General features: G+C 34.4%; 13 protein-coding genes and 5 long non-coding RNA genes across 23 annotated transcripts; 8 read left to right on the forward strand and 10 right to left on the reverse strand.

Annotated features, from left to right (window-relative positions):
* Positions 1-14,476: 14,476 nt before the first annotated feature.
* LOC111417278 (I-kappaB kinase beta) lies at positions 14,477-23,451 on the reverse strand. The gene is made up of 8 exons (XM_023049505.2): positions 23,257-23,451; positions 22,970-23,147; positions 19,614-20,208; positions 19,133-19,553; positions 15,298-15,830; positions 15,066-15,242; positions 14,771-15,007; positions 14,477-14,715 (listed from the first exon to the last, which is right to left on the reverse strand). The coding sequence occupies exons 2-8, from the start codon at positions 23,076-23,078 to the stop codon at positions 14,613-14,615; spliced, it is 2,175 nt and encodes a 724-aa protein (XP_022905273.2). The 5' UTR covers positions 23,079-23,147; positions 23,257-23,451; the 3' UTR covers positions 14,477-14,612.
* Positions 23,452-23,671: 220 nt separating this feature from the next.
* On the forward strand, positions 23,672-33,026 carry LOC111417279 (serine/threonine-protein kinase grp-like). The gene is made up of 7 exons (XM_023049506.2): positions 23,672-23,884; positions 23,991-24,422; positions 24,478-24,587; positions 24,647-24,850; positions 32,279-32,475; positions 32,533-32,664; positions 32,719-33,026. Exons 1-7 carry the CDS (start codon positions 23,811-23,813, stop codon positions 32,896-32,898), a joined length of 1,329 nt encoding a protein of 442 aa, XP_022905274.1. The 5' UTR covers positions 23,672-23,810; the 3' UTR covers positions 32,899-33,026.
* Positions 33,027-33,838: 812 nt separating this feature from the next.
* Positions 33,839-41,623, reverse strand: LOC111417281 (phospholipase A1 1). Of its 2 annotated transcripts, none has more exons than XM_071201593.1 (6): positions 41,528-41,623; positions 34,924-35,032; positions 34,703-34,863; positions 34,215-34,652; positions 33,992-34,160; positions 33,839-33,936 (listed from the first exon to the last, which is right to left on the reverse strand). In XM_071201593.1, exons 1-6 carry the CDS (start codon positions 41,544-41,546, stop codon positions 33,879-33,881), a joined length of 954 nt encoding a protein of 317 aa, XP_071057694.1. In that variant the 5' UTR covers positions 41,547-41,623; the 3' UTR covers positions 33,839-33,878. The 2 variants fall into 2 exon arrangements, with proteins under 2 accessions (XP_071057694.1, XP_022905276.1); XM_023049508.2 differs by lacking the exon at positions 41,528-41,623 and adding an exon at positions 35,090-35,160.
* Positions 35,577-37,957, reverse strand: LOC111417280 (polycystin-2-like protein 1). The gene is made up of 2 exons (XM_023049507.2): positions 36,525-37,957; positions 35,577-36,472 (listed from the first exon to the last, which is right to left on the reverse strand). The coding sequence occupies exons 1-2, from the start codon at positions 37,405-37,407 to the stop codon at positions 35,577-35,579; spliced, it is 1,779 nt and encodes a 592-aa protein (XP_022905275.2). The 5' UTR covers positions 37,408-37,957.
* A 6,150-nt stretch (positions 41,624-47,773) lies between the features above and the next one.
* LOC139432783 (uncharacterized) lies at positions 47,774-54,388 on the reverse strand. 2 transcript variants are annotated; one of them, XM_071201591.1, is made up of 10 exons: positions 54,236-54,388; positions 54,050-54,180; positions 53,856-53,998; positions 53,448-53,803; positions 52,978-53,399; positions 52,682-52,812; positions 52,392-52,634; positions 52,144-52,337; positions 47,876-48,251; positions 47,774-47,830 (listed from the first exon to the last, which is right to left on the reverse strand). In XM_071201591.1, the coding sequence occupies exons 1-10, from the start codon at positions 54,373-54,375 to the stop codon at positions 47,828-47,830; spliced, it is 2,139 nt and encodes a 712-aa protein (XP_071057692.1). In that variant the 5' UTR covers positions 54,376-54,388; the 3' UTR covers positions 47,774-47,827. The 2 variants fall into 2 exon arrangements, with proteins under 2 accessions (XP_071057692.1, XP_071057693.1); XM_071201592.1 differs by lacking the exon at positions 47,774-47,830 and having other exon boundaries at positions 48,075-48,162.
* A 4,233-nt stretch (positions 54,389-58,621) lies between these two features.
* LOC111417936 (transmembrane protein 132C dtn) lies at positions 58,622-122,813 on the forward strand. The gene is made up of 13 exons (XM_071201595.1): positions 58,622-58,710; positions 58,863-58,978; positions 75,295-75,336; positions 93,087-93,948; positions 97,099-97,278; positions 104,464-104,668; positions 111,461-111,604; positions 112,649-112,851; positions 117,746-118,061; positions 118,121-118,312; positions 118,367-119,786; positions 119,846-120,009; positions 122,709-122,813. Exons 2-13 carry the CDS (start codon positions 58,930-58,932, stop codon positions 122,721-122,723), a joined length of 3,792 nt encoding a protein of 1,263 aa, XP_071057696.1. The 5' UTR covers positions 58,622-58,710; positions 58,863-58,929; the 3' UTR covers positions 122,724-122,813.
* LOC139432784 (uncharacterized) lies at positions 77,248-79,349 on the reverse strand. Its single transcript, XM_071201594.1, has 2 exons — positions 78,850-79,349; positions 77,248-78,650 (listed from the first exon to the last, which is right to left on the reverse strand). The coding sequence occupies exons 1-2, from the start codon at positions 78,946-78,948 to the stop codon at positions 77,277-77,279; spliced, it is 1,473 nt and encodes a 490-aa protein (XP_071057695.1). The 5' UTR covers positions 78,949-79,349; the 3' UTR covers positions 77,248-77,276.
* LOC111417910 (uncharacterized) lies at positions 80,189-81,807 on the reverse strand. The gene is made up of 2 exons (XR_011642455.1): positions 81,368-81,807; positions 80,189-81,308 (listed from the first exon to the last, which is right to left on the reverse strand). It is a non-coding gene; the product is annotated as an uncharacterized lncRNA (long non-coding RNA).
* A 2,510-nt stretch (positions 122,814-125,323) lies between the features above and the next one.
* LOC139432785 (uncharacterized) lies at positions 125,324-127,482 on the forward strand. Its single transcript, XR_011642456.1, has 2 exons — positions 125,324-126,687; positions 127,290-127,482. It is a non-coding gene; the product is annotated as an uncharacterized lncRNA (long non-coding RNA).
* A 3,944-nt stretch (positions 127,483-131,426) lies between these two features.
* LOC139429195 (uncharacterized) lies at positions 131,427-131,801 on the reverse strand. Its single transcript, XR_011639864.1, has 3 exons — positions 131,724-131,801; positions 131,540-131,632; positions 131,427-131,486 (listed from the first exon to the last, which is right to left on the reverse strand). It is a non-coding gene; the product is annotated as an uncharacterized lncRNA (long non-coding RNA).
* A 39,767-nt stretch (positions 131,802-171,568) lies between these two features.
* Positions 171,569-182,880, forward strand: LOC111417934 (G-protein coupled receptor dmsr-1-like). The gene is made up of 2 exons (XM_071201597.1): positions 171,569-172,572; positions 181,700-182,880. The coding sequence occupies exons 1-2, from the start codon at positions 171,624-171,626 to the stop codon at positions 181,882-181,884; spliced, it is 1,134 nt and encodes a 377-aa protein (XP_071057698.1). The 5' UTR covers positions 171,569-171,623; the 3' UTR covers positions 181,885-182,880.
* A 14,020-nt stretch (positions 182,881-196,900) lies between these two features.
* LOC111417927 (G-protein coupled receptor dmsr-1-like) lies at positions 196,901-224,554 on the forward strand. The gene is made up of 3 exons (XM_023050343.2): positions 196,901-197,124; positions 215,087-216,152; positions 224,291-224,554. Exons 2-3 carry the CDS (start codon positions 215,144-215,146, stop codon positions 224,461-224,463), a joined length of 1,182 nt encoding a protein of 393 aa, XP_022906111.2. The 5' UTR covers positions 196,901-197,124; positions 215,087-215,143; the 3' UTR covers positions 224,464-224,554.
* Positions 224,555-230,023: 5,469 nt separating this feature from the next.
* LOC111417906 (VPS54 subunit of GARP complex scat) lies at positions 230,024-237,330 on the forward strand. Its single transcript, XM_023050316.2, has 3 exons — positions 230,024-231,363; positions 235,822-236,897; positions 236,947-237,330. The coding sequence occupies exons 1-3, from the start codon at positions 230,139-230,141 to the stop codon at positions 237,154-237,156; spliced, it is 2,511 nt and encodes an 836-aa protein (XP_022906084.2). The 5' UTR covers positions 230,024-230,138; the 3' UTR covers positions 237,157-237,330.
* A 3,038-nt stretch (positions 237,331-240,368) lies between these two features.
* On the reverse strand, positions 240,369-241,628 carry LOC111417938 (cilia- and flagella-associated protein 161-like). Its single transcript, XM_023050369.2, has 2 exons — positions 241,437-241,628; positions 240,369-241,374 (listed from the first exon to the last, which is right to left on the reverse strand). The coding sequence occupies exons 1-2, from the start codon at positions 241,496-241,498 to the stop codon at positions 240,429-240,431; spliced, it is 1,008 nt and encodes a 335-aa protein (XP_022906137.1). The 5' UTR covers positions 241,499-241,628; the 3' UTR covers positions 240,369-240,428.
* Positions 241,629-241,886: 258 nt separating this feature from the next.
* LOC139432787 (uncharacterized) lies at positions 241,887-242,830 on the forward strand. Its single transcript, XR_011642459.1, has 2 exons — positions 241,887-242,083; positions 242,146-242,830. It is a non-coding gene; the product is annotated as an uncharacterized lncRNA (long non-coding RNA).
* A 1,582-nt stretch (positions 242,831-244,412) lies between these two features.
* LOC111417902 (NUMB endocytic adaptor protein) lies at positions 244,413-261,390 on the forward strand. 3 transcript variants are annotated; one of them, XM_023050308.2, is made up of 3 exons: positions 244,413-244,585; positions 252,015-252,248; positions 258,808-261,390. In XM_023050308.2, exons 2-3 carry the CDS (start codon positions 252,042-252,044, stop codon positions 259,978-259,980), a joined length of 1,380 nt encoding a protein of 459 aa, XP_022906076.1. In that variant the 5' UTR covers positions 244,413-244,585; positions 252,015-252,041; the 3' UTR covers positions 259,981-261,390. The 3 variants fall into 3 exon arrangements, with proteins under 3 accessions (XP_022906076.1, XP_022906077.1, XP_022906075.1); XM_023050309.2 differs by lacking the exon at positions 244,413-244,585 and adding an exon at positions 244,795-244,886; XM_023050307.2 differs by lacking the exon at positions 244,413-244,585 and adding an exon at positions 251,175-251,261.
* LOC139432786 (uncharacterized) lies at positions 246,194-250,604 on the reverse strand. 2 transcript variants are annotated; one of them, XR_011642458.1, is made up of 3 exons: positions 247,121-250,604; positions 246,566-247,042; positions 246,194-246,485 (listed from the first exon to the last, which is right to left on the reverse strand). It is a non-coding gene; the product is annotated as an uncharacterized lncRNA (long non-coding RNA). The 2 variants fall into 2 exon arrangements; XR_011642457.1 differs by having other exon boundaries at positions 246,566-250,604.
* A 14,521-nt stretch (positions 261,391-275,911) lies between the features above and the next one.
* On the reverse strand, positions 275,912-285,020 carry LOC139429150 (uncharacterized). The gene is made up of 2 exons (XM_071194640.1): positions 284,074-285,020; positions 275,912-276,074 (listed from the first exon to the last, which is right to left on the reverse strand). The coding sequence occupies exons 1-2, from the start codon at positions 285,018-285,020 to the stop codon at positions 275,912-275,914; spliced, it is 1,110 nt and encodes a 369-aa protein (XP_071050741.1).
* Positions 285,021-288,358: the final 3,338 nt, after the last annotated feature.

Below are 288,358 nucleotides of genomic sequence, written 5' to 3' on the forward strand. Positions count from 1 at the left end.
ATTCCTCTGCAAGAATAACCGTACTCAAAAAACTTAATGTAATACACAATCTTGCAATACGGTACATACTTGGGGCTTTTCCCACTAGTTTGTATTGTGAGTCTGGTATTGCTCCTCTTCACCATCGGCGTAATTGGCAAATTCTTAATTATTTTGTAAAAAAACGCATACAACCTGAGCACCCAATCTCTATATTGTTTTCCCAACAGCCACCTGTCTACAGATTAACAGCCACAAGACCGGCAATAGTAAGAGCCAAAGAACTGCTGGGAACTTTAGATTTTACGATGCCCCCCTTACTTTCTTTATGCAGTATCGAATTTACTCCTTGGCAGTTAAATAAACCCGTTTTCAATTTAAATCTTACATGTTATGCTAAAGAGAGTACACCACGGGAATTACTTAGAGCTGAATTTAGAAATATAATCAATGCCTATGATGATGCTGTTTTTATTTATACTGATGGTTCCAAAAAAGGAGAGTGGGGTTGGTTGCGCGTTTGTGGTTGGGGATAGTGATTATTCATGGAGCTTACAGAGCTCTGTCCTGCTGTTCTGTCCAACAACAGCACTGCTACGAGAAAGAATCCACAAGACTTTCAATGATCTACAAAAAATAAGTGAGAAGTTACTACGACTCCACCTCTCACTTTCCAATTGTATATCCGGAGAAGACTGGGACAAAGTGGACAGACTAACAATGGAGAAGGCTAATCGCGAATTTCAGAAGACCCGTGACACACACATCAAGAAGTTTGAATCTCTTGAACGCCGGTCGCAAAAGAAGAAAAAGTAATAGTTTACCAGTAGAAACAATCGTCATTAACAGATCGAATGTCCCACTAACGAAAGACGAAACCTGTGTGCTCGCCAAAGGATTGAACTACGCAATCGCCCCGAAGAAGGTCCCAAAGGAGGAAATCATGTGCGAAGTGGAGGCAGCTGTTCGAGGGATGCCTGCACTGAAAGCCGAAGAGATCCGACAAGAAGTTGCGAGAGTATTGAAGTCAGCAAAACCACCAAAATCCAACTTGACGGTTGGTGAAAAGAAGGCACTCCGATCTATAAAAGAAAAATCAGAAATCGTCGTGTTACCAGCAGACAAGGGGAATGCCACCGTTGTTATGGACAGGAAAGAATACGACGACAAAATGATGAACCTACTGGACCCAGCCACCTACAGGAAGATCAAGAAGGACCCCACAGACAAAATCGTAAGAAAAATGAAGGAACTGATAAAAACCACAGGAATTCCAGCAGAACAGCAGAAAGGTTTGTTTGTGCAGGCGCCGGTACCACCAAGAATCTACGGACTACCGAAGATTCACAAACCAGACGTCCCCCTCCGCCCTATCGTCAGCGCCATCAACTCCCCAACATACCAGCTGGCCAAACATCTTGCAAAGATTCTGTCTCCCTTTACAGGTAACACGGAATCGTATGTCAGGGATTCTACACATTTTGTGGAATCGGTAAAAGCTGTAAAGCTGGAGGCTGGGGATATGTCGGTAAGTTTCGATGTGGAATCCCTTTTTACTAGGGTACCAGTTAAGCATGCTGTAGAGGGTCTTCGCCGAAAACGCATTCCGGAGGGTTTACCAGAATACGTGCCAGATCTGGTGGAGTATTGCTTATCGTCAACGTATTTCAGCTGGAAAGGAGAATTTTACGAGCAGTTCGAAGGGGCAGCCATGGGATCTCCACTATCGCCAGTTATAGCTAATTTCTACATGGAATTATTCGAAGAGGACGCTTTGAAGAAAAACCAGTGGAAACCAAAACTATGGCTACGATATGGCAACATGGTCAAAAACGGCTCCAAGTGTTCTTGGATCACTTGAACTCTCAACATCCTATGATTAAGTTCACCATGGAAACAGAAACTGCCAAAAAACTACCTTTCCTAGATGTATTGGTCACCAGGACGACAAATGGAGATATAGAACTTGGTGTATACCGAAAGAAGACCCATACCAACAGGTATTTACAGGCATGTTCACATCATCATCCCCAACAGAAGAGGTCCGTAATCCGTACATTATTTCAGCGAGCAGCGAGACTATGTGAAGGAGAGAACTTGAAGAAGGAGCAACACATTCTACGAGGCGTGCTGCAGAAGAATGGATACACTTCGAGGGACATCAAGCAGTGAAAGCAGAAAGAGGACACGGTAAGTACAAAACCACTTGGATTTATCTGTCTTCCCTATGTTTCAGGTGTAACGGAACGAATTGCTAGGCACCTCAAGAAGAACGACATCGTAGTGCGGTACGGCACGGTCAGCAAAATTCAGAACACACTCCCGATAGCCAAGGACAAACTAACTCCATTAAAAGGAGCGGGAGTCTATCCACTATCGTGTAGTTGTGGGAAGGTTTATGTTGGCCAAACTGGACGCAACGTCGAGTGCCGCATCAAGGAGCATGAGAGGGATGTAAGGCTGAAGAAGATCCAGCAGTCGGCGGTTGCGGAACATTGCCATGCAGAGGGGCACCGAATAGACTTCGAAGAAACAAAGGTGCTGGCTAGGGACAACAGATACTACCAAAGACTGACAAGAGAAGCCATAGAGATCCACCGACATAAAAATAACGTTAACAGAGAGGATGGTTGGGAGCTTAGCAGAACATGGAAGATGGTGGTGAACACGAAGACCTCTTCCCGCCTCACACCGGACGCGACGCAATTAGTTATTAATTACCTTGTAATTAGCGTTAACTGATTATTAATTAGTTTTTCCGACTTATATATAGTTCCCGATTTTTGATCTCGTCACTTCGAACCAGTTTCTGAAGAAGGTTGCAACATGGCATCCGAAACGTCAAACCTTTTATTAAAAGACGCACGGCAAAACCCGAAAGTTTCTAGTGTTAGTTCTAATTTTGCGTCTATCTTCTTTGCGGAGTTGTATGCCATCTTCCAGGCTCTGTTATTCATCCGTATGAGTCATAATGGAAATAACTTTGTCATAGTTACAGATTCGTTGAGTGCTCTTAAATCATTACAAGCAATGTGTCCAAATGAACCGATGGTACGGATGGTTGGAGAATTGTTACATGTTATCTTGCTTTCTGGAAAACAGATCGTATTTATATGGGTGCCCGGTCATATCGGCATTGAGGGTAATGAAAGGGCAGATAAAGCAGCAGGATACGGGGTTGACGGTAACAGTGTTAACGTCAGTGTATGTCGTCATAAGGATGTCATAAGGCATCTTAAATCGCTGGTATATAACAAGTGGCAGAATGACTGGCAACACAATGAAAGTTTTCTACGCCGTATCAAACCCTTAATAAAACCTTGGAATCAGCCCATTATCTTCAATAGATTAGAACAGGTGAAACTAGCGAGATTACATATAGGACATACACAACTAACTTCCGGTTATTTGTTAAAACGAGAACCAAGACCTGTATGTTTGGGCTGCGAAGTTCATATCCTGCTAGACTGTGAATTATATGCCAACGAGAGACAATTACATAATATCTCATGTCTGGATGATGCATACGCGAATCCTATTAATTTGATTGAATTTTTTAAGTGCATTGATTTGTTCCATCAATTATAAATACGGTGAGCGCTAAAGATCTTCGCTATCGAAGCGCTTCTAATATCAATAATAATAATAATAATAATATAGCATCTATCGAAGATTCCTCTGTTTTCAATTTGGTGATTTTCTTCCAGGTAAGTTGTAGGATTTCTTGCTGCTGGTTTGTAAGCTGTGTCCTTGAACAAGTACGTAATTTATGATGTCCCGGTAGTATGATGATGTCCTGGTTATTTTTAAGACGTTTTAGGCCCTGAAGTTCACTTGGAACCAAGTTGGGCTTGGGTGGTTTGGCTAAACTTAGAATCCTGAAGATGTCCATTCTCAGAATTTCGACTTTTTGCTTGTCCATTGTGTTTAAGCTGGATTCGACGTTGGCAATGATTTCTTCGACCAGAATAGTCCTGGGGGTTAGGGCGTAGTTGAAACTTTTGCTTAAGACGGCTTTTTCGGCATAGGAAAGATTATTTACGATTTTCTGGATGTGAAGAGGTGGGTGCTTCGACTGTTCGGTGGATTCCGTTTGCAAACCCTCGAATTTCATTTGGAGAGTCCCTCCATCCGTGAAGAACGTATATATATATGTGATCCGAGATTTCATCCGTTCTTCCTGTTTGTCGTAGTCTCTCAGTCTGTTTGTCTTAATCTGTAAGGACGAAACTGGTTGAATTAAAAAAAAATCATAAATTGGATCATACACTCATGACGTACCATTTATGTGATTATTTACCTCTCAGATTATATCTTTTGATTAATTATTATATAAAAATAGTACGTAGAACTCGAGTTAAGTAAAAAAAATTTTTAGCCCCCATTTTTTAACCCTATATACTAACATGTAATTTAGAACATTAAGCCAAAGCGGAAATTTCATCCATCCTGCAGTAGCCAGCTTTGAATGTTATAATTGTCGTCCGCATGCTTTAATTCGCGAAATGCGAATGTACGCACTCGTATTCGCGCGCAATATTAACGCGGACGAGTAAAATAATTGCGTTATAATGTTATGCAGTACGCGCTTAGTTGTTATTTTACTACTTCAAAAACGTTCCTGCCGGACTATAAGTCATTTCGGGTTTCGAGCTGTTGAGGATTAAACCGGAGGAATTTCACGAAATAATTCGCATCCTACTGGTTTTTGCCACCATCTGCTTTGTAAGGGGTGGATAACTCAATGTGAAGTTTCGGCATTATTCAGGGCTAGTCGCGCGCTTTTTGCCCTTTGACCACTTTACGAACGACTGGAAAAGTTGTATACTCGAAAAGTTGTTGAGGTTATACGCAAAACTTTATTTAATCTTATTATTACTTACTTATTCAACAAAAAAAACAAATTTACCTTTTTAAAACTAAATTGCAACATTTTAAAATTATGTAGGACCCTTTAGCAACAAATAAAATGCAAACAAAACCATGCAGAACGCATTAATTGAAACTAGGAACGACATGAAACATATGCTAACTCACAAATTTATTGTTATCCGCGTATACTACCGGATCCGTTAATTGTGCCCGGATGTAATAAAATTAATTAATGCCGGATTAAAATTATTAATGCGTTGATATCGCGTGTTTTGATAAATCGCCGCCGTCGCATTATTGAATTGGTTCGACAATTTCCGAAAAGCAGACGGGAACGGCTATCGCGAACAATATTAATCGTTCATGAAAAAGGTCCTGATCGGATAATGTTCTCGAATTTTCCATAGTTTATTACTTCAGTTTGATTTCACATCGTAATGCATATTGTATTCCGCTTTAATTAGCTGGCGTGAATTGTATATTTGAATTTGTTTGATCATAACAATCCCAAAATGTACTCCAACATATCGAAATCAATTCACTTGCATTATACTAGGAAGAAAACATTCGGGTTTAGCCAAACGTCTCTCAAGACAGCTATACCCGAATGATTCTACGTCTAGATTTTGTGTTAGTTCTAGTAATAGTTCTAGTGATAGTGTAAAACTGGAACTAACACTAGACCTAGAACTAGAATCATTCGGGTTTAGCCGCACGTCTCTCAAGACGGCTAAACTCGAATGATTCTAGTTCTAGGTCTTGTTTTAGTTCTAGTGATAGTGTAAAACTGGAACTAACACTAGACCTAGAACTAAAATCAGTCGGGTTTAGCCACACGTCTCTCAAGACGGCTTAATCCAAATGATTCTAGTTCTAGGTCTTGTCTAAGTTCTAGTGGTAGTGTAAAAGTAGAACTAACACTAGACCTAGAACTAAAATCATTCGGGGTTAGCCGCACGTCTCTCAAGACGGCTAAACCCAAATGATTCTAGTTCTAGGTCTTGTTTTAGTTTTAGTGATAGTGTAAAACTGGAACTAACACTAGACCTAGAACTAGAATTAGTCGGGTTTAGCCACACGTCTCTCAAGACGGCTAAACAAGAATGATTCTAGTTCTAAGTCTTGTTTTAGTTCTAGTGATAGTGTAAAACTGGAACTAACACTAGACCTAGAACTACGATCATTCGGGTTTAGCCGCACGTCTCTCAAGACGGCTAAACCCGAATGATTCTAGTTCTAGGTCTTGTTTTAGTTCTAGTGATAGTGTAAAACTGGAACTAACACCAGACCTAGAATCATTCGGGTTTAGCCGCACGTCTCTTAAGACAGCTAAACCCGAATGATTCTAGTTCTAGATCTTGTTTTAGTTCTAGTGATAGTGTAAAACTGGAACTAACACTAGACCTAGGACTAGAATCATTCGGGATTAGCCACACGTCTCTCAAGACGGCTAAACCCAAATGATTCTAGTTCTAGGTCTTGTCTTTGTTTTAGTGATAGTGTAAAACTAGAACTAACACTAGACCTAGAACTAGAATCATTCTGGTTTAGCCACACGTCTCTCAAGACGGCTAAACCCAAATGATTCTAGTTCTAGGTCTTGTCGAAGTTCTAGTGGTAGTGTAAAAGTAGAACTAACACTAGACCTAGAACTACGATCATTCGGGTTTAGCCGCACGTCTCTCAAGACGGCTAAACCCGAATGATTCTAGTTCTAGGTCTTGTCTTTGTTCTAGTGATAGTGTAAAACTAGAACTAATACTTGACCTAGAACTAGAATCATTCCGGCTTAGCCGCATGTCTCTGAAGACGGCTAAGCCCGAATGATTCTAGTTCTAGGTCTTGTCTAAGTTCTAGTGGTAGTGTAAAAGTAGAACTAACACTAGACCTAGAACTAGAATCATTCGGGTTTAGCCGCACGTCTCTCAAGACGGCTAAACCCGAATGATTCTAGTTCTAGGTCTTGTTTTAGTTCTAGTGATAGTGTAAAACTGGAACTAACACTAGACCTAGAACTAGAATCATTCGGGTTTAGCCACAAGTTTCTCAAAACAGCTAAACCCGAATGATTCTACTTCTAGATCTTGTGTTAGTTCTAGTGATAGTTCTTAGTTCTAGTATAAAACTAGAACTACCACTAGACCGAGAACTAGAATCATTCGGGTTTAGCCGCACGTCTCTCAAGACGGCTAAACCCGAATGATTCTAGTTCTAGGTCTTGTCTAAGTTCTAGTGGTAGTGTAAAACTAGAACTAACACTAGACTTAGAACTAGAATCATTCAGGTTTAGCCGCACGTCTCTTAAGACGGCTAAATCCGAATGATTCTAGTTCTAGGTCTTGTTTTAGTTCTAGTGATAGTGTAAAACTGGAACTAACACTAAACCTAGAACTAGAATCATTCGGGTTTAGCCGCACGTTTCTCAAAACAGCTAAACTCGAATGATTCTACTTCTAGATCTTGTGTTAGTTCTAGTGATAGTTCTTAGTTCTAGTATAAAACTAGAACTACCACTAGACCAAGAACTAGAATCATTCGGGTTTAGCCGCACGTCTCTCAAGACGGCTAAACCCGAATGATTCTAGTTCTAGGTCTTGTCTAAGTTCTAGTGGTAGTGTAAAAGTAGAACTAACACTAGACCTAGAACTAGAATCATTCGGGTTTAGCCGCACGTCTCTCAAGACGGCTAAACCCGAATGATTCTAGTTCTAGGTCTTGTCTAACTTCTAGTGGTAGTGTAAACGTAGAACTAACAAGAGACCTAGAACTAGAAACATTCGGATTTAGCCGCACGTCTCTCAAGACGGCTAAACCCGAATGATTCTAGTTCTAGGTCTTGTCTTAGTTCTAGTGATAGTGTACAACTAGAACTAACACTAGACCGAAAACTAGAATCATTCGGGTTTAGCCGCACGTCTCTCAAGACGGCTAAATCCAAATGATTCTAGTTCTAGGTCTTGTCTAAGTTCTAGTGGTAGTGTAAAACTGGAACTAACACTAGACTTAGAACTAGAATCATTCGGGTTTAGCCGCACGTCTCTTAAGACGGCTAAATCCGAATGATTCTAGTTCTAGGTCTTGTTTTAGTTCTAGTGATAGTGTAAAACTGGAACTAACACTAGACCTAGAACTAGAATCATTCGGGTTTAGCCGCACGTCTCTCAAGACGGCTAAACCCGAATGATTCTAGTTCTAGGTCTTGTCTTAGTTCTAGTGATAGTGTAAAACTAGAACTAACACTAGACCTAGAACTAGAATCATTCGGGTTTAACCACACGTCTCTCAAGACGGCTAAACCCAAATGATTTTAGCTCTAGGTCTTGTCTTAGTTCTAGTGATAGTGCTAGTGTAAATCTAGAACTAACACTAGACCTAGAAAATATCGAAACTAACGCTAATAAACCTAGAACGTTCGAGGTTAGCCGTCTTGAGAGACGCACTGTAATGTTAAGCTAATTTTAATTTTAGTTATAACTAGCGTGAACTTATGATGTAAAGCTGATCAATAAAAGCACAGACAACTCGTTATTTTACTAGAATAAACATACTGACGTGTAAAATACCGATGATATATTGAACTAAATGGATGCTTTCTGCAGCTGCGATCTTCAGATAACCGACGGCAACAGTACAAAAGTGGGGTACGTGGCGTCGATAAAATTTGGACACTTCGTTCTGATGGATAGTTCTTTTGAATCGGGTCAGATACGATACGTGGTATGATTTTTAAAATTTACATCTCAATGGACGGTCATAAGCGTCATCTTGGTTAATACATAAATTTTATAAAATTTATATAGCTTTTGTGTACGGAATAGATATTATTTTAACTTTACCGTTCTTAAACCGATTTAAATGCAACATCTTTGGTTTAATAAGTTTCATTGGTTTGATAAATTGAAACTTGGGAGAATAAATTTATTTTTGGACGTGAAAGTTTGGAAAAATCGGGAAACGAAATACATCATTTTGGGTAATTAGGTTTCGAATTTATGGTCCAAAATTCAACGCACAAATCACTCCGCACGCTGGCCGCGTCTATACCATGATGCACAGCTCAATTTCTACCGCTTCGTTTGGATAGAACCCCCCAAAAATCAGTCAACAACCACTCAAAAAAAAAAAATGAAACCGATCATAAGCACTTTCATATTTGCTGTTTTTTCACTTCATTTACGAATTACATTTACCATTAAAGTCCTTGATTGTGCTCGAAAATAATTATAGACACTCGAATAATTCATTATCGAATACCGCCGATTAGAACCCTCCCCATTCGACTCAAACGCCAGTTTAGCGTTTCTTTAAACGTCGTTTCGAGATAATAGATTGTTAATTAATCATTCCTAGCGAGAGATGTTCCAGTTCGTAGAAACCCCGGGCCAATGTCCCTTTACGAAGTTCAGAATCGTTGCTGCACTTTGAGGGGTGTAATCGGAATAGAGGGAGGAGATGCGCCCATTTGGGAATTCGTAATGACCCCCCGACTCAACAAGATCGTCCGGCCCCCACGGTTTTATCGAAATTACGTTTACCGATTGTTACCGGCGATCACTAATGCGTTCGATGTGCAATCTAATCATCAAGAGGTGGAATTTCGTTACCAATGTTAAAGTCAGTCGAAACGATTGTTTGCCCACGTTTTTATAGCGTGGAGCGCCGTTATCGAGCGACAATGGCCTTTTATACAGATAGAGGTCGATCTTTACAAATAATCGGCCCATTTACAGGTATATTCGAAGGAGAAAAAGACTCCTTTCTTTTCGTTACAAACGTACTTCAAATAACAAAAACATTTTTCACGAAAGCAATTTATTTTTATTGTATTTAAATATATTTTAGTTAAACGAAAAGTAAATATAAGGCTTGTTAAGGTAACGAGACTCATTTAGAACCGTTAATAAACTTTAATAAACCAGTTTAATTAAACGACAACTCAAAACAACTAGGGAACTTGTATATTAAACAGTTTCCGACGCAGGTTCTAATTAAAACCTAAACCAAAAAGAAAGTTCGGGTATCCCATCCCATTGAAAAGATGAGCTCCTCCATCTCGACAGAGTGTCGAGATGCAGATTTAATAGGAAGTTTCTCGTCGTAAGATAATGAGGTCGCGCAACAAAACTAAGAAAACGTACGTAGGTAGATAAACTTAACCCTGTATAACAGATTTTAATTACTCTGCGTATCCACACTGCTGGATTATAAGTGTCAAATAGAACGATTTAAGTTTTGGATTAAATTGACGCGCGGGGATTTATTCGATTCGTATCTCGTTTTGTAACAATCCCGGCGTGTGTTTATATTATTTAACGGCCCCAATCGTGTGATTTAAACCTTCACAAATACGGTTGAACGGGAAATAAACCGTATTTTTAACGAATTAAACTGTGCGAAAGCTATAACTTACTCCTACAATTTATTGGAACGACCTAAAATCGTTATCTCAGAGATTTTATTTGAAACTATTTCAGGTTATGTCCAAAACCTTGATGCATTCTTGTTGTTTATAATGTATCTGAAGAACGAATAGAGATACCATTCCTGAAATAAAGAACATTTTAAAGCAAATTTACTTAGTATTTAATATTTTGAAAATGATTAAAAAGTTAATTAATGTAAATATCCAAGTTTCATTGAACAGAAATTACAAAATCGTAGTTGAGGGGTTTATTCCAAATTAATTACAGAACTTAATACCGTCTATTATTTGTTAATTTGTCGAGAGGAAGAGACGGTTTGATGATGGTAAATAGATGTTAGAATGGCCAAAGGGCAGATTGCGATCGAGTAAATTTTGGGATTCGGTTCGGTTGTTCCATTATTTAGTTAGAAATTCAACTCTGTCTTGATGGCTTCCGGGATTTCCGGGCGCAAACCGCCGCGTTCCTTAACATGTCTGCACACAGGATTTCCACATCTAATGCATTGTGCGATGTGCGCGGAGCCTGCGTTACCAACGAATTATCCAACTCGAATTTCATTCAAATCTGTACTCTCTCCTTCTCATTTTGTCGACGTTAAGATACTTCAAGATACTCAATACCTAAAACAACCCTAAATAAAAAAAATTTGGAAAAATTCAATAATCATTATGTAGCTTAAAAATTGACGATTATTTTTTAATCAATGTGAAATGACCCAAAAACACGTTATAAATAAAAAGAAAGAGCGGAAAAGTGTAGAACAAAGAAAATCACACTAAAGCAATGTTAACCGTGCATTCTCTTATTAAACCGATAAACATGTAACATACAAATTGTTGATTTTATAACCACGCACAGAATCAATCTGATAAACTGAAAAGTAAAGATATTTTCACTAAATTAGGTGAGATTACAACGTATATTTTTTTTGGGATAAAACACCCTTGTTTTTCTTAGGTTTTCGATGCATAACGACTGACTACCTGTCCTTAGATAGACTGTGTGTCAACAGACTCTGGGTTAATACTAACTAACACTAGACCGAGAACTAGAAACATTCGGGTTTAGCCTCACGTCTCTCAAGACGGCTAAACCCGAATGATTCTAGTTCTAGGTCTTGTGTTAGTTCTAGTGATAGTGTAAAACTAGAACTAACACTAGACCGAGAACTAGAAACATTCGGGTTTAGCCGCACGTCTCTTAAGACGGCTAAACCCGAATGATTCTAGTTCTATGTCTTCTCTTAGTTCTAATGATAGTGTAAAATTAGAACTAGCACTAGACCGAGAACTAGAAACATTCGGGTTTAGCCGCACGTTGCTCAAGACGGCTAAACCCGAATGATTCTAGTTATAGGTCTTGTCTTAGTTCTAATGATAGTATAAAACTAGAACTAGCACTAGACCGAGAACTAGAAACATTCGGGTTTAGCCGCACGTCTCTTAAGACGGCTAAACCCGAATGATTCTAGTTCTAGGTCTTCTCTTAGTTCTAATGATAGTGTAAAACTAGAACTAGCACTAGACCGAGAACTAGAAACATTCGGGTTTAGCCGCACGTCTCTTAAGACGGCTAAACCCGAATGATTCTAGTTCTAGGTCTTCTCTTAGTTCTAATGATAGTGTAAAACTAGAACTAGCACTAGACCGAGAACTAGAAACATTCGGGTTTAGCCGCACGTTGCTCAAGACGGCTAAACCCGAATGATTCTAGTTATAGGTCTTGCCTTAGTTCTAATGATAGTATAAAACTAGAACTAGCACTAGACCGAGAACTAGAAACATTCGGGTTTAGCCGCATGTCTCTCAAGACGGCTAAACTCGAATGATTCTAGTTCTTGTGTTAGTTCTAGTGATAATGCTAGTGTAAAACTAGAAATAACACTAGACCGAGAACTAGAAACATTCGGGTTTAGCCTCACGTCTCTCAAGACGGCTAAACCCGAATGATTCTAGTTCTAGGTCTTGTGTTAGTTCTAGTGATAGTGTAAAACTAGAACTAACACTAGACCGAGAACTAGAAACATTCGGGTTTAGCCTCACGTCTCTCAAGACGGCTAAACCCGAATGATTCTAGTTCTAGGTCTTGTGTTAGTTCTAGTGATAGTGTAAAACTAGAACTAACACTAGACCGAGAACTAGAAACATTCGGGTTTAGCCGCACGTCTCTTAAGACGGCTAAACCCGAATGATTCTAGTTCTATGTCTTCTCTTAGTTCTAATGATAGTGTAAAATTAGAACTAGCACTAGACCGAGAACTAGAAACATTCGGGTTTAGCCGCACGTTGCTCAAGACGGCTAAACCCGAATGATTCTAGTTATAGGTCTCGTCTTAGTTCTAATGATAGTGTAAAACTAGAACTAGCACTAGACCGAGAACTAGAAACATTCGGGTTTAGCCGCACGTTTCTCAAGACGGCTAAACCCGAATGATTCTAGTTCCTGTGTTAGTTCTAGTGATAATGCTAGTGTAAAAGTAGAAATAACACTAGACCGAGAACTAGAAACATTCGGGTTTAGCCGCACGTTGCTCAAGACGGCTAAACCCGAATGATTCTAGTTATAGGTCTTGTCTTAGTTCTAATGATAGTGTAAAACTAGAACTAGCACTAGACCGAGAACTAGAAACATTCGGGTTTAGCCGCACGTTTCTCAAGACGGCTAAACCCGAATGATTCTAGTTCCTGTGTTAGTTCTAGTGATAATGCTAGTGTAAAAGTAGAAATAACACTAGACCGAGAACTAGAAACATTCGGGTTTAGCCGCACGTCTCTCAAGACGGCTAAACCCGAATGATTCCAGTTCTAGGTCTTGTCTTAGTTCTAATGATAGTATAAAACTAGAACTAGCACTAGACCGAGAACTAGAAACATTCGGGTTTAGCCGCACGTCTCTTAAGACGGCTAAACCCGAATGATTCTAGTTCTTGTGTTAGTTCTAGTGATAATGCTAGTGTAAAAGTAGAAATAACACTAGACCGAGAACTAGAAACATTCGGGTTTAGCCGCACGTTGCTCAAGACGGCTAAACCCGAATGATTCTAGTTATAGGTCTTGTCTTAGTTCTAATGATAGTATAAAACTAGGACTAGCACTAGACCGAGAACTAGAAACATTCGGGTTTAGCCGCACGTCTCTCAAGACGGCTAAACCCGAATGCTTCTAGTTCTTGTGGTAGTTCTAGTGATAAAGCTAGTGTAAAACTAGAAATAACACTAGACCGAGAACTAGAATCATTCGGGTTTAGCCGTCTTGAGAGACGTGCGGCTAAACCCGAATGATTCTAGTTCTTGTGTTAGTTCTAGTGATAATGCTAGTGTATAACTAGAAATAACACTAGACCGAGAACTAGAAACATTCGGGTTTAGCCGCACGTCTCTCAAGAGGGCTAAACCCGAATGATTCTAGTTCTAGTGTTAATTCTAGTGATAATGCTAATGTAAAACTAGAACTAACACTAGACCGAGAACTAGAAACATTCGGGTTTAGCCGCACGTCTCTCAAGAGGGCTAAACCCGAATGACTCTAGTTCTAGTGTTAATTCTAGTGATAATGCTAATGTAAAACTAGAACTAACACTAGACCGAGAACTAGAAACATTCGGGTTTAGCCGCACGTCTCTCAAGACGGCTAAACCCGAATGATTCTAGTTCTTGTGTTAGTTCTAGTGATAATGCTAGTGTAAGACTAGAAGAACTAACACTAAACCTAGAACTAGAAAGTATCGGGTTTAGCCGTGCGTCTGAAGCACGTTTCTAGTTCTAGGTCTAGTGTTAGTTCTAGTTTTAATGCTATAAAAATATGCAACATAGTGATATCTTATGCTAACTAGCGCTACCTATCACTGTCACTAGAACTAACATTAGAGGTTTAGCCGTCTTAAGAGACGCACGGCTAAACCCGAATGTTTCTAGTTCTTGGTCTAGTGTTAATTCTAGTGCAAAACTAAGTAGAACTAACACTACACTGAAAACTAGAAAATTACCCAACCCAACCCAACCCAACCCGGAATTTACAACCCACCCTCTGCTCCTTGCCCAACCTGACATTTGAGAAATACGCACCGGTTTAAATGTTAATTAACCTAACTCAAAGCCGAATTTCTACAGAAAATTCTGAAATAAATCAATAAATTACGTGGATCCGAATGTAACGTTTAAGACATGATGATTCTTGAGGTTATACCAAAAAAAATTTTTTTATAAAATATATATTCTTCATAAAATATATACATATTATTATAAAGTATAATTAATAAAATATGTTCAAACAGTCTAACCTATAAAAAGAAAAACAACGTTAATATCTCTACTAACCACTAAAAACAACATCCGTCTTATATATCACTGTAACGAGAAGACAAACCATTAAAAAGCTTTAACGTTTCACGCTGAATATTTTGCAAACATAATTCAGTCTCATTTATTCTTTCTTGAATCCTAAAAAGCAATAATACATTAAAATAATAAATTTATTCATAAACAGATAATTTACGCATATCTTAGTTCCATATTTTCATGAACTAAATTTTTCGTTTCAGATGGATCACTAAAACTCATGTTTCTAAGTACAATAGAACCTAAAGTATTATTATTATCATTTAAAACCAATTTCTGGTTAATCAATTTTTGGTTTTCCATTAATTCTTGAGATATCCGAAATATTTCTTTATCTAAAGCCATGCACCAAGTATAATGTCGTTTTAATTTCCTTGCGATTTTTATTGAGTAGCTAAAAATAAAAATTAAATTAATCATTTTTAATTAAACGATATAATTATCGTTTTTACGAAACAAATTTCTTCATTTCTTCGTTAACAACGTAATTTCGAAACTTTTTAAGGAGATTATTTAAAATGTTGTAAAGTTCTTTGTAGGCTGGTGGATGATTCGATTCACTTTGACTCACATCGTTTGGATTTGGAGTTCTAAGAATTCGTTTACACGCAGTTATAGAATTATAGCAACTAATTAAAAAAAAAATAATTAAAAATTATAAAATATCTTAATAAATTAATTTACAAAGTTTTAAATTCATCTTCTTTCATTTCATCTTTAATTTTTTTAATCATTGTTTCCAATGGTTCCTTATTGTTGTTAAACTGCAAAAATTGCTCGCTCATTCCATTAAAATTTTCAATAAGCTCTTTAATTTGTCTCAATAATTTCCTATAAGTATTTAAAAATTGAGATTTATTCCCACAATTATTATTATTTAACAAATCGTTATTCATTAAATCGTAACATTCGATTTTTATTGTTAACGCAGTCAAATCCGTTCTAATTTTATAAAAAAGTTTTTTACTTAAAAAACTATCCAGCGTATAATCCGTAAACATTATTTGGGATTTTATGGCACGATTTAAAAAATCAATCATTAATTCCTCTTCTTTTAAAAAATAAAGGAGTTCAAAACACATTTCCAGCGTTTCATTGGAATTAAAATCCGTTCTATGGGTGTATAATTTTTCCAAAACTTTAGGGAATGATTTCCTTTTTTCGTTGTCTATGTAATCATTTCGATTGAAGATGTAAAATTCATTTGTATGGTCAATCTACAAAATCAATTTTTATTTAATAAACTTTGTACGTATACTGTTTAAATTAGATAATCAGAGAGTTAAGGAGAACTTAGGAATGAAAAATCTATTAAAATGTCTAGAAAGTAAATACTGAAATAAACGAGAAATATTCGGGTCTAGTCGTGAAAAAATATAGCATTTTTCATATTTATATAGCATTTAGCTTTAATTTAAACTAAGTCTTATTCCTTAATTTCAATAAATACGGCTTCCAGGAATTTTTAAATTAGCATCTTTTTTGACACTTTTAGGTTATACGAAAATGTTTTAACATTTTTTTTCACAATATTTTTCCAATCCAACCCAACAATTATTATACATCGTTTTAAAGAGAAAGCTTTGAGCTTTAATTTAGAATAAGTCTCATTCCTTAATTTCACTAAATACGGCTTCCAGGAATTTTTAAATTAGCATCTATTTTGACACTTTTAGGTTATACGAAAATGTAAGTTTTGTTTCAACATTCTTTTTCTCAACATTTTTCCAATCCACCCCAACAATTATTATACATCGTTTTAAAGAGAAAGCTTTGAGCTTTAATTTAGAATAAGTCTCATTCCTTAATTTCACTAAATACGGCTTCCAGGAATTTTTAAATTAGCATCTATTTTGACACTTTTAGGTTATACGAAAATGTAAGTTTTGTTTCAACATTCTTTTTCTCAACATTTTTCCAATCCACCCCAACAATTATTATACATCGTTTTAAAGAGAAAGCTTTGAGCTTTAATTTAGAATAAGTCTTATTCCTTAATTTCAATAAATACGGCTTCCAGGTATTTTTAAATTAGCATCTTTTTTGACACTTAGGTTATACGAAAATGTAAGTTTTGTTTCAAAATTTTTTTTCTCAATATTTTTCTCAATCCAACCCAACAATTATTATACATCATTCTAAAGAGAAAGCTTTGAGCTATAATTTAGAACAAGTCTTATTCGTTAATTTCAATAAATACGACTTCCAGGAATTTTTAAATTAACATCTTTTTTGACACTTTTAGGTTATACGAAAATGTAAGTTTTGTTTCAACATTCTTTTTCTCAACATTTTTCCAATCCACCCCAACAATTATTATACATCGTTTTAAAGAGAAAGCTTTGAGCTTTAATTTAGAATAAGTCTTATTCCTTAATTTCAATAAATACGGCTTCCAGGTATTTTTAAATTAGCATCTTTTTTGACACTTAGGTTATACGAAAATGTAAGTTTTGTTTCAAAATTTTTTTTCTCAATCCAACCCAACAATTATTATACATCATTCTAAAGAGAAAGCTTTGAGCTATAATTTAGAACAAGTCTTATTCGTTAATTTCAATAAATACGACTTCCAGGAATTTTTAAATTAACATCTTTTTTGACACTTTTAGGTTATACGAAAATGTAAGTTTTGTTTCAACATTCTTTTTCTCAACATTTTTCCAATCCAACCCAACAATTATTATACATCATTTTAAAGAGAAAGCTTTGCGCTTTAATTTAGAATAAGTCTCATTCCTTAATTTCAATAAATACGGCTTCCAGGAATTTTTAAATTAGCATCTTTTTTGACACTTTTAGGTTATATGAAAAAGTAAGTTTTGTTTCAACATTTCTTTCAAAAATGTCAGTTCTTGCTCAATATGTTTTTTCTCAATATTCTATCAGATTTTCGTCGTTCTGTAGCTACAGGTCTGATAAATAAATATTCAAATTTACTGCGTCCAAATGTCGTATCGCAAGCTCAAAAAAAAGGGGGAAGTTGTGAAAATTGTTCTGCCAAAGCTAGACCCCACTCAAAATGTACTGCATGTAATATTTATTTATGTTGTAATGAAAGAAAGAACTGTTTTTCTGAATATCATAATGTGGTTTAGCTAAAGCAAGTGTTACTTATTTTCTAATGTAATAAAAAATGTATTATTTTTATATTAGTAATAAAAGTTTTTGTATATAATAATACTAATAAAAATTGATTGCAAATGCCTTTCAAATTTTCATCAAAAAAGTTTCAAAATTTTTCACTTCTTGGGACACAAAGGGTTAAAGTGAGTCCAAACTTGATGCATTTATCTCAAAGAACCAAAAAGTTCGAACTTTCAACTTTTAATTTTGACATATTTGTCAACTTCATAAAAAATCCTTTAAAATGAGTCCAAACTCGACATATTTAACTTTAATATTAATAAAAATACAATCACTTCCGGTTTGAAACGTCAACGTCAATTTTGACTTATCTCAAAAAACAAAAATTTAGAATAAAAAACGTTAAACCCTAAGTTAGCAACAATGAAGATAGCAATTTAATTTTTAAATATTAATACCAACCTTAATTTTTGATTTTTTTTTTATTATATTTTTGTTTTTGTCAAATATTAAGACATTTTATAAAAATTAAGATTTTGGAATTAAACGTATCATGTTTGGACTCATTTTAAAGGACTTTTCACGACGATTACAAATACATCAAAATTGACGTTGACATTCTTAACCGGAAGTTGACCATAACTTCATTAATATTGAAGATAAATATGTCGTGTTTGTACTCATTTTAAAGGATTTTTAATGAAGATTACAAATATGTCAAAACTGAGGTTGACATTTTAAACCTGAAGTTAGTTATCATATAATAGAAGTTTTATAACTGAAGTTATCTAGTATTAGTCACTTTTCCGCACTTTCTTTTTATTTTTAACGTGTTTTTTGGGTATTATTAAGCTACATGATGATTCTTGAATTTTTTCTAAGTTTCTTAATATTTCTTTTGTTAAAAAATAGCGTTCTTAAATGTCATTTTACAACTTTTTAAACTTTAATTTTGTAAATTAATAAATAATAATCTGATTTTGACTTTGATATGTGATCTTTTTTGATAAAACAAAAAGAAAAATTAAGAATCTTGTTTGTAAAATGGATAAGATGAGAGATCTTAATTTGTAGAGAGTGTCTGAAGATGGTCAAGGGCCGAAACTGGTTAGACTTAAATTCTATATAAAATAAAAACCAGTTTAAAAAGTACAAAATCAAACTCTAGATTATTTTCTTCAAACATTCTTACACGAATCTTAATCCAGGCACCAAACAATTTTCAAACTATTGAAAATAGTCTATTCTAAGAAGTCTTATATTTTTAGAGAGATTAAACCGAAAATTCCGTTTTTCTCAACATTATTCATTTGTCGCTTAGTCAAGTGATGCATAAAGTGGTCCAATTAATGTATAAATAGTTTTTCCACTTCTAAGTTCCCCATAATATATTGATTATCTAGAGAACACTAAAAAAAACAAATAAATTTACATTTTCAATGGATTCCATAATCTTATCATCATCACTATAAAAATCCGTTTGGTTGTCGCATAAAATAACTAATTGATTATGTAAAAAACCTTTAGAAGTAACAAGATCCTTTAAATCTCTAAATGTCGAAAATTCGGTGATTTCATAACTGTATATAGTTAAATCATAAACAAATAATATTTTAACAATTTTCTTCAATAAAATTTCTTTCATTTGTGACAAAACGTTGATTGTGATATTTTTGTATGAGCCCCTTTTGTTACCATCAAATTGGAGAACAGGTCTCAGCCAGTTTTCGATGTTTTTCTTAAAACATGTCGAAATCCAGAGTTTTCTTGGAATTTCTTTTGAAAAAACAACTTTATCCTTTATTGTAAAAATACAAATATCATCTTCCTTTTTTTCTTTTATATGAATGAATCTGAAAAAAATATTTAATTAAAGTTTTATTTTAAATTTCGAATTTTTTTTTAAAGAATACCTTCGAACAGGTTCCCAACGAGGTAAAAAAGGTAATTCGCCAGTAATTATTTCGTAACAAGTTAACCCAAAAGACCAATAATCAACAGTTTTTGTGTATTTATCTTGTTGAAAAATTTCGGGGGCTAAATACGGTAAGGTCCCAACTAAACTATTTAGAGTATTACCCAATTCTTTTGCGTAACCCAGATCTATAATTTTATAAATAATTTTTTCGAGTCTTTCATCAGAGTGTTGCATAACTATATTTTCAGGTTTAATATCGCGATGCGTAATACCACAGCTGTGTAAATACGAAATCCCATCACAAATATCAGATAAAATCGTTCTTGTAGTTGTTTCAGATAAACCTCGACGGCTTTCCCATTCTCTCAAATAATTCCTCAAATTTCCTTTTGAGCAATATTCCATTGGTAACAAGGGAAGCTTAGATGGATTATATTTATTAAGTTCCATCAATAACATATCAGGGAGCTCTTTAAAACCCACGATATAATCGCATTTTAATTTTTTCATTGCAGCCACTTCTTGTTTCCATCGTTCTTTTTGTCTTGGGCTTACACTATTTGGCATTTGCATTTTACATTGTTTCAACGCTAATGACAGAAAATAAATAAATTTAACCAATTATTATTCTTTCTATACTCTATTTTTTAATTCGGAGGAGTGTTTTCAAATTGAAGCGGCAAAAAGAACGGTTGCTATTGGTTAGTTTTAAGCAAAAATTACACTAGAAAAATTAGCGATGTTGTCGGCCACCTAAAAACATTTGGATTTAGCCGTACGTCTCTCAGTATGGCTAAACCCGAATGATTCTAGGTCTAGGTTTTGTGTTAGTTCTAGTGATAGTGCTAGTGTAAAACTAGAACTAACACTAGACCTAGAACTAGAAACATTCGAGTTTATCCGCACTTCTTTCTAAAAACGAATGATTCTAGTTCTAGGTGTTGTATTAGTTCTAGTAATAGTGCTAGTGTAAAACTAGAACCAACATTAGACCGAGAACTAGAAACATTCGGGTTTAGCTGCACGTCTCTCAAGACGGCTAAACCCGAATGATTCTAGTTCTAGGTCTTGTGTTAGTTCTAGTGACAGTACTAGCGTAAAACTAGAACTAATGCTAGATGGAGAACTAGAAACATTCGGGTTTAGCTGCACGTCTCTCAAGATGGCTAAACCTGAATGATTCCAGTTCTAGTGTAAAATTAGAACTGACACTAGACCAAGAACTAGAAACATTCGGGTTTAGCTGCACGTCTGTCAAGACGGCTAAACCCGAATGATTCTAGTTCTAGGTCTTGTATTAGTTCTAATAATAGTGCTAGTGTAAAACTAGAACTAGCACTAAACCGAGAACTAGAAACATTCGGGTTTAGCTGCACGTCTGTCAAGACGGCTAAACCCGAATGATTCTAGTTCTAGGTCTTGTGTTAGTTCTAGTGACAGTACTAGCGTAAAACTAGAACTAATGCTAGATGGAGAACTAGAAACATTCGGGTTTAGCTGCACGTCTCTCAAGATGGCTAAACCTGAATGATTCTAGTGCTAGTGTAAAATTAGAACTGACACTAGACCGAGAACTAGAAACATTCGGGTTTAGCTGCACGTCTCTCAAGACGACTAAACCCGAATGATTCTAGTTCTAGGTCTTGTGTTAGTTCTAGTGACAGTACTAGCGTAAAACTAGAACTAATGCTAGATGGAGAACTAGAAACATTCGGGTTTAGCTGCACGTCTCTCAAGATGGCTAAACCTGAATGATTCTAGTTCTAGTGTAAAATTAGAACTGACACTAGACCGAGAACTAGAAACATTCGGGTTTAGCTGCACGTCTCTCAAGACGGCTAAACCCGAATGATTCTAGTTCTAGGTCTTGTGTTAGTTCTAGTGACAGTGCTAGCGTAAAACTAGAATTAACGCTAGACGGAGAACTAGAAACATTCGGGTTTAGCTGCACGTCTGTCAAGACGGCTAAACCCGAATGATTCTAGTTCTATGTCTTGTATTAGTTCTAGTAATAGTGCTAGTGTAAAACTAGAACTAACACTAGACCGAGAACTAGAAACATTCGGGTTTAGCCGCACGTCTCTCAAGACTGCTAAACCTGAATGATTCTAGTTCTAGGTCTTGTCTAAGTTCTAGTGATAGTGTAAAACTGGAACTAACACTAGACCTAGAACTAGAATCATTCGGGGTTAGCCGCACGTTTGTCAAGACGGCTAAACCCGAATGATTCTAGTTCTAGGTCTTGTATTAGTTCTAGTAATAGTGCTAGTGTAAAACTAGAACTAACACTAAATCGAGAACTAGAAACATTCGGGTTTAGCCGCACGTCTCTCAAGACGGCTAAACTCGAATAATTCTAGTTCTAGGTCTTGTGTTAGTTCTAGTGACAGTGCTAGCGTAAAACTAGAACTAACGCTAGACGGAGAACTAGAAACATTCGGGTTTAGCTGCACGTCTCTCAAGACGGCTAAACCTGAATGATTCTAGTTCTAGTGTAAAATTAGAACTAACACTAGACCGAGAACTAGAAACATTCTGGTTTAGCCGCACGTCTTTCAAGACGGCTAAACCCAAATGATTCTAGTTCTAGGTTTAGTGTTAATTCTAGTTTTAGTTCAATAGAAATATGCACCATAGTGATATTTTATGCTACCTATCACCTATCAGCCATCTTAAGAGAGGTACAGCTTGTAAGGTAAGACTAATTGTTAAGTTAAATAAATGTTATTACTATTAAGTAGGTTAGGAGTAATAAGGCTATTTAATAAGGTGAGTACAACAAACATGACAAGGTTTGTTGTGCTATTTTAGCAGTAAGTTTACTATAAGAATAGCGTAACTAATTGTAATAGGAGAAATAGGATATGATACTGCAACGTCGTCATAATGTTACAATAAATATTTATGTTAATTAAATGGAAGTTCTTTTGAGTATAACCACTAAGCAAAACCCAATAATAACGAATGTTATTACAAGCTAAACGGAATTTTTATTTGTTATTCAGCGCTGGATTATTGTATATTTTTATTGCGCTATAAGGGGCACTGCCTTCCCCATATTAATCTGTTATAACAAGATTTTAATGTAATATCAAATTATATTGATCTTGCATTTTATGTGGGACAAAGTGTTGGTTTTTATTATGTTTAAACAAATAAGTAATTAAATTCCTAACTACAGTTTACTTAAAAAAGCTTTGAGCTTTGAAAAATTACACTACTTTTCATTTTACTCTTACAAATTAAAAAATATAACACATTTTATGTTTAATAACTTTTAACAATGTTATCATCAGTGGGCTGCATGTGATTGTTTATGTGGGTGTACTGGAAAGATAAATAATTACTAACCAAAATAATCGTTTGTTTCAGTATTTCTCCATAAAGTAACAACTCCAAATCCACCTTCTCCTAATTGAGAGATTATTTTCCAATCTCCGATTACTCTTGGTCGATTCATTTTTAAATTTATTGATTTTCCCGCCAAAAAAATTTGTTAACCATTTTATATCCAATTTATTTTATCCACCTAATAAAACTCACATAATAAAAAAATCTTATTGCTATGATTATTTACGTTCATTCAAGTTTTTATATTTATAACAAGGATTATTATCTATATTGATTTTATTACTAACCTCACTTTTTTGACACAAAATGGAAGCATTAACATCGACGATTTTATACAATACTTGCACTTAACTGAAGAATTATTTTACGATTTGCTTTCGCATCCACACAACAATAATATTTTTAGTTAAATAACCAGATAAACTTCCAAGAAATATTAGTCATAATACAAATAACACGTTGTGTGGCTACAGTCACACCGTTTCATTTCTATTATTAGAATAATTTTCTTTAAATTAGATCTATACTTGATTTCAAAAACCAATTGGTTTTAATAACCATCGAAAATAAATTACTTTTACATTATTAAAAATAATTATAATAAAGAAATCAATAATTATGAGTATTATTTCTTGTGACTTTAACCACCGATGTAATCAGCTAGCTTCAGATCATTACAGCAACTTCACTCCATTTGAACTTCCAATCGATATATAGGTTGTAAATAATTAAAAAAAAATCTGTTAAAGTTAAGTTTAAAACGTTTATTTAAAGTTTAAGTAATTCTCTTTTCGTTAATTTTCGTTAAATGTTACGTTATTTTGTTAATTTAATATAAAAAATGGATAAGAGTCCAAAGTTTTTTGTTGAAAATTGGAAAATGATTCAAACCTTAGGAGAAGGAGCTTTTGGGCAGTAAGTTTAACAAATTTCCTTTTTTAAATCAAAATTAATAAGAGTTAAATTCACCATAACTTGTTGAGTATTGATTTCACCTACTTTCATCCATTAATTTTTATAGAGTTAAATTATTAGTGAACCAAACAACACAACAAGCAGTAGCAGTTAAAATAATTAATTTAAATGATAAAACAAGTAAAGAAGTAATCGAAAAAGAAGTAAAAATCCATAAAGTATTAGCTCACCCGCATATAATTAGGTTGTTTGGGCAAAGAGAAGAACCGGAAACTGTTTATATCTTTATGGAGTACGCATCCGGGGGCGAACTTTTTAATAAAATCGAACCTGATGTTGGGATGCCTACGTTCGAGGCTCAAAAGTATATGAAACAAATCCTTGATGGAGTCCAATATTTACACACCAAGGGTGTAGCCCATCGAGATATCAAACCAGAAAATATCTTATTGGATGAAGAGGGTGTTATTAAAATTAGTGATTTTGGTATGGCCACTATTTTTAGATTGAGAGGGAAAGAAAGACTTTTAGATAAAAAGTAAATATATTTCTTTGTTAAGTCATTATTCTAAAAGATGTTTTTTTTAATTTAGATGCGGTACTTTACCGTATGTAGCCCCAGAAGTAATGGAATCTCCGTATAAAGCAGAACCAGCAGATTTATGGTCATGTGGAATCGTTTTAATAGCTATGTTATCTGGAGGTGGGTAATTAATTGAGATAAAAATGATATTTCTTAAATTATTTTTTTTAATTATTTAGAACTACCATGGGATGAACCATCAGATAAATCAATCGACTATGTTACATTTAGAAAAGAAAGTGGTCTTCTAATCAGTCCATGGTCAAAATTAAGCACAATTTCATTGAGCTTAATCAGAAAAATATTGGCTCATAACCCTCGAGATAGACCAACAATAAACCAAGTGTTGCAACATCCATTTTTAACATCTAATTATGATAAGGGTGTGTTAAAAATTTATTTTTTTATTGATGTAATAAGATATTAGATTTCGATGGTTTTTCTTTGGCAATTAGCTGAGTGAGTAAAATTGAACATCATAAAGCTAAATTACCAAAGCAAAAACGTTGGTAAAATCAACAAATAAATATTTTCTAAACCTTCAATCACACATGGGAAGTCCGCAATTGCTATCAGGCAAAATTTTTTTTTGTATTAAATCCATATAACTTAACCCATTTGCGTCATAAACTTACAAGGGAAGTGTCAGAACTCACCAATTTCGTTGTAATTTGGTATAGTGATAATATAAGCCAAAATCAGGTTTATGTATTTTTTTATATGTGCTAATAAAACCCCTGGGGCGATTTATAAGAGTTAGAAATTGGGGCGAACGGTATACAGGTGATTTATTAGCTCACCATCAAACTTTGACATATGATAGCTAATCCAATTACCAAAAAAAAATGTTAATGAACATAAGTATGTCCTATTTTAATTATTTACGAAATTATAACACTTTAAAGTTTTAATTTTTATATCATAATTAACTGCTACATTTTTTTTAAAAACACTATATTACAAATATTGTTTAAAATAGCCTCCTTCTGCTAGAATTTTATGGATATACAGGGTGTCTCAGCGACACCGATCATTAGACGTTTCTGGGGTTCTAACCAAAATAAAAATTTGAGAATTCAGACTCAAGTATTATCAATTACGATCTCTTCGACTAAAATATTTTCAGATTTCTTGCACTTTCGGTTATACCGGAAGTCGCCACATGTGGCTGAAGTTAGATTCATATTCGAATCTGTACCAGATTCAGATTCATAAAATTACAGTTGACCAGACAAGTATTGAACATATCAATTGAAAAATCGTTTTCTGAAACTACAGAAGTTGTAGCAATCTGCAACTACCCTGGATTATTCGAATAGACCCTCTAGTATGTTCCCTGTCTACCCTCACCCTCAGATTTGCCGTAGGGGCCGAGGGGTTCCTCGTTTTCAATAGCATACTTAGATATTATTTTCTCAATAACTAGAGACTGCAGCACCCTGATACTAGTCTAGATTATTGCATTAGGTCCTCTGGTATCTTTCTAGCCCACCAGCACCCCCAGATTTGCCGTAGGGGCCGAGGGGTGAATTTTTTAATATTACTCGTTTTCAATATCAAATGTAAACATTATTTTCTCAATAATTAGAGACTGCAGCACCCTGATACTAGTCTAGATTATTGCATTAGGTCCTCTGGTATCTTTCTAGCATACCAGCACCCCCAGATTTGCCGTAGGGGCCGAGGGGTGAATTTTTTAATATTACTCGTTTTCAATATCAAATGTAAACATTATTTTCTCAATAACTAGAGACTGCAGCACCCTGGGACTAGTCTAGATTATTGCATTACGTCCTCTGGTATCCTTCTAGCCCATCAGCACCCCCAAATTTGCCGTAGGGGCCGAAGGGTGAATTTTTCAATATTCCTCGTTTTCAATATCAAGTGTAAAAATTATTTTCTCAATAACTAGAAACTGCAGCACCCTGGGACTAGTCTAGATTATTGCATTAGGTCCTCTGGTATCCTTGTAGCCCATCAGCACCCGCAGATTTGCCGTAGGGGCCGAAGGGTGAATTTTTTAATATTACTCGTTTTCAATATCAAATCTAAACATTATTTTCTTAATAACTAGAGACTGCAGCACCCTGGGACTAGTCTAGATTATTGCATTAGGTCCTCTGCTATCCTTGTAGCCCATCAGCACCCCCAGATTTGCCGTAGGGACCGAAGGGTGAATTTTTCAATATTACTCGTTTTCAATAGCAAAGTTAAAAATTATTTTCTCAATTACTAGAGACTTCAGCACCCTGGGACTAGTCTAGATAATTGTATTAGGTCCTCTGGTATCCTTGTAGCCCATCAGCACCCCCAGATTAGCCGTAGGGGCTGAAGGGTGAATTTTTCAATATTCCTCGTTTTCAATAGCAAAGTTAAAAATTATTTTCTCAATAACTAGAAACTGCAGCACCCTGGGACTAGTCTATATTATTGCATTATGTCCTCTAGTATCCTTCTAGTCCACTCGCACCCCCAGATTTGCCGTAGGAGCCGAAGGGTGAATTTTTTAAAATTCCTCGTTTTCAATAGCAAAATTAAAAATTATTTTCTAGACTAGACTAGAAGAACTAAAGACTACAGCGCCCTGGGACTGGTCTAGATTATTATATTCAAAATTTATTCAATATTTAGTTTGATTTGAAAGTATAATTTTCATATGGCTTTTACTTCTTTATTAATGAAACTTGAACGACACTTTTCAAAAATTTTAGACACATTAAAGCATTTAAATTAATTTTTTATATTGTTTTTTGTATTTGTTTTTTATATTATATGTTTTTTATATTGACACGGCTCTACCTGTAACGTCGATAGCTGTGCCTTACTTATAAAGGTTTCATTATCAGTAGAGGGTTCTGATAAATGTTCTTCATCTAATCTATCATGAATATTACTAAATAATGAAACGTTAGAAACAAGTAGCTGCGATATAGTTGGCGACGAACGTTTTAGAATGGGGCTGTTACTATTTAGTATTATAGTTTCATTTGCATTAGTAGATCTTTCTTTTATTTCAATGTTATTATATAGAAGTAAAAGCAATACGAAATTATAATATCAAACTAAATATTACATCAATTTTAAATATAATAATCTAGACTAGTTCTAGGGTGCTGCAGTCTCTAGTTATTGAGAAAATAAAGTTTAAATTTGATATTGAAAACGAGTAATATTAAAAAATTCACCCCTCGGCCCCTACGGCAAATCTGGGGGTGCTGGTATGCTAGAAAGATACCAGAGGACCTAATGCAATAATCTAGACTAGTATCAGGGTGCTGCAGTCTCTAATTATTGAGAAAATAATGTTTACATTTGATATTGAAAACGAGTAATATTAAAAAATTCACCCCTCGGCCCCTACGGCAAATCTGGGGGTGCTGGTATGCTAGAAAGATACCAGAGGACCTAATGCAATAATCTAGACTAGTATCAGGGTGCTGCAGTCTCTAATTATTGAGAAAATAATGTTTACATTTGATATTGAAAACGAGTAATATTAAAAAATCACCCCTCGGCCCCTACGGCAAATCTGGGGGTGCTGGTGGGCTAGAAAGATACCAGAGGACCTAATGCAATAATCTAGACTAGTATCAGGGTGCTGCAGTCTCTAATTATTGAGAAAATAATGTTTACATTTGATATTGAAAACGAATAATATTAAAAAATTCACCCCTTGGCCCCTACGGCAAATCTGGGGGTGCTGGTGGGCTAGAAAGATACCAGAGGACCTAATGCAATAATCTGAACTAGTCCCAGGGTGCTGCAGTCTCTAGTTATTGAGAAAATAATATCTAAGTATGCTATTGAAAACGGTGAACCGCTCGGCCCCCACGGCAAATCTGAGGGTGAGGATAGACAGGGAACATACTAGAGGGTCTATTCGAATTATCCAGGGTAGTCGCAGATTGCTACAACTTCTGTAATTTCAGAAAACTATTTTTCAATTGATATGTTCAATACTTGTCTGGTCAACTGTAATTTTATGAATCTGAATCTGGTACAGATTCGAATATGAATCTAACTTCAGCCACATAGTCGCCACCTACTTTATTTTTGTAAATGAACACCCGTATATTTTTACATATTTGGATTTGTCTGTTTTCAAGGTTTATAAATAACTTTACTTTTTGCAATTTGATTCGGCCGTTCTCGAGTTATTCGAATTTTTCTAGAAAAATCTGCTCCAGCAGACAGATTTGTTCAAAAAATCAGAGAACATTCGATTTTTGGGATATCAATTTAGGATTCAGAACATGCTTAAGCAATATGATGGAGTATGTTTTTGTGCCGAGAACGGCTGTCTAGAACGTTTGGTCACTTTACTATGGCACGTTAACTTTTCAAAATTTGGAAGCACCATAACTTAATTTTTTTAAATGGCACCCCCCATATTTTATTACTCAGTCGTCTTCAGTGTCTCATTCTACATCTTTTATATCCCATATGTCCCATACCTAACATTAATCGTTTGGGAGATAATTACGGTTTTTTGAAGGTATTTGGAGGTTTTTATTTATAAAATTTAATTTAAATTGAGTTGTTGGCAGTTTTGCAAGCACTTCAAGAATGCAGAGTCGATTATCGATATACCAAACTTATTTATAACATCTACAAGAATGCTACAATGACGGTAAAATTGCATGAAAGTACTGAAGAAAGTAGAAATAGTAAACCACTGATTGTAAGTAAAACAACTGGATTTGACCCAAAAAGGCATAAACATTAACCCAGATATGCCTAAATTAAAACCACTTTACAAATCATAATAACTTTATTGAAAACTTATTTAAAGAAGCAAAACAAAGTCTTACAAACAAACCATGACAATTTGTTTTTTTTTAATTGGAAATTCGGGCCGTCCTACATGTAAGACATTCGGCACATGAATATCTATAAACGTAAAATTGTTTATTAGTGTGATACTGAACAAACCACATCGTGTGTACACCAATGTCACATTTTGCGCATCTCGTTGTAGTTTTTTGATGGCAATGAGCACACCTAGTTTGTTTTTCTTGGGGCATAACTAAATGAACCGCATATCTATTTCGTGGGACCTACTGGTATGTCCTTTTTGATATGACGATGTTTTTTTATTCTGAACCAACAGCATTACAGCAATTCTCCTTCTAAAACTAAGTTGATCTAATTCTCCTCCATTCTTGCAATGCAAATGCCATGCGTTTTGAATTGCCATGTCAATACAGTGAGATATCAAAGGAAAATACAATTTTTTTGAATGAGTGAATTGGGGCAACTCCAGAAAAATTGGAACAAACAGAAACTACACTATTATCGTGCCACTTTACTGCAATTATATTCTGTTCTACAATTTTTGCATAATCATAACTTCCTCTGCGCTGCTTCTTTGTGAGTTTTGAATCTATAAGAGAAATGTCTTTTAGCCTGTTTTCTCTAACCGTACCAGTAGCATAAAAATTCCAGTCAGTTAGTTTTTCGATCAACGGAATTGACGTAAAAAAGTTATCAAAAAAGAGATGAAATTTTTTATCTGGCCATTCCTTACGTAAAGCTTGCGCATATTCTAAGACTACTCCAGCACCAACTCCCAATTCAGAAAAGTTTTCACTTATATTTGTAGAGGCTCCTTGATAAGGTTCGAACGAATTCAAGTAACCTAACCTGGTACTTCCTACCCATAACTTATATCCATAGCGCATGGGTTTTCCTCGAATATACTGCTTACAGCTATGACGTCCATAATACGGAACCATAGCTTCATCAACTGAGTGCATTTCTTCAAGCGAGGAATTCTCCATGAATTTTTTATTCAACAGTGTGAAAAGCGGCCTTAGTTTAGCACCCTGGTCCAACTGCTGATTATCACAGACGTGAAGATTAGAAAACAAATACTCAAACCGGTCGCTTGTAATTGCTTCTGTAATCATGACGTTATGGCAATCTTTTTCACGTTCCCAGAACATCCTCCGTCTCGGTACTTGCATATATCCACTAAGTATCAAAACGCCTATAAAAGCGTTTACTTCCTGCTTTTCTATTTTTTTGTTGTGCGTACTTATTACTCTGATTCAAAATCAATTCTATTACTTCTTCGTCAAAAAATTTTGAGAAAAGCTCTAAGGGGTTTTCTGTGATCGCCGAATTCGTAGGACTATCAAAGTCGGTGGGCGGTAATTTCAAATCTTCTTTTATCCAACTGTAGTGCATCTGTCTCTTTTTAGTTTTTACTTTTTGTTTGTTTCTTGCTGCCGTGTTTTGTGATTGTAACTCTGATAGAGGTATATTGTCATCTGATGAAAAATCACTGTCGTAGTTACTTTCAATTACGATTTCCACCGGCGCTTGTAACTGTGATGCCGGTAGGTTATTCACTGTAAGATCATTTTCTGCTCCAAAATCAGGTCGGCTGCAGCGTTTACAGGAGGAAATATAGTTATTTCATCAACCTGGCTGACAATGTCGTCATTGTCCTCAAGCATAGCAAGGGCTTCATGAAGCGAAAACCCCCTGCAATAATCCATTTCCAACTTATCTTGACTTTCGGATGCACTTAAAACAAAATCTAAAGAAAACACCTAAACTGCAAGTTATCACTCTCACTGCTACATCTAAAAAGCACGACTTCATGTGACGTGCGCATTTCCATTGACCTTGCAAGTTTCAACAGGAATTGACCGTCCTAAATGTAATTACATGTAGTTTACATTAGGCATGTCTGGGTTAATTGCAAATGCTTAAGTAATTTGCGCTACGCGGCCGATATAGTTCTTATTTCGGATAGGCTTAGAGAGATTAATGCTGAACGACTTAAAGGGGGTGTGTGCAAAAGTTGGGCTAAATACCAACGAGGAGAAATTAAAATTTATGATAAATCTTGTTCCCAGCTCTAACATCAACATTGGGGATAACGAGACTGAGGTATGTATATCTTGGAGGAGCTACTTTCTCCTCTTTTAATTGTTTTAAAAGAATCCTCTAGCACGTTTGGACCAAGGGTACTAAATACAATGTTCAAAACAGATAACGTACTCGTTTTGGCAACAAAGTTATAAGACTAACTTCTAAATTTTATTAGAAGATTTTCTAATCAAGTTATTCTCTGCTAGTACAATGTCAATTTGCATCAGGTAATATTTAAAAATTGCAATCCCTAACGCATAACCAGTTGTCTTCCCCATTAAAGATTTATTAAAGTTTTTAAATACGCGTGGTTTGCAACTATTGTATAGAGAACAGACCAAAACAGTTTAAAAATTCCGTGGAGGTTTGCTTTTCTAATGAAAAAAGAACGTGCGATATCTATGCACATTCTATCTGTTACATTTTTTCCATGATTTTCATTATTGCCAACAATACATTGAACAAAAATAAGTAAAAAAAGAAATTAAACTAATAATGTAGAATAGAATTTGTGAAATTCAACCATTTTTTTGTCAATTACTTTTTAACTCATTATTAACAAATATTTATATAATTATCTTAATTTTTATGTTATTTAAATAGAGTAAGGGTAGCAAACCTCATTGAACATGGATAAAAAGTTGTTTAAAAAAAAAAACTAAAATATATCTATATTCAAGATTTTTGTGTAGGAATTTGAAAATTATTAGCTTATAAGTGCTTTTAAAAGTACTACTTAACATACAAAAAAATCATCGTGTTAAATTGCATCAAAATCGCTGTACCAAATTACAACGAAATCGGTGAGGGACAGTTCCGACCCTTCCCTTTTTAGATTGTTAGAACTAGAAGAAAGTTTTAGTTGTAGGTCTCGTGTTTTTAATCGTTTCAAATTGAAATCTTTTTCTGATTTCTTATTATTCTTATAGATGTGGTGGATTGTAACACACCATCAATAACGCTATCACAACCAACAATAAGAGAAGCAGTTCCACCAAATTCTTTACAACTATTATTATCGCAAGATCTAAAAGCTAATAAACCGATTTGTTTTTCACAACCTATCAATAACGAAGATCTTATTTTGGGATCACAAATTCAATTTACTCAAAGTCCCGTCAATCACGTATGTTTTATACTTTTTAATAATCTTGAGCAAAACTTTTAATTTTTTTATTGTTAGACTAATTTCCAACGATTAATCAAACGAATGACGCGATTCTTCGTTACAACCAATATCGAGGAAACTATAAAGTATTTGGGGGTGGTGTTAGATCAATTACACATGAGGTGGAGCATAAACGCAGAAAGAGCGGTAATTTTTTCTTAATTTTGATATATATATTTTAATTACAGATTTTTTTTATAGTTGATTGTTACAACAACAGATATTAGGAAAACTAAGTTGAGCTTTAAAGGAAGTTTTATTAACATGGATGGTAAATTATTGGTTGATTTTCAATTGGTGAAAGGTTGCGGGATTGAGTTTAAGAAAAGATTTGTGAAAATAAAAGAGTTGGCCAAAGATATTATTGCTCCAAATCCTTAAATAAGAGTTCCTAAATGTTTTTTTTTGTATTAATATTATTGTTAAAAAGATTGTAACTTATTTTGTAATAATATACATTTTTGATACATTGTTTGTAATAAAAAAATTAAAAATTCGGTAGTAGTATAGCTATGTGTGTTTTGGACCAAAATCCCATGGTATAGACACTTTTTTACAGAGAATTTCATGACATTTTGAGATATGAGAATTTTCGTTTTTTTAAATGGAAACAACCACTGATTACTCGCTTATTAAATTCGTGTGATTACAAAAATATAGGGTTCGACAGGTCTATTTCTTATTGTTTTAGAATAAAGCCAAAAATAAACTTTTCTTTTAGTGTCGTCGAAGAAATTAAATTTACAGTTTCCTGTAAATTACGGTTCTATAACTAAAAATTAAAAAAACATATTTCTGATATTTGAAATAAATATATTTGTTGAACTGTTTAATTTATATATGTTTTACACGAAAGTTGGAATAGATTGCATTATTTCACATTTTTTATTACGATTTAATATTATTTTTAAATGACTTAATAAATTATCAATAGATGGCGCTCAAATGTTTTTTTTTTTTCCTGTTTTTAAGATCAATTACGAAAAGTTTGACATGTTAGAATGTTACATATTAAATTATTTGTTTTTAAATACCAGAAGTTATCTTCGTATTTAATTGTTAACTTTTTAGATTTTATTTACCGCCCCGTAACTTACAGGAAACTGTAAATTTAATTTCCTCGACGACACTAGATGGAAATTTTATAAAAAAAGTTTATTTTTGGCTTTATTCTAAAACGATAAGAAATAGACCTGCCGAATCCTATATTTTTGTAATCAGAAAAAAATAACGAATTTAATAAGCGAATAATCAGTGGTAATTTCGGACCCCTATGTTAAACTTATGGGATTTTGGCCCAGAACGCACATATCTATACTACTTGCAATAATAAATTAAACTTTATTTATTAATATTTAGTGTTAATTAAATGGACAATCGTCTTCTCCGGTATTTGTTACACAATAAGTTCCTCTAGCACTGCAAAAAAAAATTGTGTCGTAATATTAATTTATTTTTAATGAATCAAACTTACTTAAAAGGTGTATCATGTCCCATTGGAATGCTTTTTCCTGGTAAATACCCCCAATTTGAGCTTTTTTTCGGGCAATGATCGCTACAAAGCCTTCCTATCATAGCAGAACCATCACGGACAGTAGCAGCAAAGTAACACGCACTTTGAAAATGACTACATCTAGCTCTTCCTATATTATTAACAAATAAATTACAAAAAGAATTAATTTCAATTTGAAACTAACTTAATTTATGTCCTTTACATCCCGGTTGGTGAATCCCACCATTAACACAGAAATTAACGTGTCCACTCCGGTGGGAATCCCCCAAAACCCCCGCATTTGTATGAATAATTTGGACTTGATGAGCATCTTCAGGTGATAATCGAAATTCGGTACTTCCAAATTGAGACACCAAAGGTCGAGCTGGATCTAACCCGACTATTTTATGTTGCTTAATCGTCAAATGATTGCTAACCATTCCGCAAATATGAGCACCCAAAGAGTGACCAACACAAACGGTTTTTTCAGCTAAACCACCTAAATCCATTATGTAAGCGTATAACTGCGCTACGCATTGCCCAAGTAACCGAGTATTTGACAGTGATGATATGTAACAAGGAAATCTAGCTAAAGGAAGCCAATCGACCATAAAAACGTTATAATCACCTCTCTGAAGATAAGCTAAAAAGTTAAAATTAAGTGACTTGTAAAAAATTTGATTTTAATCGAACCATCTCGAATTATTGTCATGGGTGTTTTTGATTCGGTTCCGTTAAACCCATGAATTATTATTACATTTTTCTTTTGGGAATCCCACCCGGAATATGATAAAGCTAAAGAATTTCGAACATCTATTCGTTTTCTCATTGGTTTGTGGTACGAGTAATCGTCCCTAAAAATATTTAAAAAAGCTACGCTATTAAAAAAAAAGTATTAATTAAATAAATCTTACGGTGTGTATAAATAAAATTTGATGTCATTATCCGGGCACGAATATCTCTTTTTCAACAAGCAAGTCCAATAACTTACATCCAAAACATTTCCGATGCCACAAAATGTAACTAAAACACCAATTATATTTAAACAATTTAATAATAATTATTTACATTTATATTTACGATGTATTAAAGTGATCCCAAAAATAACTTCACACTTCATCGTTAAATAATAAAATTTATTTGCACAACCTAAATTGTGATCCACTCTAGATGACTTCGAAACAAGATTTGATGTAATAATGTAGGCCACGAAGGCTCATCGGGTCAATGTGAAGAATTCACTCTGGCATTTCACAAAACAGTTATTTCAGCGTTGTATACACTATAAGTACAGTTTGAGAAGTGCCTCTCTCTGTATTGCGTTAACAAATGATAAAATCACTTTCTAATTTGCAAAATAATAAAACAACCAAAAGTAATGTTTATCTATGCACATTCCATATTTATCTTATTGGCTATAAAACCAGACTTGAGATTACGAAAACTAATTTATTTCAAAGACAGGTTTAACTAGTAACAAAATTACTAGTTGGTGAATTTACCCAAAAATTAGAAAACGATTTGAATTGATAAAGAACGGAATTAATTACACAACTTTTAGGATTGTTCATTTATGACGTGGTTTTTTAACTACATTAATCCTGTTCATGACAGTGTCAACGCTTGAAAGTGATCGAGTGAAAAGATTTAGTCTTTTTAAACTAATTCGATCTGAAATTGGTTTAGGTCCTTTAATTTTTGGTTTAGTTATTTCAGGCTCAGGTTCAAATAATTGATTTGTAACCATCTCCATGGTTTCAACTTCTTCTTTAGACATGAAATGATGTTGTTTTTCATGTTCCGGTTTCATATGGTAATAAGTTAATTTTTCACCATCATGTTGGTGCTTATAATACCAAGCAATGGCGAATATAAGATCGTAATCGCTTTCTGTGAAAACTGTTTCGTCTTGTCTTAACTCTCGATTATACAAAGTTGCAAAAAACACGAGGGCTATTAATTGAAGTTTGTTGGATGTTTGGTAATGGATTCCGGATGCTTGTTCTTCGTCGTCATAAATTTTAGTCACTTTAGGGGTGTCATTAATAACTTTATCGATATTTTCAACATTTTCGGTGCCTCCTCTTAGATATTTCTTCTTTCTGTTAAAGAATCGGCAGAAATATTTTAGTTCTTCAATGAAATAGGTGAGAATTGAGAATTCTTTTCGTTGGTTAGCAACGAAATCTCGGGAATCTTCGTAATGTAAAGTGATTATTGCTATGTAAAGATTTACAACAACTTGTTGCCATATTCTGTAAGATGCATAAAAAATCATACTGGCCATCGGTAAAATGGTTTGAATTTCATCGAAATCGTATTCAGGATATTGATCAACACCCAGCAAAGACACCACTATTATTGAACTGTAGATATTCTTAAACATTTCGGTATAAGAACCAAATAAAATCCGTGATATTATTATGTAAGGAACATACATTGCAAAACTATAAATAAAAGCACCTAAAAATTTATACATCATTGAATTAATATTGAGGTGACAAAAAAATCTTACTAATTAAAGGCCCCGTTTGAGTTTTAATGGCCTTTTCAAAAACTTTAAACATAAATCCAAATCGTAAAAACCTCCAAGTACCCAAAACAGATATACACATTAAAACAGCAATAAAAATCGTAATAGCTTCAATGTAATATTCGACTAAAAAGTATTTTGTAAATACGTTATTTTTATTACGCGATAAGTCATCTAAGATTTTATTAACAACAGTCTGTTTATGGACGTGCAAACCAATTACAGAAAAATTTCCAAATAAAATAATCATATCCAAATAATTAATACCACGTTTCCAAAATTCCCAACCATCATAAATAATTTTCGAAACTATATTTGCGAATTGAAAGAAAACCAATATACAGTACAACAAAAACATTGAAATCACAATTAATTGACCATGTATGTCGACGAACATTAATGATAAACTGTAGATCATATAACTTTTTGCAACGCATCCCGTTGGATGAAATTCAAAACAAATCGTAATAATTGAAAAAAGATTCGTATTGGCGTTGTACGCCCAAAATTCTATAAAAACCACCCTGGTAAATCTGTTGATCCAATTTTCCTCCGCAATTTCGTTTAGGTTATAATAAGCATTTTGAAGTGTTCTCCCTGCATTCGTTATATAACCGCCACCGTAATACGTAGAATATCTACCAAAATAAGCGGTTAATCCAGCTTCATTAGGCGAATAATATTTCCATAATGAATCTACTTCCTGTTTACTTGTTTTATCCTCATGTCTAGGCGCATATGGAGGAATACACTTTGTGATTTTGAACACTTCCGCAGATAAATATTCGTCAGGACATTTTCGCGCCACAACTTTCTTTTGTCGAAGTCGGGCTACTCCTAAGAATTTAGTTTGAAAGTCTAACATTAATCCAGGATCATTTGCACGATAATCTCCGTACCATGTAAAAGTATTTAGGGTAAGTACAAATGTTTCATTTAAATATTTCACAAGTCTGTAACATTATACAGGATGTCTCACGTAACTGGTTCGTTAGAACTTTTTAAGGTTCCACTATTCGTAGTGGTTTGAAATTTTGGTAGCATGGGTTGTTCATTCTAAACTTTCGATCTAAAATATTTTCAAAATGGCCACCCCTTCCGGTCTACCTTTCAATTATACGTAAAAAAATATGTTGACTTTGATAAAAGTTGTTGGTACCTAGCGTTTTTTGTTTTCGAGTTATTTTGATTTTAAGTGTTTTTTGACAAATTTCGCAAAAGCCCATATCTCAGCTAACGATCATTCAAAAAAGCTGTGCATTGGCAAGACTACTCTACAGATGCTGCCAAATAGATTGTCATTTGTTGTATCAGAGAATCTTATACAGGCTGGTCAAAAATTGAATTATCGTTTCTCAATATTCAATTGCGAGAAAGTCGAAAATTTTAAATGGAACACCCCATATTTTTTTACCCTATCAGAAAGGGAATTTAATTCTCTACAAATTATCTATAAACATTCCTATATCTATTTAGTGTAGTTTCCCAGATATTGGTAAATTAATCAAAATCAGACATAGAATCCCGTTTGTGTTTTTGTTAGCAGGCCAAGACATTTTGACAGTTCATCGTTTAATTTAATTAAATTATTATTGGTATTATTTCTACAATTAACTATGGTTGAATAACCTTTAGCTTGCTCGCTTTTATTTACCAAAAATAACCAACAGAAAAACGAATAAATGAAACAATGAAAAACAACAATTTAATAACAGAAATTAGAATGAATAACATATAAAAAAACAAAAACTTGAAATTATAAAAAAATTAAAACTGTTCGATATGCTGACCATTAATAAATGCCTTTATTAGAAAATAAGCTTAATTGTACAAAAAAAAAACATACAAAAGAAAATAGGCGAGTTCCAGCTTGTACTAGTTAGTACAGCTGCTCTAACTAACCTAAGAAACAAAAAAAGAAAAACATGTCTCGGCCAAAAATTACAAAGCAACAGCTAGATACAACAACAAGATTGCAAAACATGTCAGATCAGCGTTTGCCCCCATGTAGACATTGTTCAAGAAAACAAGAATATTTCTGTGTAAATTTAAACCTTCGTAGTGAGAACCCCTTGCAATTATCGTCCACCTCATTATATTTCGAAGTTATTTAAAATAAGTATGATCTCTGAAACAAAGACAAACGATAGAAGGGTGGCGACAGTCTTCCGCGAAATCGCGTATTTATTCGGTGGACATCATTTCGGAAAGTTATCAGTTGGTAGAGATACTGTGGTTCCTTGTAGTTTATAATTTTATGGTATAGGCACAAACACTGCACTTTCCTACGATGATACATATTTAGCCATCCCGCATCCTTCAGTTTATAAGATATTCTGTTATATTTTCTAATTCCATAAATATACCGAAGACACGAATTTTGCACTCGTTGAATACGTGTTACATCGCTAACGTCAATGTACGGATGGTAGACCTCAGCACAATAAGTGAATTGAGACAACACAGAGGCTTCGCACAACACCTTTTTCAGATGAATACCAAGGTAGTGTCGATGAGGAAACAACATCCTCAGATGATAATAAGCCCTGGATATACAGTTGGAGACATGCTTCTTATAGCGAAAACTGTTGTCCACAATCATACCCAAATTCTTTACCTCACTAACCAAAGGAATGTTACAACCATCAATTTGCAAATCAATACTTTCCCGAAAACCATTACATATAGCGGAATTTCCAAAAAGTATAGCATTGGATTTACTCGGATTAAGATGTAGACCGTATTCCCGAGCCACTTTATGAATGTAATCGAGGTCTTTTTGCATATTCGTAATACCCAACGCGAAGTCGCGTGAATCAAAGGAAACATACATCTGCAAGTCATCCGCATACATATGGTACTCACAATGATTTAACCCCCTAACGATTTGAGATGTATATAAAGAAAATAGAATAGGCCCTAAAATAGTACCTTGTACAAACAGCGAAATTCAGACAAAGCATCACCGATTCTAACCGACTGATGCCTATTACTTAAATAATTTTCAATTAAGTTTAAAGCGGATTCACTGAAGCCAATATACTTTAACAACTCCACAAGCAAATCATGACAAACACTATCAAAAGCTCTACTAAAATCCAACAAGACTACCAACGTACATAATCCCTTGTCTCGAGCCTGTAAAATATCATTAGTTACCTTGAGAAGAGCAGTACTGCAGCTATGGTTTCTACGAAAACCCTATTGATGCTTCGGTAAAATATTATTAATTTGAACAGATTGATGCAACTGATTAAACATAATTCTTTCCAGAACTTTAGATAAAATTGGCAATATGCTAATCGGCCGCAGATCTTTAGGCTCAGATGGGTCACGTTTTTTCGGGATAGGTACCACAATTGACAACTTCCAACAGTCAGGTACATCCGAAGTTTCAATGCAAACATTGAGTAAATGTGTCAAGTAGGGTAATATAAATGGAAGACACATATTCAACATACTCATACTGATATTATCAGCACCGGCAGCTCTAGAAGAAATTGAGGAAATAGCTTTTATTACATCAGCTTCGGATACAAAGACAAACTTAAAATTAGTTTGAATCAAATTCATTAAAACTGAAACGCGTTGCAAGGTTCAAAGAAGGGACTGAATCAATAAAGAAATCGTTAACCTCATCTGGTCGATTCAAGTGAGCAGGGATTTGCTGTGAACATTTCGTACCACAAATACCCAAATGATTCAATTGTTTCCACAGTTCAGCACCCCGAGACGTCTCATATAAAAATTCCAGATATGATTTTCTTTCTCTTCTAATGCAGGTTGTAGTAAAATTCTTCAGCTCCTTATAAGCAACCCAATCAGCACCTGAACGAGTACGCTTGTATTTATTCTTTGCCCTATCACGTTCGTCCATAAGCAATTTAATATTTGGTGTTAACCAAGGTACGACCTTTTTGGTAAACCTCCTTACGGTTAAAGGGGCATGTCTGTCAAATAAAGCCAGCAGCAAGTTATTAAAGTTTTGAACTTTACAATTAATGTTATCCATGAAAAATATATATGATATAATGATATACCATTAAACATTTTTCAACTTTTCTTTCGACTTCTACGATTGTGGCCCGTAGAAGTTGGTCGCCATCAATAGTACGTAGTGCACGCACCACTCTATCACGCAACTCTTGTCGTGTGTTGACCGGTGAATTGTACACTTGATTTTTTAAGTGACCCCACAAATAAAAATTCAATGGTATTAAATCTGGAGATCGTGGAGGCAATTGCCATGAATATAAAACAAATTTGAAATATCGGTGTTGAAATAATTTGCCATGATATACAATGAGTTTCACTCGTGATCAAAAGTAAGTAACAACAACAATAACACAAATATGGACCAAAAACTGTCAAAATTCCATGGCCTTCTAATAAAAAAATCAAACGTTTTCCCGCATTCCGTGCATGCTTTGATTAATTTCCCAATATCAGGGAAACTACAATAAATAGGTATAGGAATATTTATAGATAATTTGTAGAGAATTAAATTCCCTTTTTGATAGGATAAAAAAATACGGGGCATTCCATTTAAAATTTTCGACTTTCTAGCCATTTAATATGGAGAAACTGTAATTCAATTTTTGACCACCCTGTATAAGATACTCTGATACAAGAAATGACAATCTATTTGACAACATCTGAAAAGTAATCGTGCCAATTTAGAGGTTTTTTTAATGAACGTTAACTGAGATATGGGCTTTTAAATAGCATGGTGAAATTTGCCAAAAAAAGCTTCAAATCAAAATAATTTGAAAACAAAAAATGCTAGCCCCATGCATGAACAACCCATGCTACCAAAATTTCAAACCTCTACGAATAGTGGAACCTAAAAAAGTTCTAACGAACCAGTTACGTGAGACACCCTGTATACAAAAATAATAATATAACTACAAAGTCGAGGACGCTCATCAGCGACATCGGTTCGATTAGTCAAAAGATCTTTGTGAAGTTAATTCTTCGATACTTACTGATCAATATTTCGAACATCCTCTAATTTCAATCCATCTAATTGACCATCCATCATTTCTTTCATATGTTCAGAAAGAATAGTTCGATGAACATCAAGATTTAAAGCAACCAATGCGTACAAAAGCGTAAAATAAAGGATAAAAACTGCGAATTCTTGAAAGGTTTTTGAAATTTTAAGTCGATGTGTTATTTCAGCACGTTTCCTTTTGTAACGAATTTTATCCATGGGAGTATATAAATGTGTTAAATATGGCCTTAACGAGTTAGGATTAGGAATTATTTTGCTTAAATAAATCTTTTGCTTTTGACTTTCCTTAACGATGTTCTCGTAATTGTAGATTGTTTTCGACTTTTGAATTAAATTGAAAAAATCCATCAAACCAATGTAAAGATTTTCCATAACGGCTATGTTAATTATTAAGGCCATAAAAATGATCGTAATCCATCCAAGAGAGGCTTCTATTGAAAGTCCTATTCCCATAAAAATTACATAAACACTACTTGAAATAATTATTAAATATAAGAAAGGCCTAAAAAAGTATTTTAATTTTTATCGTAATAAAATAAAGCATAATTTATTACCAATTAAAGTATTTATTTCTTTCCGGAAATCTCTTTTTCTTATATCTATATTTACAGCCTTGCTTTCTGGTTGTATTTCGAAATAAAAACGCGAATATAATACCAATCGGAAATGTAGCAAGACTTGTATATATTGCATATTTAATTAATTTGAAAACTTTCGTGCTGCTGCTATCATAAATCGCGTCCGCAACTTCAAAGCGTGGATTACAGTTAATTAACATTGCAACAGCTGAAATCAGCGAAACATTGCAAAAAATTATGGTTACTCTTTCAATATAACCAAAAGAATCGTCATCTTTTCTTGAAAAAATATTCCAAGTGTGTTCGGCCCCAAATTTAAAACTAAATATACCCCAAAACTTTTTAAAAGTTATTTTCCTGTCAACTTTCTTGTGAACTTTATCTACTTTTACGGATACGTAGTGTTTATTGTTATTGGTCGGTGCAAAATAATTTTGTATTTCAAACATGTACCAAGTTTGTCGTTGTAAATCGCAGATCTTTATGTAATCACACCTCCTACAATTTTGTATTAATCATAAAGGTATTATGAAAATTAATTAAAAATATATTACCCGTGCGACGATAGCAACAAACCTCCCAGCAACAAACTTTTACCCGTAATTTCCTATCTACTTTCTTAGCTGATATCTTCCTTATAATTAGGGATAGCGAAAAACTAAATGCACCACTTGAAAGCTTGAATCTTTCTCTATTTAAAACCGTTTTCGTCTGCCGATAAGTTGATATTAAGATCAATAAAAAATGAAGAACACCGGTACTTAAAATAGCTCAAAATTACCAAACTTCAAGGCCTTGTGCAATTGTTACGAAACCGAATTTTAAAAAACTGTTATCACAGTCAGAAAGGGCGCTCCTTCAGCTATCTTAATCCGGGTTTTCGTCGGTCAATATCTATCGGCGTCATGCTTAAATCACCCTTAATGTCCATCCATACACACAGAAACGCTTAAATACTCTTCCTCTAAACAACTTTCTTATTTGATAGGGAGAAAACTATAGAGACATATCTATCTTATTGAAAATTTTCTGCTCTTTCTACACAGTAAAAAATGGATGTAAAAATACATTATACTACATTAAACTACAAGATTGACTTATGAAATAATACATAAATTAACAACGTAATTTTCGAAATCCAGTTAATACCAAGTAAAATGACAGGAAATCAGTATATTTACAAAATATTACATTTTTTTAATATGAATTACACAAAGCATTGTAAACTATAGGAAAAACCTGTAAATAAATGGAAAATCAAGTAAAACAATGTAAATGTATTTAATAAATTGCGAAATCATGTAATATTGTTAAAAATCACTATTACGAACATGTAAAATACGGGATGGCCCTACCACCACTTTCTGCGTTCAGTCGGTCGAATAGCGTTGCAACTACGCACAACGCGTTGACATCATTGTGCCGAGTACAGTCTAATAACGTATGAATCGTCGAACGTTATACGCGCTCTCTTATAATAATAATAATAATAATAATAAACCACTTTAATCTGTCCATTTAGTGTTTGGTTGTTTGGTGCCCTTTAGTACGTATACAGGTTATACACAAAGTTTTTGTGTTCCAAGTTTGCCGTCTGCTAAAATTGTAAAAGTTTATACTTTTTTCACTATTCTTTTAATGCTTTTATACTGTAAAACATTATAACAATTGTGGAAAAACTATTGGCTTTCATAACTTGGACATAAAACGAATTTGGATAAGTAGAACTTTCATAATGACATTCATATTTTTACATTTATTTAAGCTTAAAATTATGTAAATGTAGAGGGCTGAATAATGAATTATTACATAGCAGACGAACTACAATATTCATAGCACAAGTAATTTTACATATAAATATAGTCATTTTTACGTATTAATACGTGTACATTACCTGGGTTAAGAAGTAAAATTACATCAATCACAAACGAAAAGTACAAACATAGAAATGGAAAATGCGCTTGTTTAGATATGTATTTATTTTGCTATTACATACGTGTAACTTTTTACATGAATATCCATGGCAATAAATTACCAGTACTGGACCATGTAATTATTTTTTACTGTGTAGTGGTGTATACATTTTTGGCCAAAAACTGCTAAATTCCAACGTTTTAACCATTCTTAAACCCTGTTCGGGTCGATAACTTTCTTATATGAGCAGGAGAAAACTCTAGAACCATATCTATCTGATCGGAAATTTCCTGCTCTTTCTAGTGATGTATAACACGCGGCGATCACACGTTTGCACACGTACATTAGTAGTATAGAAACGCCGATTCTAGATAGGAAGTTGCACCACCGCACCACCGTGACGTCATCAATCCAATGTAAAAGGATAGGGAAGGGTACCAACCTATGGCGGTGGTGGAAAAAAAATAGGTTGGTATCGAAGTAACTAGATCTGGTGACTTTTAAAAAAAAAGTAACGCGCCACCTAGTGGTTGGTAGTGGAACTAAACCATTACCGACAAGGTAGACTGCTACTTTTTTAAAAAGTCACCAGGTCTAGTTACCAACCTATTTTTCCCCCAAGAATTTGGTTGACATCCCTCCCCCCCTAACCTTTTACATTGGGGGGGATGACGTCACGGAGGTGCGGAGGTTCGACAACTTCCTGTCTAGAACCGACGTTTCTGAAAGATGGCGCGCGTTGAACGCATAAAGGCGCGCCTCACAACTTTGGCCAAAAACTGCTAAATTCACACAATTTAGCCATTCTTAAACCTTGTTCGTGTCAAGTTATACAGGATTAAATTTTTTTAAATGGCAACTCTACTTTTTTCCCTCACCACCGTATTATATGCTGAAAAATCAGGAGACTTTCTGATTACATCCCATACTAGTAGAGTTACTAGTAAACATACTAGTAGACTTTAAATTTAGTTACTTTACTGTAGACTTTAAAATGCGCACACCCAATATCCGCAAAAGATTTGAGGAAACCTTAACTGGAAAGACATGTTTAAATTTTTAAAAACTGTGCTATTTCTTCCATCCCGCTAATTTTGACCCAACTCAATTCCAACGGCAGTTATTCCAACAAGATGGCGCGCCACCACACCTCAAGAAGCTACTAAATCAGTTTTTGACACTCAGGGAATTGTTTAAAATAATTGGTTACCATAGTTACTCATGGCTACTGCTATTTTTATCATTTACGTAAATTTGAAATAATTAAAGTTTAAACTAATTTTTCTCGAAAATTTTCTTATGTAACCCATATTAATATTGAATGTACTAGATTCAGAAAAAAATCTTCTTTTGTATTCCGTAATAAAAATGGGGGTTTGCCATTTCAATAAAATATCGATTGCGTCATAACTTGTTAACCGTTTAACGAGTAAATTATTTTTTTGTTTTTAGAAACGATTTAGTTATGGTAATGCAACTATTTGACCTTATTGACAAGTGGTCTTTATAAAAGCCGCTAACCGTTAAAGGGTTAAAAATGAGGGAACAATTTTGAAATCTATACCAAAAAATTGCACAAAAGTTAAATCTTTAGATCGATTTCAGGGATTTTTCCATAAATCGTTTATAATAATTTTCACTCAGGTCGTCGTGACAGACTCTGTCACAAATGGGAGTTAACTAGAAACAGAAAAATCCATAACGTTAGTAGTTTTTGGGGCAAAACGTGTTTGTGCAAGCGCGTGATCGCCGCGTGTTATACATCACTAGAAAGAGCAGGAAATTTCCGATAAGATAGATATAGTTCTAGAGTTTTCTCCTGCTCATATAAGAAAGTTATCGACCCGAACAAGGTTTAAGAATGGCTAAAATGTGTTAATTTAGCAGTTTTTGGCCAAAAATGTACGTGTGCAAACGTGTGATCGCCGCGTGTTATACACCACTAGAAAGAGCAGACAATGTTCAATAAGATAGATATGTTTCTATAGTTTTCTCCCTATCAAATAAGAAAGTTGTTTAGAGGAAGAGTATTTAAGCGTTTCTGCGTATAGGGATGGACATTAAGGGTGATTTAAGCATGACGCCGATAAATATTGACCGACGAAAACCCGGATTAAGATTGCTGAAGGAGAGCCCTTTCTGACTGTGATAACAGTTTTTTAAAATTCGGTTTCGTAACAATTGCACAAGTCCTTAAAGTTTGGTAATTTTGAGCTATTTTAAGTACAGCGCGGTGTTCTTCATTTTTTATTGATCTTAATATCAACTTATCGGCAGACAAAAACCCTGTTTTAGATAGAGAAAGATTCAAGCTTTTAAGTGGTGCATTTAGTTTTTCGCTATCCCTAATTATAAAGAAGATATCAGCTAAGAAAGTAGATAGGAAATTACGGGTAAAAGTTTGTTGCTGGGAGGTTTATTGTTATCGTCGCACGGGTAAATATATTATATATTAATTTTACCAAGTTGGTCGAATCTGCAAACAATCAGACCATAATTCCACACTTATCAAATCACCCAGATGTTGTCGAGTTGATAAAACGAAATAGTCATCAGATCCGCATTGTAACAAGTTTTTATCGGGATCAGGATAATTTAAAACATGGGGCTAAATAAGTTAAAAAATAAGTGATGTCAAACAATGCAAGCACACAATTATGTCAGATAAAACCTCCTACGCTCTCGGCTTAGATAGCAGACATCGTACATTAAGTACTTACCCTACTCCGTGATTTTTCCCCGTATATTTTAATAACTATATTAGCTGTTGTCCCAGCATCTAATCTTCCGCTTGTTTTTACACGTACTAAATACGCGTAGTTGTGAATAGGAAGATTATCGCTCAAAAAATAAATCTGTTGCTAATTTGTATTAAAACATGATTAGAAAGAAAAAGATTATTGTTTGAAAATGAGCATCAACTTACTTCATATCGTCTTCTGAAGATAGTACACATAATCAGGAAACAATACGATCCAAATATAAAAATCATAAAAGATAATCCAAAATAAGTAGGGGAATGTTCCAGTACAATATCTAAAGTAATCAAATCCCTTCTTCTTAAATTGGGGCTAATTGCAAATGCAGCAACATTCCCGACAGAATAACACTGACAATGAACAATCGAATCAGTCGTTTTACGTCCTATAACACAACCTGAATGACTCCAACCATTGATGTTCCATTCAACACATTGTTGAGAAAGAACTGTTATACGAAATGTCGCGTTTCCAGTCGAAGCACGAAACGTTTCCTTTACGTTCCAAAGATTCGGGATGTCCGAATTATTAAATACACTAACATTCCGAATATTCCTTCGACTTTTCTTCTTCGGTTTTGGCGCCGGTAATATACCCAAATAAAACCAAACGTCGTAAGAAGCCGGTTTGATTTCAACTCGTTGATACGATCCTTTAATCGTAATTGACTTATTAAAATCTGCAAGTGTCGGTCGTTTTCCTTCGAACGTAACCAATTTTAAAGGTTGGCTCATATAGCTAAATGATAAACGAAGCGTGCTTGCGCGTCTCATATCAATTCTATACACGGATAGATTAGTGTCATTATAAGATTTATGTCCCAGCGGAAGATTCGCGTGCGCTTCTTTGTATGATGAATTAGCTTCGGACGTCTGAAGAAAAAGGTTAGCCAATTGGGGAAGACGACGTATTACAGTTCCAGCTGAGTTTATTAGACGCATATTTACTGTAACAGAACTGACTGTGATACCACTTGTTTCCCAGAAAAATAAACTTTCATTGAAGGTGTTTACCTAAAAATTACTAATTACTAAAATTACTTAAGCCGAGGTCGCTTATAATACTCACCACGACTCTTAATTTTTCGATACTTCTAAAACCCAGATTTTTTGGCAATTCAATATTACATCTATCTAATGAAATATTTCTTTGTATCGAGCTAGCTCTATCAGGCTGTAAAAATTCTGATTCCATTTGTAATTCCAATTCACCATAAGCCCATGAAAGCACACGTATATAGGAAGCCAACATAGAAATTTCAATGATATTATTAGTAATGTGTTTGAAATCATCTCTCGCATCATCTTGCATAACCTCACTGTAAGAAGGGTAATCTTCGGAACTAGCCGGATGACCTTTTAAAGGAGGAGGAGTTGTGACAACAACAGCTTCCACTTTTTGATAATTGGGTGACATTAATAATGATGCACATTCTTTCAAAATTCTTCAAAGTAATTTAATTTGACATTATTATCATAAAATTAATTATACAGGGTGTCCCGTTAAGCGTACGGAGCGGCTGTATCTCTAGAACGGTAAGGCCTAGAGGTTTGGGAAAAAAATCCTTAGACGATGAGCTATAACTTTGACAACATCATTTAATAGCTTGGATAATACCGCATCGCTTTTGTTTTGCGATATTTCTCATATCTGTCATAATAAGAGAGGGGGAGGCCAATGCGTTTTCATATGTTTACATTTTAATATCTTCTAGACCATTCAACCGATTTGAATATTTTCGGTGTTGTTTGAAAGAGCATTTTATGCTCTTTTTAAAGATATTTTCAGTAAGACCGTTTGCTTTAAAACAAATGAGCTAGAGGACGTTATCTGCAGCGACTACATATTTTTGTGATTTTTGAAGAAAAGTTAAATGGAACGATACTATTTACTTCACAGACCCTTAGTCACCTTAAAATTTGCAAAATTTTAGTGAAAACCGCATCTCGATATCGCCACCCGTTCTCAAATTATAGAAGAAAATGTTAAAAACTCGAGTGCCATCAATCGGATCCAGTTACCTCATCGAGAAAAACAAAAAATCACATAACCATTGTAACTGTAAACATGTCATTTACTAACGCAGAAGCATATGATAGAGTGTATGATGATTTATTTTCAATGTTTCGAATACGATACAACTGCATGGCAAAAATGTGCAATGCAATTACGACAAAGAAAGACATTTTTCTCTAGAAGTGTATTTAAGATTGACTTAGCGATTACGGAAAACTGGCAACGTGTAGTCCATTCAGACATCTCTATGAATTCGTAAATCACATTGGTGCGCAATGTGATCCCACATAATCTGGGAACTCCGAAAACAATTGTCCACAAGAGTTCTTAAGAGAATAATATCTCCACCACGTTGTTTTACATCAGGGCTTAACAGATACCGATTATGATAACAGACTGAACGATTACCATTGACTTTTAAATATGATTTGGGCAAATCCAAACCTTTTATCACAAATGCTATGGATGCATGAAGCATCTGTCCACAAGCTGATGTAAACTTGCATAATATGCATTCTTGGTTCGAGCAAAACCCACATTGATTTCACTCCTTTATCTATTAGGTAGACTAAACGACCTGACTTTTCAAGAAAAACCAATAACCAGGGAAAATATGACAAAACACTAAATACCAGTAGAAACGTATCTAGGGCCGAGACTTAAGCAGCGCTTTCTTTTCGTCGAAACTAGATTAAATAAATGCATCGAGGTTTACAGGCGGAATTAATCGCCATACAACTTGCCGCTGACATTATTATCAGATCCAACTTGGTAGGTAAGACTTTTACAATTTATACTGACAGTAGACAAGCTATTTTGGCCCTGAGTAGAATAACAATTACTTCAGGACTTGTTATGGGTTGTCATCTGACATTGGAGAAGGCCGCAGTGCATAACTGTGTTATACTTCAATGGATAAAAGGACACTCGACTTGTTCAGGTAACAAGCACGCTGATAGGCTTGCCAAAAGGGCTGCCAAGCGAGCGCCATGTTCGCCTGAACCGATAACCGCTCCGTCCTTATCAACTCAGATTGAGATAATTAAAGATTTTACCCACAAAAAGTTTATGAACTGGTGGGATAGGGTTAAAGGCTGCCATCTGTCTAAGGAAGTATTACATTATCCTTCAGCAGAGGCAGCCTTGTCTTTCGTACTGTAACGGGACTCGTCACGGGTCACTGTAAGGTAAACAAGCATCTTTATAACCTTAAGCTTGCTGTTAGTCCTCTCTGTCGCCTCTGTAAAGAGAGCAAGGAGACGGTCCGACACATCTTGTGTGAATCCCCACTCTGCAAGACCTCAGAATGAGAGACTTCGGAGAGGAATGGCCGACCACAGATGGCATCAGGAACACACCTCTGAGCTGTATCCTAGCCTTCGGAAATTCTTTAGGCTGGTTGATGTAGCCGGAGAGAGTGTAGGAGGACGTACAGCTCTGTTCAAATTTAATGCGAATCGTCCGCTGTTAGCTCCGACATGACCCTGGTACTGGAAGAAGACGGAAACATCTTTTGTTTCTATTCAATTCGATTTCTGATACTAAAGGAAGTTACCCTCTTCCTTAACCCAGGTAAAATCGTCCCAGTTTGATGTGAGCCGAAGAATGGATCACCCTTTTTTTAAATGTGTTGATTTTATTTTATTTTAAATCTTTTTTGATATTTTTAAGAACAACAAATACACGATTTCTTATATGTTCCTCTAATAAATGATTTTAGTGTATTTCTATAAATAAAACGTCAGATAAAAATCTCAGTAATATAATTAATATAATACAAAACTTATAAATAAAGCTTTATGAAACTCTCCTTCAAAATTTAAATATAATTATTCAATATCAAAATTACGTGCATTCAAATTTGTCCGTTTTCTTAAATACAATGCCTCGTGTTCCTGGTCAACGAGACTCAGGTTTGACTACGAGGAGAGCAATTATTGCACTTCATCAAGAAGGAATAGATAAACGGTAAATTGCCGAACGTGTAGGCTTATCAGTAAGATTTGAAGAAAATGGGAAAGTTGGCCTTATAACATCTAGATCAGGCCTAAGACTTATTCTTAATAATGCTCAACGAAGGGGAATTGCTGAATATGTCACCGCCAATCCATTTACAACGTCCACAACTATCAAGGATTTAATTCGATATATTTTTGATATCATCAGTAAAAACCTTGTATCCAGAAGGGATCATCACGATTGTCCAAGACAATTCACCCTTGCTTTCTTCAAGAATTGTTCATGATTGGTTTGACGATCATAATGAGGTTAGGCGAATACCCTGGCCAACGCGGTCATCTGATCTTAACCCAATTGAAAATCTATGGGCTTTGATGGAAAAACAGTTCAATAAATATACCAACTTTCCGATTCGCAACTACTTATTCCGATTGCTTATACTTATTTATTTTCTCAATTTTTCTTTGTGATTCAGTCATCTTGGCCATAAATCACATCACCCCGCTAGCCTGTTCAGAACTTTTACAACACTACAGAGCAGGTAAAACCTGGATTGAATGCCTGGTGAACGTAGGTCGTTTCTAGTACAATTTTATGCCTCTACGAGCGGCTCTTTTCGCATTATATCTGAACAGAACTGTACAAGGTGCCCGTTGGGGCCTAGGCGCTGTATGCGTAAGCATACCCTCCGCTTTCCTACATACATACATGCATCGAGGTTTATGAAAGGCATTTCGCACATTAGTGAGTTATTTTTGCCAAAAATTTAAGTTATTCTAAGTGTTTTGGCTTTTTTTGTTTTATTATCATTGTTGATGTTTCATTGATCCGTTGGCTTTTCAACACGCCTCAAAAGTAGTTTTGAAGCAGTTCTAAGCTTGGATAAAGTGTGAAGGAAGGTTCTAGATAATAAAATTTTTGTTCTCTCTTATTTGTTTCCTAAGGTAACTTGATCCGATTAAGATATACGAATTTTTAACATTTTCTTTTATAATTCGAGAATGGATGGAGATATCGAGATGCGATTTTCACTAATATTTAGCAAATTTTATGGTGATTAGACCGTTAATCAACCCGTCAAGTAAATAGTACCGTTTCATTTAACTTTTTTTTTAAAAAACTACAAGAATATGTAACCGCTGCAGATAACGCCCTCTAGCTTATTTGTTTTAAACCAAGCAATCTTACTGAAAATATCTTTTAAAAGAGCATGAAATGCTCTTTCAAACAAGACCAAAAATATTCAAATCGGTTGAATGGTCCAGGAGATAGATTTTTTTCCCAAACCTCTAGGCCTTACTGTTGTTGAGATACAGCCGCTCCGTACGTTTAAGGGACACCCTGTATAAGTGTTTACTTACCTACATTCCTTCACTAACATTGATTCGATAAGTAAAGGATTTTTGGTTTTTAATTGTTCTTGGCGTTTAGTTGCTAAACGTTTACAAAGATACGATAATGACAAGGTGTATTGACGATCTTTCGGTTCGTCACTTGGACGAAATAGCCTTAGAAGAACAACAATTAAACTATGTAGTGCGGCTTCAGTTGGATACTAATTAATTTAATCATTGAAAATAAATTAAAAATAATTTATTATTCTACTTACGTTATACATATCATCCATTATCTTTGTGGATAATTTAATGCTGTATTGTTTGGAGGCATCATCAGTTTCTTCGGAAAATAACTTAGGCAGTAAAGCATTTATTATTTGGCAAGCCTCCCAAACTTTTCCTTCAAATGCTAAAAGAGACGGATTGGGGCATATTGCGGAAGGTTTGTTTTCACTGAAGATATCCATTGATAATTGCATAGTGTTGGTGTATCCTGAAGGTAGATCTGTATCCATCTGCAATTTTCCAATCAAGTGCTTTAATGCAAACAAAAGATACATACTTTGATATTTAAAAGTGTATCATCAAGTTGAACAAAAAACGCATCTTCAATTGCAAACCTTACAGGGTACGGAGAATGAGATGAAACGCGTACACTAAATTCAGGTGCCACATTTTTTGCAAGTATAAGAGCTAGAATTTAAAAAAATATTTAAACATCTAACTTAACCCATTTGCATTATTTAGAAGAAATGACAAAGTGATCCAATCACCAAACTATCACTAAATCATGGCTAAACTTGAATTTTTCTACTTCTAGTGTTAATTCTAGCTGTTGTACATTTTTATTGAACTTACCGTTTTCATCATCAATATCTTGAAGTATACTATAAGTACCAACATCATCGTATGGAGAACATTTTTGATGAATCACCGATGTAAGTTCGGTCACTTTTCCACTTACTTGGGAGCATTTCGCGGTTCCCGGAATTTGTGAAAAGGACGCCAATGAAAATACAGCCTTCCCAAAGTATGTTTTGTTCTCGTATTGACCAAAAACGAGAATATTGACGGTTTCTGCTGTTGATGAAGGATCATATTGCAATGTTAATCTTGAATCTTTTTCTCCGTATACAAGATAAGTACGCGCTGAAACCTCGGAAGTATCCCAGACATACTTCACTATTGACTCACAAGATTTATAACACACCACTTCTAAATTGATGGTTAACGTTGATAATATTTTGTAATTACCAGCTTCTGGGCAATTTTGGCTACAACTAAACACAAATTATATTTTAAAATTAAAATTATTTTTGTAAGATAACATCGTGTCCAATATGGGAGTGTCACTATTAACAATTTTTGTGAGAATACTTGTAGAGCTGCTTTCGTTTTTTTGAGATCTTGATGTAACTTTTAAAGTGATTTTCCAAAATTGATTTATATCTCCTTGGAGTACAAATTTAGCCTTTTCTCCCACCGCATTAAATTCATTTTCGCCTTTATTAGGTTCTGTTGGAACCCCGATTCTTTCGGCCTTCCACTCGAAACGAACACGTTTATGTCCACCTCTGTAACTACGCGAACCATCAAGTTTGATTGTATCACCATCTTGAACGGTTCTCGTGTTACTACCGCTAATTGCAGCTATTATTTTAGCGGCTTTTAATCTAATTGCACACTTAAAAACTTATTTTAGAATACATTTTATTTAGATTGAATATTTAAGATACCTGTATAATCCTGGGTTTTAAAACTCTTGAATGAATAATTGTCAATTCTAAATTGTATTCACCTTCGGATACGGTATTTTCGGGTATATATAATCTCGATTGTTCTTTATACTTTTGAAAGGTGTACGCTGTTGTGTCAGAATCTTAAATTAATACAAAGTTATACAATTTTAGGGGAATACATCTATTTATACCTATTTGTTTAAAAATCCAATGATATTTAAAACCGAATCCGATACAATTATCGCCGGTGTGAACAGTTATGAAATTTTCCGTTATTGCCCATAAATTCCACAACACGTTGGTATCATCACGATTTATAGAACTAAAACAAAGATTTATTAAAAAAATTATTGAAATAGCTATTTCTTTTTCATCACCAATATTGGACGTAAAATGAATCCAAACATTTTTCTAATAATTTTTCATTCTGGCTATAAACTCTTGATGGTAGTAATGATATTATAGAAATGCTTAATAAAATCATCATTTCTTGAAACATTCCATAAAGAATAAACATAATGAGTATACTTTATGAAAAACTGCCAAAGTCAATAAGATTGTTTAATCGCCTACTTACTTATTGAAGAAATCGTTTTAATATGCAAGGTTGCGTTCAAAAATTCATATTATATAAAATTTATTCACTTGAAGAAATGATTACATTACATTCACATAAATTACATCTCGGGTAGGCTTCTTTGCCAGCAATTCCAGAGTGACCTAGTACCTAGATCAGAAAAACTCTGTTATCACTAGTGCTGGGCAAAGTATCGATACTTGTCGATGGTATCGATACCTACCTCGGTATCGATACTCGATACCCGCAAAGTATCGGTATCGAAGTATCGAAAGTATTGAAAGTATCGAAGTATCGAAGTATCGAAAGTATCGAAGTATCGAAGTATCGAAAGTATCGAAGGTATCGAAAGTATCGAAGGTATCGAAGTATCGAAAGTATCGACACATCGACGGCGCGGAGCCTTTCGAGACGGCGTCTGTCGTCCCGTCGCCATGCAACACCCGGTAAAGCCGGTAGTATATTGTTCGGAAACAGTGGAAAGGTTCATATAATGTTCTCGTGTTTAGCTCGCCTCCCAATAATTTTAATAACCAACAGCGAAGGTGTTGGTTGTTTCGTATAGTATTTTACACAATAAAAGCAAAAAATGCAAAAAAGTCAGCAGTATAGAAGTGCAGTTTGGGAGAACTTTAAAAGACAAATTAGGGACGATTCTACAGTTGTAGTTTGTTTAAAATGTAAAAAAAATCTAAAATTTTCTGGAAATACATCTAACTTGAACAAACATCTGATGATACATCACCCACTTATTTATAGAGAAATTCACAACAATAAAAAATCCATCCAAGAAAAGGGTAAGGACAGTAGTGATCTTTCACAAAGGTAACATTTTAATTTCGATACAGTCGTTTTACTTGATTATCTTTGAATAAGTACAGTCGCTTATTTTGATGAAATATGGGAAAATGACAACCAAAGTAGTAAATTATTTTTAATTGAATTAATTTAATTATTTTTAACAATTTCTTTGGGGCATTTTCTATTTAGTAGACATCTAAACAAACAAATCCACTGAATGACAAGCGCATAGTATTTTATAAATAGCGAAAGGGCAATAGAACCATTACGTTTTTTCTTTTGGCTTATAGTTCCCTAAAATTAAAGAGAAAGATATATTTTTATATTTCAATCTGGGCTTTAGTTTTTCAAAATAAAAAATTAAAGTTTGAATTTTATAAAAATCTAAATTTTTTAAAAGATCAATAAAACGAGATGCCAGGAGGAAATGTTGAAAGAACGAGATGTCACGTAGAATCTTATGCGCTAGAAGAAGCGATCCGAATTAGGAACTTTGACTACGAACGATGCGTATTTGTGTTTTCTTACATCTTTCATGAAAACGTCACTAAAGTTAAATAGTGGGGAATTTCAACTTTAATATTAATTATTGTATAAATTAAACAATTCATGGATTTGAAAATATTACCAATTCTCTTATTTTTAATTTTTACATAATTTATGGATGTTTTGAAAGACGGTCTTTCTACTCGATTGAGTATAGCGTAACGGCTCTATTTTCAGCTTCATTTATTCATTTATTGCTTTTTCAGTTCAGAAATGTCAATCGAAGAAACATCCTCTCTATCTAGCGTGCTTTCTTCGCAATCATTGAATCTATCAACAAAAAATAACGAACCCAATACTGGCACTATAATACCATAAAGTTCTAGAGGTAACACTGGAAATTCGACTTTAGAGGAATTTGTAATAAAACAATTACCTAAAAGAACCGAACAAAAAATTACGACCGCCTTATGCAATTTTATTGCGACAGAGATGATGCCTTATTCTATTGTTGAAAAAGAAGGCTTCAAACATTTTATAAATACTTTACAACCGAATTATATTATGCCTAGTCGGAAAACTATTTCGAATCTCAATATTCCGGGTATATACGAGAAAACACGTAAAATAATACAAAATAAAATAAAAGATCATTTTGTGTCACTAACAACAGATTGTTGGACATCTTTAGCGATGGAACCATACATAGCGTTAACTGCTCATATAATTAATGAGAAATGGGTGTTTGAAAGCATGACATTAGAGTGTAAAAAACTATGTGAAAGCCACACTGGCGAGAATCTACAAACTTACCTACAACAAGCTACGGATATATGGAGTATAAAGTCAGATAAAATTTCAATATGTACCACAGACAATGGTACCAATGTCTAAAGTATTCGAATTACCTAAGTTTGAGCAAATTATTACAAAGTCTAAAGCTATTCAAAATTCAATAAATCATAGTTACATATTAACTGATAAATTTAAGAAAATTCAAATCAGACTGCAATTACCGGTAAAAAAAATTCCAAGTGCTTCAGTGATACGTTGGTGGTCATTGCTTAATTTAATCAAATGCATACATTCAAATTATCATGCAATAAATACCTTATTTACGGAGAACCACAAAAACAAGTATAGGGACTTCAGCATTGATTTCCGTGATATCGATTTGCTTGAGGTTTTAATTGAAACTATAGCTAAATATGAAGAATTTTCAAGTCATATGGCTGGAGAAACATATGTAACTGGAAGTGTAATAATACCTTTACTGAAAAAATTAAATTCTGATACAGTTTCTAGATCAGAAAATGACAATAATATAACAGAAGAGAAAAATATAATTATTACAGAAATTGAATCAACTATTTTGTCCTATATAAATAGGAAATATGATGACGAAAATGTTAACAAAATTTTGAAAATATGCACTTACTTGGACCCTAGGTTTAAAGTAACGTATTTTAATTTAGAAGAGATCACCACAATTGAAAATTATTTGGAAATGAACTTAGGTGAAGTACAAGTTGAAAACATAATTAAACATCAACAAAAATCAACGGAAGGAAAATTTGAGCGGTATAGCAGCTTTACTGTCATCTACAACATCATGTACCGGAAATCCAATGAAAGCTTTATCGAAAGAGGAAAAGTTACAATAATTCGATACTTTCGATACTTTGAATAGTATCGATACTTCGATACTTTCGATACTTTGAATAGTATCGATACCGCGAATGTATCGATACTCGATACTTTATTTGAGGTATCGCCCAGCCCTAGTTATCACAACTCACAACACAGTTTACTGATAACTGAAGTCTGTCATAAAGCCAGGGTACAGTCTTTCAGAGGTAAGATCCTATTAAATACTAAGTAAATTCGCTTTAAATTGATTTTCATGATGATATTAATTATAGTTATGGTGATTGTAATTGATTATATGATGACATGATATTTTTAAAAAACGATTTTTTTAATATTTATTTCCAAAATTAGATACGTCGCCATCTCTTAGAGAAAAGTAAAAGTTTCTTCATAACTTATAAGCAGATTCATGTTTCACTTTTACCTTACATCACGTTTAACAGTATTCTATCTTAGTAATAAATTGATTTACTTACAGGAAATTTCATATATTAATATGGAATTTAAAAAACGTAATAAATTGAGGTTCAATAAAATAATTAGAATATTATTCCACATCCGTGCATACAAGAATTTCAATGAAACCAACACCATAACGAAAAGAACAATACAATTAATCACCATTGACTATAAATGATTATTTAATTGAATTAAAACAATCTAGAAGGAATTTAAAAAAGTTATCTATTAAAAGTAATCATAATGTAATTATCATTTAAGATAATCTCTAAGAACTGGATCCCTATTTATTAAAAGGGATAGCAACTATTATTCTATAGGAAACCCTGATGAGTTGAAAAAAAAAATTAAAACCCTTAGAACCGCCTTAACAAAAACTGATCAATGCATCCAGCAATGGGTTGGTGTTCTTTCTATACGGACCTCTTCGTCTGAAGACTGCACACTCAGGCCTGGAGTTACTCCTCCTCGATCGTACACGGGCCGCCAACGACTGTTGTAGAGAGTATCCAAGTCTACACGAGGAAACGAAGAGGGTCTTTTGTATCCCGAACGAATCAGACAAGGAAGGTTTTCGTGTTGGATGGATGAGAAGTGGGAGCGGTAAAGGGGCCCCTCGGAGTCACACAGAGAGCTGCTGGGCGCAAGACGAAAACGTTCCCGGTCAATACTCTACCGCTTTGACAGAAGCGGACACATTCGCGTGTACTCTTACGGCTAGAACAGTCAGTGCGGCTCCCTAAAGATATAGAGACGAGTGAATCAACGAAAACCTTCGAACGGTTTTGGCGTTGTATCGCGCAAAAATAGGCACTTCCGGCGCGATGGTCCATTAAAGCAACCAGGATTTAGAGAGGCAGAAGAAAGAGAGACTAAGATGTGAGTCTTCTTCGGTGGCGTTTCTTTCGGTTCTTTAAGCTCTGAGTAATAGTAAAAAAGAAACAGTAGCACCAGTTGTAATGGACTTGTTTTAAAAAATTTCGCGAAATTAGTTATTTCTAAAAGGGCAACAAACATTTTCGTTTTGCTAGGATGGAAGAACGGGATTGAAGAAGGAGGAGGAGGAAGAAGATCCGGTGGATCCGCAAGAAGAGAGTTATGGGGATGAAGTGTGCGGTTATCCTTTCCTGGATTTGTTCCCTGTTATGTAAGTTCAGTGAATTTATTTCCTTTTCTTTTTTACTTTAGACACGATAATTAATGGTTTAATGCTCGTCGTGAATGAAACGAAAGTGCAACAGGACTTACCAGTCTTTGGCTTTCTCGAAGAGCTAATAACCGAGATTGCTAAAAGATCGCTTTTTAACAACCTTTTGAGAATATTTTAAATATAATTACTACATCGTGAACCATTAAGGAGATTAAATATTGAATCATTTCGTTTAGAATTAATTTTATCAATAATTAAGGAAAAGTTCAATAAGATTAATAAAAAATTAATAGAGTGGAACTTTTCTAAATCTCAACTAATTTAAGATCGAAACATCGTTAAAATGTCCGCCCTTATTTAAGTCAAATTGATAAATTGAATCTTAAAATATCCTGGAAGCGTTATTTATGAAAATTAAGCTATGATCTTAATTTTAAATTGAAGCTGAAAATTTTTTCTTTAAATTAAACTAAAACTAGAAACTTTCGGGTTTTGCCGTGCGTCTTTTAATAAAAGGTTTGACGTTTCGGATGCCATGTTGCAACCTTCTTCAGAAACTGGTTCGAAGTGACGAGATCAAAAATCGGTAACTATATATAAGTCGGAAAAACTAATTAATAATCAGTTAACGCTAATTACAACCTAATTAATAACTAATTGCGTCGCGTCCGGTGTGAGGCGGGAAGAGGTCTTCGTGTTCACCACCATCTTCCATGTTTTGCTAAGCTCCCAGCCATCCTCTCTGTTAACGTTATTTTTATGTCGGTGGATCTTTATGGCTTCTCTTGTCAGTCTTTGGTAGTATCTGTTGTCCCTAGCCAGCACCTTTGTTTGTTCGAAGTCTATTCGGTGCCCCTCTGCATGGCAATGTTCCGCAACCGCCGACTGCTGGATCTTCTTCAGCCTTACATCCCTCTCATGCTCCTTGATGCGGCACTCGACGTTGCGTCCAGTTTGGCCAACATAAACCTTCCCACAACTACACGATAGTCGATAGACTCGCGCTCCTTTTAATGGAGTTAGTTTGTCCTTGGCTATCGGGAGTGTGTTCCGAATTTTGCTGACCGTGCCGTACCGCACTACGATGTCGTTCCTCTTGAGGTGCCTAGCAATTCGTTCCGTTACACCTGAAACATAGGGAAGACAGATAAATCCAAGTGGTTTTGTACTTACCGTGTCCTCTTTCTGCTTTCGCTACTTGATGGCCTGGTTGATGTCCCTCGAAGTGTATCCATTCTTCTGCAGCACGCCTCGTAGAAAGTGTTGCTCCTTCTTCAAGTTCTCTTCTTCACATAGTCTCGCTGAAATAATGTACGGATCACGGACCTCTTCTGTTGGGGATGATGATGTGAACATGCCTGTAAATACCTGTTGGTATGGGTCTTCTTTCGGTATACACCAAGTTCTATATCTCCATTTGTCGTCCTGGTGACCAATACATCTAGGAAAGGTAGTTTTTTGGCAGTTTCTGTTTCCATGGTGAACTTAATCATAGGATGTTGAGAGTTCAAGTGATGCAAGAACTCTTGGAGCCGTTTTTGACCATGTTGCCATATCACAAACGTGTCATCCACATATCGTAGCCATAGTTTTGGTTTCCACTGGCTCTTCTTCAAAGCGTCCTCTTCGAATAATTCCATGTAGAAATTAGCTAGAACTGGCGATAGTGGAGATCCCATGGCTGCCCCTTCGAACTGCTCGTAAAATTCTCCTTTCCAGCTGAAATACGTCGACGATAAGCAATACTCCACCAGATCTGGCACGTATTCTGGTAAACCCTCCGGAATGAGTTTTCGGCGAAGACCCTCTACAGCATCCTTAACTGGTACCCTAGTAAAAAGGGATTCCACATCGAAACTTACCAACATATCCCCAGTCTCCAGCTTTACACCTTTTACCGATTCCTCAAAATGTGTAGAATTCCTGACATACGATTCCGTGTTACCTGTAAAGGGAGACAGAATCTTTGCAAGATATTTGGCCAGCTGGTATGTTGGGGAGTTGATGGCGCTGACGATAGGGCGGAGGGGGACGTCTGGTTTGTGAATCTTCGGTAGTCCGTAGATTCTTTGTGGTACCGGCGCCTGCACAAACAAACCTTTCTGCTGTTCTGCTGGAATTCCTGTGGTTTTTATCAGTTCCTTCATTTTTCTTACGATTTTGTCTGTGGGGTCCTTCTTGATCTTCCTGTAGGTGGCTGGGTCCAGTAGGTTCATCATTTTGTCGTCGTATTCTTTCCTGTCCATAACAACGGTGGCATTCCCCTTGTCTGCTGGTAACACGACGATTTCTGACTTTTCTTTTATAGATCGGAGTGCCTTCTTTTCACCAACCGTCAAGTTGGATTTTGGTGGTTTTGCTGACTTCAATACTCTCGCAACTTCTTGTCGGATCTCTTCGGCTTTCAGTGCAGGCATCCCTCGAACAGCTGCTTCCACTTCGCAGATGATTTCCTTTTCTTCTTTTGCGACCGGCGTTCCAGAGGTTCAAACTTCTTGATGTGTGTGTCACGGGTCTTCTGAAATTCGCGATTAGCCTTCTCCATTGTTGGTCCGTCCACTTTGTCCCAGTCTTCTCCGGATATACAATTGGAAAGTGAGAGGTGGAGTCGTAGTAACTTCTCACTTATTTTTTGTAGATCATTGTGGATGTGACGTTTTCAAATCTTTTAAAGTTTAGAAAATCCTGGAAGGGTTACTATGAGAGAAATGATATGGTTTTGATGTCAAATTAAATGATGTAGAAAACATATTATGTTTTATTACATCATAGTCAAAATATTTCAGTCAATTTTTATATTTTGACATATAAATCAATATTAAAAGAAGAGACTGAAAATCATATCAAAATTAAATTTGTTATTAATAAAACAATGAAGTATCTGTTACAATATATTTTATCACCAATACTAAAACCAATACGTGGTTTTAAACGAGTCATATATGTAACATATTGTTTAAAATGTCGCATATTTATTAAACAACAAAAATTAATTTCGGAAATCTATTATATTTTATAGCATCCTGACCAATTACCGATTGCAATTTATTAAAACTGTATATTAATTTTTTGCAAGGTTTCAATATCGTATTGAAATTTCAGGATATACATTTCAGTGTATGGTATTACACTGGATGACAATGTAGTTAAAAGCTAATTAGGAAACAATAAAACAATAAACAATAACCGGTAGTTAAAGCTCCGACAATAAATACATCGTTGTAATAACAACTTCAATAATAATGTTTATACTCAGTAATTGATTTGCAAGAAATCGACTTGTTTACATTTAATCGTTTACTTTTAATTACTGAAATCGCGCTCTCTTTTTTATTCACTATTGACCTACATGCATAACCTTTAAAACCAGTATATTATGCACAAATTGCGAAAAGAAAAAAACGTTAGTCTGCAATGCCATGGGAAATAGAAGAAACCAATATCACTGTATGGTAATGTTTATACAGCGTGGACAGTTCGTTATTGTATAGTCTTTTTATTTTGTTTGGAGTATAAATTGACTCCTGGGGTTCGTTTCCCTCTTTTCTATTTTGCATTTGTAATTGAGTTTGATTGCGAACGTTTATTTTTACACAATAATGTTGTAATTTTATGTTGTATTAAACAGTCGGCATAGCCACCGCAGGATATTTAGTCGGGATTGTAGAGATTAAACCCCGGACGATAATTTCGGTTAATTTTGCATATCTTCATTACCGGCGGCGGTGCCCCGTTTATACGTAGTAAAATGGTCGGCCCAAATTGCCGCGAGATCATTTCGCAGCGTATAAAATGAACGTTACCTGAGAACGGAGAAGATATTTTAGGCGTCGGGGCTCAAAACGGCCTCAACCCTCTACGTGATACTGCAGAAATGCATTTCACCTGTTCTAAAACGAGCGTTCAAAATCCTCCCCGACGTTCGGAATTGACGGAATAAATCGTTACCCGAAGTCCCTCTGGATTTCTTACCTTTTTATTGGAGCGCGTGTTCGACATACGGATCTTGACAAGAGAGACTATGTTAAAAGCCTGAGCGGCAAAAATCGAAAAACAGAAAGTTACACGAAAGAACGATAGCCCCGGCCGTAATTAATTACGAAACTCTCAAACTAAAGAGCGGTCCCTTTATAGTTTGTTATCTTTGCCGTAGATTAAGGACGAAAACGGTCCCGAAAATAAACTCGGAGGAGAAGGCGGTGCGTAGAGCTTCGTACATACAATTTCGATCGTTTTAAGAGTTCTTCTTGTTTAGTTAGGCTTCTACCTGGGCCACACCTTGCACACGTCCCGTTAAATGCACACCAACTGTTCGACGACAGGTGCTTGAAAGATAAAAGGTGTCAGAATTTACCTGGTCAGGGTTAAATCTGTGCTCTTTCTCATTTTATACATTTAAATTTAGTTTCTCACGATTTTAAAGAAAAATTATTATTGCATAAAGTTGTATTCATTACTGACTTTCCGATGCTTAATGTTAATGCTGTATTATGCAACCAGGCACCTCAACACACTTCTTCTGAGCCCAGATTTAAGTCCGATTAAACATGTTTGGGAGTATTAGTGAAATCATGAAATGAAATAATAGCAGAAGAGACAACAAACTTGTTTCATTGCCCGACGTTTACAAGCAGTTTTAGAATGTCAAATGTGTTTTATTGCACTAAAACTAGAACTAACACTACACCTAGAACTAGAAAGTATCGGGTTTAGCCGTGCATCTGAAAACTGAACGAATGTTTCTAGTTCTAGTCTAGTGTTAGTTCTAGTTTTATATTAGCACTATCACTATTTTTGTGGATCCTGCTCCAATCCAGAAGAATGTAGATTGTATAGAAATGGATACCCTTCCTTTGAGTCAGATGCAGTTTGACAGAATTGAGGTTGAGGAGGCCCTGATGGGCATCAAGGTTACAGACAGTATAGGTACTGATGGTCAATTTTAATCAAGGAATGTTCACACTCTCTGTCCCTTCCTTTAACTATTAATTTATTTAATGCTTCATTGATAATGGGTGCCTTTCCTTTATTGTGGAAGCGGGCTTTTGTTCTTCCCACTTTTAAATGTGGGGATTAAATCCGATTACCGCCCCATATCTATTTTGCCAGCATTTGGGAAAGTGTTTGAGAAAGTTGTTCATGCACGTCTATTCTTTGCCCTTAAGTCTAAAATCAATTCTAGACAACATGGTTTTTTTGCTAGTCGCTCGGTGGAGAGTAACTTGCTTGAATATACCCAGTATATCTTATCTACTCTGGATGATTCTTGTCAAGTTGATTCAGTTTATACGGATTTTAGTAAAGTGGATCACAACTTACTTCTGTTCAAACTAAAGAAGTTTGGTGTTCAGGGAAATCTTTTGCAATGGCTTGCTTCCTATCTGAAGGAGAGATGCCAGATTGTTTCGGTTAATGGTTTTTTCTCTAATCCTGTGTCCGTTCCTTCTGGTGTTCCACAGGGTAGCCCTTTACTGTTTAATATTTATGTTAACGACATATTTGACGTCGTTAATTATGCCCAATGTTTAATGTATGCTGACGATTTAAAACTCTTTCTCCGTATCTCCTCACCTCTTGATTGTTCTAAACTGCAATCTGACTTAAACAATCTACATGCTTTTTGCTTAAATAATCGCCTTTCATTAAACTTATGATATATTATATTTTTACAAACTTTTGAACAAGTGTGATTCTCCAATGCTTGTTGGTTCTATATGTGTTCACGTTCCTCCGAGATTACTTCGCTTTGATTTTCTATTTATGACACCTACTCCTAGAACCAATGCCTGTCAAAACTCTCCTTTATTGAGAATGGCAAGATCGGCAAATCGTGTTAACATAGATCTGTTTCAGCATTCTTTCTATGCATTTAAAAAACTGCTCTTTGCTGCAGTTGGTGTGTTGCCTCGAGCGTTCATTTGATATTTGATATATGATATATTTATATCACCTAAACTTAGTTTTAGTTTTTTTCCTTTTGAATCACTTTTGTACCATTAATGTTAATTCATTATAATTATTATTGTGAACTGTAATTCTATTTTATTTGTATACAATTGATTGTTTGTGGTACAGTATTATTGGGTTCGACCTGTTTCTGTACCCACATGAAATAAATAAATAACTCACTAGAACTAACGCAAGACTTAGAACTAGAATCATTCGGGTTTAGCCGTTTTGAGAGACGTGCGGCTAAATCCGAATGTTTCTAGTTCTCGGTCTTGCGTTAGTTCTAATTTTGCAATAGCACTATCACTAGAACTAATACTAGACCTAGAACTAGAATCATTCGGGTTTAGCCGTCTTGAGAGACGTGCGGCTAAACCCGAATGTTTCTAGTTCTCGGTCTAGTGTTAGTTCTAGTTTTACACTAGCACTATCGCTAGAACTAACGCAAGACCTAGATCTAGAATCATTCGGGTTTAGCCGTCTTGAGAGACGTGCGGCTAAATCCGAATGTTTCTAGTTCTCGGTCTTGCGTTAGTTCTAATTTTGCAATAGCACTATCACTAGAACTAATATTAGACCTAGAACTAGAATCATTCGGGTTTAGCCGTCTTGAGAGATGTGCTGCTAAACCCGAATGTTTCTAGTTCTCGGTTTAGTGTTAGTTCTAGTTTTACACTAGCACTATCACTAGAACTGACACAAGACCTAGAACTAGAATCATTCGGGTTTAGCCGTCTGGAGAGACGTGCTGCTAAACCCGAATGTTTCTAGTTCTCGGTTTAGTGTTAGTTCTAGTTTTACACTAGCACTATCACTAGAACTGACACAAGACCTAGAACTAGAATCATTCGGGTTTAGCCGTCTTGAGAGACGTGCTGCTAAACCCGAATATTTCTAGTTCTCGGTCTAGTGTTAGTTCTAGTTTTACACTAGCACTATCGCTAGAACTAACACAAGACCTAGAACTAGAATCATTCGGGTTTAGCCGTCTTGAGAGACGTGCTGCTAAACCCGAATATTTCTAGTTCTCGGTCTCAGTTCTAGTTTTACACTAGCACTATCGCTAGAACTAACACAAGACCTAGAACTAGAATCATTCGGGTTTAGCCGTCTTGAGAGACGTGCTGCTAAACCCGAATGTTTCTAGTTCTCGGTCTAGTGTTAGTTCTAGTTTTACACTAGCACTATCGCTAGAACTAACACAAGACCTAGAACTAGAATCATTCGGGTTTAGCCGTCTTGAGAGACGTGCTGCTAAACCCGAATATTTCTAGTTCTCGGTCTCGGTTCTAGTTTTACACTAGCACTATCGCTAGAACTAACACAAGACCTAGAACTAGAATCATTCGGGTTTAGCCGTCTTGAGAGACGTGCGGCTAAATCCGAATGTTTCTAGTTCTCGGTCTTGCGTTAGTTCTAATTTTGCAATAGCACTATCACTAGAACTAATACTAGACCTAGAACTAGAATCATTCGGGTTTAGCCGTCTTGAGAGACGTGCGGCTAAACCCGAATGTTTCTAGTTTTAGGTCTACTTTTAGTTTTACACTATCACTAGAACTAACACAACACCTAGAACTAGAATCATTCGGGTTTAGCCGTCTTGAGAGACGTGCGGCTAAATCCGAATGTTTCTAGTTCTCGGTCTTGCGTCAGTTCTAATTTTGCAATAGCACTATCACTAGAATTAATACTAAACCTAGAACTAGAATCATTCGGGTTTAGCCGTCTTGAGAGACGTGCTGCTAAACCCGAATGTTTCTAGTTCTCGGTTTAGTGTTAGTTCTAGTTTTACACTAGCACTATCACTAGAACTGACACAAGACCTAGAACTAGAACATTCGGGATTAGCCGTCTTGAAAGAGGTGCGGCTAAACCCGAATGTTTCTAGTTTTAGGTCTACTTTTAGTTTTACACTATCACTAGAACTAACACAACACCTAGAACTAGAATCATTCGGGTTTAGCCGTTTTGAGTGACGTGCGGCTAAATCAGAATGTTTCTAGTTCTAGGTCTAGTGTTAGTTCTAGTTTTAATTGTTATTTAGAGTTAGATTGTGGTATATTTTTATTGAAGGAAAAGTACAAAATCTAGATCCAGAAACATTTAGGTTTAGCCGTGCGTCTCTTAACACGTTCGAAAACTCAGGGTTATCATAATTACATTTTAACCAAGCAAAACTTCTCCTTTGCAAAACCACCCAATGCCTGTACTATTAAGCTATGTTGCATTTTAAATCTAAAATCTGCATATTGTTTCCCATTACAATGAAGTTGAGAGATGGGAAGTGGAAGCAAATGAATTTTCGTCAATAATTTGCTCCTTTGCAGAAGACCAGTTGGCACATTTCCAACCTTAGCAACGTTATTTGTCACAGCGATGGGTGCATTGCTCAAAACCGTAATGCAATTTTATCAAGTGGTTTGGATAATTTTGGTGTCGAAAAAATATATTCAAATATATTTTAATCATTTAAACTATTTTAATAAGTAATTGTTGAGTTCTTTCTTGGTAAATTCAGGTACATTTATTTTTAATTAAATCGAATTATTTTAATTGCTTAAAAAACCAACTTTCTCCCTGAAGTATTAAACTATAATTTTAAAGCAGTTTACATTGAGTTATGATACACATTGATCAACGTTCTCGTAGCAATAATTACAGCTATTAAACTGATATACACACACGGCTTTCACAAATAAAGAAAATAAACTTAATTTAAATTTTTTTTTGGATCTCAATGACTGACAATGAGATACAGATTAAACACTTTGATAGTATAGGATTAACAGCAAATCCATGTCTATCCTGATAAGTCATCGCAGCTTTAAAGCTGCAACCACCTGGTAATCCCAGAAACAAGCCGCGCTACATCCAGGGTAATCCCAATTCCCGCCTATCGATTGCTGCAGCTTTATTTATAGTTATTTTACCCGTGTTACACGCCACGGTGATTAACATATCGACGTCCTATATCTTGTTCCATGCGATGTGGAAACAAAAAGTGCTAACTAGAATATATCATCGTATAAACAATTTTAATTTCGGTCCCATTCCCTGCTTCATCCCATTTCTATGGCTGCAAATGGTAATTAAACCGACTGTAATCCCTCTTTACACCGCATAAATCCTCGGTTTCATCTAGTCACTGCTGGCAGAAGGCAGCAGTAGGAGTAACTCATCGAAGCTAAAAGCCATTATATCGTCGATATATCACCAGTCCCAAAACGATACCCAAGTGATTAAACCCATTGATATCGAGTAAACGGGTAAACGGGTGAGGCCGTGGGGTGAACAACCCGCCTAAAACGGGGGTCAATACTCCTTTTTAGCCCTTATCGTAAAATTATTACAACCATTTTTAAGTTGAACATAAAAAAGTTATACTTTAAATTCCACTCAATTATCACTTTCTTCGTACTGAGTTGAATCTTCCACGTGTAAATAAATCCTGTATGCTTATACAGTAATAAACAGAACCGCGGCATGGAAACAAACGTCCAACGAATAATGTGGGAAGTGTAAATATACAACAACAAGCGAGATTAAAAAAACTCTTCTCCACGTGTAAAATTTGTTACTCATACAAGTAACAAAGACACAAAAATAAATCATCACCAATTTTCAAAGTAATTTTGTGGAACGATTATTATTATTAAAATGGGCCTTTGTGAAAAAGTCGGTTGTATTGAAATACATAGTAACGATGAATCACACCCCAGTTGCTTCACCCTACTCTATCAATTTACTTATCATTACAACAAGGGTCTAAAAAGATAGAACGTTCACAAACACCCACTCCCAAGTGCCCGCATGAGGGTTAAATATGTTAGGGGGTGAAACGTACACGAAAGTTTCGAGAATTTTGAGATGGTACAGGGTATTTCCATTAGAGTGTTAAAAAAAAATTAAAGTGTAACGAAATAAAAGTTATTTTTAATCAAAGTTCCAAATAAAATATTTTTTTATCACTTTTTTAATAATCCTCCACTTATACAACATCCATTCATTGAAGAGGCTTTTAATGTTAAACTATCAACACATTAAGCCACACATATTCACGCACCAATTACTAAACAATAAGCCTCTCATTCTCAAGATAAGACCCAGTATTAATCAATCCATGTACGAAACGAACCTAACACACATTCTAACCGATTTTTCTCTCATAAAACCGTCTCGTCCGCGTGCTGTGTCGAAACGAGGTGGCGCTACGGCCGTTACAATCTCCTATCAAAGCCAAAGCCGTTGATTTATTTGGTAATTCACGGAAGAATGTGTTTAATAACGTGCTTCGCATATGTGGGGAGCAGCAGCGGTTCTAAACAAAAGTTGGTCTGTTCAATCTATGGGTATTCGCGTCTATATCGCGTCGTTTTGCATCCGATAAAGAAGATTCGTTTTTTTTGTTCCCTCAAAAGATGACTACAACTCGTGCTGAAAGGGGGAGTTGTTTGCATCCGGGGCCGCATATCATTTTTGTGATTAATGGAATGTGGCGGGAGGAGAGGTCATTGCAGCGAAGGGCCACAAGCAATGGAATAAATCACGCAATTAGACGTTTAATCGATTCGGCGAAGCTCGTCTCGAGCAAAATGGACAAAAAGTTGTCTGGAACAAGCGACGACGGAGATCGGGAGGGCAGCCAACGTTCCCATTTTTGGTGGCCTAATTCACAAATTATTTTTTTTTCTATATTTAAAATCGTTTGTATTCATGTCGTATGGGCGTCTAGGTCAGTAGAAAAATCTATAAAAAGGTATCTTCGAAGTAATCGAGGTTAGGGTAAATTAAGTAAGGAATTGTTTTGAATTAAAGTAGCTAACAGACATTAACTCTATAATACCAACACTTTATTACTAACCATACGTAAAATTTACGTAGACATGTAAAAATAAATAAAAAAACCTAAACTGACAAACAACTAAACATTAAACTAAAAAAATAACTGAAGTGGAAACCGTTAACTAAAAGTTTTAAAATATTTATAGATTGCAATTACTACAAATCTTTGTAGAATGTTCGCCACATATCGGTGTAGTACACTTTTTGCAATATGTAGTTGTTGTTCTTCTTTTTTTTGTAGGAACAGAAAGAGCAATACTTTCTTTGACTCTTCTCGCCACTGCCCATTGCTCTTGTATCTTGGTTGCTATGAGCTTCCGGTTGTTTTTCCATACCAACATTTTTCTCAATAGCTTGCTTTAAATAAGATGGTAAAGTAGGTATCGTTAGTCTGTGTAGCTGCCAATCATGAGACAGCTGTCGATGGAGGGACAACATGTAGTCAAGTCTAGGTAATGGCTTCTTGCTCAGTTTGTAGCAATTGTGTACATAGATTACATAAGAATTTATGCAAGCTATGTTAATCATATTATAAAAGAAACGTGGCACATTTGATCAAATGTATCGACAGCCCCTTTGGTCTTATTATAGTCCCTAACTACAGCAGGCAAATTACTCTCTCTATCAACTATTCCTTCCAAATGCGCAGATGAGATGAGCAATACTAATTTATTTGGCTTTGGTTTATATGACAGCGCAATCATATCATCGTGAAATAGAAACAGAGACGAATTTGTTTTTCTGTTTTGATATTTCAAATCCACAAATTCCTGTGAAAATTCCTTTTTATTTTTTTGTATAGTGCCTATCACAGTTAGATTATCTTCTTTCAGCAAAAATTGGGTGAGTGAGATACTGTTGAACCAATCATCCATTGTTATATTACGATTCGATTTTCGAATACTTTTGGTTAATTGCTTGACAAAGAAGTCGGCTACTGGTTCATTATCTGGAGAGGTACCTTTACCAAGATATAGAACAGCATCGATCATGTAGTTAGTTGAATTAGCACACATCATTACCAATTTTAAACCGTATTTATCTGGTTTAGACTCTCCTCTCTGGTGTCTTTATTATCAAACCTCAAACAGTTAATTATAAAATTAAATCTCTCCTTTGACATGGTACTGATGAATCTGGAAACTGAATAGGTGGAATCAAAAAGAATATTAGTTGTTAGGTGGTTTGATTTCAATGTAGCTGCTAAAATTATCAGGCTGGGTGTAGCTTTCAATTCTGGTATGGTAAGATCAGAATAGGTTGCTTTATTTTGAATTTTATTGACATAGCGCAATCGTTGGATTGAAACTTCTTCGTTTGTGTTTGTTAATATTATATTCCAAATCTCATCACTAAAAAAAATATCGAAACACTCAACTGGTACTACACAATTTCTGTGTTCTTTTGTTGGTCCAGGTTGAATACGTCTTGGAACCTTGGATTTTTCTTTTATACTGGATTCACATTTCCATTTAAACCCATTTTCCCAACTACCTCCTTTTCTGGAAAACTAATTATTGTTGTGGGTATATTTTTATTATTTTGAGCATCCTGTTCTACTCTACGTTTTTTATGAGTTTTTTGTGTTTCCTGAATACTCTCAATATCTCGTATATTGGTTTCAATTTGTGAATCAACTTCCTCCGTAGTTGAATCGAAATCTAAGTGATCCTCATTTTCACTGTCAACGTAATCTTCTGTAAGTATGGCCGCCATTTCATCAGGAGTAATTTTTCTTTACCGTCAACCAAATATTTTTTCTTCCAAGACAGAAAAAAAAGCTGTAATTAATCAATAATATTGGTAATATACTTGTAAATGTAAACGAAATAAATAGACCTTAATTTCCGGTATATTACTAATTATTATACGCAATCAATAATAACCTTGCTAGATTTATTACTAACTATACGTAAAATTTACTCACCACTATTTAAAAACCTTCCGAAAATGTGGGGAGCGTTGAACTTTAAGAAATAGTCGTTTTGCAATCTTATGCAGTACTGATTGAGGGTATGTTAGGTAGCAGGAGAGGGGTCTACTAACCTTCGAAGGTCATGTTGACGCATTTTCCTTTTCTATGTACAGGGTGTCCCAATTTCGATGTCCGTATAGGCTATCTCCGAAACTAAAAGAGATAGAAAAAAAGTAGCTTACATGTCATGATCTCGTTTTTTGAGAAAATGCTAATGCCGAAAACTCCGAACAGCTATCGTCTTTTGTTTTCGCCCTATCGGCAAAAACTGAAAATTTTGCGAAAACGACATTCGCGAATATCTCACTTATTATCAAAGATGGAGTATTATAAATAAAACATTATATGGGCAACTTTTTACGAAGAATTCAGTGGCGTAGGTAGAATTTTTTTCCCATCTTTTATTTTCGAGATTTTAGACGTAACTTTATTTTTTTAAATGGAAATCATAGTTGACTATGGCTTAAAATAATTTGTTATTTTCTTCTGATAACAAATATATATAGTTTGTGGGGTATATTTCTTATAGTTATTGAATAATTAACAAAAATTCATTTTGTTCTATCTAAAACTAATGTATGTATTTAAAAGTTAATGTTGCTATGGTGATAACCATACATACTATGATGCAACATAATGTATCAAATATTTGCCAAAGTTTGTATTTAAAAATTCGATAACAACTCTGGCATTATGTGCTGGTACGATGCTCCAGCATGTTAAGTGTCAAAGTATAACAAAACTGAATAAAACTTTACAATGAATTTCGAAAATTATGAAAAATGTAACATGATGGAATGCTATATGTTATCAGATAAGAATGCGACGTTAGTCGCGGAATTTTATTTCACAAGATATCCAGAAAGAAGACAACCGCACGTAAGAACCTTCAGCCGGTTAGCAGAAAATTTAATAGATATTTGGTCCTTCCCCAAACCACATACAAAAACATACCAAAATGACCTGCAAGAGAAATTGCAACAAGACGTCTGACCCAAAAGCCGTTGCTCCCGAATATGAAAGAAAAATAAGTATAAACCATACTAAGCGGGGCTAACTCCTTATTTACGTGCCGGAGATGTCAATCGAAGATTAGAATTTTGTAGATGATATTTAGAAAAATTAAATAGTCTGCTGTTTGTTCAAAATGTTATCTGGACCGAAGAAGTCTCTGAGTGTTCAAAGAAGCTTGGGGTTCAATGTATGGTGTGCTCTTTTAGATAATAGAATTTTGCCATATAGTATCTACCATAAATATATGTCGGAGACGGGGTCGCAAGGGAGAAAAAGGGGACGGAAAGAGAAAGGCGAGGGAGGAGAACACTGTGGAGGATGGGAGATGGCGAGGGAGGAGAGGAGGAGGCTGGAGAAGACCTTGATGGAGGGGTTGACGGACAACCAGAAAGGAGTTATACAAGAGGTATTAGGGGCATTCGCGAGAATGGAGGACTTGGTTTTGAATTTGGAAATTAAGAACAGAGAGCTGGAGGAGAGAGAGAGGGGCAGGATGGGAGAGGGGGAGAGAATGAGAGAGATGTGGGGGCGGTTGGAGACGGAAATGGAGAAAAGGATGGAGGAGATGAAAAACTTGATTACCGGGAAGGAAAGATATGAGGAATGTTGGGCAGAAACTACGCGGGGGTTGTAGGGAAAGATAGAAGACGTGCTAAAGGAAGGGTGATAGTTATTGAAGATCAGAGAGGGGAAGGGAAGGAAGACGGCGAGGGAAGGGATTTGAAGGCGGAGGTGATGGAAGGATTAAAGGGAAAAGAGGGGGATCTAAGGGTAAATGCGGTGTGAGGAACGCAGGGAAATAGGGTGTTGGTAGAGGGGGAGTCCAAGAGGGACGTAGACCTGATAAAGGAGGAGATGGGAAAGAGGGCAGGGTGGTCTATAAGGGAGACGAGGAAGCTAGACCCGAAGATTGTGGTATTTGGTGTGCCAAGGGAAATGGAGGAGGAAAAGATAATGAGGCAGAAGGCTGGGGACATGGGGGGAGGAGAGGGGGCGAGGGTCGAAGGATAAGGTGCAGAATGGGGAAGGAAGAGAATTGTTGCAGTGGGTGAAGAAGAACGGATGGGAGATACTGAACGGCAATAAGGAGGAGGGAGAAGAAGGGGAGTACACATATACAGGGGCAAGGGGGGGCGTCGGTAATTGATTACGTGGTGGTGGACCAAGAGCTGTGGGATAGGGTGGAAAGCTTCAGGGTGGGAGAATCAGTAGAATCGGAACACCAACCGCTGGAATTGGTACTAAGGGGCGCGTGGGGGAGAGGGAGTTTGAATCGGGAAAGAAAAAGTATAAGGGCTGACTGGTCGGAAAGAGGGATAGAACACTTTAGGGAAAAGTTGGAAGGGTGGCGACGGAGAGTGGAGATGTCTAGGGGGGTGGACGAGCTGGCGCGGGTGGTGGGGGAAGCGATATCGAAGAAAGAGTACGTACGAGGGGGCAGTGCAAAGCTAGGCAGGAACGAATGGTGGGATGGTGAGTGCATGGGGGCGAAGAGAGAGGCGAGAAGGAAGTTGAGACAGTGGCGGAGAGGGTTGGCGGGGGTGGAAGAATATAGGGAAGCATTGAGGGGATATAAAGAGATATGCAAAAGAAAAAAGAAAGAATTGAGGGAGAGGGAGGCGGAAGAGATTAGAAGGGTGAGACAAGAGGGTGAAGTTTGGAATCTACCATAAAAACTTAAACTCAGAGAAATACCTCAGTATATTAAGGCAGCACTTGAGCCTTTGGTCGACAATTTGGCACTAAATATGTCTCAAATGATATATTTTCAATATGACGGAGCACCAGCACATAATGCCAGAGTTGTTAGTGAATTTTTAAATACTACTACAAACTCCTTGCTACTAACTTTGACAATAATTGGAAACAATGCTTTCCCTCATGGTATGGTTATCACCATAACAACATTAAGTTTTAAATACATATAATAGTTTTAGAAAGAACAAAAAAAATTGATACATTATATTCCATCATAGTATGTATGGTTATCACTAGGGCACGAAACTTTTGTAACAAAACGATACGATTTCCCCCCTCCACTTGTTCTCATTGGCTAGTTTTCTAGGAAGCCACTGAGAACAAGTGGAGGGGGGAAATCGTATTCTTTTGTCACAAAAGTTTCGTGCCTTAGTTATCACCATAGCAACATTAACTTTTAAATACATACATTAGATTTAGATGGAACAAAATGAATTTTTGTTAATTATACAATAACTATAAGAAATATACCCCACAAACTATATATATTTGTTATCAGAAGAAAATAACAAATTATTTTAAGTCATAGCCAACTATGGTTTCAACTGCGCCACTGAATTCTTCGTAAAAAATTGCCCATATAATGTTTTATTTATAATACTCCATCTTTGATAATAAGTGAGATATTCGCGATTGTCGTTTTTGCAAAATTTTCAGTTTTTGCCGATAGGGCGAAAACAAAAGACGATAGCTGTTCGGAGTTTTCGGCGTTAGCATTTTCTCGAAAAACGAGATCATGACATGTAAGCTACTTTTTTTCTATCTCTTTTAGTTTCGGAGATGGTCTATGCGGACATCGAAATTGGGACACCCTGTACGTAAGTTTTACGCATGGTTAGTGTTCTAGGGTTAATAAAATATGGTTAAAAATATTTCATAACCGAGTCAACTCTATCAACTTTCCCCATTAGATTGAAATCCGTAGGACTAATACAATTTCGAGCCACATAAATTGAATTTCGCGCTAACACGTTATAATACAGTGTGCTGAGCACATTTAGCTGTTAACATGTTACATTAGCTAAGTGGCTTCTCCGAGAGAATATCCATTTTCATAATCATCAAATACAGCTTCTAGTGTGTAATAAAATGAGCAAATATAAGTTTAAAAAGAAAAAAAAAAGGCAAGGTAATATTTCCTAGGGCTTCTGAAACTAGCGAAAACTCAGTGCTAATTACACCCCCTGAAGACAACCACTTTGCAATTAGGTTCGACTAATAACCGAGAGGCAATTAAGAGCCTCGAAAAGAAAATTAAGGCGCATTTTATCTCGAAAAAAGTCTCGAGGAATTTTATATTTCTTTAATAATAACACTTTGTGCGTTTCATTACGAACGTAGAAATGTGAGAGCAAAATGCAATAACGTGTAATGCAATATGGGGATTGTAAGCATTGTCAGGCTTTCTATTCTTGTTTAATTGCTTGGAACGCGCATGGATCATCGAATTTGTATGTGGATTGAGTTCGAAAGAAATTAAACATGTCCATTGTGTTTTAAGTTGAACTGTTTGAGTGAATTTAATTGGAAAATCGGTAAATCAAATAATAGGTACCCTACATCCAAAGTTAAATATAAATTGAATTTTTGAATGGTAAGTTTTAAATCTCTCTATACATTTGAACAAAAGCGGAAGTTGAAACTTTTAAAGGTCTCTAACTGAATGAAAGATATTTTCCACAAGATCGGCCATGTATAATGTTAACGTTTTCCATTAAGTAAGTAACTTCCATTGGTCGATTTGAATAACAAATGGTCGAAAGTTTAATTTCCAACTTTCGGTGAGCATTAAACCACGGAGTATTTAAATTGCAAATTTTATTTCGGCTTTTACTTCTTGATGACCCTCCTCTCTCCAAACTAATCAAAGATCAAACGCGTGGGCCTGTTTACACATCCATAAACAACGGTGACGCTGAAAAGAAACCGTTTTGGACCGCCCACGCGTTACTAGGTCAATCCAGGGCGGGAATTAGCTCCTAACGAATACGTTAAAGGGGATACGGCTGGATTTGGCTCGCAAAAGGGTGTTCTTTTACGGTGGGCTAATGCCCTTTTAACGCGCATTTTGCGGTCTGACGCCGCCCGAAATCGCACTTTATGACCGGCACGGCTATTTCCTAAACGTACTCCTACCAAACAGGGCGTAGACAACCACCCGCTCCCGGTGCTGTTGTTTTTGCTGCGAGCCATGTAATTGTAGTTGCGAAGCTCTCTCGAACCGTGCCGTCGAGACTTGTATTTTGAACGCGAGTTGAGAAACTACATTTTTGCTCGTTCCATGCTCATATAAATCGTTTAAGTTAATTGAAAACCCACCAACGAGAATTTACTTAACGAGACACTCATGCATTGTGTTATAGTTTATGTTCGTTGAAACGAATTTTGGTTATTTAAAGCAATGTTTTAACTCATTTCCATATATTTTCCACTGGTAATTGGCAATTTACATGGAGGATGCTATGGTTTCGTTACGTGGAACCTAAGTGATTAGTAGAGACCGGATAAAAAAGTGTAAAAAAACTGGAAAAAAGTGCTTAAAAAATCTTAAACAAAAAGTTCTTAAAAGGCACACAATCTGTTAAAAAAGCATAGAATAAACAAAATTAAGCAAAAAACGATAATAGAGAAAAAATACATAAAAATTTGTTATAATGATGATAATAATATATTTAATATTTATATTTTACAATTTATTACGTTTACATAATGAATATCTATCTCCTATTATACAATGCTTAAAAGATTTCTTAATTAATGCTTAAAAGAATGAATAACTAAATGTTTCTCCAAGTTTTCCATGCTAAAATTATGTCTCCTGTCTGTTAGAATGTTTTTGTATGTAGAAAAACTACGTTCAACATCTACACTTGTTATTGGTGCATGTTTAAATTTTGGTATAATCGCTGGATCTATTTCAAAATCGCAATGTTCCGCACCATTTAAAATAGTAGATATTTTGTACAATGTCTGGAATCCTTCATTCTTTGAGAGAGTTTGAATCACTTTTTCTTTTACTATTTGACCAATAGATCCTGGGACACTATTTGCTGCCGCTTCAAAATTTTTTATAATATTTACGGATTCTACTAAGGGTAGCTGCTGTTTTTCTAAAAATTGAATACACTGACTTACAAATTTAAAATGACTTTTAATAAAAGCCAATTGTTGTGCAAGTTCGGGTATTTTTAGAACTCTCTGACATTCTTCAATAGATTTGCTTTCTGTACTTTGAAATTCAAGTATTATGCCTTGAAATTCTTTAAAATGATCGGCATAGTACATGGCAGCATCTAGCCAAGTTCCCCATCTTGTTAAAACTGGTGCTGGGGGTAGAGGAATGTCAGGCAATGTCTCTTTAAACAATTGCACTCTCAATGGAGCTTTCATAAATATTTGTTTACCATTTTTTATTAGTGTATTTACCATCGGATACTGCAATCTTATAGTTTCAGCTATGCGGTTGAGTCCATGAGCTAAACAGGTGCAATGTATTAAATTGTAATAGAAAATTTTTATATTTGACGCAGCTTTTATCATGTAAGCTGCAGCGTCGGAAAGCATTAATAAAATTTTTTCATTTGGAACTGCCTCGGGCAAAAAAATCTTGTTTAACTCGTCGTGAACAAATCTAGAAATCGTATTACTATTCGTTTTTGTTAATTCTTTTGAACTTATTAAAAAACCCTCTGTTACAACATCTTCATTCAAAACTCCTATAATAAGGTTGGCTACATATCTCCCACACGTATCAGTAGTTTCATCTACTGCGAACCATATATAGTTATTTGCAATATATTTTTTAATTTGTTGCATAGTTTCATCATAAACTGGGGCGACATAGTTCTTACGGAGAGTGCTTTCATCTGGGATATTTTTTTTGCAATATTTCTCTAGAAATTCTCTAAAAGACCTACTTTGTAATTTATTCAAGGGAATATCTGATTTAATCATAGCACTACACAAATCAAAATTAAAGTGTTTTTGTTCATTGAAACCAGAAGTTGAAGCTATTGAAGTCGAAATAGTTTGTTGCTTATTTTTATTTTCCTCGATTTTTCTAATGTGCTCCTTATGCCGGTCAGTTTTCAAATGTTGAGTAATATCATATTTTTTGTTACAGACGATCTGCAATAAAGTAAGCGAGTAGTTTATTAAAACTAAAGTCCATACGACGTAATGTTCTTGATTAAAACATATTTTGTTAAGGATTTTATTCATATTTTAAAGACATTAAGAACGTCCCGTAAGAGCCATCAAAATAAAATGACGTTTTAAACAGTTAAGAAAAGACGAAGTAATGTTGAATTCGCAAATTTGTACTTACAGTTTTAGAACATGCTTGACAAAAAATCTTTTTATTGTCAATTTTCAATTCTTTGTGGCCTCTAATCCACTCTTCTACGGTTGATTTATATTTTGGCATTTTGCAAATAAGTACCACGCACAGCTTCACATAACAGAACACCGCGAAGCTAACTACACACGTGTTAGAATACGACACAATATAACGTAAGCAGAGATATCGGAAACTTCGGGGAATCAAGCGACTCTTTACACAGTTGCCAATTTTGCTCTATGTACACGTTTTTACGCGTATATTGTTTTATATTATATTGTATTATTCTTAAAAATGATATAAACATGCATAAAAAGTTAAAAATAAGCACGAAATAAAAAAAAGCATAAAATCTCGAAAAAAGCAAAAAAAAGCATTAAAGAATATGTCGCAACATACTTAATTTTGCGTAATTCGTCTAGAAACTTAATATCTCATATTTGCTTATAAAATTGAGCAATAAGCATAACGCTTAAAATCCGGTCTCTAGTGATTAGGCAGCATGGAAAAGAGAAACGGAAGCTGCTAAACAGTTAACCTTTCAGAGATAACGTGCAGAAATCAGACATAAAGTATAACGTGCGGAGCGATACTCCGCACCTGTTTTCTCCTAAGTTAATAAGAAAAAAAAGGAGACTAGTATAATTAATGCTTTTTTTTTGTATTATTTTATTGTATTACATACAAAACTCAAGTTTACAATTCATATTCACCAAAAACAAAAAAACCAATTGTTTAACAAAAACTTATAACTAGTTATAACATTACCTAAGTAGGAATTAAATTTTCAAAAAAACATTAGTTTTCAAATTGTTGATCTTCATTTGCGCAGCCATGACAAATATTTTCGGAATGTTCTAAACAAATGAATTTTCGGCACTTGAAACATATAAACCGGGTGGGCCTATTTTTTTTTTCTGTCGCACTGAAAACATCTGCCTTTCTGGGCCTCAGGGTTAATTGGTTTTAAATCCTGCTGATCATTTATACCTAATATTTCCTTGAGACGAATTCTAATATTTCGTGGTATCTGTTCATTTAACGCTCGTCGTCGTACGTGTTCATTTAGAAGTTCCATGCCAAGTGACTCTGAAAATATTCTTCGAGGTGTCTTATCAAAGTGGTATAGAATATGACCATGGGCCATCGGCGGGTAGCTCTGGCACAATTATAAGCCTCACACATTTTATCGACTGTGTCAACACATCCTTTTGTTCTATTGTAATCTAAAATGAGTTCAGGTTTTCCAGTTTCCTCGTTAATAGAATCGTCTTCGAAGTGCATTGTAGATAACAAAAGAACAACCTTATTTTTTTTGGAAATATAAGAGCAAATCGTAGCTTTTTCTTGGAATCCAAACATGCTTGTTTTCTCCGGCCGAGGAACAGGCTGAGTGAACTCCAAAGGTAATTCCTTTCTGTTTTTCCTTATGGTTCCAAGAATTGTTAGTTTATGATCGGTAGAGGTTCTACTACCGGAAATTGGTTGACAAAGACGAGATAAAAGGGAGACATTATCTGTTTGCACTTTGAAGGGTCCAGGGGGTTGCTGCCCAGTATAAATTTCCAATTTCGTTGTATAATACATTTTTGCGTCTACTAAAGAGTATATTTTGATACCGTATCGATTTGGCTTATTGGGCATATAAACACGAAATCAACATTTTCCACGAAACGCTGCTAACATTTCGTCCACTGTTGTATATTCAGACAAGCTAAAGTATTTAGGTAAGTTGGAATTAAATGCATCAAATACTTCTCGAATTGGCGCCAACTTATCATGCCTTTGACGTTCCTCACGAGTACCTTTATCGTCAAATCGAATATAACGTAATAGAAATTTGAACCTTTGAAGGGACATAGTGAGACGGAAAATCTCCATAGAGGTACCAGTCGTTCTAAACAAATCAGCCGCATTAACATGATTATTCTTTGACATTGCAGAAATATATAGCAACCCAAAAAGTGCCTTCAATTCAATAATGTCGGTTGGCCTTGCTGTTCGATTAGATGTATCATAATTCCCCATGCCAATAAAAATATTTGTGTTTTCTACAATAACATTTAGAATATTGTCAGGGAAAAAAAGGCTCCAGATCTCTAGCGGACTTTTTATTCCTTTTGCGTTTTTTTTTACACCAGGAAGAACCTTGATTATGTTGTCTGCACGAGTTCTTACTTGTTTATTTCCAGGATGCTTACGCCAGTGTGTCTTTCCGTCTTTTCCTATATAAAATGCAGCAGACTGTTGCCCCGTGTTTTTCCCTGACAGTGGAACATCCAAATCGATGGGCTCAATTGTTTGTTCGTCATCGGTGTTATGATCTTGGATTTCTTCGTGGTCACTTGTCAAACTCGCATTATCATCATCAATATCGGTCTCCACCTCTTCAAAGAGCCTTTGAAGATATTCCTGTTCCTTTTCGTAATCCATAGCTAACTCTAGAACTACATAATTATCCATAGTAGTAATTAAGCAAACAAATAATAAAAAACCAATAACTTACTTATAATGTTTTGCAAAAAGGATAACGTGAGGAGTATCACTCCGCAAGCGGCTAAAATACCAAAAACAAGCGCACCCCGAACATTTTTATTGATTTTTATTGAAACTAACACTTGACCTAGAACTAGAAACATTCAGATTTAGCTGTGCGTCTCTTGTTGATACAAATGACTTAAACAAGAGAGTTTTGACTTAACAGAGTGTTGTGAAGTGCAAAAACATTCTTAAATGATAAATGTCGGCGTCCATTAGAAACTACATAATTCAACGAGCAATAAAAAGTCCGCCTGTGCCGGAATGAGTCCAAGAAGACGCTTTTAGCGGCGTATTTCGCCTTGGCATGGCTTCAAGGACACGAGGCTGCATTAATTGCCGTGGAGATTCGGAGCGAACTCTGTAAACTTCATCATGCCATCGCCACTAGAAAGACCCGACTCGAAACTAGTGTTTACGTATCTGAGAAGTCTTCGGATTTAGCGAGGCTTTCCCGTCAAGAGGCCGACGTTTTAAAAAGTTTGTTTATAGAGTGCCCCCCTCGGCGTCGCGGCGCTCCGCAGTTAATACGACACCACGTGGAGCCTGTAATGACCCGGCAGATGGCGCTTCGCTCATACCGCTCTCTGGCCAATTAAGCCGACCCGGCGGGTAACCCTCTTGTCTCAATTAACACGGCTTTTGTACCCTTTTTTTTTAACTCTACTCTCGTTTCCGTTTGTTCTTCCTCTCTTTTTACTGGTTCAACATTTCCAGCACTTTTATTTTCAATCGTAAATCGAGCACCAATTATTATTTGATTATTTGTCCGCGGGTTTTATGACCAAGAGATCAAATTCACAACAATTTCACATCAAATCAAATAATAAAAATGATTTTGTAACCTTCTATAATAACCAGAAGAAACGAAAATCAAATTTAGACAACACTGAGAATCGGGTTATTCGAAATTGAAATTTTATTTATCATCACGACGTATTTTTCTGGCGACTGTCACATTGAATAATGCAGGTCCGAATCAAGGCGAACTCGACGACGACTACGTTCGGATGCAGATGCGACACGGTCGCGTGCCTATCCTGCACATTATGAGTTGGGAGTGGAAACTTCCCCATTTTTATTGTCGCTAGGTACCGAAATTGCCTACCGGCGGAAGCGGCACGAAATATTACCATGGTCCTTTAAAATGCAAAGTACATTTAACAGAGAAAAATTATATTTTGTGCATGCTGAATTGGTCCTTTTTAAAGATTCTCGTTTCCACCATTTATTTTCAAACGTATCCACTGAACTGTGCTACAATAAATTTAAACATATAAGTATGAAAATTATCACGGAAAATTATAACTAGAACTAATACTAGCCTTGTCACTAAAATTAACTAAACCAAGCACTATCAATAGAATTAACATTAGACCTGCAACTTGAAACATTCGGGTTTAGCACTATTACTATGTAGAACTAACTAAGACGGCAAAACCCGAATGATTCTAGTTCTAGGTATAGTGTTAGCTCTAGTTTTATACTTGCATTGCCACTAAGCTTCTCATGCAGACTCACTTCCCAAGAAACTTGATGATGAGGGCTGAAAATGCCACAACAGGCTATTCCTGCATGGCAAAGCGCTCCTCAAGTACCGATTGGAGTGTGGCTAGTAAAGTCGTCACTTACACTTCCGTCGACCAGGCGATTCAAACGTTTAAGCCGTTCAAGTCGCCTGGAGAAGACAATATCTTTCCTGCTTTGTTACAGCAAGACTGTTGTTGCCTATTTTGGTAAAAAAATATTTATTAATTATTGTTAATTAACAATAAAGACAAAACAGAATTACTAAAGAAGAACGGAGTCTATCAACTACAATGCGACACATGCCAGGCAATATATATCGGAGAGACGGGAAGAACATTGCAACAGCGTATTAAGGAACACAAAACCAGAGAAAACTCGGCATTTGGAAGACACTTACTCTTTTCACAATATGACTTTAAAGAACAGGAAAACGTCAAAATACTACACCAGATTAGTAAGGGCACACACATGGAACTTTTGGAGCAATATGAAATAGATCGTTTTCTTCATAACAATCCCAAAGAGAAACTGCGCAATGAACAACTAATTCCACAACAAACCCCATTATACACATACTTAAAACATCCATATCCACCATATAAAGGACAAGCAAAATTTTTAACAAAAGAGAGAGCGTAGTTAGGAGGCGACTAGTGCTGCTGCATTGTTAAAATAGAGAGGCCCCGAATTACGAATAAAATAAGAAGATTAAGTTCACGTTTTATTTTGATTTTGATTCGATATTTTATTTCTTCAAATATGTTAATATTACTTGTGTGTGCCTTTGCATTTTGTTCGGATTGTACATTCCCTTTTTTGTTTTCTACTTTACCGATCAGCGCAACCTAACCTCACCAACAACTCTGTTTTCCCGCTAAAATTACACCATGTTCTTCACGATTAAAAATTTTTTAGTTTTTGAAATTTAACATGTTCACGTGCGTTTATAATATCTGACGTAAGTTTATACTATGATTTTAATCCGTTTGATTTATATTTTATAATATTTTGTACTTATAGAGGTCTTCTGAAGACGGCCAGGTGGCTGAAATTAATAAAGACAATTAACATAATTAAACATATCACCTTAGTAAATAAAGATTTATTACCTACTTTATTACCTACTTTATTTTGGTAAAAGTTTTTAGAGCGGGTGTCGTCTGGAAATATGTACCGGCACAATGGACTAAGATAATAGTATCTTATATACCTAAAGCGGACCGTTCGGCCCCTACTCCTAATGCCTTTCGACCCATCATTTCTGTTGAAAACCCTTGAAAAAGTTCTGAAACGGTATATCCGTACGGTGCCACTGGTACTTATCAAACGGAATAAAAAAAATCAGCAGAATTAGTTCTACACAACTTAGTTGGTAGAGTATCCAGGACGCTACAGGATAAAAAAATCGTGGTTTGTGCGTTTCTGGATATAGAAGGAGCGTTCAACAACGCAATACCACCATCTCTTGAAAAAGTTGCTCTTGACAGGGGAGTGGAAGCAACTATAGCGGATTGGATCCGCAATATGCTTGATAGTAGAATAGTCTCTACTTCACTCCACGATGATGCGATATGCTTCAGGCCGGGAGATGGCTGCCCGCAGGGAGGGATGTCATCTCTCCTGCTTTGGTCTCTCCTGGTTGACGATCTGATTGCGATAGCCGAAGCCGTTGGTCTAGAAATACAAGGAACACAAGGCTGATGACATTGTCGTTATGCTCAAAGGAATCTGTTTGTCGAGGATATGTAAAGTCCTCCAGGTGACCCTAGATACCATTTGCGCTTGGTGTAAGGGAGAGAACTTCTCGATAAACTCGCAAAAGACAATTGTTAATTTTTGGACTAATCCGCCCAACTATCCAAGGTGAACAAATTTTTTTCTTAAAGGAAGTCAAATATTTAGGAGTAATCCTAGACAAAACCTTATCATGGAATGGACATTTGCAGGAAGTTTAGATTAGCTAGATTATCCTTGTGGACTTGTCGCAGTCTTTGTGGACAAAATTGGGGTCTTACCCCTGAAAGACTGTACTGGCTATGTGACTGTGATTAGACTTATGATCACATACGGAGCAGCAGCCTGGTATAAGAAAATCCGACAGACTCTCTGGTGCGATAAGCACAACGCCAACTCTAGCAATGGAGGTTCTGCTTCTCCTATCTCCTCTGCATTTGCTTATAGAGAAAGTGGCTAGAACAACCATTTACAGATTTAAGCAATATGCTCAAAACTGTTCCGAAATGTCCTACCAATGGGTTGCGGAAGACATTATAAGCATTGATACTATGCTATCAATGCCGCCAAATTTGGCAGGATCACTATCGGTGATTAATGCTCGATACGAGATTGTACTGCCTGAGCGGCAGTCCTGGATCGAAAATGAAAATTCTCTGGTTCGGGCAGACATTTGCTTGTACACAGATGGATCAAAAACGCCTGAAGGGGTAGGTGCAGGAGTATACTGCCAGACACATCGAATTAAGCAAGCCTACAGCCTGGGTACGTACTGTACTGTATTCCAGGCGGAAGTATTTACTATTGACATGGGTGCTAAAATCCTTCTTGAAAGAGGGGTGAAGAACATGACAGTACGAATTTTCTCCGACAGTGAAGCCGCTCTCCAGGCGCTGCAAGCCATGAAAACGGTGTCGGCTCTGGTTAATGATTGTAAGAGAACATTAAACACACTGAGTTGTGATAACAGAGTCTCTCTGATCTGGGTCCCGAGTCACTCTGGGGTTGCTGGCAATGAAGCGGCAGATAAGCTAGCACGAGATGGCAGCGCTGAAGCGTTTGTGGGGCCGGAACCAGCAGTTGGTGTATCATTTGCGATGGCCAAATATAGGATTGAACTGTGGGCTGAAGAGAGACTTCACCTACTGTGGACCAGTTCTCCTGGAATGAGACATGCTAAGGTGTTTATTAACATCGCCACTGTCAAACCTGGGAACCAATGGGTTGCGGAAGACATTATAAGCACTGATACTATGCTATCAATGCCGTCAAATTTGGCAGGATCACTATCGGTGATTAATGCTCGATACGAGATTGTACTGCCTGAACGGCAGTCCCGGATCGAAAATGAAAATTCTCTGGATCAAAAACGCCGGAAGGGGTCGGAGCAGGAGTATACACCTCGAATTAAGCAAGCTTACAGCCTGGGTACGTACTGTACTGTATTCCAGGCGGAAGTATTTGTTATTGACATGGTTACTAAAATCCTTCTTGAGAGAGGGGTGAAGAACATGACAGTACGAATTTTCTCAGACAGTCAAGCCGTGAAAACGATGTCGGCTCTGGTTAATGATTATAAGAGAACATTAAACACACTGAGTTATGATAACAGAGTTTCTTTCTAGCTTTAGATCGTATACAAATTGTGCTTTTGCAACTTTATTGACACATAAATTTATTTACCTATAATATACTCGACACGTAACCATTATTAAAATAAACGAGCGGCGTTGCGGGTTTTTCTATAATGACATGTTCCTCACGTATCGATTATGACAAATAACACTTTATTTACCGTTACGAATACGTTCTCGCGGAAGCTAGTGGCTTAGTGGCTTATTTCTAATTTTCCGCTAGTGACCTTTTTGTTTTATGGTTAACATCTAACTGTATCACTGATATCATTAAAAAACAAGACGATTAAAACTCTTCTTGTTCAACATTTTTGAAAAATATTTTATTTATTGAGTAAGTTAAACCACGTAACACCTAACGGAGTTGACACGTTGACGTTTAATATACTGGAGGAAAATGTGGTTCATGCAATTTGTTCACGTTGAGATATTAACAACGTCATGGTCGAAAATTTGTCGCAGAAACAAAACTACCTATTTTTAATAACATAAATAACTCGTCAAAATAAAATTATATTCGTATACACAATTTTAGATTGCAAATCCGATAACGTTAATAAATATCCATACATAGTTGGGATTTTGAACAAAGAGAGGAATTATTTGGAATTGGTTTTCCTATAATTTAAAATTGAATATATTTGTCATGTTCCCAATTTACTATCGAAATTACATTTTTATTTGTGCATTTATTTGAGTTGAAAAATCAATAAAATACATAATGCAGAATACAAAGATCTAGTTCTTGGGTACATAAAAGAGTTAGTTCAGTTTCTCATTATTGTACTTATTGAATGTCTTTGATGTTAAATGAGGCAGTACTCAAAGATAAAATTGTCTTACGTACAATATGGGTGTATCGGTTACTACATTGGCATTTCCTTTGATGTTTATTATATCGGATACAAATTGTGTGATACATTCTAAATAACGGGTTTATCGTATAAATGGATATTGTAGCGAAGGATGTGATGATTGATTTATTATCTTAGAATATGGTAAATTCGGTGACTAAACGTTTAATTGTTGGGATTCATCGAATAATGTTATATTTGGATTTTATCCATAAAACAAAAATATTGAGAGGTTTTAAATGTTTATTAGAATGAAATCGAAATCTTCATTCATATATCTTTGGAATGTATGAGCTGCATTCCGCGAAAGGAATTCCATTCTGGCGAATTCGAATAAATCAAACAAGATAATTACAGCTGGTTTGTAAATATCTTCTTCTGCAACGAGATTTAAATAGTAATATAAAATTTGTTTTTTATTTAAATCAATTGTCATTGTCAATTAAGTGCTATAATTAAAATTTGAATATTGTTTAAAAATCAGAATTACTGGAAGAATCTGAGTCTTCCGCTAGTTGGATGATGACAGGAGGTAAATCAGTTATTAATGAATTTCCCATTAATGTTGTCCAATCTTTTTTAATTAGTTCTTCACAGTGGCGAACACTATTTGCCCACATCTCCGGAGTGTAATGACCAAGAGCTTTTTGCCAAGTCTCCTTGACACGACAGATCTTTTTCTCCGAGCTGGACTGAACATGTTTATTGTAATAAGTTTTTAAGAACGCCCAACATAGTTCAATGGGATTATATTGGCAATTGTATGGAGGAAGGCGAAGAACAGTATGGCCATGGTCTCTTATTAATTTGTCAATTTCAAAGGATTTTTCAATTTGAGGCTTGTAATAACGATTTTTTATTTAAGGTTGGTTCAAACTGTATATTACCATTTTTTCATATCATTTTTTTTTTGTGCAGAAACTTGGAGCTTTCTCGATTTGTTTTGAGTGATATGGAGCATTATCCATTACTACCGCATACTTCGCACCCAAATTATTTAACGCTGGAAGTAATTGATTTTTCACCCATTCCATAAAAATAATTGACGTCATATTTTTATGATAATCTCTGTGCTCCGTGTTATCACTGAGCAAGAGATCGCAATTTGGCAAAAACCCTGACGAAGTGCAAAAAGATTGCAAATCTTTTTCCTTCGCCTTCTGCTCTTTGCGGAATACCGAATCTTTCATTTTCATTTACCCATTGATAAACTTGGGTGCCATTTTCGTAAATCCAAGTTTTGTCAAGAAAAACAAAAGTATACTCTCCGGATTCTAGGTATTGCAAGTATGTCTTTAAAAATGTAATTCTTTTTGAAACTATATGTGGTTGTTCAATTAACACTTTTCTATTGCTAATCTTTTTATATCTATATCCCATAGATTTTATAATTTTATGTAATTTTGATCTACCATTAGTAAAATCACATTCATTTCTTGCAAAATTAAGTAAATCATTAAGATTAAAATACTGTTTCTTTTCATGCAATTTTTGTATTTGTCTTCCTAACTCTTCTTTAATAAAATATAAATTATTATCCGTTTTGTAGTTCATTTTACAACGCCCTTGTGTTTTTGTTTTTTTTACAGTTTGATATTTTTTGTAGGTTTGAATAATTTTAAAAACCGTCGTGCTGTGAACCTAATACAATTATGTTGAATATAAATTTAATTTTAAAACTCCAGTGCAATACACATACATCAAAAATATGTGAAGCTTTATCACATATATATTTTAAATTCGTATTTGGAGTCTCCGTCTGTACTTCTTCACAATACCTAATTATAGAGTTTTTTTCGCGTTTAGACAGTTGACATCCCGTTCCACCCTTTCTTAACATTTTTATGGTAGATTTAGCAGCAAAAAAATTATATGAAAATTGTTTTTTAATTGGAGGTAAATACACAAGAGCTTGACTTTTACAACTGATTGGTTGTATATTATTGGAGTGCATTAATCCATCTTAAATTTTACCTAAAAAGCAAAAAAAAAATTGATGAACTTTGAAAGTTGATATCTTAAAAACGGATTGATTTTTTTAAAAGCGGTCTTTTTCATTGAAAAGCTTACAGTTTCCTTTATAATTGCTGATAGTTTCAAATCGATTTATTAAAAATTAGATTTTAGCCGATTTTTTGAAAACATTGCATCAAATTCTCTTCCCTAAAAAATGAAGGAAGACATTGTTGCGTTTAAAAACGTTTTTCTCAAAAACTAAAAGATATTTTCAAAATCGGCTTTTTTCATTAAAAAGCTAAGGCTTTATTCTATTATTCCTCAAAAATGCAATACGATATCGCAAATAATCGATTAATTACGATTTTTTTAAAAATTATTCCATCTTAAATTTAACCTAAAAAGCAAAAAAAAAAATTGATGAACTTTGAAAGTTGATATCTCAAAAACGGATTGATTTTTTTAAAAGCGGTCTTTTTCATTGAAAAGCTTACAGTTTCCTTTATAATTGCTGATAGTTTCAAATCGATTTATTAAAAATTAGATTTTAGCCGATTTTTTGAAAACATTGCAACAAATTCTCTTCCCTAAAAAATGAAAGAAGACATTGTTGCGTTTAAAAACGTTTTTCTCAAAAACTAAAAGATATTTTCAAAATCGGCTTTTTTCATTAAAAAGCTAAGGCTTTATTCTATTATTCCTAAAAAATGCAATACGATATCACAAATAATCGATTAATTACGATTTCTTTAAAAATGATTCCATCTTAAATTTAACCTAAAAAGCAAAAAAAAAAATGGATGAACTTTGAAAGTTGATATCTCAAAAACGAATTGATTTTTTTAAAAGCGGTCTTTTTCATTGAAAAGCTTACAGTTTCCTTTATAATTGCTGATAGTTTCAAATCGATTTATTAAAAATTAGATTTTAGCCGATTTTTTGAAAACATCGCAACAAATTCTCTTCCCTAAAAAATGAAGGAAGACATTGTTGCGTTTAAAAACGTTTTTCTCAAAAACTAAAAGATATTTTCAAAATCGGCTTCTTTCATTAAAAAGCTAAGGCTTTATTCTATTATTCCTAAAAAATGCAATACGATATCGCAAATAATCGATTAATTACGATTTTTTTAAAAATTATTCCATCTTAAATTTAACCTAAAAAGCAAAAAAAAAAAATTGATGAACTTTGAAAGTTGATATCTCAAAAACGATTTGATTTTTTTAAAAGCGGTCTTTTTCATTGAAAAGCTTATAGTTTCCTTTATAATTGCTGATAGCTTTAAATCGATTTATTAAAAATTAGATTTTAGCCGATTTTTTGAAAACATCGCAAGAAATTCTCTTCCCTAAAAAATGAAGGAGGACATTGTTGCGTTTAAAAACGTTTTTCTCAAAAACTAAAAGATATTTTCAAAATCGGCTTTTTTCATTAAAAAGCTAAGGCTTTATTCTATTATTCCTCAAAAATGCAATACGATATCACAAATAATCGATTAATTACGATTTCTTTAAAAATGATTCCATCTTAAATTTAACCTAAAAAGCAAAAGAAAAAATGGATGAACTTTGAAAGTTGATATCTCAAAAACGAATTGATTTTTTTAAAAGCGGTCTTTTTCATTGAAAAGCTTACAGTTTCCTTTATAATTGCTGATAGTTTCAAATCGATTTATTAAAAATTAGATTTTAGCCGATTTTTTGAAAACATCGCAACAAATTCTCTTCCCTAAAAAATGAAGGAAGACATTGTTGCGTTTAAAAATGTTTTTCTCAAAAACTAAAAGATATTTTCAAAATCGGCTTTTTTCATTAAAAAGCTAAGGTTTTATTCTATTCCTCAAAAATGCAATACGATATCGCAAATAATCGATTAAATACGATTTTTTTAAAAATTATTCAATCTTAACAAATTTGATAGACAGTGGTGGCACACAATTAAAGTAAAAGTCACGACATGCGCTTTTACTTTCAATACCAACTTGACGACACTTTGACAATTGATTTAAATAAAAAACAGATTATATATATAGACATTATTATACAAATTGTAAGCTTTCTAATGAAAGAAACCAATTTTCAAAATGGCTTTTTGTTCTTGAGATATTAATTAAATAGTGCAATGGAGCGTCTTTTACGTTCCATTCTTAAGATATATTGTTGCCAGAGATGATAAAAACTGTTGGAACGACAATTTCCCAATCTTCTTAAGTTTTATGTCAACACCTAAAGAAGATTTACGTTGATTATCAGCATAATTTCCAAAAGAATTTTTCCCAACACGATCATTTTGATATTAATCTCACTAATTGTAAGTCACTTCTTGAAACCTGCTTCAATTTTATATCGCTGTATAAAAAGACATGCTTACCTTCACAAACACTTCATTAAACTTCATTAGTGTCCATATACAGTAATTTAAAAACACATTAAAAAGCCATCCAAATATTAGCATAGAAATAAAAACAAACCAGCGTTTTATAATCACGTATTTCTATATAATTATATAATCGCGGAGTGAAAAATGTATTTACAAATATTATTACAACCCTTCTTATCGTACGCTTATCGAGACATCGTTCTCCAAACAGAAATAATTTACACACGACTTCTTTAGATAGATGTACCCACATAATTTAACATGCTTACCAAGGAATTAATTCTTTTTTGATTAAATAATAATCCGTTTATTATTAAATATCTCCGAGTACTATATGCTATCGCAGTAATGGGGTTAGGGTGATTTCGTGTCGGCTGTTTATTGACTTGTTAACCCAAATTGCTTGTTTATACTAGACGTTACGTTGCACGGTCGAGTCAAGTAACTGCTCCATACCGCTTATGTACTCATTCAACCCTAACCGACCACGGAAAAGGGTATGTTGTTTACAGATTACGCTCGAGTGTTGAGTTTGTAACTACAGTAGTCCTTTGCAAACACCCCTTTTGAAAAGTTCGTTTTAGTATACGCATACACAAAAAGTTTCCGGGTGTACATTTTCTAAATCGGAGTAGTTGCTTTAAACGGCGGCCGTTAGTTTTAAAGAAATTGTTATTGATTTTCTCCGAGCCGAAAGGAAATAAAAAATGCCACCCTTGGGTAATCCGGCGGATTAATATCGAGAGGGGAGAAACTCCGGAAAAGGAGAAGAAGATAATCTGTGACCTTTGATCTCCTACACCGCGTACGCGGAGTTGCGAGGTATCGATTTGTGAAATGTGCCGTCCTTAGTAATTGAAAAAGTGCCCGAAAACTTCCGGACAAGTTCAAATGAAACAAGGGTAAAACAATCTCTTGATTGCGATGGAAGGACTTTAAAGAGATTTACTAGCCGTCTGATACGGAATTCCATTTCCCTTCACAAGCATGCGTTACGTGACGTAATTTGATGATAAACTCGTACTTATGGCCATGTCAAAAGTATAAAGAGTTTCAACTAAAACTTCCTGTTTTGTACCATAACGTAGTTTACAGTGAGACTTTGTAATCCGTTGAAATACACAGAGTTTGAAATATTACATATACGTGTTTTTGCTGTTTGAGTACATCGTTCAGCAATTTTCCGACACAACACGGTGTTTCCAACTGAAATAACATTGTAGGTCGAGAGATTGTTATCTGTATGCATACCTGCAATCCAATCTAGACGCGAAGGCAAACATCGGTATGGTTGAACGACCGAACCTAGAACAATCGCCTTGTCTACACGCAAACAAAATTTTCCGTTTGTTAAATGAAAAGGTAAACGTCAAAGTGTTTATTGTAAACGAAGCCAGAAACTCTCCTGCTTGATATGCAAATTTAATAAATTATGGTGTAGTGGGTTTACATAGCTACCGATCTAAGCATAACCGCAACAAAGTTCAAGTTTCCTAACTTAGTAAACTATCCACGAAGGTTGTCTTGTTATGCGCAGTTTGCAGCTATTAATTCTGATAAACTCTTTCAAATTTAATAATCGATTTTTGTTTTATTTCAGGTTTTGCAGAATGCGTCAACGTGCACTTCGAGAACAAAGACGGTGGCTTCTTCCTGAAACAAACTTCACGTCATATCCTTCCGAGCCAACCCGATCTTAGCGAAGATAATCCGACCTCGAGATTATCCACTGACCGTTTTACAGTATTCCAAAGTTCTGAACCGATTTCGGTTCGCGCAACTTATGGCCCTTTTAGCACGAAACAGACAGTTCCTGCACGTTACGTCGTCCCCGATCCTCTACCACTTAACGCTACCGGAACGTCTATCGACATTCAAGAATTGGCCACACATCATCTTGACATGTCGGCTCACATCGTCAGAAACGAAATACCACGCGATACTCCCGTTCTTAGAGTGTTATTTCACGCCGGAACGGATCCAAGCGCAAGAAGACAATTGTTAATGGCCAGGCACCATCAAGTTTGTATAGTTTTGCACGCGCTCTTGTCGAATCAAACACCGTTAAGTGCCGCTTGTAGTCCCGATGGTGAAGACGGGGTTTGTTTGGCCCAAATTACGATACCTTCTTTTTGGTGGCCTCCATTACCGACTTTTGATAAATCGGGAAGGCAAGGAAAAATTGTAAAAACCCCACCGCGATTAGTACAAGTTTCTTATTCAATACAAGAACCTAAACCTGAAGATGGGGAAACTTGTAAACCTCAAATACAATTGCAACCATCTACCGTTTTGGGAATGATACCTTTAGTCCAGGCGAAGGCTTCATATAAAGAAACACCACTCGCTGAAGGACTTATTCTATCAGTTCCACATCCTCCGTTATTTCCATTATCTAGGATCCACATTCCGGTGTTTATTGATAGTCAGAAAGCAAAAGGAATATCAGGAGTTATTATAAAGTAAGTATTAACTTTTAAGCAATAAAGTTACCTTAAACCTTAAAATGAAGCGAAAATAACACTGGACAACAAATTTTGGTTTATTTGCTGTATCGTTTTTGAAAAGTACGTTTTTTAGGTATTTTTGGGGTGCTGAATACAAATATGACAATGAAATTTAAAACTTAGTTGCAGTTCTTAAGAACACATTTTTATTTTATTTTTAACAAACTAAAAAAAGAAATAGGTATTTTTACTCTATTTTTGCACTTTTAGACTTTAGTTATAGCGCTGTCTTTTTGCTACTCTTTTGTAGATTGTTTCTGGAGCATCTCTAACAAGAGTCCAGCAGTAGTCTGCAAGCATGGAAGGATTCCACTTTCCCTGGTACCTTTTTTCCATATATGATATATCCTGATGAAAACGTTCGCCGTGTTCATCAGTTACAGCTCCGCAGTTTTCAGGAAAAAAGTTCAAGTGTGAATGTAGGAAGTGCATCTTTAGAGACATATTACAACCCATTTTTTGATACGATAACAGCATATTCTTAACAAGAGTAACGTAATTGTCAGCTTTTTGGTTTCCCAAGAAATTGGTGACCACCAAGCGAAAGTCATTCCAAGCATTTTTTTCAATATCTGTTAAGGTGTTGTCAAATTCTTCGTCCTTCAAAATGTTTCGAATCTGTGGCCCAACAAAAATACCTTCTTTCACTTTTGATTCACTTAGCCTTGGGAATTTCTGACGCAGGTATTGAAAAGCTGGCCCATCTCTATTTAGTGCCTTGACAAAATTTTTCATTAGGCCCAATTTAATATGCAGTGGTGGCAACAAAATCTTTTTAGAGTCTACCAATGGCACATGCTGTACATTCTTTTGGCCTGGCTCTAGTGATTGTCGAACGGGCCAGTCTTGTCTCTTGTAATGTAGTGCCTTTGCCCGACTGTCCCACTCACACAAAAGGCAGCAACACTTGGTGTAGCCTAGTTGCAAACCGAGTAAAAGTGCAACAACCTTTAAGTCGCCACAGATTTGCCATTGGTGCTCATCGTATTTTATGCATGTCAGTAAGTATTTCATGTTGTCGTATGACTTTCATGTGAACTGCATATCCAATAGGAATAGAAGGTAGAATATTTCCAATATGCAATAGTACTGCCTTTAAACTCAATGTTGAACTGTCTATAAACAATCTCCATTCCTTTAGCTTGTGGTTTATATTTAAAGCCGCTAGTAAGCCGTTTATGTCATTGCAGAAAACCAAGTTATTCTCCATGTCAAAAAATGGTGCTATTTTTTTATGGCGTTTGCGAAAAACACATACAGAGACATCGTCTTCTAATAGGTTCCACTGCTGCAATCTTGATCCTAGTAACTCTGCTTTAGTTTTTGGAAGTTCTAGATCCCTCACAAGATCATTTAATTCAGACTGAGTAATTTTATGCGGTTGACGGTGTGATGTGCTCGATGTAAAATCAGGGTCTTTTGATGTTGTAGGCATATCTTCTTGACTAATCTCTGTATCGCTGTTATCTGATTCGCAACCGTATCTTTCTGGGGGTTCTGGAATAGGAAGTTCGTCACTATGGGGTACAGGTCTTATGGCAGATGGTATATTTGGATAGTTAATAACCGACTTTTTTTTCTTGGATATACCTGTGCCTTGCCCAACATGAGGTGTCATGCAAAAATAGCAATCGTTAACATGATTTGTAGGCTCTCTCCAGACCATTGGGACAGCAAAGCGCATAGAACGTTTTTTACGATTTAACCAGTTTCTCAGACTTGAAGCACATGAATTACAACAGATATGGGAAGCCCACTGTTTGTCTTGATCCCCTATTTTGCAACCGAAGTAAAGGTGATATGAAGTTTTTATCAATGGAGTAATAGACCGCTTCTGAGACGCAAAAGTCACTTCACCACAAACGTAACAGAAGTAATCCGGACTGTTTACACACTTTCGAGACATCTTACGTGAATGCTGGCTGGCAACTGAGAAAGTATAGCTGAAACAACATAATTTATACCTGACGTAACACTGTCATGCCGATTGCATCATGTGTTCTCACGGAATCTACGACTACACCACGTGCATTTTTTCCAGTTACAGTATTATTATATTTTATTATGTAGGGTCATGTAGCATCACGTATCTCTAAAACGTGAACTAATATTGCAAAAATAAAATTATTTTCGGAATCAGCGCACCAAAAATAGTAAAGTTTTGTTGATTTTATTTTAGATACTTTTTGGCTGTTGTCCAGTGTAATTAATCATTAATTTTAAATGTAGAAAAAAGAAGACGTTTACTAACTTCTTCATTTACAATCATTTTCATTTTTACAACTTGAGCTCATAAAACTAACGATTACGGCATTACAACATCGTTAATGGATTTCTTCTTTTTAATTGTCACTGGCAGCTATTAAATGAGCTTTTTAATTATCTGTTATTTTTTAATGACGATATGCAATTTTTATTGCTAAAAACAGCTGTTATTTAAACTGGATTTGATATATCAACACCAAATCGTCAGCTTTGGATGATTTTAGCGTATAATTTTTTTGTGCAAATAAGTAAAACATTGGCAAATCAAAATCAATTACTCAAAGTCAAGTTAGGCTTAAAATTAATTTCGATTTGAGATTTTTTGTCAAATCCACCGTTCGATATGAACTTATGCGGTAAAATTTGAATCGTTTTTTTTTAAAGATCGTTGACAGGTTTTAACTGATTCTCACCCTATCCTAACTGACACGAATTAGTGCGGGACCGGAAACGGACGCGAAATTTAATTAAAGACGGTTTGGTTGTCTGCCACGTAACAGCCTGCCGGCGGTTATTAAAATTCTTTTTCGTGAACCGAGACGTGCCCGCATTTTTCTACAGGGGTAGCTCGCGGCGTCTACAAACTTTATAATAAGCTTTTAGGGCGCAAGGAGGAAACTTTGTTTCAACGCGAAATAAGAAGCCTGAAAATGCGAGCTTTTTTTAAGGTTTGGGTTCCTTTTATGTTTGCTCCACAAAAGAGAAACCTGAAGAAAACAGACCTGTTTACAGCATTTTTTTACCCATCTCACGTAATGATTACGTTCAAAAAGAATACTACAATATTGATGTATTTTTTGTTACCTCCTTAATGATCTTTGTTATTCTTTGTCACTTAAGGGCTAGAGTTAAAAGCGGAATTCGTCTCTTGGGAGCTGTGGCGACCGATTCTGCGACTTGGAACATTTCGCTGGAGATGAATGGAAGACACACAGGGGCGACGGTGAATGTGCTGCGAAAGGAGCCGCCACCACCCTTATCCGATCCTGCAGAAACAGCGCCGGATACAACCGGACCGGAGTGAGTCGATACATAAATTCTATTTCGCCGTTTCGCGTTCTTTCCAACCGGAAATATCGGGAATTTCGTCTTATTTTTCCTTATTTTATCCATCCGTTCTCGCATCCGTCTGAGAAATTGCTTCCCTAGTAGAACAAAAAAGTGTACAACACCTGTTTCCAGGTATATAGAATCATACGGGAATATGAATGCTACAAGGATAAGCTGTGCTAAAGATAGAACAAGATATTGTTGTCTACACTGACGCAATTTGTTTGCTCGTTGAGACCACATTTTAATACCCGTGCGACGATAGCAACAAACCTCCCAGCAATAAACTTTTACCCGTAATTTCCTATCTACTTTCTTAGCTGATATCTTCCTTATAATTAGGGATAGCGAAAAACTAAGTACACCACTTGAAAGCTTGAATCTTTCTCTAACCGGGTTTTCGTCTGCCGATATCTATCGACGTCATGCTTAAATCACCCTTAATGTCCATCCCTACACGCAGAAACGCTTAAATACTCTTCCTCTAAACAACTTTCTTATTTGATAGGGAGAAAACTATAGAAACATATCTATCTTATTGAAAATTTTCTGCTCTTTCTAGTGGTGTATAACACGCGGCGATTTGCACACGTACATTTTTGCTAAAAACTGCTAAATTCACACGTTTTAGCCATTCTTAAACCTTGTTCGGATCGATAACTTTCTTATATGAGCAGGAAAAAACTCTAGAACCATATCTATCTTATTGAAAATTTTCTGCTCTTTCTAATGGTGTCTTTTAATAACAATTATACACTTTAATTTAACAACAATTATTAATTAAAGATATACGGGATGGTCAGAAATGTGCGTCAAATTTCCGTATCTCAAAAAGTTTATTTTTTTAAATGGCAACTCTACTTTTTTCCCTCACCACCGTATTATATTCTGAAAAATCAGGAGACGTTGTGATTACATCCCATACTAGTAGAGTTACTAGTAAACATACTAGTAGACTTTAAATTTAGTTACTTTACTGTAGACATTAAAATGCGCACACCCAATATCCGCAAAAGATTTGAGGAAAGACATGTTTAAATTTTTGAAAACTGTGTTAGGCCAGGTTTATACAGACGATTTAGCTGTAAATTTAAATTTAAAAATTTAACTGTAAGAGTTAAATGTATTGAAACCCCATGTATTGTTTAAACAAGGCTGTAAGATTTAGCTGTAAACATAAAGTTGGTTAACTTTTCTAATTTTACAGCGTCACACATGCGCAAGACGACCTCAATCAGCTGTATCCAATGATCGACCGGTGTAAATAGCGTGTTCTAACCTAACCTCAACAGTTGTTTATTTCTGTGCCAACAAAATGAGTGAATTCGATGGAAAATTAATTAAAATTGTTGAGAACTACCGATATATTTACGATAAAAAATGTTCTGAACATAAACATAAGATATTGGTAGAAAATGACAACACAAAAACCAGTAATATTTTGTTTCTTGAGATTGCGATTCTGTAAATCTTAAATTCTGTATAAATCAATTTTTTTCTTAAAGCTAAATAAAATCCTTAAATCTAAATCTTTAAATTTAAATTTACAGCTAAATTCTGTATAAACCCGGCATTATTCCTTCCATCCCACTAATTTTGACCCAACTCAATTCCAACGGCAGTTATTCCAACAAGATGGCGCGCCACCACACCTCAAGAAGCTACTAAATCAGTTTTTGACAAACAGGGAATTGTTAAAAATTATTGGTTACCATAGTTACTCATGGCTACTGCTATTTTTATCATTTATATAAATTTGAAATAATTAAAGTTTAAACTAATTTTTCTCGAAAATTTTCTTATGTAACCAATATTAATATTGAATGTACTATACTCTGTTTTTAAACCAGGAGGAGTATTTTAACTTTGTCACCAGATTGACCTTGCACGTGATTGGTTGAATGCGAGGAAGGTTCACACACAGGCAATTTTGAATTTTGATTTTGAATTTGAAGGTTAGGTAATTGATAATTCGACAGATTCGTGTCATTATTGTATATTTTTTGTTCTTAAACCCTTTTTTATTATATTTTGAAATAAATATACTCATAACTTCAATGTTAATTTGTATGTATAGTGTTGACGATAACAAACGAAAATAAATACAATAATAAGTAAATAAATAATAATTATTATTTAAATTTACCGCCAAAATATCTAGTGATATTTTCTGGGGATTTTTTCCAGTGTAAATCTGACTTTCGCGTTTATTCCTCCTGGTTTAAAAACAGAGTATAGTTCTAGTGCAAGTGTTAGTTCTAGTTTTAATTGTTATTCAGCGCTAAGTTGTATATTTTTAAGTTTCGGGTTTAGTCCTGTGTCTTCAGACGCTGAATGTTAGGTAAGGTTAGTTTTGTTTACAAACATTAATTATGCCATGAAGTATTCTTTGGCAATTTGTAATGGCAATTATTACATTACATTACATTACATAGAATACATATCGGGTAGGCGGACCAACCAACCTTGCACCGCGACCCTAAGGATCTATTGTACCCCGATAGATATCGTTATCAAATTTCACCGTGCAGTGCAATGCTCTTAACGAACATTAATACCTTGCTCGGCGAAAGGTCATTCAGATCTTTTGAGGAGATAAACTGCGACCCAAAAATCGAGAATCTGATGCTCAACCGTCTCTGCTTCCTCCGCACATAGTCGGCATTCAACATCGTCGGCTAAACCCAACAAGTTGAGGTGTGCTTTTAATCGGCAGTGCCCAGTAAAAACACCCATTAGAACTTTTATGCTACTACGGGCAAGTCCTAAAATATTCCCGGGTCTCATTCCAGGAGAATTGGTCCACAGTAGGCGAAGTCTCTCTTCAGCCCACAGTCCAATCCTATATTTGGCCATCGCAAATGATACACCAACGGCTGGTTCCAGTCCCACAAACGCTTCAGCGCTGCCATCTCGTGCTAGCTTATCTGCCGCTTCATTGCCAGCAACCCCAGAGTGACCCGGGACCCAGATCAGAGAGACTCTGTTATCACAACTCAGTGTGTTTAATGTTCTCTTACAATCATTAACCAGAGCCGACACCGTTTTCACGGCTTGCAGCGTCTGGAGAGCGGCTTGACTGTCTGAGAAAACTTGTACTGTCATATTCTTCACCCCTCTTTCAAAAAGGATTTTAGTACCCATGTCAATAGCAAATACTTCCGCCTGGAATACAGTACTGTACGTACCCAGGCTGTAGGCTTGCTTAATTCGAGGTGTCTGGCAGTATACTCCTGCTCCTACCCCTTCAGGCGTTTTTGATCCATCTGTGTACAAGCAAATGTCTGCCCGAACCAGAGAATTTTCATTTTCGATCCAGGACTGCCGCTCAGGCACTATAATCTGGTATCGAGCATTAATCACTGATAGTGATACCGCCAAATCTGACGGCATTGATAGCACAGTATCAGTGCTTATAATGGCTTCCGCAGCCCATTGGTAGGACATGTCGGAACAGTTTTGAGCATATTACTTAAATCTGTAAATGGTTGTTCTAGCCACTTTCTCTATATGCAAATGCAGAGGAGATAGGCTAGGCCAAGCAGAACCTCCATTGCTAGAGTTGGCGTTGTGCCTATCGCACCAGAGATTGCCAATCCAGCAACTCGTTGAATTCGTGAAAGTTTACTGATAACTGAAGTCTGTCGGACTTTCCTATACCAGGCTGCTGCTCCGTATGTGATCATAGGTCTAGCCACAGTCACATAGAGCCAGTACAGTCTTTCAGGGGTAAGACCCCAATTTTTTCCACAAAGACTGCGACAAGTCCACAAGGATAGTCTAGCTTTGTGCAAAACTCCCTGCAAATGTCCATTCCATGACAGGGTTTTGTCTAGGATTACTCCTAGATATTTGACTTCCTTTGAGAAAGGAATTTCTTCACCTTGGATAGTTGGGCGGATTAGTCCATCCAACTTTCGCTTCCTGGTGAAGGGCAACACAATTGTCTTTTGCGGGTTTATTGAGAGGTTAATGGCAATTATAGCGTGAAGTTTTCTTTTGTAATGTCAATTATAGCGTGAAGGAATGTGAGGTAAGGTTAGTTTTATTTACAAACATTAATTATACCATGAAGTTTTCTTTGGCAATTAGTAATGGCAATTATAGCGTGAAGTTTTCTTTTGTAATGTCAATTATAGCGTGAAGGAATGTTAGGTAAGGTTAGTTTTGTTTACAAACATTAATTATACCATGAAGTTTTCTTTTGTAATGTCAATTATAGCGTGAAGGAATGTTAGGTAAGGTTAGTTTTGTTTACAAACATTAATTATACCTTGAAGTTTTCTTTGGCAATTATACTCTGTTTTTAAACCAGGAGGAGTATTTTAAATTTGTCACCAGATTGACCTTGCACGTGATTGGTTGAATGCGAGGAAGGTTCACACACAGGCAATTTTGAATTTTGATTTTGAATTTGAAGGTTAGGTTATTGACAATTCGACAGTTTCGTGTCATTATTGTAAATTTTGTGTTCTTAAGCCCTTCTTTATTATATTTTAAAATAAATACACTCATAACTTCAATGTTAATTTGTATGTTTAGTGTTGACGATAACAAACGAAAATAAATACAATAATAAGTAAATAAATAAATAATAATAATTATTAATTTAAATTTACCGCCAAAATATCTAGTGATATTTTCTGGTGATTTTTCCTAGTGTAAATCTGACTTTCGCGTTTACTCCTCCTGGTTTAAAAACAGAGTATAGATTCAGAAAAAAATCTTCTTTTGTATTCCGTAATAAAAATGGGGGATTGCCATTTGAAAAAAATATCGATTGCGTCATAACTCGTTAAACCGTTTAACGGGTAAATTATTTTTTCGTTTTTAGAAACGATTTAGTTATGGTAATGCAACTATTTGACCTTATTGACAAGTCGTTTATAATGATTTTCACTCAGGTCGTCGTGACAGACTCTGTCACAAATGGGAGTTAACTAGAAACAGAAAAATCCACAACGTTAGTAGTTTTTGGCGCAAAACGTGTTTGTGCAAGCGCGTGATCGTCGTGTTATACACCACTAGAAAGAGCAGGAAATTTTCGATAAGGTAGATATGGTTCTAGAGTTTTCTCCTGCTCATATAAGAAAGTTATCGACCCGAACAGGGTTTAAGAATGGCTAAAACGTGTGAGTTTAGCAGTTTTTGGAAAAAAATGTATGTGTGCAAACGCGTGATCGCCGCGTGTTATACATCACTAGAAAGAGCAGGAAATTTTCGATAAGATAGATATGGTTCTAGAGTTTTCTCCTGCTCATATAAGAAAGTTATCGACCCGAACAGGGTTTAAGAATGGCTAAAACGTGTGAGTTTAGCAGTTTTTGGAAAAAAATGTATGTGTGCAAACGCGTGATCGCCGCGTGTTATACATCACTAGAAAGAGCAGAAAATTTCCCATAAGATAGATATGGTTCTAGAGTTTTCTCCTGCTCATATAAGAAAGTTGTTTAGAGGAAGAGTACTTAAGCGTTTCTGCGTGTAGGGATGGACATGAAGGGTGATTTAAGCATGACGCCGACAGATATTGACAGACGAAAACCCGGATTAAGATAGCTGAAGGAGCGCCCTTTCTGACTGTGATAACAGTTTTTTTAAATTCGGTTTCGTAACAATTGTACAAGGCCTTGAAGTTTGGTAATTTTGAGCTATTTTAAGTACAGCGCGGTGTTCTTCATTTTTTATTGTTCTTAATATTAACTTATCGGCAGACGAAAACCCGTTTTTTTTTAGATAGAGAAAGATTCAAGCTTTCAAGTGGTGCATTTAGTTTTTCGCCATCCCTAATTATAAGGAAGATATCAGCTAAGAAAGTAGATAGGAAATTACGGGTAAAAGTTTGTTGCTATCGTCGCACGGGTCATTTTAATGCGATTCTAGACGGTAGACAAATTAATCGGTAAAAGAGTGATTCATGTCACGAAAAATGTATCGATCGGGAGTATTTTTCCATTTGCTGTTTGCGTCATTAGCTCCCCCTACAAAACCTTGATTAACTTTATCACCCTTCGCATCGCTTCGGGGTTAAGCGTTTGCGGGTAAATGCGCCCTTCGCAGTTCCGTTACTATTTTTGGCGTCTCCTGCTCGTAAAACGACCTAACATAGCTTCGTGACGTAATCATTGTCGTGAACAAATAACCAACCACTACCTTTAAAAACTTCTACTGCATTAAAATTTCATTCATATTAATTAAAGTAAAACGTTATTTGAATTAAATAATAATTTGTTATGGCGTTTACGCTGTTATAGATAAAGTTAAAGTATACATAGAGTTGTCTCCGACGTTTAATTATAGCTAAACATCGCGTCGCGACGAGCTACTGGGAAATTCTTCTGTACTCAGAATGGAGGTCAACGGCGCCAGCTTTTGCATAATTAACGTTTGGCAAGCGCGAAACTCCCGGTCGTTTCGAACCAGATTCTAAAATTAATTTATGTACGAATTATACGAACATTGTTGTGGCGTTATCGGGTCGATACGTGTAAACAGGAATTGGAACGGGATAATTATGTGATTTGCAATGACCGTGCGTAGATATTGGCGTAACGTGCGTTACGAACGTCGAGATATAAAGAACCGTTACACGTCCCGCCCTGAAACTGACATTAAAAGCACATTTATTATCTATTTATCGTTCAGTTTTATTATCGAGGCTTCTTCTCGTAAATCAACACTTTCAGAACATTGCATTTCTGGATTTCTGTTATTCCGCATACTTTTATATTGTTTTCATTTTTTTTTTCGATTGTTTAATTACAAGGAAGTAAATTAAATTTAAATTACCCAAAGAGAACCCACAAAACTAATAAACCTTGTTCAAGTCGTCCTTCTTCAAACGTACCCCAATGTTTCCTGAAAACCTACAGTATTACATCCCTCCGGTCCTTCATTATACCGTCCACGTAAACGTTTTCATTTTCCCGTCTGTTCGTCTGGGCTTGTTTGCGCTGCGTACACTTCACAAACACGCAAACAAATACCAACGGAGGCCGAACACTGAGACCTCTACATCGTGTTTCATCGGGGAAGCAATTTCGCATCTGAAATGCCTCTTCGAGGCCAAAATAGATCTTACTCATTTCCCGGGGAATAATTAGAAGACGGTTTTTAATTACTTTCGTTATAATTTATAATAACTTCAATTATTTCTAGGCTGTTTGAGTTGTTTACATGGTTGGTGGAAATATCAGAAGACGCCCCAGAACCTTATGACGACGCGAAAGTAGTCTGGACTGCGAAATTCGAACCACCATCCGATGTGGAAGCCGCTGGAGAACACAAAACCGACGGTAGGAAAACTACCATGAAATTGGATATACAAAAGGATGATATTCAAGCCGTCGTGCCAATTAGCAAGGTGAGTTAGACGGATTGTTAATTAGGCAAAGGGTTGTTATTACGTTTATAAATCATTTTGGGGTAGGAAATTCGACTCAATCGATACAATATAACTTCGCGTTGGAAACGAAATGTTTTTGACGACGGGGAAATGCCCCCATCGAAAACTGGGGAGGTCGAGATCTTGTGGCACCATCTAACGGTCGAGAGAGCGCTAGAGCTGTGTCGAGGGGGCCGAGTGGCGCCGCTTCAACTTCTCAAGTACTTTTAACTCTTATATATGTGTTAGCCCTCGAAAGCTACTGAAGGTACCAGGTTGTTCACCGTGTACGCTTTATTATCGAAAAAAGAATACTAGCAGGGAAAAAGAGTGAACACAAAGAATGCTACGTCATTGCTATATGGATCGTGTTTAAGTACCAGTAGAAAATTGATGAGTTAATATTTATTGCTTTAATTATTATAAATGATTCTTAATATCCTCGATAACGTTAAAGACGCTTATTATTTTATTATTATTATTGCTGCCGGGCTGAGGAGGGCGGCCCCTCTCGTTACCGCGACCTATAAGATCTATTGTAACTTTAGCCCTCCAAAGGTTTAGGGCAAATGTAGGTCCTTAATGAACCTTAGTATTGTCCTGAGGTCTTGAACCTTTATGTCGGTAGGTAACAGGGGAGTTTTACCGAAGACGCAATTGCACAGTATATGTTCAGCAGTTTCTGACTCGTCGTTGCATAGTCGACAAGTTTGATCCTCAGCTTGTCCAATGTGGAAGAGGTGGTATTTTAGGGGCACATGGCCGGTTAGGTAGCCTGAGAGCGTTCTTAGATCCCCTTTGCTGAGGCATAAAACCTCTTTGGTTTTGTTTTGCGATGGAGTTATCATACTCTTCGCTTGTCTGTGACCTGGAAGTTCTTTCCAGCGTAAGGCTATCTTTGAAGCCTCCCAGTTGTTGATTATTTGTTTTAGGTGGCTTTTTTGTAGTCCACAACCAGGTTGGGGTCCAATGAAGGGCGTGTTTGCTGCCTCTTTGGCCAGCTTGTCGGCCATCTCATTGCCCTCAATGTTGCTGTGACCTGGAACCCACCATAGGGTAACATCATTGCCCCTAGCTCTCAGGTTGTTGGTGCACTCTCTGATCAGTGCGGAGCCACACGTGTAGGCCGGAATTGCCTTTAAGGCGGCCCGACTGTCTGTGAAAATGTTTATGGATGCACCTTTTTGTCCCTTCTGTAGGTTCAAAGCGGTGCAGAAGTTTATAGCAAGAACTTCTGCTTGAAAAATTGTTAAGTCCGAGCTGAGGGGCAATTTGATGTGGCTATTTGGTCCACTGATGCCCATGCCTACTCTAGATCTTACTGTCTTTGAAGCATCGGTGTACCAGGCTAGGGCTCCTCTTTTTAGTTGAGGCCCAATCATCCCTGCTACTAAATATGACCTTATACGGTTGGTTGAAATTGTATTCCGTCGGTATAAGGTCCGTTTTAATTTCAATCAGGTGATTTAGACATGGGTCTTTGAGGATCTCGAGGTGTCCTCTGAGGTTACCCTGCATCAACTTGAGTGAAGAAACTGTTTTTAGTGATAAGGCACTTAAGGCTGCCTCCTTTTGTATATATATGTGGAGCGGTGTGAGACCGAGTAGGGCTTCCAAAGCAGCCGTCGGACAGGATCTCATTGCACCCATTATGTTAAGACATGCTAACCGCTGGATTTGTGCCAGCTGTTGTTGAGCTGTCTTATGTTTTGTTTTTGGCCACCAAACCAATGAGGCGTAGGCGACCATGGGTCTGATTATTGCTACGTAGGCCCAATGAGCCATTCGTGGTTTGAGACCCCAGTTCCTTCCTAGGAGCCTATTTAGTTTTATTATTAAAGACGCTTAAAGACATTAATGTCTGTTAACACTGATTACATCATGTACATTTTTCTATATATAAAAAAAATAATAGTGTCAAGCAAACGCCTTTTTGTGCGATCCCAAAACTTCGTATCCCGTCCGTTCCCAAGTTGCAACAGCTTGTTCATGCAAATTCGCCCCTAAAACAAACGATCGATACCGAATATGCAGCCAGGAGGGCGTTCGAGCTTTGTGCATGTATTCGACGGATGTTTTATGCATCCTGCGAACTTGTACAATCGTACCGCCCCTTTAAAAAAATAGATTTCCTATAAAACAAAATAAATTACAAAAAATACGTTTGTCACTAATTTAGGGACAAATAAAAATTGGAATGGTGGTGGGCGCCCTTCCAAGGCATTAAAGGGTATTAATATCGCAAAACTGCACTTTCTTTACAGATATTGTGCTGTAAATAACCTGGGGCGAGAGGCTGTGCATTATTTATAAGGACAAAAGAGCCAATGAGAGTTGCTCTGGTGCGGCACTTGTACGTGTAGTTGCTCCACCTTACCACGGATAAATTGGCGGTGCTGCTTGTGGATTTATGTCGACGCTTATTGTGGAATATTTTAGCATGGAGATCGTAATAACCTTACCTAACCCAGTTTGTTACCCATCTATCATTCCGTTTCACTCATATCTTTCATATTCAATAACAAATTCAATTTATTCATTCATGGATTAACCACTAAGCCCAATCCTTTGAGAAGCAATCTCAAAGAACGTAACCCTTTGTCCTCTCCCTCTCTCGGTACCTTTAACGAATTTGCGCCGGGATTTGATGCCGGGATAACACAAACTTCTAATCAGGCGAGATAGAGAGAACGGTCTCTTACCTCGGTGCCCTAGAAATCCCCCTAAGGCGTTATTATGTACCCCATTTCGTCTGGTAAGATGGGGCGGGCGTCGCGGCGTTGAATATTGGCGTCGTTCCAACGAGCGCCAGAGCCATCTGTCGTCGCCCTACTCCCCGAAATTAATTGCTGCGACCTTTTTTGAACGAGTCGTGTTTACCCCCGGTCGGCTTTGCTTCGAAAATTATTAAACGGGGCTCGTCCTATCTGCAAACATGAAAAACAAGCTTGTTGTTAATGTTACATTACTAAACTAGGTATTCACTTCAAGTGATTTATAACATTTTATAGTAATAGTTTTATATAATAATAATAATAATAATAATGCCTTTATTAATAAGTCGCAAAAAAAAGGAAAGAAAATAATAATACACTCTTAGAAAATAGACTTATTTTCTGGACGAAGTTCAGTTTGGTTATTAACCAACTGCTCTTCCACTTAATCCAGAATATATAGAAAATATATATATAAAGCAAAAATGAGAATGTTTTTAACAATACTAATAAATAAAATGAAAAAAAACAAAATAACAAAATACGACGACATGCCAGTATAAAGCGATACATTAGTAACTCATGTATCAAAAAAAAAAAAATCATGATGACTCAAGCAGGAGGGAGGATTTTAATTTACTCTTGAACGAAATACAGTTCAATCCTATAAGGTTCATAGGTAGATCATTGTACGTTTTAGCTATCTGGTAGGAAAAGGATCGGTGCGAGGCGATGTTTCCTCCTTATATTAATGTTATGGACATCGCTTCTGAAAGATAGGCGTTGCAGCAAGTAAGGAGGCCGCTGACTTTTAATAATTTTATAATAAACGCAAGTTGCATGCAGTTTACGTCTGTTTTTCATGTTCAACCACCCAGTCTCTGCCAACTTATGACTAATATGGTCATATTTACGAATTCCGTAAATAAACCTCAGACAACCGTTCTGAAGGTTCTGGATACGACGCCCACTCGCCTCCGTTAAATTTGGACCATAAACAACGTCGCAGTGATTTAATTTGCTTAGAACCAAGCTATCACACAGCATAATTTTTATTTTTTTACTTAAGACATCCCTATGGGCACACAAGAGACGCAGGGCGCCATACCCACCCCTCAAGCACCTGGCCACATGCTCCTCAAACCTCAACTGATGATCCAATGTGACTCCTAGAATTTTTATATCATCAGAAACAGTAAGAGGTTCGCCATCCACCACCAATTGACCTGATATCAAAGGCTTAATCGCTCTCCTTGTGACACTACCGCAAAACAGAAGAACAGAAGACTTAAATGGATTTAGCACAAGTTCATGGCGTTTCGCAACATCAGAAAATAATGCTATATCTGAGTTAAATTTTATGCAGGCATCAACCCAATTATTTGGATTAAAATTCAGCAGAAGCTGTGTATCGTCTGCATACAAGTGAATCTGCGAATGCTCGAGAACCTGGTCAAAATCAGATGTATAAATAGAGAACAATAGTGGCCCCAAAATGGACCCCTGAGGGACTCCACGAGTAACGCTCGACACTTGACTATTAATCTTCACAACCTGAGACCTGTCCGACAAAAATGACTTTATCAAAATTGCAGCTTGATTTCCAAGACCAAAATAATTAAGTTTAGATGCAAGTATATTATGATTTATTGTATCAAATGCTTTGGTGAAGTCCAACGATAACAAAAGTGCGGCTTGCCCGGCCTCTCTAGAAGCAAATACAACATCAGTAAGGTTCAATAAAGCTGTTGCGCAGCTGAAACCCGAACGAAACCCAGATTGTTGATCTGGCAGTATACTATACCTTTCGCAGTGTGCTCTAAGTTGCTTTTCCAAGACTCTCTCTAAAATTTTTGACATTAGGATACTGATCGGTCTAAAATCCCTCAGGGCAGAAGGGGAAGATACTTTAGGTAATGCAATTACTTCAGCCATTTTCCAGGCATCCGGAAAAACTGATTGATGAACAGCAGCGTTTATTACGTGAGTAATATAAGGAATGAGAAAAGGGGTACACAAGTCAATCATCCAGATTGAGATACCATCAGAACCCACCGTTGCAGTTTTAATGTTATTAATTATTATAGATACTTCATGTTCATCAACAGGCATAAAAGCTTGCATTATCTGCTCTCTAGGGTTTACATTATTTTGATAAAATATGGGTAATTCGGGATCAGTCTGGATATAAAGTGAAGAATCACCGTGGTACAAAATAATTATTTAAATCGTTTGGAAGAAAAATGTTAGGCACTTTGTTATCGATTTTTTTATTTATATTTAGAAGTTTAATTTTTCTCCAAAGAGCCTTTGGATTTTTCAGCCCGCACCGTTGATGTTACCAGATTGCGATGCAACTTGTATGAAACCCAGTCTTGAGTTAGCTTAGACTCGAATAGACATTAGTAGTTTAGTATTATCTGTTAGCCAGGGACTGGGAGGCTTTGTAAACCGTCTAGTTTTTAAAGGTGCATGCAAATCCATCAGAGTAAGTAAACAATTATTGAAAAAAGTTATTTTATCATTCACATTTTCTTGATCATATATGTTTCTCCACGGAATTGATTTCAGATCGTTCAAGAATTGTGGATAATTAATGTTTTTCAGATCCCTGTATGTACGATAAATTGCAGCAGGCCTACCGATATCAAATGCCAGCTCACACTTTACTAGTTCATGATCAGATATATTAGGTACATTTACAACATCAATACTAGTAAACAGCTTATCATTTGTTGTAAAAACTGGATCGAGTAAAGTTTGCGAATTTTGTGTAATTCTTGTGGGTTCGGTGACTAACTGATGTAAGCCAATAGAAGTCGCAAATGAGTGAAGAAGTGTTGTTGAGGGAGAATCAAGCTTAAGAAAATCAACATTAATATCGCCCACGATAATTGTCGAGTGAGATGTAACAATACTCTCACAAAGGGTACTCTCCAGTGTTTCGATAAAAAGAGGAAGATTAAAATTAGGGGTCCTATAAACCACTCCAAAAGTAATACAGAGTTTTTTTCCTGCATCAACGGTAAAAAATAGTTGCTCAATAGAGCAGGAACTGTTTAGAAGCTGAAATCGTATTGAGTTTCTTATGTACACAGCAACACCTCCACCGCGCCCCCCACGATCCCTACGAACCAGATTGTAGCCAGGAATATTAACTAAAGAGTTGGATATATTAAGAGTTAACCAGGTTTCCGTCATCGCAAAAATATCAATATTGTTATCAAGGATTAAGGATTTTATTAGATTATACTTGGGAACCAATGATCTAACGTTCAACTTCTTTTTATAATTTGAAATTTGAATCCCCCTCGAACCAAATCCATCGAACATTTCAGCAAAAAAAAAAGTTCAACAAGTACCAATTGATTATCAACAATGCTAAGATAAAAAAAAAATTTACTAAGCTAAAGAATGCTAAATACCGCAGGAATAACAAAAATAGGCGTTATAGAAAAAAAGTGCTTGAAGCCGAAGCGACTTACTAAAAAAAAGAACATTTTTGAAAATAATGGTTTTTAAAAAAAAAAAAAACAAAAAAATAACTATGATAATTTATGGTTTGTTAACTATTTCGTCTTTTTCTTATTGCGTCGTCTCTGGACGCAGGTTAGTAATCCAATTGGCGATATATTCCGCCTCAAACTGAGAATCATATTTAAATTTGTTTTAATTTTACTATACAAATATCAGAAATATATACACACCTTATATCCTTCACATAATAGGAGAAGTTTGTTGTAATCGAACTCAAGTTCTTCTTGGCGCACGCCCAACCTTTTATCCCCAAGGGTTCGTAAGAGAGTAGGCACGTTAATCAACATCCAACCACTTTGCAAACTTAATCATTGGAGACGGTCGGGAATCGAGTCTCTGGCCGATAGTTTTGATAATTGCTTTGGAATCAGTTCCATTAGCTTCGCAATAAATCGGGGATTAGGCCGAGCCGGTGTTCTAAATTTTGAGGGAGCTCAGATACGAATTGAATTTCTATCCCCGTGATATATCTCCGAACTCCAGCGGTGCCGTTATAAATTTCAACGCTCTTTTGTTGCAGAACTGGGAAGTCCTGAATACGGCTGTCTTGACTGGCAGACAGGTGTCGCAAGCGATGAAAATATTCATAGTTTCTCAAGCAGGGAAAGCTGCCGACGTAACATTCCAGGCGTCCTGTCACTCGGAAGACGATAGCGTGTTAAAGGTAAGGTTGCGAACTGCATGATAAATAGCATTCGTATGAAATATACAATATCCATTTCGACGTTATGTTATAAACCGTTTGAATTAAAATCGAATTGATTTATTAATCTCATTTTTTTGCGGCCAATATTCCGATGCCGAGTACTAAGCCGCATCAGCGAAATGTTGGGAAATCAATACAAATCAAATACAGAACCTCAAAAACGGGCTGTTACAATAAGTCCTACCATTATTCCGTTATCGCATGCATAAGCGGATTAACTCACCAATATAAATTTCGATCATTACCAAGGTTTCCTTGCCATTCTAGGATTAATTTTTTTTTTACATTTTGGCTAATTGATGAATATTTTAATTAATTTCTCTAAAACAATCGTTTATAAATTTTATGACAAAGTACATTTTGCTGTAATCCAATTAATTGATAATAGCTGCATTAAAATACCAAAACCGTATACTCTCAACGTATATTATTATCAATTTCAATTATTTCCGGAATAGTATAAAGTTTATTGAGTAAATATACCAACAATAGCGGCATTGCCCATATATTACGATTAATATTAATATTAACCAAATAAAATTTGATGTTTTAAGCCAATTTTTTTTAACAATAAATTTAATATTTGTGACGCAATCTAACAAAAAAAGCGATGATAAAAGTTTTGCGGAAGATTCGATAAATCTATTATAAGCTGCACTTTGGGACTGTCGTTCGTAAGATACCTCAACTAAACTTCAACCTTATCTAGCAATTCTAAACGATCAAAGCCGACAGTTTTCACAATTGGAAACTTAGTACTCGCAATGTTCAAAGAAATCCCCAGAGTTGTACCTTTAAAAACTTTTCCTCTTGCAATTCGCAGCGACGAAATTCTTTTTTCTTTAATTTCGTCTTACATATTTCATTCAATCGAAGCTTCAGACATGCTTGACAATTCGTGCAAACTTCTTATTGACACGAAAAGCATAACTAAACTCGAATGTGTTTTATCGTTTCTACACGTTTAGTATCAAAAATAATTTTTCTTGTATACTTTTTCAGGTATCTTCGTCGTGCAGTAGCGTATATGTTGATGGTAGCGAAGCGAGGGGGTCGGTGAATGGATCAGTTCTGGTGAAGTATGGGACATATACTGGCTTGGCACGCTTCACGGTCTGGATGCCGGAGTTCCCCCTGGAACTACACGTCCCCGACACCCGTTTGTCACAGCTCAAGTACTGGAAAGTACCCGACTACCAGCCGAGGTGAGTGGGACAGCAATTAACCTGGCGAAGGCCATGGTATCGCTCTCAATCATGGTCGAGACGTGAGTTCGCAATCAACGTCAAACGCGACGGTTTGATTTAGAACCAACTGACAAGTGGATGAAAATTAATTGTAGTAGCACAATTAAACTATGTTAAATTGCTGTTGATAATAAGAAAAATTGAGTTAAATTTGGACAAATATCAAGTGACCCAGACATGCTCTCATTGTTGAATTGAGTTGGAACTCTTCCAAATTGTTATATAATATAACATATTACGATCTATTTATAATTATGTTTCATTACAACAACCTTCAAGTTATACTAAAATGAAATCTATTTTTAAAATTTTGGCGGAGGAGCCGGTTTTTTTTTTTATTACATATTAACTTTAATTTAAACCTGTCAACTAAAATTTGTTTCGCATCTCATCATCTCAATTTCAATAGGAGCCGCTTCAATCAATTAATCATAATATCTTCCACCCACAACACTAAAGGAGAGGCGACGATGTTATTGCCCGATCGAGGAAGCCTGAAAATAACGACCGATAAACCGCTTTAAAGGCAACCAAGATAAATTGTGGCGCTGAATTAGCTACACAGCAATTCGGGCTGCATAAACCGCACGGCGACGCGTCGTGACGCCCGAATTTAGTTTGCATGTACATAAATTACTCGCTTCCGTCTGATTTTAGTGTTCTCCAAGTCTGTAATTGCATGTACTGGCGCTCGAAACGGTCCAAGAACTTTTTGATCCTTTTGCTAATTGCTCTGTCTTTCTTCTTCGTCTTTACTCCTCCCCGTTAAAGTTGGATAGTTGGCGAGAAAGAATTCTTTTCGTGTTTGCGGGATTAAATTCCTTCTGGGACGTTTGGATTTAATTAATTTTACCACTGAATTTTTGAATCGAAACATCCAATGAATTTTATATACTAATAGAAAAGTCAACGTATATGTTTTATATGTAGAAAAAAAAATGAATACAGCGCAATAAATCAGGATAAAATGAAAATGCCTGTTGTGAAAATCGGATTCGATAATATTTGTAAAAGCGGGGCAAAAAATCTAGTGCCATCACAATTTGTAGTGGTTGATAAAACGCTTTACATCTGGTGGAATTAAATTTGCCAGCTTTTTGTTATTACTGTTTGTTACGTATAAAACTTGTTGACACTAATTAATAATTTGCGTCGATAGAAAATTGTTTCTTATTTAATGATTAAATATATGGGATATAAATAAAATAATATAAAAACATTTGAAGATGAGCCGAACTTGGAGTTCTCTTTATCTTTTGCGCCAGCTATCTCATTAACAGATCGTAATATGGTTGCCCCGTTTGCTTGCGAACTTGTCAAATTAACTAGTAATTCTTCAATTTGTTTACCAAAATTTTCTATCGATTTCTCATTTTTTCTAGTCCTATGAAGTTCTATAGATAAAGAAGCTCCAGACTTTTTCGTCAATAAATGAAGTTTTATGTCATCTATTAATGAGTTTGTTGTATTCTTATATAAATTTATTATTAATTTAGCACTAGCACTAAGTCTAGTTTTTAAAACGTATGTTTTTAAAACGTATTGAACAAGAACTAACACTGGAACCTAAACATAGAACTAGAATCTTTCGGCTTTACCCGCACGTCTCTAAAAGCGGTTAAACCCGAATGTTTCTAGTTCTAGGTTCTAGTAACAGTGTTAGTGTTAATTCTAGTAGACGGCTTTTCTCGATGGATTCTGCATTCCAAAATGTAACACACCTTCCACTTAATCTAATATGAAATCGTAGCAATTCCACATCTTAATATACCGGGTGTCCCTCAGAAGTGGCTCACCCCCATATTTTTTTTTATTATTAGTGATATAAGAAAACCATTTGGAGTGCATAATTAGGCCGTTAAAACGGATTATTACGACATGAAATCATACTCTTTGTACTTCCGGTTATACCGGATGTGAGTGCTAATTTCGCTAGTTTTTTAAATCTATAAATTTTTTTTCTTCAGATGAGTAGACAGCATAATTTCACATAACTTTTACTTGAAAAAATTTTCATGATCGCTTATAATTTTTGAAAAAAAAAAGTTATTTTCGTTGTTTTTCAACGTTTTAGTATATTCGGAAAATGTATTACTACTTTTGACGCATAGTAGCTAGGTTAATAGTATAAACTACCGTTATGTTCCTCTTGATTTGCTATTTCTCGAGCAGTGATCACTGCCACGCTTTAGTCAGCGGTTCTTTTTAATAATGGTGTAAATTAACAGTAGTATTAAATTAGTTTTAAAAGAAAAACGCGAACAAACAACTAAATTTAATTCAATTATTTTTGATCTTTTATTTTTTATTTGTTGTTCTTTTACACTAAATGTTCTGTAGCTGATGGTAAATTACACTGTATAATGTCCATTGTACAGGGTGGTTCAAATTCGATGTCCGAATAGGCTAACTCGGAAACTATAAGAGTTAGAAAAAAAGTAGCTTACATGTCATGATCTCGTTTTTCGAGAAACTGCTAATGCCGAAAACCTCATAGCGCTATCATCTTTTGTTTTTCCGCTAGAGGCTAAAATTGAAAATATCGTAAAACCAGCAAGCGCAATTATCTTGGTTATTATTATAGCTGGAGTATTATAACTAAGACATTATATGGATACTTTTTTACAGAGAATTTGATGACGTAGTCAAAAAAATTTTTTCGGTTTTAGATTTTGAGATATTATCACAATGTTCGTTTTTTTAAATGGAAACAACCACTGATTATTCGCTTAATAAATTCGTTATTTTTTTCTGATTACAAAAATATAGGGTTTAACAGGTCTATTTGTTATTGTTTTAGAATAAAGCAAAAAATTAACTTTTCTTTTAGTGTCTTCCAAGAAATTAAATTTACAGTTTCCTGTAAATTACGGTACTATAATTAAAAATTAAAAAAACATATTTCTGATATTTGAAACAAATATATTTGTTGAACTATTTAATTTATATATGTAATTATACAAAAGTTGGAATAGATTGCATTATTTCACATTTTTTATTAATATTTAATATTATTCTTAAATGACTTAATAAATTATTGATAGATGGCGCCATACGTTTTTTTTGAATTCAAATAAACATAGCAACATTTGTTTGTATTCAAAAATTTTCTGAAGTGTCACTTTAAAAATCCTGTTTTTTAAGATGGATTACGAAAATTACGAAAAGTTTAACATGTTAGAATGTTACCTATTAGAAAATAAAGTAAATTTTATATAAATTTTTAGTAGAATAATTTTTAGTTATAGTACCGTAATTTACAGGAAACTGTAAATTTAATTTCGTCGACGACACTCGATGGAAATTTTATAAAAAAAGTTTGTTTTTAGCTTTATTCTAAAACAATAAGAAATAGACCCTTCGAACCCTATATTTTTGTAATTAAAAAAAAATAAAGAATATAATAAGCGAATAATCAGTGGTTGTTTCCATTTAAAAAAATGAAAATTGTCATGATATCTCAAAATCTAAAACCGAAAAAATTTTTTTGTCTACATCATCAAATTCTCTGTAAAAAAGTGTCCATATAATGTCTTAGTTATAATACTCCACCTAGAATAATGACGAAGATAATTGCACTTGCTGGTTTTACGATATTTTCAATTTTGGTCTCTAGGGGACAAACAAAAGACGATAGCGTTATGAGGTTTTCGACATTAGCAGTTTCTCGAAAAACGAGATCATGACATGGAAGCTACTTTTTTTCTAACTCTTATAGTTTCCGAGTTAGGCTATTCGGACATCGAATTTGAACCACCCTGTACATTATGGTTTGGATTGTTTACTTTATTTTGATTAAAACCTATCAAGGTGGCTATGGAAAAAAAATTGCTAGCAATTTAACATAACGTAAATTAAGTAACGTAATTAAGTTCATTAGTTGACAATATTCGTTAATTTCAATTTAAATTATGGAAAAATTTATGCAAATCGAAAAAGTAGATATGATATTAATATTTGGAGAATGCAGAAAAAATGCAGTTGCTGCTGTTAGACTTTACGCGCAGAGATTTCCTTGTCGTCGCCACCCAACAAGGCATTACTTTCCAAAAGTTGTGGCGAAGATGCAAACAGAGCCGGTCAATAATGGAAACCCTAGATACATTGTAAGTGACGATACGGAACGAAATGTTTTGGCATGTATCGAAAATAACAACAGTGCATCAGTTAGGGAGATTGCGATACAGTGCGAAATTTCAAAAACATCAGATTTTAAAAAAACATAAACTTCGTTCTTACAAATACCAATTACATCAACATTTGTACGAGAATGATTATGAAAGACGACTCCACTATTGTAATTGGTATTTAGAAAGATATGAAAACGATAATGCATTTCCCTTCAAAATTCTGTATACAGATGAGAGTCGATTTACTAACTTGGGTATGTTTAATCGAAATAATAAAAGGTATTGGGCACAAGAAAATTTATATTTGATGGAGGAAGGGAATTTCCAAGAAAGATTTGATTTTAATTGTTGGATGGGAATCATTGGAGAAAGAGTGGTGGGTCCAATATTTTTTGATGGTCATCTTACAGGGGAACTGATTTTTTAAGCTGAAAGTACAATAACGATTGGATTGGTAATAATGGACCAATAAAGTGGCCACCACGGTGAGAACAAACCGGTTTTTTCTCACATTTCTCCTTATTCCTATCTTTTTACCTTCCAGATCACCTGACCTCACACCTTTAGATTTTTTTTATGGGGCAAAATAAAAAATGAGGTGTATACTACACCTGTAAGGTCTCACTAATAATAAAAAAAATATGGGGGTGAGCCACTTTTGAGGGACACCCGGTATAACATTGCAAATTTTGACAGTATTTAATCGTTTATTTTTTTTATAGCATTACCAAACTTCGTAGAAGAAAAAAGAGATCGTACAATAATTTGTGGCGTGGAAACCCATTAAATGATGATTTGGGTAACGTCATAGAACGTCCAAACTGTCGGCTGCGGTACCAACAAACGACGGTCGACGTTTACGCCCATTTCATGGCCATAGACCACGACTCGGGTAGAGTGACCTATTTGATCAACCGCAGGACGCTCCTGCGAGTTACAGACCTCATCCTCCCTTCGCTTAGAGTTAGCGATCCGAGGATAGCGAGCCTTCACGGTAGGATTCTGCAAGGTCGCAGTATGGGGCGTACGGAAGTGCAGGTTAATGGTTTACCTAGTTCCAAACTACTTGTAAGGATATTAACGTTTGGTTTGTGTAGGTGCTATCTCCGATAACCGGGAGGGTCATTGGGGCCAAGGAGGTGCGGGTTGGAAATGATAAAGTCGGGCTTACCAGGTTATCCGTGCAGGTCGTCTCCGGGTTACAACTTAACATCTCTCCCGATAGTTCTATTGAGAATGGATATGTCGCTGAGACTAGTGTTACAAGAAAACTTACTGCGCAATACCAAGTAATTAAAAATAATTCAAAAATAATTATTGTTTTATCTTTATTTATTTTTCAGGAAGGACTTTTAGATATTGTTTTGGAATTTTCCGATGATAGCAAAACCCCTTTACGCGAAATCTCCGATGCAGATTATCATTTAGTGGTGGAAAGTGTAGACCCTGAAGTTGTTGCATTTGCCCCGATGGTGGCTTCACATCATCCGAGAGTTATTGCAGTTGGGGAAGGTAGTGGGGATCTTTTGCAAGTCACTCTTCTTCTGTCTGAAGAATGTAAAGGTCCCGGTCGAGGAAAATCTAAAGGTTCTGGTCCATTGGCGACAGCAGCAGCTTCCGTTGTCGTTGATTTTAGCAGCAACGATTTGGCACATAGACCGGATTTGCTTCAAAACGATGGCGGATCATATGGATCGTCAAAAGGAAACAGAGATTTTCAGGATTTACAGGACATCTTAAAAGATGATGAGCCAAACGTTCAAGCTAGACAATACCAAGGAAATAAAGTTGTTAGGCATCACACTAATCAAGGTGGAATGACCCCTCTAGAAATTGGAATGTACGTTTTATTGGCGGCTTTTTGTTTTGCAATCGTGGTCTTTGTAGTTTCTTGTGTGGTGTATGCTTCGAAATTTAAGCCACTAGAGCTGGGATTGGATAGTATTAGAGCAGCTCCAGCGAGTTCGATTAACCCCGTAATTCATAGGGAACATCGCAAACCCAGAGAAACAACAACAAACGCACACGATTGGGTTTGGTTGGGACGAGCTACTTTGGATCATTCGAACAGAAATTCAACGGTCAATAACAACACATCCGAAATAAGAATAACCGCGAATCCGTTGAATTTAAATTACGTTGAACCCGAAGATTGCGTAGTTACCAGTTTTAGTAATCCAACTCACATTGAATTACCCAGCCGATCAGATCTAGCCCAAAAGCCACTTGTTGACACAAGTACTTATTGCAAAAACAAACCAGGAGTATCCGAGATACCAGAAACTTTAGACGATGAAGAAGATTTAGAGATTTGGAATAAACCCACCCCTCCACCACCTCTTCCTCCTCACGGTATTCAGACACAACTAGAAAAATTAAAAGAACATTCCATCGAAGAATATAGACCCCCTGTTCCCCCTCATCGAAACATTGGAGTTTCAACTCAAAACACATCCGCGGATGCTTCACCAAGTAGAAAACATCATCACCACCACCACCACCGAAACAGCAAACACCAAGAAAAACCTAAATACGACCCAAACTTCGTTAGGTACTCCAGAAACGATGACATCGTTATTGAATGTGGAACGCAAGATCCAAACACTAAAAAAAGCGTTTTTGAATTCGACGATGATCCACCCATTTCCAGCGCAACAGAATCCTTGGAGGCTGCCCCAATCGTGCAGAATCACCAACCAAAAACGAATGAGGAAGAATTAAAATTCGTGCAGTATCCAAAGTCACCAACTAATTATAGAAATCGTAAGAAATTCCTGATAATTGGGGTATTTCCTAAATTATACGAATTTATTTATTTTTAGCAAGAAATAGTGCGGAGGTAAAACGTGCCACAATCATCGGCAATCCTATGTTTAGTGCGGATGATCATCCTCAAGAAGAAGTCTCAACCGATCTTGCAGGATTGGATGGGCTACAATTGGATATGGATTATGATCAAATTATGCATTATTTCGAAAATTTAAAGGTAATATATAAGTACGATGGTGTTTACTAATTGAACTAAAATTAGAACTAATACTAGATCTAGAACTAGAATCATTCGGGTTTAGCCGTCTTGAGAGACGTGCTGCTAAACCAGAATGATTTGAGTTCTAGGTTTTGTGTTAGTTGTAGTGATAGTGATAGTGTAAACGTAGAATGTTTCTAGTTCTAGGTCTTGTGTTAGTTCTAGTGATAGTGCTAGTGTAAAGCTAGAACTAACACTAGACCTAGAACTCAAATCATTCGGGTTTAGCTGCATGTCTCTCAAGACGGCTAAACCAGAATGATTCTAGTTCTAGATTTTGTGTTAGTTCTAGTGATAGTATTAGTGTAAAACTAGAACTAGCACAAGACCTAGAACTCAAATCATTCGGGTTTAGCCGCATGTCTTTCAAGACGGTTAAACCAGAATGATTCTAGTTCTAGAGATAGTTCTAGTGATAGTGCTAGTGTAAAACTAGAACTAACACTAGACCTAGAACTAGAAAGTTTCGGCTAAACCCAAATTTTTCTAGTTCTCGGTCTAGTATTAGTTCTAGTTTTAATTCAATAAAAATATGCAACACAATGATATCTAATGCTAATTAGCACTGTCAGTAGAGACAGGTTGTAGAGACAGTGTTGGTACAAAATTAGAACTAACACTAGAGCTAGAACTAGAATCATTCGGGTTTAGCCGTCTTGAGAGACGTGCTGCTAAACCAGAATGATTTGAGTTCTAGGTTTTGTGTTAGTTGTAGTGATAGTGCTAGTGTAAACGTAGAATGTTTCTAGTTCTAGGTCTTGTGTTAGTTCTAGTGATAGTGCTAGTGTAAAGCTAGAACTAACACTAGACCTAGAACTCAAATCATTCGGGTTTAGCCGCATGTCTCTCAAGACGGCTAAACCAGAATGATTCTAGTTCTAGATCTTATGTTAGTTCTAATGATAGTATTAGTGTAAAACTAGAACTAGCACAAGACATAGAACTGAAATCATTCAAGTTTAGCCGCATGTCTCTCAAGACGGTTAAACCAGAATGATTCTAGTTCTAGTTCTTGTGTTAGTTCTAGTGATAGTGCTAGTGTAAAACTAGAACTAACACTAGACCTAGAACTAGAATGTTTCGGCTAAACCCAAATATTTCTAGTTCTCGGTCTAGTGTTAGTTCTAGTTTTAATTCAATAAAATTATGCAACACAGTGATATCTAATGCTAACTAGCACAGTCAGTAGAGACAGGTTGTAGAGACAGTGTTGGTACAAAATTAGAACTAACACTAGATCTAGAACTAGAATCATTCGGATTTAGCCGTCTTGAGAGACGTGCTGCTAAACCAGAATGATTTGAGTTCTAGTATTTGTGTTAGTTGTAGTGATAGTGTTAGTGTAAACGTAGAGTGTTTCTAGTTCTAGGTCTTGGGTTAGTTCTAGTGATAGTGCTAGTGTAAAGCTAGAAGTAGCACAAGACCTAGAACTCAAATCATTCGGGTTTAGCCGCATGTCTCTCAAGATGGCTAAACCAGAATGATTCTAGTTCTAGATCTTGTGTTAGTTCTAGTGATAGTATTAGTGTAAAACTAGAACTAGCACAAGACCTAGAACTCAAATCATTCGGGTTTAGCCGCATGTCTCTCAAGACGGCTAAACCAGAATGATTCTAGTTCTAGTTCTTGTGTTAGTTCTAGTGATAGTGCTAGTGTAAAACTAGAACTAACACTAGACCTAGAACTAGAAAGTTTCGGCTAAACCCAAATTTTTCTAGTTCTCGGTCTAGTGTTAGTTCTAGTTTTAATTCAATAAAAATATGCAACACAATGATGTCTAATGCTAATTAGCACTGTCAGTAGAGACATGTTGTAGAGACAGTGTTGGTGCAAAATTAGATCTAACACTAGATCTAGAACTAGAATCATTCGGATTTAGCCGTCTTGAGAGACGTGCTGCTAAGCCAGAATGATTTGAGTTCTAGTATTTGTGTTAGTTGTAGTGATAGTGTTAGTGTAAACGTAGAATGTTTCTAGTTCTAGATCTTGGGTTAGTTCTAGTGATAGTGCTAGTGTAAAGCTAGAACTAACACTAGACCTAGAACTCAAATCATTCGGGTTTAGCCGCACGTCTCTCAAGACGGCTAAACCAGGATGATTCTAGTTCTAGATCTTGTGTTAGTTCTAGTGATAGTATTAGTGTAAAACTAGAACTAGCACAAGACCTAGAACTCAAATCATTCGGGTTTAGCCGCACGTCTGTCAAGACGGCTAAACCTGAATAATTCTAGTTCTAGATTTTGTGTTAGTTCTAGTGATAGTATAAGTGTAAAACTAGAATTAGCACAAGACCTAGAACTAGAAAGTTTCGGGTTTAGCCGTGCGTCTTCAGACTTCGTCTTAGTTCTAATTTTAATTCAAAAAAATATGCAACACAATGATATCTAATGCTAACTAGCACAGTCAGTAGAGTCTCTACAACCTGTGTAGAGACAGTGTTGGTGCAAAACTAGAACTAACACTAGATCTAAAATGAGAAATATTCGGATTTAGCCGCACGTCTCTCAAGACGGCTAAATCCGAATGTTTCTAGGTCTAGTGTTAGTTCTAGCTTTACATCAGCACTATTACTACAACTAACACAAGACCTAGAACTAGAAACATTCGGGTTTAGCAGTTTTGAGAGACGAATGAAATTTTAATTTAATTTCTTTTAGGAATCGAATGCCTGAGTAGAAGAGATCATTGCAAGAATCCGAAGCATTCTCATGTCGTTCAGTAAACAATACAGAATGGCTGCGCTGAACGGAAACGTTTCGAGCACAATTTTGGAAGAGGACGTCAATGAGAACTTTGATTACATATTCGACCATCTCAGTGAATCATACGCTTAGTATGAATAACACTGAATTGAAAAAAGTTGGGTTGTTCTGTCAATTAATTGAAAACAAAAATAATCATCGGTTAAGAAAAACTGAAGAGTAATAATCGCCTTGTTGTCTCAATTTTACGTAACTGCTTTAACATCATCACTTTCACATCTTAGCGATAACGGATCAGAGTTTTATGAGAAAGCGCACATAAAATAACAAGTTGAGAGAGGAAAATGTTTATATTTATTTTATGTTGATGTCATATCATATTATTTTTTGTGTGCTTTTCAAATATAAACGCATAATATATCAGAAAATTTGTGAAGACTGAATTATTAATTTAATATTAAGTTAATTTCCGAGCAGCATTGATTTGTGGTGATTTGATTTTTTTGAATGAACAGCCTAAAACATGAATATATCAATTGAATGACGTCGGAATTTTGCAGTGATCGCAAAACAGTTCAATCATCTAGTCAAGAAAAGTAACGTTTTACTATTAAAAATCAGTATAAGGAATAAAACGTTAGCTGCATCGACTGATTACGTAATATTTGTACTGTGTACGCTAAACTAAAGCAAGGTTAATAAATGAATCGTAAAAAGAAAAACAATTTTGCGATTCATTTATAAATCGCCGATTAACGTTGTAGAATGTAGATGCGAATGAAAAATATGCACAATGCCGTTCCTGTAAGTTATGCCCACGAGAGAAAAAATAATTAAGATTAAGACTTTATTTATTTTTTAAATCTTCCAATGATAATTTTTTTATTGTATATATGAAATTGCCATAGATAATTAGTTAACTTATTTTTATTTATCAAAGATGGACAAACCATTAATTGCTATAGATAGTGTGCCATAAATTCACAATTAACATTCCAAATAATATTAAAGATTTGGACCAATAATTCCTGAAATGATTGCTTTACAAAAATTGTATTGGTTGTCCATCTAAGTGAATATAAAATAGCTTTTGTATTTTTTGTACAACTCTTTAATAATTAATTTTGTACATATATTGTATATTTCCCAACAAGAGCGCCATTGAAAATTATTTATTTTTTAATTAAAAACGAAATAGTATTTTTCTTTAATGATAAACAAGTAATAAAGTGTAGGTTTTCTTACTCGAAAAGAAATGAACAGCTTTAGAAGGCAATTCTAGTCCATAGCGTTTAATAACAACACAGCAACATTAAACAACATTAACAAGAAATTAATCAATTGACTGTTTCGTATTAAAATCTAAATAAAACCTAAATTAGTAATATTGATAGCGTGTATATCCCCACGTGATTTAGTGGCACTTGAGCTTAAACAATACAATTAAATAAACTTGCGATTCGGTTATTCTTAAATATTTTCCCCAATATAATAATTGATAATATTGTCATACGGGTGCAGCACGGATTTTACCAAATATTAATAAAAACAAATTATATCTATATTTTAAGCGAGGATCATCATTTTTTCACTACTTTATAAATTCTAGCTATAAATTTCACTTCATAATGCAAGCAACAGCGACGGACGATGTCAAATTTAGTCATCAACATTTGTGTTATGGTTGTAACGTTCTGATGCTTAAATATTAAATATATGATGTATATGTATATATCGGATAGAATACGATATAACGATTATATATTGTTAATGTATAAATTGATATGACTACGAGATATTATTTGGAAATGAGTATTAGAGCTCGAAAATGAACGATGCATTACTTAATAATAAATGTGCTACAAAATAAATTATTGCATTTCTTTTTAGTTACTACCTTCATTGAAATCCCGATTTGTTATGATTTTTATGATGGTTAAAAATTAATATATCAAAAATTAAAAGGTATTTTGAAAATCTTGAAATCCTTCCACAGCTCTAAAAATAATAATAAGATGATTATACGATATTAACTTGTTAGTTATTGTAATTTTCTAACCATGCAGTAACACAATGAAGTAAAAAATAAATAATATTAAATCAAAATAATTAAATTTATATCTTGTTCTAGATATTGTTGACGCCTTATCTATGTCGGTTTGCATCCAACTAATTAAAGAGAAGATTAACTTGCAACCGAGGCGTTACGATCTATTTACCACCTTTTTGATAATATTAATTGTAAAGCCTTGGGCACAACCAACCTCAACTTAATCAGGCGAAATTATACATTTTTCTTTTTAAGTTTAGCTACAGTCGCTTTGAATATTGAATCTATTGTACAGTGTGTTAATTAATTATCGTACCCGACATCATCATTGCAAGTATGCAACCAATAACACGATTAGCGTATTACAATACGAACACTGTGATATTGGTTGCATACTTGCAATGATGACGTCGGGTACGATAATTAATTAACACAGTGTATTTATTGTAGTGCTTTGGCTTCAAACGACCCGGTATACTATACTACGTATTTTGCTGAAACCTCTATGGGCCACTAAGGTTCAACTTAAGAGCCCACTTTACCAGGTCGGTCAGTTTCTGAGGGGCGCAGACGACGGACGTTCGGAAGCAACGAGGCGGAGTTTATTTTCTACTAGGCCCGACCCTTTATAGATAAAAAAAACATCGTGTTTATTTTATTACGATTCTTTTTCTCGTCGATGTTGTTAATGAAGAAATTAAACGACTTCTTCTAAATATTATTGTTTATTAACAATTTTTCTTAATTATGAATTACAATCAATCTTTTTATTGACTTTCCAATTTATTTATTATTTTAGTTATTATTTTGATTTTTTATTAATAATCGTAGTCGTAGCCCACCTTTTTACTACGTTTGTTTTTTTTAAGTATTTTGGTTCACAACAATTTACATTACGCAAATATCAGTTTTTTAATGCTTTTTTTCGATATGAATAGAATATTAATTTTTTAATAGAGAAATTAGAGAAAGAAGTTGAGAACATCTAAGATTATGGATTTATAATTCAATTGAATGTAAGGCAAAAATCAATTTCAAATACAATACATAATTTTGCGAGGCATAAAACATTTATATCATTTTGAAACGAAAATAACATTTGTAACTCCATTTTATATTAAAATAGATATATTTGCAATACAGGGAATGTGAAAAGTTCGGTACAACATTTATAAATTATATCTTTGTTGTATTATTATGCGTTCGTTTGATATACAGGTGTCTCAGAGTAACCGTGTAAGTAATTTTATTTGAAAACACAGGTAGTTACAAAAATTAAAGAAAAAATAGCTGAATAAATGTGGTTCCTTTATGAATATTATTACTTTTCATTCGAACTTTTTTAATATTTCTGTTTAAAAAAATGGACTGCATGGTCTGCATCACCTTGTATAAGTAAATGAAATAATATGTAATACCTAATTAATAATAATATTAAATAATGATTCAAGTATACAAAATGTGGCTAATAGTGTAATAAATAAAACAGCCCTGACTAGAAAAATCTTTAGGAAATTTTAATTTGCCATCGTTGAATAGATGTAAGCTCTTGAAATTCGCTGGACACTTCACCTCGACGATGGCATTTTCGTTTTTTATTGTTTCATTTGGACTTGCAACTAAGAATCCGTACATCCTACGGATGAATAGAGCTCAAAAGTTTGCTGGCAAGTTATATTTACTTTCAAATTTTTTTAATGCAAGCCATTCATAGTCTTAGCCATGTTAGTGCTATTATTTCTAGCAAATTTCGAGTACAAGATTGATTTAACTTTATTTAAGCAAGACGTGTCATTTCTCATCCTACATACATCACCAAATCTCGATGCAGTTAGGCACAGATACCTTTCTTGGATCCATATCTGATTGGTACTTTAGCTTCTGGTAAGAATTTGTATTTTATTTCTGTTAATGCATCCATCTTGCAAGTTTCTAATAAATTCTTCTTTCTTTTATATTCTTCGTGTGAAATGTCACTCATAAATTATAACCGAATTGCTATCATTACCCTGATCGGCTTTCGCTACCTACCTGAATTACCCCGTATACACGAGTATTTTTTTTTATGTATACAATTATTTTATAGCAGTACCACTCCGGATGATGCATCGTAATTGACGTTCGAGCGTTTAGCGTTTACAGTCTTTATTCAGTTTTTATTTACTTCTTCTGAAGCTGTAACTAAATTAATTCTTCTTTACCTGCGTTCTTCATAGACTGCTATGCCATGTCACTTACGGTTTCTCGATATTTTTGGAATGGTTTTGTTAACATAAATGGTATATCCACACATAACAATAATTCTTCAGCCTGTGTATATCCGGTACCGACAGATAACAGAAACAACAGCAGAGTTTATCTCAATAGACTCTTTGCTTTCTTCAGTGTAAAGCTTCTTTTTTATCCCGCACATAAAACATAAAAGAAATGAGCTGCTAAGCCCTTCTTTTGACTCATTAATAAATTTAATGTGAGTTTTGTTGCAGTTGAATGGATTATTCTCCACCATCAGTATTTGGTTCTGCATCATTTGTATTATTTATCATATGGTATCGCTTCAAATAATGTATCGTTTTAATTTTTACTGTGATGGTTTATTCTTTTTAAATAAGTCCTTTTTATGTGTGCCACAGTTTATACAATAAAATTAATAAAATTTAACTTACCTTTCGGAATGAATACATTTTTCAATTAAATCTCGGACTATAAAATATGAAATTTTAGATTTTATAAAAATTTATATCGTAAATTATTACCGTCTATTACTCCTTTTTCGAGAACATCTTCAAATGCTAAGGGGTAGTTTTTTAGATGAACATACTTACCCATTGTTTATAAAAACTTTACACAAACTAAATTAAACTAACACTATAGTACACAATAAAATAACAACTATTGACTATAAATTCAAAAATTTTGTTAAATTACACAATTATTAGTAGAAAATCACGGAAAATAAAGTTCAAAACGTACTTTTGGAAATGATTATTTTCTCTACCACATTAAAAAGTAATAGATAAAACAAGGAGCTTCGATGAAGAGAGTCGATGTCAGCGCCGCTCAGTCGGCAGGAGGCGGGACTAACGCGGTGGTAATACTTCGTGGGAATCTTGACGGAAAATATTCATTTTTACGCTACCTTATTTCAATTTTAGCAAATTACAAACTATTCCTTTATAACTAAAAATTTTGAAAAAATTTATTTGAAAAATGTTACTATTTTCAAGTATACTATCATGCAAGCTAAAAAAGAACGACCAAATTCTATAATATTGAGGAAAAAAACCCCTTTTTTTGGAAAACTTTAAAAATTTTCACCATGCGTTATGTAGAATTGTTAGAAGAAGCTATGTACAAAATTTCATCCAAATATTTTCATAAATAATGTATGTTTTTTGTAATTTGCTGAGCTGTATGGTAAAGTAGCCTCTTAAGAGGGGAAAGATATTTACATTTAGAGCGAAAATAACTTTTTTATTAAGATGTAATTAATTTTATAAGTACGAAGGCTTTCACGGCCGGTGTGAATTAAACTAAGAGGCGTGCTGCAGAAGAATGGATACACTTCGAGGGACATCAACCAGGCCATCAAGCAGCGAAAGCAGAAAGAGGACACGGTAAGTACAAAACCACTTGGATTTATCTGTCTTCCCTATGTTTCAGGTGTAACGGAACGAATTGCTAGGCACCTCAAGAAGAACGACATCGTAGTGCGGTACGGCACGGTCAGCAAAATTCGGAACACACTCCCGATAGCCAAGGACAAACTAACTCCATTAAAAGGAGCGGGAGTCTATCGACTATCGTGTAGTTGTGGGAAGGTTTATGTTGGCCAAACTGGGCGCAACGTTGAGTGCCGCATCAAGGAGCATGAGAGGGATATAAGGCTGAAGAAGATCCAGCAGTCGGCGGTTGCGGAACATTGCCATGCAGAGGGGCACCGAATAGACTTCGAACAAACAAAGGTGCTGGCTAGGGACAACAGATACTACCAAAGACTGACAAGAGAAGCCATAGAGATTCACCGACATAAAAATAACGTCAACAGAGAGGATGGCTGGGAGCTTAGCAGAACATGGAAGATGGTGGTGAACACGAAGACCTCTTCCCGCCTCACACCGGACGCGACGCAATTAGTTATTAATTAGTTTGTAATTAGCGTTAACTGATTATTAATTAGTTTTTCCGACTTATATATAGTTACCGATTTTTTGATCTCGTCACTTCGAACCAGTTTCTGAAGAAGGTTGCAACATGGCATCCGAAACGTCAAACCTTTTATTAAAAGACGCACGGCAAAACCCGAAAGTTTCTAGTGTTAGTTCTAATCTTAGTTTAATGTAATTAATTTCACACATTTTGTTCATTCACTACTGTTTGCTCGTGCTTTATACTATAAAAATATACATTCACAATTTTTAACACTTTTCCAAAATAGCAATCGTCTTAGGGCCGGTTGTACAATATACCGATAAATCTGTCTGATAACTATCCGGCCGATAAACTAATCGGGAGGATAAAGATATTCGCTGTTGTACAAACTGTTTTTGTCGGGAGGATTGCTTTCTTGTAATTGTGTAAATTGTGCAATTAGCGTTTTGAAAAATATCGAAAAATGTTTAATTTGTACGATACTAGTACCAGCAGTGAGTCCGAAAACGAATTTTTAGTTAATGTGTTTTTAAATAAAAGAAAAGAAAAAGAAATTAAAGAACGCCTAACCACATGGCGCAGTGTGATGAAACGGATTTTTTTAAACGGTTTCGGTTAACAAAAAAAAGTGTTATGTACCTATTAGGTCGAATTGTGGATAGGTTGGAAACTCCCACAGACAGGTAAGGAGAAATTGGTAGAAAATCTATAACTGAATTCAATACCAAAGTTTATATTATCTGTTTTTTATTTAAATCAATTGTCATTGCCAAATTTTTATAAAAAAACGGTCTGTACCACCCTAGATACCATGTTCTATGACCACGCTTTATAATATTTTCCACTAAATAATAAGTAAGGTTGTGTATATTCTAAACGAAGTTGTCACTTTAAAGACGAAGCCACTAATCTCTCGTCACTTGGCTAATATCTACGTTTTGAAATTAAAACTCGTGAGCAATATATTAAGATAACATAATTAAGTGCTATAATTAAAATTTGAATATTGTTTAAAAATCAGAATTACTATCACAAAAATAATAATAATTATTATCACATATATATTTTAAATTCGTATTTGGTGTCTCCGTCTGTACTTCTTCACAATACCTAATTATAGAGTTTTTTTCGCATTTAGACAGTTGACATCCCGTTCCACCCTTTCTTAACATTTTTATGGTAGATTTAGCAGCAAAAAAATTATATGAAAATTGTTTTTTAATCAATCTTAACAAATTTGATAGACAGTGGTGGCACACAATTAAAGTAAAAGTCACGACATGCGCTTTTACTTTCAATACCAACTTGACGACACTTTGACAATTGATTTAAATAAAAAACAGATTATAAGTACTATATTTTTTGTGTATTATAGAAATGCAGCTGTAACCCCTTTAAATCAGTTGTTACTGACGCTTCGTTTTTTTGCTACCGGGAGTATGCTCATTGTTGTCGAAGATTTTTGTGGTATACACAAGTCAACCGCAAGTAGAATTATAAAGAAGGTTTCTGAAGCAATTTCCAGTCTCAAAAACGAATTTATTTACTTTCCGTAAGATCACCAGGAAATAGATAGAATATGTGAGGAATTTTATGCAATTGCAAGATTTCCTAAGGTTATAGGAACAATTGATTGCACACATATCAAGATTCAGTCACCTGGTATGAATTATGGCTATTTGCTTTTAATGTGTCAGTAAGTACTATGTATTTTTAGGTGGTGATCACGCGGAAAATTTTAGAAATAGGATAGGATATTATTCGTTTAATGTGCAAACAATTTACGATGCCAATCTATGTATAAGAGACATAGTGGCTCGATGGCCTGGTTCAAGCCACGATAAAGCCATTTTCAATTCTATCATAAAAGCCAGGTTTGAGCGAGGCGACTTCCAAAATAAAGTAAAAATTATTTCAAGAGGCTTTGCTTCGCACAAGAAATTCTGTTGAACGTAGCTACGGTGTATGGAAACGACGATTTCCCATATTATCGTTAGGAGTGAAATTAAATTATGGAAGGGTACAAGCGATAAATGTTGCTTGTGCCGTATTACATAACTTCGCTATATTAAATGGCGTAGATGAACCACCATTAGATCCACAAATACGTAATAATATTTTAGAAGGCATTCAAGAAGGAAAATTGTTGTTCATGCAGTTCTTTTTCGCGTTGTTGTTTGACATTGAATTCTTCTTGTAATAATTTCAGTTTTAAATTTGTTAGATCAGCTTTAGCGTTTAGCCAAGGCTGAATTGCCCAGCAACAGAAAGATTCATCTTTTTACTAGGTCTTTTTCCTTTTCTGGTTTGCAAAGCCGGATGTTTGGCCTTTTTTAATTGGGCAGGAGAGTAATGACTCCAATTATTACTTCCTTCCACAATGTCATCTGCATCTATTACTAGAACCAATTATTATTTAATTATTATTATTATTATTCAACAATATCTACATATGCAAAAACATTAAAAATTACCTTGCGTATTGGGGTATGGATAAATTGATGGGTTTTTGGTTTCAATTTGTTCTGTATCTAATCATCATAGCGTTATGTAAGCTCTACAGTAATATTTCAAATAAAAATACCTATTATAACGGATGTGCTAGGGCTTATAAAAGCTTCATCACGCTTTAAACGTTTGTCTATGGAACTTGTGCTCTGCAGTTCATCTTGGACATCTGATATAAAAGAATTAACAGTTAAGATTAAACATGCATTTCTCATAAACAGAGTTAAACACATATATTATAAAATTGGTAAATAATTAACCTAAACAATCACTATCAAATTGTGATGGTGTTCCATCGCAGCTTAGTTTTATCAAATTTCTAATTCTTTCATGTAACGGGTTTAACTTTTCTTCACATAGTCCTCCACCTGTACCCATCACATCAGTGCGGTATTTCGCAACGGCTTGACGAGCCTCTTTTTTTAATGTTTCGTATTTACTGCGAAGCTGTTCCCATATATACATATATATACATACCGCATCTGTTTTTTTTATTTTCTATAATATTAGCTAGATTTTCTACTATTTCAATTAATCGCCAACACTCCTCTTGTGTATAATTAGTAGCACGTTTATTTTTTTTCCCTTCCATAATAACAAACTAACCAAACTTTTTCACGACAGACAAGGTTTGTCAATGTTGTTATATAAAAACCTTGGTAATCATACATATCTGGCGGATAACCGCCTTATCGGCACCTCTGAATACCCGATAAGTTATCCTGTCAATAATCTCCCCGATAAAAATAACCGTACATTGTAATACAGTACAAACTAACTTATCGGCCAGATAACGCTATCGGGAAGTTTATCGGCATATTGTACAACCGGTCCTTAGAGAAGGTTACTGCGTGAGTTGCTTCGCTTTGGACAGACTAGAATTCGTTACAGTGGTTAGAATTATTTGGGAATACATTTAAATTGTTGCTAATATTCGTGCCTTCTACGCGAACCTTAAAAATTTGAAAAAAATTAGTAATTAAACAAAATACAATGTTTTTAAAAAAATGTTCCTGTTTTTTAACAAAGTTTTAATGAATTATTCAACAACAAAGGACTTTTTTAGAATAATTTGTATAATCTTTTAACAACATTACTATTTATATCTGTAAAAATCTGCCTTGATGAAGACTTGTAGAAACGTAGTTTGAGAATTGCGTTTAAAGTTTCGAGTAGTAAAAACTTATTTTTTATAATTTCTAATGGTTTGCCTGCTAGTCTGCAAATCCAAGACTATACAATAAACCTTCTCATAAATTTTCTTCATAAAATGAACTTTTCATCGGTTGCTGTTCTTTGTGTGCTTTCCGAGCTTCTATGGACGATTCGTTACATCGCTCTTGCCGAATAATTCGATGTTTATCCATTTTATCGCCGTATATTAACTAAAACGACGATTAACATTTGTAAACAAAACTGATCTTACCCAAGACCTTACCTAACAATTTTCACGGTATAATTGACATTACGAAAGAAAACTAACCACATCCAACATTCTTTCTTGGGTTGATTGATATTTGTAAACAAAATTAACTTTACCAAATATTCCTCAACTGTAAACTAAATTAATCTTACACAATGTTTTACAATTATTTTTAGGCTAGTTTGCAATTGTACAATAAACCTTCATAAAATGAACTTTCCATCGCCAATTCTTCTATCCGTGCTTTCCGAACGTTTATGGACAACGATTTTTTTTATGAAAAGTTTTTTGAAGATTCTAAAAACGTATTTCCCCCCTTTAGCTAACATTATTGACAAAGTAAAATGAGAATCAAATGTAAGCAGAGAAAAACTAAAAACTTATTGCAAATTCTATGACATTTCGAATCGAATTTTCTCATTCACCATAAAACTTTCGATTGCGCCATAAATCTATAAATTTCCTTAAAGCGGATTCTCTTTTCTCCTTATTACCGATTTACTCTGAATTTATTCGAGCCTGGATTTACTGCCGTTAGATATACAAACGATGTGTCGAACACGATTTTATTGATCACAACAGATCTTAAAAATTGAGTTATTAGTTTATGGGTTTAGTTATTTTAAAGTTCAATTTTTTGTTTGTTCAACTGTTCAAATTAAATTTTCAAAGACCAGCACCATCTTTAATTCATTTATCAACTCTTCCTAGTACGTGTAGGTATTTGAACTTCGAAGTTGTGTTCTTTTATGACAGCAGCACCATTCAAAATGTATGCAAACAATTGTCAATCGTGTTATTCGAGTCATGTTAAACCCTCTTAACGTGTACAGAGGTAGAATCTATTTTCCTAAAGTATTGATTATTAGAATATTTGCACAATTTGGCAAAATATGCTAAATACAGAAAGCTGAAGAACAATAATATTTCGCGGAAACATTCTCTGGGATACACATTTTGTAAATAATCTCCGGTCTAGACCAGTCAAAAGGTTACAACGGTTTGTAATTTCCATTGGTTTCCATTTATGTACTAGGTCCGAGTTCAAATACCTGTTTTCGACGAGAGTTAATGCCCTTATTACATGAAAAGAGACGTTCCCCCTCTATTTGGTTGTAGCCAACCCCATTGTTTACTTTTAAACGTCTTTTTGCCGGCGAAAAGATGTTTACTGGAAACGAATTGAATTTCCAACAAAAAAGCTGTTTTATTATTTACTATTCCTTTGTCTAAAGAGGGAATAAATAATCCTTTACCGTTATAAATCTATCACAGAAGATCTCAACGCGAAGTTTCTGCATAGTATTTTTCTCACTACTTAATATCAGTTATTTATGATGAAGCCGATAAATCAACTGCGTTCTTTATTAAATTCACCTCGCCGTAATACGAGTTCAACTTGTTCATAAAAGAAAACTAAGATACAAATTATAAACTAATTTAGATTCGACTTTGAGAATGTAATTTAGAAAATTTGATCGCCTCATTAGATATTATCTAAATTTCTACTACGGAAATGAAGGAAATGAAAAGTTAATTAGCGTGTATCCCACGTAAATCCACGATTAAGAAAATCTGTCTAAACAGGTCACCAAACCGAAACAACGGTTTAATTAAATTTTGTGATTTGATTTGAAAAACGAATTAGATGAGGGAACCGAAACCTCAACCGAATTTATTTTTCGCTTAGATAAACAAGGAGAGACGCCCTCTAAATACGTTATTTTGCGAAAATACCTCTGCTTGTCTCGATGTTTCAAATGGTCTTGTAAAAAGATATATTATATTGGGGTGGAGGTGGAGGGGTGGAATATTATAAGGGTGGAGATATGGGGAGAGGAGGGACGACGGCGGTCGAAGGATATTGTGCGAAATGGAAAAGGAACAGAAATGCTGAGATGGGTGGAGGAGAACGGATGGGAGATACTGAATAGAAATAAAGAGGAAGGGGAGTATACTTACATCGGGGCGAGGGGGACATCTGTGATTGATTATGTACTGGTGGATCAGAAACCTAGACACTTGGCAACAGAAGATACAAGAAATCAATGGTTTGGAAGAACTTATCCAGGTAGTGCGGGACGCAACACTGAAAAGGGAGTGTGTACGTAGGGGGGGTAGAGTAGGGAGGAACGACTGGTATGATGGCGAGTGCGAGAAGGCGAAGAGGGAGGCGAGAAGGAGGTTGAGGCAGTGGAGACGGGGGAAGATAGGAGTGGATAGATATAGGGAGGCCAGGAGAGGATACAGAGAGTTATGCAGTAGAAAGAAAACAGAACTGAGAGAGAAGGAAGCTGCAGAGATTAGAGGGATAACAAGAGAAGGGGAGGTCTGGAGGTATCTGAAAAAGAGAAAGAAGGGTAGGGAGAGGATAACCAGCGAAATACATATGACAGAATGGAAGAGTTACTTTATGGGATTAATTGGGAGGGGTTGAAACGAGGCTAACGGGTTTGGGAGGCTATGAGGGAGATAGGGGAGAGGAGATAGCAGAAGAGGAGATGGAAGCAGTGCTTAGGGGATTGAAGAAGGGAAAGGCGCCAGGGGAAGGTGGCATCCAGAACGAGGCATGGTTGGAAGCATCAAGGGTGGTGAGAGTGAAGTTGTTGGAGGGGATGAATAGCGTATGGAGAGGGGAGGGGATTCCGGAGGGATGGAAAGTGGGGGTAATTTGCCTAGTATATAAAAAGGGTAATAAGGGAAGGGTAGAAAGCTACAGAGGAATTAACCTACTAGACTCGGCATACAAGGTATACACGAAGATACTGCTGGGAAGACTGGAGGAGGAGATGGAGTTGGGGGGAATTTTGCCGGATGGGCAGGCAGGCTTTCGGAAGGGAAGGGGAGCAATCGACAACGTGTACGTGTTGAAGCATCTGGCAGATAGAGAGCTGGATAAGGAGGGAGGGAAATTGTATAGATTTGAAGGCGGCTTTTGATAAGGTGGATAGGGGAAAGTTGTGGGAGGAGGGGGATCACGGAACACCTAATTGCGAGAATGAAGGAAATATACATGGAGACTATGGCTAGGATAAAAGTGGGAGATAAGCTGAGCGACGTGTTTTGGACGACGAAGGGACTGAGGCAGGGATGTCCACTAAGCCCAAGTCTGTTTGCACTGTATACGGCGGACCTGGAGAATAGATGGGGGAAGGGGCAAATGGGAGTGTTGGTGGTGGGAGGTAGAAAGGTGCATATGTTAGCATACGCGGATGACATCGTGGTTATGGCGAGAGAGGCGGCGGAGATGAAAGATATGATAAAGACATTGGAAAGATATTTTAGGGGGAAGAGGCTGGAAGTAAATGTGGGGAAGACGAGGATGATGAAGTTTTGTAAGGGGGGGAGAAAAAGAACAGAAAACTGGAGATGGGAGGGAAAAGAGATCGAGGATGTTAGGGAGTATACTTACTTGGGGTATGTGTTCAGGGAGGGGTCGCATGTGATAGCTATGGCAAAAAAGGCGAATAAGGTGATGGGACAAGTATGGGGTTGGGGGAAGAGAGTCTTTGGAAGGAATGTGGCAGCGAGAAAGATTATGTTTGAAGGTCTGGTTAGCAGTGTGATGATGTATGGAGCAGAGGTATGGGATGGAGAGAGCAGGTAATGCTGGAGGACGTGCAAGCTAGATACTGGAGATGGGTGCTTGCGGTGGCGAGAGAAACACCGGGGTATATAGTGAGGGAAGAGGTAAAGGTGGATAAAGTCAGAGTGGAGGGGGGCAGGAGAGCAGTGAAATATGAAGAAAGAATAGAATGGTGGCCAAACTGCGGGATCTTGGGGGAGTGTTGGAGGGAAATTAGAGAGAGAAAGATCAAATATGGGAAAGGAGACAGAGACAACTATTATAGACGAGCGGGCTACTCGGTAACTGAGATAAATAGTAGACGAAGGGTGGGTAGGGAGATGTGGAGGGAGTTGAGAGATAGGGACCCAGATGTGCAGAGACAGGAAAGAAGGACACAAATAAAAGAGGGGAGGTATAACGAAAGGTACAGGGACATAATTACGGAGGGGCTGCCTAGATACTTGTTATTGGAAGGAGATGAGGAAGGGAAGAAGTTGGTGGCTAGGTTCCGTTGTGGAAACGAGGAGAGAGCTAACAGATACTGGATGGCCGATGAGGAGAGGTGGTGTAGGCTATGCAGGGAGGAATGGGAAACGTTGGAACATATGTTGAATGGGTGCAGTGAGTTGAGGGAGGAGGAGTTGGACCGAGGGCAGATCTTAGGAGAGGGGGGAGAGGGGAAACGATGGATGAGAATGGTTGTAGGGGTGAGGAGACAAAGGGATGGATGAGGGGAGGATTGGGCCGAGGGTATGGAAATGGAGGAAGAGGGGGGAGGGTGAAAATAATATACTAATAATTGTAATTATCAAAAACAATAAATGCTTATTAATATTGCATCCAATTATAACCCATTACAACATAATTATGAAAATGAATTTGATATCTTAAAAACACCCTAAAAATTGAATGAATTATCGATTAAAATTTATACAGTTTGAGAACAATTTCCTAAAAAGAACGAGACTAACGAGGGGGCATTATCATTTTAGAAAGATCAAAGAGATGCTGTCTACCTTTATAATGTTAACAAAATTAAAATTCATGTATTAATTTATATTCCTTTGGCGTTCTTTATTTTGGTGGAGAATTTCCCTTTATTTTCTACAACTACACGAAATTTAAATTATAGCTTATTTTGGACTAGTAAAAGCTTTCAAGTGGAAATTCGTATAATGAAAATTAAACTGGAAGTAAATCCTCCGTAGAAAGCTAATAGAAAAAGAAGTACGAAGACTACGATACCTTTAGCGCAATAAAACGGGTTTTATGTACGTTTTTATATGTAACAATGGTTTTATGACGAAGATATTCGAGTGTTTTATGAAATTTTTTCAACTCCGGAGAGAACGAAATTTTGTTGGAAGAAGTTGGAAGGAGTCAAAAACATTTTACACGGTAAGCAAATACATACGAGTTATATTATTCTCTGTTGGGCAATTTGAAGGAAACCCCATGTGTACACGTTTTCACCAATTTAATAAAAAGTTTGGTTTGTTCAATTCATTTTTTATACGCATTCGTATGTTACACAAATAAATAAAAAAATAATCAATTTAATGATCCTTAAAGTTTATTAATAACAAAATTACGATACGTAACAATTCGTAGTAAAATATCAATTAACTCAAGAAAGGATTCTATGCAACGAAACCATGGATTTAACTAAATTGGTCGACGAAGAAGAGAATTTGCATATCACAGGATTTCATTACATTCTAGGTCAAGTTGTAGAATTTAATTACATGTCATTGATACATTAAACCAAATGAAATAAGGGTGCTTTAATTAAGTATTTAATGAAATATCTGTAATTTAGGAAGATTCTAAAATAACTCTTTTTCGAAAGATTTAATGTATTCAATTCTCTGCTTCTTGTGCTTTATTCAGTAACTTTATTCTGTTCTTTTAAACATTTCAGTATTCCATAGAATAGGTTCTGGCAGAAATTAAACGATACTTAAAATGTTAAAACTTTTTTATTTAGCACTAAATAACCACTCTAAAAACATAATTCTTTTAAAATTTCTTTAAAGTTTTTGTTATGTAAATTAGAACACGTAACTCTTAATAAAGGGCACATTTGGCGTGATTTACATGAATAACCGGCATTGCGTTAAGTATTTCCACCGTAATTCGGTCTTTTATTTCTTTCTCTCGCATTTATTCTGGTCTCGCATAAAAAAAATCGTGCAATTAAAAGAGATTAGCAAAATATCGCATGATTAACCTTGAATTCAACCTAACAATATTTTAAAACCTGATTAAACTCACAAAAGTAATTCAAAACAGAAAGTTCTCCCTAATTGGAAGGAAAATCAATGTATTGACATTTGACTCTGTATTTTATTAGGAATTTGTAATTATTTATTAAACTATATTAAACCAAAAACGGTTATAAATCAAACAAAACTTTAAATTTTAAACATTTGAATAATTTCGATGTTATACACTACTAATATTTTATGTTATACTCATAAAAGTAAAATATATTTCATATATATTTAATAAATTCCCAAAACGAAACCATAGCACGCACCAAAGCTTCTCGTTTTGTTACTAATATTTGTGATAATATCGTTGTTCAATTTATAACTCTTTCACCGTAACGGCAAACAATAAATAGCTTTTGTAAACATAATACTCACAAAATATGTCTATGTTATTAGGAGGTAAAATACTAAAAATTCCTCGTACTATTTTTAAAAGATACAAAAGTTAAAATTTAAAAATAACGTCCATCTAAACATCTGTATGTTTTAAACGTATTTCAGCTTAAATTTACGACATTAACACACTCAAAAATATCTTAACCGCATTTTTTTTGCATTTTTGGTGTTGTTGAAGTAATTAAATTGACTTTTTAATAATAAAAGCGAACTTAATCAAAAACTATCGATTTATTTCAACAAATCACGAAAGAGCTTGAAAAGTTCAAAGTGTAACTAATAAAAACAAAGTTTTAAACGTATTTCAGCTTAAATTTACGACATTAACATACACAAAAATATTTTAACAGCATTTTTGATGTTATCGAAGTAATTAAATTGACTTTTTAATAATAAAAGCGAACTTAATCCAAAAACTATCGATTTATTTCAACAAATCACGAAAGAGCTTGAAAAGGGCAGAGTGTAACTAATAAAAGCAAAGTTTTAAATCGATTTAGAGTTAATAATTAACCCTTTGTGTCCCAAGAAGTCAAACATTTTGAAACTTTGTGACAGAATTAAAACGCTATCAAAATACACTCAGTAAAGGCCTTTGGAATAAAATTTTGCAATCCCCCTATTTTCGCATAGTCTAAATGTCAAAAAAAATGCTAATTTAAAAATTCCTGGAAGCCGTATTTATTGAAATTGAGGAATGAAACTTATTTTAAATTAAAGCTCAAAGCTTTCTCTTTAAAATGATGTATAATAATTGTTGGGTTGGATTGGAAATATATAGAGAAAAAAAATGTTGAAACAAAACTTACATTTTCGAATAACCTAAAAGTGTCAAAAAAGATGCTAATTTAAAAATTCCTGTAAGCCGTATTTATTGAAATTAAGGAATGAAACTTATTTTAAATTAAAGCTCAAAGCTTTCTCTTTAAAATGATGTATAATAATTGTTGGGTTGGATTGGAAATATATAGAGAAAAAAAATGTTGAAACAAAACTTACATTTTCGATTAACCTAAAAGTGCAAAAAATATGCTAATTTAAAAATTCCTGTAAGCCGTATTTATTGAAATTAAGGAATGAAACTTATTTTAAATTAAAGCTCAAAGTTTTCTCTTTAAAATGAAGTATAATAATTGTTGGGTTAGATTGGAAATATATAGAGAAAAAAAATGTTGAAACAAAACTTACATTTTCGAATAACCTAAAAGTGTTAAAAAAGATGCTTATTTAAAAATTCCTGAATGCCGTATTTATTGAAATTAAGGAATGAAACTTATTTTAAATTAAAGCTCAAAGTTTTCTCTTTAAAATGATGTATAATAATTGTTGGGTTGGATTGGAAATATATAGAGAAAAAAAATGTTGAAACAAAACTTACATTTTCGAATAACCTAAAAGTGTCAAAAAAGATGCTAATTTAAAAATTCCTGTAAGCCGTATTTATTGAAATTAAGGAATGAAACTTATTTTAAATTAAAGCTCAAAGCTTTCTCTTTAAAATGATGTATAATAATTGTTGGGTTGGATTGGAAATATATAGAGAAAAAAAATGTTGAAACAAAACTTACATTTTCGAATAACCTAAAAGTGTCAAAAAAGATGCTAATTTAAAAATTCCTGTAAGCCGTATTTATTGAAATTAAGGAATGAAACTTATTTTAAATTAAAACTCAAAGTTTTCTCTTTAAAATGATGTATAATAATTGTTGGGTTGGATTGGAAATATATAGAGAAAAAAAATGTTGAAACAAAACTTACATTTTCGAATAACCTAAAAGTGTCAAAAAAGATGCTAATTTAAAAATTCCTGTAAGCCGTACTTATTGAAATTAAGGAATGAAACTTATTTTAAATTAAAGCTCAAAGCTTTCTCTTTAAAATGATGTATAATAATTGTTGGGTTGGATTGGAAATATATAGAGAAAAAAAAATGTTGAAACAAAACTTACATTTTCGAACAACCTAAAAGTGTCAAAAAAGATGCTAATTTAAAAATTCCTGGAAGCCGTATTTATTGAAATTGAGGAATGAAACTTATTTTAAATTAAAGCTCAAAGCTTTCTCTTTAAAATGATGTATAATAATTGTTGGGTTGGATTGGAAATATATAGAGAAAAAAAATGTTGAAATAAAACTTACATTTTCGTATAACCTAAGAGTATCAAAAAAGATGCTATTTTAAAAATTCCTGGAAGCTGTATCTATTGAAGTTAAGGAATGAAACTTATTTTAAATTAAAGCTCAAAGTTTTCTCTTTAAAATGATGTATAATAATTGTTGGGTTAGATTGAAAAAATATTAAGAAAAAAAATGTTGAAACGACACTTACATTTAAAAGAGTCAAAAAAGATGGTAATTTTAAAATTCTTGGAAGCCATGTTTATTGAAATTAAGGAATGAGACTTATTTTAAATTTAAGCTCAATGTTTTCTTTTTAAAATGATCTGTAATAATCACACCTAATAACCATTTATCAAAGAAATGCCTTTTTGAACAACAAAATTCAACAGCACCACTTTTCATTAAACTTCTAACCTCAGATCTGGATGAATAAGTTTAAAGTGTACCTGAAAATCCTACAGTGCGGATTGCGACGTTTTTTATACAGATTCTTTCTTGTATACACTTGTATAGTAGAAAGTACCGACAGCTCTAAATGCGCCGAATAGATAACTACAGTTTAAAATTATGCTTTATTTTAAAATAAGGGTTAAGTATGACACGATTCTGCGTCTCTAGAATACGTCACGATAATAAAACAATTTAAATAATAAAGCATCTATTTATGTAAATAAAGATATCAAGATTTCTTTTCGAAATTAAAATTATTATAGTTTAGATGTTAAAATTAAAATTTTATTTAATAAACGGTATAAATATAGACCAAACTTCGCTGAGTAATTAATTCTTTTTCGCGAGTGTTTAAGAAATTATCTCCGCAGTGTTTTAAAAGCGTCTGAGTTTATTCTAAAGCTTTATAAAATTCTTTTTCGAGATTCGTCGAGAGAATCCAGTATTTATGTAAGCATTCGAATTAATTTTAAATCTTTCTTCTTTCTTGTAAGCTTTATTTTGATATAAGATACTAAGAATTGTTTGTGTCCGTCTTAAAAAAAATTATTTTAAGTTTTACCCTAAATCTTACATTAAAATAATTGATACCTCTAAATAGACATATGAGATACAACTTATTAGAATAAATGTGCTAGTTTTATTTGTTTTTTATTGGTTAGTTACATTTGGAGTTAATTCTGATTAATCATTTCAAGCGAATATATTTTTTAAGTCTTGGCAGAATGTGTTGCATTTTAGTGGCTAAATCGGCACGTTCATCGAATGTTCGGTCTATTGAAATATGAACAGTACATGAAGTACTCGAATCAACTTTTGTAATTTAATTACATTATTAACATTTTTTGAATCAGTTTCTAATAAGGGTTAACGGTTAAATTCAGGTGCGCTTTCGCAATAATCTGCGAGGGAGTTATCAAGGAGTTAATATTTAGTCAAATAATCCGATTAATTTTATATCGATCTGAAACTGATCGTAATTGTTGCACTGCAGCAGCAAGTGGCCTTGGCTTAGTCAAATGAAATAGTTTGTTTGAATAATTAACCCAAAATTGATTAAGATCTTATTTATTTATAATTGTGTAATTAAGTAAACATCTAATTGTAATTGTTAGTGGTTGGACCGATGACATGCGCTTTGCAAAGGGAGGGAATTAGTCGAAAGTGGTTGGGGGATGCTTGCAAACTGAGCATTCCTGCGCTCCTGCTGAATCTGATCGGACGTACTGTATGCAGTGAAAATCGTACGCTATCGCTTCAGTGTTCAAGAGAAAGTCGCGAAATAAACAAGTTTAAAGTGGAAAAAATATGTGTTAGTGAAAAAAATTTTAAATTAAATTAAAATAACCTTTAATTAATATTTATAATTTTCGAACAATGTTATTACTTCAAATATAATACAATTAACATTGTGATTAATTTATGGTAAGCATTTATTTGATATTTATTCAGTTTTTATCATTAAAAAACTACCACAACTTATTTACATCAAAGTCTGGAAAGTTGTCCATTGTAATCGAGGAACTTTATTAAGAGTACATGACCGTTATGCCGAATATATTAAGTAAGAAAGTTTTGCAGGAAAACTTTACAGACATGCAATATATTTTTTGCATAAAACATTAAAGTGTCACATTTCGGGTACCCTAATTGATTATTCACACAGTTAATTTAACCAAAGTCGTGCTTAACCTAGAAAAGTATTTATTGATTTAATTTTAACGTAAACCATCTTTACTATTTCTCTATTTATTTAAACAACCTTTTTTTACTTTTATAAACAAACCACCCTTTTAAAATTAGTCTCTTTTGAAACGATAAATTGTTAAGCCTGATAAATTTAAACGTTCCGATTGAAAGCTGGAATAAATGATCATGTAATCCGGTTGAAATTAATTTCATTAAAATATTAAAGCTGACAAGTATAAATTTTAATATTGAATTAAAACTAGAATTACTATCATTACACCTAAGGCTAGACCTAGGTTCAAATGTCCGTAAAAGCTTTCGTATTTAAATTTTAATAAATTTGATCTCACTTATTTTATTACACAATCTAAAATTATTTTAGTATATGGTGTTAATAGAGATAACGTGTAACTGTTTGACATTAAAACCAGTTCGAATGCAATTATTTATAATTTATAAATATAAATAGCCAATTTCCAATCAGCAATTTAATTGTTCGATACCACAAGTGTAATAAAGTGTGAGTAATTTATGATAGATGTTTTGACTAGTTTCTTCAATCGAAGCGATAATAAATATATTTTGCTACGGGTTATAATGAAAATAAACTATTCAAAGGTAACCCACTACTTAGTGTACTATGTTAAACGTGAGGTAAACTGTCTAAAGTGATTTATTGTACGAACATATTTCCAAAACTTTAAAGCAATCCTTCAAAACTTCAATAACCTTCTAAATATTTGAAATCGTTTGGATATTTTTTGATGATTAAAAAAGTTTCAATCAAAAATCAATATCGTGGTTAAAAAAAAATATATCCTCCATCTTTGAAGCATTAAAATATGAGCATTACGTTTCCTATCAATGAATGTTTTGCTCGTTATAAATCACACTGGTGAAATGATCTGAATAGATATTGAAAAACTTTTCTATACCGTATCAGATCGCTTATTACTGCAACTTGGGGAGATCCGAGATATAACGTTTTGTGATTTTATCGATTTTATCGAAACGAAATAAAATAATTTTAATTATTTGCAAAAATATATATTTTTCTATTTCAAAGAGAAAAGAATACCGTTTGTAGGAAATCTTTATATATCATATAAAAGAGTCGGAAGTGTCATAAACATACAACTTATCCGGGGGTCTAATTCGCTAGATATGTCACATGCATTTAGACGCCCATTGGAAGCGTCAACGACCGAAAATGTGGCTGAACGTCAATTTGTATGCCGTATCAGTTCGCTTACATTTCTAAATATTTTCCCTCTGTATCTCTGGATTTATTACTGACGTTGATTTACAACGTTTACTTGCTGTTACAGCCAGGTTTAATCTTCAACCATAGCTTCTGTTTGAAACCAGACAGACACAACCGCTTTTAGGGATACCCAAACATTAATTTAATTTACAAACTCGATCTTAACGTTTGTTAAATTACCTCCTTTAAATTTTGATTTAATTAATGATTAGAGCATCAACCTATTAAAACCTTGTATGCATACTATTATATTAACATTACTAACTTAATCAATCAAAGTGTTCTAAACGGGTGAACATCGTAACATCTTAAATAGATACTATGTTGCGATAGAAACCAATACACGCGGAGATGCTTTGGTGGGAGGTACTCTGTCTATCCTCAAAATAGAGTTTTCTTAGATTTATAGGTAATCAACTTGTACTGTAAAAGCCTTGGAATAAAAAAGCGATGGGGAATAATATACGTTTTAAAGAACTATTACTAAAGCTTCAAGGATTCTCTTTCAAGGAATTAATTTTGTCCTCACATTTCAAGTGATTCTTGAGATAGGATTTTTAGTGATTGTCACAACAAAAGAATTAATTTTAATAGTTTTCATTCTCTTTATTCCACCCTAATAAAAATGAATATTAATTTTCAACACGACATGAAACGTTGTTGTTTCTACCCGTGCGACGATAGCAACAAACCTCCCAGCAACAAACTTTTACCCGTAATTTCCTATCTACTTTCTTAACTGTTTTTCTTTTTTTCTTCTTTCTTTTTATTATTTCCTATGAATATTGCTCACGTTAATATTAAATCACTGTTACCATGTTTTGTTGAATTTAATCGATATGTTGCAGACAATGATTTTGATTTGGTGTTGATTGTTGAGACATGGTTGACGGGTGAGGCGGCGGTGGATGCGTGTCAATTGTTTAATTATTCTTTCTACCATTGGTCAAGAAGTGGTGTGCGGGACGGAGGTGTTGGTGTGTATGTTAAAAATAAATTTAAAAGTAAATCTCTTACTGTCGAATGTTACTCCTACTTGGAGCAGACGTGGATAACATTATGTTTTAATAAAAATAAATATAATATTGGGGTTATATATAGACCACCTAGGGAGAATATCAATAGTTTCCTTGACGCTTTTGAGGCGACACTGGGGTTGGTAATTCCTCAATGCGATGAATTATTTGTTGTAGGTGATATAAATATTAACTTGCTTAATTCTCAGAATACATACACTACTAAATTTTTGAATCTTCTGGACGCATATGGGTTGTTGCAACTGGTGAACGAGCCTACTCGTATTACTTCTTCCTCGGAAACCTTGTTAGATGTTGTTGTTTCTTCTTGTGTCGATTTTGCGTTTACTTCACTGGACAGTTTGCATGGTCTAACTGATCATGAATTGATTAGATGTAGCTTGACAGTCGCACCTATTGTTACTGAACCAGTTTTTAGCGCTTACCGGGATTTTAATTCTATCTAACTGGAGTCGTTGCCGTTCTCTTTAATTTATGAACTGGATGACGTTAATATCAAAGTTAATTTTTTTAATAATCTTATTATTTCAATTTTCGATAAATATGCTCCACTAAGGAATAGACGATTTTCTAAAAGACCTAGTCCTTGGCTTACGCCGCAGTTAAAACAAATGATGTGTTTGAGGGATAGGGCTTACTCTAAATATAAGCACTCTAAGAATATTAATGATCTGTATAGTTACAAAGATTTGAGGCGGTACGTGGAAGGAGCGATAAGAAGAGAGAAAGAGGCATACTTTGGTTCGGTGGTGGCTCAGCGTAGTTCTGCTAAGCTATGGCGGGTCCTTGATCGCCAGACAGAGGCGCCAACCATTGCCCGGGAGTTTAGGTAATGCAGATGAGATAAATGATTATTTCACTAGATCTTCTGAATTGGGAGGGGTTGTTGATCAGGATGTTGTTGACTTCTATAATAATTCTAAATTAAACCCTACTAATAATTTCCTATTTGAAACGGTAGATGAATACATTGTCGGTTCACTACTTTTGAAATTAAAATCAGGCTCGGTTGGTTTTGATGGTGTTTCATCCTTAATGTGTTCTTAATATGTAACACATATTATAAACTACTGTTTATCTAACTCAGTTTTTCCAGACGCTTGGAAAACTGCTAAAGTGATCCCACTGCCTAAGATAGCCAATCCTACTTCGTGTGGTGACCTTAGGCCGATTAGTATTTTGCCTGTTTTGTCTAAGATTTTGGAAAAAATCATGGCCTTTCAGATGAGATTTTTTGTTGAGGGTTGCAGTGTTTTGCCGACGACACAGTCTGGGTTTCGTAAAAATCATGGATGTGGTACAGCATTGATGCATATAACTGATGATATACTGCGGGCAGCTGATGATGACATGGTTACGGCTTTAATTCTTTTCGACTTTTCGAAAGCACTTGATACGGTGAATTATACAGTTTTGGATTCTATTCTAAAGTACATTGGGTTTTGTACTAATGCTGCTGCCTTAATATTGAATTTTCTTTCTGATCGAAGACAGGTCGTTTCCTGTGGCATGATCGTCTCGGCTGCCCGTGGATTAATGGCCGGTGTACCGCAAGGTTCTGTATTGGGTCCGCTCTTATTTAGCATTTATACTTCTGGTCTCCAAAATTGACTCAAATATTCTAAAGCTCATTTTTATGCCGATGATTCTCAGATATATTATTCTTTCAGACAGGATGATGCTCCTGTGGCCCAACTTAGGATTGCGGGTGATGTTGCTCGGTTTACCAAAATGGCTGCCAGTCACAACTTAAGATTGAATCCCTTAAAATCGGTTATGTTGTTGTTTGGTAGACGCAATGCCCGCAACGCTTGCTCTCATTTTAGAATTGAGCTGGATAGTGGTGACTTGGGCGTTGCGGGTTGTTGTCGTAATCTTGGCCTCCTAATGGATTGTGATGTCAGATTTAGGGATCATGTTACTTTAAAGGTCCGTAAATCATTTGCGGCGCTGAAGCTTATTTATAATATTAAAAACTTTTTATCTTTATGTTTTATGTTTTATTTTTTGAATTTTTGATTTTTTTTTTTAACGCATTGTTGGGTGGTAGAGAGGACTATGGTCCTAACTCCGCCCTGCGCACATTTGTAATCTTTTTTTTTTCTGTTGTTTCTATTAATAAAGGCATTATTATTATTATTATTATTATATCTTCCTTATAATTAGGGATAGCGAAAAACTAAATACACCACTTGAAAGCTTGAATCTTTCTCTATCTAAAACCGGGCTCTATCGTCTGCCGATAAGTTGATATTAAGATCAATAAAAAATGAAGAACACCGCGCTGTACTTAAAATAGCTCAAAATTACCAAACTTCAAGGACTTGTGCAATTGTTACGAAACCGAATTTTAAAAAACTGTTATCACAGTCAGAAAGGGCGCTCTTTCAGCTATCTTAATCCGGGTTTTCGTCTGTCAATATCTGTTAGAGCAGGAAATTTCCGATAAGATAAATATGGTTCTAGAGTTTTCTCCTGCTCATATAAGAAAGTTATCGACCCGAACAAGGTTTAAGAATGGCTAAAATGTGTGAATTTAGCAGTTTTTGGCCAAAAATGTACGTGTGCAAGCGCGTGATCGCCGCGTGTTATACATCACTAGCAAGAGCACGAAATTTCCGATAAGATAGATATGGTTCTAGAGTTTTCTCCTGCTCATATAAGAAAGTTATCGAAACCAACAGGGTTTAAGAATGGCTAACACGTGTGAATTTTGCAGTTTTTGACCAAAAATGTACGTGTGCAAACGCGTGATCGCCGCGTGTTATACATCACTAGAAAGAGCAGGAAATTTTCGATAAAGGTACGTTTTCCTCCATGGTCGCCGGTCGCCGACGACTGCGACTGAGTAGCGACGACTGATTCGCTGACGAATTTTTTATTAGGTACGTTTTCCTCCATGGTCGTCAGTCGTCGACGTTTAGTTCGCAAGTATACAGTGTATATTGTGTATTTTCTTAGACTCGAGACAAAACGTATAAAGATGAACAAAGTACGACAAAGAAATTTGATTTTAATGTTATTAAATTATCAAGAAGAAGAAGAAAATTTACTTCTTTCTTTAGTTTCGGAAAGTGAAGAAAAAAGGAAAAAAATATCATCCATGTTTCAGCGGAGAAAATTGGAAGGATTTCAATCAATATTGGTAAACCAGTATTTAAAAGATAATGAAACCAGATTTAAAGAGTTTTTTCGAATCACACGCCATCAATTTAATTATATATTGGAACTCATCCAAGATGATCTTGTAACAAAACCCTACTACCGTGTGAAGGACCCAATAACACCAGGAGAAAAATTGGCAATAACGTTAAGGTAAGCAAATTTCCTTTATTTTTACTATATTTACTATATTGTAAGTAAAAATGCAACATTATTAAAGCTATTGTTTTATTCAGTAAGTCAATTAAAAAAATGTGCTGCATTGGAGCAATCTTGCTGGTCATTGGATTCGCCCACATGATAATTTCTTTGTTCCCAGCTTGAAGGAGAGGGTGAGCTAGTACAGCTGGTTTCGTATGAATACAGCCGAGAAGGTTGTGCTGCTTGTGGGAGCAATGCTTCCACTTCAGCTTCTGATATAACAGTAAAAATTTTTCTTTTGGTCTGTGCCTTTAATAGGGGTGGAAATTTTTTTACAGTCATCGCAAGACTTTGGAAAAACATGTCTGTTTCGTCTTCAGTTGACACAGTTTGTGCCGAATTTAGTTGACTTATTATAACTTCTCTTTCCAACCGATTTTTCTTTACTGCAGCCAAAATTTCATTTGCGAAATTAGGCTTTCTTTTCGACGCGCTGCATGTTGGCACTTCAAGCCGTATTTCCTGTATACTTTCGTCAGATTCTTCTGCGTTAATTTCAGTGTTCGCTTCCCTAGCAACCGATTGTATATTATCAACTTGCATATTTGTCAGCACGCTGCAATAGTAAAGATACATAAATATATTTATTTTTTTTAACCGGTTATGTCATGCTTACCTTCTTTTATGTTCAACAACATCTAAAAACCCTAACTGATCCAAAATTGGATTTCTTTTCCGGTTTTTTGAGGCACTTCCTGTTGGCATTTGGGTGTTCATTGTCCCGAATGTTCTTCCACCTTTTTTTGCAAGACGCAACTTAAAAGAAATGTTAATACTTAAAATTTTATACGTCATATTATTTAAAAATTCTGTTTTTTTGCAGGTTTCTTGCAACAGGGGAGTCTTACAGATCTATATCATTTGCGTTTCGAATCTCCTACAGCTACATCAGCGTGTTTGTACCAATTGTCCTACAAAGTTTGTGTAAAAAACTAATGCCAATTCTACACCACATCCTTCAGAACTTGATTTAAAGGGAAAGGCTGAAGAATTTTGGAATCGTTGGAATTTTCCTAACGTTATCGCAGCCATCGACGGAAAACACATAGGAATTATGTGTCCAGATAAGAGCGGCTCACTATTTTTTAACTATAAAAATTATTTTTCAATAGTGCTGTTAGCTCTTGTTGATGCTAATTACAAATTTCTGTATGTGGACATTGAATCCTATGGGAAAGAGGGTGATGCAGGAATTTTGTCAAAATCTGAAATTGGACAACAAATTTACGGTGAAAAATTCAATTTCCCTCCACCTGCATTACTTCCCCGTTCAAAAAATGTGATTTTACCGCATGTTATTGTTGGAGATGATGCGTTTAAACTTGACAAATATGTCATGAAACCTTACCCAAAAAAGCAAGTTTTAGAGGACAAAAAGAAAGCAGTTTTTAATTACAGACTGTCTCGAGCTAGAAGAGTAACAGAAAACGCTTTTGGTATACTTTGCCATGTATTTCGAATTTTTTTTCTCCTATTAATGTAAAATCTAGCACTGCTGATCTAATTATTCTTGCTTGCTGTTGTATACATAATATGTTGCGTAACGAATGTACACTTAACAATCCTAGACAAATGAATTTAGAGGAAAACCTTTTCCACTTCCTACTGAAAATATGATATTTCTCCCTATCAAATAAGAAAGTTGTTTAGAGGAAGAGTATTTAAGCGTTTCTGCGTGTAGGGATGGACATTAAGGGTGATTTAAGCATGACGCCGATAGATATTGACCGACGAAAATCCGGATTAAGATAGCTGAAGGACCGCCCTTTCTGACTGTGATAACAGTTTTGTAAAATTCGGTTTCGTAACAATTGCACAAGGCCTTGAAGTTTGGTAATTTTGAGCTATTTTAAGTACAGCGCGGTGTTCTTCATTTTTTATTGATCTTAATATCAATCTTATTATCGGCCCGGTTTTAGATAGAGAAAGATTCAAGCTTTCAAGTGGTGCATTTAGTTTTTCGCTATCCCTAATTATAAGGAAGATATCAGCTAAGAAAGTAGATAGGAAATTACGGGTAAAAGTTTGTTGCTATCGTCGCACGGGTGTTGTTTCTACCATTGTATTTATCGTATTCAAATAGATTTTACCGAATATTATTACTTACCAAACTGCTTCTGAAACTATAATTATATTCCAAAAGCGCTAAATTGTACGGTTGGATGCTTTCGCGCTAGAGAAAGCTCTAATTATCAACCATTTCCATCTTCCCACATTACAAAACGACTGAAAATCATTAAAACTTACTAAAACAATTTTAAATAAAACTTCCTTTTTAAGAGTTTTTGTGCTTTTAAATCGAATAAAGTTTCTGGCAATTTTCCAGCGATTGAATCGCTGTTCTAGAGTGAGAACAAACCTTTTTTGTCAATTTTAGATTTTAGATCAAAGGGAAATAATTTGGTTTGATCTGTAGAGAAGGTCGGAAAAATGAATTATTTACTTAGCCATATCTTTGGTGATCCTGAACTTTGCTTTGGAGAAACCAAGATAGAAAGGTTATTAATGAAACTTTTTCGTCGTTTAATATTTAGTCTACGAAACTTAGTTAACGAACCTTGGAACTTGAAAATGTTATCAGATGACGTGTACACGTCAAAGGAAGCGGTTTCAAGCATCATAAATAATACATTATTCGGATATCACCGCAATATTATAACACTTCATAAAAACGACTCGTATCATTATGAATGTTATGGAAATTCATATTGTTGTACCAAGTAGATTTGTGGGGAAATTGCTCAACAGATCTGAGTCTGAGATAAATTTTCGGTTGCAGATTGCAATTTAATTAAATGCCAATTAAAATTTTACAATTTGTAATGCAAATATTTCTAACATTTGAATAAATACAAAAGGGAAATATTTAATAAAATAGTGTATCAATGCTATTTCCCAAAAGAAAACCTCTAAAAGTGACTATGTATTGGAAAAATACGACAATGGATACAATAGATAGAAAGAAAAAGGTTGTGAATAGAAGATACTTCTCAATCTCTCCTTGGACTAAATATATATTTCCTGGTATTTAAAAAAATAACCTCAGACATGTTACAAAATAAAATCGAGATACTATATCGAGTTTCAAGTTGAAATAAAAATTCGATGGAATGAATCAAATTTCCAATATCACCACGTATCCAATTACATTTCTGTCAGCGTTTCTTTTCTGTAACGCAACATTCGTGTTTATGCACTCCAATAGTGAGATTTCAAGTTCCATCTAACTATTTGTATACTATTTCCGACATTTGTCACACCCAATAACTCAATATCCAACATATCTTTTTAATCTCTCCATTTCCATCTAAATGCTTTAATCATGATTACATTAAAGACTTTAATCTCTTTAGATTGCCTTTTTGGTGTGTTTATATCAAAGCTCTGTGAACTTTCAGGATTCGGAATTAAATCTTATTGTAACTTTGTTCGACTATTTAGGGCGCTCTCGTTTTTGTAACGTGATCTTCGTCCGGTTCAATACGATTTTCTCGGTTCGTATCGGAGCTTTGTATATAAAGGTGTACGCGACAAATAAAAGGGGTCTTAAAACTAGTAAACGAGACTTTACCTGCAAACAATGAGAATGTGAGAACAAATCGATTCACTTAGAAAATTGTTTACAAAGAAACTAGATTTTCAAATTAACCAATTTATATCATTTCAGAAGAAATGAAAAACTTTTTGTTGTATACAAATGAATAAATTACATTATGTTCGTGGAAACAACATTAAATTCATTGAAATTGATATCTTAAAGTATGTTAGATCGAATATTGGAAACATTTCAATAGATAGTTTGAGTTATAGACGTCTCAAACTTACTAAACAGAGTTATGACATAGAAATGCAACTTGTAGGAAACTTGGAAATTGTATAAACATTAATTTGTTATATACATAATAACTCATCGGATGAATAGCATAATCCATTCAATTTGCTCCCCGAAATTAAATTGTTAGTTACGCAATACGTGTTCCGCAGTATTAATGGATTTTGAAACGAGTTTTGTGGAGTGCAGTGTCGTTGCAGTTTTATTGAACTCCTAAATAAAAAAAAAACATTTCATCATTTTGCTGTTGATGTTCGTTAGTTGAAATTGATGGGAATTCGTCAAATATTGTTACTATATTACCAACGAAATTAGCCCACCTGTTATCAGCTGTTAATACAGATGCCATATGGGGAGATATTCTACACACAACGTTACGGTTTGATTATAAATTAATTGAGAGGCGATGTATCGTTTATGTGTTTTTTTCCTGTCATCGATGAGTGATTATTTTCAACAAGTTTGTGATGATAAAGTTTTGATTCAATTTTTTTATCTGTATTAAATGCTCTATTAGTAACTAACAACCGATTTCTTTTTGAAAAGTTAAATTTAAAAGATTACGTCGTAAATCCAATAAATCTTTATTCACAGATGTTACTTGGCTTAGTCCGCCCTACTGGCATAACGTATTGCCCAAGCGTTGTCAGCATTATTAAACATTCCTAGGCAAAAACCACAAAATTTGATAATCACAGTATAATGTCACCAAAGTCGATATTGAATAACGTTATTGAGAAATGTGTATCAAATCGAACAATGCCAATATACGAATCATTTGAACTTTACTCAATTACAGCAGAGAAATGTTCACAAAATAACAGTTGCAATGAACTTTACTTGGTAGCGGCAACCAATGCGCGGGCGAGCTTCAATTATTCCCACGAAGGTAAACTTTACCCATAACTCATTCACTGGATCATCCCGGTGTGATAATAATAAGGCGAATATAAACAAGGTACAATAACCTACCAACAATTAATCTAGTAACGTAAAAACGCAGATATAGTTGAAACAGTTTTTGATTAGTTTTAATTTTGATGAATCGTAGTTTATTTTTGGCAGGCATAATTTTATAATGCACACATAAGAAAATCTGCCAAAATAACATACCGACAAACACCATAACGACTGTCATAAAAACTATCGCTCGCTTAATTTACCTCGAGGGCAATACGTCGCGTTAATCGCTCTCGATAGATCACATGATAGTAATTTACATGTTAACCGATTTCTGCGTTTATAAAAACCCGTCGTATAAGCGGGGTAGGCAATCCGTACGTGAGCAGAAAACTAGGTCATACATAATTAATCGTATCTCAAGAACGAATTGAGATATCATTTTGAAATAAAAAACATTTTGAAGGCGTCAATGGCAAAACTCGGTATTCGGACATATTACAGAAAAACTTTCACAACAAAAGTTGTAGCAAATTTTATTCTTACCAATATTGATCTCTTTACTTTTGCTCTCAGATGCATAAATATCGAGAAACATGCGATAAAATGAAAATTAGATGAATTTACAAGTTTTTAATGGTAGAACTCGAGATTCAGACGTATTACAGAAAAACTTTCACAACAAAAGTTGTAGCAACTTTTATTCTAACCAATATTGGTCTGTTTTACTTTTGCTCTCAGACGCATAAATATCCAGAAACATGCGATAAAATGAAAATTAGATGAATTTACAAGTTTTTAATGGTAGAACTCGAGATTCAGACGTATTACAGAAAAACTTTCACAACAAAAATTGTAGCAAATTTTATTGTAACCAATATTGGTCTCTTTTACTTTTGCTCTCAGATGCATAAATATCGAGAAACATGCGATAAAATGAAAATTAGATGAATTTACAAGTTTTTAATGGTAGAACTCGAGATTCAGACGTATTACAGAAAAACTTTCACAACAAAAGTTGTAGCTAATTTCATTCTAACCAATATTGGTCTCTTTTACTTTTGCTCTCAGATGCATAAATATCGTGAAACATGCGATAAAATGAAAATTAGATGAATTTACAAGTTTTTAATGGTAGAACTCCAGATTCAGACGTATTACAGAAAAACTTTCACAACAAAAGTTGTAGCAACTTTTATTCTAACCAATATTGGTCTCTTTTACTTTTGCTCTCACAGTCAGATGCATAAATATCGAGAAACATGCGATAAAATGAAAATTAGATGAATTTACAAGTTTTTAATGGTAGAACTCCAGATTCAGACGTATTAGAGAAAAACTTTCACATCAAAAGTTGTAGTAAATTTTATTGTAACCAATATTGGTCTCTTTTACTTTTGCTCTCAGATGCATAAATATCGAGAAACATGCGATAAAATGAAAATTAGATGAATTTACAAGTTTTTAATGGTAGAACTCGAGATTCAGACGTATTACAGAAAAACTTTCACAACAAAAGTTGTAGCTAATTTCATTCTAACCAATATTGGTCTCTTTTACTTTTGCTCTCAGATGCATAAATATCGAGAAACATGCGATAAAATGAAAATTAGATGAATTTACAAGTTTTTAATGGTAGAACTCGAGATTCAGACGTATTACAGAAAAACTTTCACAACAAAAGTTGTAGCAAATTTCATTCTAACCAATATTGGTCTCTTTTACTTTTGCTCTCAGATGCATAAATATCGAGAAACATGCGATAAAATGAAAATTAGATGAATTTACAAGTTTTTAATGGTAGAACTCGAGATTCAGACGTATTACAGAAAAACTTTCACAACAAAGGTTGTAGCAAATTTTATTCTAACCAATATTGGTCTCTTTTACTTTTGCTCTCAGATGCATAAATATCGAGAAACATGCGATGAAATGAAAATTAGATGAATTTACAAGTTTTTAATGGTAGAACTCGAGATTCAGACGTATTACAGAAAAACTTTCACAACAAAAGTTGTAGCAAATTTTATTCTTACCAATATTGGTCTCTTTTACTTTTGCTCTCAGATGCATAAATATCGAGAAACATGCGATAAAATGAAAATTAGATGAATTTACAAGTTTTTAATGGTAGAACTCGAGATTCAGACGTATTACAGAAAAACTTTCACAATAAAAATTATAACAAATTTTATTCTAACCAATATTGGTCTCTTTTACTTTTGCTCTCAGATGCATAAATATCGAGAAACATGCGATAAAATGAAAATTAGATGAATTTACAAGTTTTTAATGGTAAAACTCGAGATTCAGACGTATTACAGAAAAACTTTCACAACAAAAGTTGTAGCAAATTTTATTCTAACCAATATTGGTCTCTTTTACTTTTGCTCTCAGATGCATAAATATCGAGAAACATGCGATAAAATGAAAATTAGATGAATTTACAAGTTTTTAATGGTAGAACTCGAAATTCAGACGTATTACAGAAAAACTTTCACAACAAAAGTTGTAGCAAATTTTATTCTAACCAATATTGATCTTTTTTACTTTTGCTCTCACAGTCAGATGCATAAATATCGAGAAACTTGCGATAAAATGAAAATTAGATGAATTTACAAGTTTTTAATGGTAGAACTCGAGATTCAGACGTATTAGAGAAAAACTTTCACAACAAAAGTTGTAGCAAATTTTATTCTAACCAATATTGGTCTCTTTTACTTTTGCTCTCAGATGCATAAATATCGAGAAACATGCGATAAAATGAAAATTAGATGAATTTACAGCACATTAATGGTAGAACTCGAGATTCAGACGTATTACAGAAAAACTTTCACAACAAAAGTTGTAGCAAATTTTATTCTAACCAATATTGGTCTCTTTTACTTTTGCTCTCACAGTCAGATGCATAAATATCGAGAAACATGCGATAAAATGAAAATTAGATGAATTTACAAGTTTTTAATGGTAGAACTCGAGATTCAGACGTATCACAGAAAAACTTTCACAACAAAAGTTGTAGCAAATTTTATTCTAACCAATATTGGTCTCTTTTACTTTTGCTCTCACAGTCAGATGCATAAATATCGAGAAACATGCGATAAAATGAAAATTAGATGAATTTACAAGTTTTTAATGGTAGAACTCGAGATTCAGACGTATCACAGAAAAACTTTCACAACAAAAGTTGTAGCAAATTTTATTCTAACCAATATTGGTCTCTTTTACTTTTGCTCTCACAGTCAGATGCATAAATATCGAGAAACATGCGACAATATAAAAATTAGATGAATTTATAAGTTTTTAATGGTAGAAATCGAGATTCAGACGTATTACAGAAAAACTTTCACAACAAAGGTTGTAGCAAATTTTATTCTAACCAATATTGGTCTCTTTTACTTTTGCTCTCAGATGCATAAATATCGAGAAACATGCGATGAAATGAAAATTAGATGAATTTACAAGTTTTTAATGGTAGAACTCGAGATTCAGACGTATTACAGAAAAACTTTCACAACAAAAGTTGTAGCAAATTTTATTCTAACCAATATTGGTCTCTTTTACTTTTGCTCTCAGATGCATAAATATCGAGAAACATGCGATAAAATGAAAATTAGATGAATTTACAAGTTTTTAATGGTAGAACTCGAAATTCAGACGTATTACAGAAAAACTTTCACAACAAAAGTTGTAGCAAATTTTATTCTAACCAATATTGATCTTTTTTACTTTTGCTCTCACAGTCAGATGCATAAATATCGAGAAACTTGCGATAAAATGAAAATTAGATGAATTTACAAGTTTTTAATGGTAGAACTCGAGATTCAGACGTATTAGAGAAAAACTTTCACAACAAAAGTTGTAGCAAATTTTATTCTAACCAATATTGGTCTCTTTTACTTTTGCTCTCAGATGCATAAATATCGAGAAACATGCGATAAAATGAAAATTAGATGAATTTACAGCACATTAATGGTAGAACTCGAGATTCAGACGTATTACAGAAAAACTTTCACAACAAAAGTTGTAGCAAATTTTATTCTAACCAATATTGGTCTCTTTTACTTTTGCTCTCACAGTCAGATGCATAAATATCGAGAAACATGCGATAAAATGAAAATTAGATGAATTTACAAGTTTTTAATGGTAGAACTCGAGATTCAGACGTATCACAGAAAAACTTTCACAACAAAAGTTGTAGCAAATTTTATTCTAACCAATATTGGTCTCTTTTACTTTTGCTCTCACAGTCAGATGCATAAATATCGAGAAACATGCGATAAAATGAAAATTAGATGAATTTACAAGTTTTTAATGGTAGAACTCGAGATTCAGACGTATCACAGAAAAACTTTCACAACAAAAGTTGTAGCAAATTTTATTCTAACCAATATTGGTCTCTTTTACTTTTGCTCTCACAGTCAGATGCATAAATATCGAGAAACATGCGATAAAATGAAAATTAGATGAATTTACAAGTTTTTAATGGTAGAACTCGAGATTCGGACAAATTACAGAAAAACTTTCACAACAAAAGTTGTAGCAAATTTTATTCTAACCAATATTGGTCTCTTTTACTTTTGCTCTCAGATGCATAAATATCGAGAAACATGCGATAAAATGAAAATTAGATGAATTTACAAGTTTTTAATGGTAGAACTCCAGATTCAGACGTATTAGAGAAAAACTTTCACAACAAAAGTTGTAGCAAATTTTATTCTAACCAATATTGGTCTCTTTTACTTTTGCTCTCAGATGCATAAATATCGAGAAACATGCGACAATATAAAAATTAGATGAATTTATAAGTTTTTAATGGTAGAAATCGAGATTCAGACGTATTACAGAAAAACTTTCACAACAAAAGTTGTAGCAAATTTTATTCTAACCAATATTGGTCTCTTTTACTTTTGCTCTCAAATGCATAAATATCGAGAAACATGCGATAAAATGAAAATTAGATGAATTTACAAGTTTTTAATGGTAGAACTCGAGATTCAGACGTATTACAGAAAAACTTTCACAACAAAAGTTGTAGCTAATTTCATTCTAACCAATATTGGTCTCTTTTACTTTTGCTCTCAGATGCATAAATATCGAGAAACATGCGATAAAATGAAAATTAGATGAATTTACAAGTTTTTAATGGTAGAACTCGAGATTCAAACGTATTACAGAAAAACTTTCACAACAAAAATTGTAGCAAATTTTATTCTAACCAATATTGGTCTCTTTTACTTTTGCTCTCAGATGCATAAATATCGAGAAACATGCGATAAAATGAAAATTAGATGAATTTACAAGTTTTTAATGGTAAAACTCGAGATTCAGACGTATTACAGAAAAACTTTCACAACAAAAGTTGTAGCAAATTTTATTCTAACCAATATTGGTCTCTTTTACTTTTGCTCTCAGATGCATAAATATCGAGAAACATGCGATAAAATGAAAATTAGATGAATTTACAAGTTTTTAATGGTAGAACTCGAAATTCAGACGTATTACAGAAAAACTTTCACAACAAAAGTTGTAGCAAATTTTATTCTAACCAATATTGATCTTTTTTACTTTTGCTCTCACAGTCAGATGCATAAATATCGAGAAACTTGCGATAAAATGAAAATTAGATGAATTTACAAGTTTTTAATGGTAGAACTCCAGATTCAGACGTATTAGAGAAAAACTTTCACAACAAAAGTTGTAGCAAATTTTATTCTAACCAATATTGGTCTCTTTTACTTTTGCTCTCAGATGCATAAATATCGAGAAACATGCGACAATATAAAAATTAGATGAATTTATAAGTTTTTAATGGTAGAAATCGAGATTCAGACGTATTACAGAAAAACTTTCACAACAAAAGTTGTAGCAAATTTTATTCTAACCAATATTGGTCTCTTTTACTTTTGCTCTCAAATGCATAAATATCGAGAAACATGCGATAAAATGAAAATTAGATGAATTTACAAGTTTTTAATGGTAGAACTCGAGATTCAGACGTATTACAGAAAAACTTTCACAACAAAAGTTGTAGCTAATTTCATTCTAACCAATATTGGTCTCTTTTACTTTTGCTCTCAGATGCATAAATATCGAGAAACATGCGATAAAATGAAAATTAGATGAATTTACAAGTTTTAATGGTAGAACTCGAGATTCAAACGTATTACAGAAAAACTTTCACAACAAAAATTGTAGCAAATTTTATTCTAACCAATATTGGTCTCTTTTACTTTTGCTCTCAGATGCATAAATATCGAGAAACATGCGATAAAATGAAAATTAGATGAATTTACAAGTTTTTAATGGTAGAACTCGAGATTCAGACGTATTACAGAAAAACTTTCACAACAAAAATTGTAGCTAATTTTATTCTAACCAATATTGGTCTCTTTTACTTTTGCTCTCAGATGCATAAATATCGAGAAACATGCGATAAAATGAAAATTAGATGAATTTACAAGTTTTTAATGGTAGAACTCGAGATTCAGACGTATTACAGAAAAACTTTCACAACAAAAATTGTAGCTAATTTTATTCTAACCAATATTGGTCTCTTTTACTTTTGCTCTCAGATGCATAAATATCGAGAAACATGCGATAAAATGAAAATTAGATGAATTTACAAGTTTTTAATGGTAGAACTCGAGATTCAAACGTATTACAGAAAAACTTTCAGAACAAAAATTGTAGCAAATTTTATTCTAACCAATATTGGTCTCTTTTACTTTTGCTCTCAGATGCATAAATATCGAGAAACATGCGATAAAATGAAAATTAGATGAATTTACAAGTTTTTAATGGTAGAACTCGAGATTCAAACGTATTACAGAAAAACTTTCACAACAAAAATTGTAGCAAATTTTATTCTAACCAATATTGGTCTCTTTTACTTTTGCTCTCAGATGCATAAATATCGAGAAACATGCGATAAAATGAAAATTAGATGAATTTACAAGTTTTTAATGGTAGAACTCGAGATTCAGACGTATTACAGAAAAACTTTCACAACAAAAGTTGTAGCAAATTTTATTCTAACCAATATTGGTCTCTTTTACTTTTGCTCTCAGATGCATAAATATCGAGAAACATGCGATAAAATGAAAATTAGATGAATTTACAAGTTTTTAATGGTAGAACTCGAGATTCAGACGTATCACAGAAAAACTTTCACAACAAAAGTTGTAGCAAATTTTATTCTAACCAATATTGGTCTCTTTTACTTTTGCTCTCACAGTCAGATGCATAAATATCGAGAAACATGCGATAAAATGAAAATTAGATGAATTTACAAGTTTTTAATGGTAGAACTCGAGATTCAGACGTATTACAGAAAAACTTTCACAACAAAAGTTGTAGCAAATTTTATTCTAACCAATATTGGTCTCTTTTACTTTTGCTCTCAGATGCATAAATATCGAGAAACATGCGATAAAATGAAAATTAGATGAATTTACAAGTTTTTAATGGTAGAACTCGAGATTCAGACGTATTACAGAAAAACTTTCACAATAAAAATTATAACAAATTTTATTCTAACCAATATTGGTCTCTTTTACTTTTGCTCTCAGATGCATAAATATCGAGAAACATGCGATAAAATGAAAATTAGATGAAATTACAAGTTTTTAATGGTAGAACTCGAGATTCAGACGTATTACAGAAAAACTTTCACAACAAAAGTTGTAGCAAATTTTATTCTAACCAATATTGGTCTCTTTTACTTTTGCTCTCAGATGCATAAATATCGAGAAACATGCGATAAAATGAAAATTAGATGAATTTACAAGTTTTTAATGGTAGAACTCGAGATTCAGACGTATTACAGAAAAACTTTCACAACAAAAATTGTAGCTAATTTTATTCTAACCAATATTGGTCTCTTTTACTTTTGCTCTCAGATGCATAAATATCGAGAAACATGCGATAAAATGAAAATTAGATGAATTTACAAGTTTTTAATGGTAGAACTCGAGATTCAAACGTATTACAGAAAAACTTTCAGAACAAAAATTGTAGCAAATTTTATTCTAACCAATATTGGTCTCTTTTACTTTTGCTCTCAGATGCATAAATATCGAGAAACATGCGATAAAATGAAAATTAGATGAATTTACAAGTTTTTAATGGTAGAACTCGAGATTCAAACGTATTACAGAAAAACTTTCACAACAAAAATTGTAGCAAATTTTATTCTAACCAATATTGGTCTCTTTTACTTTTGCTCTCAGATGCATAAATATCGAGAAACATGCGATAAAATGAAAATTAGATGAATTTACAAGTTTTTAATGGTAGAACTCGAGATTCAGACGTATTACAGAAAAACTTTCACAACAAAAGTTGTAGCAAATTTTATTCTAACCAATATTGGTCTCTTTTACTTTTGCTCTCAGATGCATAAATATCGAGAAACATGCGATAAAATGAAAATTAGATGAATTTACAAGTTTTTAATGGTAGAACTCGAGATTCAGACGTATCACAGAAAAACTTTCACAACAAAAGTTGTAGCAAATTTTATTCTAACCAATATTGGTCTCTTTTACTTTTGCTCTCACAGTCAGATGCATAAATATCGAGAAACATGCGATAAAATGAAAATTAGATGAATTTACAAGTTTTTAATGGTAGAACTCGAGATTCAGACGTATTACAGAAAAACTTTCACAACAAAAGTTGTAGCAAATTTTATTCTAACCAATATTGGTCTCTTTTACTTTTGCTCTCAGATGCATAAATATCGAGAAACATGCGATAAAATGAAAATTAGATGAATTTACAAGTTTTTAATGGTAGAACTCGAGATTCAGACGTATTACAGAAAAACTTTCACAATAAAAATTATAACAAATTTTATTCTAACCAATATTGGTCTCTTTTACTTTTGCTCTCAGATGCATAAATATCGAGAAACATGCGATAAAATGAAAATTAGATGAAATTACAAGTTTTTAATGGTAGAACTCGAGATTCAGACGTATTACAGAAAAACTTTCACAACAAAAGTTGTAGCAAATTTTATTCTAACCAATATTGGTCTCTTTTACTTTTGCTCTCAGATGCATAAATATCGAGAAACATGCGATAAAATGAAAATTAGATGAATTTACAAGTTTTTAATGGTAGAACTCGAGATTCAGACGTATTACAGAAAAACTTTCACAATAAAAATTATAACAAATTTTATTCTAACCAATATTGGTCTCTTTTACTTTTGCTCTCAGATGCATAAATATCGAGAAACATGCGATAAAATGAAAATTAGATGAATTTACAAGTTTTTAATGGTAGAACTCGAGATTCAGACGTATTACAGAAAAACTTTCACAACAAAAGTTGTAGCAAATTTTATTCTAACCAATATTGGTCTCTTTTACTTTTGCTCTCAGATGTATAAATATCGAGAAACATGCGATAAAATGAAAATTAGATGAATTTACAAGTTTTTAATGGTAGAACTCGAGATTCAGACGTATTACAGAAAAACTTTCACAATAAAAATTATAACAAATTTTATTCTAACCAATATTGGTCTCTTTTACTTTTGCTCTCAGATGCATAAATATCGAGAAACATGCGATAAAATGAAAATTAGATGAATTTACAAGTTTTTAATGGTAGAACTCGAGATTCAGACGTATTACAGAAAAACTTTCACAACAAAAGTTGTAGCAAATTTTATTCTAACCAATATTGGTCTCTTTTACTTTTGCTCTCAGATGCATAAATATCGAGAAACATGCGATAAAATGAAAATTAGATGAACTTACAAGTTTTTAATGGTAGAACTTGAGATTCAGACGTATTACAGAAAAACTTTCACAACAAAAGTTGTAGCAAATTTTATTCTAACCAATATTGGTCTCTTTTACTTTTGCTCTCAGATGCATAAATATCGAGAAACATGCGATAAAATGAAAATTTGATGAATTTACAAGTTTTTAATGGTAGAACTCGAGATTCAGACGTATTACAGAAAAACTTTCAGAACAAAAGTTGTAGCAAATTTCATTCTAACCAATATTGGTCTCTTTTACTTTTGCTCTCAGATGCATAAATATCGAGAAACATGCAATAAAGTGAAAATTAGATGAATTTACAGCACATTAATGGTAGAACTCGAGATTCAGATATATAAAGTTTTGACTTATGAATTTTTAAAGCCTCGATTGCCAGCGATTTTGGTTTAACCACGCGCAATCATCCATTCTTCATTTGAAATTAATGATATGTTATGTAACAATGTTTCGATGTGATATTTAATTACAAATTTTTATGACAAACTTATGTTATTTGAACCTGCGTCATCACGTGATGTGGACACAAATCTATATTTATGAAGCTATTTGTTGACACACTTATACTGCATTTCATAATTCGTGAAAATTCCTAATCAGATTTTAAATTCGCTTTAGGCTGAAATGAAATTATATTTCAATTTAAAATTGCTTTATTTCAAATTTAATTTTTTTTAATATAAAAATATCTTTATATCTGTAGAAACAGTAAACATCATATTTAAAAATAAACGAGGTAATTTACTTAGCTACAAAATGTTTCTCGTATTTGAAATTATATCCTATTAGTGTATATTTTAACATTACTGGAACATTTTATTTTAATATAAACTCCCCAAACGCTATTTTTACTCCACAATCGCATCACGTACAATCTTTTTAACACAATATTTCCATTAGCTTCATGGGGATAACTTCACTTCAGAAAAGTAGGATTTAATTCGCATTGATATAATACAACCAATTAACAAAAATATCCATATAATCACGTCTTCACTACCACGTTTAAGTTATATACTTTGAGAGAGTTCACACAAGTTTGACCTTTTGCCATTTCAAGGTATTCGTTTTAAACATGGATAGCTTTCATTACACAACTTTCAAACTACGCTGTTATTCTTGTAAGTTTGCGATGGAGTTAAATCGATCTCGCAAACTTGGATATGTTTTTTTAATGTCAGATTAAAACTTAAGGTATATGGTTTCCCTTATTATACGCATTATTAGGAACTGTGTGTTGAATAATGTTGTGGTTTTCGTCACATAACCGCAAAATTCAATTAAACTTGAACGCAGCAATCGTGCACGTTTATGTCGAGAAAACGTACAAAAATGTTATCCTGTAAATGGAAATCGAAACACCTAAATACCTAGGTGGAAAAACTGAACTAAAATTCACAACCAGCCTGATATCGCGCGAAGTAAATCGGAGATTACCGCCAAATCCCACATGTGAACCAAAGAGGAAAAGATAAACCGTAGTTAACGTGAAATTTATCGTTCGATACCGAATTTTCTCACACAGCTTTCGAATCTTTCGATACGGTAAATGCGAATAACCGAGAAATACCTTTAAAATAACGTGAAATAAATGATTATGGAAAAATATTTATGTCCAAATTGAACCTTTAAACGGATAATATAAATAGGAAAATGATTTAATCAATCCTATTTAATAAAGTCGGAATTCATATTGGAATAGAAATTCTATATTGATGGGTAGGTTAATTATTTCGTATGTCACAGTGCATATAATAATAATAATGAGTTTATTGCCCATACAGCTACAAAAAAGATAATATAATTACAATTAAAACATAAAGATAGTTACAAAAAAAACAAATAGAAAATGGGCAAAAGGCGAAGTTCAGGTTATCCATCCTGAGATAGATGATCTGTTCTTCCACTTGACCTGAGTTTCACTTATCAAAATAAAATTTTATGGGAATTTAAACAAAACAAAATAATGCCGCGTCACAGGGCGACTTCCGCTCGCTACACGTGCTCTACACCCTGACTCTGCAATAGATGGTTTCGATAACGACTTCTAAAAGTAGCTAAGCTGCAATAGGGACCAACCGGGAGACCGTTCCATATTTTTGACATCTGATATGAGAAAGATCTTTCATACAGAGTAGTTCTATGTATCGGAGGTGCAATCAAATTTTCTTCGACAGAACATAGCGTATTTTCGACGATTAACCATATTCAACCATTCAATTTCACCCAGCTTGGACGATACATGATCGCGCCTTCGCAAACCACACACAAACGTCACACACGCATTTTGGACTCTTTGTATCCTTGCAGCGACAGTCGCAGATAAACAAGGGCCATACACCACGCTACCATAGTTAAAATGCGACAAAACCAGGGTATCTCATAACATTATACGGTTAGCTTGATCGAGAACTGATCTGCTACCGTACAGTCTCTTTAGATTAGCAAAAGCTGCTCTAATGCATTTTCCTACATGCTGCTCAAATCTCAAATCAGAATCTAATTTAAGTCCCAAGTCGCGAGCATTATCGCAGAACTCAATTTTTCTATTTCCCATAATCAAATTAAGTTCATTTTTAAGTTGCGGACTTGTGATCTTGCAAAAATAATAGCGACGGACTTGGTGGGATTTACAATTAAAGAGTGATTCCTTGAGAATTTATCCAATGACTTCAGATCGTCATTAATTCTATTAGTTTCTTGTAGAGCATCATGAAGTGCAAAGGAGTGATATAACTGGGTATCGTCAGCATATCTATGTATGTTCGTATGAGCAACACATTGCGTAATATTATGGGTATAAATAGAAAACAATACCGGATCCTGCGGGACTCCCAAATTAACACTCCTATATGAAGAGAATTCGCAGTCAATACCCACACATTGCTGTCTACCGAAAAGATAGGATTTAAAAAAATTTAAAACGTTTCTATTAAAGCCAATGTGATATAAAATGGATGCAAGCAGATCATAGTTGACAGTATCGAAAGCTTTGCTGTAATCTAACAAAACTAAAATACTTATTTTATTATTGTCTGCTGCCTGTAAAATATCATCAACTATGAGAGTCAATGCAGTAGCACAGCTGTGCGCCAACCGAAAGCCTGACTGCGTGTCTCCCAAAACATCTAACCCTTCCAAGTACGTAATGACCTGTTTTGCTACCACTTTCTCCAGAATTTTAGATACAACTGGTAACAAACTTATAGGTCTTAAGTCATTTAGAGCTTTGGGCTGAGGTTTCTTAGGAATTGGTACAACAATTGCTTGTTTCCAGGCCTCGGGAAAGACACCATTCATAAAACAGAAATTAATGATATGGGTAATATATGGAATTATAACCGGACAAGAAAACTGTATCATTTTAATATCAATTTTATCTGATCACAAGACAGAAATCAAATTTAGTTGTAAAATTTTTATGGCGCGAAGTCATGTACCGATTGATAAGATTACAATGCCTATTATTCGCGGTTCTATTGTCTTGTTAAAATTCGGAAGATACAGGTAATATTGAAAAAAATGTTATCTATATAGGAACTAAAGTAATTTATTGGGATACACGACCAACACGACAAAGGCTAGATAATTGAAAAGATTCTTCCTTTTATCTTTACCTAGCTTTCGGAAATTTTATTTTTCCTTCTTCAGAGGTAACTACAATATTGAGACAACAAAAGTTACAATAATTAACAAAAATGCATCTCAACAACTTACAAAAATGGATTGCATAAAGGAACTGAACTAAAGCTAAACATGAGGTCGCAAGAATTGAGCACTAGACATCTCTTATTAAAACTATACTTCTCATAATTCACTAAAGGTGACGAATTAAAGATCAAATAATACTAAAAATCATTACAACGTTAATTATGAAACTATTAAAATAAGTATTACTTACAATAAGAACACGTTAAAATTTTTACGTTAAAAGTTAAGACGCAATAAGCCACGTAAGTTTTTTATACCACAAAAACTGGAAAGAAACAAGGCTGACCAACCGTCGTCACGGCAAAACACCAAATACACTAAAAATAACCACTAGGTGGCATTGAAAGGGGGAATGAAATTGAAAATATGAAAACGGAAACAAAAACCGAGGAAAAGAACTAGAAAACAAGAGAATCACTCTCCATCGATGTTTGATCCCTTCTACCCCAGTCCTTCATAACAAGGTAACTATAAATAGAACTAAGGTTCTGGGTGTCAGTTCTGAAGTTTAAGGAATTAACCTCTTTATTGATGTAAAACATCTCTAAGAATAATCTTTTTGAATAAATTGATTCTTTATCAACAATCTGAGAATTTTCAAAATTAAAATGGTGACCACTGAGAACATGGTGATGAACCAACGCACTCTTATTTTCATCTCTAGATTGACAATCACGTTTATGTTACTTGATCCTAGCATCAAAATACTGACTGGTAGTGCCTATGTAGGTTTTTTCGCAATTATTGCAAGGAATCTTATAAATAACATTAGATTGTAAACCTTTAGGAACCAGATCCTTAGTCCTTGAAAAACAAGTGGATAAAGGCAAAGAGTTACATTTAGCAAACCTAACTGAGTCAAACCTCAGAACTGAAACAAGTTTATCAGTCAACTTGGGGACGAAGGGAATCTTAACAAAGTGGGTCAGGAAGGCTAGATATGTCGTGTTGGTCGTCACCTTCAGAAGGTTGACTGATATTACGATGGTAAGTACCATTATGATAAAGAATTCTATTAACTAGACCTATCGGATACCCGTTGTTGACGAATATATCCCGGAGCTTTTTTATGTTAGAGTCAAGAAAGCGGACGTCAGAGATGGATCTGACACGATTAACCATAGCAACCACAATGTTCAGTTTCTGATTGAGAGGATGGTTTGAATGAAAGTTAATATATCTCCCCAGATATGTTGGCTTAGTATACCAATTTAAACTAATAGTTTGATCTAAATTTCTTATAACAATAGTATCGAGAAAAGGAACACTAGAGTTAGATTCAGTTTCAACCGTGAACTGTAAATGACTATCAAAGTTATTGAACACATCCATAACATCGTCGATGCGGTCGACAGGTACAGCGCAAATTATATCGTCCACGTACTTGTAGATAAAAGGAAGAGAAAAACCCAACAAAGGAATACATTGATCGAGAAGATGATCCATCACCATTGTGGCCAAGATGGGTCTTAAAGGACTTCCCATTGGAGTTCCAAATTTTTGACTGTAAATGACATCATTGAAAGTAAATACCGAAGACTCAAAAAGGAACACTATCAATTGTAAAAACAATTCCATATCAATGGGAGTGACAGAACTCACTAGGTCCCAATTTTGTAACAATATATCTCTCACCAAGTTGAGGGGTATGTTGGTGAAGAGAGACACCACATCAAGTGAGATAAGCATAAAGTTAGGTGGGAGTTTTATATCCCTAATTTTCTCTACAAAAGAGAAAGTATCCTTGATATTGTAGGAAGTTCTCTCACTAAAAGACAGTTTTAGAATACCTGACAGGAACTCTGACAAGTGATATGTGGGGGAACCTACAAATGATATAATAGGTCTCAAGGGACAGTTCACCTTGTGGATCTTCGGCAACCCATAATACTTGGGAATGACACCATTGTGACATCTAAGGCTGTTTTTGAAAATTTATTGTTTCTATTTTGTATCTTTGAAGTAGGCTCCCTATCCAAAACACAATAAGTGGACTGATCATTAAATAAGTCTAAAGACTTCGATATAAAGGGTTTTCCAATAAGAGGTGTTATTTTGAATAGCCCGTTATTTCGGTAGATGTCACTTTTGAAGATGTCATTTTTTGACATTTGACAAGTAGAAAGTACGCCATTAATAAAAATGGAACGATACACTCTTCAACAACGCATTGAAATTATTAAAATTCATTATAAAAATGGTGAAATTTTGGCAGAGACGGTTCGTAAAACTCGAACATTTTTGGGTCGTCGTGAAGCACCTTGTCGGACCGCAATACAGAAATTGGTGGAAAAATTCGAACTGTTGGGACAAGTTACTGATGTGAAGAATAAAACCCGTGCACGTCGCTCAAGAACAGCCGAGATTATTGCTGTTGTAGCCGAAAGTGTTGAAGAAAACCCAGGTTTGTCCATTCCTCGTCGTTCTTTGGAATTAGGCATTCCACAAACGTCATTACACCGTATTTTGCATAACGATTTGGGTCTTAAGGCTTATAAACTTCAGTTAACACAAGAATTCAAGCCGTCCGATCATCAACAACGTCGTGTCTTTGCTGATTGGGTCGTTGAAATGCATGAAAATGATCCGGAATTCCATCGAAAAATCATCTTGAGTGATGAGGCTCATTTTCACCTCGGTGGCTTCGTCAACAAGCAAAATTGTCGCATCTGGGGCTCGGAAAACCCAAGAGTTATTGTTGAAAAGCCTCTCTATCCTCAACGTGTGACTGTTTGGTGCGGTTTATGGTCCGGCGGAGTCATTGGACCTTACTTTTTCGAAAATGAGGCTGGAGCAACAGTTACGGTGAATGGATTGCGCTATCGAGAGATGATTAATGATTTTTTATGGCCAGAATTGGATGGTATTGATGTGGACAACGTTTACTTTCAACAAGACGGTGCTATTTACGTGCCACACAAGCAACGAAACCATTGATCTTTTACGGGAAGAGTTTTCGGACCGTGTTATCTCTCGAAGAGGTGATCACACCTTGCGACTTCTTCCTTTGGGACCACGTGAAAGAGAAGGTGTACGCCAACAGCCCGGCGTCGATTCAAGACCTCAAAGATGGAATTCGTGAGGCTATTGAGGACATAGGGCAGCCACTTTGCAATTTGGTTATGGAAAATTTCATGGAAAGGATATTGTCCTGTAAGCGTGGTCGTGGTGGTCATTTGCCTAGTGTTATTTTCCACTATTAACGGCATACCTTCTTCTTTATAATGAAATAAACATCCGATCATTTATACTAAAAAATGGCATTTTTCTTTGAATATCAAAATAACACCTCTTATTGGAAAACCCTGTATATTCTGATTTAAACATAGCTACTGTAACCTGTCCTTTATCTGCTCTTAGTATAAGAATCGGGTCCTCTCTAGTTATCTATATAAATGTTAACAAAAAAAAAGATTCTAGATCAGAAGTTAAGCATCGTTATTTCTTTTCAAACATTATTTTATTTTAATAGTTTTCATCTCCTTGAGGCGTCATCTTTCTTGAGTGCATTCCTCAAACTTCATCCAGCGGTGAAGTGGCGTCAGAAATTTCCATATTTTCCGCTACTTTACCACGGCATCTTATATGAATATTCCAAAGATTATAACGGTTACGGTGTATACGGGGCGCCTATGATAACTTTGGTTAACTTCTCGTATTTCTCCACAAATTACTAATTCCTTAGTTATTCTAATTAAACGGAAACGGATTAAACAAACGAAATCAAAGAACATAAAGTTTTGATAATATTTATAACTCAATTAATTTTAATTTTATTAATACTAGACTTCAAGGTTATCAAATATTTCATACTCTTCAGATTACTTTGATATTATAGGAAAACCGCGTAAAATGTAAATTAAAAGCGCTAAACTGTTTATTTACATTATTTCATACACGAATTTGTACGTCGTTAAATTATTAATTACGGTGTATGCCGAAAAATATACACACGTCAATTGGATTTGGTAAATTTCGCAAAAGATCTAATTAAAAACGAACTTAATTGGTAATTGGAAAGGATATAGCGTAAAAAATCACCGCAATAGTCCAGAAAAGGTCCAAGTGGATATTGAGTAAAGAGCTTTTAACGTTGCTAGAGAGAGAAAAATAGTTTACTTGAATCAATTATTTTCCATCTTTGACGTATAATTACACAATATAACCATCAAAGGAAAATAATTACATTTCCATATCCCAGATCTCGTCCATTGTGTGAATATTCATGTTTTCTAAAAACAAATTTTAATATTAAAAATATTTTTTGTTACAGATTACTGCCATAAAATATGAAATCATCTCAACATTTTTACTGAGATAAACGAAGTTTGCAATGTCCAATGAAACAGTAAGATATTGTAATCTGGACGATTTCGCAAAAAGTTATCGCGAAATTCATGGATATTTAAGCGTTTTAGTCTGCATCTTTGGTTCAGTTGCGAACATACTCAACATATGCATTTTGACGACGAGAGAAATGCGATGGCCCACCAATTTTATTTTAACCGGAATCGCAGTTGCAGATCTATTCGTAATGTTGGTCTACATTCCTTTCGCGAGCCATCAGTACCTCAATTCCAAACCGACGCACCACTCCGATAACTATAGTTACTCGTGGGTTGTGTACCTAAAATTTTACGCCTCATTTAGTTTAATATTTCATTTTATTTCTTGCTGTTTAACGGTGATTTTAGCGGTTTGGAGATATATAGCTATTAACCATCCGCAGAATAATAAATTATGGTACGCCGTGAATAACGTAAAAAGTACTTTATACGCTATTTTATTTATTTACGTCATATGCCCGGTTATATGTATACCAGTTTATTTAGCGCAGAATATAAAATCGAATCGGCGATACGTGGATAATAACAGCATCATTTTGAATAAAAAATACTTAGGCGGAGATTACAATATAACAGTTTATACAATTGATATAAGTGGAGACTTTGTTTATGCAACGTTTTGGGTGTATACGGTGGTTATAAAATTAGTACCATGTGTATTATTAACAATTTTATCTATGAGACTTATATCTGCATTAATGGATACGAAAAAACGAAGAAGAGAGTTGATCAACAACAGTGGTGTTCCGCTTAAAGATCAAAGCGTTTTAAAACAACGAAGACACATCGAAAAGGAATTACAAACCGATAGAACAACACGAATGTTAGTTGCTGTGCTTCTTTTATTCTTAATTACCGAATTACCGCAAGCGATTCTTGGATTATTTTGTATTTTAATGGGGAAGGATTTTCTTAATCAATGTTATATACCTTTAGGTAAGTTTTAAATATGTATTTATATTTTTAATAAATTTTGTCAAGAATACAAAAACACTTCAAAGTGTGTTCAAAGTTAATGTGTTAACTTGTTGTGAAGGTCTAGATCTAATGTTGGTTCTATTGAATGTAAAACTAGAGTAGAGTAAACTTGCTGATCAAAAATCAATAACTTTTTTGTTTTTAAAGATAAACCTTTCAAACTTTGTACGAATATTCTACATTAAAGGAAGTACCAATTTTCTTTTTATTATTATTTTATTATTTTTTATTATTATTTATTATTATTTTTATTTCCTCGTATGTACGAACTATAAGACAAACTATTGTAATCACGAAAAATCCGCTTCGAGGTTTTGATAAATCTTTACATTTGATGGTCCTAGAATCTATTTTGACCATTTTAGCATTACATCTGTATATGTGTTAGTATACTAACTTTACTTTTTAACTAGTATACTTAGTATATGTGGTAGTACTTGATAGATATTTTGATGCTTTGACTACACTGATAATTAATCATAACATACTTTTGATGGGGGATTTCAATGTTTTTGAATATGCTGACAATTATAACTGCCCAAGAGCACTGAGTGTGCGAAACTTTATTGATTTTTTAAATTTGAATCAAATCAACACAATCCGAAATGCCTATGGTAGAATTCTTGATTTAATTTTCACTAACTTGGATAGTCAAATTTGTATTGAGAAGGAGCTCTATCCTTTCGTTCCTGAGGATAAGCATCATCCGGCGTTGACGACTGCTCTATCAATTGAAATTACAAAATTTCCGACTGTTTTTCCAAACGCTGTTGTCTCTCGATTTAACTTTCGAAGAGCGAATTTTCCGACTTTATATGATGACATTGCTCTCATGGATTGGTCATTTTTAGAAGATGTAAACGACGTGGTCAAAATGTTGGATTTGTTTTATACTTCTCTTTATAATTTAATAGAGAAATCGGTGCCTTGCACTCAACAGAAGCAAAACAATTATCCTCAGTGGTTCTCTAAGGAAATAATTAAAAACCTTAAAACTAAAGAGTACTATAGACACAAGTACAGAACTACCAAACAAACGTTCTATCTCGATCACTTCATTAGAATGAGATCACTAGTAAAAGAACAAATCGACGCTGCTTACAATTCCTTTTGGCAACATGCCTCTGATAATTTAAAGCACGATCCTAGTGATTTCTGGAATTTCGTTCGACTAAAGCAAGGTACTAGCAGAATACCGTCGATCGTTAGAGATGATGTAGATGACTATACTATTCCGATTGATATAGTCAATGCTTTCGATTCCTATTTTTCATCTGTTTATTCTGACAATTCCAGGGATTTTACTGACGCAGTTCCCACGTTGCCAATGTTTAATATCCATCAGGTAACCGAGGAGGAGATAATTGCTGTAATGAGGGGTTTTAGCTCCAAACTCACAGCGGGTGAAGACCAAATACCTAGTTTTCTGGTACGTGATGTACGATTTGCGTTAGCTAAACCGTTGATGTACATTATTAATCGCTCTATAACTGCTTCGATTTTCCCTCAGAGATGGAAGTCAGCTAGAATCACGCCCGTATTTAAGAAAGGTGACAAGTCCTTGGTAACCAACTATAGACCAATTGCTATTCTATCTAATTTTGCAAAGGTATATGAGCAGATAATTTTTAATACAATTTATCGTCACACACAATCATATGTATCGCCTCACCAACATGGTTTTGTGCCTAAACGCTCGACAATAACTAATTTATGTTGTCTTACCCAGTACGTCGCAGAGGTAATGGATGTTGGTGGACAAGTCGACGTAGTTTATACCGATTTTGAGAAGGCCTTTGATCGCATTGATCACAGTATGTTGCTACAGAAATTGAGCTATTTTGGTATGTCTTCTAATTCATTAAATTTGATGAAATCGTACCTTGCTGATAGAGTATGTCGTGTTTTTTACAATGGATTTTATTCCGACGGCTACTCGCCTACATCTGGAGTTCCTCAAGGATCCAATCTGGGACCGCTGCTATTTGTTCTATATATAAACGATTTATTAGACTCGCTTACCTGTCCAGTGCTTGCTTATGCTGATGATTTGAAAATTTTTGTGGAGGTCAGATCATTGGATGACTCTAGGATGCTGCAGAACAACCTGGACATTATTCAGAAGTGGTGCAATTTCAATGCCCTTTCTTTAAGTATCAGTAAATGTACTTATATATCATTTACAAAGAAGTTAAATAAAATCGACACAGTTTATATTGCGGCTTCCATACCTCTAACAAGGGTCTCTATGGTGAAGGATCTGGGAGTGCAGTTTGACTCAGAACTTTCTTTCTTGCCCTATATTGAGGAGATGTGCTCTCAGGCTTGGAGAACTTTGGGTTTCATACTGAGGATCATGGGTCGATTTGCTGATTTTGGTACCCTGAAAACGCTATTTATGGCTCTGGTGATCTCTCGCCTCCAGTATGCCTCTGTAATATGGTACCCTATTTACACGTCACAACAACTAATGGTTGAGAAAGTCCAGCGTCGATTTCTCAAATTTTTGTCATATCGTATGGATGGTCAATATCCGCCTAAAGGAGTGAACTACTTAGATCTACTGCATCGCCACAAGCTTCCTTCTCTGCAGGATAGAAGAATGGTCCAAAGTGCCTCGTTCTTGCAAAAGTTGATGTGTGGTGAGATCGACTGTGCGTGGTTGTTGTCGCGAGTGAATATAGTGGTGCCGCGCATAAATTCTCGGTCCCTTTTGTATTTTTATCCACCTTTATGCAGAACAAATGTCAAAAAAAGGGCGCCGATAACACATATGATCACGAACATGAACGATAGTTGTAGGCTAGAATAAACATTGCATTTTCTGTCTCTTTTCTTGCCTCTTTTATTTGATTGTATTATTATTTAGGTATGTATTATATGCATTTTAATTTCACTTGTAATTATATTGATGTACAATTTGTAATAATTTGTATATTTTTTGTATTTTGCCCTTAATATGGTGCGCTGTTGGGCAATAAAGTTTATTATTATTATTATTATTATTATACAGCATGTACTATACACGTGCGTTTGTAAACATGATAACTCAAAGACCCAATCATCTACTTCGATGAAATTTGGTATACGGCTATCAAATTAAGACAGTTGATCTCTACCAACTTTTGTGACAAATTACGAAGTAGCAGTTTACTTTAATAGATTTAAAAACTGCTTCATATAAATTTTCATATAACTTGCACTTTAAATAGCGATTATCAGATAAAATATTGTATAAATCTGAATAAGAATGTGTAACTTTCAGATACAAAATTCCTACCACCTCACATAACCGGAAGTAGTACTTTACCTGAACCTGTACCCATTTGTTTCATATAAACTGGTACTAAGTAAAAAAAAATATTAAAATTTTGTATAAGCCTTTATATGAAAAATGTATAGATAAAAAATTACATTGAAATTATGAAACCGAAAGTAGTATTTTACTTAACAAATCACCTCGACATGCAATTTTACATATAGGAGTTAAAATAAAGTAAATTCTACAATTATTTTGAATTTAGTGCCTTTTTTAAAAGTATTTTTCCAAACATTTATTTTTCAGTCGTATAAAAATGTGAGAAAGTCGAGTGTAGAGCACTGTAGTTTTATTATTATTATGCAATTTAAGAAAAAAATATACAAAAACTGCATTATTGGTTGATAGAATGTATCTTTTTATATTTTTCATTTAATGTCACCTCCTAAAAACAGGATTAAAATATGTTAAATAATTTTATATGTACATAATTATAGGTATACACAATTATATGTATATTTTATTATTTTTTTATGAATATTACTGATATTGCAGAGTAATATTATTTTTGAACAAAACCCTAACAGTCTATCTGAGATATAAATATTATAATACAATGTACAATATACATATAATAACGTTTAACTCGTCCACTATTGCCTGACGCTGTTCAACTTATTCAATTTAATTTTCAGAAACCAGGTGATGCTGTGTTAAAAGAGCTAGGGTTTCTTCATCAAGTTTCTTTACATTTTTAATGCACTGCTTTCTAATATTTGTTATGTATGGATCTGATGTATAAAGGAGTGTATGAAATACATCTAAATTTTTTGTAATCTTTATTTCGAGATTCCTGTGCATCTTCTGATAGCTGTCCAATAGGTAAAATTGCAAAATGTCGTATGATATGTTCACCATGAATTAATATTTTATGTACTGAAGATGGCATGTAATACCAGTCATAATTTTTAATGTATATTTTTACCGTTTCCGTCGCATATTCTCCAAATTTATCTGGATCTACCATAATACCCGATGTCAACGGCTGAAGAATTATATAAAATCGCTTAATCAATATTTCGTCGACACCGGTAATTTCTGCCGAAGAAGAAGCATTACAAAAAAATCTTCTAGCAGTATTTCCATCGTTTATATTACCACTTATTTGCTTTGGCTTATCAATAATCAAACCAAAGCTTTCTTATCTTTTTTTAATTGTTTATTTTCTTCGGTAGTAGCTGACCACTTTCGGAAGGGTAGATTATGTGATATGTGCAAAATCATCTTCATGCAACGTATCCAGGCATGTAGCGTTGATAATCCATAGCGAAATGTATTATCATTTTCTGGTCGTGCTGCCAGCTTTTCTATATTATTCATTTGCCGTGGATTAGCACCGCAAATAGTGCACGTGGAACATGAAGGTGTATCTGTTATTGTTTGGGCAACATTTCCATCTATCAATTTGACTTTGTATGCCATCCACAACGGATTTCGTTTTCTCGGGAGTCTCTTTAGAAAACCCAATTGAAATTGGGCGACAGAACCGCACAGAAGAGGGAACAGGATTTTGCCACACTACCTTACCAGTTTCTTCGTCAATTAATCTAATAGGTACAAATGAAGCTATGAACAAATTAGCATCACATACCACATTAGACTCTTCAGGTAGTAGTTGCTTGTATTCGCTTTGTCCAGATGAGCCATCATCCAGACTTATATACTGACTCAATTAATAAAATTCTATTAATCGTGTGATTTAATAAATCTTTTAAAGATGTTACCTTTGCATATGTATTGCCGAGTTCTATGCTAGAAATAGGTGGATAACAGCTTTTTTTACTTTCCTGGATGTTGTGATAAGGTGGCAATAAAAAGCAGCTTTTCTCATTGGTTAGATTTCTAAGGTATAAATATTGTGCTTTAGTCAAATCTAAATCAATGTAAACGCTTAATGCTTCATCTACAGTCAATGGTTGTGATTTATTATGGTGGATCTGTTTTAAAATTGCTTTCTTTTCATCACGCTGCAAATCTCTTATAGTCTCCACTAAATTTGGAGACCCTGAATATACGCACTGTATATGCGATCAAATCCATATTCATTTTGCAATGTGGTATTTTTTCGTCTCTTACTAGACGTTGCAGATTCTTCATAAGGTAGATACGGTCTTCCTCTCTTTTCGTTAGATATAGATGACATGGAACCAACAGATTTGTCGCATTCTTCATTTAGAACAGATAAAGATACAGTATACTCCTGGTTTAACCAATCATGGTTTTTAAAAATCTGTTGGTTTAAAAAAATCTTCTTTGTACGTGATGCTTCTGTCCAACGCGAATTTATCGCAGTAATCAGATTTCTTTTGAAGTGATTAATTATTAACTGTATGTTATTGTCTGAAAGGAGATACTGTTCACGTAAATTTGATTGGGGTGTTGTGAGTTCAGGCAGTCTTGGAACTTCACAAGACACTCTTTTCTATGCTGCCAGATCTTTTCTTACTTACCAGAAAATTACCAATACATCCTGCGGAATTAATTTCATACTTTTGACACAGAATAACCAAAAGAGACAGTGGAGGTCTAGATAAAAATTGGAGTTTATTTATGTTTACAATTTATAGTGTAAATCTACCTTTAAAAGAATATTTTTATAAATTTCTAACCTTACTTCAACTCCACTGACTGAATGTTATTCAAACGCCGATATAAAACATGTTACATTCCGAAAAAAGCTGTCTCTTCTGGTTATTCTGTGCTTTTGATTAATTTTCCTTTGTCTGTTGGTAAAACGATGATGTCTGTTTACTAATGGGTTAATATAAATTCACCTTTCTTTCTTTTTATTTCTTTTACTATGCAATAGGGATTTATATTCAACTCCAAACAATCATTACATCTTATACAAAATTTATACAACGATTCGTATTCCACTCAAGGAAAATATTAATGCTGAAAGTCCAAAGATCTCTCCCTCTTCCACGTCTAAGAGCTTTTTACCTTTTGATAGCTTACGTTGGATCTCGAAATCGGCTTTCCCCTTCAGTAAAAAGAAGTCGTTGTCTAATACATAGATTTTGAAGAGGGTTTGTTTAATAAATTTAACTTATTTCTTTTCGATTTGATTTATATAAAATTGTATACACGCTAGCGATGAAAATCACAATGAAATGTTCTATACTAAAATGAGTTATGATACACAAAGACGATATATTCGGTGAGATTTTATTAAACGTTCGTTTTTTCCTTCATTGTTCCCTCATAATAACACAGCGCTACGTGCTTTGTGGAAATATTGTGCAAGAAAACGAGTATCCAAAAGAATAAAAAGGAAGGTTTATTAAAACTACACAATTCCGATTTATTCCTAGCATATTTGAAAATTAATACGAAAACAGCGACGTAATTAATTAAAGAATGTATAATATTAAAAACGATTAACTTAAAGAAAATTAAATAAATTGGAACTTGATTGAAGGTCTTATTACTTGAAAGTTACCTTTTAAGTGGTATAATAGTCTAATTTAGGATCGATTACATCCTCTACGGGAACAATTAACTACAGGAAGTGGGCTATTCTAAACTTACTGTAAATTCCTCTCTTGTAATCAATTAACAATGTACTAGATTAATTTTGAATATCCGTTTTCAATACATTCCCCAAAATGATTAATAATTTAAAAAATCGTCTGTAAATAGTGTATCATGATTCATTACATGAATAGTAAGCATATGTAAATTATCGTTATGGGGTTGATACAAATTCGATGGATGACGAATACATGCAGTTGAATTGATGAGAACAATCGGAATGGAAATCTAAAGTTTCCTCCCCAGTTTCCGGGTTCTCGCATTAATGTAAGTGGCAAATCCACCAAAATCAATAGCCCCAGATTTCCTCGACGCTTTGCGACTTTGATTTACCACTAAAAAAGTAAAGTAAAAAAAGTAAGGCGCTGTTCTTGAAATTATGAGTTATAATCTAACGGCGCACTAAAAAAGTTCTTTCCTCGACCAGAATTAATGTTAATTAATGTAAATTTCTGCAGTACCTTTTTAAAAATGATGAGAGTACTAGTCCACGTCGGTTTCTGTTTGATCTTTGATGTAAATGTAACATTTTTGTCTTTCGGCGTCTAACTTGTGTAAATTAGAGTTTGATCATCCAGCACCTTTTTAATAACATTATCCGCACAGGTACTTCGGTGAAAGGGGTCAATTTTGTTAACTTTGAAGTTAACTATCTCTTCCTCTTGGCAAAATTATTATTAATCTGTCGCTTCTTTCATTCCTTCATTTCATTCAAATCCCACCCATGTACTTATCATATCTCTCAATAAACATCTATGAATTATTGCTTTGACGTTGTACACCAATTTAATTCAGCAATCAAGTCCATCGGACTTTGAAGCTAACTCCACATAAATGGTTCTCACTAATTGTTGATTATTTTAACCGCGCAATCAGACCTAATTCCAATTTAAAGACTACTATCTGTGCAAAAAGTCAAGGCCCCTCACTTTAGAGATCGATATCTTCGCAAGCGCTCCATAAAAAAAATTGCAACAAAATTTGTTGTAATCACTGAACATTTCTACGTAACTTATGTTAATCTGAAAATTTTCGGATCCACGGTTTTCTTGTTACCGCGAGTTAAATGAAAAATGTACCCGATTTTTTACGGAATTGGCAACTTTATCAACTTTGCGATTTTTTTTCTCGAAAACTATCGTACGAAAAAATTTTTATTTTGAACAGGTGGTAGTCTGATGTGTTCTCAATGAGTGGCATGTTTTATTTTTTCGATATTTCATACAGTTTCGCGGAAAATCGCGGTTTAGTAAGACGCCGTTATGTCGAAAACGGTTGGGTGGATTTCTTCGCGGATTTGACCAAAATATGTCAAATAATGTTGGTTGTCTGATTCCGTTATCAGTTTTTCAAAATTATGGCTCTCTATTTTTTTAAGAGCGATTTAATGGAATTACAAATTGAAAAGAAACAGAAATAAGCTCTGCGGGGTGACGAGGGTTCCAGACAGGACGTCGCGCCTTATTTCTTTATGTAGGCAAGATAAAGGCGCGACGTACTGTCTAGGACGCACCATCTGTTCCGATTGGACGGAACCTTCCTCTCCCCGCATAGCTGATTTCTGTTTCTCTTTAATTTGTAATTCCATTAAATCGCTCTTAAAAAATTAGGGAGCCTTATTTTTGAAAAACTGATAACGGAATCCGAAAATCCGCGTTATTTGACATATTTTGGTAAAAACCGAGTTGAAATTCGCCAGGTCGTTTTCGAAATAACAGCATCCTACTAAATCGCGATTTTCCGCGAAACTATATGGAATATCGAAAAAATAAAATATGCCCCACATTAAGAACACATCGGTTTACCACCAGTTCAAATTTGAAATTTTTTCGTCAAATAGTTTTGGAGAGAAAAAATGGCAAAGTAGACAAAGTTGCTGGCACTCTCAAAAATCGGGTACTTTTTTCACTTAACTCGCGATAAAAGTAAAACCGCGGACCAGAAAATTTCCAAATTAACATGTGATACGCACAAATGTTCACTGATTACAATAAACTTTACAGCAATTTTTTCCATCGAGCGGTTACGAAGATATCGATCTCTAAAGTGAGGGGCCTTGACTTTTTGCACGGATAGTAGTACAATTGACGTAAACTCGATTCGATGTTGCGTTTGAACCAAACGTTCCTCTTTAGCTTAAGTTAAACATTCAGAAGAGTCGGTTCCGCGTAATTAATTGTTATCAGTTGAAATTTAAATATACCGATGTAAACAATAATTTTTTTGTTGTAGGTGATGTTATTGACATGTTGGCACTTGTTAATTCTGCCATTAACTTTATTCTATATTGCTCGATGTCTCGACAGTTTCGATCAGCATTCGGAGAACTGTTTAGACCGAAGTTATTGAACAAGTGGCTTCCACTACCTACACACATAGAGATGAATGGAGCTATGACGCAAGTGACGCAGGTGTAGCGCAAAGAAAAAATGTTTGGGGTCTGGTTAGAAGACGTCTTGTGATACTACTATTAATTGACTTAAAGCTCTACGAAGACTATAACGAGTGTCGAAACTTAAGGGTTACTTATTTTAATATTTAATATAAATTATCTTCTGTAAACGACTTCGTTTATACTTGGTTTGGGGGAAAGATAAAAGAAAACTTTTAATGCACTCATTAAAAGTTCCTGAAAAGTTTATCTATATAAAACTCGATTGTGAGCATTGTCACTCATTGAAAACTTAAAACGAGGAAAAAGTTTTCTTCAAACAATGGTCATTTTTAGTTGTCTAAAACTTGCTCGAACAAGAAGAACACTTTCATCATTTATCTGAGCGTGTACAAAGTAATTTGTAAGCTGTAAGGTAGCATAATTTATGTAGTTACGTTCCGAATGTAATAAATAAATACATACATACATTTCGATGTAACCCAAATTGATTTGGATTTTAATTCAAAACAGGACAGTAAAAGATTTTATGTCGCTACGTTTTACAACCTTGTAAAGCCTGCGTTTTTATTACCATCATTTTTGCGTTAACGTTTCAATAAAGGAAAAAATTAAAAAAGATTTAGAATTATTTTCCAAGTGCCTTGACAAGAACAAAAGTGTTTTATCACTTTATTTTGTAATTTAGTTCTTACACCATCTTTAACGAGCTTAGAGCCCAAGCTCACGAGATGTGTTAATGTGAGGATTAGTTATATTAGCACATCTTACTACGGTGTGAGAACCGAAAGTACAACAAAATTAATGTTTAATAAAATTATCTGTAAATATTAAGTGTAATATGTATTTAAGAAGTAGTCAAATCGGGTGAATTTGTATACCAAATTAAAGCTCAAAACTTTTTTAATGTACTACGTAATCATTCGTCTCACCCAATTTAACGTAGATATTAATGTAGTTACGAATTTTCCTGTACTTTAGAAGATGTATATCATTCGATCAATAAATTATTGTATCTTAATATGTTTTTAAAATTTATATCTCAAAAACTAAAAGATACTTTGAAAATCGGTTTCTTTCATTAGAAAGCTCATAATTTGTATAATAAATGCTGATAATTTCGAAATGATTTATTAAAATCCCGATTTGTTATGACTTTTTGAAAATGATTAATTATAATTGCTTAACCCGAAAAATGAGTAAATGTCTTATTATCTTTAAAAGTTAATATCTTAAGACCTAGAAGATATTTTGAAAATCGGTTTCTTTCATTAGAAAGCTCATAATTTGTATAATAAATGCTGATAATTTCGAAATGATTTATTAAAATCCCGATTTGTTATGACTTTTTGAAAATGATTAATTATAATTGCTTAACCCGAAAAATGAGTAAATGTCTTATTATCTTTAACAGTTAATATCTTAAGACCTAGAAGATATTTTGAAAATCGGTTTCTTTCCTTAGAAAGCTCATAATTTGTATAATAACTGCTGATAATTTCGAAATGATTTATTAAAATCCCGATTTGTTATGACTGTTTGAAAATGATTAATTATAATTGCTTAACCCGAAAAATGAGTAAATGTCTTATTATCTTTAAAAGTTAATATCTTAAGACCTAGAAGATATTTTGAAAATCGGTTTCTTTCATTAGAAAGCTCATAATTTGTATAATAAATGCTGATAATTTCGAAATGATTTATTAAAATCCCGATTTGTTATGACTTTTTGAAAATGATTAATTATAATTGCTTAACCCGAAAAATGAGTAAATGTCTTATTATCTTTAACAGTTAATATCTTAAGACCTAGAAGATATTTTGAAAATCGGTTTCTTTCATTAGAAAGCTCATAATTTGTATAATAAATGCTGATAATTTCGAACTGATTTATTAAAATCCCGATTTGTTATGATTTTTTGAAAATGATTAATTATAATTGCTTAACCCGAAAAATGAGTAAATGTCTTATTATCTTTAAAAGTTAATATCTTAAGACCTAGAAGATATTTTGAAAATCGGTTTCCTTCATTAGAAAGCTTATAATTTGTATAATAAATGCTGATAATTTCGAAATGATTTATTAAAATCCCGATTTGTTATGACTTTTTGAAAATGATTAATTATAATTGCTTAACCCGAAAAATGAGTAAATGTCTTATTATCTTTAAAAGTTAATATCTTAAGACCTAGAAGATATTTTGAAAATCGGTTTCTTTCATTAGAAAGCTCATAATTTGTATAATAAATGCTGATAATTTCGAAATGATTTATTAAAATCCCGATTTGTTATGACTTTTTGAAAATGATTAATTATAATTGCTTAACCCGAAAAATGAGTAAATGTCTTATTATCTTTAAAAGTTAATATCTTAAGACCTAGAAGATATTTTAAAAATCGGGTTCTTTCATTAGAAAGCTCATAATTTGTATAATAAATGCTGATAATTTCGAAATGATTTATTAAAATCCCGATTTGTTATGACTTTTTGAAAATGATTAATTATAATTGCTTAACCCGAAAAATGAGTAAATGTCTTATTATCTTTAACAGTTAATATCTTAAGACCTAGAAGATATTTTGAAAATCGGTTTCTTTCATTAGAAAGCTCATAATTTGTATAATAAATGCTGATAATTTCGAAATGATTTATTAAAATCCCGATTTGTTATGACTTTTTGAAAATGATTAATTATAATTGCTTAACCCGAAAAATGAGTAAATGTCTTATTATCTTTAAAAGTTAATATCTTAAGACCTAGAAGATATTTTGAAAATCGGTTTCTTTCATTAGAAAGCTCATAATTTGTATAATAAATGCTGATAATTTCGAAATGATTTATTAAAATCCCGATTTGTTATGATTTATTGAAAATGATTAATTATAATTGTTTAACCCGAAAAATGAGTAAATGTCTTATTATCTTTAAAAGTTAATATCTTAAGACCTAGAAGATATTTTGAAAATCGGTTTCATTCATTAGAAAGCTCATAATTTGTATAATAACTGCTGATAATTTCGAAATGATTTATTAAAATCCCGATTTGTTATGATTTTTTGAAAATGATTAATTATAATTGCTTAACCCGAAAAATGAGTAAATGTCTTATTATCTTTAAAAGTTAATATCTTAAGACCTAGAAGATATTTTGAAAATCGGTTTCTTTCATTAGAAAGCTCATAATTTGTATAATAAATGCTGATAATTTCGAAATGATTTATTAAAATCCCGATTTGTTATGACTTTTTGAAAATGATTAATTATAATTGCTTAACCCGAAAAATGAGTAAATGTCTTATTATCTTTAAAAGTTAATATCTTAAGACCTAGAAGATATTTTGAAAATCGGTTTCTTTTATTAGAAAGCTCATAATTTGTATAATAAATGCTGATAATTTCGAAATGATTTATTAAAATCCCGATTTGTTATGATTTATTGAAAATGATTAATTATAATTGCTTAACCCGAAAAATGAGTAAATGTCTTATTATCTTTAAAAGTTAATATCTTAAGACCTAGAAGATATTTTGAAAATCGGTTTCATTCATTAGAAAGCTCATAATTTGTATAATAACTGCTGATAATTTCGAAATGATTTATTAAAATCCCGATTTGTTATGATTTTTTGAAAATGATTAATTATAATTGCTTAACCCGAAAAATGAGTAAATGTCTTATTATCTTTAAAAGTTAATATCTTAAGACCTAGAAGATATTTTGAAAATCGGTTTCTTTCATTAGAAAGTTCATAATTTGTATAATAAATGCTGATAATTTCGAAATGATTTATTAAAATCCCGATTTGTTATGACTTTTTGAAAATGATTAATTATAATTGCTTAACCCGAAAAATGAGTAAATGTCTTATTATCTTTAAAAGTTAATATCTTAAGACCTAGAAGGTATTTTGAAAATCGGGTTCTTTCATTAGAAAGCTCATAATTTGTATAATAAATGCTGATAATTTCGAAATGATTTATTAAAATCCCGATTTGTTATGACTTTTTGAAAATGATTAATTATAATTACTTAACCCGAAAAATGAGTAAATGTCTTATTATCTTTAAAAGTTAATATCTTAAGACCTAGAAGATATTTTGAAAATCGGTTTCTTTCATTAGAAAGCTCATAATTTGTATAATAAATGCTGATAATTTCGAAATGATTTATTAAAATTCCGATTTGTTATGATTTTTTGAAAATGATTAATTATAATTGCTTAACCTGAAAAATGAGTAAATGTCTTATTATCTTTAAAAGTTAATATCTTAAGATCTAGAAGATATTTTGAAAATCGGTTTCTTTCATTAGAAAGCTCATAATTTGTATAATAAATGCTGATAATTTCGAAATGATTTATTAAAATACCGATTTGTTATGACTTTTTGAAAATGATTAATTATAATTGCTTAACCCGAAAAATGAGTAAATGTCTTATTATCTTTAAAAGTTAATATCTTAAGACCTAGAAGATATTTTGAAAATCGGTTTCTTTCATTAGAAAGCTCATAATTTGTATAATAAATGCTGATAATTTCGAAATGATTTATTAAAATCCCGATTTGTTATGACTTTTTGAAAATGATTAATTATAATTGCTTAACCCGAAAAATGAGTAAATGTCTTATTATCTTTAAAAGTTAATATCTTAAGACCTAGAAGATATTTTGAAAATCGGTTTCTTTCATTAGAAAGCTCATAATTTGTATAATAAATGCTGTTAATTTCGAAATGATTTATTAAAATCCCGATTTGTTATGACTTTTTGAAAATGATTAATTATAATTGCTTAACCCGAAAAATGAGTAAATGTCTTATTATCTTTAACAGTTAATATCTTAAGACCTAGAAGATATTTTGAAAATCGGTTTCTTTCATTAGAAAGCTCATAATTTGTATAATAAATGCTGATAATTTCGAAATGATTTATTAAAATCCCGATTTGTTATGACTTTTTGAAAATGATTAATTATAATTGCTTAACCCGAAAAATGAGTAAATGTCTTATTATCTTTAAAAGTTAATATCTTAAGACCTAGAAGATATTTTGAAAATCGGTTTCTTTCATTAGAAAGCTCATAATTTGTATAATAAATGCTGATAATTTCGAAATGATTTATTAAAATACCGATTTGTTATGACTTTTTGAAAATGATTAATTATAATTGCTTAACCCGAAAAATGAGTAAATGTCTTATTATCTTTAAAAGTTAATATCTTAAGACCTAGAAGATATTTTGAAAATCGGTTTCTTTCATTAGAAAGCTCATAATTTGTATAATAAATGCTGATAATTTCGAAATGATTTATTAAAATCCCGATTTGTTATGACTTTTTGAAAATGATTAATTATAATTGCTTAACCCGAAAAATGAGTAAATGTCTTATTATCTTTAAAAGTTAATATCTTAAGACCTAGAAGATATTTTGAAAATCGGTTTCTTTCATTAGAAAGCTCATAATTTGTATAATAAATGCTGTTAATTTCGAAATGATTTATTAAAATCCCGATTTGTTATGACTTTTTGAAAATGATTAATTATAATTGCTTAACCCGAAAAATGAGTAAATGTCTTATTATCTTTAACAGTTAATATCTTAAGACCTAGAAGATATTTTGAAAATCGGTTTCTTTCATTAGAAAGCTCATAATTTGTATAATAAATGCTGATAATTTCGAAATGATTTATTAAAATCCCGATTTGTTATGACTTTTTGAAAATGATTAATTATAATTGCTTAACCCGAAAAATGAGTAAATGTCTTATTATCTTTAAAAGTTAATATCTTAAGACCTAGAAGATATTTTGAAAATCGGTTTCTTTCATTAGAAAGCTCATAATTTGTATAATAAATGCTGATAATTTCGAAATGATTTATTAAAATCCCGATTTGTTATGACTTTTTGAAAATGATTAATTATAATTGCTTAACCCGAAAAATGAGTAAATGTCTTATTATCTTTAAAAGTTAATATCTTAAGACCTAGAAGATATTTTGAAAATCGGTTTCTTTCATTAGAAAGCTCATAATTTGTATAATAAATGCTGATAATTTCGAAATGATTTATTAAAATCCCGATTTGTTATGACTTTTTGAAAATGATTAATTATAATTGCTTAACCCGAAAAATGAGTAAATGTCTTATTATCTTTAAAAGTTAATATCTTAAGACCTAGAAGATATTTTGAAAATCGGTTTCTTTCATTAGAAAGCTCATAATTTGTATAATAAATGCTGATAATTTCGAAATGATTTATTAAAATCCCGATTTGTTATGACTTTTTGAAAATGATTAATTATAATTGCTTAACCCGAAAAATGAGTAAATGTCTTATTATCTTTAACAGTTAATATCTTAAGACCTAGAAGATATTTTGAAAATCGGTTTCTTTCATTAGAAAGCTCATAATTTGTATAATAAATGCTGATAATTTCGAAATGATTTATTAAAATCCCGATTTGTTATGACTTTTTGAAAATGATTAATTATAATTGCTTAACCCGAAAAATGAGTAAATGTCTTATTATCTTTAAAAGTTAATATCTTAAGACCTAGAAGATATTTTGAAAATCGGTTTCTTTCATTAGAAAGCTCATAATTTGTATAATAAATGCTGATAATTTCGAAATGATTTATTAAAATCCCGATTTGTTATGACTTTTTGAAAATGATTAATTATAATTGCTTAACCCGAAAAATGAGTAAATGTCTTATTATCTCTAAAAGTTAATATCTTAAGACCTAGAAGATATTTTGAAAATCGGTTTCTTTCCTTAGAAAGCTCATAATTTGTATAATAACTGCTGATAATTTCGAAATGATTTATTAAAATCCCGATTTGTTATGACTTTTTGAAAATGATTAATTATAATTGCTTAACCCGAAAAATGAGTAAATGCCTTATTATCTTTAAAAGTTAATATCTTAAGACCTAGAAGATATTTTGAAAATCGGTTTCTTTTATTGGAAAGCTTACGATTTGTATAACTAATACTGATAGTTCGATAGTGTCATAATACTCTTATTCTTCCATAAGGTTATTTGCTCCGTCAGTACTTCTCTCTACTTATCTTTAATACTTTGCACATTTCTTTCTGTTCTTAAAGATTTTAGTATTCGATAGATTATATTCATTATGTTATATGTAGATAGTATAATCAAAAATAGATAGATACTCGACCTTTTCAATCTGAAAGTTTCTTTTGTTAGTTAAATTATAAAGATTACGTAATGTAATACTAAACCAAATTATTATGTTAAATATAACCGTGTTTTGCTTCCGTTGAAGTGTTGATTATTTTCAATACGTCAATGTAATCAGGATAAAGTTAATTTTATCAACCAGATGCTGATTTTATAGATCATAGTGACGTTCGTAATAATTTTAAAATAATCTTCAATATAACCCTCCAAATGGGAATCATTTGATTTTAATTCTAAATAACATTCTGTTAAAAAACTTTTAAACATCTCGAATAGAGAGCGCCACATACTTGAATCCTGACAAAATCAATAACTTAATAAGGTATAAAAATATCTAGAATAAAGAAATAATAATAATATGATAACACTAAACTGATTTATTGAAATGAATATTAGATACCAAATATTCACATAAGAAAAAATATACAGGTGTTGTAATCTACAGACTGAAATAGTCGTTCCATTGATGACCCTTCTTTCGCTCTATCTTTTAGGGAATGTGATGATTAAATATGTATGGTGTATTCAGTTGAAACGGAATTGGCATTGTTAGTATCAATCAAATGTTATCAAGTGTTAAATCAATTATCTTTGGTACAAATTGAGTTGTAAATTGTAAATGAAATTAACAATAATTGATCACAAATTTTGAATACAACTTTAAAGCAAAATCGTGGGCCAAAATTAATGCTTCTCAAATCGAAATGATAAATGATCGGTTTGGAACAAGGTCGGTGTTTAACGTGGGCAAGTTGATGAGAAATTTAATAAAGCAGTTAATTAGCGTTTGACAGGAGAAAACCTTAAACGATGTGCATCGATTTTAAAGGAGTGTTTACGTTCCCGACGCAAAGCAATTTCTATTTCTTGTTTATTATGCGAGTTCAATCAAAACGGCCCACGTATACAAAATAGATGCTCATTCATCTGAAAATAATCGGAAAATCGGTTTATTTGATAAGCAAACATGTTGCGATGAAAGATTCGATTTACGGGTACATGTATCAATTTTTGATTATTGAATTAATGGTACCTAGTTTACGACGTCTAGTGATGTTCTATTTCGAATGTTATATTTTGCTGACTTTTCTATACTTTCTCTAAACAAAAAGAGAGTGTTCAGAAAGTTTCAGGTTTGCTTCTAGTTCTAATGTTAGTTCTAGTTTTAGCTAAACCAGTTTACAAACAGAAAACAACAAAAAATGTACACTATCGTAAATCAACTTGATATAGATTACGAATTTTCATCATAACTTTATTTTTTGATTTATTTTTGTGACGATTTTCCGTGATTTTCTATTTCACGTAAACATTTCAAAAACTTTTACCTTAATCTCAGTTTTAATCTGTAAAGTTTTCGTTTTGAAGCCCAATGCTTTAACTGGGTCACTAATTTCACAGCATAATAAAATTGCAGTCGATACTTATGCTGGTACCAACAACGTCGATAAGATACAATCAACACAAATTTTTGAACATGAAATGCGTAGCTTATAATAGTTTAAGTCCGAAATAGACATATTTATTATTATCATTTATAAAATTATATAAATGGTGTTAAGCTAATTGGCGATGTTGTGTAAATCACGATCGCAAATCCAAATTGCATTTAACACGCACTAAATGAACTCGTTACAAGTTGATTCAAACTCAACGCTACATCCGTTTTAAGGAGATTTTGTGTATAAATTAAAACTAAATTTCACTAAACTAATTAATACACTAAAACTAATTAATATGGTGTCAAGTTTGTCAAAAAAAGGAAGAATTTGAAATAAACTTTCTGGGAGGAAATAAACCCTTATGTTGCAAAGAATACAAAAACACGACTAAACCATAAAGTTTATTGTTGGTCAAATACGTGACCCATGAAAGTGAAACGAACCAAAAATTCCAAAAGATAAATCACTCGCGTCATCTGCAGATCTCTGAAACTGATGATGTAGTACCTATCTATATATATATCCATTAGGTAAACGAGTTCATAACAAACCAAATTGGAAGAAAACGACGTAACGGAGACAATCGTTAGTATAATAAGAAACGTGTTCGGGATGTTGTCTTTGATATATCCTTTTATAAGAAATAGTTGGAAATATCATTATGGATTTAATTTTTTATGTTCGTACAAAAGTTTCTCGTTAAACAAAGTAAAAAAAAATCGTAGCACTTCTCGTCTGACGTGGGTGGATTCGCTGCTGCACAGTTCGTAGTATTGGATCATCATTTACGTACACATCATATTACGAAAACTTGGAGAGTTTTCCTATTACTTGGTGAAGTATTACATTTCTATCTTGCTTTATTGCTTTTCTGTGATTGCTCAAAATTGCATCATGATTTTACGAACTCACCGTATAATTGTCCCCGTTAAAGTAAACGCTTATCAATAACTACAAAACGCATTAAAGTTGCTTTTGATCTGACTATTAGGTTTCTAATTTATAATATTCCAAGTATCTCTGGAATGCCTTAAGGTATTTTAGTTTTGTAAAAAGTTGTTGTTAGAATTCGTAAATGACTTCAGTTCTTAAGTATTATTATTTTACATTGTATAAAAATAAAGGTGACAAAACACAAACTTTCTATTAGGTGCATATGATAGAACAGTCTTTCTCAAAGTGGGCGATAACGCCCTCTTGTGGGCACTACAGGCATACACTGCCCTCATAAGAATAAACGCGGTATGTTCAAAATTGTTCAAATTTGAGTTAAGGGCATAATATGGTTTATCGTACATCTATTTAATCGTGTAATAACTAAATTTGTCGTATCTTTAATATTACCTTGTAAAATCGTATTCGATTTTTGCCGTATGTACCAAATCTCCCATGATTTATAAGGATAAACGCAGTATATTTGCAATGCTAAGAATAAACGCGGTATGAAGCCCATTCGCGCCTAAAGATACCGCGGACATCCTTAGTACGCAAAAAATACCGCGCTCTTTCTTAGTAACGCCTAAATTTTCTGTAGCAACAACACACGTTATGACATGCGCATTACAATAATTGTTTTAATAATTCAAGATGACATCAAGATGAGACAAGACGACATTGAGTTTTAGCTGTGCCAGTGCAAATTAATCTGATTTTATCAAGAACTGGTGCTTTTTGACATTTTTGGTTAGAATGGTTAATTCTTCAGATATATCAGCCAGTGAAATTCTGGTAAACTACTTTGAGCCCGGCCACGGTTTTATGACCGCTGATAGCCTTCATCACCAGATAGAACTATCCTTAAAAAGACATGGGAAAATATACGACATTGATAATTTTTCTAAAGCGGTTCGTGAGTGTAGAATTAAAAACAAGCCAGAAATTAAAGTTATGAATTTTACTGATTTTTATTTATGGAAAGATTTTAAATCCCAGCAAAAAGTCAAACAGGACAGCAACCGACCGCTTCTGACAAATATAAAACAGCTACAAGCAAGCCGCGGATCATTTGTTCTAAAATACAAAAACTCGTTTGATCCAAACGAAGAACTCAAGACCTTGGATTTTTTGTGCAAGAAGGCAATGAAAAAATGTGGCTTAGTTCTTCCATTAACCTACCTTTCTGGACCACGAGGCTTTCCTAAATATAAGAAAGATGAACTATTAAGGGTGTTAAACGGTATCATTCCAGAAAGCAGGCAAATATTTTGGAAAAATTTGCCCGAATGGAAGAATAATGAATATATATTACCTATTGTTAAAAGCCTTTTTAAAATCCATTTTTTATTTCTTATTTTAATAAAATTGTTGTTGATATATTTAACGTGTCTTTAAAAAAATGAATTTCATGCACATACCACGCTACGGATAAACGCGGTAAGGCAGAAAATCAACACTTACCGCGTTTATCCTTAGAATGTTACAATAATTTAACAAAATATATTGCGGTATGTGGAATCTTGAGAAAAATACAGTATTTTTTTAAATTTAAGCTATTTAGGGAATAAACTATAGTCACAAAACAAAGGTATTCACCCAAAAAAGTAAACTTTTATGACACATATCTAAAGACTGAGAGAGAACACAAAAAACGTGTTTTCTCAGTTTCATGTTTTTGTGACATACCGCGTTCTTCTTTATGAGGGCAGTACAGGGGGGCAGTAAAGGGCGCAGAGAAAATTGGGGTCCTGAAGCCGTTTAAGAATTCGACGGTTGACTTGTCTTTTCTAATAGCCCATTCTATTGGTATACGATTGTAAAATTGTGGTGAAATGCACCCAAAAGCTATTACAGTACTCAAACGGATGCTGTAATGACACTCTTTACAGCATCCGATGCTGTAATGAGATTTTAGTAACATTTTATGGAATCAGTTCAAGTTGGTGACATTGGGTCATTAATTTTTTTAGTTGTCAATGTGACAGTGTTTGTCTATGGATGTTTAAACGCGTTCTTAACATCGAATACAAGGTCCACAATGATGAGGACATTGAACATTGAGCAATTTCTCTTATTTTAGGAGGTGTACATGAAACATTTTTATCAGGTGAATACGTTTTGTGTTTTGACAGTTTCTATTGGTCATTCAAATTTCTATTTTCAAGTGTTACGTTGTTACCAACTGCTACATACCTATTTCCCTACATTGTCAAAATTTATTTTATTTTTGTTAAAAAAAAAAGGATAAAAAGGCGAATTACAAAGAATAGCATAAAAAACACGTTTCATAAGACTTAAAGCACTCATTCATTAAAAAACTCGTTTTTCAACTTGAATTCGTGCATTTCAAGCGTGTCTTACGAAACTTGTTTTTTAATATACTATTAATTAAAGTATAAAAACTAGTTCGTTCACTTACTAATTACTTCATTACTAATACCTACTAATACCCATTATCTTTGAGTATATATAATCAAAGCCATTACTATTACAACTTATTTCTAATACATTACATTCTAAAAAGTTGCTAACCCCTGTATATAAAAAAAATATACAATTTTATTAAAATTATATTTTCAGCAACAAAATTTATTACAATTTGCCAGATAATCACTGTTAATGAGCACTTTGGTGCACATTAAGTATTAATTGGTGTATTATTGGATTTTGAACCCTTGCTTCCATACGAAATGCGCTATAATTAATTAATGAATCCCGTTATATGGCATATTAATATCACAATAGTCACTCTTTATTTAAGAGTTTATTACACTTCGCCGAAAAGGATCGATGAAAACATACGAAGCTTGAAAATGAAGGCAATTGTTGACACGTGGAAATGTACGTGACGTTCGCATTTAGTTGGACAAACATACAAATACTACAAAGGAAATGTTTACCAACAACTGAATAGTTTGTTACTGAACCAAATAGTTTCGTAAGTATAAAATAATTTGGCGCAAAGTCGATGTAAACATGTTATTTATGTAAACAAATTTACAATGTTAACGATCAATTAAGGGAAAATTGGCCTAAATATTAAATATTATCGGTTTCTAAATCGAACCACGCTATTTTCAAATCTATCATTATGTACTCTCGGATTTTTTGATAAATCTAAAAAAATAACACGATGATTAATTAATGTATATACAGTACGATAATAAATCGAAGTAACAAAATCTACGATCATGATGGTATTTCAATAAGTATCCTACAAGATTTGCAAACGTCAAGAGCAAAGGAAACGGTCTTTGAAGTCGATTCAATTCCGTATGGAAGTTTCGCAAATCTCCCGAGACTATATACGAGTAGAATGTGCTCCTTTAGATGTAATTCTTAAAGACATCGTTCAAACGCTTTTTTTTTCGTGGTAAAAAAACATATCCTTGTTCCTTCGGTGAATATTAGATTATGGAAAAGCTCTTCTCGGTAACATATTTTAGAAAATTGAGCTATAACTGTCGATATAAATAAATTGTTTTCGATCTTGTGTGGATTCGCTATAAGTATAAAAAAGCGTATATATAAGTTAAACTTTATCTCTATAAATTTGTATGTGACATTTTGTTATCTTAACGAATAATGTTAGTAATACTTCAATTGAAATTATGAACTGAAACCATTCAATATTAAGTATTGATTTTATCATTACGAATGTTTCAGATTATATACGTTTCATTAAACCTCAAACCAGCATGAAATACCTTTATGAAAACATTCCTCGATGATCAAAGTTATATTAATTAGCATAACTAATGATATTAATTCCACATTTTAGTGGAAATATTCAAAAAATCAAGTTTAACGTGGGTAGGTATTCCCCAAACACCTTATTTGCGTATTTTTAAATAAAACGTAAACAATTCACAAGAAATTTCACGGTGCGCTATCGATCGAATGGAAAATATTTATGTAAAAGGAGGGATGTTTACTTATAAAACGTTGATTTACATTCTTATTTTCCATTCATTTTCTTTGGGAAAGCCAGATAGAACTATAAACCGTACGCTATTAGGAAACACTTTGAATTAGATTTTCCAGTAGTTTTGTATTTGATGGAACAATATGACGCAATCCTTTTATTATTTACTAATATTTGAAAATGTATTTTATATCGTGATGATATCTCCATTCGTTCTTGAGACACGATTCTTTAAAGTTTATATTTTATATCTATAATTATTATCAAACATGTAAAGTGGTTACATCTGCGTTTGACGTATTTCAACTATGAACCAGTTTGGATATGGTAAACTGTTATCAAAAAGCTTTACTTAATAATTTAGTAAATCACGAAAACATTATTTTTATAATTATTCCACAAAAAATCAATATCCTATACCGCTTTATAGAAGTTAAACACTCTTTATCGCTAATAGGCGTATACATTACTCGAGAGGGCTTTGTGTGAACGTGAACTATATCGTAAACGGTTACTTCAAAAGAAACCGATGAGCCAGATGGTCAGAGGGGAAGACATCAAACACATCCGACATAATGCCACTTGTGTTTAACTTGGATTAGTAATCAAAAGTAATCATGATTCAATTCTCAATAACGCTCATTTTCATCAATAATAAATTAGAGAAGTTTTTTAAATAAAAAAACATTTGCAAAATTATGTTTTATTAGTAATCCACGTGATCCACGTTATAATTAAATTTATTACTTATTTGAATATTGAGACGTCATGCAACCATCAGGTCGAGTGCCATTTTTATCTGAACAAGACCCAATGGTTTATCAACGTTCAATATTGACGTGATAATTTTTCGCCATCAATCATATTCGACGAAGCGCAACTTTCGGGTGACAACAAGGTGTTTTCTAAAGCGTCTTTCTCGTTTTATTTTACTATCTCGCAGCTAGAAAGACGGAACATTTTGCTATAAAGTTTCAAACCGCCGGAAGGTTGCTTATCAAATCCCGAGTGTACTACTGAGGGAATGGAAATTCTCAGCGACTCGACAGAAGTCCTTTTAGGTAAAACTTAACGTCGAGAAACTAAAATTAAGACCTTGAAACAAAACAATTTTGTTAATTCTTATGTGATAAATACATAATTGCGTAACAGGAAACTTTTTATTCTATCTTATATGATGTTTTGTTTTAACACGACCGAGTAAAGCAAATTTTATATAACATAACCCCATGGTATCACATTTCTTTTCAGAAACTGACACCCAACAAAATAACTTTTACTTCCACCTAGAAAATAAATCATTTTTTAATGAAAACGGACATATTACATTACTTCAAATAACAATTTTAAACTTATACTGTAAATGTAAATAGAAAAGAGATATGAAACAAATACAGCCCTTAAATTGTCCAAATGAAATAAAGGGAGCATTATTATGTTCATCTGTTGACATAAAATTTCTGTTTGAAGTTAAACGCATGCGCATTCACCGAAAAGCATGCCACCTTCGAAACAACTCTCTTCATAGTCGCTGTTTAGTAATCGCTGAAGCCGCCGGTTTCAGAGTTTCAGAAACACCGCAAAGAAACCGCTTCTTAATTTACGTTAAAATATTTTTTACATTTCATAAAAAATTTGTTTGAATAATTTCAATTTGTGTTATTTAACTAAGTGAATGTGATAACTTTGTAACTATCATAATAATATGATGTAAATTATAAATAGATTAAAAGTGGAACAGAAATAAAAAGGTAAGAATTATGAATTGTTCATCAAAGCTTAGTTTACAACCAAACAGATGGGTAGCAATAAATATGTATTTATAAGCAATTTCACTCTCAAAATTACAGAAACTCCCAAAGTTAAATAAGAATTAATCGTAAAGTTCTCAAGTTGAAAGATAAACGAGTATTTAGTAGTACTTAAAGGCGAATATTTGTAGCGTTTAAGTGCAATTAGCACACTAATATATCTATATAAATTCCCTTTTTGGGTTAAACTTGGTGTATTTTAAAGTTTGTTTTAAGTTTGTGAAATAGTATATATCGGGTTAAATTTTTATTGTTTTTCGAACGCAAGAATTCTATTTAAACATAAAGATATACAAGTCACACTAAATAAACAAAACGTGTTGTAAAATTTAAACACTGAAAAATAAGCGAAGTTTCCAGTCTAAACAGTTCAAATCGTAATGAACCTATCGTAAGATCAAAAACATTAGGGTTGTAATAATATTAAATAGTAAGTAAATTTACTTTTAGGTTGTGACAACATCTCAATTCGTTTTTGAATCAAATTTGCTTTAAAATGTTCTTTTTTTAATGATGATATCTCAATTCGTTCCTGAAATAGGATTGTTTAAAATTTATGAAGTAATTTGAATTTATGTAATTTAATAACAATATCAAATTAAATTCATTTAAAATATTATATAAATTTAATGTTGTAATGTCTCTGTAATATTAATCCCACAATACATATTAATAGTTTAATTTAAATTAAATTTAAATTTTATTTAGTTATTATTCTCCTATAAAATTTGTGTTCAAATTAAGTATGAACAAAGAAACAACCCAACAACCAAAACATCCACTTTTAATTAAAACTGTAGTTATTTGTTGTTAATTAATCGTTGTGTATGCGTTATGCTCAAGAGAATAGCTCGCGGCGTAGCTTAAAATTAAAATTTCATATTTCATGGTTCTTAATTAGAGTACACCTCTACAAGATGATTTGAACATGCATTATTGAAATTCGTTCCACTATTAATATTTATAGATTTATTATTTTAACAAAATGAAAATGTGATAATTTCGTATTGTTTAACCTTAATTTACGGTGAAATTATAAGATGAAGTAGAATTATTAAGTCATTAATGAATCCAACAGCTCAACCTCGCCAAATGCCAAACGTCAGCGAAACTTCTACATTTATAATGTTCGAGTAATTAATTCAAAATTGATAAATCAAAATTTAATCAGCGATAGAAATCAATTCAAAATCTAATTATTTTTATTTTCCCGCATATGCGAAATAAACTACACATTTTAGACTACAATTTGTTATCTGCATTTCGCTTTTCACGAATTGGGTACTTAATGAAATCATTTGATGAATGGTGTGCTTCAAAGTATTCATATTATTTTTGTTACATTTTTTATTTTTTTATAGTTTTTCATAAAGCAAAACATTTCGGTTTACTTTTATGCAGCAACATTTTTGTTAATTATTCTCTTTTTTGAAATAAAATATATAGAATTCCTTGTTAAAGTGCAGTTTTTCGAAATTTTCGAAATTTAATATTTACAACATCAATATGCCATTTCATGGTATTGTCGTAATTCTGCGAAATGGGCAACTCACCTTTGTTTCTGGGAATGTGGCACTATTGTAAATAGTTAGAAATTGGATTCAACGTTTTGCTCGCATTATACAGTAATAAATACGTGTTGCGAAATGACTATATAACGAGTTGAGCAAATTGATAAAATTTTCCTGGTAACGTTAATTAATTTATGATAGAAATTGTAAATGTTTTTAGAAAAAGCTTTTTAATTTCTAAACCAAATTAAATCATTGATATTATAGGGACAAGATGAAAGGATATTGACATTTTATACTGTGACCCAGTTTTCTCCTTAACTGTTAGTTATAACATCTTGTTACTCCAGCGGTTTAAGTTAATATTATGGTGATTTTAAAAGCTTGTAAAGTCACGAAAAAAAAAAGACAAGACCTTTAAAAGCTTATAGATTATGAAATCTATTCAAAACACAAATTACATTTAAGATTGTAATTAATCTTTAAGGCGTGTTTATACATTAATACGTTTTCCACCAATTTCCTAGGGGAATTTAATTCTGCGGTTCTACTTTTTGAAATTAATACCTCGAGTTTACTATTCAATTAAATATTCAATTGGTTTGTGTTCTTTCGTTCTCCAACTACACTTAACAAACTCGGAACTTATCGTGCTCAACGACGATTTAATTAAAGTTGAAATTTATTGATTTTTTTTGCAAAACTCGAAACCCACATTAAGTTTCTTCGCCTGGACCATTTCCAACCAAACTTGTTTAGATGGACCAAACTGAATTGTTCTAAATAACAATCGCAACAGTTTTCTCGGTATTTGGGAAAGTTTCCTTCAGTTTATGATATAAACAAAAAGCTCATTTTAGAATCGATAATTATAAAGTTGGGTTGGGTACAAATCAGGAAGGATGTAACAATTATTAATGTTTCTAATCGATCATTCCAACCAAGAATCAAACAACTACACGTCCCATCGCTTTATTGATGTGTTTGCACTGTGCAAATTGGTTTCTCGTCACGCAGCTACATCCTCAGCTCGCCAACCTAAACGTTTACTTGATTACGTAAGCACCAACTGGTCGATGTTAAAACTTGGAAAATATGTTTACAAGATACATATTATATAAACAGTTTGCATGCGATATAAATTACAATAGCTTATTTAAAAATATAGTATTTTTAAATTTTTCCTTTGTAAGTCTCTAAAATGTATCTTTAATAATGTTTCCATCGAGTTAAACGTATTATTTGTCGAAAATACGAAGCTCAAATGAAAAGGTTGGGTTGATATTTGTTACGACTCCATTAAAACTTGTCCCCGCGGTCTCTACCAATATTTAAATGTCAATACTTCAAAAAATGAACATAACACAGATTGGAAATACTCCCCGGAGTGTTATAATACTCCCATATCATTCAATACGACATTTAGAGCAACGTTATTTCGCAACAATAACACCAAAAATATATGTCAAAATGAAAAATCCATCTTGACCCTAATTTTATGAGTTATTGGGTGTAGCAGAAAGCTTTCAACGCAACACGTAATACCCGCTGAGTACACTCGGTATTATCGGAGAAAAAATACCACCACAAAATAGGAACAAAAAGAAAGGATCAAAAAACTTTTCGACTATGTATGTATGTAGTTTCACGTGGGGGTGAGTTACTCACAGTACTTAAGCCCCAGCGGACCCTTTGTACGTCCCCACAATTTACTGTTCATTCAAGGGTCAGAAAACCAGCCCAATCTTTTCATGAACGTTAATATAGAACAGAAAGGTATGTTCCTTATATCCGAAATTTGGAGCCATGGTACTCAGAAAATAGATTCCCTTAAGTACACGAGGTTTGGACAGTCACAAACAATATGACTTACCGTCTCGTCTTCCATTTCACACCCTCACACCCTCGCTTCATGTAAAACATGTGCTTACGTAACCTGCAGTGTCCGGTCAGGAAGTGGGTGAGAAGCCTCAAGTCACTTTTCGATTTTCCCAGAAACTGAGTGGATGTCTTCCGGTGGGAGATGGAGTTTATCAGTTTAGATGCTGTATTAACAGCTAGTGGTACAAACGGTTCAGGGGACAACCTGTCCGCATGATCATGTCCTTTAATTCCGATGTGTCCTTTTCGCCATGTTATCGTGACGTTGTTGTATACGTTTGCCTCTTCGAGTGATTGCCGACAGGACTTCACCAACGACGATGCAGTATGATGCCTGCCAACCGCCAGCATAGCCTGTCTGCTATCAGTACAGATTACAACGTTTCTGCCGACTATTTTGGAGTCGATAATCGCATCGGCTGCTATATTTATAGCAATTAATTCGGCTTGAGCAGTCGTGCAATACGATCCTAACGAAGTGGAAAGGTGCAGCTGGAGATCGTGCGAGAAGATTCCCGCTCCGGAACCTCCAGCCTTCTTTGATCCATCAGTATAGATGGTCAGCGTTTTGCCCGAGCTTGAGTTGCTCTGGGGTATCGTTTCAATGCCAAAGTGTAGCTTGCCTAAGAAAGTAGGTGTAATTTAGTCTGTGCGAGCTTTAAGGAGGGGTTGTTTACTAATAGCCTCACTCCAAAGCTTGCTCCGGACTATTCCCATTTTAACAACCTGCTTTTCATTTACTGATCGCAACCGAAGCAATGCCATCACGGCCACCTCCCTGATAAAAATATCTAGGGGCAGCACGTTTAACATAGTCTCCATTGCAATCGTAGGTGTAGATCTCATAGCGCCTGTGATTAGCAGGCAGGCCAGTCGTTGCAATTGATGCAGCAATGTAGCTTTATATGCATGTTTTAGTGCTGAGCACCAGACTATGGCTCCGTGAGCTACCATGGGTCTTATCACAGAAGTGTAGATCCACATTGTAACTTTCGGATTTAATCCCCAAGTATTCCCAATAGCCCTTCGGCACTGGGTCAGTACAATCGTTGCTTTTTTGATTTTGCAACTAATATGTGATGTCCAAGTTAGTCCTTTGTCCAAGATAACACCCAGATATTTCACCTCTGGAGCAAAGGTTAATGGATTATTGCAGTAATTGGGTGGCGTTAAGTGCCCCAGTTTCTTCTGTTTAGTGAAGAGAACAGTCTCTGTCTTTTTAGGATTGACAGAGAGGGTATGTTCTTCACACCATCGTTCAACAAGTTTAAGTGCCTGCTGCATTCTGTAACAAAGAAAATTGTCAGGTTTACCTCTTAACAAGATAGCCACGTCGTCTGCGTAACCAACTGTGAAGAGATATTTATTATTTAACTCACGAATGAGATCATCAACTATTAAGCACCAGAGAAGCGGTGAGAGTACACCACCTTGTGGGCAACCCTTAACCACAGCTCTCTGTACTATGTGTCCTTTCGCCTTAGTCTGAACAACTCTGCTTGCTAACATTGTTTTAATCCAGCCCGCGATGACCGATGGCACTCTTCGAGATTCCAGTGCCAGGTTAATGCTACTAAAGGTGGTTTTGTCAAACGCTCCCTCTATGTCAAGGAAAGTTCCCAGAATGGACTCTTTCGAATCAAATGCTTGTTCGATGCGCCCCACTACCATGTGTAGGGCGCTATCCACAGATTTACCTTTGATATATGCATGTTGGTTGAAATGCAAAGGAAACGCTTTAAGTACATTCTCTCTAATGTAATGTTCACATAGTCTTTCAAGCGTCTTTAAAAGAAATGATGAGAGACTAATTGGTCGAAAGGCTTTAGGATCCGTTGGGTCCTTTTTTCCATTCTTTGGTATAAAGGTTACTGTAACTTTTCGACTAATTATGCACGAATCTCCACTAAGATACTAATTAACTAAGATGCATTCAGTTACTCTATTATAAATTTGTTCGATTAGTTCTCTGAGGATTCAAACAATCACTAAGTAAGGTACATGTAATTGCCCCTTTCTAAACATCGAAGTTTACAGAGACATCTGGCGACATCCTGTTTTAGAATTGTACATTCTGCGCTCCGAACACCGAACTGTAAACGGCTGTGTACTTTAAATTGAGGAGAAATGGAAATGAGGAACGCAGATTTTTACAAAGAAATTATTTTAAATGAGATACGTAAAATGGAAATGCTTCAAAGGGCTGGCACAAATTGCTCGTATGATAAATATTGTCATATAAATCCGCATATAAAATGAATGCTCCATACGTTTTTGAGATACGACTTTTTAAACTTTATATTTCATATGCATAATATTTATTATATATATTTTATTATATTTCTTTGAATTTATATTAAATTTGTTTTAACATGCTGTTAATTTCGTCATTATATCTTTTGTGGTTCTTGACATACAACATTTTAGTGAATCTAGTAAAAAGATTCATTGTATCACCACTTTCAACTCTAAGTTAACTCGTTAAACGTATATCATGTAGTTTAATTACAACAACAACATTTTAACCCACTACATACTATTTCAGTTGCTTTATGGGGTGCTATTTGGTACACCCCAGAAATTAAGCGGCTATTAAAGTTGAAAGAGTATTATAGGAGGAAGTGGAGGAGAAGCAATAGTGCTTTCTATTCAGCGGAATATAAAAGACTGAGATGTTTGACTAAACAGAAAATCTCTGATGCGTATACTTCCTTTACTATTAGTGCTGAACAATCGCTTAGTTCTGATCCCCGTAACTTTTGGAATTATATAAGACAGAAAACAACGACCTCTCGACTTCCTGAAAAAATAGTTAATGCTTTTGCAGATCAATTCTCTGGAGTATATTCTGGTGTCTCTGCTTATAACATGGTTGATGTACACTCTACGTATCCTCCAGTATTTGTTGCCGATGTCACCGAAGAAGAGGTTCTTCATTTCCTAAAAAGGTTACCTAATAAATTTATTGCTGGTGATGATGATCTTCCTGCATTTTTCATTCGTGATTGCTGTGAAGTTTTTGTAGTTCCGCTTCATTTAATAATTAACCTATCCTTAAGCACTTGCTCGTTTCCTAAACTTTGGAAGCGCTCACGCATTGTTCCTGTATTCAAGCATGGCGAACGTACCAACATTACTGATTATCGACCAATATCGTTATTGTCCAATTTCGCTAAGGTATTTGAACAGATTATTTACAAGATGATTTATCCACAGGATGATTCATCATGACGTCCTCTTGTATAAACTTAGTGCTTTTGGCTTATCTCCTAAGTTTATGAAACTATTTGCCTCTTACCTATCGGGTCGTATAAATTATGTGTACTACAACGGTTATGCGTCTATGGAGTTTACGGCTAGGTCTGGTGTTCCTCAGGGCTCAAATCTACTATTTGTTATCTTCTTGAATGACCTTCTAGACAAATTTTCATCAAGCGTACTAGCTTATGCGGATGATCTGAAACTATTCCGACCTATTTTTGCGGACCGTGATGTTGTCAGTCTTCAGTCGGATTTGGACGTCTTGGTGGAATGGTGTAACCGTTATCAGCTAACGATTAATGCCAATAAGTGCGGTGCAGTTAGTTTTACACGCAAGCTGTCTCCTCTTCCATCTTCTTATTACATAGAAGGTGTTCTTCTTGAGAAATTATCTACAATCAAGGATCTGGGAGTAACTTTTGACCGCAAATTGTCTTTTGTACCTCACATCGAAAATATTGCATCTTCTGCAGCGAGAATGCTTGGTTTCATTTTGCGCACCTCGCGTGCTTTTTCTGATATCGGTGTGTACAAGACCCTATTTTCGACCTTTGTATTGTCCAAATTGGAATATGGCTCTGTAATTTGGTCGCCACATTATGTGTGTCATAGACTTATATTGGAGAGAAGTATATTGGAGGAGATTTCTCAAATATTTGTCTCTACGCCTGGACGGATCATACCCGGATCGTGGAATGGATTACGCATCCCTGCTGCGGCGTCACAATTTTTCTGCACTAGACGTAAGAAGAGATGACCAGTGCATCAAGTTTTTGCAGAAGTTAGTGCAAGGTGAATTGGATTGTGGTTGGTTGTTGTCGCGGATCATTTTCGCGGTGCCTACGCGTGCAACACGTAGTACAAATCAGTTTTATTTGAGGAATTGCAGATCCAATGTTTTAGCCAACTCCCCGGTGCAGAGGATGTGTAAACTAACTAACAATCAATAATAGTGTAAGAGTGTTTATGTGAATTATATTTGTTTTATGGCATGTGTTATTTCTTATTTTCTTTTTCTTGTAATATTGTCCTGTAATTGATCTTTGTTGGGCAATAAAGTGAATTATTATTATTATTATTATTATTTATGACCATCCGAGTTAATTACTATTTTATCCTCTACAACGCATTAATTTCAGAAATTAGTCGTTAGTTAGTCGATATTGTAAGAGAAAATACTTAACAACAATATTTCGAGTTACATTTTATGCAGCATTTTATCTCACGTAACTGGTTCGTTAGAACTTTTTTAGGTTCCAACTAAAATAAAATATTTTAGATCGAAAGTTCTGAATGAACAACCCATGCTACCAAAATTTCAAATCTCTACGAATAGTGGAACCAGAAACTACGAACTAGTTGCGTGAGACATTATTGCTTATAGTTTTATGTTAATATCGATGTGCGCTAAAAAAATAAACAGAGGGATATTGAGAATAAGACCAATTATGTTTTGTACTTTACCGTCGTAAAACGCAACAATAAAACTTTTATCATGTTGAATAATTCAAGAAGAGTGACATAAAGACGGAGATGAAAGTCGTAACAAAATAAGTTAGGTGAAATTTTCTGTTTTAATAGCTCACACCTTTAAAGAGATCGTAAAAGGCAAAAGAGAAAAGTTTATTTTTTACTATTGTTTATAAACAAATATGTAACTTTGTTTGTAAAGAGGATAAAATGTTTTTTTGAATTAAAGGGATCAAATATCCAATTAAAATCTGAATAAATATGGAAGTTTTGCATTTACACTCGGAGAAATTTCAAAGGGTAAAACCACGACATTCATCTTTTCCAGATTTGCTTAGACCACTCAGAAATATGCAACACAGAGCGACGCACACGCCGTGAAATTACCAACTCCTTTCCTTTGCCGCTACCATTTAAGAGCATTTTCAGGATTTGAGAGCATTACAATTTTCGCCCTACGAGATATTTCTATGGACATGTTTCGCCTAGTTAAACGAATTAATGCGTAAATTGAATTGTCCCCAAAACCATTATTATCCTCTTTATGGGAGAGCTCTCAAAACAAAGCGAATTTAAGGATCGTCTCCTACTTATCCTTTTTACTACCCTTGTCCTATTTTTTATGCAAAGGTGAAGACAACCCACAATATCTTTGATATACGTCCGAAAGAAAACATGCATAATGCAACGAACTTATTTTATCAGTATTCACGTCTCGTATATTAAAGACTATTTCTAGTGGCATTCTGTACAATAGAGTTCTAGATTTAACACAATATCTATTTTATTATGCTTGCAAACTTTATTCGCGAGCTTCTCGAGTACTTGCAGGTTTTCATAGAAATTGCTAAAAGATTGCATTTCGTGAATTTTCTTAAATACTTTTCTATCAATATATCTTTTAAGTTACTATAAAATACTGATAAAGCCGACTCGTCTTGCCACTTACTCAACTTCATGTGATTTCCAAATCTAATTTGTCTCGCTAACTTTCTCACTTTAACCCTAATGTTGAGTTAGAACTTTTTTTCGTAGTTTCAAATATTACGGAGTCGCTGCTATTTGAATGACAATTCTCTAGAGGGGAGAACACGAGCCGTGAAGGTTTTCCATCTCCCCAAGCACATGTAAAACGTGTTTTTCCACCCATGAGATAAATTAAAAATAAAAATCATAACCTACATGTTTTAATGTAAAAATTTTTATATTGCAGTTACACAGAAACAAACCTAAATAACACTAAAATGTTCCCCTTTTAGTGCAATATCCAGCTTCTAGACGTGCAAATTCAATTAACTGGGTCACATCAGGAACCTGAGTACCTAAAACGCAACGCTCGCATTTCCCGGACAAATCCGGTTTGTAAATAAAACGGATTCCATGGTAAAAAGCACTTCCCTCCTGTTGTGTACTTACTAAGAACGTTGTTTTGGCATAAATCAGTTTGAATTCCACGAAAAACACTTTTAATAAAGTTGGATTTATTTATATAAATCCAATGCTTTCCAGATCGAGTACTTAAAGCAATTAGATTCGATAATTACATAGATTGAAGATAATCCACACCAATAATTACAACATTAATTCTAATTAGCTGCACTTATTAACCGGAAAATTGCCTCGTAACCTATGAAAGATTACAACTATAATAATTTTAGAAGTTTCTATTAATAGATTAGATCATCATATGGTTGTGAGTTTAAGCAGAAATAATAGGGATTTAGAATTTGCTATTATGGAAATTCGAGGTGAAACGAACGGATTTAACAAACATCACGTTAAGACCCATTTACAACGTAAGGGATAATGCGAAGTAATTACAGCCTGCGCCCTGCAGACTCATGATAATGTTCTGTCAATATCCGGTAGACTTTTGATTAAAGCCGATCAATGTCCTATGTTCTCAGCCGTTAATTTAGCAGTAGTTTATTTATTTTAAATGTTTTTCACAAATACACTTTTTTTTTTTTTTGAATAAATTTGTAATAAAAACAAGATGTTCATCTAATTAATCAACATAAACAAACAACAATTACGCGTGTATATTAGTGATAATATTCGATTATCTATACACATATGGTAACATATTAATTTATTAATTGCTGCTAATATAATCGAATTCTTTTATCCCACGAATTGGAAATAAAGCTATTTTTTCTAGCAATAAATTCTGGTGTTGACTCATAATTAAAAGGATATTGCTGATGACAGTTTAACAGGATTTTGTGAACTGAATACTATAAAATTAGAATTGAACCATTCATATTTAACCTATTTAACACTAAACCTAACCTAAATAGCGACAACGATTGTGAGATGTTTAATAAAACACCTTTACGAAAATCCTACTTATTTCGCGTTGTCTATAAATACAGGAAAATCAACACAACATCTCAACTCAAAGACAGATAATAGACGCGTGATATATCCACAGCTCACAATTTTCTGCCTCAACGTTCACTAAAATTACTATTGGATTGTCACGTGCGTTTAATCTGAGAAGGAAACAGAGGAATTCTTAAGCATTATCCACGGACGTGTATCAAATGAAAACAGTTTTTGTTCTGACCAGAATCAAATTAAAAATCATTGCATCAGTTTTAGAAATATTCTGTTGTTATTGATGTCAGTTATATCGTTTAATAATAGCTCTAGGAAATTCTTTTTATTCAGCGTTATATAGTATTCCTCATTTATGTCTAGCAATTTTGATTTTTTAAGGTTTTTAATAATATTTATACCCATTTTATTAGGTTTATGTTTATATTCTTCAAGGTGTTTATGAAAGGCGGAGGTGTTTCTTGTAATATGCTCTTTGTATCTTGTAGTAATATTTCTTCCTGTTTGTCCTATATAAAATTTCTCGCAGTCGTTACATTTTAATCTATAAATACCACTCATTTCGTTCTTTTCAAATTTGTGTTTGTTATTTATAAGCATTTGACTCATGTTATTATTATAAGTACGAAGGCTTTCACGGCCGGTGTGAATTAAACTAAGATTAGAACTACCACTAGAAACTTTCGGGTTTTGCCGTGCGTCTTTTAATAAAAGGTTTGACGTTTCGGATGCCATGTTGCAACCTTCTTCAGAAACTGGTTCGAAGTGACGAGATCAAAAAATCGGTAACTATATATAAGTCGGAAAAACTAATTAATAATCAGTTAACGCTAATTACAAACTAATTAATAACTAATTGCGTCGCGTCCGGTGTGAGGCGGGAAGAGGTCTTCGTGTTCACCACCATCTTCCATGTTCTGCTAAGCTCCCAGCCATCCTCTCTGTTGACGTTATTTTTATGTCGGCGAATCTCTATGGCTTCTCTTGTCAGTCTTTGGTAGTATCTGTTGTCCCTAGCCAGCACCTTTGTTTGTTCGAAGTCTATTCGGTGCCCCTCTGCATGGCAATGTTCCGCAACCGCCGACTGCTGGATCTTCTTCAGCCTTACATCCCTCTCATGCTCCTTGATGCGGCACCCGACGTTGCGCCCAGTTTGGCCAACATAAACCTTCCCACAACTACACGATAGTCGATAGACTCCCGCTCCTTTTAATGGAGTTAGTTTGTCCTTGGCTATCGGGAGTGTGTTCCGAATTTTGCTGACCGTGCCGTACCGCACTACGATGTCGTTCTTCTTGAGGTGCCTAGCAATTCGTTCCGTTACACCTGAAACATAGGGAAGACAGATAAATCCAAGTGGTTTTGTACTTACCGTGTCCTCTTTCTGTTTTCGCTGCTTGATGGCCTGGTTGATGTCCCTCGAAGTGTATCCATTCTTCTGCAGCACGCCTCGTAGAAAGTGTTGCTCCTTCTTCAAGTTCTCTCCTTCACATAGTCTCGCTGCTCGCTGAAATAATGTACGGATCACAGACCTCTTCTGTTGGGGATGATGATGTGAACATGCCTGTAAAAACCTGTTGGTATGGGTCTTCTTTCGGTATACACCAAGTTCTATATCTCCATTTGTCGTCCTGGTGACCAACACATCTAGGAAAGGTAGTTTTTTGGCAGTTTCTGTTTCCATGGTGAACTTAATCATAGGATGTTGAGAGTTCAAGTGATCCAAGAACTCTTGGAGCCGTTTTTGACCATGTTGCCATATCACAAACGTGTCATCCACATATCGGAGCCATAGTTTTGGTTTCCACTGGCTCTTCTTCAAAGCGTCCTCTTCGAATAATTCCATGTAGAAATTAGCTATAACTGGCGATAGTGGAGATCCCATGGCTGCCCCTTGGAACTGCTCGTAAAATTCTCCTTTCCAGCTGAAATACGTCGACGATAAGCAATACTCCACCAGATCTGGCACGTATCCTGGTAAACCCTCCGGAATGAGTTTTCGGCGAAGACCCTCTACAGCATCCTTAGCTGGTACCCTAGTAAAAAGGGATTCCACATCGAAACTTACCAACATATCCCCAGCATCCAGCTTTACACCTTTTACCGATTCCACAAAATGTGTAGAATCCCTGACATACGATTCCGTGCTACCTGTAAAGGGGGACAGAATCTTTGCAAGATGTTTAGCCAGCTGGTATGTTGGGGAGTTGATGGCGCTGACGATAGGGCGGAGGGGGACGTCTGGTTTGTGAATCTTTCGTAGTCAGTCCTTATCAGTTCCTTCATTTTTCTAACGATTTTGTCTGTGGGGTCCTTCTTGATCTTCCTGTGGGTGGCTGGGTCCAGTAAGTTCATCATTTTGTCGTCGCATTCTTTCCTGTCCATAACAACGGTGGCATTCCCCTTGTCTGCTGGTAACACGACGATTTCTGATTTTTCTTTTATAGATCGGAGTGCCTTCTTTTCACCAACCGTCAAGTTGGATTTTGGTGGTTATTATTGTTTGTGAAGGCGACATTAATGTTATGCTTGAAGAGGATTTCTTTAAATTTGTATTGTAGATTAGGTTGATAAGATAATTTTACATAAGTTAGTTTTTGTTTACATCTAGGGAAAATTAAGTTGTTTATATTACTTCTATGGAAATTATTGTAGGTCTGAATATCTTTTATATCAAATCCATTTTTAAGTCCAATTTCTGTTATCAGAATCAATTCATTGGTGAAGTCTCTATTGCTAAGTGAAATGTGTGCAGCTCTATGGAAGAAGAATCGAAATGCTGCAGTTTTATGGCTTATGCAATTGAAAGACTTTTTAGGTATCACACAGTCGGTAGCAGTTGGTTTTCTATATATATTGAAATCCAATGATTTGTCATTTGTATGTCTTTTTATAGTTAAGTCTAGGAAATTAATGCTGCGGTTAGATTCCTTTTCGATGGCGAATTGTAGACAGCTAATATTATTAAAGACATTCATGAGAGCGCTAAGCATTGCGTGGTTACCCTCGTAAACCATTAATATATCGTCGACGTATCTAGTGTAGAACTTAGTATCTTTTGTAAATAAACAGTATTTGTCGGAAAATAGAGTGCTTTCAAAGGAACTAACGAAGATGTCAGAAAGTATATAGTATTTATTATTGAAAATGAAACTTCAATACAGTTATTATTTAAATACAAGTTTTGAACAAATATGGTCATCAATCAACATAACTAAATTTTCAGCGTTCCATAAGGTAGAAAGTATTCACAATTTTTGTTTTAATCTCCACGAGGTCCCACAAGATGTGATTCATATACACAATGTGATAATATCAACATGGAAATACATAAAAACATATATTGTAGTTTGTGACAATATTGTGTTGGTTTGGCACTTTACATAACGCTAACGAAAAGTTTTGTACTGCACTCGTTGGTAGCTTATTATACTTTTTCATTATAGTTGGGCTGAGCAGAGGTGCTTTACTTTGTCAAGGCGGTTCGCAGTAATTCTTTGAGATGTTGATTAATTAATTGTGAGCGATATTTTGTCTTAACTAACTTTATGTATGAGTATAAAGTCTCACAAGAATATGTTGTACGAAAAATTGAAAATTGTCGATAAGCTGCTTTCTTTAAATTGTGATATATTGTTTCTGGCACCAGTTTCCAAAATGTCTGATCCTCCTTCATTTCTAGTACTTCTAATTCTCCCGATGCTATACTGGATAGTGTTATATCAGAAATCGAACACCATCTTGAATTATATCAATTGCAAATTTACAAAAAATGAAATTGTTTAAAAATTCTCAGATCTTCAAATCTGATTTTAAAATTCGTTTTCACCTCTTCAATTTTGTCTTGATGTTCATTAATTTTATCTTCCTTAATATTAAAGAATATCGGTAATATCTTACAATATAGTAAAATGTATTCAATTACATTAGTAAAATCTCCTTCCTCTTTCAGTTCTTCTAAAAGACTTTACAATATTCCACAATTTGCAACTTTTGGATCACTTTTCAAAAGATCAATAAGTCCTTGGTGTTTTCCTAACATTACAAGAACTCCGTTGGTCGCAACGCTTTATCAATAGGCAAGTGAAAATTATTCTAAGATTATCTTGTTTTTGTTGAATGTTTAATTTTACTGATTATTAATAAATTCGCTGCAGAAAACTTTAAAGTGTTATAATTTCGTAAATAATTGAAATAGGACATTAACATTTCTTTTTGGTAATTGGATTAGCTATCATATGTTAAAGTTTGATGGTGAGCTAATAAATCACCCTCAGAAACGTATCGGACAAAAATCGTTAATTGTGGAATATCTTAAATGTCTGTAGATTCGTCAAGCGTAATTGCAGTACAGTTATTTAAATCATGTTTCCAATTATTTGCAAAAGTTTTATTTATTACAGAAATACGGCGTGATGTTGGAATTTGGGTAATCAGTTTCTGCAATTTTTCATTAGTTGTTTCCAGAATGTTAATTACGTCTACTAGGTTCTTTTTAATAAATTCTCCTTCAACATTCGGGTGTTTTTCACGAGCAATATTCCAAGATATAATAAAACTAACTTCAATTTTCCTGTTATCTGGAAACACATTTTTAACGACATTAATTTTTCTTTTCGCAATTTTGTGTAACTGTGTAAATTACTTATTTTATAGTTTGCGATGGTACTTTTACAAATAAGACACAATTGGTTACCATTGTATTCGATAAATGCGAAACTTTCCTCCCATTCGCTACGAAAACATCTATTTTCTTCTTCACATTTTCGGTTGTCATGTCGCCTAAAAGTATTATAATTGAATAACTTCCTTTTAAAAAGAGTAAATGATAATGGTACTATAATATAGTACAATAATTAAGGTATATGAACTTAAATTATGGTTACCTGGGTTACTTGGGAAAGACCCCTCCTATAAGGAAGGGTTATTCCTGGGAAACAGCAAGAGTACAAAACTTTTACAAAAACCTTATACAGGGTGTCCCGCAACGATTGTACAAAACTGCATCAGCGTATTCTATGATCAAAAATAAACAAAAAAAGCCTAATAAACATAGGTCCGAAAATGGACCATTTTCGAGATATTCAAAGATTTAGTTTCATAAGTTGATATTGTTAACATCAAGAATTTAAATTTGTTTTTATAATAATTAAGTCGTTACTATGATTACGATAAGTTGTCTAATCAAAAAAAAATAATAATATTTCACGAAATTATTATTTTACTATTTAATTTAATAAAACTATTAAGTATGGCTCCTATTAATTACTCCAAGGAAGAGATGGCGGATATGGTGTATTGTTACGGACCAGCTGATGGAAATGCGTCGTTAGCAGCTCGTCATTACGCGCAAAGGTTCCCGAACAGACGATTGCCTAATAGTCACACCTTTAGCAGACTATTTCTCAGATTAAAAGAAACGGGAAGCGTAACCCACAGCTATTCCACGGAGAGACATTACACAAGGCCGGTGGAATTAGAAGAAGCAGTTTTGAGAAGAGTCGATGAAAATGCCTCAACCAGCATTAGAAGAATTTCTGCACAAGAAAACATTAACAAAATAACCATTCACCGCATTTTAAGGGAGCAGTTGCTTTATCCTTATCATTACAACACCGTTCAAGCTCTAACAGAAAATGATGGCGAAAAAAGAGAGATTTTTTGTAGGTGGGCCATACAGGAAGAGGTAGTAAACGTCGACTTTCCCATAAACATTGTATTTACGGATGAAGCAACATTTACTCAAAGCGGAATTTTTAATATTCATAATGCGCACGTTTGGAGCGATGAAAATCCCCATGCAATACTAGAAACTCATCATCAGTGGCGATTCAGTGTTAATGTATGGGCTGGAGTTATAGGTGATCAGTTATTAGGTCCATTTTTTCTTCCAAAGAGATTGACAGCCGATGCCTACATACATTTTTTACAAAATCACCTTACAGAGACATTTGATGAATTACCTCAACAAATTCTAGAAGATTGCTACTTTATGCACGATTATGCACGCGCTACTCGAGCATACTTAAATAACAGATTTGGCAATAAGTGGATTGGCCGAGGAGGATTCACCAGATTTAAATCCGTTAGATTTTTGGTTTTGGGGACATTTAAAACAAATTGTTTATTCTGAAGACGTTCAAAATGTGCAGGATTTGAAGAATAAAATTAGTAACGCATTTGACACAGTAAAACAAATTCCTGGTATCTTTGAACGCATTAGAAGTTCATTTAGAAAACGTATCCGTTTGTGTTTAGAAGTAAATGGTGCGCATATTGAACATTTATTATGACATGAATCTTTTCCAATTTGTTAAATATTCGTTGTTTTTATGCTGGTTGAACGATTTTCTTGGACAATCTTTGTTACTTGTTTTGTTAAATTATTAATGAACTGTATTAATTAACTTAATATTATCTTATTATTTATTAAACTTTATCTTAACCATCGTAACCATGGTAATCATATAATTACTGCATCTAAATCGTTAGAATTAATGATGTTTACAATAGGTCAGTTTATGAAACTAAAACTTTGAATATCTCGAAATTGGTCCATTTTCGGACCTATGTTTATTAGACTTTTCTTGTCTGTTTTCGATCAGAGAATACGCTGATGCAGTATTGTACAATCGTTGCGGGACACCTGTATATAAAACTTTTATATTTATGATGCAAAATATTATTAAAAAACTTAAAAAAGATATTTAGTATTTGTGAATTCAACAAAAAATAATGTTTCAGTGTTGAACAAAATTAAATTAAAACAGGATCATTTATGTTATTGAATTCCATTAGCAGCGCGATTTTAATCGTTTTATCCTGAACTGGTATTATAGGCCAAAAATAAAATTGATTGTTTCTACTAGTACTCCGATATGAAAATTTTGGTTTTTATAATCTATTCAATAAATCGAGATGAATTTCAAACAAATATTATATTCGTGTTTTATAAGTACGAAGGCTTTCACAGCCGGTATTAACAGAACTAAAACTAGAAATAACACTAAACTTAGTGTGTAGCCGTCTAAATAGGAGAAACACACGGCTAAATAGTTAGTTCTAATGATATTCGAATATATCATATTTTATTTAATTATGTCACGCAAAACAAAATCTCTTTCGCTAATTTATTATACACAAAAACATAAACCTGTTAATTACCCACATGGAGTTGTTAACAACCACGTGTCTGCTTGTGTAGTTTGATTTCACTAACTATTATCTAGTTTAATTAAATTCGTTATGTTTACCTATATCGCCAAACAGATTAATCAAATTTAGAGTGACTGTGTTGAGTTCACTGAGCAAATAATGATAAAGCTCCTAATCTAATTTAATAAAATAGATACAATACACTATAAATACACTATGAATAGACTACAATAGTCTCTTTCATATAATAATCTCTAATAGTGTTATTTTTATTTTAATTTCAGATAATGTATCCATTCGAAGCTTCATAATACATCTAAAAAACTATAATTTTCTTCAAAATGGACAATATAACCGATATAACTCCAATAAACAACATCACAACCCCGGCTACCTTCAGATACTGCAGGTTAGAACAATTCAGTAATGGATATAGAGAGCTACACGGTTTCCTCAGTATTCTCGTTTGCGTGCCTGGATCGATAGCAAACGTATTAAATATTTTCATATTGACATCAAGAGAAATGAGAAGCCCAACGAATTTTATATTAACCGGATTAGCATTGGCCGACCTAATGCTTATGTTGGAATACGTGCCATACTCAGTACACGTTTATTTCGATCCGTTAAATCGTAAAAGGATCAGTTATTTTACATATCAAGCTGCCGTATTTATGTTTTTCCACGCCCTGTTCAGTCAAATCTGCCACTTTATCTCTTGTTGCTTAACGTTAATACTGGCAATATGGAGATATATCGCTATAACGTACGTTCAAAACACAAACATATGGTGTGGTCCGAAGAGAACGATGTGGGCGATTGCGTTAACTTATATTTTTTGTCCAATTATATGCTTCCCCATATTTTTAAATTTAACAGTAGTACCCAAGTCTCGACGTGCGTTTGAAAACGGCACACTTGTTGATGACAATATAAAGATGTCTTTTGAAAATTGTACTTTATATAATACGACAATTTATCATTTAGGATATAGTCAAAATGTAATATATAACAAAATAATGTTTTGGGTGTACGGCGTAGTGCTGAAACTCATTCCATGTATCTTATTGACGATTTTTTCGCATCAATTAATAAAAGCCGTTATTGCTGCAAAGAAACGACGATACAATCTTTTGAGTAACAAAGGAATAAAGTTGGAAAAAATAAACGGCAAAGCCATTGTAGCTAGCAATCAAAGATTTTTAGAAAAAGAACAGCAAACGGATAGAACGACGAGGATGTTATTAGCTGTACTACTTTTATTTCTTATCCCGGAATTTCCTCAAGCGATATTGGGACTAGTAAGTGGGATACTTGATAAATTTGACGAAGAATGCCATAGACCTTTAGGTAAGAGATATTTTAAATTTAAATAATATTTATGAAATCCAAAACCGAACTTAATGATCAAGAAGCGATTGTAATTTGAGAATTTGAAATAATACTGACATTTTAACGCCCACCACAGCACGAACGTTACTAAAACAACTCAAAACATTTACATTTCGTTTAGTTACTATTTATAAGATGTTGTTTTGATTGAAGATAGATTATTTAGAGGAATAAATAATGCGATTAACAGTAAACGTTAGAAGATATAACCTTGGATAAAATTTTCGTTGTTTTTCGTACACAATGTAATCTAGGAAAAGATTTCGCCGGGTTTTATAAACATGACCGTCCTTAAACTTTATTAGACACTCGAGACTTTACAGTGTAGTTCATGCAAATTGAGTGTTACAATTTTATTTGGTCAAGGTAGGAGAAACTATGTAAACTTTATTTCGTTAAAGAAAATTCAAAAATTGCGAATATGATGAATATCCTTGGACAGTCTGTCCACGTCGGAAACAATCAATTCAGACCGGTTTTTGCGAAAATATTCTTTTCAACGCATCAACATAAATCTCGGAAGCTTTTTCACGCTGTCGCCGAACTTTCCACACACTGATTGATAGCGTTTCCAGCGCATAATGCGGACACGTCCTCCAGCTTCCACGTTCGTTTCATTGCTGCAATACTTGCATCACAAATTCTACCGTTGTCTGGTTTCCAATCGTAAATCAGAATGAAATTACAACCATGATTTTTACAACTTCACTACATTTCATTTTATCAGATAGTATTTGGAAAGATTCCAACAATGATTTCAAAATTTTATTAACATAGATTATCTTTTATTGCGTAATATTCTAAATTAGTTCTTTTTCATCTACAGAATGAAGTAACAACTTGCAAATTATATATCCCTTTATTATTACTTAATGTTTATATGGCCCAACAGTAAATCGATCCTTTAGACGCCTCACCTAAAATAACATAATAACATTGAGATTAACGTACAAGAGAAGTATCAGAACTGTCCCTCATCGATTTTGTTGAAATTTGGTACACCGATATTATAGCCAAAAATAAGGTTTACGTATTTTTTTATACGTGCTGATAAAGCCCCTGGGGTGAGTTATAAGGGTTGGAAATCGGGAAGAAATATATATATTCGCTTATAGGCTGAAAACGAAAATAGCTATCGAAATGTGATAAATATAAACTGATATTCATTTTCAAAGAGCTTTCCATTGATATATCACACATATATCTGAGGGCTTCAGGGGGAAACTACCCCTAGTTTTTTGGAACATTTTAAAAACTACCCTGTCGATTTTGACGATATTATGTGTCCTTATAGTACGTTTAAAAATATTAATGACGTGTTTTTTCTTATTTGCCTCTGACCATCCCCTGCAAAATTACGGGGTATTATAGATAACCCCTTTCCTTAACCTTCGAGCGGGCGCGCTGTTATAAAATTTATCACAATCTTCGTTTTTTTAATATATTTCCTTATATAATGCATTTGAAACGATTTAACGCTAATATATTCGTGTAACCATATATTTTGAACATTACGATGAGAAAATTAAAAAAAAAACTATTAGCGTCGTTTTTATGGCAAAAAAGGTGTAAAAGATAAAATATGTGAAGGTTTCAGGGTTGTTTGCTGACTTTAGAAAAATACAGGTCCGTAATGAAAGTTTTCTCGGAATCGGAATTTTTTTCTTCATCTTTTCAATATTTCAATCTTTTCAATTTTTTCGCTAGTTTGTATAAATATTCAATATATTCAAAGGTTTTTTGCGTGTAAGAGGTCTGTTGGGATCGGAAACTAAATTTTAAAACGCCATGAGGGTTTGTTTGCACAGGCCGTATTTATTTTTTAGGAGTTATTTACGATTAGTTTTTATGAGTAGGTAATCCTCGGAAGATTTCGGGGTATATTTAGAATACGGTTGTCAATATATAAGTTTAGAGATCCACGTTATAGTCATTGTGTAAAGTGTCGTTGGAGCGAAAAGAAGTCTTTTTATGCAAAAGTTTTTGTGTTGAAAAAAATATTGAATGTGTTAAAATATAACAAGTGTTAAAATTTTATCTATTATGTAAATGATGGCAGCACAAGAAATATTATCTAAATGTGACATTGAAAACAACATTCAAGAACTATTTGATAAACCGAAAAAAGAAGAAGAAAAAAATGAGTGATGAAGAAATTGAAGTAAATAATTTTGACAGCGCATCTGAAGTGGATAATTTTTCTGAAGAGTATGAAGACAGTATTGAGTTAAGACTAATGTGATAAACTGTAACACTTTTGAACAATATTTTGAAGAAAACCAAAAATTAGTTGTAAATTAAGATTTACGCAGTAAAATAGATAATATACGACATTAAGGGGTGGCTGGGGTTAACTACCCTAACCACCCCAAAAATAATTTTTTTTTTGCGAAAATTGTTTGTCGATTTTGGTGCAATTTCCCACGATGATTTTTTTATATGTTAGATAGTACTATTGTAAGAACTTACAAGGGTTAGAAGTTTGGGGTAGAAAATACATTTTCGCTAATAACTTTCATACTCCTACAGAAAAATGTTTTTTATCCTTATTCTATTTAAATAACACAAAAGTTAGGATAATTATATAAATATTTATTAGTAATGAGTTAAAAAGTAACTGTCAAAAGAATGAATGACTATCACAAATTCTATGCTACATTATTAATTTAATTTCTTTTTTTGTTGGCAATAATGAAAATTATGAAAAAAATGTTTTAAACACAACGATTGTTTACACCATGCACAAGTTATAACAGTTATATCTCCACAGATATAGCACGTAGGTTTTTCATTGGAAAAGCAAACCTCCACTGGATTTTCAAACTGTTCTGGTCTCTCCTCTATATATCCAGATGCAAACTAGGCGTATTTAAAAACATTAATAAATCGTGGGAAAGACAACTGGTTTTTGCGTTAAGGATTGCAATTTTAAAATATTATCTCGCTGATGCAAATTGACATCGTACTGATAGAGAATAACTTGATCAGAAAATCTTCTAATGACATTTTTCCATATTCTAAAACCAAATACATTCAGGGGTTGAATTTGACCTGTTGTCCCTGCAGGTATAGACAAATATTTAAACTTAACATCCGATGGAGTTACTTCACTAATAATTTCAGGGCAGTGGCCACTCCAAGAATCCAGTAATAGTAATGATTTGGGTCCAGTGTTTGGGAAATAGACATTTTGTAGCCAATTTTTCATATGAGCAGAAGTCAGTTTACCAGACTTTGATGCCAAAACGAATATGTTATCTGCTTTGAACATTGTATTTATTACCCTCGGTCCAAACGTACCAGAAAATTCTTTTAAAACAATGAAAAGAGGAGAAAGTAGCAGTTCATTTGCAGATATGATGGGTTGAATTGTGTAGCTATGTGTTGTCGATGACACCGACTGGACCACGCTTTCCACGGTTTTAATCCCCAAAATCCCTTTTAAATAAAAATAAATTAAAAAAAAACTAAATTAACAATGTAGAATACAATTTGTCATACTTAACCATTCTTTTTCAGTTGCTTTTGAACATATTATTAATAAATATTTATATAATTATCTTAACTTTTGTGTTATTTAAATAGAATAAGGATAAAAAAAGCTTTTTCTATCTATCTTCTATTTCTAATTAGCGAAAATATATTTTCTACCCCAAATTTCTAACCCTTGTAGGTTCTTACAATAGTACTACCTAATGTATAAAAAATCATCGTGGTAAATTTGCAGGGGATGGTCAGAGGCAAATAAGAAAAAACACGTCATTAATATTTTTAAACGTACTATAAGGATACATAATATCGTCAAAATCGATAGGGTAGTTTTTAAAATATTCCAAAAAACTAGGGGTAGTTTACCTCCTGAAGCCCTCAGATATACAGGCTGTCCCGTTACGCGTACGGAGCGGCTGTATCTCAACAACGGTAAGGCCTAGAGGTTTGGGAAAAAAATCTTTATAAGCAAAGTGGGCAAGAGAAATAGCTGGAAATTATTTTGAAGTTCGTAATTCGACCGCTAGGGGGCGTAACTGCCATAGAGAAACATAAAATTCCCGCTATCTCAGAAAGTTAGACGATGAGCTATAACTTTGACAACATCATTTAGTAGCTTGGATAATACCGCATCGCTTTTGTTTTGCAATATTTTTCATATCTGTCATAATAAGGGAGGGGGAGGCCAATGCGTTTTCAAATGTTTACATTTTAATATCTCCTGGACCATTCAACCGATTTGAATATTTTTGGTCTTGTTTGAAAGAGCATTTCATGCTCTTTTAAAAGATATTTTCAGTAAGACCTCTTGGTTTAAAACAAATAAGCTAGAGGGCGTTATCTGCAGCGGTTACATATTTTTGTGATTTTTGAAAAAAAGTTAAATGGAACGGTACTATTTACTTCACAGACCGTTAATCACCATAAAATTTGCTAAATATTAGTGAAAACCGCATCTCGATATCTCCATCCATTCTCGAATTATAAAAGAAAATGTTAAAAATTCGTATATCTTAATCGGATCAAGTTACCTTAGGAAACAAATAAGAGATAACAAACATTTTATTATCTAGAACCTTCCTTCACACTTTATCCAAGCTTAGAACTGCTTCAAAACTACTTTTGAGGCGTGTTGAAAAGCCAACGGATCAATGAAACATCAACAATGATAATAAAACAAAATAAACCGAAACACTTAGATTAACTTAAATTTTTGGCAAAAATAGCTCACTAATGTTCGAAATGTCTTACATAAACCTCGATGCATTTATTTAATCTAGTTTCGACGAAAAAAAAAGCGCTGCTAAGTCTCTTCCCTGGACACTTTTTACTGGTATTTAGTGTTTTGTCATATTTTCCCTGGTTATTGGTTTTTCTTGAAAAGTCAGGTCGTTTAGTCTACCCAATAGATAAAGGGGTGAAAGCAATGTGGGTTTTGCTCGAGCCAAGAATGCATATTATGCAAGTTTACATCAGCTTGTGGACAGATGCTTCATGCATCCATAGCATTTGTGATAAAAGGTTTGGATTTGCCCAAATCATATTTAAAAGTCAATGGTAATAGTTCAGTCTGTTATCATAATCGGTATCTGTTAAGGCCTGATGTAAAACAACGTGGTGGAGATATTATTCTCTTGAGAACTCTTGTGGACAATTGTTTTCGGAGTTCCCAGATTATGTGGGATCACATTGCGCACCAATATGATTTACGAATTCATAGAGATGTCTGAATGGGCTACACGTTGCCAGTTTTCCGTAATCGCTAAGTCAATCTTAAAAACACTTCTAGAGAAAAACGTCTTTCTTTGTCGTAATTGCATTGCACATTTTTGCCATGCATTTGGATCGTATTCGAAACATTGAAAATAAATCATCATACGCTTCTGCGTTAGTAAATGACATGTTTACAGTTACCATGGTAATGTGATTTGTTTTTCTCGATGAGGTAACTGGATCCGATTGATGGCACTCGAGTTTTTAACATTTTCTTCTACAACTCGAGAACGGGTGGTGATATCGAGATGCGGTTTTCACTAAAATTTAGCAAATTGTAAGGTGACTAAGGGTCTGTGAAGTAAATAGTATCGTTCCATTTAACTTTTCTTCAAAAATCACAAAAAGATGTAATCGCTGCAGATAACGTCCTCTAGCTCATTTGTTTTAAAGCAGACGGTCTTACTGAAAATATCTTTAAAAAGAGCATAAATTGCTCTTTCAAACAACACCGAAAACATTCAAATCGGTTGAATGGTCTAGGAGATATTAAAATGTAAACATTTGAAAACGCATTGGCCTCCCCTCCCTTATTATGACAGATATGAGAAATATCGCAAAACAAAAGTGATGCGGTATTATCCAAGCTATTAAATGATGGTGTCAAAGTTATAGCTCATCGTCTAAGTTTCTGAGATAGCGGCAACTTTATGTTTCTCAATGGCAGTTACGCCCCCTAGCGGTCGAATTACGAACTTCAAAATAATTTCCAGCTATTTCTCTTGGTCACTTTGCTTATAAGGATTTTTTTCCTAAACCTCTTGGCCTTACCGTTCTAGAGATACAGCCGCTCCGTACGCTTAACGGGACACCCTGTATATGTGATATATAAAGTTCTTTGAAAATGAATATCAGTTTACATTTACCACATTTCGATAGCTATTTTCGTTTTCAGCCTATAAGCGAATATATATATTTCGCCCCGATTTCCAACCCTTATAACTCGCCCCAGGGGTTTCATTAGCACGTATTAAAAAATGCGTAAACCTTATTTTTGGCCATACCATCGCTGTACCAAATTTCAACAAAATCGGTGAGGGACAGTTCTGATACTTCCCTTGTTAGTAAATAAATTATAATTTAAAGTTTGCTGATGTTAAAAGTGGTTAACAGAACACGAATTTTAACGAGTTTAACCTAAGTTTTGTGCTTACTACAAGAACGTTTGAGTCAGATTTGGTAATTTCACGGTAATTAATGTAATTTACTTAGTTTTCGAAGACAATTACAACAGTTACCTCTTAACAATTAACGTTGAATCGGTGGAATTTGGGGCTAAATTTAGATTATCTTCAATGTGATAATTTGATTTGTTTTACTTTTTGCAATTGTAATTGATAGCTCATCTCATTTCCCGTGTCGAGTTTTATAATAATTCATTCCTGTTGATGGAATCCTCGATATCCGTATCACTTCCAATCCATTAGATGGGATAGGGTGAATCGAATGTGCGTATATTATTTCCTTACGCTACATTTCGTGAAGAAGGAAATTTTTATGGTGACTATATATTAAAGTTACGACTCAAATAACGATCTTTTAAAAATATTTCGTAATAAAATCACTTTATTTCACCCTTTTTTAATGAATATTGAATAGATGTTTTTAAGTCTGTTGTGTATTCGCTCAAAGTTTAATCTTGCGTAACTGCTTTTCAATGTTTTATAAAGCATATCGATGGCGATGGTGTAAACGTGGCTTGAATAGTATATGTATGAGTACTCCGCAGGACTATTCAGCGGGTTAAAATAGAGTGGGAAGCTATTCTCCAACATCGAACCGGGAAAATTTAATACGAGTACATGTTTATTATAAAAAAAGTTTGTCGGTACGTAAAAAAACTGCGTCATAGAATATTTCCACACATTTTTTTTAATTATTTCACAATTAGCAACACAAACATCGTTTGTAATTGCTTTCAAAGTATTTCTCTCTGTTGAGAATTATTCTTTTCTCTGGAAAATGTATTTTTAGAAATGAAAACGATAATAAATAAATTATAAGAATTTTTACTACATACTTTAATGTAACATCAATTTTGTCGAATAAGATCGTTAGTGTATTATTATTTAATATATTACCTAAACAGGATGATTTTTTTAACATCTTTATCTTTAAACTTCCTTTTCCGTTCCAAACCTGGCAGCCGTACAACTTAACATATTTAAGAAGCAATCTCCCATGTCTATATTATTTTGATATCCCGTCCATCTTTTCGACAGTCATGACTATAAGATAATACACAATTTGCTTGCAAAATACGTTTACTTTTATTGTCGAATCTTCTAAATCCTTTATAAATTATATCAACAAAGGTTAAAATTAGAAGCACAAATAAAGCGTTATATTTATACATCGATTTTTTTGTAACACACTTTCCTTTAAAACAAACAATTTTGATTCATCGAGAAAGAAGAAACTACAACAACAAGAATTAATTACTAAAACTTTAGGGGCAAACCTTATGGCAAAAGGTTCTCCTAAACTTATTTCTTTAGGGTCCATTTCGAAACGAAACGTTGGTGAATAACGTGCTCATTTTATTTCAGTTGTCGTATAATTTTACCTTATTCAATCAACCGTGATTTGCCACCCTCACTTATTGAGGCTGTATTATTGATTTTTTATTGAAAAGCTAGTTTTAACTGTTTTACTAAGCCTTTATTTATCGCTGTTTAATTAAATTGAGATTAAAAAAAATTGTATTCGTGGAATCCCATTAAAAAATAAATCCAACAAGAATAATTAATACAGGGATTTATCTGTCCAGTTTGAGTGATTCGTACTTCGTTTAATTCCATAAATATTAATATCTATTATTTGTTTGTTTCTAGGTGACCTGTTGGATATTTTTGCTTTAACTAATTCAGCAATCAATTTTATCCTGTACTGTTCAATGTCGTCGCAATTCAGGGCGGCGTTTCAAAAGTTATTGCACAGTTGGCGACCGCAAGGTGAAAACAGAAAACCCAACGAAAAAGTGTTAACTACGGTAACTCACGTGTGATTCGAATACGACATATTACAGGCTCAACGACGAGGACTATAATCTGTTATAAAAAGAACTTTCAAATTTTACAAACGGGTGGTTTAAAAGATTAAAATTTATATGGGATACTGAGCTTTGGGAAGATTGAAAAAGTTATTTTCTTGTTCAATTAAAATGAAAGGAAACGAGAAAAACCCCGAGCGAAGATAAAAATTTTAAATTAATTAAATAAAAATTGTCGTTTCTGTATGCATGTTAAATGTTGAGAAAATAAATTTTGAAAACTCTAAAATTAAATAAAAACTGTTTTAATGTGTACGTTGATTATTTTTATGTTGAAACCATTTTAACCCAAATTTCATACTTAAATATTCCAAACAATCTCATGCAATATACATCCCACAGAATCCCAATAATATTAGGTAAGTTTGCAGGTAAGTTCTCGCGATTAATTCCAAGAAATCTCAGTCTAATAATTAACGCCTAAATGAACATTAATCTATTCACTTATTCTAAACATCATTGAAGATGAAAATGGAATTTTAACTTAACGTCATATAAAAGTTTAAATTCACACACAAATCCTAGATAGATTTATAAATATGATTGTTACTTGTAGCAGACTTAAGAAAAATTTTAAAAGTCTAAAAGCACCAAGCCGACTTTGTTGTCTACCTATAATTCTATATTAGAATATAGATCCATGTTGCAAGTGGTTTATATAAAGAATATAACGAAAAAACTTCTAAACTTGCTTTATTTAATTTAATATGCAGTCAGACCGGTTTCGGGGCTAGCCCCATCATCAGTGACAACTAAATATAAACGGAGAAAACATAAATTATAATTATAAAAATGTATATGACAAACATTAGCAAAAAAACAAAAAATATTTTAACAAATTAAAACATGTTAAAAAATCTATAAAACTACTTACTGTTAGTGGCAAACTAAAATTGTAGAACGAAGATCATCAAAAGAACAGGGGGAGCATGTAAAAGCTTGGTGATAAAACTGATGATTTCTTGACTTTTTTGAATAATATACATCCTAAACTGAACTTCACAACAGAATTTGAAAATAACAATTCTTTAAATTTCCTAGACTTAGCTTTAACTCGTTCATTTGATATATTGGAATATAACATTTACAGAAAACCTACGGTTATTCCTACAACTATCCCGTTTGATTCAACACATCCCATGTCTCAAAAACTTTCAAATTTTAGATTTTTAATTAATCGTATTTTTAATTATCCTTTAACAGACAACGACAGAATAAAAGAAATCAACTATATAATAATATATTCTTTAGCTTTAAATAATAATTTTCCTACTAAAATAATTAACAACCTTTTTTATAAGATTCAACGTCAATATGATCCTTTATATGTTAAAATATCCACTAATACAATTTATATCTCTGGTGCGATAGGCACAACGCCAACTCTAGCAATGGAGGTTCTGCTTGGCCTATCTCCTCTGCATTTGCATATAGAGAAAGTGGCTAGAACAACCATTTACAGATTTAAGCAATATGCTCAAAACTGTTCCGACATGTCCTACCAATGGGCTGCGGAAGACATTATAAGCACTGATACTGTGCTATCAATGCCGTCAGATTTGGCGGCTAAAAAGATCCTAGTTTCTTTGGCCGGGAGTGTGCAACTATATCGAGCCCCATTACTACCCTCTTTTATTTTCTTATCTGTTTTTTCTTCATTATGAATCGTACCAGGTTCATGACTATTTCTCCTTCTTCCCTTCCCAGTACTATCAAACCGAAGATACTTTCTTCGTAGATTTCTTCCCCTATGAATTCTTCTATCGTGTTGGAATTTCTTACATTCAAAGATGGTATGTCTCAGCGTCTTACTTGCCATCTCTTAAGCATTTCGGTATGGCTTTCATCTCTCTGGCTCCCCTCGTCTCCCACTTTTTTGCCCTCTCCCATACCAGCAGAGTTAGGTGGATCCAACCCAACCCAACCCTTTTTTTTTTTTTTTTGGCGCAGAGGAGCAGAAAATGCGTTACGCACCCCGGCCTACTGTTGGCGCCTGATGGTGGTGGATTGGAAAACAGTTGCTTCGGCCGGGAGTGTGGGACTAACGAAATGATAGCCCCCGTCTACCCACTAAAAACTCCCCCTCTTTTCCCTCTCCGGAACCGCTTCTTCGGAGATATATAACGTTCTTTTTTTTTGTTCTTTCTACTCTTCTTTTCTTCTTCATCTCTCTCCCCTCACTCACTACTTCTCTTCCTTCTCCTTCTCTCCCCGCTCCTCAGAAGGCGAGAAAATAAAATAATTCGCTTACTTTTTGAAATCATATTAAAATATCACTTACCGGCGCGAGGGGGAGGTTCCCCCTCTTCTGCCCATCTTCTCAGAGAAGCTTTCCGTCCCTTCTGCCGATGTTATCACAGGATTTCCTTTGCGGTGATCCATCTACCCTCCTTTCTCTGGCATTCTCGTACAAAACAAATGATCCTTGTTACTTTTTTGAAATTTATTATTTGCTATACATACCCGGTCGAGGGGGAATCTCCCCCCTCTTCACCGACCTGCTCTCGCTCCTCTCCAGCTCTTTCCCTTTCTCTCTCCCGCTCTATCTTTTCCTTTTTCTTTAGGATTGCGGTTACCATCATTGCTACGGCCTCCCAATTATTCTCGCTCTGTAGCATAATTTGCACAACGTTTGTTTTATTCAATTTTGCCCCGCAGCTGTCTTCGCATTCGGCTCTTTCTTCATGAAATTCTTCACACTTGAACATTGTATGTTCCGGACTGTCGGGTTGTTCACAGAACCAGCAGGTGTCACTTTCTGCTTTCTTAATTTTGTGCAGGTAGTTGCCAAACACACCGTGACCCGTTAGAAACTGAGTCAGGTAGAAGTCCGGCTCCCCCCACTGTCTCTGCAGCCATGCTTCTACGTCGGATATGAGCTCTCTCGTCCACCCCATATGCTCTTCCCATCTTCTCTTCCATTCTGTTAAGGCCCTTTTCCTATTATTCACTCTTTCTTCTCTCTCCACACCGAAGTTCCTTGCCCTTTCCTCAGCCATTATGTCCAGGGGCATCATGCTTGCTGTCACCTCTACTCCGGTTGCTGGCACCGTTCTATACGCCGATGTGACCCCTATGGCAAGTCTTCTATTTACTCTCTTTAGCAGGTTTTTATATTTAGTATGTTTCAAGGCTCTCTGCCATGTCTGTGCGGCGTATAGTACTGCCGATTTCACCGCTGTTGCCAAAAGTCTCCTTTTGTTCGATCTTGGGCCTCCTGTATTGGGCATAATACGCATCAAAAGGTTGGACATATATGTTGCCTTGATTGTGACTTCCACCACATGCCTAGTCATAGACATATCTTTGTCTAGATACACTCCCAGATATTTTACTGTGTTCGAGCTAGTTATCTGTTGTTCATTTAAGGTTAGTGTTATCTCTTTTATTTTTCTCCTCCCCTGAAGTAGGATTAACTCGGTTTTATGTTTCGCAATCTTTAGGCCCATCTCCTTCAACTCCCTTGAGACCATCTCCACGGCATGCGTCGTTTTCTCTTCTAAACTCGCTCTATCCCTGCCTTTCACCACCAATGCCAGATCGTCGGCGTACGCTATTAGCTCCGCGCCTTGTTCCAATTTTAACTTCAAGATTCTATCGTAAAACAAAATCCACAACAGCGGGCCCAATAAGGATCCCTGAGGTACCCCGCTTGTTACGTCATACGTCTTATCGTTTGGGGCGATAATTTTCCTATTTGATAGGTACGATTTCACCATACGGATTAAGTAGTTGCTAATATTTCCCTCTTCCAAAGAATGCATTCTATTTTTCAAAGCTTTCTCTTTTATCTGGTCGATACTTTTCTGCACTCTCTCAATAGCGTGTATGGTGGATCTCCCCTTTCTATATCCGTATTGATTTTCGTGCATAAGATTGTTTTCATCTACCTGTACTGATAGTCGTTGCCTTAACAGGCTTTCCAAGAGCTTGCCTGTCGCATCCATTAGACATAGTGGCCTGTATGCTATGGTTTGTGCAGCTTTTCTCGGCTTTTCGATCAAAACCAACCTCGCACTTTTCCATATTTCCGGGAATATTCCTTGTGCCATGCAACTGTTGTAAACTTGTAAGAACTCCTTTGTATGTTTCGATACCAGCAGTCTAACTACCTCTGCTGGAATAGCGTCTGGACCTGGAGCTTTCTTTTTTCTTAGATTCCCTGCTGCGGCTATGAGTTCTTCTTCCGTGAAGGGTTTTATTTGTATAGGGCCCCAACCCAACCCAACTCAACTCTACTCAACTCAACCCAACATAGAATCAAAATTCAGTGAGGCCTATCGCCAAATAATATTATAAACATAATAGTAGCTGTCATAAAATGAAATTTGTTTTTATTATTATTATTTTTATTATTATTTAAATTATATTATTATTTTGGAATAAAGATTAATTCTAAATTTTATTTCTCAATTTAATCGGAAAGAGCTCGTTCCAAGTTGCGTTCTATCATTGATTGAATTCGGCTAATTAATTAAATGCAAATTTAATTGGTGGATTACGTCCACGTATATCACTCTACGTTGTACTTTTATTTAAATTTTCTATTCATTTTCAATGACTAATACCGAGAAGACCACTACTGAAGAACCCTCGTATACTGCAAACTTAATTAACACCGAATTTAACAAGTGCGCATTTAATTTTGATACAGCATTCGACGTGCTAGAACCCTTTCTATGTTCAATTTGGAGTGCAACAGTAATAATTAACACGAATAGTACCCTATATAGATAGATCAACGACCGAATTTCGAGTTGAATTTACGTCGTAATAGAAAAGCCGTTCCGAAGGCATGACCGTGCGGGAGTATAATGGATTAGGCATGTAGGGATGTTGAAGGAGATGAAGGATTCTTGTTTGAAGTCAAAGTGAAATTTTGACTTGGAAGCACCTACTTTAACTTTAAGTTGAGTACACGTACGCGCTCCACCGTGATTGTTACTTTAGCTATGTAAAGCAACGAACATTTTGGGGTTCGACAGCGTCTTCTCTCTTATGAAAGATGTAGTGTTAACCTCTTACAACCTTTTGTAGGGCACGTTCGCCTGATTTATCGTCGAGAATACCTTAAAGCGGAGACGAGGAAATATTTAGGCTCTACAGGTTACTTGCACGAAAAATTTAATACTTTAGATGTCACGAATAACTAACTAAAACCCAACCATCATCGTAAAATCGCATATTTGATGCATTGTGGGGAGAACCGGTTGGGATGAAAAAACGAAAATATCAAAAAAATTTTAAATTTTATCGCCATCTGTTGGTGAATCGCCGAACTACAATGTTAAAAGTCCTAACTGTAGATGTCAGGAAATAACTATTCAAGTACATAACATAAAAACATAGTAATAATATTTTATATTTAAATAGGATAACATTTTTATTTTAAATAATAGTATTTACGATAAAATTTTGAATCAAAACTTTTATATTTACAAATATATAAATATTAGATGGATATTTTTATAGGGTTTTAATTATTTTTATGTTGTATATTCTGCGTGTGGGTTTGACAACGCACCAATGACAACTATCAAGAAACGTCAAATGCGTCACCTGATTTAAATGTACCGTGCCCGTAATATTGGCGAAATGGGGCCTAAATGTAGATAGTAAATAACGAGGTGATGTCAGAAGCCACAGGGAAGGATCAATGGTCGCTTTATTCCGCTTCGCAGAACTTGCCGGCCGTTTTAAACGACCCGAATAGGGGTAAACAATCCAACTTTTTTGTAAAAACATGGGGCGATTCGTTTGTGGAGAAAGTAGGCATAGAAAAGAGTCCTTTTTTGCCCGAAATAACTTACGCTCATTTCGATACGTATTTAAAGAAGATTGGAAAAAGATTTCGAAGGCATAGGAAACTCTCCAACACAAAATTTGAAGGGAATCATGTGAAAACGAAAAGTAAGACAGATTTTACAATCGATGCTCCAATCGATAGTGTTCCGGAGATTTTTCTGAGACCTACCTTACTGTTGAACGAACCAAAAGTGTTTAATGAAATATTTCCTAATATAATAAAAAGTGATCATGTTAACAACAGTAATAATAGTAAAGTAGTGCATTATCAGCAAAGTGGAAGATTATTACAAGAACAATTAAGTCATTACTTAGATATTGTGGAAGTTCATATAGCAAAGCAGGTTTCACAAAAATCCGGAGCTTTTTTCCATGCGATGACATCACACGATACTATAATGGAAAAAATGGGGTCAGCTTGTATAGAAGTACGAACGTTACGTACAAAAATTCAACAAGTTGATAAAACTTTAGCTAAAGATTCTCTCAAATTATTATCATTATCAAAAACTCGCTCGAATCAAACAAAATTATTAGCAAAATTAAAACTCATGTCCACGGTACTTCAAACCCAACCAACTTTACAACTTCTTTTAAGCTCTTCTGATTATGTAGCAGCATTAGAACTTATTTCCACAACACAAGAAGTTCTTGCAAATAAACTTGCAGGTGTCACCAGTTTAAGGCATCTTCCATCTCAATTAAAAGAAATGTCTAGATTAATCGATAAGATGTTAAGCACTGAATTTGAAAGATATGCAGCTGCTGATCTTCATAGACCGTTTGATCCAGCTGCTGGTGTTTTGGATCGAGAACGATTAATTAGTTTAGTTGCTGGATTATTGAGGCAGAATCATTTGCAGTTTTTGGAAACTTATAAACAGGAAGCTGTTACTGCAGCACAGACTTTAATCAAACAACTTTTAATTGAACAATTAGCTGATGTTGAAGATGAAATGGAACATTGTTTAACTGGATCTGGTGAAACAGCTCCTAATTTAGAAGCGTCTCATTGGTTACAAGTACTTTCATTAGCTAGTGATGCTTTAGGTAAGTTTAACAATTTTAATAATTCATTACAGGAGTCTACAAAAATAATTTATAAAATGTATATTTGACGCCACTGTATTTTTCTTATGTAGTTTGGTTCCCTAAACCCAAAAATCTAATTTTCTATGGATATATTTTGGAGCTATGATTTTTTTTAGAGGTATGTTGACTATTTGCAGCATATCTCGAGTTAGATATGACCAATCTGGTCGTGCTATTCATCAAATTAAAGAGTTTTGTATAGCTAATAAATGTTATTAATTGTTCTTTCCAATCGGTTTGGTAGTTTTAAAACAATGGTCCATAATATGTAAAAAACCGACTTTTTTAAACAAAATGTGAGCCAAAAATTCATTCAATATCTGTGGAGAGTCGCAGAAAAATTCTTTTTTACCTTCTACATAAACTTTGCTCTTTTACCAAGACAATAGGTACGCAGTGTGAGAATGTATAGAGAAATTACCCAAAATTATGATCTACAGTGTGTCCCTGGATAGGTGAAACGACTCTTATAAAATGTAAATTTTTTTCGATATTAATTGTCATCTTTTGGGGTTCAGCCCTGCTTAGTTAAAGACTAATTTTAAACATATTTTCAAGTTTTAAAAGTTTAAGTTACCTTTTTGTAATTCGCTACGGTAATGAAAGCTCTAACAATACTCAAACGGGTGCTGTAATGAGACTCCTTACAGCATCCGATGTTGTAATGAGATTTTAGTTACATTTTATGGAACCAGTTCAAGGTGACATTGGGTCATTAATTTTTCTAGTTGTCAATGTGCAACGTTTATATATAAGAGGTTGTCTAGGTTCGTACGCAATCATACTGCGCATTACGTCACATGTGGAAAATAATACCGCCAAGCAATTCAAATTAAACAAAGGCATGGAGCACCACATGGCCATGAGGTTGCGTGCGCAATCCGTGATCGCTTACGTCACGAAACACTCCTGCTCTTACCCCTCGCCCACAAACTAAAATCAAAGTATTGCAGCATAGGAACTTAGACAACCTTTAATATATAAACCTTGGTCAATGTGACAATTTTTGTCTATGGATGTTTAAACACGTTCTTAGCATCGAATACAAGGTCCACAATGATGAGGACATTGACTCTGAACAATTTCTCTTATTTTGGAAGGTGTACATCAAACATTTTTTTCAGGTGAATATATTTTGTGTTTTGACAGTTTCTAATTGTCAATTCAAAGTTTCTATTTTCAAGTGTTTCGGTGTTACCAACTGCTACATACCTATTTCCCTACATTGCCAAAATTTATGTTTTCACTATTAATTTACTCGTTTTTCAACTTGAATTCGTGTATTTCAAGTGTGTTTTACGAAACTTGTTTTTTAATATACTATTTCTGTGTACAGTATAGTAAAATGTTACTAAGAAATTTTATTCAGAATAAAAAGTTATGGCCATATGCAAATTTTCGGAATCATCGGCCTACTCTATAAGATTAGATACTTTATTAAAATTTTTTGTTTTGAGATTCAGATTGTTTGGGAGAAATAAACAAACCGTTCTTAAAATTAATTGTGTTTTCATCATAATTTTTCTTTAGAGTGAATACTTCCTGCTGTAAGAAATCTTTTGATTAAACGCCAACAAGTACTTCTTTTAATTCCAGTATTTGAAAATTTTCCACTAAATAAAGCAATAGCCATATTTATCGGGTTTTCCCCGGTTTCATAACATTGAATCACGTAAACTTTTTCCTCTAATGTTAACATTGTATTTAAAAAACACTTTAAGTTTACTAATTTACAGTTTGGCAGATTAACAGGAAAGCAATTTTGTTTTTCCATGGCAGTCTTTGTTAGAAATAAAATTGTTTGATATGGATTTTTATCAAAGTAGGCCGATCATTCTGAAAATGTGCATATAATTCTTGGAAAACTATCAGTTTTAGAACACAGTTCTTTCGCAAAAATCAAGGAAGGTGTTTTCAACGGTAAACAAATAAAAAAACTTTTAAAAGATGACAAATTTCAAACTTGACTTTGTCATCCGTTGAAGCTGCAGCCTGGAATTCGTTTCAGTTAATTGTTTCTGATTTTCTGGATAAAACCCGGAAACCCAAAAAAAATTAGCTTCAGAATTATGCAGAATGATATATACAGGATGTCTCACCTAAGTTGCCTCGGTCCATAGCTGAATTATGATTGAGTTTTTCAAAAAATGTTTCAGATAAAAGTTGAATCGAATCATATTGTACATATTTTAAAATTAGTTTCAGTAATGGCAGACTTCCGCTTCTACCGGAAATGGATATCAACCTTGTTATTTTAAATGGAACGCTGTATATTATTGCATTTTTGGATTCTTTGTGAAATTTCAATGGTACTTTGTTAAAGATACTTTAATTTCCTTTCAGTTTTACACAGGTATCATGGTTTTTCATTTTTCAGTTTTTCACGATAGATACGTATTGCGAGGTAGGCTTAGAACTGGTAAAATAGAAGGTGGTCAACGCTTTCCAATAATATTAAAAGTTGAAGTAAGCTTGGAATACAAACTAGATAAACTGTCATTAGTCGCAGCGGCTGGGCGGTGGCTCAGCGGTTAAACTCTCGGGTTGACACGCAGACGTTCCGGGTTCGAGCCCCGGTTTAAACATATTCACCAAGCCGCCCACCCGTCCTTCGGAGGGGACGTTAAGCCGTCGGTCCCGGCAACCAGTCGTACACCTCTGGTTGTCGTTATCACCCATGTGTGTAAGGGGTTTGAACACATGGCTGAATGCGCGTTAGCGTTCTTGAAGCCACACCTCGTGAGAGCGTACCCGGGCCAAGGGTTGATGAGCAGCTTTGCTCCACCTTGGTACGGAGGGGCCAGCGAGTGAGTGGCATCATTGAGCGGCACCTGACAGGGGCGAACCCGCACTGGGCCTGTGCCATAGCACGCCCGGTGAGGGGCGTCGGTCAGGAAGCGGAATCAGCCAGAAATCGAGTTAAGCTCGCGTTTCATCATCTCAGACCTCTTAGAGGAGGATGTACAAGGGGCCCGTTGGGGCCTAGGTGCCGCGTATAGTATATGCACTCCCCGTAACATACATACATACATACAAACTGTCATTAGTGTTCCACGCATTAGAACTGATTTTCAAAGTATTATTTGTTAACATAATAATTAAAAATGTCACTTACGCGGAAAAAATTAGTATTAGTATATGGTTTTCGTCCTCGGCGAACGTAACAAGAATGGTTTGTTAGCGTCAAAAGTTTACGCACAACAATATCCAGATAGGAGGCATCCAAATAGGAGGGCATTTCTGTCCTTACTGGAAAGATTTACAAATAGTGGATCCGTAAATCGTACTAAGCGCAACCATAATAACGCCGTACTTACGGATAAAAACCAGTTGCACGTATTGTTAGGTGTGCAAGAAAACGCAGAATATAGTGTGCGTGAAATAAGTAGGAGGAAAAACATCAGTAAGTGTTCGGTACACAGGATTTTAAGAAAACATAATTATCATCCATATCGAATCCAGTTGCACCAGGAAATTACTGAAGGCGATTTCGAAAGCAGGCTGTTATTCTGTCAGTGGGCTATTGAAAACTAATCTTGGTGCGAATTTTTTCAAACAATTCCATTCCTTGCAACGCATAGCCAGTACAGATGGTCAATGAACGTGTGGGCAGGTGTCATTGGAATGCATATCATAGGCCCTTTCTTTCATAATCAACGTTTGGCGGGTAGGATTTATTTAGAATTTTTAGAAAATAATTTGGGCGTTCTGTTGGAAAATATTCCACTAGTTATTCGTTAGTGGATGTGGTTCCAACACGATGGTGCTCCACCGCACAATATCGCCCAGTACGTCGGTATTTGGATGTGTCCTTTCCGGGCCGCTGGATAGGACGAGGAGGACCTGTCAGATGGCATACAAGATCGCCAGATCTTACCACTTGCGATTTCTTTTTATGGGGTTTCATTAAAAGCAAAGTTTATGAGACATCACCAACTACTCCTGACGATATGCGTCAACGCATTGTAAGAGCTTTTCAAGAAATCACACCAGAAGTGCTCAAAAATGTTCAACATGATTTCTATTATGTACTGAACAAAACGGACAACATTTTGAGCATTTAATTCAATAGTGTTTTTTATTTGTGTTTTATTTCCAGTGGTCTTGATGTGTTTTGTTGGCCACTTTTTAAGCATGCCAGTAATATTTCTGCCAGTCCCAAGCCTGGTAAAATGCGAGGGGAAGGTGGTTGACGCTGCGAAATAAGTATCTCTAAAACCTTTGAAGATAGACACCATGATACCTGTATAAAACTGAAAGAAAATTAAATTTTACAAACTACATAACAAAAATACAGCTACTTATGAGGATCTTTCTTGCATCCCTTTTTGATACCTGACATCCTTATGCCTCTATTTTAATCATAGCTGTTAATATTTTATGATATCATAATCACTAATTTTATTGTTTTTACAGGAAAATTAGTACAAAGAGTAAAAGATGTACACGATGTAATCAAAGAAACGGCAGAAATAACAGCGGTTTTATCATCAACGACACTTGAAAACTCAGAGGGTGAAAAATTTCTTTCCATCGAAGAACACAATTCCGTTGAAATAAAACTTCGGGATCTCCTAGTCTCTATATGTGATTATTGTCACGAAAGGTTGGCGTCTTTAGTAAGTACACAGTCGGATAAACAGAACGTAACGGCAGTTCAAATAATGGAACTTTCGGATATAGTCGATAATTTTACGGAGGTATGCGAAAGCGTTTGCGGGCGGCAAAGCGCCGCTTTAAAAGCAGCCTTTAAAATACAAGCTGGAAATTACGTTCATAAATTTCACAGTTTGCGTAAAAATAAATTAACGCTATTGTTGGATGCGGAAAGATGGAAGGTTGCCGATGTTCCGGTTGAGTTTCAAGTTTTGGTGGATAAATTGGCGTCGGGGGATACTTTAAAATCCGTGCCCAGTTCGCCTGTGGAAGATAATAACAAAAAAATTACTTCGCAAGCGGTTTTAACATCTCTTCGTATTGGTAATCAAAATTACGTTACGGTCGGGACGGTTTTGATGTTAATAAAACTTGTCAGTGAGTATTGTGTTTGCGCGTACGATATCCCGATTTTATCGGGAGTCATCGGCAGAAATTTAGCGGAACTATTGAGGACTTTTAATTCGCGTTCATGCCAATTGGTTTTGGGAGCAGGGGCATTAAAAACGGCCGGTTTAAAAACGATTACCAGCACAAATTTAGCTTTGACGTCGAGAGCGTTGCAATTAGTTTTATGGTTGATTCCTCATATTAGAAATCATTTCACAGCGTTGTCTAGTGATGCAATTAACAGTTTGGATTCCGTGGAAAATGATATTACTAATCATATCCAGCAATTGGAGAATAAAATTTTATCAATTCTAAATATTTTATTGGGGGATCAATTAAATGATTGGGATGCTAAACCACCCGTGCCTTCCAAGGCTTTTAGAAACGTCTCAAGGCACCTTACCAAATTATACGAAGCTGTTGGACCTGTTTTGCCTGAAGAACAGGTAAGTTTTAATGATATCGAAATATTTTTTTTTATATTTTTTTTTCTAGGTGACTGATTTATATGAGGTTGTACACAATAATTTTAAATCGAGGTTACGCGAACAGCTTATTAAAATGAACATTCGGAACAATGGGGGTCCACAGCATGGGCTTGTTACAACAGAACTGACGTTTTATCTTGAAACAATGAGAACCCTTAAAGTGCTATCTGACAACTTAACTACTACACTGGCTATGGAGGATATTTGGAGTAGATAATACATACAATAAGGATAAATGCTAGTTGAATTTTGTGAATACTTTTAGTCTGTAAGGAGATTTTATTCCAAACCCTTGTTTGCCAATTTTTTATAATTGTATAAATGAAACGTAAAAGTATTATATAAATATTACAAAAGTATAATAAGAATATTAATATATACATTATAGGTGTGCTTTTTTTTGTAATTTTTAACAAACCAAGTTATGGTCTTAGCTCTTAATTCGTTCTCTTCAGTTGATTATAAACTTTTAACCCATTTGCATCATCCAGAAGAAATAACAAAGTAATCCATATCACCAAACTTTTCTTTTTTTTATTGGGGTGGGTTTTGACCTGCTCAATTATTTTTCGACATCTCTCTCTTAAACGTCTTATTCCCATTGTTTTCAAATTAAATGAGATGTTTGCCTCTTTGTTCCATTAGTTCAGTTTCTTCAGGCATTTAATGTTCCTATGGGAAAATGAGGAATCATTGGATGTTTAGGAGTTTATGTAATGATTAACCCTCAACTACTATACTGGGGTGTTTCGATACCCCAGACACCAGTTTTTGCTTCATATCTTTTAAACCAATTTTTTTACAATTATTTGGTTTTAGGTATTCTTCTACAACTTTGATATGTTTAATATAGCACTATCAGACATTTTTTATTTTTAACCATTTTTGGGAAAAGCAACGCTTGGGGTGGTCTGATACCCCACTATAGCAGTTGCGTTAGACTTTTTTTAAAAGGAGAATAATATCATTTAGAATTACATCTATATGAGTTAGTCACACTCTTTACTTATTAACGACGAAACGTAGATTATTTTTATTTACATTATTTGTAATTTTTTACAATTAACTCGTATATTTCTTTCCAACTTGAACATTTCTTTCGACTGTTTATAATTAGCGCGGTCGTACTTCGTCGCCGAGACCATAAGACCGGTACAATATTGCGATACGTGATATTTGACAACACAATTCGTACATATGTGATTCCCCGGTGTTTTGTATTCTATATAAAGCGACCAAGAGGTTCCATTTCACTTATTCGCCAATCTTTGTCATCGCAGTTTCGTTGTGAGTTGTGTCCTTTGAAAAGTTCGTGAGTTGAAATCTTAGTGTACAAAATAATGAATCGGTTTTGATAGGAATGTTGAAGATGAACTTGAAAATGAACAAGACAGCGACCTTAGTGATGCATCAAGCGAACATAGCAGTCATAATACCGACACGGATGAAGCAGAAGATGAAGTAAACGAGAAGAGTAGAGCAGTTTACGATTTCCCAGGGAAAGCAATTTTTTTTTATGGCAAAAATAGATGCAAGTGGTCAAAAGTTCCACCGGTTTCTTCCAGAACTCGACAGGAGAACATAATATATCTTCCAGGCCTAAAAAATAACGCACCTGTGAAACCCCCCAAAAGCCCTTTAGAATGTTGGTCACTTTTGATAACAGATGAAATCATATCTGAAATTTTGGAACACACCAACTCTAAAATTACAGATTTAAGTGTAAGCTACGGTCCCACAGCTACATTTGTGGGACATATAGACGAGATAGAATTGAAAGCATTTCTGGGTTTGATGCTCCTAGCAGGAGTATGCAAATCCAACCATGAAGACGTGAACTTTAGGGAGAGATATATTTCGTGGGACTATGCCCAAGGAGAGATTTCTATTTCTGTTAATCGCTTTGTGGTTTGATGACTGGACTTCCCGACAGGAAAGAATTGAAAGTGGGGACAAACTAGCTGCAATTTCCAAAATATATGATATATTTAACGCCCAATGTAAAAAAAATTACTCATGTAGTGAGTATGCGGTGGTAGATGAAATGTTAGTTGGTTTCAGAGGAAAATGCTCCTTCCGACAGTTCATTAAAAGTAAACCACGAAAATATGGATTGAAAATAATGTGCTTATGTGATGCAAAAACGCATTATTTGCTAAATTCTATATATATTGCGGAAAAACCAAAGAAATTGTCAGTCCCCACTCAAAGTACTCTAAAGTTAGTAGAACCTATTAGGAACTCCAACCGAAATGTCACGGGAGACAACTGGTTTAGTTCCATTGAATTAATGAAGGAACTGAGAGATATTGGTCTAACGTATGTCGGTACCTTACGAAAGAACAAGCGGGAGGTTCCTCCGCAATTCCTCCCAAGCAGACATCGTGAACAGGTATCATCTATTTTTGGATTTACACGTAATGAAACAATAGTATCATATGTACCTAAGAAGAATAGATCGGTTATACTGGTTTCAACTATGCACCATGCGTCAAATGTAGAAGAAAACGGGAAGCCTGGAATCATTAATTTTTATAATTCTACAAAGGGTGGAGTGGACGCTCTAGATCAACACTGCGCGACTTATTCTTGTCAAAGAAGAACTAAAAGGTGGCCTATAACTGTATTTGGTGCTATTATTGACATTGCAAGATCGAACAGTTTTATACTTTACCTATCGGCTTCCCAAGCAAATATCAAAACATCACGACGTAAATTCACAATTGATCTTGCCAAATCGTTGATTCATGATTATGTAAAACGTAGACTTGAAGCAAAAGGACTGACAAGGGATCTGAGGTGTATAATTAAAAATATACTGGACGATGGTGTACCTAACAAAAGCCAACTCGAACTTCCAAATCAACCCGGACCTGTAAACCGTGTATGTTCCAGTTCTTATGGCCGTTGCTATATGTGTTCTAGGAAACAAGACCGCAAAATCAAAACAACCTGTCAAATATGCAAGAAGAATGTTTGTAAAAACCATTCTAATAGTTTTGTGCACTGTAATAATTGTAACGAGAAGAGGTAGTAATATTCTACTACTAATATTCGATTTTTCGTTGCTTTTTTCCCAGTTCAAACATTTTTGCTACAAAAACTAGGGTACATGTTCCTAAACTCATATGCAATACATCATAAAACAATATTTTTAGTTTATTATGCAGTATTTTTATATTAAAGAAGGTAACGATTTATTTTGTTTGTATTTATATGGAGTTATTAAAGTTTATTTATTTCGATCCCTTGTAATGACAATAAATTTTATGTTGCTTATAATGTTTCTATATACATCCAACGTGAACACCTATGTCATAAAACATAAAAATTGTAAAGCACATTTTTTTATTTTTAAATATATATTGGGGTGTTTAAACACCCCACTATAGTATTTACGTGTATTAAAACAACGATAGTACCTACGGGTTAAGTTTTCTACATAATAATATACAACCGATTTTATTTAAAAAAATAAATACAGAAAGTTTAACCAATCAAATGATCAGGAATATCTTCCCCTTTAGCAGCTCTAACAAACAAAGTCTTATCAGTCTTTTGAAACTGACAAATCTTCCATAAATTTTCGGCAGTTTCCATTCGGTGCGAATCTTGGTAGGTATGACACGTAACAACACATTCGGGCCCAAAAAATGTCGGTACCCAGTGATTATATTCCACCGCTAAATTCCTTCCGGTTGCTGTATGCTTAATAATTACTTCTGAATTGGGCGCAAACGCCGATCCTTCAGATTCGTACCGAACGTCGGGCATCCAAGGATACACTTTAAACCTACAATAAAAATCCGGACTTTGCGATAAACGCAACACCAATCTAGTACCAAAATTATCGTAACTAGACGATTCGCACCGGATGTAAAGCGGTGTGCAAACTCCGGATTCGTAAATCTGTATGTAAACGTCTTCTCCGTAATAAACGGCCTCGTCTTCGTGTCTTTCCCTAGCGCAACCGCGAAATATAAAGCTGTTCCTCACGGACGGTTGAGAATCCGGAGACGCCGTTAGTCCGCAGCCGTGTGAAAAGTGGGTGCCGTGATCCAAATCGTTCTCACTAATTAAACCGGCTAAGTACAACCCGTATTTACCACACGGGGTTAAGGTGCTTGGCATAGCCGAAGCGACTATCTGATAAACTCTAGTGTATTCGATGAATGGACGATCGCTGGCTAAGAAAATCGGTCTCAACAGGTTTTTCAACATCGCCCTGGTTTTTTCGACAAGAAGTTCGCAACGCATCCGTTTCATATTTGTCAACTTGGTTTTTTCTTCTTTTAGAAACAAATCTTCATTCCAATTATCCACTTTTACTGGAAGTGAATAAATTATTCGATTTTTATATAGTAATTCATGTTCTAGAAGATCTCTTTCCATGCCATAATCAAATTTATAGGTGTCTTGTATTCGAGGAGGAGCGCTAAAAATATTAAAAGCTTATATTGAATCATTTTATATCCAATTTTTAATCAAAATCTTTACGGTTTTGGTGGAGGAGAACATTGACAAGGGGTTAATTTTATGTTACCACAATTGCAAAGCATTTTTGTAAGTGGTTTAAACTTTCCACGTTTTTTCAAAGAATATTAAAATGTTTGTTAGTATGTCATTACATGACAATTTTTTATGACTTTCATAATTCAAAACTATAGTTACTGTGAAAATTGAGTGATCAGACAATTGGACACTTAGCGATCAATGATTTTGCGCAATTAGACTAAGGGCCGGTTTATCAATGTCGAGTTAAATCTGTCAGATACGCAACTCATGGATAAACTTGTCTAACAGATAACCTCAGCGACGCGTTTATCCGGCAACTTTCTACCAGACAGGCAGCAAACAACAAGATAGAAAACAGTTGGTACCCCTGAGTGTTAACATTAGAAACGGAAATAAAACATGATTGGTCAAATTTGAATAAATTTGTGAGTTGTCATTCCTCCAATAAATACCCATGTAATTCTTACATGAGTATTTATTAGAAAGCGATGAAGATGAGGATATTGTCCAACTACGTATGCCTACTGGTGACCAAATAGAGAAATCACAAGAACAATTTTATGGAAAAGCTAGATTTCCACGGGTGATAGGCAGTATCGATTGTAATCATATTAGCATTATTTCGCCAGGTAAGCAATCTCTTTTAATCGAAACATATGAATTAATATTAATGAATGGATAATAATTATAGGTGGACCACGTGCAGAGACATTCCGGAATCGAAAGGGCTTTTTTTCATTGAATGTTGCTTGTTGGCCAGGATCGGCCCATGATTAACACATTTTTGATAATTCATTATTAAAGCAAAGGTTTGAAAATAATGGATATGGTAATGCTTTGCTAGTGGGTGACAGCGGATATCGTAATACCAAATATTTGGTAACACCTTTGCTGAATACCGGAAATAGAGTAGAAGAACTATATAATGAATCTTTAATAAGAACTAGAAATCCAGTGGAACGGCAATATGGCGTGTGGAAGAGAAGATTTCGTGTACTTGCACTCAAGCTCCGATTGAAACTAGAAACTGCAATGACAGTAATTGTTGCTACAGCAGTGCTACATAACATAGCAATAAATGCAAAGGAAGAAATACCTCCATATGATCCTGGAATAAATGTAAATACTGTCGAGGTAGATAACCTTGATATAGAAGATGGTGAATTACTAGGAAATGCTAGAAATCAACTTTTGGCGAATTATTTTCCTAACCTCGTAAATTAAAATTTATAACATAATAATCAATTTTATTTAGATATTATTTCAATTCGTATATTCGTATAATTTAAAGAATTCGTATAAATGTGGATTGTTGTTTATTAACAAATACGTTGTCTATAAATAGTTGAATTTAAATAAAAAATACTATACTCAAATATCACTTATATGTTATAACAATATAACAAATTATAAAAAAAATCCAATGGCGATCTAATCCCCAGATTGATATTGTGGAAATTTCAATTTTACTAGTTCCAATTCCATTTGAAGTGTACGTAATTTTACGGCTTCTTGTTCTTTTTGTATGTTAAGTATTTCCAGCTTTATTTTATGCTCTTCTTCTGCCCAAATATTTTGCTTACTGAACTGTTCTGTGAGTGCTGTTAATAAACTTTCCTTTCGTTCTACCAACTTTTCAAATTGCGTTGATATAGATTTGTTACAACTTTTTTTAATAACAGGTCTCCTACGGCTCGACCATTCTATAAAAGTAAGTATAATAAGCATCAAGTAACACCGTAGTGCATAACTCTGCATAATCAGACTTACTTCTCAACTCATTTTCATTTTGACATTGTTTTTGCGTAATAACTTCCGAAGGAATTACTTCTATGATTGGGGTAATCTCTACTTCTGATATAGTGTTTGGAGGAATATTTTGTGTTTCCAAAGAAGAAGAAGTGTTATCCTGGAAATTACTTTGAAGTTGTAATGCCGGATGTTTTTCGGTTTGTAGCATTGCAACTTCAAATTCATTCCAGTGGCACATAACGTCTTCTTCTGTGACGTCCTTTGTTACATTTGTCTGTAAGTTCTTTTTCACTTTCGGTGGATGGAACTGGTTCTTTCATTGGCTTTCCACCACCCGTGCCTTTTAAGTAATTTTTGTGCGCAGAATAATTTTTATTTCCTTTTTTTATCCCATCATATTTCATTCGCAGTTGTTTTGTAGTTCTTGGCTAAAGCCATGAATTCAGATTATTTTATATTTGTTTTATTTCAACGTTTTTACTTACTATTCCAATACTACAACAATTAAATTTTGCAGAAATTTTACCCCAACATTCATCTTTTTGTTTCCATGTTACAGCGTCGGTTCTCTTATTTTCTATTATATTTTTATATTTGTTTGCCAAATCAATCAGCAAGTTTTTTTCTGCTTTAGTAAAATTGGAGTAAAATTAATAGGTAAACCCTTAACCAGTACTTCAATCTGGTGGGTATCCAAATGTCATATTTATTTAAAAGATAACCCTAAACTACGGGTGGATAAACGATTCGTCGACGTTATCTATTAGATACAATTTTAACCGACAGATAAATCGACTTAACTAGATATTGATAAACCAGCCCTAAGAGCAAGATGGGGAGACAACGTGATTGGAGACGCTCAGATTTTCGGTATGAAAAGCTGGAGGAGCTCGATTTCTAATCGAAATAGATGTACCTCATGAAAAAATATCAGCCGTACCAAAAATGTAGTGAATAGAAATTAAGGTGATAAGCTTAATTTGATATGTCATTGTATTAAATTGCTTTTCTGTGTGGATCACAAATTACTCTAAAATCATTATGTATTTCGTAACAGTTAAATTGTTATTTTGTTACTGACAAAAAAAATTAAAACAAATTTTTTTGACCATCTCAAAATGTGGGGTAGGTCGATAGGATATCGCAGGAAACGTTGAGATTGCGCAATGGTAAATCGTGTTTTATCAACGGGGCGGGTGCACCTGACCGAAAACATTTCTTGAAGCGAATCCTCTTCGCGCCTTTCGAAAGAACCTGGTGAAACCCACTCAGGATTTCTCTCGACGGTGAAAATATGGGTGAAATCCTGCGACTTCCGCCGTCATCGTCGACGTTTCGATCTGCCGCTGCGGCCCCGCTCTAGAAACGCAAACTCGAAGGTGAGTCGTCGTTTTCGTCTCGAACAGAACAAACAGATTTATCTATAGCTCGGCACGAGATTACAGGTGCGAAGAATAAGTTAGAAAACGCCGCACCGTTTTGCGAAATCGCACAAGGCCGCGAGAGTGAAATATGAAACAGTCGAACGGCGACGATCGCCCGGTTTAAGCGGTCAATTGTTTCTCCGCGATTATTAATACGATTCGTTTTTGTTTAAAAAGTTTTTGTGGATCTATAAAATTTTTGATTATCTGTGAGATTCGATTTTTTTTTGTTGGATATTGGGAAGTGTTACAGTAGGTACGTAAGATAATTTTTTATGGTTCAGATAATCCCGGTTATTGATCTACGGCCGTCTCTGTCCGTTATTGGAGAGCTCTCTTTCTCGTTGAAACCCACGTGGGGCGCCATACGTCACGCCTGCGTGTGTTGCGGCATCTTGTTACTTCATTGCACAGTATTTTCGTAATAGGAGACTCTTGGTTTCTAAACGAAGCATAAATTGTAAATTTTACATGTGGTAAAAAAATCATTAAAATTAATTGAAATAAGTCTGTTATATAAAACGATATATGAGTAGAATTGGAACATCAAGAATTAAATAAACAATGTTATTTTTATTGCTTACCGCACAAAATTTATTGTATACAAGCAGCTACAAAGAGTTTGAAGCAAAAAAAGTAAATCTTTATTACTATAATCCAATTGCAAACAATCGTCATGATTTACGTTTTTACTACAACCGCAATATTTTGTTGTATTGCACCAACTTAAAATTCGGTTGCTTATCAACTATTTGCTCTTAGTATAAAAGTATTAACAATTCAACAATTTATTAAGCATGTAAAAGAAAACGTGTGTAAATTACTGTCTATAATTAACAATTGTTCTATTGTATTTAATTATATACCCACACATTAATCGTATCATAAAAGTTATCTTGATATATTTGATTAAAAAAACGACTTAACTAACGTAACTATAACATTTTAAAAAACTTTCACTCCTTTTACTTTACTCAACGGCTTTTAGCACGGATGTATGCAAAATTCAAATCGGTAAAGAATTTGTGCGTTGGATTTCTTAGACGATACTCCTTTACTTCATATACATTGTACGGGGTCTAGCACTATCATGATCAAGAGTCTTCTATTGAAATAATTAATCTGCCAAAAGACTTAAACAACAAAGCATTAAAATTAAAATCATCAGATTTGATTTTGGCAAGTGATGCTCTACCTCAAATCACAGTCTAATGTACTGATGCCCGGTTGCACCGTTTACATAGTTGAGCATAACTTAGTTAAGCAGTTCTTATAGTTAAGAAGAACTTAAATTTTATGTCGTAAGTTTTATATCGGTTATTTGGCAACAACGCCATAAAATTTAGTTATTTTTATAAATTTTAGTAATTTTTTAGGGTTTTTCGTGTTGTCAAGTTAATGTCAGTTGAAAACTAGATAGGTTAAGTAATGAAAAATAGTTATTTTTATAATAAATTGTTTTATGAATCATTAAAGTAGTTATTTATTAAATTATCTCTTAAATAATGTATCCCATTATTGCCGATATTATTCATCTCCACACGGCCAGCCTCAATTTGAACATTTAAATCTGCTTCATTAATGTCATCTGGCAAAACAGCAACATTTTCTTCGGCCATAACTGTTCTGGTAATATTTTGTAGAACTGCCGTTGCTACAATAACCTCCATCACAGTGGAAATTTTCAAACGTAGGCCATATGCAAGGACAGGAAATCGACGTTTCCAATTTCCAAAGAACCGTTCCACTGTATTTCGGGTTCTTATATGAGCTTCATTATACAGTTCTTCTGGTCTTGTTCTACACTCTGCCAATGGAGTTAGAAAATACTCTCGCAGAGGATATCCGCTGTCGCCTAAAAGAACCTTATCATTAATCATTTGTAATCAAATAGTAATATGTACTATTTTACGTTAAGTATCAGTAACATCATACCTAATAATATGCCATTTTGGAAATCTCCGTTTTCTAACCGTGCTCTAATCCGACTATTATTAAATATAGTTGAATCGTGAACAGATCCTTGCCACAATATCCATGGCTTCCAAATTTGCATTTATAATAACTTGTACATTAAAAGAAAAGTAGCCTTTTCGGTTCCTGTACATTTCTGCATCTTCGCCACCAGGAGACTGAATTTTTATGTGCGTGCAATCAATGGCACCTATAATCCTGGGAAATGCAGCTATTCCATAAAACTGGTTTTGTACTGCTAGAATTTCTTCGGTATTACTTGGCATTTTTATATATTGCGGTCTCAGCATAGCAATTGCACGCGATACCCGCGATATAATTCTACTAGCTGTTGAAGTATGCATCCCGGTAAAATCAGCTACAATAGTTAAATGGCTAGCAGAAGCGTAAAATCTAAGGGTTGTTAGCAACTGGTTCATTGGAGACACACAGTTGTTTCTGTACAAAACAAGTAGTATTAAAATAATCTAAATTCAGCCTATAAAAGTATAATTTAAAATAATGTATACTACTTACTTATTAGACGGAAATTCTGTAATTTCTTCGTAGAACATACAAACAACTTTGTTTTGTTAGACGAAATCTTTTAAAAAAATTATATTCGTCCATTTCGTGGAAATAATTGGATATTGTGTATATTAATTTTGGAAAACCAAAATCAATTATTTCCAAAACATCTAAATCGTCGTCGAAAATTTGCAGATCTATTATTTTATTTTATTACTTTTTTAACGTATAGGTTATGTGCACTGGATTTCAAATACTTATATTTGAGAACATCTTATTGATTTTGAGAACGGGTTACTTGACGGTGCAACGCAAATTCACTACTTAAGCATTACTTAGCCTTTAAGCAATGCTTATGTATTACGGTGCAAACGCGCATGAGTGATTTACCAACTATGAATCTACTTGAAGAAAACTACTACAGAACCACAACATTGCTTTGAGTGGATCAAAAATTTCTTTTCAAAAAAGTTCTTCGAAAAACCTTGACCATGAAGGTCCAAAAGTGGAGATTCGTCAATTGACCTTCACTTCTATTTGCCGATTGACTAGGTTATTCAATGTTAAGGTTACTTACTCTATGTAATCTTGAAGTTCCAGAAGTTTCTTTAGTTTCATTTCCACCTACGTCTTCCTCATTTCTTTCGTACATAATTTGTGGCTCTCACGTTATGGTATTTAAAAATGAGTTTTCCATGTATTCTTAATGTCTTCCAGATCGCAGATTTGTTTGATTTATTAACTTTAATTTGAAGTACTTGGTCTTGTACATATTTTTTCTGCTTTGCGACGCTTCTCAAATCCAAATACAATGCTTTCTGAAAAAACGTTTTAACAGCTTTTTTAACAGCAAATTTCTGGTTGTGATGACGTCAAAGTCTGGTACGAATAAGAAAAGAACTAATTTTTTCTTCAAAGAATTTTCAAAAGATCCGAAACAATTGCTCATTACTATAGGTGATAATTTAAAACAATAATTGGTCTAAATTGTGTGAAAGTGACATTTTAATTTCATTTTTATCTAATTACACGAATCGAAAAGAAAACGGAATGAACGTATCGATCGATTGATAAATGTAAAATTGTAAAGTGGTCGAATTGTTGAGCCTGAGAAAAGTAGTTTTTTGGAAAACGACAGGCACAGTCCTGTAATTGTTTTCTCCCTGTTCCCATGCCGGTCCGTTGGGAAAAAACGAACTGACTGAAGGGGCACCAGCGCCTGTTGAATCCCACGGTATGATACCCCCGGTAGTCCAACCGTCATCGCGCTAAAGGGGACCCATGCGGATAACGAATACATAATACATACACATAGATAGACCACATTTATGTAGATTGAGTATACAGGAATTCGACCTCGATCTAATACGGTACTCATGTTAACCAATTTTACTTCCTCCTTTTCCCAACGACATCTATTATAATTTGTTTCATTTTAAATTTCTTTTTAAATTAAACGTTAAACAAGCTTAATTTAATTATAAATGTAATTAAAAAATTAAGACGTGATTTTTATTCATTGTAAAGAGCGGAGAAAGCTTAGCAGCTCATAAAACCAAGATGGTCGTGCTCCAGGGAAGTGGGAAGCTGAAGTGTAAAATATTGCTAAGTTTTAATACCTTCTGGCGCATCGCGCATTAGTTTTGTTCCAGATTTTAATTTACCTGTTAAACATTATATAATAATCGATTCACATCTTCCATTCTGTCGGCCGAAACGACTTGACTCGCCAAAAGAGAATTCGATGACATGGTAACACTCAGTATTTGTAGACCATCTTCTTCTTTTGTTGCTTCATTTTTACACATAGTACCTAAAAAGATTGTCAAGACTGGTGTCCTTGTGGCGACCACCATCAGTTAAGTAGCAGAAGAAGATATCTACAAAACCGCTATCACAGAATGCCATTTCGGTTAAAAAATGCAGCTCAAATATTTCAATGGTTTATTAACGAAGTAACTTCCGGTTTAAACTTCATTTTTGTCTACTTGGATGATATTCTAATTGCCAGTAAAGAGAAAAGTGAACACTTAATTAATTCACCTTCGATAACTTTTTGAAAGATTACATAATTTTAGAATCAACATTAAATCGTCTAAGGGCCGGTAGTACAATATACCGATAAATCTACCTGATAACTATCCGGCCGTTAAACTTATCGGGAGGATAAAGATATTCGCTGTTGTACAAACTGTTTGTGTCGGTAGGGTTGCTATCGGCGAAATAAGAATCGGTTGGTAGTATTTTTTTCCTATTTCTAGTAATTTGTGCCATAGGTTGGTAACGCTAATGTCTTTCTTTGAAATATGAACTGACACAACGTACGTATAGGATGTTATAGGTTAACCTATGCTATAACCATGGAAAGTTTTTATTTAAAATCCTTGGAAACCATATATATCTGGGGGATAACTGTCTTATCGGCACCGATGAGTACGCAATAAGCTATCCTGCCGATAATGTCGCCAGAAAAACTATCCGTACATTGTAATACAGTACAAACTAACTTATCGGCCAGATAACGCTATCGGGAACTTTATCGGTATATTGTACAACCGGCCCTTAATGTGTTTTTGGAGTAAGTTCAATAGATTTTAAACCAACTAAATCAAAAATTGAAGCAATAAATAACTTTAAAAATCTTAAAGAACTCCATAAATTTCTTGGAATGATCAATTTCTATCACAGATTTGTTCCCATTTTTTCTGAAATTCTTAGACCCTTACATTCTCTTTGCAAAAATAATAACGTAATCACGTCGGTGGAGTTATACGCTTCATCAATCTGAAAAAAGTCATGAAAGTACCAAAATAATAACGAGATAATTGAGAAAGTTTTTGAGATATAAAAATTCAAAACTTGTTTGAAAATTAATTTAGAAAGTAGTTGTCGCACAATTATACAACATACTCAGAGTAAATACTTCGTATACGATAAAAGCTGAAAAAAAATCGATATTTAATAACGACATTCTTGTGTATATGAGTAGGCAGAAAGAAGCACCTATCGATCTGTCCCATACGACTGAAGGAATGCAGCCGAAGTCGATGGTCAAGAACTAGAAGTTCAGACCAGTAGTTGCTAACCAAAAAAATATAAATAAAGAAAAATACCTATAGTCTTCTCCTTCTTCGGAACTGGTTATTGCCAGAAAACCAAAAAGCGTGAAGATTTTTTCAAATTATTATTATTTAATTTTTATCATTTTATTTTATTTTAATTTTTTTTGTACAATAGAGTTATTTTTATTATAGATATTATTCAAGATATTGAATGAATTAATGATTAATTCATATTTTGTTGTCTTGTTTGAATAAAATATGAAAAAAATTGTAATCATTCTCTCACGGCTAAAACGTGTCAACGGGCTGGGACATGAACGCGACATTCTTGCCAACCTAAAAATATCATCGCCTACGTTCGCTGGAGTTACCTGTCTACCTGGTCATCTATATTTTCACGTTGCTTAGTATCCCAGAGGACTTGGAGGGGGTCCTAACCGTCAAGGCATCGCTATGTTAGTAGTGGTTTAACGTCCGGTATTCAACGGTCGCGAGGTTAATCGGAAATTCGCGTTCAAAAAATCGTAAATCGTCAAAATTCCGTTATTGCGCGTTTTAAAGCGTCAGTTTTCGCTTTCGTCCGCTTTTCAATTGTTACTATTTAAGTGCCTCCGATTATGTTTTGTTTTTAGTTTTTTTTTTCTATATTAAGTACAAGGTCGTCAAGTTAAAGACGAGAATTATCCGCAGGAGTGCTTATTCCGTGATTCTTCGAATACTTCTTGTCGTTTATATTGGGTTTATGCATCGTTGTAGCGAATTATGTATTAAAAAATAAATTGGATTTTGTTAATTTTTTGGAAATAAAAGGCGAAAAGAAAGTTGAAGAGTTCGTTTGTGAGTTGTTCTTTGGTGTTGCGTGCGGGTCGTAAACGCGTTGGTCTGCTGTATAACACCATCGAGCATCTGCTTGTTGAGGATTACAACATCTGCTCGTGCTCCAGTCTTTCTACCTCCGCGGAGAAAGAATAAAAGAGGCAGCACGTAGTCACCGGAAAGGAGGCGGCGAAGAAGAAACAATGGGAAATCATCCGTCTAATCATCAGCCTTTGGAGAGGGGCGTATCGAAATTCGGTGATGTTCATACGGTACGAGCTCGTATCTAGATAAATAATCTAATCTATATCGATAAGATTAAAATTTGAGTTCAAATTTCTTTGAGTTTCACAAAAACCCAGAAACAGACTTTCTATTTTTTCCTGAGTCATCGTTTTTTACATAAAAACTTCTTCTCTTCATATCCATTCAATTATGAGTCATAAGTCCCATAACATACCATGCACTCAACCACCAAAACGGAAAACCACAATCGCCACTTTTCCGATCAATCTTTAGATAGTAAAATTGAAATATTTTTTTATTAAATTATTTCAAAAGAAACAATAACTCTCATCGTGATATTGTCCCTATAAAGTTGACGTCATTTCCGTTTAAAAAGCAATTCACCGTGTACAAAGGACATCGAGTCATTCCATCCTTTTTCCAACACAAAAAACCGTTGAACTCTTAACGAGAAATAAGGTTATTTCAACTTGGGCAATTAAACGTAATAGAATGATAAAACAATTGGATAGAGGAACCCGCAATTGTTACGTTAATAAACTAAAGATAAACGCGATATCAAACAATTTCGAATACTAACGAGAGGCGTGCGCAGAACTGTTTAAACCACACTACGATGAATTTTAAGTTGGTCGAGCGTCCTTCACGCGCGAACACCGAACAATTTGAATTTATAGCTAAATATAGAGGAGGTCAACTAACTTTGTATCTACTTAAATTTTTATATACCCTTTAATTTATTCTTTTTTTAATCATTTCCATTTCATTTTTGATTGTAGAGGAGAAGTTTACGCTCTCCTAGGAAAATGGACAGACTTCGAAGATCGTTTAGGGATTCTTTTAGAAGGCGTAAAGAGCGGATGCCCGAAAGTTCAAAACCACATCAATGGCAAGCTGATGAATCCGCCGTTCGTTCCGGAACTTGTACATTTGGTGTAAAATATCTTGGATGCGTTGAAGTATTCGAATCCAGGGGTATGCAAGTTTGCGAGGAGGCACTTAAAGTTTTAAGGGTAGGTATAATTATGTTCGTCCTTACAACAAAAACTCCTACCTGAACAAACAGGTAGTTCCATAATTGTATTCCGTTTATAAGTACCGTTTCGTGCTAGTCATGGGATATTTTCAACTCCATGAATAACTTTTCTTTGAATTAATTTACGTCAAGAACAATTGTAATGTGTTTTCATTATGTACTAAAGTAAGGAGAAAAAGAGAGGATGTTGTTATATCATGTGTAATAAGTTATTATAAAGATAATTATTGTTTATAGGAATAATTATTTTATTTTTTGTTGTAAATTTAGTTGTACTTTGATATATCAATTCATACATAAATTGTTAATGTATCAGATTATTTCATTTTTATAAGGGCGATTTATTAGCTCACCATCAAACTTTGACATGTGATAGCTAATTCAATTACAAAAAAAAATGTTAATGAACATATTATATCCCATTTCAATTATTTAAAGTTTTAATTTTTAAAAAGCCTAGTACATTGTTGTTAAATATTCCTCCCCAAACGTTAATGCTGAAACGTTGTCGAAATTTCGTTGGTCTAATCGCATGTGGATTTTGTAATGCCCAGATATGTTCATTATGATAATTATTTATACCATCTCGTGTAAAACATGATGCATCTGTCTAGAGAATATTTGAAATGAAGACATTATTTAGGGCATGTTGCTGCAATAACCATTCACAAAATGCTAACCGTTGCTGATTATCACCTGGCTGTGGAGCTTGAACATGCGTCTGTGAAGTTAGCACCTCATTTTTTTAAAACTTCAAATTTCTCTTGAGTTCCCATTGCACCCCATTGAGTTCTATAGTTCTCTACCATTTTTATTAAAAGTTCCGCAAAAATAGACAAAAACATCGATATCGACTTTTTGGGGTGCTAAGTTCACAAAATTTGCAATAACTATTAAACGAATGCACGTATCTAAAAACTTTATTAAAATATCTTTTAGAACTCGTGAGGTGCTATTCAGAACTCCTGCCAGAACTCCCGGAACTTTTCAAAATTTTCACCCCTCCGGGACATTTACGAAATCTCAATGTGAACACTTCAAATCGCGCACTTTTCTTAAATATTAGTTTTACGGCTTCGAGCCTTAATCATTTTCGTTAGAACTCGTGAGGTGCTACCTAGAACTCCTATCAGAACTCCCGGAACTCTTCAAAATTTTCACCCTTCCGGGACATTTACGAAATCTCAATGTGAACACTTGAAATTGGCACAGTTTCTTAAATATTAGTTTTACGGCTTCGGGCCTTAATCATTTTTGTTAGAACTCGTGAGGTGCTACCCAGAACTCCTATTTCTTAAATGTTAATGTTTAGATTGTCAATGTTAGATGAAAATAAACCGAAACATTTAAGAAATAGGAGTTCTGGGTAGCACCTCACGAGTTCTAACGAAAATGATTAAGGCCCGAAGCCGTAAAACTAATATTTAAGAAACTGTGCGCAATTTCAAGTGTTCACATTGAGATTTCGTAAATGTCCCGGAGGGGTGAAAATTTTGAAAAGTTCCGGGAGTTCTGGCAGGAGTTCTGAATAGCACCTCATGAGTTCTAAAAGATATTTTAATAAAGTTTTTAGATACGTGCATTCGTTTAATAGTTATTGCAAATTTTGTGATCTCGTTTTGTGAACTTAGCACCCCAAAAAGTCGATATCGATGTTTTTGCCTATTTTTGAGGAACTTTTAATAAAAATGGTAGAGAACTATAGAACTCAATGGGGTGCAATGGAAGCTCAAGAGAAATTTGAAGTTTTAAAAAAATGAGGTGCTAACTTCACAGACGTCTTGAACATTCTGTTTACGATACGGATGAAGGACTTCGCGGTTCAATACGCGCCATGCAAAATTTTGATTTACATGTGTGTTGTGTGCTATTAATTACAACTTCTTCGTCTTCTACATTAACTACATCCGGTCGAATAGCTAAAAACTGAATAATATGGCAAATGACGCTGTGGAAATTTTTCTTGATATTTTCGTACTGATTGTCGAGCATTTCCACTGCAAAAACCATACACGAAAATTATATCAGCATACTCTTCAGTGCTATAAGCGTACATTTTGAGTATCTTCTTGTATATAATAATTAAACCTTACAGCAAACTGACATGACAACTTTGTTTTTGTTGAATGTTTGATTTTACTGACTATTAATAAATTCGCTGCAGAAAACTTTAGTGTTATAATTTCGTAAATAATTGAAATAGGACATATTAAAACAGCAAAAGTAAAGTAATAACCTTTTGTGCTTTTAGTTGAAATATGTTTCTCATTATGTTCATTAGCATTTTTTTTTTGGTAATTGGATCATATGTCAAAGTTTGATGGTGAGCTAATAAATCACCCTGTATAATGTTAATTACTGAGCCTCGGCCGCAAGGGACCTCAGCTTAATTACTCCAAATATCTGCAACTCCACTGAATACAGTCAAGGCCGCTCGCGGCCGAGGCGAATAATGACGTCATCGATATTTTTTTCAAATAGCAAGTCAAATAGACTCTTTTCTGAATCTAGTATAGTCAATATTAATATTGGTTACATAAGAAAATTTTCGAGAAAAATTATGTTAAAGTTTCATGATTTTCCATTCATTTAAGACAGCAAAATAGCAGTAGCTATGCGTAACCATGGCAACCAACTGTTTCAGATATCAAAAATTAATCATTGTCTTAATAGAAATATCTAAAATAACTGGTTGCCATGGTTACGCATGGCTACTGCTATTTTTCTACCTCAAATGAATGAAAAATCATGAAACTTTAAGGCAATTTTTCTCAAAACTTTTTTTATGCAACTAGTATTAATTTTGGCTGTGCTAAATTCAGAAAAAAATCCTCTTTCATATTCAGCAATAAAAATGGGGGATTACTATTTGAAAAAAAATAGCGATGACGTCATAACTAGCTTAAAAATAGCTTAAAAATTTAAATCCTCAGACCCGTCTCAGCGATTTTTCTATAAACCGTTTTTAATTGTTTTGACGAATTTATCCGTTACTTCCGGGAAGCACTGTATATATGTATAACACCAGACACTGCCAGTTACTGCAGTAATTATTCCAAAAAGTAGACTTAACTCTAACCTTATAGGTGTGAATTTTTCCAAAAAAACCACTGTTTGAGAACGATGAAAGATATTTATTTAATTTTTAAATCGGTGCTACGTTACGTTTCGACCAATAAGTTGGTCTTCTTCAGGCACGTCGTCTTAGGATGTGTGACTGTCACACATCGAACACGTTACAGTGAAGTCAAAAAGAATTTCAAGACCTGTTCTGCAAATTGTATTCCGGTCGTCATCTTGCAAAATACTGATTTTCAAGCATTAATAATTAATAAACACACATTGACATATACAGGGTGTTCCGTTAAGCGTACGGAGCGGCTGTATCTCAACAACGGTAAGGCCTAGAGGTTTGGGAAAAAAGTCCTTATAAGTAAAGTGGGCAAGAGAAATAGCTGGAAATTAGTTTGAAGTTCGTAATTCGACCGCTAGGGGACGTAACTGCCATAGAGAAACATAAAATTCCTGCTATCTCAGAAATTTGGACGATGAGCTATAACGTTGACAACATCATTTAGTAGCTTGGATAATACCGCATCGCTTTTGTTTTGCGATATTTCTCATATCTGTCATAATAAGGGAGGGGGAAGCCAATGCGTTTTCAAATGTTTACATTTTAATATCTCCTGGACCATTCAACCGATTTGAATATTTTTGGTCTTGTTTGAAAGAGCATTTCATGCTCTTTTAAAAGATATTTTCAGTAAGACCGCTTGGTTTAAAACAAATAAGCTAGAGGGCGTTATCTGCAGCGGTTACATATTTTTGTGATTTTTGAAAAAAAGTTAAATGGAACGGTACTTTTTACTTCACAGACCGTTAATCACCATAAAATTTGCTAAATATTAGTGAAAACCGCATCTCGATATCTCCATCCATTCTCGAATTATAAAAGAAAATGTTAAAAATTCGTATATCTTAATCGGATCAAGTTACCTTAGGAAACAAATAAGAGAGAACAAACATTTTACTATCTAGAACCTTCCTTCACACTTTATCCAAACTTAGAACTGCTTCAAAACTACTTTTTGAAGCGTGTTGAAAAGCCAACGGATCAATGAAATATCAACAATGATAATAAAACAAAATAAACCAAAACACTTAGAATAACTTAAATTTTTGGCAAAAATAACTCACTAATGTGCGAAATGCCTTCCATAAACCTCGATGCATTTATTTAATCTAGTTTCGACGAAAAAAAAGCGCTGCTTAAGTCTCGGCCCTGGACACGTTTCTACTGGTATTTAATGTTTTGTCATATTTTCCCTGGTTATTGGTTTTTCTTGAAAAGTCAGGTCGTTTAGTCTACCCAATAGATAAAGGGGTGAAAGCAATGTGGGTTTTGCTCGAACCAAGAATGCATATTATGCAAGTTTACATCAGCTTGTGGACAGATGCTTCATGCATCCATAGCATTTGTGATAAAAGGTTTGGATTTGCCCAAATCATATTTAAAAGTCAATGGTAATAGTTCAGTCTGTTATCATAATCGGTATCTGTTAAGGCATGATGTAAAACAACGCGGTGGAGATATTATTCTCTTGAGAAGTCTTGTGGACAATTGTTTTCGGAGTTCCCAGATTATGTGGGATCACATTGCTCACCAATGTGATTTACGAATACATAGAGATGTCTGAATGGGCTACACGTTGCCAGTTTTCCGTAATCGCTAAGTCAATCTTAAAAACACGTCTAGAGAAAAATGTCTTTCTTTGTTGTAATTGCATTGCACATTTTTGCCATGCAGTTGCATCGTATTCGAAACATTGAAAATAAATCATCATACGCTCTATCATACGCTGCTGCGTTAGTAAATGACATATTTACAGTTACCATGGTTATGTGATTTGTTTTTCTCGATGAGGTAACTGGATCCGATTGATGGCACTCGAGTTTTTAACATTTTCTTCTATAACTCGAGAACGGGTGGCGATATCGAGATGCGGTTTTCACTAAAATTTTGCAAATTTTAAGGTGACTAAGGGTCTGTAAAGTAAATAGTATCGTTCCATTTAACTTTTCTTCAAAAATCACAAAAATATGTAATCGCTGCAAATAACGTCCTCTAGCTCATTTGTTTTAAGGCAGACGGCCTTACTGAAAATATCTTTAAAAAGAGCATAAAATGCTCTTTCAAACAACACCGAAAACATTCAAATCGGTTGAATGGTCTAGGAGATATTAAAATGTAAACATATGAAAACGCATTGGCCTCCCCCTCCCTTATTATGACAGATATGAGAAATATCGCTAAACAAAAGTGATGCGGTATTATCCAAGCTATTAAATGATGTTGTCAAAATTATAGCTCATCGTCTAAGTTTCTGAGATAGCGGGAACTTTATGTTTCTCAATGGCAGTTACGCCCCCTAGCGGTCGAATTACGAACTTCAAACTAATTTCCAGCTATTTCTCTTGCCCACTTTACTTATAAGGATTTTTTTCCCAAACCTCTAGGCCTTACCGTTGTTGAGATACAGCCGCTCCGTACGCTTAACGGGACACCCTGTATGTATATATAGTTAAAAAAGAGAATCCGACCCTCATGTAAATCTTTAAACTCTAACTTCAAATTATGTACGTCTAAATAACGAATTATCTCCATTGCCTTTGCGATGTTAAATTTATATAGATCAAATCCTCCATTTGCTACATCCTAAGACGACGTGCCTGAAGAAGACCAACTTATTGGTCAAAACGTAACGTAGCACCGATTTAAAAATTCTCAAACAGTGGTTTTTTTGGAAAAATTCACACCTATAATTATACATATACGATGAATATGGAGTCAACATTAGCTAAATTAACTCTAACCCACTAATACTAGGTTTGCACCTCTACAATCAGTTTCTAGTCCCAATACGAAGGTTGCCGTATTCATTATTTTACAAAAAAAAAAACAAAAATCTTCTTAAGAAGTATTTGAAAAGAACAATATTTGGAGTCGTCAATTCTGGATTAATAAAAAATTTAAATGTATCTACCTATTATTACTATGTTACTTTTTTCTTTAACGTATTTAAGAAATTAATTACTAATAATAATTACTTTACTGACCACGGCGTAATTGTTCAAAAGTCTACAACATCATCTTATAAAGCCAAGGCCGCTGGCGGTCGAGGCGCCACAATATAATGTGCAGTTCCAGGATGGTATAATGTTAAATACTGAGCTTCAGTCGCAAGCGACCTCGGCTTAATTAGTCAAAAGATTTACTTCACTAGGATTAGCACTAGATTTAGTTCTATGTTTCTAAGTGTTAGTTCTAGTTTTAGCTCAATAAAAATATACAACAACTTAGCAACTTGCTAACACTAGCACTATCATTATAGGCCTACTGTTAGTTCTAGTTTGAGTTCTCAATGAAAATATACAATCTAACGTTGACTAACAACTAAAATTAGAACTAACACTGCATTCGGGTTTAGCCTTAATGGACGTACAATCTTTATATTTATATTTTCTATTTCTTTTAGGGATCTCGTCGTCGACCAATAAGAGCTGTACTACATGTAAGCGGAGATGGTTTAAGAGTAGTCGAGGAAGAAACAAAAGGTTTAATAGTAGATCAAACGATTGAAAAAGTTTCATTTTGCGCACCGGATCGTAACCACGAAAGGGGTTTCAGTTACATTTGCAGAGATGGTACAACAAGACGATGGATGTGTCATGGATTTCTGGCAATGAGAGAATCGGGCGAACGATTGAGTCACGCGGTCGGCTGTGCCTTCGCGGTTTGTTTGGAGAAGAAGCAGAAACGCGATAAGGAATGCGGGGTCACGATGACGTTTGACGCGAAAAATTCCACCTTCACAAGAAGCGGATCGTTTCGACAACAAGGTTTAACCGAACGATTGGAGAGAGCCGTTGATGTAAACGCGCCGAAAGCGGCCCCGGTGAATCCTTTTGCTATTGAAAGACCGCACGCGACGCCTAGTATGTTACAAAGACAGGGGAGTTTTCGTGGGTTGGGAACTTTGGGGCAGAGTTCGCCGTTTAAACGGCAGATGTCGTTACGTGTTAACGATTTGCCGAGTAATGCTGAAAGATTAAATTCTTATAAAAGTGCTGCGAATGGATCGAAACCGGTATCTCCAATTCCTGAAACGGATACTGTAGCTGCTTTATGTCAACAGCTTTCGCAAGGTTTAAGCCAATTGACGCACAGTGGATCTGATGACTTCAATTTTAATAGTCAATCTTCGATAAACCAAAACGTCTCTTTGTCTATAACTAATAACACAACGAGTCAATCAATTACAAGCACTCCAACCTGCGCAGCGAACAATATAGCACCGGTTACGTTAAATTTTAGTGCTAATTCAAATCAGTCCGTTATTTCGTTCAGGAATTCTTCAGCAAATGAATCGAGTACTAGCGAAAGTTTACCAAAACCCGATCAGTGGTTGGGTAAAATCGTTAATTCAACATCGCCATCGACCAGAATGATGGATGGTGTGAGTAGAAGAAGCATGATGGCTGTACATTCGAGAGCGATGTCTTTAGATTCCGCAGAATCATTCCCAAAGGATCAACCGGATCCTTTCGATGCTGAGTGGGCCGCAATTGCCGCTAGACAAAACACAAATAACACAAATCCTTTCTTGACCAGCCCCGCTGCACCTCAAGCGTTTCAAGTACAACTGTAGCATCGAGGAAAATTATTTTATTAAAACAAGAATGATATTTATAAAAGGGAATTGATTCCCAATGAAATTATTGATTACTAAAATAAGAATAAAATGAAATATAGCATTTATTTAGATGGGGATACAGTTTGACATTTCCTAAATATTTGAATTATAACTAAGTCATTCCAAATGATAATTGAGTTAGGAAATAAACTGTAGAATTGAGTAAATTTGAACTAAAATTAGAACTAACAGTACTCAGTTCATAAAAATTTCTCAGTTCTAGGTCTACTGTTAGTTCTAATTGCAAGTGTTAGTAAATTTGATTCAAAAATAATTAATTTTTTTACAATAAACCTATCGCCCTAATAAATTGATAAAAACTTCGTATTTGTATTGAAAATTGCCTGGACTAAACGGTGCAATTATTGTTTCATGTAAATATCTTAATTCTTGATTTTACTTACATTGCCTCTAATAAGTAGTATTGTCGCGTAAGAATTGTACTTAATGCTGAAAATAGGCGATAAAAATATTGGAAGAAGTATTAAGAAGGATAATAATATATTGAAAGATATATTTTGTATTTATTTCATTTTACTTGTATTAATTTCCGTTTTATTAAGTTTCGTCGAAATAAGAATACATTTAACATCAAGACATATCAATAACATAATGAATTGACTGAAACTGTAAATTAATTGCATTTTGAACTTCGATAAACTAGAGTAAATTTTTACACTTAGCTTTCCGTCCAAAACAACAAAAAAAAAAAGATTTTTGGAAATTTTTTAATTTATACACTTTTCTCAGAATGAAATAATTTTTACGCAACATTTCTTGTCTTTTGGGTTAGGATCGTTATTAGTTTTAATTTAAATTGTGTATACATTGATGTACTTAACTTTTTTTTTCTATTGTTATTATTGTAAATATATATATATAGAATTAATTCAGAAGTAAAGATCTATTCGATACCATTTGTAGTATATGCAATAACTTAAAACGTAGAGGTAACGATAAAATTTGTTGCAACAAGCGGAGTGAAGATGGGGACGAATCCTGGTATCTGTGATATGTTAAAACACTGAATAGTGTTGAATAAAAAAAGAAGAAATAAATATTGGTTTAAGCTAAAATAATAGACGACTCGATAATTGTTTAAATGTTAAAAACAGCAGTCGCTTGTTATATTCGTCTAGCCTTAGAAAGCGTAATTTTAAAATGTACAGTGCAGAGGTAGTACTTAAGCGAAATACCCTATACTGTATATAACGCCCAATAACATTTTTAAATAACTTATGGATGTTTCCTGGTTGTCCCTAATATTACTATTATTAAAAAATTAAAAGTATATATCGTTACTGTATTGTTAGTATGTATGCTGATGATACATTATTGGGTACTTAATAAATGTATCTCAATCTATATATGTATTTTTTTTTATTTTTAAAGCTGTTCACCATATAGATATGTAAACCAATTAAGCTCTATTTACGCCAACGTCAGATTTTAATATCTAAGCGCGGTACGGGGCTTTACATGAAAATGTTTCACCAAATCACATTTCCTGCTTCTGTTTATTCAATATTCGATAACTCGATAAGGCCGTTTCTAGTCGTTTCGGAATAAAGAAGGATATCCTCACGAACGTTTTCAGTAATTCTATATTGCGATTATAATTGGACCGCGTATGCATCACTTGACTAAGCGACAATTGAACAATGTTGAGGAAAACGGGATTTTCGTTTTCATCTCTCTAAAAATATGATTTCTCAGAATAGACAGGCTCAAACTATTGAAAATTGTTTAGTGCCTATCTATTGTTATCACAGAACATTGATGACAACCATCATAAGCACAGAATCCGTTTGGTCAGTCGTTTTACGATTATACAGCGTGTTTTTGTAAGTCGTGGCATAAATTTAATTACAAATACTAGAGCCAAAATGATGTTTCATGTAAAAATTTTTGAAGAAAATTATCTAGAGTTTGATGTATTTTTCAACTGGTTTCTATTTTATATAGAATTTAAGTCTAACTAGTTTCGGCCCTTGGCCATCTTCAGACTCTACAAACAGATTAACATCCTTCATCCCATTTTACAAACTAGTTTCGTTTTTTGTTAGAAAAGATCACATATCAAAGTCGAAATCAGATTATTAGTTACTAATTTACAAAATTAAAGTTTAAAAAATTGTAAAATGAAATGAAGGACGACTATTAAGGCTTAAAAATTGACGATTTTTTTTAATCAATGTGAAACGACCCAAAAAAAAACGTTAAAAATAAAAAGAAAGTGCTGAAAAATGACACACTAGATTAACTTCAGTTATAAAATTTTCTATTATATGATAACTAACTTCAGGTTTAAAATATTAACCTCAATTTTAACATATTTGTAATCTTCATTAAAAATCCTTTAAAATGAGTACAAACACGCCATATTTATCTTCAATATTAATGAAGTTATGGTCAACTTCCGGTTAAGAATGTCAACGTCAATTTTGACATATTTGCAATCGTCGTGAAAAGTCCTTTAAAATGAGTCCAAACATGATACGTTTAATTCCAATATTACTCGAGATATAAGCAAGTTCCGATTTGAAATGTCAACGTCATTTTGACATATTCTTAATTTTTATAAAATGTCTTAATATTTGTCACAAAAACAAAAATATAATAAAAAAAAACAAAAATTAAGGTTGGTATTAACATTTTAAAGGTTTTTTAATGAAGATGACAAATATGTCAAAATTGACGTTGACGTTTCACACCGGAAGTGATTGTATTTGCATTAATGTTAAAGTTAAATATGTCGAGTTTGGACTCATTTTAAAGGATTTTTTATGAAGTTGACAAATATGCCAAATTAAAAGTTGAAAGCTCTAACTTTTTGGTTTTTTGAGATAAATACGTCAAGTTTGGACTCACTTTAAAGGTTACAAAAAAACGTTAAAAATAAAAAGAAAGTGCTGAAAAGTGACTAACATTAGATTAACTTCAGTTATAAAACTTCTATTATATGATAACTACCTTCAGGTTTAAAATATCAACCTCAATTTTAACATATTTGTAATCTTCATTAAAAATCCTTTAAAATGAATACAAACACGCCATATTTATCTTCAATAATAATGAAGTTATGGTCAACTTCCGGTTAAAAATGTCAACGTCAATTTTGACATATTTGTAATCGTCGTGAAAAGTCCTTTAAAATGAGTCCAAACATGATACGTTTAATTCCAATATTACTCGAGATATAAGCAACTTCCGATTTGAAATGTCAACGTCATTTTGACATATTCTTAATTTTTGTAAAATGTCTTAATTAACAAAAACAAAAATATAATACAAAAAAATAAAAAATTAAGGTTGGTATTGATATTTAAAAATTAAATTGCTATCTTCATTGTTGCTAACTTCGGGTTTAATGTTTTTTTATTCTAACTTTTTTGTTTTTTGAGATAAGTGCGTCATGTTTGGACTCATTTTAAAGGTTTTTTAATGAAGATGACAAATATGTTAAAATTGACGTTGACGTTTCACACCGGAAGTGATTGTATTTGCATTAATATTAAAGTTAAATATGTCGAGTTTGGACTCATTTTAAAGGATTTTTTATGAAATTGACAAATATGTCAAAATTAAAAGTTGAAAAAGTTAGAGCTTTTTGTTTTTTTGAGATAAATACGTCAAGTTTGGACTCACTTTAAAGGTTATTTTATAAAGATTACGAATATAATAATAAAATTAAAATTGACATAAAGACATATATTTCTTGGTGTATTGAAGTGTCGTATCTAAGTCGATTCTTAGGCGTATGATGCAAATCGAACTTGAAATCGTATAACGTGATTGGCGCTTAAAACAAATGGTATTTTAAACATAAACAAACAATAAACATAAACTTTTTTTCTAAGTTTTCATAAAATGTCGCTTAATCAAGTGATGTATAACGCGGTCCAATTAATATTAATGTTATAATGAACATTAATAGTTTTGCTAGGAAACTGCACTGTATATATTTGTTATTATAAAGCTTGCCAAGAGATGGCGCAATTCAAGAGAACTATGTTAAAAACAGATTGTTTCAAGAATATTATGATAGATGTCCGAGTTATTGCTGTATTGTGTTGTAGCGAAGAACATTTACGCATTTTTGCAGAAGATCTGAGACGAAGAAAATTTATATGACGAATGGAAAAAATGTAAATGCAATAAAACTGTTTGTATTTTTAGATGGATTTTTTTTTATTTTCAGCTCTACCGGTTTCGATCAATACATTTAATCATCTTCAGGAGCAACGTCAGTAAAAATATTTTTAAAAAACATATTAGTTAGTTAATTAAGCTGTTATTCTCTCAATCTTGATTATTTAACTCTTCTCTTCCTTGTTACCCAGTTATTAAATCAGAAATATCCAATAAGGCTACCATGCAACAATATGTGTTTCTTTGTTGCATTGCTGTGTTGCATTTACATTAAAATTGAGATGGAAAGAAATAACCAAATAATTATGAATGGAAAAAAGCCATAATATACCAAAAATAAGCCATAATAACCACGTCCTGCAGTTCCAGATATCTCTTATGTCCACATTTCGTACTCTGTCGCAGATTGTAATGCTTGTTATACTTTTTAAGGTTCTTATTTCTGATGTTCTCATTATGGCTTTTGTGTAGGACAGGTCGGACACAAGTCTTGTATGTTCGGATTTTGCTTTCTATACCTACGTATTTATTCCACCATGTTATATCTTTTGGACAGCTTGATATTCTCGCAACGTCTTTACATCCGTCTTTTAGTGTGGAAAATATTGATTTAAACAGGACATATTCGAAAAAGTACTAGTTATTATAAAACCTCGACTTTAAAAAGCCATCAAATATGCTTAAGTCAAAACACCTACGTTACCGGATACCGAAAATTCTAAAATATATGCAAAACCCCAAAACATTATTTTGTCGTTTCGGACCGTTTCGAAGCGCGCGCGGTACGCCGTGAAGCGGAAGCTGTCTCGAATTTAAATTCGCATCCGATAAATTTCAAGTTTTAATGGGCTGCACCCTAATGTAATCCGGGCCGAAATTGAGCGCTTTACAAATATAAAATCCCTCGTCGAATAACTGAAATCCTCCCTCGGTACGACCGATCCGTGAGGCCTGCTTTTTTTTACCGGCGATTCCGCCAGTTGATTCGGTTCGCCGGAATCGAACCCATATTGGTTCGCATATTTTCGCTAATGCTGCGTTTGCCTCTGTGTCGCGTTAATTTGCTCGTATTAACAGTTTTATTTGTTACGGTCAATACTATTGTTGCGGATAAATTCCAAAATGAAACGACAACCTAAATCTTTTTTTTTTTTTATTTGTTTAACCACGTAAACGTAATTTCCTTAAACTAAAACTAGAACTAACACTAGAAACTTTCGGGTTTTGCCGTGCGTCTTTTAATAAAAGGTTTGACGTTTCGGATGCCATGTTGCAACCTTCTTCAGAAACTGGTTCGAAGTGACGAGATCAAAAATCGGTTAACGCTAATTACAAGCTAATTAATAACTAATTGCGTCGCGTCCGGTGTGAGGCGGGAAGAGGTCTTCGTGTTCACCACCATCTTCCATGTTCTGCTAAGTTCCCAGCCATCCTCTCTGTTAACGTTATTTTTATGTCGGTGGATCTCTATGGCTTCTCTTGTCAGTCTTTGGTAGTATTTGTTGTCCCTAGCCAGCACCTTTGTTTGTTCGAAGTCTATTCGGTGCCCCTCTGCATGGCAATGTTCCGCAACCGCCGACTTCTGGATCTTCTTCAGCCTTACATCCCTCTCATGCTCCTTGATGCGGCACTCGACGTTGCGTCCAGTTTGGCCAACATAAACCTTCCCACAACTACACGATAGTCGATAGACTCCCGCTCGTTTTAATGGAGTTAGTTTGTCCTTATCTATCGGGAGTGTGTTCCGAATTTTGCTGACCGTGCCGTACCGCACTACGATGTCGTTCTTCTTGAGATGCCTAGCAATTCGTTCCGTTACACCTGAAACATAGGGAAGACAGATAAATCCAAGTGGTTTTGTACTTACCGTGTCCTCTTTCTGCTTTCGCTGCTTGATGGCCTGGTTGATGTCCCTCGAAGTGTATCCATTCTTCTGCAGCACGCCTCGTAGAAAGTGTTGCTCCTTCTTCAAGTTCTCTCCTTCACATAGTCTCGCTGAAATAGTGTACGGATCACGGACCTCTTCTATTCGGGATAATAATGTGAACATGCCTATAAATACCTGTTGGTATGGGTCTTCTTTCGGTATACACCAAGTTCTATATCTCCATTTGTCGTCCTGGTGACCAATACATCTAGGAAAGGTAGTTTTTTTTCGTATGTCAGGGATTCTACACATTTTGTGGAATCGGTAAAAGGTGTAAAGCTGGAGGCTGGGGATATGTTGGTAAGTTTCGATGTGGAATCCCTTTTTACTAGGGTACCAGTTAAGGATGCTGTAGAGGGTCTTCGCCGAAAACTCATTCCGGAGGGTTTACCAGAATACGTGCCAGATCTGGTGGAGTATTGCTTATCGTCGACGTATTTCAGCTGGAAAGGAGAATTTTACGAGCAGTTCGAAGGGGCAGCCATGGGATCTCCACTATCGCCAGTTATAGCTAATTTCTACATGGAATTATTCGAAGAGGACGCTTTGAAGAAGAGCCAGTGGAAACCAAAACTATGGCTACGATATGTGGATGACACGTTTGTGATATGGCAACATGGTCAAAAACGGCTCCAAGAGTTCTTGGATCACTTGAACTCTCAACATCCTATGATTAAGTTCACCATGGAAACAGAAACTGCCAAAAAACTACCTTTCCTAGATGTATTGGTCACCAGGACGACAAATGGAGATATAGAACTTGGTGTATACCGAAAGAAGACCCATACCAACAGGTATTTACAGGCATGTTCACATCATCATCCCCAACAGAAGAGGTCCGTGATCCGTACATTATTTCAGCGAGACTATGTGAAGGAGAGAACTTGAAGAAGGAGCAACACTTTCTACGAGGCGTGCTGCAGAAGAATGGATACACTTCGAGGGACATCAACCAGGTCATCAAGCAGCGAAAGCAGAGGACACGGTAAGTACAAAACCACTTGGATTTATCTGTCTTCCCTATGTTTCAGGTGTAACGGAACGAATTGCTAGGCACCTCAAGAAGAACGACATCGTAGTGCGGTACGGCACGGTCAGCAAAATTCGGAACACACTCCCGATAGCCAAGGACAAACTCACTCCATTAAAAGGAGCGGGAGTCTATCGACTATCGTGTAGTTGTGGGAAGGTTTATGTTGGCCAAACTGGACGCAACGTCGAGTGCCGCATCAAGGAGCATGAGAGGGATGTAAGGCTGAAGAAGATCCAGCAGTCGGCGGTTGCGGAACATTGCCATGCAGAGGGGCACCGAATAGACTTCGAACAAACAAAGGTGCTGGCTAGGGACAACAGATACTATCAAAGACTGACAAGAGAAGCCATAGAGATCCACCGACATAAAAATAACGTTAACAGAGAGGATGGCTGGGAGCTTAGCAGAACATGGAAGATGGTGGTGAACACGAAGACCTCTTCCCGCCTCACACCGGACGCGACGCAATTAGTTATTAAATAGTTTGTAATTAGCGTTAACTGATTATTAATTAGTTTTTCCGACTTATATATAGTTACCGATTTTTGATCTCGTCACTTCGAACCAGTTTCTGAAGAAGGTTGCAACATGGCATCCGAAACGTCAAACCTTTTATTAAAAGACGCACGGCAAAACCCGAAAGTTTCTAGTGTTAGTTTTAGTTCTAATTTTAGTTTAATTCACACCGGCCGTGAAAGCCTTCGTAATTTCCTTAATTATAATTTTTGTTAATTAGCCATAAATTTTTATTTGAAACGTTTTCTTGTTGCATCAATTAAATCGGAACAGTTTTCTTGATTGTGGCCAAACTGCAAACATACTAAAGCACCGGTTGAGTGCAAAGCCGCATCTTTATCGTCCAATTATCACCGACGGCAACGTACCCGCGTAATTTCGTCATTATTAATGTTTATGGCTTTTAATATCGCGGATCGTGTCGTTTGTAACTACCGCTCGGTGTTAACATCGCGTGTACCCGAGGGGTAAACTGCAAAACGCTTCTGTGTTTGCTTAAATGAGATGTTTGTCATTTATATTTTTTTGTTTATTTTTATGCCAGGAAGAGAAGAAAGAATTCTATTCTAATAAAGTCTTAATAATTGATACATTTACAAATCTGCTTATCATTTCAGTGAGATTTTTTTTATTTAGTCTTACCATTAAAGTCAAAGTCCATGCCTCTCGTTAGTTTTTGGATCGCGTTACGATCTTTCCCTAATAGTCTTTTCCTCGCCCTCGTGTTCGCGCTTCTTGCCGCTAAATACAAAGAATGAAGCAAAAAGTCAAAAAGTCCAGCAAGGCGGTAAATTTGTGAAAAAAAAACGAGAAAAGTGAGAGGGGAACTGAGTCGTGAATTTGCCTAACGAACTGAAAAGAATACCCGGGCGCGTGGTGCAAAACGAGACCGGGTGGTTAATTCGCTTCGTTATTTTATAATTAGGGGTCACGAACTGCCACCGGGTCAGTATCGACTTGACCTCAAGGGAATTGGTTCTACAAATGTTTATAGTATTTACAATAATCTATATTTTGCAAATTATGAATTCAATATACAGTGTGTCCCCGTAAGGTATAATTGACGATAAATTTTTTAATTCAAATTCCATCTTTTGCAATGAAAGTCTGGTTGTCATAAAACGAAAAATAACCAAGTTTTATGTCAAATGTCCTCAAAGTACCAAAGTTAACGCAAGAAGTTTGTTAACCGTTGCAGGTAAAGTGGTCTTTCTGAGTAATGTACAACAAAAGTTGATTAAGATAAAATGTGTGTTATGTTAAATTATAGCGATATACCGAATTTTATTAATTTAGGATATAAAAGCAAACTATAGATTTTGAAATCATAAGATCAGTGTTGTTAAATACCCGGGTATTTATTTTTAAGGGTAAATATCCTGGATATATACCCGTGGGTATTTACCCAAGATATTTACCCAAAGTCACTTATCGACATACCAAACTTATTTATAACATCTACAAGAATGCTACAATGACGGTAAAATTGCATGAAAGTGCTGAAGAGAGTAAAAGTAGTAAAGTACTGATTGTGAGCAAAACAAGGCGGGACACTGTTGAACTCAAATTGTTCATCACAGTCCTCAGAGTGCATTTAAACAACTGGATTGGACCCAAAAAGGCATAAACATTAATTGCAAATGCTTAAATAATTAGCGCTACGCGGACAATATAGTTCTTATATCGGATAGCCTTAGAGAGATTAAACTAATGATGAACGACTTAAAGGAGGTGTGTGCAAGAGTCGTGCTAAATATCAACAAGGAGAAATCAATCAAATAATGAGATTGAGAGGGTTCACAGCTATGTATATCTTGGCTATGAGGTTCGTGTATCGAGAGATAATCAAACAAGCGAACTAAACAGAAGAATCTTAGAGACATCTTCAAGAGAAAAGGCCAAGAAAGGCTTTCAATCAATGCTTGTTTCCGGTTATGACATAAGGCTCCGAAACTTTAACATTAACGGTAACCACTGCCAGGAGGGTCCAAGTAGCGCAAAGATAGATGGAGAGGTCGATCCTGGGTCTAACTCTGAGGGATTACATACGAAATGAAGACCTATGAACAAGAACGGTCATGTGATGCGAATCAAGAATGAGCAGTGGACAAAACGGTTGCTCGAGTTGCAAGACCGCGAGCGAACAGACGAAGTGGACGTCAAAAGATTGACCAACAATTGGATTCAAACAGCATAGAATAGGGAAGATCTATGTCCAACAATGGACGCAGAGGGCTGCTTGGTGATAATAATCATAATAACTTGATCTAATCTAAATTACGGCAGATTCGTCTTTGATTGTTGACAATTCCTCGTCTTCCTCTTCATTTTTATTGGAATCGATATATTTTTACTGGTATCACTTTTATACCCACTGTTTGGGTATTTACCCTGGGCCGGGGTAAATACCCGGATAAATACACATTTTAGAAATACCTACCCGCCAGGTATTTACCCAGCGCCCATCACTGCATAAGATTAACAAAACATTTTCGATCTAAACCAGCGGTTCTTAAACTTATATCCTTGCGTACCACTAAGGCTGTTTTAAAAATCAGGTAGTACCACTGAACAAAAAAAAAAACAATAATGATAATGCAAATATAAACTGTTTTGCGTACCACTTGAGAACTTCTCGCGTACCATCAGTGGTACGCGTACCATAGTTTGAGAACCACTGATCTAAACTAAATTAACATAAAAGCTTATTCAATGATACCACCACCAACACTAATACATAATTCAGCCCTTTTCCGACATTGTTTATAACTTTTTCTAATATGGTCCGACGGAATTTCTCTAATAACAGTTTCAATTTTTTGTTTTAAACGGTCTAAACTGTTATTAAAATTTTCAGTGTACACTTTTTGTTTTACATAACCCCAAAAATAAAAATCCATAATAGATAAATCCGGACCAAGGTTTATAGAACATAAGGTTACCTCATTCCCTATGCCTCTGTAGTATCGATTATTACCCCGCAAATTGACGTCACTGGTTCGATACAGTCAGAATAAAAGATAGCCTATACGTGCCTATGCTGAGGTACAGTCTATATAAAATATTTAAATCTCGCATCGTGTTGTGTTGTTCATAGAACCAGCTACGTCACTGATCCACCTTACCTCTCAGAGGAGGAGAATCGGTATTGGGTAACCTTATGTTCTATAGACCTTGAATCCGGACTTCTTGGCGGCCATGGTTACGGGCCATATCTACCAATCCATTTTTTTCCAAATAACGTATTTAACAACTTTCTAATTAAAATGGTCGAATGTGGGCCGCAACCTTATTGAAAATATAATTTATTGCGTTTTTCTAAATCCACCCCGTGAAGATAATTAAATAAACAATTTTCTAGTATTTACTGGCGTTTACAAGCTATGCGATAATGTGGATTACTCTTTGACTAGAATCGACAATTTGGTGATGTAACCACTCCATTAGTGGTGAATCATGCTTCGTCCGAAAATATTATGTTTTTTAAAAAAGTTCTGCCTTTCAAAATTTTGTACCCAAGCCACAAACAATAATCTACTTTTGTTTTGCTTCATCACCTAATTCGATAGTGTGTTGATAGTGTTGAACTGTCCTTTTTCTTAACGACACCTCACCGTAATCCATTGCGTTCGTTACTGCAACAATCGACCCCGCATCATGTTCATCTAAAAGCTTTTTTCCTTCCTTTTATTTTCCACATAACCCGTTTCCGAAAATTTTGTAACAACTCTCTTCATTAAACTAAGATTAGAACTAAAACTAGAAACTTTCGGGTTTTGCCGTGCGTCTTTTAATAAAAGGTTTGACGTTTCGGATGCCATGTTGCAACCTTCTTCAGAAACTGGTTCGAAGTGACGAGATCAAAAAATCGGTAACTCTCGTCCGGTGTGAGGCGGGAAGAGGTCTACGTGTTCACTACCATCTTCCATGTTCTGCTAAGCTCCCAGCCATCCTCTCTGTTGACGTTATTTTTATGTCGGTGAATCTCTATGGCTTCTCTTGTCAGTCTTTGGTAGTATCTGTTGTCCCTAGCCAGCACCTTTGTTTGTTCGAAGTCTATTCGGTGCCCCTCTGCATGGCAATGTTCCGCAACCGCCGACTGCTGGATCTTCTTCAGCCTTACATCCCTCTCATGCTCCTTGATGCGGCACTCGACGTTGCGTCCAGTTTGGCCAACATAAACCTTCCCACAACTACACGATAGTCGATAGACTCCCGCTCCTTTTAATGGAGTTAGTTTGTCCTTGGCACATCGGGAGTGTGTTCCGAATTTTGCTGACCGTGCCACTACGATGTCGTTCTTCTTGAGATGCCTAGCAATTCGTTCCGTTACACCTGAAACATAGGGAAGACAGATAAATCCAAGTGGTTTTGTACTTACCGTGTCCTCTTCCTGTTTTCGCTGCTTGATTGCCTGGTTGATGTCCCTCGAAGTGTATCCATTCTTCTGCAGCACGCCTCGTAGAAAGTGTTGCTCCTTCTTCAAGTTCTCTCTTTCACATAGTCTCGCTGCTCGCTGAAATAATGTACGGATCACGGACCTCTTCTGTTGGGGATGATGATGTGAACATGCCTGTAAATACCTGTTGGTATGGGTCTTCTTTCGGTATACACCAAGTCCTATATCTCCATTTGTCGTCCTGGTGACCAACACATCTAGGAAAGGTAGTTTTTTGGCAGTTTCTGTTTCCATGGTGAACTTAATCATAGGATGTTGAGAGTTCAAGTGATCCAAGAACTCTTACTCAACTTAGATCATTTGTTTTTATTGTAAAACGGAATATTAGAAAAAAGTTTTCAAGAAAAAGCTCATTTCTTCTTTTATATGCTAAATTAATAAAATTCGGCATATCGCTATAATTTAACATAACAAACATTTTATTTTAATCAACTTTTGTTGTACATTGCTCAGAAAGACCACTTTACCTGCAACGGTTAACAAACTTCTTGCGTTAACTTTGGTACTTTGAGGATATTTGACATAAAACTTGGTTATATTTCGTTTTATGACATCCAGACTTTAATTGCAAAAGATGGAATTTGAATTCAAAAATTTATCGTCAATTATACCTTACGGGGACACACTGTAGAAGTCAGAAATAAGAAATATTCATAACATCAGGTTAAATCATATTTTTAAATGTTATGGAAATAACTCAAAACATTTTATATCCAACATAATAATTTCCATATTCTTAAATTGTAGATTTTAAGCTTCAATTTGATCCATAAATCATCTCTTAATTTCTATGGTAAGTCGTTAGTTGTAACATTTTTAATTATTTAATAGCGTGACTTGGTAATATAAGAAACGTCATTTTCATTACATTTTATTTCCTTTACTAGCGCGTGTAATTTAAGTAAAATATACGCCAATCCCTTCAAAAACAGCGCGCTTTAATGCGAATTCCGGCTGCACACAATGCAGAAAATTACCACAAGTATAGGGGAATACACGCAAGCGCCAGCGTGGAAAATTAATAAAAACCCGGAGAGACGTCATCGCCGCGGCGCACGACGCTGTGGACTTTTTACAATGTTTGTTCTCCGCCTGCCCGCTAATAACGATAATAAAGATTGCGTAAAAATGCACAGAATTTAATTTAGAGATAATGCAGTTTAAATTCAAGCTTTACCGCTATTTGTTGACGGATTTACGACCGTAGTATGTGCATTAATTCAGATCGCTTTGTTTTTAGTTATAAACCGTGATTAGAAACCAAACTTGAATTTTATTTTCATAAAGAGATATATTATGTAGTTATTTAGATCACTACCGCGATTTCATGATATAGTTAGAGATAATAGCGAAACATTTAGTTAAAAATTTTCCCAAAATGGTACTATAAAACCGATTTTAATAAACAGATTTAAAGCGTCGACAACTTGCAGTACCGAAACGAGTGGAAGTTGAGCAGTCGCGAAACTTAACTCGCAATTTTTAATGAAAATCTTCTCGGAAACCATAGCGTTTAAGCGCCCAGGCAGTATCAATTAAGACAACGGATAAGGCGAATTGCGCCGAAAACTTTCAGAATAGTGTCATCTGGGCCCTTTGTTAATATCACCAAAGTTTTCAATGCCGGCCCCGAGAGCAATTCTAAGCTATTTCGGACGGCCTCCTTTATACTTGCAATTACTGTTTCGTTTTGCCCCTTGTAATCGTTTGGCGACCAAAAAATTAAAATCGGAACATTTTAAAAGATCAAGATAAACAAAAAGCTGCGTATGCAAATTTTTGCGGAGAGAGATAAACTCGTGAAACCGTACATATGAGGGGTCCATGGTACATTAACCAAATTGAAGATAGGGAATGAAGCCCCTATTTACCCCGAGGGGATAAATCTGGACGGAGAAATCCGATATACCACTTGAACCCGTTTTATAATTCTTTTAAAATCTTTTAACCAACATTTTAATACACATCATCGATTTGTCAAAAAGTTAATTTGCTGAATTGCGAAAACCGTGAACCACGCCATTAAGGCGACAAGCGCAATAAACGTACGCAACCAAGCGAAGTGAACGTTGCAATTAATTTTCGCACCTCTTCTCGGAAAGTGCACGAGAAGTAGCTAAGTACCTTTGATTTTAATCGTTTCAGGATGCCAGGATTCCGGTAGGAAAGGGTGCCTCGGGCATTTCGGGTACTCGTTCTGCTGACAGCGCGTTCCGAATTATAACATGTCAGGGGGAGGAACTTTTAGTGACAGCTGAAAATGCGGACTAAGTGAAATTCAACCCTCTAATCGTATCTTTCCTAATAATAATGACGACGGCACAAGAGATAAAGGTATGAGTAAGATAGACAGAATTCTCGTCTACCTTATAATAAATTAAAAAGGTATACATACTTATTTTATTGATTTACTACAATATTAAAGAGAAAATTGATATGAAAATTACTAATTTAAACTTTTATTTTTATTACAGAAGCATTCGGGTTTAGTGTCTTTTAAGACGGACACTCAGAGTTAACATAAGAACGTCACCTTTTTAAAGCAAAACTTTTCCTTTACTATTACAATGCCTCTACTATTAAGCTATGTTGCATTTTATGTGGGACAGTGCCAAGGACAGTAAAATCTAACAGGACTGCTACATTCAGTGTATTCATATTATTTTTGAAGTTTTATTTTTTTAGACGTATTAAAGCCTATCATGTAACCTCTAAATCTCTAAAAACACACAGCAAACACATAGTACTCAATGACAGTTAACAAGGCGTGGCAAATAGTGTGACGTAGAGTGCGGGCAACCAACCCGTAGTGGGCTACAAAAATATAATGCATGTGGCAGTCCTGTTAGATTCTACTGTCCTTGGGACAGTGCAAGTGCATAGTAGTTTCGTAACTATGGTTAAAGCATTCATATATTGCGAGTTATATGAAATTCCCGGTATAAAGATTAATTCAGGCGACACAAATATTAACGAAAATGTATTTCTTGATTTTATATTAGAAACATGAAATATAATTTAGTTACAGCAAATTTCTCCTTTGAAATTATATCAACCATTCATGATATAATTTCAATCTTATCTGAATGTGACGCTAATAACTCATTGGAAAATACATTCATAATTAGATTTTCTGATTGAAAATAAACGTCAATATAACCATTTGCTATTTACTTTTCTAACCATGTCTTTGTTAAAGTTGGAAAAACTTTATTTATAGTAATAGTACCAATTTAAATATATACAATCTGAAACTGAGACGTGTAAGATTTAGTAAAGTTTAATTTTGTAGAGTACTACAATAAGATAAAATAAGTAGTAAGGATTCAGATGCAGAACGTTGGAACGGACACGCCGGAAAGATTTGCCACTTCTAGCCGCTAGTTGGAATGTTGAGGTAAACTCTCGGAGGAACGGAAACCGGAAGTGAACAGATTTCCTGTCCCCATAGCTTGGCAATGTCGTCTCGTCCCATTATAAATTCTAATTAGACCAACAATAAGTTAATCGAACGATGACGGAGCGTGGCCTGTCAACAATGGGCCGATAAATGGCCTAATTGGCTTTTAGTAATAAACTGCAATCGGGCCAATACAACTATAGGCATCTGCAAACACCGATGATACATACCCGACTACCGTACTGATTCAGTGACTAAATATTTGCGATAGGAATTTGCGTGCGATTTAGCGTTTGGAATTAACTCCGGCAGATATGGTATAAATAGATAGAATGTTTTTAAGGGACTTTGGAACATTTTTCACGCTTTATGACGCCTTCTAGCTGCATGTGTCGTAGATCATGGAGTCAGCTCTTCTTCTTTGATATCCATCGCTGAACGGTGGCTGGCTAATGGAACAAAAACTGCCATTACCAACTTCCCCCATCCGAATCCACCATTAGCGAGGTGCATTTCTCTCGCACGGCCCACATCTCTTGGCGCATTACGACGCCATTCGCACCTAAGCTCACATTATGACACAAGTTTAAAGGGTTATCAATTATGTCCGCTGCTGCCCCCGTATTCGAGAGCCAATTTTTCTCCAAAAAGAGATGAACAAAAGCTCCCCTACCGACGTCGACCAAACAAAAACACCTGTCACCTAAGTGCACGGTTTTTTCTCTCTCCGAGAATGGAACAAAGGGGGGAATTAATGCTGAGATTGTCGGGTGGGGACTGGATAGAGAAAAAGGAATGTCGCGGCCGTATCGCGTAATGAACCTAAGGGCCGTCAGATGTCTTTGGAAAATTAAAAGGGGTCCGTTTTGGCAGGCAAGGTCGGAGATTACGCGGCGACAAACAATGCTGAAAAGGGGATGCTTTAATGGTAACGATTTTTTTTCTCTCTCATTTATATCTATAGAGTTATACGCTAAATATTATCTAATTCATTATCAAGATAGTGTGTATGTTTTTTTAAGTATATTCTCAAAGTGATTAAATTTTAAACAGTATACACTTCAAACGGACGTTAATCTCCACAGAAAGGGATTACGGGGGTTCTTTACCTTCGGTACCTCAAAACGAAGTTTTGAAATCTCAATTAATTAATTTAACATCCCGTCTACCAACATCAACAGTACCGTTAACGACACAAGGTGGCCACTACCGTCACGAAATCTAAATATTTGCCAATATGGGAAACTGAGCTGATAAGCACTTAGCAGGACGGACTGGCATGGGTGGGTGGGGACGGCAGCGCCGCCTCGTAACCGGGTCGCGAAACGGCTGCTCGCCTCAAAACTTTTAACAAGGCAAGGCTTTAATTACAAAACTTTATTTATTATTCCCTCTTTCCCCTCCATCCACTTTCGGACGTGACCCGTTATATCACGATAATCTGGTACAGTATGAGTAGACGTTCGCTCAACTACTTACAATTACAAGCAAATGAAAATAGCCAGACAACTTGACCATTCAGAATTTAAAATCAAATCAATATTACGTTGTAGTTATTTTTATATTTTAAAAGTCAAACAAAAATGTATATTGAAAAAAAGTATATCAATTAAAATCAATTTTATTATAGTTTGAATGAATATAGCTTTTCTGTGTGCGTTTTATGAAACATGGCTTCGAATTACATACGTGTGAGTATAAACGCAAAAAATTCAACCTGCTGAAAATAAAACATCACGCTCTTGGTTTAGAAACAGTCATTGCGCATTTAGACGATATATTTCAGAATGTAGCGTCTCGGCCGCAAGCGACCTAGGTTTTAGATTATGACGTATCGGTTTTACGCCGGTTAAGATTTAATTTTTAACTCGGCGAAGATAAAATATTGCGCCCTTGATAGCACGAAAGTCTATTATAACAGTTATTTTGTATTTTAACATTTAGTCATTTAGCCCAATTTCGATGTCCGCATAGGCTACCTCCGAAACTAAAAGAGATAGAAAAAAAGTAGCTTACATGTCATGATCCCATTTTTCGAGAAAGTGCTAATGCCGAAAACTCCGAACAGCTATCGTCTTTTGTTTTCACCCTATCGGCAAAAACTGAAAACTTTGCGAAAACGACAATCGCGAATATCTCACTTATTATCAAAGATGGAGTATTATAAATAAAACATTATATGGGCAATTTTTTACGGAGAATTCAGTGGCGTAGGTAGAATTTTTTTCCCATCTTTTATTTTCGAGATTTTAGACGTAACTTAATTTTTTAAATGGAAAAAGACCTAAAATAATTTGTTATTTCCTTCTGATAACAAATATAGATAGTTTGTGGGGTATATTTCTTATAGTTATTGAATAATTAACAAAAATTCATTTTGTTCCATCTAAATCTAATGTATGTATTTAAAAGTTAATGTTGCTATGGTGATAATCATACATACTATGATGGAATATAATGTATCAATTTTTTTTGTTCTTTCTAAAACTATTGTATGTATTTAAAACTTAATGTTGTTATGGTGATAACCATACCATGAGGGAAAGCATTGTTTCCAATTATTGCCAAAGTTTGTAGCAAGGTCAGTAGAATCTAACAGGACTACTACGTCCATTGTATTTTTGTAGTCGACTACGGGTTGGTTGCCCGCACTCTACGTCACACTATTTGCCACGCCTGGTAACTGTCTATATTTTTAGAGGTTATGTGATAGACATTAATACGTCTAAAAACATAAAACTTCAAAACTAATATGAATACGTCTAGGATATAACCTCTAAAAACACACAGCAAACGCATAGACCATAACAACAGCTCGGCGTGGAAAATGGTGTGACGTAGTTTGTGGGTAGGCTGTCACAACAATGGATGTAGCAGTCCTGTTAGATTCTACTGTCCTTGAGTTTGTAGTAGTATTTAAAAATTCACTAACAACTCTGGCATTATGTGCTGGTGCTCCGTCATATTGAAAATATATCATTTGAGACATATTTAGTGGCAAATTGTCGACCAAAGACTCAATGTGCTGCCTTAATATATTGAGGTATTTCCCTGAGTTTAAGTTTTTATGGTAGATACTATATGCCAAAATTCTATTATCTAAAAGGGCACACCATACATTGAACCCCAATCTTCTTTGAACACTCAGAGACTTCATCGGTCCAGATAACATTTTGAACAAACAGCAGATTATTTAATTTTTTTACATATCATCTACAAAATTCTAATCTTCGATTGACATCTCCGGCACGTAAATAATGAGTTAGCCCCGCTTTGTATGGTTTATACTTATTTTTCTTTCATATTCGGGAGCAGCGGCTTTTGGGTGAGACGTCTTGTTGCAATTTCTCTTGCAGGTCATTAAGGTTATTAACATTTAGGTTATTAACATTTTCTCAAAAAACGAAATCATGACATGTAAGCTACTCTTTTTCTATCTCTTTTAGTTTCGGAGATAGCCTATGCGGACATCGAAATTGGGACACCCTGTACCTTATAAACTTTTACATGACATGTAGTTATAAATGAAATAATTCAGATGTAGTAGTAGTTCAAGTTATGAAGTACATAAATATTTATGGATAGATTTATAGTTTACAGGTAGCATAGAATAGGTGGTTTTAATCCAATTCATGGTGGATAACAAAACAGCTGAAAGCTCGTACGACTTCTGTGTCTAGTGGCCGATTCTAGAAACTCGTCGAACTTAGGCGATTTACATTTAATTTCGTGAGTTGAGAACTGCCTCCGGTGTTGGTACTAGGGGTTCTGTGGTGAGCGAGGATTGTTTTGCCGCTTCATCATTATTACGATTAAATTTCGCCATTTCTCTGCTCGGGGGGACGAAAGGTACTCGAAGTTTAAATACTATAGCACTATAGAAAACAAAAAAGTTTACGCCACATAGACCATTTCTTAAATTTAATTTAACTTTAGAGTCAAAATAATAAACATTTAGTGGTTAATATAAACCAGAAATTCAATTCTAGAATTGCTCTCAATTCGAGTCTAAGAGAAAATAAAGGAAACCCCCTTGAGCGAGAAACTTTTAAATTTTATAATTGCAAATTTCCGAAAGAAAACTAAAACTATTTTCGCAGTTTCACCTCGCGCGAACTTGTGTATTGGGGCGAAAAAGGGGGGAGTGGGTGGAAAACGTACGCTGTATAGCTACCAGGTACAGTGCAGCCTCCGGCTGCTTTGTATTCATCGAATTTTAAAATTAATTTTCAATCGAGCCCCGTCGGAAGCCGTTGCGAAACAAGCGAAATGCATTAAGTCTCTTCGCCCGCCTTTTGACAGTCCCCCCGCCTTCGTCCGCACTTTACCATCCCCGCGTCGTCCCTTCGCCAGCCAGCGAACCCCGCAACACCTGAGTTCCCGCCGATTTTCGTTTGGTTCAGAGCAAAATGGGAAATAGAAAAGCTCGCAAAAACGCAGCGGAAATATTGAAAGATTAAAATATCGCTCTGCGGGATGTACTGGCGAAAAATTCATCTCGTGAAAAATTGCGTTGCCCCATTTCGATATTTCCTGTGTGGCAGAAGAATTGATTAAAATGTCAATTATCTTTTTACTTACATCAACTCGTAATACCAAAAGGTTTGGTTTTAATCATAAAAATTAGTACTTCTTGGAAGTTTTTCGTGTATTATTTATGAAAGTTTTAAGATAAAATTGTATCAGGTATATTTATGATGTCATATGTTACTGGTGATTGTATAATATACATATTATATGGGAAACATTTTTCATAAGATAATTCTAGGAGAAAAATCTGCGTATTCATCAGAATCTTCATCAATTGTGATCAATTCTATTTTTTAGTTCAATATTACACATCGCATCTTCTATGTCTTATTTTTACCAATTTTCCCTTTGGCGTCTGTCCAAGGTTGGAATACGAAGCTTCCGGTTTTAGTACATTAAGCCCAGCGTTGACAATTTCTTTCGTCACTTAGTTGTTTATTTTTATAAAATAAACTTATCCAGTTAGTAGCATGATGTTGATATACGGCGAATGATTGGCAGGTGAGAGCGGTTGGTAATCGATCGATAGTTAATTTGCCCAAGTTCGTCGAGCTGCCTGCCCATCGTAAATTTCACTACACTAGACAATAACTTTTTGCATTAGCCCCGTATGTATGAAAGCACGTGCGCCACCTAGCGTCCACGTTCGTTATTACATCTATGTTCGTTATTATTAACATCGTTAAGTGATGAGTTAATTTGACAAATTTTTAGTACACTATTACAAACATTGAACTAAAACTAACACTAGCACTATTATTACACGGTTAAGCCCAAAACTTTCTAGTTCTAGGTCTAGTGTTAGTTCTAATGATATTGCAACTATTAATTGTAGCTATTAGAACTAATTCTAGGACTAACATTAAAACTAGGAACATTCGGGTTTCGCCGTCTTGAGAGATGCACTAGTAATAGTGCTAGAAACTAATAGTTATATTACAAACATTTTTTCTTAAACAATGTGCCAAGTAGGTATTGTAAACAGACTCATCAAACTCAGTACGATATAAGGTACAGAAATAGAGTAACCGCCTTTGCCAGTAGGTGGCACCGCGACGAGTGGGGTCTTTTAAATCAATATTCATGGTAAGTAGTTGCCGAACGTACATAAATCTACGAGAACTTTTATATTCAATGCATATTCGACGCCCGTTAGATTGTTGCGCGCCCGTCACTGCCGCACAATGCCCCAGCCCCCAGCCGAGGTGAGATTTGAACATTTCCCGACCGTTCCATTGTGGAACGACTTCTGCGAAACTTTTGATTATCTCGAATAGAACAACCTCGGGCGCTCCTTTTTTGCCTCCGCCACGTTCTCGCTACTTTTTCCCACCTTTCATGGTCCCCGCGCGGTGTGTTTTAGTTGATTAAAGCGAGATTCCTCAATTTATTAAAGCACTTTCGGTTCAGTTTAATTTATGCGAGTTTCAACTACTCAAATCTCGTTTATAGGAGTTTAAACGATTATTCAAATCAAATCGTATAACGGTTCTAAGTTGGTAAATGAAAATAATTTTTTTTTAATTAAAATGCGTGTCGTCGTTGGAATGTGCCCATTAACTCAACAGATCGAGATAGAATCCCCGTGTGCTAGTGTCCTTGTTCTTCAAAGGCTGCCTCACGGCTGTTTCGTTTGCTGCTTGTTTTAGTAAACTTGCCGTTATACATGCGTGATGTTGAAACGTTGCTAGAGAACTTTCAGTAAGGACGAAGATTGCTTGGTGAATAACCGACAGAGACAGAGGCAATGGTAGCGAAACGCTTTAACATAAGAGGGAACATGCTAATTATCTGTAAACAACCGTTCAAATATTATTGTAATTATGAATATGTTCGTGGCGAAGCGGTCGGCAGCGTATATAGGTTAGTACAGTGAGGGTGCCATGGTTACTATAAACAGTGCTTTTGGGTGTAATAACATCGAGCCTCGTTAATTATAAAAAGTGGTTTAACTAATATTGTTAATAAGTAATTTTGGTGGAGGCGCCGGGAAATTTATATACGATTAAATTTGTTGATATAAAATATCATATTAATTAATTTGATCCAATCAGTGTTCGAATTACTAAATTTTAATATAGTATTTAGAATTTGAAAAGCCACAAAGTTTGCGCATCACTTCTTTGTATACAACTCACCAAGCTGTGAATTATTGTATATGTAAAGTGCGAACCGTTGTAGGTAAACAGATCGCGAGCATTACGAGCACCGCGATGGTTCGGGCGGATCTTCCTTTATGCCATTTTGGAGCATCATCGTAGTCAGACGCTAAAAAGCTCAAAGTATCTTATCGAACACTTATTACGACATTAAAACAATTACAACTTTAAAGGTGTACATATTCACTTACTAAATTTCGTAATTATCGCATAGTTAAAGCTCGCCTTGAAAAATATTTAAAATGAATTTTTAATTTCCCCGGCCGTAAGCTGTACACGCGTTTTTAATTTTCTCCGCCCGACGATGCGGGAACAAATTAAAAAATAATACGAAATCTATTCCCAGGCTAAGCGAGCTCCCGTCGGCCAGTCTGGTGCTTTTTCTTATTTTATTATCCGTGTTTCGACTCGCCTCATTCCCCACTCCAAACGCACCGTGCACTTTATAATTAAATTTTCCTCCGCTCCAAAGGGGTTTCCCTCCGGCATTTTCATACCATAGATAATTATATAGTTGACTAAACTCTTTTCGGTAGCAAATCTAATGCTTAAACAGCAATAAATTGAATTTCAAAACTGTGTGATGCTACTCAATAAACAACAATTTTAATGAAAATTAATAACGCAAAGCAGTAAAAGTTCTCGAATACAAAGTTTTTATTGGAGGACTTTAATATACAAGAATGATGTACAATAATCCGAAATAGTACACTTCGATAAATTCTTGTATTAATTTCTTTCGGTGTGGATTAACTCTGAAGATGCGGTCCTGAAATGTGTTTGACCTAGTAAATGTCTTGTTCACAAAGGAGGACTATTAATAAGCTTTTTATTATAATTGTAATGTAATAATTTTTTAGCCGTGATTCAAGCTTTTAGCCAACGAAATTTTAGTATTTTTAGGAGTTAGATATCAACATGGACATAAATTTAAAAATATGAGACTGTAGGTAATAAATATAATGCTTTAATCGATTGAGATTAAATCTAATAACAAAATGTAGCAAGTTATACATTATTCATTATTTAAAAAGGTTGAAATGCCGTGTTTAATCCCAAAGGATTAAATACAAAAATAATCCTATGAAGTTTACAAGGATAAAAAAATAATTCCTCTACAAACGTTATTGAAAGTAAATAACTCTATGTGACGTGACAAATATTTTGCGTTGAAATTTAAAATTTATTTATAACCTTTACTTTGTATTTGTTTACCATTTTATGTTGTGAAAAATTAAAAAATAACTTGTATATCATGAGTACAATTAAGTGGGCTACCTCCTCAGTCCCTCAATATCACAATATATAGTGTATATGTTACGGTTAGAGTAATAAATGCAGTTAGTATTAATAATTACCGGTTAGTATTAATAATAAGTACAACAATTAGTCAATGTGATAAATCTCCATATATTAATCAGTTTTACCGGATATTAATAACATTTTCTCAACGTGGTTGGTTAAAGTAGTAAAACACTATAATTTTGTATATCAAACATGTTTTTATTAAAAAAACTTATTAAAGAATAAATTCTTATTAAAAAAACTCAATGCTGAAGTACTTTATAAAGTTAAACCAAGTCTTTAAAGATAAGTTAATTCTCATATAATTTATAATTATTTATTATTGCACGATCGAGTTTTATGACATTTTGAATTACAAAGAATATGTAATTTTTTGCATTTGCATCGATTCGAATTGCATTCAGCAGTGCAATTGCAATGTTGGAAACCTTGTCCACCAAAATTTGAACCCTTACGAGCACACTCTCTAAGAGTAATGTCAGTTTCTGGTAGTTCGTTAATAGAAATAAATTTTTCTTTACAGATAGTAAATTCATTCCTTGAATACAGTTGATTATATACTTATACTTATAAAAACTATCCTTTTCAACAGAAATAATAACAGCTATTATATTTCGGCTATCTGCTTTGGCTCGATCAATTTCTGGTACCTTAATTCTAACGCTTTGGCCTATTTCGGCATCTGGAAATTTTGCATTAGAACGTTTCAACATTTTGTCAGCATGCTTCTCTAAGGAGTGTTTAGCGAAATTTCGAGCTTCCAGAATTTTTTGTGAAACTGTATTGGTTGTCGTATTACCAACAAATTGTGGGTCTTTACTTTGGCTTACAATGAGAGAATTTTGTTTATTTAAATCTATAGATTCAATTTCAGCAGATTGTGAGACCTTCAAATCTCTGAATGTACGGTCAGTACTTTCATTGCTACATTGCTCTGAGTCAGTAGCAACATCTTCACTTTGATGTTCAGGATGATTATCATATTGCTGTTTTAAAATTGACTCAAGATCTTCTTCACGTGTTATTTTTGACAATGTATCAAAAGCTGGCAAGAATGTTTTCAAACCCACTTTAGCTTTACAACCAAACATACCTTCATAATGACTTTGGTTTATTCCGGAGTGGTGGGCTCTGTTCTTCACGAACTGTATAAATTTTAAACCTTCCGACCATTTTGTAGTTTTGTTTGTCTCCAACCATGTAGATAACATCTTCTCAATATCCTGGTTAGCTCTTTCAATAGAACCTTGTGATTGACTGTGCCGCGACTTTCCGTGCACAATTTTTGGTTCATTCCACATGTGACACAACTTTTCAATTACCTTATTTGCGAATTCTCGCCCATTATCAGTATGTAATATACAAGGAGCTCCAAATATTGTGAACACATCTAACAAGTGGTAAGCAACTTCTTGGGCGCGCTTGGTTTTTAGTGCTCTAAGCTGTAAAAATTTTGTCAGGTGGTCTTGATATACCATAATTAACTTAAACTCGTCATCTGCTTGAGATTGCATGTCGATGAGGTCAACTTGGCATCTCGAATTAAATTCGTTGCTGAATTTTTTTTGAGCAATTTTGCCATATCTGCTTTTTCTTGACTTGCTTTCTAGGTGATGATTTCCAGTTATCTTTATGAAATTTTGATTTGACCATTCTACAGCAACATTAAATTCTTTAATTGCATCAGTGCACTCATTTTCATCTCATCTGAAGAAGACGTTTCCACAAAATCGCTGCCTCATCCTTGTCCAAATGTTCCGCATCTGCAGCAGGGTAGTTACCCTAAAATGTGCAGTTATGATTTTGCTATCGACTTTTAAAATTGTTTATGCATTAACTTACTGGAGCTACTTCCTGTAGAGAGTTTTGAAAATTTTGTCAATCATTCCAAATTTATTTATAGGAAAGTTAATACACCAATAAATTGTGATATAAGAAAGTTGATTTGATGGGAAATTAATGTAGCATTAAGCGATGAGAAATATGAAAGATCTAACGGGAATATTGAGTAAATAAAAAGGGACGCTTTCTCGTAATAAGCAGATAGCCAAGATCAACTTGTTGCTTACACACTCCTGGCAACAGCCACCAGTGAACTCGGATGCCGAGCCAGGGCTTAGTTTCTTATTAGAGCGGATAAAAACGACCATCGTCTTTATATATATAGGAACACATTACATTTTTGTTTACCGTGCCACGAGCAAACGGTCGACCCTTTGGGCGGAAACACTTCGCGACAAAATTGTTTGCAGTTTCAATTTTATCTCCAGCTTTGAGATTTCCACAAACACAGTGAACGGTTTTTTCGTAACCCTGGCGAGAATATCGAAGTGTTACCCCTTGAGACGTCTCGTCGTTGTTTCATTGTTTCGGCGGTTCTTTACGTTTCGGATTTAATAATAAACAAAAGAAGCATTGAATTGTTTCGCCATGCTGGGCTTTCGTTCCGCGAAACTTAACGAAATTAGGCCGTGCTGAATTAAAATTTCGAGACGAGTTTTGTCCGTTCGCAAACGCCCATAAACCAATTATAACTTTTATGCAAGATAAATAAGGCGTGCCGTGCCGTCTTTGGAAGGACGGAATGAAAGTAATAAAAAAAACAAACCGAATATCATTTCGCTTCTTTTACTATGTTATCATCGGTCTTTTATTATATTTACAAAGTTTTTGTGTATTATAATAAATGAATTTAAACTCAAAATGTAGTGAAATACACGTATAAAATTTCATTTATAATCTGGACTAATTACGAGAATACTACCGCAAAAACTGAACAACTTCCACATTTATACGAGTACGGAGTGTATTTTCCTTTCATTATTTCGATTTTCATGGGATTACCATGTGCTACAAATCCTATAAATTCATGCAAATTATTTAAACTCTACGGATACATTAATCTTTAAATTCTTATAATTTATGTAATTGTTTTATTTTATAAAATAAGTACCTTTATTTTATGTTTCCGTTGAAAATTCAAATAAAAATGTGTCCCAAGAGCAAACGTATACTACCTCGTCCACTACTATATCTCATTACGGTCATTTTCCCGTAGAAACTGCCGTAAAACCAGGCAGGTCCCGTAGGAAATATCGTCTTTGAGCGGGGCGTAGTGACGGTACAGGGCGGCCGAATGGGAATATAATCCGGAATCGGGGCCACGTTGGATCCGCACCGCTCCGGAACCCGTCGGGCGCATATATTGAATCAAACGTAACTTAATATACGTGCGGCACACCCTCTACACACCCCCACACCGATTCGAATCTCCACGTGTAACTATCTGATCCGATTCCACATTACGGATTTTCAGATTGCAGGTCTACGACCTTCCCGGTAATAACTTTGAAACTGCACGTAGAACACTGTTGATCGAAATATATTTGAATTAAGCTACCGGTGTAGAAGTATGATGTAACTTCGCGCTGTGAATTGTTTTTATTTTATAGAGACCTTTATACAGGTATTAACACGAAATGTAGCGGTTTTCCTACCGCGATATACTGCCGGATTAGTACAAGTTTAACTGGGCAATCGAAGACCATTAAATAAGAAATACGCTTCGAGTTATTACCTACCATACCTGGTAAGCGCACCCTAGACGACGCGACGCGACGCGACGCCTTCTAGCGTCGGATATCGGGTATCGACCAGGGGTGTGATAAAACTTTACGATAGGCGATATTTATCGGGTTATGATTAAGTGTAACTGCGAAATATGTAATCGAGGGCGGCCCGGGTTCGAACCGACCTAAAGCCGGACGCTATCCGAATATTAAGCAGATTAAGATGTCTGAATTGATACATGGTCTTCGAAGGTTGCCATATTTTCTATATAGATGGATTAGATTCATTTTTGCAATCAAAAGAGATTTAGAACTTAGATGTATATACTTTAGTTAGGTCCACTTTTACCATCCTCCTGATAAACTATCAAACCAAAGCTATCTATCAGTTAAGCTGTCTATAAGATACAATTTATCTCGTAGATAACAGGGTCGTGCGTACTACCACCTTCATTTATCTCATAGTTAAGAAATCCTTGAGATAACTCGAGGTCTATAGAACATAAGGTTACCCAATTCCCTATACCTCTGTAGTATCGATTATTACCCCGCAGAATAACGTCACTGGTTCGATACAGTCAGAGTAGAGTTGAATAAAAGATAGCCTATACTGTAGTACAGTCTATATAAAATATTTAAACCTCGCATAGTGTTGTGTTGTTCATCGAACCAGCTACGTCACTGACCTTATGTTCTATAGACCTTGAAGATGCCAATTTTACACTCACTTCTACAAAATCTGCTATGGATAGCAACATGTTACCTATTGCATAAAACGGAACAGTCAGCAAGAAACGGTTTGAAGGAGGTGCAGCATTATTACTAAAATTTTGATGAATTTTACACTAAATAATAGCAATCAACAAATTACTTATATCATGGATGGAGGTTTTATTACATTTTCTATTTGATTCAAAAGGTGATGAAAACTTTTTTGCGAGAGACGAAATCTCGTCATAAATTCAACATCTGAATGAATATTTAATGGTCAACTCTACTCCTTATTATCTTTTCGCTTCTTATAGGAAATAATTCATTGATTTCTTCAAAAATTTGTTCTTCATCCCCAATGTCGAAGAAATTATCCATGATGATTTTATCTAATGTTAATTATTAATAGTAAAACTTAATAGTAATATTGAAATAGTAAAACGCTCAAATTTTATACGTCAGTCAGTATAAATTCTATTTGATGTTAGGTATCTGCAGTTATCCCTTAGATAGCACCTTATCCGACACCCAATCCACGGGTTACAGATATTTCAAAGTTATCCCATGGATAG

This window comes from Onthophagus taurus, chromosome 2, assembly GCF_036711975.1.
Source record: "Onthophagus taurus isolate NC chromosome 2, IU_Otau_3.0, whole genome shotgun sequence".
Taxonomy (NCBI): domain Eukaryota; kingdom Metazoa; phylum Arthropoda; class Insecta; order Coleoptera; family Scarabaeidae; genus Onthophagus; species Onthophagus taurus.

Bases quoted from the DNA above. Each gene is read 5' to 3' on its own strand.
- LOC111417278 (XM_023049505.2), bottom strand. From the start codon at position 23,078: ATGAATCGACCAAGAGTAATCGGAGATTGGAAAATAATCTCTCAATTA. The intron at 20,209-22,969 runs GTTAGTAATTAT...TTCTGTCATTAG, and splicing joins TGAAACAAACGATTATTTTG to CGTTGAAACAATGTAAAATG. The intron at 14,716-14,770 runs GTAAATTATCTG...ATTGCTTTTTAG, and splicing joins AATATGGAACTAAGATATGC to GATTCAAGAAAGAATAAATG.
- LOC111417279 (XM_023049506.2), top strand. From the start codon at position 23,811: ATGGATAAGAGTCCAAAGTTTTTTGTTGAAAATTGGAAAATGATTCAA. The intron at 23,885-23,990 runs GTAAGTTTAACA...TAATTTTTATAG, and splicing joins GGAGAAGGAGCTTTTGGGCA to AGTTAAATTATTAGTGAACC. The intron at 24,588-24,646 runs GTGGGTAATTAA...TTAATTATTTAG, and splicing joins AATAGCTATGTTATCTGGAG to AACTACCATGGGATGAACCA.
- LOC111417281 (XM_023049508.2), bottom strand. From the start codon at position 35,129: ATGAAGTGTGAAGTTATTTTTGGGATCACTTTAATACATC. The intron at 34,864-34,923 runs GTAAGATTTATT...AAATATTTTTAG, and splicing joins AAATTTTATTTATACACACC to GGACGATTACTCGTACCACA. The intron at 33,937-33,991 runs GTAAGTTTGATT...TTTTTTTTGCAG, and splicing joins GGACATGATACACCTTTTAA to TGCTAGAGGAACTTATTGTG.
- LOC111417280 (XM_023049507.2), bottom strand. From the start codon at position 37,407: ATGTTAGACTTTCAAACTAAATTCTTAGGAGTAGCCCGACTTCGACAA. The intron at 36,473-36,524 runs GTAAGATTTTTT...ATAAATTTTTAG, and splicing joins TCAAACGGGGCCTTTAATTA to GTGCTTTTATTTATAGTTTT.
- LOC139432783 (XM_071201591.1), bottom strand. From the start codon at position 54,375: ATGTTTATTCTTTATGGAATGTTTCAAGAAATGATGATTTTATTAAGC. The intron at 53,804-53,855 runs GTATCTTAAATA...TAAGTTTTTAAG, and splicing joins TAAAACCCAGGATTATACAG to TGTGCAATTAGATTAAAAGC. The intron at 52,635-52,681 runs GTATGTATCTTT...GGAAAATTGCAG, and splicing joins ATACACTTTTAAATATCAAA to ATGGATACAGATCTACCTTC.
- LOC111417936 (XM_071201595.1), top strand. From the start codon at position 58,930: ATGGGGATGAAGTGTGCGGTTATCCTTTCCTGGATTTGTTCCCTGTTA. The intron at 111,605-112,648 runs GTAAGGTTGCGA...ATACTTTTTCAG, and splicing joins AAGACGATAGCGTGTTAAAG to GTATCTTCGTCGTGCAGTAG. The intron at 119,787-119,845 runs GTAAGAAATTCC...ATTTATTTTTAG, and splicing joins ACCAACTAATTATAGAAATC to CAAGAAATAGTGCGGAGGTA.
- LOC139432784 (XM_071201594.1), bottom strand. From the start codon at position 78,948: ATGCCAAAATATAAATCAACCGTAGAAGAGTGGATTAGAGGCCACAAA. The intron at 78,651-78,849 runs GTAAGTACAAAT...ACTTTATTGCAG, and splicing joins GTCAAGCATGTTCTAAAACT to ATCGTCTGTAACAAAAAATA.
- LOC111417934 (XM_071201597.1), top strand. From the start codon at position 171,624: ATGTCCAATGAAACAGTAAGATATTGTAATCTGGACGATTTCGCAAAA. The intron at 172,573-181,699 runs GTAAGTTTTAAA...TTTTTGTTGTAG, and splicing joins TCAATGTTATATACCTTTAG to GTGATGTTATTGACATGTTG.
- LOC111417927 (XM_023050343.2), top strand. From the start codon at position 215,144: ATGGACAATATAACCGATATAACTCCAATAAACAACATCACAACCCCG. The intron at 216,153-224,290 runs GTAAGAGATATT...GTTTGTTTCTAG, and splicing joins AGAATGCCATAGACCTTTAG to GTGACCTGTTGGATATTTTT.
- LOC111417906 (XM_023050316.2), top strand. From the start codon at position 230,139: ATGTCAGAAGCCACAGGGAAGGATCAATGGTCGCTTTATTCCGCTTCG. The intron at 231,364-235,821 runs GTAAGTTTAACA...TTGTTTTTACAG, and splicing joins ATTAGCTAGTGATGCTTTAG to GAAAATTAGTACAAAGAGTA. The intron at 236,898-236,946 runs GTAAGTTTTAAT...TTTTTTTTCTAG, and splicing joins CTGTTTTGCCTGAAGAACAG to GTGACTGATTTATATGAGGT.
- LOC111417938 (XM_023050369.2), bottom strand. From the start codon at position 241,498: ATGCTTTGCAATTGTGGTAACATAAAATTAACCCCTTGTCAATGTTCT. The intron at 241,375-241,436 runs GTAAAGATTTTG...TAATATTTTTAG, and splicing joins TGTTCTCCTCCACCAAAACC to CGCTCCTCCTCGAATACAAG.
- LOC111417902 (XM_023050307.2), top strand. From the start codon at position 251,193: ATGGGAAATCATCCGTCTAATCATCAGCCTTTGGAGAGGGGCGTATCG. The intron at 251,262-252,014 runs GTACGAGCTCGT...TTTTGATTGTAG, and splicing joins AATTCGGTGATGTTCATACG to AGGAGAAGTTTACGCTCTCC. The intron at 252,249-258,807 runs GTAGGTATAATT...TATTTCTTTTAG, and splicing joins AGGCACTTAAAGTTTTAAGG to GGATCTCGTCGTCGACCAAT.
- LOC139429150 (XM_071194640.1), bottom strand. From the start codon at position 285,020: ATGCAATCTCAAGCAGATGACGAGTTTAAGTTAATTATGGTATATCAA. The intron at 276,075-284,073 runs GTATAAGTATAT...ATGTGAGCTTAG, and splicing joins GAAAAGGATAGTTTTTATAA to GTGCGAATGGCGTCGTAATG.